The sequence below is a fragment of the Saccopteryx bilineata genome, chromosome 1 (assembly GCF_036850765.1).
Source record: "Saccopteryx bilineata isolate mSacBil1 chromosome 1, mSacBil1_pri_phased_curated, whole genome shotgun sequence".
NCBI lineage: Eukaryota > Metazoa > Chordata > Mammalia > Chiroptera > Emballonuridae > Saccopteryx > Saccopteryx bilineata.
Window position 1 is genome coordinate 203029358 of NC_089490.1, and position 283397 is coordinate 203312754.

General features: G+C 43.1%; 2 protein-coding genes and 1 long non-coding RNA gene across 11 annotated transcripts; 1 reads left to right on the forward strand and 2 right to left on the reverse strand.

Annotated features, from left to right (window-relative positions):
* Positions 1-9191: 9191 nt before the first annotated feature.
* On the reverse strand, positions 9192-38387 carry ADAD1 (adenosine deaminase domain containing 1). Its single transcript, XM_066253478.1, has 12 exons — positions 38346-38387; positions 37419-37611; positions 36475-36663; positions 34534-34701; positions 32878-32946; positions 29991-30116; positions 26649-26772; positions 24745-24915; positions 22833-23062; positions 19928-20165; positions 14410-14542; positions 9192-9312 (listed from the first exon to the last, which is right to left on the reverse strand). The coding sequence occupies exons 2-12, from the start codon at positions 37603-37605 to the stop codon at positions 9199-9201; spliced, it is 1749 nt and encodes a 582-aa protein (XP_066109575.1). The 5' UTR covers positions 37606-37611; positions 38346-38387; the 3' UTR covers positions 9192-9198.
* Positions 38388-41690: 3303 nt separating this feature from the next.
* BLTP1 (bridge-like lipid transfer protein family member 1) lies at positions 41691-185408 on the reverse strand. Of its 9 annotated transcripts, none has more exons than XM_066233732.1 (88): positions 185197-185408; positions 183040-183118; positions 171278-171407; positions 168810-168926; positions 167741-167819; positions 166559-166623; positions 165559-165745; positions 163359-163440; positions 162812-163005; positions 160920-160999; positions 158599-158752; positions 156757-156913; positions 156285-156363; positions 154213-154304; positions 152418-152535; positions 149039-149194; positions 148683-148780; positions 147123-147301; positions 146867-146973; positions 145335-145543; positions 137991-138218; positions 137053-137190; positions 134319-134495; positions 132343-132471; positions 129610-129729; positions 128417-128697; positions 125295-125551; positions 123216-123474; positions 120910-121744; positions 118339-118409; positions 117498-117671; positions 116914-117034; positions 115840-115983; positions 115377-115504; positions 114857-115056; positions 112476-112673; positions 111284-111495; positions 108835-108986; positions 107828-107978; positions 107507-107659; positions 105687-105927; positions 104564-104706; positions 103883-104102; positions 101777-101935; positions 100118-100293; positions 97637-97812; positions 93561-94267; positions 92898-93143; positions 92313-92406; positions 91307-91357; positions 88272-88478; positions 86275-86513; positions 84455-84699; positions 83690-83795; positions 81577-81674; positions 80420-80605; positions 79263-79431; positions 77631-77842; positions 75975-76173; positions 74481-74540; positions 72601-72827; positions 71732-71932; positions 71423-71553; positions 69840-69963; positions 67787-67896; positions 67072-67162; positions 66491-66553; positions 64273-64514; positions 63508-63723; positions 61697-61874; positions 61108-61204; positions 59905-60066; positions 59264-59403; positions 58009-58210; positions 56575-56775; positions 55143-55322; positions 53517-53654; positions 52652-52909; positions 51476-51623; positions 50926-51083; positions 50642-50834; positions 50213-50430; positions 49591-49842; positions 48311-48514; positions 46940-47134; positions 46172-46306; positions 44694-44859; positions 41691-42236 (listed from the first exon to the last, which is right to left on the reverse strand). In XM_066233732.1, exons 3-88 carry the CDS (start codon positions 171372-171374, stop codon positions 42020-42022), a joined length of 15159 nt encoding a protein of 5052 aa, XP_066089829.1. In that variant the 5' UTR covers positions 171375-171407; positions 183040-183118; positions 185197-185408; the 3' UTR covers positions 41691-42019. The 9 variants fall into 9 exon arrangements, with proteins under 9 accessions (XP_066089829.1, XP_066089840.1, XP_066089851.1 ...); XM_066233743.1 differs by having other exon boundaries at positions 125301-125551; positions 134319-134498; XM_066233754.1 differs by having other exon boundaries at positions 112476-112649; positions 134319-134498.
* Positions 185409-185505: 97 nt separating this feature from the next.
* LOC136320286 (uncharacterized) lies at positions 185506-205100 on the forward strand. Its single transcript, XR_010728291.1, has 5 exons — positions 185506-185647; positions 196480-196598; positions 202437-202610; positions 202939-203045; positions 204779-205100. It is a non-coding gene; the product is annotated as an uncharacterized lncRNA (long non-coding RNA).
* Positions 205101-283397: the final 78297 nt, after the last annotated feature.

A 283397-nucleotide genomic window follows, 5' to 3' on the forward strand; every position in this document is an offset into this window, starting at 1 on the left:
ATAAAGTTGATGGATATCAGTAAGCCCAGATGTTATTCTGAGAATAGCACAGACTAATCACTAAAATTTTCCCAAGTACCATGTGACCTCCCAGATGGGGAAGATGCTTACAAAACTTGCTCCTCCCAGCAGAGGTCTGTGGAATAGAAAAACCGGCTTCTCAGAGTGCTTGCTTTCTCCCACCATGAGGTGATCGGTTCCTTAGTTTCAGTCTGAGAAAATCTCACCAAATTATATGATGTTCTTCTCCAGGTCATGCCTTAAACAAGATGCCAAACACAAACATTCCCGCAGCTCTTCATATAGTTTGGTGTCCTTCTCCACCCATTCTCCAACACCTCCCACCTTGCTCTCCACCCTCAGGAGGCTCCCTGTCCTCTGGCTCTCCACAGGGCCCTGCTGTTTCCAGACAAGCTGCTGCACTTCTCCTACCAGCCCCAGCAATGTACTAGCCCCTGCAGCTCCCTGTGCCCTGGCTTTGTATTATACATCATCTCTTTAGGAGGCCCTTGAATTATTCTGAGTAGGCCATCTATTTCCTGACCTGTACTATAAATAGCAAGAAACAGACTCTCAGACTCCTGCGACTGGGTTCTTCATATATTCAAGGAACACAGTACTAGTAGAGGAGGGGAGCTCTACGGACACAGCAGCATCCTCACTAAGTTACCATCACTGCTAACAGAGGATGAAATGCAGATGGAGGGCACGGTGTGAAGCCCAAGACCATGACATGTAATTGCTACAGCAACGATAGTTATAAAAACTGTAATTATCACCAGATTCTCCTGATGGTCCAGACACAGAACAAAGGGGGAGATTAAAGTTATGAATATACAATTTAAAATGTGTGTGGAAGTCCTTATTGGCAGTTTTGAAATAGTCCATTTCTATAGAAGTCACAGGAAAGACATGGCAGAGGGCAGAGCCTGATGTAAGGTCTGCAAAGATGCAGTCAGACCTTCCAGGACTCCCACACTGAGGGCTGGCAGAAGTAGAACGTTGAAACGCGACAGGTGTACACAGAGGCTGACAAGACCGGTGTGTCCTGCTGACAACAGGAACCCCTTTTCTTTAGTTGTGTCCCTTCCAAGAAAACCTCTCTTCTCCTTCAAGACCTCCAATGACTCACAAATTGAAGGCAATTTTCCCCAGAACTCACGGCTACCAGCTTTCACTGCCTCCAGACCCCAAACGGGAGCTGTTAAGATCTCAGCATTGCTGGGCAGTGAGACACAAGGTTTTAGACTGACAGTGGTGGAATGTAAGTCATGTTTGGGCTGATTTAACTGCGATGAGTGCAACTCCCTGGAATTTAGAATTTAAAGAGAACTTACAAATGCCATTAATAGTTGACTGAATCAGTGCTTGGCTCCAAGAGGTCTCTTCTAATGATGTGGAAGCAGCAGAGCTTCCCCATGGAAGAATTCAAAGGACCCAAAAAGGGCACTGCTGGACTCAGTATGTGGTCCTCGCACCTCACCCGGGAAGACACTTAAAAGTGCACCAGGAAGGGGCACACCAGCAGCCACCGGTATTCTGTGGTGCTTTTCTTCCTCAGGACCAAAGATGACAGATGGTGTCCTATGGTACTAGTAAACCATTAAACACAATCTGTTTGACATCTATCATAACACAAGAAGTGACAGGGTAATAAGTTGTGTTTTAAGTTAATTTATAGGATGTATCAGAATCAAAAGATTTCTAAAGAGGAAATTCTCATGCTTCCTGTTTACTTAACAATATTCTTTCTCCTTTCTCACATCAAAGAATAATTATCTTTATCTAGGAACCATCGATTTCAGCTTATTCTCAAAGAAAATAAACTTGCCTTAGTAAGTCACAGTGACCCTTCATTAATTAATGTTATAAAGCTTGACGACATTCATACCCAGTCTCCATCAATGTTCTCCAAGCATTTTTATGTATGTCATGCACACATTTTACTCAAATTATTTTTCCCAAGTTTTATCTGAGGATCTCTTAAAATAATTCTCACTTCATTTCATGGCAAAATGAAATGTAATTATCTGAGAATACCTCCCAACTAAAAACCCTGTTTCTCTAACAGGTAATAAAATGTCTGTTTTACTCCGCACATGATGAACACAAGAGACATTTTAGGCCATGGCACAGATAAGAGCATGGAGTTACTGAAGATGGGGGTTAAAAGCAGGCTGTCGAAGCCCAGATTGCCTGTCCAGGGCTTCAGCTGTCCCTACCCCGCACGGACTCCTCAAAGGCTTAAGGAACTCCACTCTATCTCCTCGCTCACTAGCCATCACTCACGCCAATATTGTAACTATTGGGCTATTTCCCCCAATGACCGAGTTAGACTGAGGGTGAATGGAGCATGACAAAACACAGGCCAGAGTTAAATCTAAGAATTCAAACTTGGAAAGAACCCTGGACACACCCTCCCATTCTCTCACATCTGCCCCTTCCTTCCTCAATGCAACCTCACTGCCTCTGTAACCAGGACTAAATATAGTACATTACTGATTTACTCCTATTAGTTTGACTAGTCATAAAATAGAGCTAAATAAGAATGTACTAACCAAGTTTATAAAAGGATTCCTGTAAAATGTTAAAATCCAATTCATTGCTCTTCTAGCCATGATTAACTATTACTAGCTTAGTAATCAGTTATGTATTCTATAACCCACCAAATGTATTGTAATTAATCCTGCACTCTCTCCCTGACCAGCTCTCCCTACAGTTAGAAGCTGCTCCCCTAGGCTGAGGCACAACAAGGGCTAACATCCCAGCAGGAAGAGTAAGCACAAGAGCCCTCCCGCCCTTCCCCTCATGCTGGTTACCCTGGGGCTGGCAGTTCTGCTACTCAATGGCTCACGGCCAAAAGGACAATGTCACTGTGGGAAGCTGTGGAGACTTGTTACATGGAACAAAACCCCTAATTTATTTATGTTACTTGCTAGCCTGTAACCAATGGGATGAACTTTATGCTAAGTCCCTTCAGCAAAGAACTCTCAAACACCTCCTTGGATTCCTCTGTCCTATTTCTGTCCATTCCCCTCCCTATAGAAGCCCCTGCCTGCCCCAGAGGAAGGACCCAGGTGCCTGAGGACAGGGATCCACCACCTTCTCAGGTGGCCAGCACTTGCATAGACCTTGCCTTCCAATAGCACTTGTGTCCCATCGTTGGTTTTCATGGCAACAGGCAGCTAGACCAGTGGGCCCTTTTTCCAGTTTCACTTCCACTGGGCTCTTCCCTTTCCCCGTACTCCCCCACTCTGACGTAGCCGTTCAGTAACATTCAGTGCCGCGGTCACACTTCCCGAGTTTCCCTCCGCAGAGCGGCCCACGGCAGGGTCGTTCCAGACCTGCTAACACCCTATACGCCCCAACAAGTCGTATATGCCCTGTGGGAAGCGTTGGATAAACACACGCCCATCAACTAAATCTCCTACTTTTATAAATACAGAAAACCAAGCACAACCCTCATTTCTTACCAAGCTGCTAGAAAGAGAGCCCAATCTCTGCCTCCCTGTCCTCGGCTCCCGTCCACGCCGAAGCACAACCAGTTCCTCTTCCGCCACCCCAGCCGCTCATCACCTCGCAGGGCAGTGCTTCCCAACAGGGCGCGGTCCCACCTGCACCGTGTTGTCTGTGATAACTCCTTACACGCAGATGTGGGCCTTTCCCAGACGGGCTCACAGGACTTGGCCTGGGCCTCTCCTGAGCAGGTGGGTTTGGGAGCCACTGTTTTCGTCACCGGAGAACTCCTGGGTGCCAAACCCCAAGATGTTTTTGGGCCCCTTCTCCTTGACCCTCCTGCAGCATCGGAGAATGCTTGTTCTATTCTTCTAGAAATTCCTGTTTCTGCCCTTCATCCACTCGCCCAACAATTCCATGTGTTTGCTCTTATCTCTCCAAAATAAACACGAAGTGTGTCTGATACTCTGGTCTTAGTGTCCTTTCATTCTCCCTGCAATGAGGCAAACCTTTTCCCCCACAATCTAATTACCTCTTTGCAAGTGATTTGTGATTTATCTTTACTCCAAAACTTTCAAAGTCTCTATCACTGTATTTTCAATTAATGAGTATTTCCACCAATAATCTTATCACCTTAAAAATTTACGTCAAAACTTTGTCTTTTCAGCCAAACTGATTTTCTCCAAAAGTCCACTTCTATTCCTCGCACCTCTAGCTGTTTGGCTCACATCCATGGCGCCACCTCTGACCTGTCCAGCCCCGTGGTGTCATCTAGTCTGCCTACTTCCAGATCCTACTTCCCACCATTGCTGGACTTTCTAACAATGCCACAACCCTGACTGAGGTCATTTCTCTTACTCAGGCTCTTGTCATAGCCTCTGGACTTCCCAGTCTTTTCTCTAAACAATATTTAAAAAAAAAAACACAAAAGACCTGCTGCTAGAAAACCATAACAGTAAAAAAAAAAAGGGAAAAATCTCAAATGTCTATGCATATGTAAGTTTGTGTGTGGGGGTGGGGGTTTACATTAAAAATAATTAAAGGATAAGTGAAAAACCTAAATGACATTATATTTCTATATGTGTGTTTGAAGGCAGAGAAAAGGCAAGTGTGGGCACACGTGCCCACAAGGAACAAAGATAAAACACTTCTTTACATATATTATGTATTATACATTTGTCATATTTTTACATAATAATTTAAAATCTCAATTTCTAAATAGCAGGAGTCAAATTAAATGAACAATCTGAATTGTGGGTTGAGTTGGAGGTATAACTCATAGAAAGAAGTTATTTTAAGTTACTTTAAAAGTTACTTTTAAAATTATATTACTTAGTTGTACATATATGGTAGGCTAGAGCCTAAGTACAAAAACAATTTAAAATTGTTTTCAGAAATCACATTATTGATGATAGTGATGATACAGTTATTGAGACTATTATGTGTGTGTTGCAGAAAAAAGTAAAGAAGAAATTATGTTGGTATTAATAAGAATCAGGATTTTGGTGTGAGAGAAAGGTGATAACATGTAAGATTTAACAGGTTGACTAAAAACCCTCTGGACCTGAATTTGAAATTAATATGCATATTCCCAAGCTCTTCTCTCTAAAAAGAAAGACCCAGGAAAAAATAACCAACCCAATGTTAATAGGGTACCTACCCTTAGCATCCAGACTCTGGTTTCTAAACCCTACTTCCTATGAAAAAAGAACGAGGCTTCTTCAGAGAAAGGGCCAATTCCGACTGCAGGGCAACAAATGCACAAGATGAGCAAGGCAGGAACACTGTCATCAGCGAAGAAATTGAGCTAACAAGACTACTGGGATCACGTTCAACAGATCTAGGCAGCAACATGACATGGTTCCTACAGAAGACAAGGACACCACTCACTACTTCTATTCACATTGTACTGGGAAAGCGGTTGCTGATGCAACAAAAAAAATAAAGGAAGGAAGGAAAAGAAATTGTAAGACACAGAAAACTAAGAAGAAAAAAACTCATCATTATTCACATATGACATGACTGTGTATGAAGAAAATCCAAAAAACTCTACAGAGAAACTTCTAGCATTAATTTAGCAAGGTCACTGGATATAAGGGCAACATAAAAAATCATCTGTATATCTACGTCAGCAACAAATACACAGAAAATAAAATATACAAAATGATAGCACTTAAAATAGCATTAGAAACATCAACTAGAAGAAAAATACCGAGATGCTTAGGAAAAGCTCTGATGGGCAAAAGAGAACAATCTGAATCTGACTATGAATTACAGTGACTGAAACACAAATGCTTAAATTTATTATACTAAAAAATTCTCATTGGTCAAATTTAGAAGATGACAGTGAACCAACTATTTCAAAAACAGAATAATGAGAAACAATCCAGCCTTTTCTATTACCAGCCGTACCCAGGTAATCAAAGAATACAGAAGTGGACATTTAATAGAAGCATTGCAGCTAATGAGAGAATCTGATGATCACCTAGAATCCCTAATTAGATAATGGAATTAAGCAATGATTATCAATGACAGCTAACATCACAAAAAGAAAGATAATCCAGTATTGTGTCTTCTGATGAAAGTAGACAAAACAGTCTATGAAATATTCTTGCTAAAAATTTGAACTTAAATTCTAGCTTTAACTATTTGTTTCAGGAAATACAGAGGACAAAAGAACCTGTTAAATGATATCATACAACAAAAATGACCTTGTGAGTCACAGCAAACAAAAGTGCCAGTTTTTTCAAGAACCAAAATTAAAAGAAAAAAATGTGAGAGAAAATATAGATTAATAGATATTTAAGAAACATACAGCCTGAGCAGGTGGCGGTGCAATGGACAGAGCATCAACTTGGGACACTGAGGATCCAGGTTTGAAATCCTGAGGTCACCAGTTTGAGTATGGGATCACAGACATGACCCCACAGTTGCTGGCTTGAGCCCAAAAGTCACTAGCTTGAGCCCAAGGTCACTGGTTTGGCTGGAACCCCCACCTCCCACCCCTGCCATCAAGGCACATATGAGAAAGCAATCAATGAACTACTAAGGTGCTGCAACTACAAGTTGATGCTTCTCATCCTCATCTTTCTCCCTGTCTGTCTCTGTCTCTCGCTAAAACAACAACAAACATAGATTCCAATGTATGTGATTTTTATATTGGTTCTAACAATCTACACATTCATGAGATAATGGGAGCATTACTAGTAATCTTTAAGTGGCTAACTAAATTGTGGTTATACATGAGTGGACTAAGAAATCCTCATACTTTATAGATACACATCAAAGTATCTTCAGATAAAATAACATGTTGGAGATATTTGCTCTAACATAAACCAGTTTGGGGAGGTATATATCAAACAAAATTGCCATTTTAAAATAACATTGAGTTTGGTGACTGGTACATGGGGATTCATTTCCTATTCTATTTTTGTATGTTTGCAAATTTCCGTAATAAGTAAAGAAAATGTGGAATAGTGTCGTTTCTCTACACAAAAACCTTCAAGAGCTCTCTTCTGCCTTTCATATTGAGAAAATATGCCAGACTCAACTCTCAACTTATCAAGAGTTCTATACTCTAGCCTCACATATGGAGAGCAAAGCCCTGTAATCTTTGCTTTATTACATCCAATGAGTATGAATTCTCTCTCCCATTGCAGCCTTCTAAATTTTACACATCCTTCAATGCTTGTTCAGACAGCAGAACCTCAGAGTTAAAAGAGGACTTCAACTTAGATGCAACTAGTTTAGTGGTTTTTAAACAACATTAGAAGTTGAAGTTTAGATGTCTGAATTAAGTAGTTTACTTTTCTTCAAGTAAACCATCTTGTCCAACCCCGACACATAACAGTTAAAATAAGATGAGAAGCATTGTTTTACTTTGATGTAGGACAGCCTGGAGCCCTTTCCATCTGGTTTCCACCCCTGAAAAATAATGACAACCACCAGTATGAATTTCACCCTTACAATAATGAAAAACTGAGCCAAGAGGTTAAATAAGAGTCACAAAGGCCAATGTTGGGTTTTACACCATCTCTTGCCCTTTTTATTAAATGAATGTCTTCTACTTAATGCCTTCTCCTTCATCTTTTACATCCCTTGATATCCCTCTTTAGATATGATCTTTTCTTCCTCTAAACCAAAATAGTATAACTGAGCAGATACAACACATAATCAGTGACTCTATGTTGAATAAATAAGGAGCTACTTACTAGATTGTCTGTAAAACAGGTATATTTATCTTACTCTTTAAACTGACTTTCTTGAGAAAATAAGTTGTCCTTTACTGAGTCCCATGGTAGTGACCAGCACAGGGCCTTTGCTATGTAGGCAAAACTTTCAGAGGCAACTATTGACCACTTGGTGCCCTTTCTCACCATTTAAGTCAGTCCAAAGCAAAACACCCACAAATGTGAAGAGCCAAGAGAAGGTAAAAGATCTTGTATTTTCAAAGGCAAAGTTACTCTCAAAAAATAATTGAAATAAGGGTTGGAAATCAGCTGTGGAAAGAAACAATTCAGAAAATAGACCAAGAAAATGCCAGTTTAGAGAAATAAGCAATAAATGTTATCTAACTGATAAAAATAAAACTTAATAGTATTTATGTTGATCCATATAAAACCACCCATATTTGACCCCTTTAACCTATAAAAATGGCAATTTCACATGGAACCTAATATTAATATCTAGTCTACTGAAAAAAACATGTATGTGTTCCTAGAACAACTTCAATGCTCATCAACTGCCATACTTTTAGAATAGACAGATAAAAACCCTATATCAACCTCATAAGGAATTATAACAGTTCATATGGGGTGGCATGAAGCTTATAAATTTAATAAAGATCCCAGCTAAAAAGATAAAGTCTGAGAACCAATAATGTTTAATTAATTCACCTGTGATGGAAACTAAGGAACAAGGGAAGAGACTAAAGGAATGGAATGGACTCAGTTTCACTGAAGATACACATCCTAACTCAGGAGTAACCAAACTTTCTCTTTTCTTCTCAGCATTGTATAAATATAAATATAAACAATCTTTTATTGATCTTACTACAAATTCCTACTCATCTAAAATATAAAGAATTAAATCACATTTGGATGGATCTTAGAAGAAACCTGAAAATGAGCAATCTCATTTAAAGTATTTATGATAATCTTCTATTAGTCAAATTATTTCCAATATGTTTAACATTTTTCTGCATTCACATGTACAGTTTAACGTGAGGAAATGTTTCAGTTACTGCTTTTTACTATCACATGACATGGTGATTGCAAATATCAGGTACTAGAATGCGGAATTAACCAACAAATGAGTAAAAATTGTTATTTGCATTCTTGGATTCTAATTTTTAATTTAAAAAAATTTAAGTGAGATAGATACTAGAACACAATGTTGAATTATCTTTTGTTCTATAAATAGCTTTAAAACAAAAATTTTAAAGAATGAATTTTCTTTTAAACTACAAAAAGGGCAATAGCTTTATAATGTTTGTAAATATATATATATATATATAATGGCTACATAATCAGGTAATTCTTTTTGAAAAACTAAAACCTCACAACCCTAATGTTTCAATGTAATTTGACATGAATATCTACAAATTTTCAGCAATTTCTAGCCACTCCTGTTGCCAGATTCTGATTTTGAAAGCTGAAAATGACCAATATTTAAAACAAATTTTACTAGTCAAAACACACCAAAAAAAGAAAATACTTTTAATGTGAAAATGGATTGCCTAATTCACATACTAAATTGCTCTATACAGGGAGATTTCACAATCCAGGAGCCATAGCCATGTTGCTGTAAGTAGGATTTCAACAAAGTTTTAGCTTCTTGATAGGATCCAGACATATACTATAGAAAGAAAAAAAAAACAATTATAGAATAGAGGCAGAATTTAGCTAATGAAAAATAAGTAGTCCTAAATCTTGTCTCTTTAATTGACCATTTAAAAATTAAAAAACTTTTTGAATTCCTATTTTTTCTCAATATTATTTTTGAAACTACAAAGTTTCTTTCCCAACACTCCTATAACACAAATTTTCTTCTTAAACATTTTTCATTAAGAGTAATCAGACTCATTGAAGAAAACTTGAAAAATAGCTAAAACATAAAATAAAAATCATCTATAATCCCCAAACTATAAATAACCACTATTAATATTTTGGTATTTCCTTTCATTTTTTATAAATGAATATCTAGTTGAACTTAAAAACTTTACTGAGGCATAATTTACATACCATCACTTCATCCACTCTAAATATACAGTTTGATGTTTTTTTAGTGAATTTATACATGTGCGCAGCCATAGTCCAGTCGTCAGACAATTCCACCACCTGTACTCAGTCTGTATCCCCAGCCCAGCAGTAGGGAACCACGATCTACTGACCCTAGTGCTGTGTCCAGCTTCTTTAGGTTAGCATGTTTTCAGATTCATCCATGTTATTTCCCATAACAGTAGTCTGCTCCCTTTCATTGCTGATAAGTATTCCACAGTATGGATATATCTATCACATCACTTATGCCAGGGGTCGGGAATCTTTTTGGCTGAGAGAGCCATGAACGCCACATATTTTAAAATGTAATTCCATGAGAGCCATACAACCACCCATGTACATTACGCATTATCCAATAAAAATTTGGTGTTATCCTGGAGAACAGCTGTGATTGGTTCTAGCCACCCGCAACCATGAACATGAGCGGTAGGAAATGAATGGATTGTAATACATGAGAATGTTTTATATTTTTAACATTATTATTTTTTTTATTAAAGATTTGTCTGCAAGCCAGATGCAGCCATCAAAAGAGCCACATCTGGCTCGCGAGCCATAGGTTCCCAATCCCTGACTTATGCAATCACTGGTGAGAACATCTGAATTGTTTCCAGTTTTGGACTATTATGAATAACACTTGTAAACATTTATACCAGTCTCATAAGGACGTGTATGTTTCCCCTTGCTCGATACCAGTGGAAGTAATGGTCACATGGTAAGCATATGTTTACCACTGTAGGAAGCGATCATACCGTTCACGTTCCTGCTGGCAGAGCAGGAGCATTCCAGTTGCTCCACAACATCTGTGGAGTCAATCTTCCGGATTTCAGTGGGTGTGCAAAGGTATCTCACTGTGGTTTGATTTTGCATTTCCTAACAACTAATGAGGCTGAGCATCTTTTTATATGTCTATTCGCCCTGTAGATACATTCTGTGCCATTTTTAAAACTGAATTGTTTCCACTCTTAATGCTGAGTTATAAAAATTTATAAATATTCTAGATCCAACACCTCTGTCAGATCCACGATTTCCAAGTATTTTTTCCAGTCTGTATTTTCATTTTCTTAATGATTTTTGAAATAGTTTTAAGTTTTGAAGTCTAAGTTTTGTCATTCATAGATTCTGCCTTTGGTGTCATATCTGATATAATTTTCCCTAATCTAAAAATACAAATATTTTCTCCTGTTTTTCTTGGAAGGTGCATAGTTTTGGATCTTTTAGATCTATGACCAATTTTGAGATTTTTTTTTTTTGCAAGATTGGTAAAAGTATAATTTGCTGAAAAGACTATTCTTTCTCCCATTAAATTACCTTGGCACCTTTGTACAAAATTAAGTGACCATAAATATGTGAGTTTATTTCTGGATTCTTATTCTGTTCCATTAATCTATATGCCTCTATCAGTATACCAATATTGTTTTGATTACTATGCCTATGTGATAGATTTTGAAACCAGGTAGGGTACATCTACCAATTTTATTCTTTTAAAAGAAAATGTCTTAGTTCTTTTGTCCTTTGGATTTACATACTGACTTTAGAATCAGCTTGCCAATTCTACCCAACAGCTTGCTGTATTTACGATGGAGTTTGCATTGAATCCACAGATTGTTGAGTGTTCCAATCTATTAAATGCTACATCCATTTCTTTAAGTCTTCCTCAATTTCAGCAATGTTTCATCATTTCAGTGTACACGTCACACACTTATATTGTTAAATTTATTTCCTAAGTATTTTTTATGCCAATGTGAGTTAAACTGTTTTCCCAATTTTAATTTTGGAGTCATTACATTTTTTGTTCGCACAATTTATTTTGCTATATTGTTCTTATACTGTGTGCTAAATTCACACATATGGATTTTGTTTTGTAAGTTCCATAAGATTTTACATACAAGATTATATCATTTAGAAAGTCAGTTTTTCTTCCTTTTCAGTCTTGGATGCCTTTTCTTTCTTTTTGTCTTGACAGGAACAATGTTGAACAGATGTGGTGAGATTTACATTCTTGCTTTCTCTCCATCTCCCCATCAGTTTTTCATCATGAAGTGTAATGTCAATCGTAGATTTTTAGTTGATGCCCTTTATCAAATTGAGGAAGTTAATTTTTATTTCTTACTCATTCAGTGTTTTTTATTGTAATTTGGTGTTAAATTTTGTACATCTTTTGAAATAATTATGTGGGTTTTGAACTTCAATCTATTCATACAATATATTTTATCAAATAATTGTCTGATGTTAAATCAACCTTGAATTCCTGAAATAAAACTTCTTGGTCAAGGTATAATTCCCTTTATACGTTTCTTAATATCTTGTTTATAATTTCTGCATTTATGTTCCTGAGACATTGGCCTTGTAAAATGAGCTGGGAAGTGCTTTTTCCTCCTCTTTTTTATAAAATAATTTTAATAGGATTTGTATTATTTCTGTGTTATGTTTGCTAACATTCACCAGTGAAGCCATATCCGCTTTACTTTACAGAAAGAATTTTAACTAGTAATTCAGTATCTTTAGTTCAATTCAGATATTCTGTCTAGTCAGATTTTGTAATTGTTTTTTCTAGGAACATATCCATTTATCTAACTTGTCTAATTTGTTGACAAAATGTTGTTCATAAGATGCTCTTATAATTATTTTAGCTCTTTGGGGTCTGTAGTGATGACACTTCTTTCATTCTAAATTTTGATCATTTGTGTTATCTTACTTTATCTCAGTCTAGCTAAAGGATTATCAATTTTGTTTATATTTTCAGTGAGTCAATTTTTTTCTTTTTATTCAGTGAGAGGAGGGGAGGCAGAGACAGACTCCCACATGTACCCCAACTGGGATCCACCTGGCAAGCCCACTAGGGGGCGATGCTCTTCCCATCTGGGCATTCCTCCATTGCTCAAGTGGAGGCCATGGAGCCATTCTCAGCACCTAGGGCCAACTTGCTCCAATCAAGCCATGGCTATGAGAAAGAACAGAGAGGGAGGGAGAGAGGGGGAGGGGGATAGGGGGAGGGAGAGAAGAAGAGGAGGAGAGGGAGAGGGAGCGAGAGAGGGAGAGGAAGGGAGAAGCAAGGGGGCAGGGGAAAGGGTGGAGAAGCAGATGTGCCCTTCTCCTGTGTGCTCTGACTAGGAATCGAACCTGGGACATCCACACGCCAGGCCAATGCTCTACCACTGAACCAACTGGCCAAGATGAGCCAATTTTCATCTCATTAATTTTTAAAATTTTTTCTATTTTCTATTTCACTGATTATCTATCCTATTCTGTATTATTTCCTCCCTCTTGTTTTGTTTTGATCTTTTCTTCTAATGTCTTGAGGTGAAACCTCAAATAACTCATGATTTTCTTCCTTTTAAAGCTATAAATTTCTAAGCACTTCTTGGATTATATTCCATACATTTTTTTTTTTTTGAGAGACAGACATGATGGGAGAAAGGGAGGAGAGAAATGAGAAGCATCAACTTATAATTGTGTCAGTCTGGTTGTTCATTAATTGCTTCTCATTATGTACCTTGATGGGGGAGGTGGGGGGAGGCGGGAGGGTGGGGCTCAAGCCAGCAAGCTTGGACTCAAACCAGTGCCCTTGGGATCATATTGATGATCCTGTGCTCAAGTCAGTGACCTCAGGGTTTTGAATCTGTTACCTCAGCATTCCAGGTGGATCCTCCATCTACTGCGCCACCACTGGTTGGGCCATAAATTTTAATGTTATATTTTCATTTTCTCTCAGTTCAAGATATTTCTTAATTTCCCTTACAATTTCTTCTGACTCGTGAATTATTCATAGGTAAATTTCCAAATGTAAAATGTATCTGTTGTTACACCCATATACATATATAATTGTTATATGTTCTTCATGTAGTAACCTTTTCACCATGTTGCTTTGTCTCTGTAATATTTCTCATCTTAATGTATATTCATCATAATGTGTATTTATTTGCTATTAACAATTTACATATTTAATAACCCAATAACATGGATATTTCATATTATGAGAGCATGGCTCATATCATATTATGTTGAATGAAAAATCTCATCAAAAAAGATACCCAGGATGATCTAGTACTTTAAAGTTATGTGTACCTCACAATTTGTATATATGACAAGAAACAAATAGCATGCTTATGTGACAAGATTATGAATATTATATACAACCAGTAGATGGTTTTACAAGTCATATTTTTCATCTGCACTTAAAAATTGCCAAATCTCTACTTGAACATGCATTATGTAATACTAAAAAGAGAAAAAATATTTTTAAAGAAATAAAAAGGTTATGTGTATCAGCTAGTTAAATCAAGCCCAGATCACATGCTGAAATTAAAGCTGTTTATAGCTCTAATAGAAAGTTAATTTGTTTGAATACCTTAATTATTTTAGAATAATCAACTTCTACAGTTGGCACCATTAGTATTCTAGACAGAAGAATTCTACTACGTTCTGTTTCTCTGGGCACGACAGCAAGTTTTGAGCAATGTTGTCAAACTACATACATACTGAGCTGGCAATACTTATTTACATATCCAGTTTCTTGCATGTTCATTTAAAAATTAAGTTTAAGAAGTTTAAGATTCATGGCAATATCCTATATTCAGGAACTATTCAACCAATTTTTGCTATGTATCATAATTATTATACTGTTTTTGTTCTAAATTATATTCCTATGATCAACTGCACTCCTTTAAGGACTTACCTTCGCTGCATGGTATGTCCTAGCTTCAAGTACACCGTCTTTCTTAGCTTCGCCAGCAAGGAGGTTAAATCGACTTAACATCGCAGCCTTACACAGTCGGCTTGCCATGGACAAACCACTTTTAAATGGGGAACTGAGATAGAAAGGAGTGAAACAGTCAGCAATCATTATTCAACGATTTATACCGGCAATTGAAGGGATTAAAATCAACGGATACTTATCTCAATTATGTGCAATGCATATAGTGAAAATTTTTTACATAAAAATATTTAGAATATTCAATTTGTTCCTGAAGTTAATTTCTTTATTGAAATGATAGTTTGTTATCACTGTGTTGCATTAAAAACTAAAGTAGAAGATGGATACTATTTGTAACTTTTTTTGGCTTAAGTAAAATTAACCTATGGTGATCCAAATTAAATCAGTGGTTCTACTAGAAGAACTGACCAGAAGAGGGCACAGAAATATTTTGGGGATGATAAAAATGTCCTGCATTTTGACTGGGGTGATTGTTACATGGTATGTACATGTAAAAATACATGAAATTGTCCAATGCATTTCACTGTATGTAATTTTAACTCACTACAAAGGTCAAATATACACACCAACGTCCTCCGGACCTTCCTTATATATGTGTCACATATGCACATGTAGATATATAGTTTTCCTATGTTTTTAATAAAAGTGGACCCACATATCAACTTTTTTGCTATTATAACTCCTTCCGTTCATTATATCTCATTACTTGCTCTTTGTGATAGATTATAAAAATTGCCCCAATCCTTCATTTCTCTTCTCCATGCTCTTGACAGTGTCATTTTTCAGATTCACCTGTCAATAGCTGCGTCTGACTTCCCCGCCCCTTGAATGTGGGCTAGCTTTGTGACTTGTTTCAGTGAATAGAGCAGACTACACCCCCATGCTGGCCAAGCCTCTGGAGGCTTTGTGTTCTCGTTCTCCTGGGACTCCTTCCTCTGCCACATGAGCCAGCTGGGACCAGGCTACTAGGGGCTGAGAAAACACAAGAACCAGAGGCCAGTTGTCCATCCCTCTAAGGCAGCGGGCTCTCAACCTGTGGGTCACGACCCCGTTAGGGGTCGAACGACCAAAACACAGGGGTCGCCTAAAGCCATCGGAAAATACATATTTCCGATGGCTTTAGCCGCTGAGAAGCCACGCTACCGTCTGCAGCAGCCCTGTTCAGCTTGAACGCACGCCGTTATGGACGTGTGTTCCAAACTGAATGCCTGCGGTCATGCGCAGATGTGATTGCATCATCCGTCCAGGGCCTAAGGGGTGGGGGAAGCAGGGGGAATGCTCCACAGTCCATAGCAGCGTGGCTGCTTGTCCATAGCAGCGCATTACATGTGTCCGGTGCTTGCTGACGTCATCAGTGGGCAGATGCAGCAAGCGCCGGAGGACAGAAGCCTAGGAGGCAGAGAGGCAAGAGGCGGAGAGCCAAGAGAGCCAAGAGAGCCTGCTGGTGTAAAAAAGGTTAATAATGTAAAAACAGTACACACACCATACACACAATACTGTGTAAGTGTAAGCTGCTTTGTGTGTAATCATTACACAGTACACAAAGGAGCTTACACTTACACAAAGCACCATACATTTACACAGTGTGAACTACATCGGTCTTATACTATAAGAGACCACTATAAGATGTAGTTCACACTGTTCCCCAATGTATAATTATCTCCCATATCTCCCACTATTTTCCCATATTCTGAATGAGGAAACTGCTGAAATCAGCGGTTTCCGGCATTGAATCCGCCTCCTACTGATTTCATTGAGAGTGCGGTGGATTTTGTGGAAGAGAGCTCCCGAGAATCTTGGGTTACCACACAATCCACTGCAGCCTCCTTTTGATTTCAATAAAAGGCGGAGAAATGACCGTTTCCGACACATTTCTTCCTCTCCAAGTCAATGGGAGGCCGCAGCAGATTCCGCTCAAATATAGAGCATGCTGCTTAATTTTTTCCACGCTAGAACTTTTCCTAGAGCAGAAAAATTCCAAAGGTGGAATCCGCCACCCCCAATAGACTTCTATAGGAGGCAGATCTTTTACACTGCAGAATCCGCACAGCAGATTCCTCAGTGTGAGGCCTCTTTCAGTCTATTGGGGGTGGCGGATTCCACCTTTGGAATTTTTCTGCTCTAGGAAAAGTTCTAGTGTGGAAAAAATTAAGCAGCATGCTCTATATTTGAGCGGAATCTGCTGCGGCCTCTCATTGACTTGAATAGGAGAGGAAGAAATGTGTCGGAACTGCATTTCTGCCGTACAGGAGATCTCTCTTCTTCGGAATCCACGGGTCTCCCATTGAAGTAAATGAGATGTGGATTCCACCGCAGAAACCGCTGCTTTATAGTGTGAAAGAGCCCTGAAAGATACCATGCTGTGCAGAAACTGCAGTGTATCCTATGACGTAGTTCACACCGTTCTATATAGAAAACTTGCCACTAATCTGGAAAAAACAGATCCATTAGTTAAGCAGCTATTTATGGAATGGTAGCCCCAATACACTAGGTAAGGAGGTCCGTTAGTAATAAATATTTCTCAATATATAATTAAATATTGTTTTTGTGATTAATCACCATGTTTAAATTATGTTTGATTTGTAGCAATGAGAATACATAATGCATATCAGGTATTTACATTCTGAATCATAACTGTAGCAAAATGACAGTTATGAAGTAGCCACCAAAATTATTTTTTGGTTTGGGGTCACCGCAACATGAGGAACTGTATTGCGGGGTCACGGCATTAGAAAGGTTGAGAACCACTGCTCTAAAGTCTGCCTAGAGCTGATCCCAGATGCATGGGGGAGCCCAACGAAGTCAGCTCAGTTGACCTAAAGACTTGTGAGCAGTAATAAATAGCTGCTGTTTTAAGCCACTAAGTGTCGAGGGAGATTATATGCAGCAATGGTTACCATATGCTCTTGTGTATAAAAGCTATTCATTTCTATATATTAATTTTCGACCACGATTTTCATTCTAGTAGTTTTTTGGGGTTTTTTTTGTTTTTTTGTTTTTTTACAGAGACAGAGAGAGTCAGAGAGAGGGATAGACAGACAGGAACGGAGAGAGATGAAAAGCATCAATCATCAGTTTTTCATTGCGCATTGCGACACCTTAGTTGTTCATATGATTGCTTTCTCATATGTGCCTTGACTGTGGGCCTTCAGCAGACCTAGAAATCCCCTGCTCAAGCCAGAGACCTTGGATTCAAGCTGGCGACCTTGGGGTCTCGAACCTGGGTCTTCTGCATCCCAGTCCAATGCTCCATCCACTGCGCCACCGCCTGGTCAGGCACATTCTAGTAGTTTTTCAGATGATTCTCTTGGGCATTTCAGTTATAAAGTGATACCATATGCAAACAGAGGTAACTTCACTTTCTCCTTTCCAATATTTTATACCTCATTTATTTCTCTTGTCTAAAAGGCATTAAGTAAAATACTGAATAACAACAATAACAGTAAACAATCATGCTTGTCTAAATGTCAGTGAAAATGTTCTAGAGATTCATCAACTTTTGGACTAATAAAGACACACTTTATCCTTAACAAAAACATCTATTCCTGCTTCACTGAGCATCTCTTTTTTTTACAGAGACAGAGAGAGGGATAGACAGGAATGGAGAGATGAGAAGCATCAATCATTAGTTTTTTGTTGCGCATTGCGACACCTTAGTTGTTCATTGATTGGTTTCTCATATGTGCCTTGACTGTGGGCCTTCAGCAGACTTAACTAATCCCTTGATCCAGCCAGTGACCTTGGGTCCAAGCTGGTGAGCTTTTGCTCAAACCAGATGAGCCCGCGCTCAAGCTGGCAACCTCAAGGTCTTGAACCTGGGTCCTCAGCATCCCAGTTCGACGCTCTATCCACTGTGCCACCACCTGGTCAGGCTTCACTGAGCATCTTTACCTAGAATAACTGTAGAACTGTCTTGCATGCCTTCTTTGAATTTATAGATAGGGTATGTTTCCCGAAATCAATTAATCTGACAAATTACTACATCAATAAGAGTTTCTAACCTGGTATTATTTTTATTATGTTACTACCCCACATTCCTAGAAAAAAACCCAATTGGTACTGCTGTATAAAATACATTATTATTTTAACGTACTGCTTGATTCTGTTTCCTAATTAATATTTTATTAGCAATTTTGCCTGGATATAAAAGTAAGCTTGGTCTGTAACTTTTGAGTGGCACTCTTCTACACATTTACGTATCAATGATATACTTGACTAACAAAAGCACTGGGATATTTTCCATCATTTTTAGATAATGCTACAAATTCTTGTTCTTTAAAGGTCTTTAAAATTTCTCTGAACTACCTCAGAATGGTGCTTTTTTTGAGGAAGAGTTAGGGTACCTCCTTTATAGCTTTCTCATGAAAATAACCTGTTTAGATATTTCCCTCCTATTACCAGTTTTAGAAATATTTTTTCCTAAAAATTTATGCATTTCAACTCAGATCTGCAAATACATTTGCTTGACTGAGCAAAGAAGTTTATGATTTTTTAATTTTCTCTATTTCTGAGTAATTACTCCATTATTTTTATGAGATTAGTAATTTTTTCACAAAATCAGTTTATGATACTTCTTTTCCTGTTTTCTACATCTTCACATTTCTAGTTTTACTGATTTCTTCATCCTGCTTATTTCCATTACTTGTTGATACAAGCATTTCAAGTACTGGTTTCCCAGTCAGCTTTACTTTAGCTATAGATCTGCCAAGTTCTAGGTGAGACTTATTAAAGGAAACCTTTCTTTTCTAAATATTCTGCAGTTTCACTTTATACTTCCTCTTTGAGTGTAAAGTTAGCAAACTTTTTTTTTTTAATTCATTTTAGAGAGGAGAGGGAGAGACAGAGGAGAGACAGAAGGGGGGGAGGGGCTGGAAGCATCAACTCCCATATGTGCCTTGACCAGGCAAGCCCAGGGTTTTGAACCGGCGACCTCAGCATTTCCAGGTCAACGCTTTATCCACTGCGCCACCACAGGTCAGGCAACAAACTTTTTATTTTATTGACTGATTGGTTTTAGAGAGACAGAGGAGGGGAGGGTTGTGGAGAGAGAAGCATTCATTTGTTGTTCCACTGTCTTAGGCATTCATTGGTTGCTTCCCATATGTGCTGTGACCGGGATCAAACCCACAATCTTGGCATTTCAGGATAATACTCTAACCGACTGAGCTAACCTTCAGAACCTAGAGAACTTTTTAATGGTCATAAAATGACACTTGGAGAAACACAGGTTCTGGAAACTGATTTTGAATGCTGGCTCCTCCACTTACTATGTAACTTCAGTAAGTTATAGAACTTCTCCAGGCCTGTCTTATCAGAAACAATGTCTACAACATAGTCATATCCAATTAATGATATCTATTATTATACTGCTCAGAATTCAAATAATTATATCCAAAACAAGCTAGAATAAAAACTTGCATTAAAATGTATTCTTTTACCTAAGTAATACCCAGTTTTTAAAGAAATTAGTTATGCTGACCTTTCGGTGATTTTCCCATTTAGGCCATCTACAATCTCCAAAGAAATGTCCCCTTGTGACCAGTTCAGACTTAATGATCTATAATTCACGTCTGTTTGAAGCAGAAAGGCAGAAGGCACTAAACTAATGTGAGGTCGGTTGACCAAGTAAAACATGGGAAGTTCTGAAGTGAGTATATCATCAACACGCTGTTTGATAGCAATTTCCAAGCCTCTAGTGTCACTGCAATTCCCATCCCCTAGGAAGCAAAAGCAGAATAAACAGATCAATGTCAGAGAGCACAGAGTCCAAGGACTGGTGAGTCTCAAGTTCATTCCGCATCCTTCACCTTGCAGCCTTCCCTCTCCCACGGCTCCTCTTGGGCAGCTGCTTCTATATTCTTTACCAGAAGCAGGGCAAGGCAAGGACAGCCAGAAGCTCCATTTAAAGACAAATCTTCTACAGAAAGCAGTGTGCATTGCAGTGAATAAAAGCAGAGCCAGAGATGACCCAGTAGGAAACTGGTATTTTTTACAGGGTTCACCAGAAAGAAGTGGCTCAGTCTGTCTGGATTTCTCAGAATCCAGCAAAAATTGCAGCAAATAAATATGGCTGAGAAAAAGTTTGTGAAAGTATGTTACTTTTCCATATCTGAGGGCCACAAACTACAATTGTTTCAATACCACAATGTTCTAGTTTCACAACACAAAGTATTTTTTGTTTTGTTTTAAGAATGACCTAAAAAAAAAAAAAGAATGACCTAAAGCTCTGGGCAATACCAAAAGCTTCAAGTTCTCATTTAAAATAATTGTTGAAAAGAGCTCAAAAAAGATAAAATGTTATTAGTATAAGGGCTGCCTCAAACTTAATAGAGTAGTTAGGGACCAGTCATTCCTATTTAAAAATTAGTAACTCTACAGATGTCTTTGCATTCAAGGGTTAGAGGTTCTCACTAAAGACTTGTTATGTTCCACTACACACATTTCACAGTTTTGGGTCCACTTCACTGGAGGTGTTGACTTAGCCACTGGACTCACATTCATTATGACTATCTGGGAACTAGAATATGATGTAAAAAAACATGAGTTGCTCTGACACCTTTTTATTAAGCACTCCTTTGAAAGTTCCAAATCAAGAGGCACTGACAAATGAAGGCTAAAGGTGCATGTGGGCACAAAAAAAAAGTTGGGAAAACATAATAAGGTTTGTGGAAGTCATTATACCTATAATGAAAAGAAGACATAAATTCAAAAGAAAATGTTATGTGCTCATTAGACACTGCCCTACAGACTAAGTGTGTCCCTGCACAATTCCCATGCTGAGGCCCGAGCCCCACCATGACAGTATTTGGAGATGGGGCCTTAGCAAGATGATGAGGCCATAGGGTGGAGCCCTCAGGAATGGGTGTCCTTATAAAAGAGAGCCCCTCTTCCTTCCCATTGTATGAGGACACAGTGAGCACACAGGAAGTGGCCACACTAGACACTGAGACACTGGACCTCCCAGCGCTGTGATGCTGGACTTCCCACCCTCCAGAACTGTGGAAATAAATATCTGTCGTTTAATCCACCCAGAGGATGCTTTTTTTTTTTTTGTAGCAGCCCAAACAGACTAAGGGAAACTGTAACAAGAAATGACATTGGCTGTGCCTAAAGGAGCAGGAAACATTTGGGGATTAAAACCCCGTAAGTCACACTCTGTACAAGATTCCATCAACATCAGCTGTCTCACCAGATGTTTTAATGGGGTGCTGCAAAATCTAATTCAATAGAAAAAAATCAGGTATATTAATATCTTATTAGAAAGTTTACTTTTCTCCCTTATGTATGTTTTAATTATTAACTCTATTCTGTATGAGTCTGATTATATCTTGAGTCTAAATTATTTAAAAAAAACATATCTCAAAAATTAAGTCATATAATTGAGAAGTTTTGATTTGATTTCTCCAAAATGATCTGAAATACTAACATGAAACTCAAAGGTTAAAGTCAAAGGTTTAAGGGAAGAAAACAGATCCACTGTTTTGTTGAGCTTTTCATTTCATGGTGATTTGTAATCATGCTTAGTATAAATTGACCTGACTGACAGCTTTTCTTTTTATTTAAATTTATAGGGGTGGCATTAAAACATCACCTATACAAGAAATTCCTGAAGAAATGGGTATAAAATATGCAAAAGTACAAAAAAACAAAACTAGAATAACAGAAATAGCCACCTAAAAACAAAGACAATACCCAGGTGAGGCTCCAAAGCTTCCATGTGAAACTGTTATCAAAATTTAACAGTAAGCAGAAGAGCTAAACAATGGTAGTATTTCAACTGATTCACTGGAGTACCTAAGGCTTTGAAACAACCAGGACTTTATGGGAACTACAGAAATGAGCCCCCAAACTGTCACTGAAATAATAGCTGGAAAACCATTAAATACAGCATTCTGTTATATCCCCCATCAAGGGAGGTATTTTACTAATTCACCTTATTGATTTTGTGTTCTACTTACTTCCTACTCAGAGGATCGAGACCATGAGCAAATGTATGCAAAAAGCATAAGGGTAGGAAAAAACCAAAATGGGCATTTAGTATCTTTCTTATTTCAGGATAACTAAATATAAGCTATTAGATATGAGAAGTTCAAAGAAACAGCTTTCAAAAGAAAGGTGAAAACCGAATATTGTGCAAACTAAAGTATGAGTTCAAGAATAGAATACATCTGATTGGTTAACTAAAAATATTAGATCTTGGCCTCTAATGACAAAAGTCACATTATACTAAGCATGATTACAAATCATCATGAAATGAAAAGCTCAACAAAACAGTGGATCTGTTTTCTTCCCTTAAATAAAGCACACGTGAGGCTACCTGCTTTTATACTGATAAGCACAGGTTATCTCTGTGAAAGCGCCAGGAGGGACCAGGCTGTACTCACCCACGAGGATGCTGCTGATGTAAACCGGCTGTATGAACTGACTCAGCAGTGCCCCCTGCACACCGAGCACCTCCCATTTCATCAGTTTGTCACTGGAGGACATGCTGCTCACTCTATTGGCAACGTCTGCAGGGCAGTAGACAGTCAGATAAATTTTGCCTTCAACAGCTATATGGAGACTTAGTTCTTCATTGGCTTCAAATGCAGATATCGAATGTGGATTAAGACGCCTGGAGAAAGAAAAGTTTCTTCCTTTAAAAAACAAAGCTGGCAGCTAAGCAAAGAAAACAAGCATGTGAGAGCCACTGGCAACAAGCAAGCCTCCGATGACAATGCAGCAAGCACCTTATGGTGTCAGCCTTGAGAACATAAGTGCAAGTCCAGATTTGGAGAAAAGTCACATTTTTTTTCAAAAAGGAGAGTAAATTAAACGAGCAGCCTCTTCAATACCGAGATCAGGCTGTGGATGGCAGAGAGAAAGGGGAGAGGGGGCTGGGTGAAAAAGGTGAAGGGATAAAGAAGTACGAATCAGCTGCTCCTAGTCATGGGGATGTAAAGTACAGCATAAAGCATAGTCAATAATACTTTAATAACTATGTACAGCAGGCCTGACCTGTGGTGGCACAGTGGATAAAGCGTCGACCTGGAAATGCTGTGGTCGCCGGTTCGAAACCCTGGGCTTGCCTGGTCAAGGCACATATGGGAGTTGATGCTTCCAGCTCCTCCCCCCTTCTTTCTCTGTTTCTCTCTCCTCTCTCTCCCTCTCTGTCTCTCTCTCTCCTCTCTAAAAAAAAAAAAAAAAAAGAATAAATAACTATGTACAGCAGCAGATGGGGACTGGAAATACTAGGGTGGGGGTCACTTTGTAAAGTGTTTGATTGTCTAACCACTGTGCTGTATACCAGAGACTGATACAAAATACTGTAATACTGAATGTAAACTGTCATTGAAAAATATATATGTTCATATAGAAAATAATACAATAATTAAGAAATAATAATAAAAGAATAAACTGTTTTATTAAAAAAAAAAAACAAAGCTGACAAAGTGAAAGCTACATGCACCTAAGAACTGTTCTCAAACGTTGAACTGGCCAGTGTACATTTAATTCCAGTAACAGATGTAGATGCAAACCCAAAGGCTGGAATGGAACAACTTGGTTCCAAACAGAAAGGAACCAAGACACAGACAATTTCATATAGCTATTCTTGATGTGTCTTAAAATAAAATGAAAACCTAATCTTTTGTTCTTACCATAGTCTGAGTTATTTTTTCTATATAAATATTTCTTAAAACTTTAAAATGAGGCAATTAAAAATGGAAAACTATCTGTACTCAAGATTTATCTCCAATAGTGTTACAACAATAAAATCTATTCTCCAGGAATATTTGTTGCCCTTGTTTCCAAAGGCGTCACAAGAATTTTTAGCAAAATGTTAAGCGTGGTTATCTCTAGATGGTCAGACTTGAAGTGAGTTTCACTTTTTGCTCTGTGTTTCTTTGTATTGTTTCATTTTCATCCTAAATAAGGCTTCCCATTCATCAAAATAATGAAGTTTTGGCCATTCACTCACCAGAAAAATAAATGCATTCCTTAACTCTTGTATTAGTATGTTAAGAGCACATAAATCTATCCTTTCATAAAGTTTATGAATTCTTCAAACTAGAAAGGAGATTATGAATAGCACAGAAAAGAATGTGTCGAAGCACATCAATACTGAAGTATCAATAGTAGCAACAGGTCACCCTGAGGGGAGGGAGACGGACTCCGTGCCCTTGCTGTCTCCCAGTAGCACGTGAAGGCTGGAGGGGATGTGAAGACACAATTTTACTTGTTCTGCTGCTGAAGGGACTCTGACTACCTGACATGACCATCCCACTGGCTTTTAAAAACTGCTTCTATAGTACTTACAACTGTGACTTAATCTGGGCTGATCCTTTAGGCAACTGGTTCATATAGAGGTAAATGTTGATATTCTGTTTGACAGTGAGTAAATCTGAAGCTGGCTCTGTACAAAATATTGATTTTTCCATCATAGCAGGATTTTTGCTGTAGAAGAGCAGAAGTTGTCTATAAAAGTACCTAAAATAAATGAGTTACAACTTTATCTAGTCACATTATTTAAAAATGATTATCATAAAAAATAATTTTGATGTTGATAACTCCCAAAATCATCTCAGCCTTATTTAATGAGCAACCCTCCCTGGAGCCCAGTCGCCCATGGCCTTCCTTCAGGTGCTGCTCATCCCTGGCCACCACTCCACTCTCACTTCACATAAGTTCTCTGCTATCATTTCCTGCGACATCACACCCACCTCCTCTGACTGTGGACATCACACCCACCTCCTCCTTTCCCAGACTGTGAAGACAAAAAAATGCAAGAGTTGCCGGACCAGGAGGTGGCACAGTGGATAGAGCATCAGCCTGGGACACTGAGGACTCAGGTTTGAAACCCCAAGGTGGCTGGTTTGAGCATGGGCTCATCTGGCTCGAGTGTGGGCTCACCAGCTTGAGTGCAGGATCACAGACATGACCCCAAGGTCGCTGGCTTGAGCAAGGGGTCTCTAGCTCAGCTGGAGCTCCATCCTCAGTCAAGGCATAAATGTGAAAGCTATCAGTGAACAACTGAAGAGAATAACTTGATGCTTCTAATTTTTCTCTCACTTCCTGTCTGTCTCTCTCTCACTTGCTAAAAAAGAATTCTACATATACTGATAATTTGATATTGGTACCAGAATGCTGGAATTCATTATCCTATTTTCACTTATAAGTACGTGGGGATTTCTATTAAAAAGTTTTATGTGAAGTAAATTTAATGGGGCAAGAGAACCAAAAGCTAGTGAACACTACAAAGTAACACTTACTCCCCACTTCTCATGTTTTCACCCCCCTTGTAGGGAGTGGACTGGCTGAGGAGTTTGAAAGAAGAAACTAGGCAACGCTTTCCTCCCCCCTCCCCCCAGCTCTGCCAGCCTAATATTACCTATCCACTCTGTTATACGGTAAATCTGCCCAGACCTCAGGAGTGGGACTCCGTCTGCTTCTACTGGTGCTTCGGTTAAGTATGGCTAATTCAGGGTGAAACAACCAAGTCTATTTGGGTTAGATTTAAAATTATACTCTCCAATTACTTTCATCAGTAAAAAGATGGTATTTTTATCTTTTAAAAAAGGTTGTAGGACTAAAACTGGATTCAAAAAGTCTTGATAAGGCCCTGGCTGGTTGGCTCAGTGGTAGAGTGTCGGCCTGGCGTGCAGAAGTCCCGGGTTTGATTCCCGGCCAGGGCACACAGGAGAGGCGCCCATCTGCTTCTCCACCCCTCCCCCTCTCCTTCCTCTCTCTCTCTCTCTTCCCCTCCCGCAGCCGAGGCTCCATTGGAGCAAAGATGGCCCGGGCGCTGGGGATGGCTCCTTGGTCTCTGCCCCAGGCGCTAGAGTGGCTCTGGTCGCAACAGAGCGACACCCTGGAGGGGCAGAGCATCGCCCCCTGGTGGGCATGCCGGGTGGATCCCGGTCGGGCGCATGCGGGAGTCTGTCTGACTGTCTCTCCCCGTTTCCAGCTTCAGAAAAATACAAAAAAAAAAAAAATAGGTTTTGATAATATAAGCCAATAAAACCCACAAATTAGACATTGCAGCTACTATGACAAGGTTTCCAAAATTGAAATAATCAGATCAGATGGCTTGGATGAGAAAGAGACTGTCACATGCTCGGTTCAAGGTTCAGTAATTCCCTGTCTGTGAATGAAGACACACGTGGCTCCTTGGGGCCAAAAGCACTGATATTGGTTGGCACTAAGGACGTCTGTGACCTTACCTGAGGAGGGACCTTCTCGCCGTCACCACAGCGTGAGTGTCATGCAGCACCCTTCCGTCCGGCTTGATGCACTGACTGTAATTGCACTCGCCTGTGCCAAGGGCCACGACCTCGTGCTGTCCAGCTGCAGGGGGCAGTCACAGCAGCAGGTTACTCTGACTGCCCTCGCCCTCTCCCGATCCTTTTCCATTTAACCTCCATTTAAAGTTAGTAAAATACTGACCAAAAAGATGAAAAAATAATTCTACAATTTCAAATAAGAATTTGTCTTCTAAGAAGCAAAATTTTTTTAAAGTGCTTCAATAGCTCAATTTAAACAGCATGTTAAATTTATGATACTTCACCTAAATTTTTACAAGCACTAGAATAACCAGATATCCTTGGTTTTTAAATATGCATCTAACTTCTTCTACATCTAGATTTATCTGACTTGCTGAGACTTCATTTGCCATTTTACTTCTGTAGTAAGCAAATAATATATAGTGCCTATAATTTTTCTTTATTCAAACTCTCTACAAACCAATTTCTAGTCTTTTTTTTTTTAATTTGCTCTACTGTAACTGCTCACTTTGAAGAAACAAGCACCTTCTGCCCTTCCCAGCAGTTCTGCTCTGTTTACTGTTTGCCGCGTACCAGTGGAGGGTTCCTTGACTCTGCTCAGAAAAGACGCTGTTCTGCTTTCCTCACACATCCTAGCTATGGGGTCATGGGTCTTTCTAGATGCTCGTCAGTAGTCCATTGCTCTTTTTTCTCTAAATTTTCTCCTCTGAATATCTTCCTTATTCGTCTTTTACTTTGGTATTGAAGATTTCAGAAAAATCCCTCCTCTTAGTCTTTCAAATGGAATTCAGTTTCACATTTGTAACAACCTAAAGGACTTCCATTAAGTCAAATGTTGAGGTCCTAACAAGTACCAGGCACTGGAGTAAAACCTTGAGCAACATGCCAGAAGAGACTACACAAATCACAAGTTGTGACAAGGGCCTGGAAGAAAACAAATATGGGACTAATGTAAAGAATAGCAGGGGATGTGTAACCTCTTGCAGACTACTTGCAGAGTCCCTCCCCGAGAAACTGAAATGCAAGTTTCAGGATGAGGAGGAAGCAGGAGGAAAGGGGTACTGCAGTCACAAGAAATAGCTCGTGCAGACCCTGGGCTATGAGGGAACAGTGTGGTTGGCATGGCTTAAAACGCGGTTAGAAAAAGAAGCATCATATCTGTGCTAAGGAGTTTGTGGATTTCGTCCAAGACCTATGGTAAAGATACCAAAGGGAGCGAATAGCATAGTGGTCACATTCTGTGTAGGGAGAATGTGGTATGCAGGATCCAAGAAGCTGAATTAGGGCCCTGTTACAGTAGTCTAGGTAAGAGACAATGACTTCAGTCTCAAACGATGGAGGTTACATGGGGAAGAATGATCAAATCTGAGACGGAGCTTGGGGATATAATCAAAAGGACTACGAGATAAATTGTAGGGTGCTAGGAAAGGGATAAAGAATGGATGACCTAGATCTTCAGTCTGGCTCAGCAACTGGGTGGATGCCACTTACTGAGATGGAGAACGCTAGAGGGTAGGAGCAGGTGGGGAAAGTTCCCTTCCCCCCAGTGTAGCTGCTCCTTCTGGTGAGGGGCGGGTGGGTCAAAGGAAAAGCTCTGGGATGGAGATGTAAGTTCTGGCCTATACAGGTGACAGTGAGGCCAAGAATTGAGCTGCTTTCTCAGCTCTGTAATACGACCTTCAATGAATGTCTCAGGCAGATACTCAAGTTTGATAATGCAGGAAAAAGAGGGGATAACCAAAAGGAATTTACGGAGCGGTGAGAGAGAATGGATTCAGAATTTAAGGGAAGGGATGAGTCTTCAGGAAGACAGATCCTCCCTTCACTGTAAGGTAGAGAATAGAGAAGGTGGACACAAGGACAGGAAAGCACATACATCTGCTGGCTGAGGATGTGAGCACGTTTGGGTCTGGTAGTTTCTTACAGAACCAATTAAAAATTATAAGACAAAGCCATTGGGTGACAGCAAGGATAAGAGAGAGGTTGTGGGGTGTATGAACTGGCTGTCACAGAGAGTGTGTGACCAATCCCCCTGCAGACGGGCTGGCTGGGCAGTGAGGCACACCCATACTGGGTGTCTAATAACACATTCTAAGTAGGCACTGAGGTGGGAGTCAGCCCAGGAATGTGTGCTAAGTTTCCTCAGGCTCTCACGTGTCTAAGGTCAGACTTACTCTCCTCCCCCACACTCTTCTCCACACACTTCACACCCTCTTCCCGCGTGTATGAAAACACCCTTCTCCACGGAAACTTCAAATAATGTTCTTTAAAAACATATTTTTCTCTTCCTGTTCATGTCTACCTCAGTTCTAATGTTGGTACTCCATCACAACCATCTTAGCTGTCATTCCCTAATTCAGATTCAACCCTTGTAGTATTTAAAAAATTGTTTCTCACCCATTATTACTTAAACATCAAATACCTTAATCGTCACAAATGTAAATTCATTAAGCTTTTACTACATGCCAAGTACTGGACTAAAAGTTTTATGTACATTGTCCTATCTAATCCTAACAACTCTGTGACTTTACAATCTCTACTCTGAAGAAACAGGCAGCAAGCTGAGGCAGAGATGTTAGGCTTGCACCTTGGCTAGAGTCATTAAGTAGCAGAGCCGGCTGATGCTAATGTGCCGTCAACTATAGTACACAGTCAGTCCCTGTTCGGAAACCTCTGAGTTCATCTCCAACCTCACTAAATCCAGATCTGACTGGCTTTTGAGTCACTCCTAGTCCGGTCACAGCCTGTCAGTCAAAGGATTTTGTATCACTCCTCACATGCACCCTGTGCACTTGCAGCAGGGCATCCCCCGTCCCACAGTCTCCTCACTGCCACTCTCGTCCCTCTCTGCCTCTAAGAATGTCTTCTTTTCCTCTATTTTATCCAAACCTGATCAACCCTTGAAGATCCAGCTTAAGTCTCATCTGTTCCCAAAGATTTTAACCCTATCAGTTCTTATCTATAAATTTTCATGCATTTTTGGATCACAAAAACAATTTTTAACTGTTATCATCTTAGATTTAAGAGAGAAACCAAATCTTAAACTGTTTTATATTATTTTTAATATCTTACTTAGAGATGATTATAGAATTCAAACTTTAATGATCAACCTAGAATAAAGAGTAAATAAAATATAACATGTAGTTGGAATCATATATAATATCCACAAGAAAAACAATAGGAACAAAGATAATTAAAATACTATCATAGTATAGTTCAGGTCATTAAGATATTTAATAGTTTTTCTATATACCAACATATTACAAATATTTATAGACTTACCTCTTTCAATTACAAAGGCAGCCAATGAGTTGCTACATTTCACATATTCTGAATGACTAGAAATCAGGTGATTAAATGTTTCTTTAACAATCTGAGAAATCTTTGCATACTGCATATGTCTCCCTTCTAGAAAAAAATCAAATGCAATATGAATTTGAACAGCATTGTGCTTTCTCTCAGAGGCTTCTATTATTGCTATGATAATCTCACAACTGAATGAGCTAATAATGTATAAAAATATGTAAGAATGTATTTATATCATTATTGATATTTTAAAGTATTTAATTCTAAAAGAACATTACTGAACTTTTAATATAACTGCTTATAAAAGTATCACATATTACAAAATTACTGATTTACATTTGATGCAATGTTCAAAAGTCATACAGGACACAAGACAGTTCTTTGCTGCAAAGCACCGACCCCACTGCCCAGACAGCCAGCATGTCACTGAATGCAGGCGTCGTCCCCAACCATGTGACCATTACACCCATCCTGTCTGCCCTGCTGAAAAGCACTGCCAAGCACTAAGCACTCAGACTGCTGATGTAGTTCCAAGTCCCCACCAAAGAGCCGCTAACTCTGAAAGGGGACGATAAAGACAGTCTTAGGTAACTAGGATTACTACAAAACAGTTTACAACCAAGAATATACATCAAAAGCCATGTTCTGTTTTAAAAACAGAAGGAGTTTAAAATTCTGTACAGGGCCTGGCTTCTGTTGCCTTATGCGCAAATAAGCTAGTGTGCCTCTTGGCTGCAGAATCACATAATAGACTGTGTGGCGAAGTTTAGTCGTAAACCACTGAGTTTCTGATGTTTCAAGATGGCTTCTAAGTAGTCTTTAAAGGGGTTCAAAGTTCACTTGATATTTTCAGAGCAGAAAAGCAATGACCCTGGTTTGCTCTCATGCATTACATACATGTGAAATGTGTAGTCAATCATAAATTCACAGAAATTCCTTTTACCTGCTTAATCATCATCACAAAAGGCACACAAATAATACAAGTTCGATGCTCACAGTCTCAGCTAATATTCTACCAACTGGATTCCTGTTAGGTCATTTACATGTTTTTATTTATATTGTTGAACTTGAATTTTTCTTTGTTAATATTTTTAATGCTCTTTTCTTGGGAAAAAACAAGTCAAGTCACATTATCAAAAAGAGTGAAAGAACAGTCAGAATGACAAGATGAAGTTCTGGGGGGCAAATGAATTCCTGGCTATGTTCTTATCTAATCACAGAGCATGCCATGAGGAGTTGCATATTATTATTACTATCACATGTTAGCATATATTTCACTCATTTGGTCAAAATCATCAACGTGTGGTGTGTAAATTTGGTTCTGTTCTTTACGTAGTAAATATATAAATAAGAAGGACTCAGCAACCTGGCTCTGCTTACCACTAGGAGATATAGGAGAAGTAATATTCAATTTAATATTTTAAAATGTAACTATTTTTTTAAACTGAACAGCAATACAAGAGACATACACTCAGAAGTCTCCCTCTCCAAATGCAAACACTATGACCAGTTTGTTATGAAAATTTTGAAAAATCAATCTATAAATATAAGTATATGTCAGTTTCAAAAGTAGAAACTGGGGACCCTGGCTGGCTGGCTTAGTGGATAGAGTGTCTGTCTGGCGTATGGACGTCCCAGGTTTGATTCCTGGTCAGGGCACACAGAGAAGTGACCATCTGCTTCTCTTCCCCTCCCTCTCTCCGTTCTCTCCCTCTTCCCCTCTCGCAGCCAGTGGCTCGGTTGGTCTGAGCGTTGGCCTCAGGTGCTAAAAACAGCTTGGTTGATTTAAGCATCTGTGGCCCCGACGGGTTGTCAGATGGATCCCAGTCAGGGTGCATGCGACAGTCTCCCCATCTCCCATCCTCTCACTTAAAAAAGAAAGAAAGAAGAAAAGAAACTGGGGCATACTAAAACCCCCTTTTTGCATTTTCTTGGTCACAGACATTGTTCAAAGGCAGACATTAGTGCTACTTCATTCTTCTTAATGGTTCTGTAGAATGAAAGTACTCTGCAATAATTTAATTACATCCTATACAGCTATTGGTTTGTGTGATGACATAGAATAGAAAAATACACAGCAATTAGTGCTGACAGAACAAGTGTTTTGCAGCATATTAAAAAGGTTCATATCATAAAGAACATTTGTGAGTTAGCGACATCAGATACACATCTTGATCTTCCTCAGTGTTTAAGGACTGCATATTGTGAACATAAGTCAAATCTTAGTAAATGTATCTCATCAGCACATGTGCAAAGGAATCAGGAGCAAAGGCTCCTATTTTCTCTGTAAGTGAATGCTGGATGCTAAGGAAATAAAGTGCTCTGACAAATTACTGGAAATAAACAACAAATAAAATGACACAGAGAATGTCAATGAACAGTTCTTTGCTAAAGATGGAGAAATTAGGTGCTGACAGTAGTAAATGTTCCTAGTTCATACAACTAGGAACTTTGACTGCAGCTGTAGTCTTCTTGGGCTTGAATGGCAAATAACTACCATTGAAAAAAGTGAATTTGACATGAATGTTCCAACCATCAAGCACCAGAAAGCCATTGGTTCTTATTAATAACAAGCCCACCAAGGCAAAGAATTCTCAAAAAAACAGGTACATGAAACTGATGAACTATCTCCTTCTAGGAAAAAAGGCATTTCTTTGATCTTTCTTCTCCATTCCCTATTTTCTCTAATTTTTAGCAGCATATGAAAGGAAATTCTCTTTGTGCAAGTATGACAGGTCTGAATGATAAAATATTAATGTATATTTTCATACCTGTGCATATTTTGACTATATGTTGTTGTAATTTTTAATTGGGTTACTCTTCCAAAACAAAACAAAAGAAACACCACAAAGGACGTTCCTACCATAATGCACTTTTGAAACATATGCTGGCTCAGGTGAAGCAACAGGCTCTGCAGGGATGAGAGGAGGACCTGTAAACACAACAAACACATAAGGAAACAAACCTCATCATTCTAAAGAGTAGGTGCCTTACTATTCTGTAATAAAATAGCAATCCAAGAATGATTATTTTTTTCTGTATACTTCTACCGACTCGACCATCAAATACCCACTAGATTAGTCTCAATGAATGTCCTTCCTATTTGAAAACAATTATATAAACACATTTCTGGGTTTACTAATCTTATGCTGCTATAGACTTGCTTTGTAACAGATGCAATGTTCTAAAGAGGTTAAAATGAAACCATGCTTTAGAGGCTTAGGAACAATTTTCTATTTATAGTAATACTATGTAAGATATTTAAAACCAATATTCTTGGCCCTGGCCGGTTGGCTCAGCAGTAGATCATCAGCCTGGCATGTGGAAGTCCCAGGTTTGATTCCCGGCCATGGCACACAGGAGAAGCAATCATCTGCTTCTCCACCCTTCCCCCTCTCCTCTCTCTCTACCTCTCTCTTCCCCTCCCACAGCCAAGGTTCCATTGGAGCAAAGTTAGCCCAGGCATTGAGGATGGCTCTATGGCCTCCACCTCAGGTGCTAGAATGGCTCCAGTTGCAATGGAGCAATGCCCCAGATGGGCAGAGCATCACCCCCAGGTGGGCATGCCGGGTGGATCCCGGTCAGGCACATGCAGGAGTCTGTCTGACTGCCTCCCTGCTTCTAACTTTGGAAAAATCCAAAAAAAAAAATTAAATTAATACTCTATTAAAATTTAATAAGTACAAATAATAGTTTTAATGCTATTTTACTAGAGTGTTTTCTAGGGAACTAACTATATTCAAAGTTTTCAAAGCTTTTAGTCCCATTCTTTGCAATGGCTTTGCAATTTGGTTTCAAAATTAGGAAATCCAGAAAAAACAAGAAAACATGACACTAAGGTTACCTAACATGAAACGAATACTAACAGAACTGCTAACTATGCTAACATATACAACATACTAACATGTTCCTCACATTGATACTTAGTAAAAACTACCATCACTTGAACGTGTACTATTCACGTGCACTGCTTAAAGGCTTTGCATCACAGCCACAGGAGGTAGGTACTATCATTGTCCCCACTTTCCAAATGATGAAAACTTAGGCTTAGAGGGCAAATGGCTTCTCTGTCCAGGGTCAATATTCCAACCTGAGCAACCTGACTCTGGAGTTTATACTCTCAGCATATCTGCTATGCTATCTTCTGAAGAATTCTAGCTTTACTAAATTTAACACAGCCAACTTCATAAAACCTTAGTTAAAGATCTCTGAGTATTAAATGCATAGCATTAAATGTACAAAAACGAATCCAGTGAATTACAGAGAAAAGCATGTTTTGGGACTCAAACAGTGAGTTTAAGAACATGTTTTTCTCTTTTGGGACTGAAATATACAAGAACAATTTTAACTCCAATTAAATACATCTGCAACCAGACAGCAATGGAAGAAAATTATTCAAATCCTGCCACTTCCACCTTGTAGCTGCCAAGTATCTCTTCCTTAACATAAAATGTTTCCTGTGATTCCTTCTAAAAGTGCTACTACATTTTACAAACACTTCATAATCAAGTGCGTTTACCTGCTGTCTCTAAGTCCCTCGGTTCAGGCTCATCCAGCTGTAGAAGCTCATCCAGAGCTAGTTTTGCTGCGTTGGATCTGGACTCCTTTTTATTTTGTCCCAATCCAGTCTTGTACTGAATACCATCCACCACAGCACAAAAAGCAAAATATGGTCCCAAAACGTTACCTTGAAAAAGAACTAAAAATCAATGCTGCAGGACTTCACAGTGCAATGCTGCAAAATCTATGTTATACAAGGAAACATCCAAGCACAACACCAGGGCAAGCGAGCTGTCTTGGCCTGCCAGTGTTTCTGCAGGGCCAATACCAATCAGAGGCAACCTGGGGTCCCTGAGGCAGTTCTGAGGAGTCCTTCCAGCAGCCCAGCTGGCTCTGCTCCCCCATGCGCACTCGGGCCAGCTTTACAGTACAGGCCACACACGGAGACAGCGCCCTGATGAATGCTCAGCAATGGTGAACACTCAAGTGTTTATCAAATGACCAACGACAAGCAAAACGTGAAACCTCTGGTAACACCTCTCTTCTTCCAAATTTCAATACCAATAAAATTGAATTTCTCCCTCCAAGTATCATGATAGTCTTCAAAGCTCCGCAACAGAAGGGATCCCTCTGAAGAAATCCTGTGCACCTACCAACACGGGAGTCACACTCACAATAAGCAGTGCAACTATCACAGTCGGACAGCAGGTGGATGAGGGGGGATTCACAAGGAAAACCAAAACATAAACAAAACAGAGAAGGAAACTGAATGTCCAGTCATCCAAAATTCCTAGAAGGTTACCTTTACACAATTACTTTTACTAGTTTTCCTATTTGCCTGATAAAAAAAGAAATGGAATCATTTTCTAATTTCTGAGGCCAAAGAGTCAGTTCAAGTTTTCAGGAGGCCTTCAGGGAACTCCGATCTCCACTCTGGTCATGGATGGCTAAGTACGATGTCACTCCATATAAGCCTCATTATTATCTCATGCTCTCATACTTCGCATTAGGTGCTGGTTGTTTTGTTTGTTTTTGAAGAAGCACTTCAAGGTTTCAAGCTGTGCCTGACTGCATCTGGGAGAACTGCTTTCCTCCCCTCCTCTATGACCTATTTCCCAATTTTCTTCCTCCACGGCCACCTGGATTCCAATCTGAATTTATTTCACCTGAGAATATCTGTATATTTAGGAAGTGGCCCAGACGATTACGTGTGAGATCATACTCATCAAACCTGTTAATAAGTGGCCCTGGCCGGTTGGCTCAGTGGCAGAGCATCGGCCTGGTGTGCAGGGGTCCCGGGTTCGATTCCCAGCCAGGGCACACAGGAGAAGCGCCCATCTGCTTCTCCACCCCTCCCCCTCTCCTTCCTCTCTGTCTCTCTCTTCCCCTCCCGCAGCCGAGGCTCCATTGGAGCAAAGATGGCCCGGGCGCTGGGGATGGCTCCTTGGCCTCTGCCCCAGGCGCTAGAGTGGCTCTGGTCGCAACAGAGTGACACCCTGGAGGGGCAGAGCATCGCCCCTGGTGGGCGTGCCGGATGGATCCTGGTCAGGTGCATGCGGGAGTCTGTCTGACTGTCTCTCCCGTTTCCAGCTTCAGAAAAATACAAAAAAACCCACAAAACTGTTATTAAGCGCTGTGTCTGAGTTCTTCATCCTGTTTATACCCGGCTTCTCAAACTCCAATATGAATGGAATAATGCACAAGGCTGATTGAGATTTGTTCAACGAGCCATATGCAAAAAATTAAAATCCCATGATTATAAACAGTAAATGGGTTATTTTCACATTCTCAAAAGGCTAAAAAAAATTTATATATATACAATTTTCTGAAGCACACAAAAATACCAGTAGTTATCCAACCCCAATGCTGCGTGAATATAGAAAATAACCCAATTTAGTACCACTTACATGGCTCTATTTTCCCATCCTGTAGGAATAACCAGATACAACTGTGTACTTGCCTGTTGTTACTGTTTCCTTAAGGTCAAGCTGAACTCGCTGCATTTGGGCAAACTGGTGCAAGGCTGATACAGGGTTGATCTCTCCACGTTTATATTTCATTATAAACTCCTTAGGTATTTTTTTTGGAGGAAGAACAGGATTTGAAATAGATGAAAGCCCTTTGGAAAGCAATGGTTCTGGATAGTTACCTAAAAAGGAAGGAAGGAAGGAAGGAAGGAAGGAAGGAAGGAAGGAAGGAAGGAAGGAAGGAAGGAAGGAAGGAAGGGAAGGAGGGAGGGAGGGAGGAGAGAGAGAGAGAGAGAGAGAGAGAGAAAGAAAGATCACTAATCCCTCCTCTAAAATGGAAGCGTGTCCCTGACGCGCTTAGTCATACCTGCTTTCCATTACCCACACACGTTTGGACTAAACAATTTTAACACAAACAACAGGTGTGACCTGTCACTTCGTACAATGTCTATACCTTTTGGAGAACTGACACTAATTCTGCACAGAAGGGCTACAGCTGTCACGACGTTAAAGTGGTACCCAAGAATCACGGGACTTGAGCGACGGCAAGGTCCTCGGATGTTTCTCTAGTCCATTTTTTACACAAAACGTCATTAAGGCTTAGAACGCAATAAAACCCACCCCTGGGATCAGACCCTCGTTTCCGGTTTACCGAGGGTCACTTTCTATTAGTGGTCACGTTGAATTCAGTCCAATTTGCACAGGGTGTTTGTCCTGCTAGTAGGGGTCCGGCCCTGTCCCTAGAGGGGTGACCGTTTCACTTCGACATGGTACAAGGTAACAGGGCTGCTTAGGGCTTCCTGGGTCGGGTCGGGTCTGGAGTCGGAGCCGGGTTCCAGGTGGGTGGGTGAGCACAACCCCGGGGGCCCCGGCCCGGCCCTCCCGGGACCTCGGAGAGTGCAAGCGCCACTGCAGGCGGGCGGAGAAGGGGCCCTACCCGTCACCGGTGTGACCTTGGAGGCCAGGCTGTCACTTTCCGAGGGCGGCGCTGAGAGCATCATTGGCGGCGGCGTCGCTGTCGCCGTCACCATCTGGGCCGGTGGCCGAACCGGCAGGTTCTTTTTCAGCATCTGAGCAAAGCTGGGGACCCGGGAGCTCTGAAACCAGCCATTGTTGGCCGACATCCTCTCCTGTGGGAGCGAAGCATGAAGAGAGTTGGCGGGAAATGACACACGGACCTCCAGCCACGTCCGTAACCGACGCCCGCCTAGGTTGCTCTGGGCTGGTGACAGGAAGCGGGGACCCCTCGTCTGCTCACCCCGCACGCAGGCCCCGCCACCTGCAGGGGCCCCGGGGAGGAAACCACGCCCAAAACCCGTGGGGACCCGGGGGCGGCCTCCCGCGTCCCGCCCCACTCCCACCCACCAAGATCTTCCTTCCGGCCCTGCCGGCCCGACTCCGCGGGCAGACAGCTGAGGCCCAGCCACAAGCTGTAGGTCTCGCCCGCCGTCGCCGTTGCTCCCTCCTCCACCTCAACCTCTCACTTCAGGCCACCGTGTGCGTGCGTGCGTGCGTGCGTGCGTGCGAGCCACGCAGCCGGTGTCGCGACGTTCAAAAACGGCCTCGCGCACCCCGCCCCACCCCGCCCCGGGCCTCGTCCAATCACCAACCATCTCTGCACTTGCGCCTTGCCCCTGCACATGCACCTGCGTCCGGGAGCATGAGGAGACGCCCAACGTCACGTGCGTTGTGGGCACGGGCACGCCGGCCTTGCACTCTGAACGTAGGGCGCAGGTGCACTGCCACACTCCCGGCAGAGCAGGTGGTGCAGGCAGCCCGGGCACTCCCTCTATTGCCTGATATCCCCACGGGAATTGTAGAGCCCCGGATGGGGGCCTCCTAGTCTACTATCCTCTTCACCTACCGTGGCTTCGAGGATGCCCTTTGTCTTATCCCCCAGCTGTGCGCTGACACGGTGCCTGTGGACCTGCCCGACTTCCATGGGGCCCGGTGTCCCGTGTTCACAGAGAAAACCACGTGGACCTCCATTGGGCAATCATGAAAACAGATGGGGCGTCACGAACTGACGAGTTGCAGTCTGTTTGACCGGCCCAGGGGGAGTGTCTTCAGTTCTCTGCTCTCCTAAACATGGAAGGAGGTGTTAGCTGATAAGACTGTTGAACGTATTTTTCATGGTAAATTACTAAATAAGTTTTGGCACGTAGCCCAGAAGAAATTCAAGGAATTGAGTGACATTGTTATAACAAAGTGAAGGACCCCTCTACTTTACTTTTTATTTTTTTGAGATGGACAAGGTTTTTCCAAAGAGTTAAATCACTTCAACCAAAAAAGGAAAAAAAAAGTAACAATAGAATTAATTGATGGTATCGTACCTCATTAGAGCAGGAAGTAATTCACAAATACCTGGGCTAACTAGGTGAAAAATCAGCCTCAGTTCTTTCACTAAAGCCACACATTTGCAGTAAAAGCATAGATAGCTTCTTTAGAGATCATCAAAATGTGCTGATGTGTCATTTTGATCATGAAACTTAATCCAGAATTCTTTACATTTAGAAACTTTTGCTCACAGGAAATTTTAAAAATTCAAATGTTGCCAAGGAGAATGAGGAGGAGGAGTATGAATAAAACTTTTAGGAACAAACATATATAATTATATCAGCATCATATTTCAGGAGGGACATGGAATAGAAATAGAAGCTCAAGAAATAAAAGGAATGGTCAAAATGACTCAAAGATAAAGCATATATGTTTTCCTTTGAAATAATTTTATATGTACAGAAAAATTATATAGTAAAGAGTTCTTCTATAGCCTGCCATACAGTTTCCCTTAACGTCAACATCTTGCATTACCATAGTGCCTTTATCAAACAGAAGAGATCACCATTGTACAGCGCTAACTATACCGTACATTTTATTTGGATTTCCCCAGCTTTTCAGTAATGTCCATCGTCTGCTCCAAGATTCAGTCCAGGATACCACAATTGCCCTTTGCTGTCCTGACTCCCTCGTCTTCTATGAGCTGTGATAGTTCTTTGGTCTTTTCTTGTATTCCATGACCTTGGTACTTTTGAAGGGTATTGGGTAATTCATAGAATGGCTCTCAGTTTGGACTAGCCTGTTTTCTCATGGTCCACAAAGAATTAAGGATATTGGGGATGACCACTACAGAGGTGACATGTACTTCTCATAGCATGTGAGGGGGTACCTAGTATCAACAACTATTACTGGTGGTGGTAACCTGGACTTGGTTAGATTGTGTCTGTTGGGTTTCTCCACTGTGAAGTCAGTGTTTCCTCTTTTCTACTCTCCTTTGGAAGGAAGTCCAATATGCACACAAGAGGGGGAGAGAGACATCTGGAAAGAGGAGTATCACAGAATTCATGGACCTATGTTTAAACCACTATATAACAAATATTCTGAAAGAGATAATTTGAGGCTATGTAAATGTCTTATTTCACCCTGGAGTTCAGTGATTTTCATTCATCTTTTTATTTTAAATTCAATTTATAGGGGTCAAATTGGTTAATAAAATTACATAGGTTTTGGGTGTACCATTCCAAAGTACATCTCTTGAACAGTGTACCACACGCTCACCACCCCAAGTCAAGTCTCCTTCTATCACCATTTGATCCTGACTAAAGCAACTATTATTATGATGGTCTTTTTAAAAAATGTTTTCTCAGTTAAATTTCCTTATTGACATATAATTGGTATATTAGTTTCAGGTATACAACATAATGATTTGGTAAATGTGTATCTTGTGAATTGATCACCACAGTTACAATTTTTTTCTCATGATAAAAACTTCTGCCTGACCAGGCGGTGGTGCAGTGGACAGAGCATCGGACTGGGATGCAGAAGACCCAGGTTCAAGACTCCGAGGTCGCCAGCTTGAGCGCAGGCTCATCTGGTTTGAGCAAAAAGCTCACCAGCTTGAGCCCAAGGTCACTGGCTCAAGCAAGGGGTTACTCGGTCTGCTGAAGGCCCACGATCAAGGCACATATGAGAAAGCAATCAATGAACAACTAAGATGTGGCAACAAAAAACTGATGATTGATGCTTCTCATCTCTCTCCGTTCCTGTCTGTCTGTCCCTATCTATCCCTCTCTCTGACTGTCCCTGGGGGGGGGGGGGGGGAGAAGAAAAGAAGAACTTCTAAGATCTACTCTTTTACCAACTTATAAATATACAATGCAGGATCATTATGTCATTATGTAATGCTGCACATTATATCTCAGGGCTTAATTTATGTCTGGAAATGTGTACCTTTTGACCCACACACCCACCTCTTGCCCCTGGCAACCATCAATCTGTTCTCTGTATCTTTGAGTTCATTTTTTTAATTCCACTTATAACTGAGATCATTTGGTATTTATATTTGTCTGATTTATTCCCCTAGCATAATACTCACAAGGTCCATCCAATGTTGTCACAAATGGCAAGAATTCCTTTCTCATATGGATGACTAATATTCCACTGCATATATATAATATATAGAATTATATATGTACACACATCTTCTTTATCCATTTACACGATTGGACATTTAGCTTGTTCCATATTTTGGCTGTTGGAAATAATGCTGCAGTGATCATGGGGTTCATATGTCTTCTCAAGGTAGTTTTTGCATTTACTTAGGATAACTTCTCAGAAGTAGAATTGCTAGATCATATGGTAGTTCTATTTTTAATAATTTGAACACCCTCCACCCTGTTTTCCATAATGGTTGAACCAGTTTACATTCCCACCAACAGTGCACAAGTATTTCCTTTTCTCCACGTCCTGGCCAACACATATGCACAAAATAATACCTAAAAACACATACATAAAGAATATACTATAAAACAGCTGTGTGTGTTCACCACTAACTTAAGAAATAGAACAATACCTAATATTTCTGAAATGTCTGCCATGCCTCCCTGATTACATGGTCCTTGAGCTAATTTTTATACAGATTTAATTTTTATAAGTATTCTATGAAAATATTTAATAACTGATACAGGGTGGGCATTGATTAATTTTAAAAATAAGCTATCCAAGGAAAAAATAACATAAAACAACTACAGACTAAAACCAATTGTGACTTTATTACAATAGTTACAAACAATATTTTAGTGGTATTTAATCATATCACAATTACTCAAACTATGTACAAATAGATATTTATACAAGTCTACATTTAAAAAAAAGACAAAGCAATTAATCAAAAAAATCACATTATGAACAAGATTTTTTTCCTAAAAGTATGGCCAATAACAGGAAATTCAGTTATTCTGAAAGTATTTTAAGATGCAGGAAACATATTGCACTGATAGAATTATAAACTCTACTGAGTAGATGTGTATATTTTAATCAAGTTTTTCATAAAATTTACATTATCATGCAATACTTCACTGTATACAGATGGTGGAACCAAAACAAACAGGTTAACTTACAAACCTTCAATATAATGGCCACAAAATCAGAATGATATTAAAGTTATATTTTAAATAATTTTAATATACAAAATAAAACTCCTCCAGTGTAATAAAACTTAATGGACACAATCCTAATTTGTTCACAGATCAAGTTACTTTTTTAATGTTCTTCTTTTTCCTTTCCTTTCTTCTCCTTTTCATCCTGTAGTGCAGTACCGAGTTTTTTAATAAGAACTGACAGAACCTTGTCCAGTGGATCCATGACTCCTCTTTGAAGCCATTTAGGAATAGTAGTTCTGGCATGATGAAAGCCCAATTTTTGAAGAATATAATCAACGCCAACTGGATCAATCTTTCTTCCAGTCCAAGAAATTAATCTAAAATAATTATAAATAATAATTAGGAGTACAGAATCCCAGCATAGTCCTGAAGGTAAGTTCAAGAAGCTCACTCCATAATGTGTTCAAGATAAAATATTTTCAGTAGGGCATTTGAATAATCTAACCTACAATTCCTGTATTCACTGTAACAGCATTTAAAAATGTGTATGAGTATCCTTGCTATGCCTATACCCAGTAATGGAGTTTAGTAAATTTCATTCTGATTTTTTTAAGTCTAAAGCTACACAGTTATCTTAAACATTTAAAGGACATTTAGTTCATTCTGAAAGATGTTAATGAACTTGGTGAGGGAAATCCTTTCACAAGTTATACGTATATCAAGTCAGGATATCATACTGTTAAAATATCTTTCCGTTTTGTCAGTTACACCTCAATAAAGCTGAAAAACATAAGAGGACAAGTATGTGGGGGGAAACGGATAAAATATACAGAGTATCTGCTACGTGCTAAACACGTTCAAAGGAAGAACCATTTTCTCCTTGGTCTTTCTTTCCATATAGAGGAGCAGCCATCAGTGAAACACTCCTTCATCTGCCTCCTTACTGATGGTTTATCTGATTGGAAAATTAGTGGAGAAACATTCATTTCGGTCTGTTCGTTTATGCCATAGGTTTTTCAAGGACAGGCCACTAAACAGTTAAGCCCAAGACTGTTCATGGCTGCCTGTGGCTAGGTCAGTCCAGTGTGCTGACTGCACGACTCCACCCAGGCCCCCTGTGAGTTCTGCAATGCAGAGACCTGTGGGAAAGTCCACCTGGACTCCGTGGAGGAAGCTTCTTGCTAGCCATCCAAAGCACATTGTCTGTTCTCAGCATTACCAGTATTAAAAATGTCATATTTGATTTCCAGCTGCCTCTCTCCCACTATTTCAGTTAGGAAAAAGGCAGTATTAAGCATTGATCTGCTAAAACTCTTAACAGAAGCATTTATGTTAATTAACTTAGTTAACCATTGTTAACCATACAAGGTAGGTAATACCATTTTCTAAATTTTTCTAATGAGGCAACTGAGGCAGAAAGGGGTTATAGGATATCTGGGCAAGATTACTTAGCCTAGTAAGCAGGGCTTAGAGCCACTGCTCTTACCATGCTATCCAACACTACACCATATTTAGTCTCGTGGTAGCTTGCTAAAAAGGAAGGAATATATTTATGGCAAATTTAACTATCTTATGCTCATTTTAAAAGATACAAAAGTCCTTGAACAATATCATTTCTTTATAATGTTATAGGAACTTAACTCTTTTTCATATCAATTAGCCTATGGGAAAATGGTTTCATTATATTGACATTAAGGGATGATTTAAGTAGTCAATTATATTTATTTAAATAAATAAGTACAAAGCAGATTTTCTAAATAGTTTTCTGTATTTAGGACCTTTGCAATATTTTCAGATTGTTCCTGAGTATTGACACTGTTAATATTTCTCATGTGCTCATGTAATACCCAAGTGTTTTGTTGAGTTATTTACAACAAATTTCACTGAAAACAAATTACTAAAACAGTCACTTTCTGCTTCTGCAGGAGTCCGCTGTATAACAGAGCTCTTGTTAGTATGGGATTATTTTGGTATATGTCGGAATAGTAACTTTATATCAATGAAATCTGTATCATTCTGCAGCGTTGAGTGTGAAGGACTTTTTAAGAGTGTTATTCCATGAGTCAGACAGTGATAAATGATTAACAAAGCAGATGAGAGGAAAAGGAAAAGTAATAGGAAGGTTGTGAGTATTAATCACAAATAAGGACATACAAAGGCAGCACTGCTGGCTATAGCAGCAATTATAAAAATAATTACAATTACAAAATACTTTTGAAATTTTGATAGGAATCCAGTTGATGTAACTGGGCTCCCAGCCCTCACAGAACACGACTCAGGGAAGGCGCCTGAGTCTCATCACTTATTGCCATCAACTTGACATTTCAGGGGGGTTGCACATGGCTTCCTCCACAGACAAAGAGACAATGCAGCACAATCCGTTCTGTTACACTGTCATGACGTATGTGGGAAATTGTGATTTTCCTCAAAGATGTTTGACTCCTACTGCATCTTCCCAAACTAAAACAGAAGTTTACTGTAGCTATCTGATGCACCTGTAAGTAACATCTTGCAGAGACAGTGCAAAAATAATAGCCATTATGGAAGTGGAGTTACTCGCCCATTTTAGTGGTTAAATGACAGATGTCACACAATGGACAGCTAACCGGCGCGGAGCTACTCTCAGCGTCTGGGCTTCTGCCTAGCCCAGAACACTTGCAAAGGCAGAAAGAAACTGGAAAAGTAGCGTCAGACATTACCAGTGAGGTTACAACCAGCTAACTGCCAAATATATATATTGGTAAAAAGCATTTAATAACCTAATACATAATCTATAAACTTTTTTACCTACTGATCCCATAGAATATAGGTAGATATATACACCCACCGCTTACCTAAGAGTGGGTTCTAGATGCCATGTGTTGCACATAAAATCTCTCCAGTCCACAGTGGTATAAGTAATGCTATCTTCTCTGTCTTTGTCAGAGGAATTTTCATCATGTATAATAATTGGACTTTTCTGTCCTGGTCGAGTAGATAAAATCCGAGGTGGAAAAATGGCTATAATGAAAATAATAGGTTAATATTGCAAATACGTATCTTACAAGCTTATTTTAAATCATACAAACAGAATAATTGGCTCCATTTTATCATTTTATTTATCAACTGGCCAGACTAATTTAATTACATTTCTTAAAAAGTAATATTTTTAAATAAGCCATAAATAAGTGTCAATAATTGATATTGCTTAAAGAAAGACAATGTCATAGTTTATTGCATTATTCTTACAATTAGAAATAACGTCTGCCTGACCGGTGGTTGTGCAGTGGATAGTGTTGAACTGGGATGCTGAAGTCCCAGGTTTGAAACCCGAAGGTCACTGGTTTGAGTGAAGGCTCATCCAGCTTGAGCGCAGGGTTGCCAGCTTGAGCATGAGATCAGAGACACTATCTCATGGTCACTGGCTTGAAGCCCACAGTCACTGGCTTGGCTGGAGCCCCCGGGTCAAGGCATATATGAGAAGCAATGAACAACTAAAGTGATGCAACTATGAGTTGATGCTTCTCATCTCTCTCCTTTCCTATCTCTTTTCTCACACACACACAAAAAAGGAAATAACGTCCTCATTTATTCTTGAGTAAAAGCATATGTTTTACACATATTTGTGGGCCCAAAACTAAAGGTGAAAAAATGCTGCGATTTATTTGATGGTAGGCATATGGCACTGAAATTGTCAGCTGTAGGTTTCCTGCAGAATAGCTGTGGGTGCTGTCTTATTTTAATACCTTTATTGAGATATAATTTATTCCTTCAATGTGTACAACTCAATGACTTTAGTATGTTACTGGCTATATATACATATGTATATATTTGAACAGTGGCACTAACTTAGAAGCTGTTTATGTAGCAGCCTTTTCACTGTTGAGCACTCCAATGATTTATAAAAGATGAAGTCTTTCTCAGTTGGTGATTATAAATGATAGGTGACATGCTACTTTACCATGTAGTTGTTTCTTAGTCATTTCACTTGACTAGTGATATTTCCTTAGAGGTTTTCTTTTCTTCTTTGTGAGAATCCCCTACAAGGCCTTCCTCACGGTGTCCATACACACATGGAAACATTCTGTGAGGTGTAACATGCCATTCAGTGTGAGGCATGGTTAGTGTCATGTGTGCCAGCAGATACTCAGTCTGTTGCACAGTTTTAGTAATAGATTATTTATAGTTATTTCATTATTTTATTGCTATTTGCAATGCATAGAGGAAGGAGACACAGTCTCCTCATCATTAGTCCATAAAAATACCCTGAATAGTGGACGGCTGCCTCCCCTGAAGCTGGGAAGGAACCCCCCCCCCAAGAACGTGCCCCCACCTTTCTCCTTCTCTTTAAGGTAAGCGGACACCAAGTCGTGGAGGAACATGATAAGCTCTGCGTCCATCGTCACGCAGATGTGGTCAGTGAACTCCGTCACCACACTGCACTCCACCTTGGGCTTCAGGTTGGCATCTGCAGGGGCAAAGCTCTCCCATAGTGAAGAGTTCATGAAACAGTAAGTCCCCTTCTCTTCCTGTCAGGAAGGGATCTACATCCACTTAAATGCAACAGTAGAGAAATGAGTAGCCTCTTTATGTTATTTACAGAGTGACGAGAGTTTACTAAGCACTTTAAAGTATATGCCATTCATTCCTCATCAAAACCCCATGAATAAAGTCCTATGTATTATTATCCTCCATTTTACTGAAGAGAAAAAGGTACAAGTGGACTAAATCAGTGTTTTTCAACTGCTGGTCCGCTGACCAGTCCATCAGATATTTTGTGCTGGTCTGTGAAAGAGTTAACTACCCTGATGTTGTACGAAGATTACAGATCCAACGATCTTAGTCAAATTCAATGCTCAGGGTCCCCAAGCCATAGCGGTCCCCAAAATAATTCCCCTATTTTCACTGGACCCAATCGTAAAAGGGTTGAAAATCACTGGATTAAATAACTTGCTATAGGGTTATATGGCTGGTAAGAAAAATCAATCAATTTGACCCAGGAAATCAATTTCATCAGATTATATTAATAATTACACAAATAACCTGTGGGAAAAGAGTTTTTGTAGTAACTTTAGAAACTGAGGGTTGTTTTTCTACATACCCTGTAGTGAAGGCTCTTGTGGTTCTTGAACATGAATGGATTTAAAGTCAAGCTGCATCCTTGGTAATGCAAAGATAGTCTCTGTTTCATGATTGTAGCTAGAGCCTCCTCGGAATCCACTCAGCAAACTGGAATTCTTCACTGTAGCGCTATTCTCACTGTTATTAGCATCAACGTTACGAAGTAGGTTTAGCTCTACATGCATAGTGATAAAGACAATAAGAATCAAATTAATTCAGTAGGCACTGATGAACCTATAGCTTTTATGACACTATGATACAAGGACTTTTATTTCAAAAGTTGGGAAATAAACTCACATTTGAAAAAATAAAGCCATATAACATTGTGGTCTTGAGAATAGTTATTTCTCTCTCTATATAGCTAGGGGTATAGATATATTTATATAAATATAGGGATATATGTTAATATACCATATATAGTGATTTTTACTTATATATATACACATATATAAATAGTGATTCATACCACTATTCTCAAGACTGAACCTTTATTACATGATTTTGGATAAATCCAATCCATTTTGGTTTTTGTTTGTTGACTTTAAAATGAATGTTATTCTCAACTGAATTCGTGTCTGAATTTAAGAGTTTCATTAATCTCAGAGTTCTGCATACATTGACTATTTCTCTTCTAGTTTGCTTCCTTATCTAACTCCTTTGTTCTCAGAACAGCCTTGAATCCCTTGGGTTGCCTATTCCATAGTACCTGTTTCCCACAGGGCCCAAGCCATATTCTTTTCCATTTTGAAAAGTCACCTTTAAATAAAACATTCAAGTCTTAACATGTCTCAATCCAGTCAGTTTTCCAATGCAAATAAAATGACTGGTAAAAACAGTACTGTCAACTTGAACGCAAAACAACCAAAAAATAAAAGTGTTCATGACCATAACATTATAAGACTGGTGAATCTAATTAAATGAAAACACTCGTCAAATCCATTCTCTTTAAACTTCTGAGACTTCATGGGACTAATATTTAGTTTTACTTTTTTCATCCATCTAGACCTTAAGTTTGTGGCGTTCTATTACCTAGTTGTACAATCATTTCCCCAAACCTCCAATCAGCATTAGTACAAAAATCTTTTTCCAGTTACCATGAACTTAATTTCACTTATTTAAGCCAATTTTATTTTGAATGTTTTCAGTTACATCCATAATAATTTAAGTCTATGAGATGTTGCATTACCAGGATAGTGAAATGATGTACTAATATTGTTATTCATGTCAGTATGAGAATGAAACTTGTTTAACTGAAGAAATGAAAATTCTCCCTCTCCTTAAATTCTAAACAGTCAGCTGAGCTCAAAATAGAAAAAAATATATATATTTCCTAAAACATCAAACTTTTCACCTTCATTTCTTGTGGCTGTAACGTAGTGGAACCATTCTTTCACACTCGCTACTCCATGGGGTGGGTTTTCATGGCGACGCCTCGTGATCTTGGTTATTGTTGCCATAGGACTTTCTAAAGCGCCACACGGTTTGGTAACCATGGTATTATGGCCCAGATGAAAATCCAGTGTTTGTACGATATATGTAGAATGATCACTAGAGCCTAGAGGAAAATAAAAAAGTTTCTTAATACAACAGACTATATGTAGATGCGAAAACAGCTGTGGCCTTGGAGCGGCAGATTTTGCTGCGTCATAGAGAGGGTTGTGAAAATGGGTAAAAAATAAATTACAAGTAATTCTTCTCTCTTAGTTATGACTGGATTTATCTCCAGGACGATGAAGAGCATCAGCCATTTTTTGCCATCGAGAAATTGCTGAGGAGGAAGTGAGAGCCGGAAAGAGCTGGGTTCACTGCTGTGAATACAGCAGAGGCAGAGTCAGACTACCTCCAAGTCTGATGGTGTAGTCTGAACTGGCAGGTCGCCTCCTGCCCCTGGCACCGCGTCTCTCCCGGGCACATTTCTATAAGAATATGGGCAACAACTGATGTCACACAGATGACGGCCAGGAATGGCGGCCGATACTTTAATTGCCTGAACAAGAAAGAGTAGGTGGCACATTCAGAAGGAAGTCCCTGACCATGTCCACAGATGTCGGCTCATTGACAGTGAACTCTGACATGCCAGGCACATCATGCCAAGTAGAGATGGACTTCAGAAGGATTTTAAGAAAAAACTGACAAGAGACACGAACAAGAAAAATCGCTGGGCCCTGGCCGGTTGGCTCAGCAGTAGAGCGTCGGCCTGGCGTGCAGAGGTCCCGGGTTCGATTCCCGGCCAGGGCATACAGGAGAAGCGCCCATCTGCTTCTCCACCCCTCCCTATCTCCTTTCTCTCTGTCTCTCTCTTCCCCTCCCGCAGCCGAGGCTCCATTGGAGCAAAGATGGCCCGGGCGCTGGGGATGGCTCCTTGGCCTCTGCCCCAGGCGCTAGAGTGGCTCTGGTCGCAAAAGAGCGATGCCCCTGAGGGGCAGAGCATCGCCCCCTGGTGGGCAGAGCATCACCCCCTGTTGGGCGTGCCGAGTGGATCCTGGTCGGGCGCATGTGGGAGTCTGTCTGACTGTCTCTCCCTGTTTCCAGCTTCAGAAAAACATAAAAAAAAGAAAGAAAAATCACTGCCATGGGCATGGAACCGCATCAGGACAGAAAAGAAGAAAAGCTTGAATTGAGGCCACTTACCGTCTTCCCAGATTTTCTGAGCTTCGGTCCAAAAAGCAATGTTGGGTTCTTCCAAGTGAAAAAGGGCCCAGGATTTTGAACGGAAATTTGGACCATGAAAACAAGCTAGTGTCATGTGATTTCCATGCAAGCTCATTGATCCTCCAAACTGCATCCCATCCTCTGGTAACGGGACCTGGAACAGCGATATATGGCACCCGGAAACCACCTTCAGCACTCCGGGCCAGTGGCGATGGTGCGCGGCATCCAGCACTGCAAGGACAGCAGACAGCTGGGTAAATACCTGCTGACCGAGGTACTGAGTGACAGCAATCACCTGCCTAGTGTGACACAACTGATAAATTCCTGCTCAGATGTCACTGGTTATGACAACGCCCTAAAGCGTGGCATTGTCATAACCAGTGCTCAGGACTGCAGTGTGTGTGTGTGTGGGGGGGGGCGGGAAAGGGACCCCGGCTGCGGTGGGCAGAAACCTGCCGGCGGCAGCACTCAGGCAGGCTGCTGAGCACCCCAAGAGAGCCTGCAGTTGCTGGGTCAGTGGGGGCCACGCACTGTTACTTTAAATGAAGGCTGTGATGCATTTCTTGCAAGAGAAGACACGCAGGCCCCCTCTCATTCTTACGCTGCTCTTGGGAACTCTTCTCGAGGTTGTTGGCCGTCGTCTTAGGTGGCAAGTAAGGGACTGGCCCCCAGGTGGACAGCGCCCGCTTGCTGGTGTCGAACTGCTGTGTGAAGAACTCCTGCAGCTTCATCCCTATTTTGATCAGGTCTGGCGTGGTCGACCTTGATATCATCACTTGGAAAATGTCCCACTTCAAATCTCCGTGGACAAAAATTTCACTAGAACATAAAACAGAGTCCTTAACATAGATCTCATAGGAGACAGTTGAAAAGTACAAGGAAATTCTCCTCCCCACCTCACTTCTTCATTCACACTAACTGCGTAATACGGAGTCACGTTCCAAGAAGATGACCTGTCTGTGCCTTCTCCCTGGGTGACAAAATATGCTAAAAGCAGCCACGTGAGGGTCAAGGGCGTGGCCACCGGTACCTCTTGTCAGTTGTGCTCGAGTCTGGGGCGCTGTACAGGTTCACCTTCCACTCATCCTGCAGCCTGAGGTCGGCGTTACTGAAGATGCCCATGAGGATGCTGGAGCCCATGTAGTCAACGCGGGCTTCTGTCGAGCCCATTGTGATCTGGATTTTGTGGCTGGGTTGCTGATTTGGATGCTCAGAAATATGAGCTAAAACAGAAATGGTAATTATTGTTCACAGAAATGCCTAATGGTGAAAAGAACTCCTTTTTAATATATCAACTGTAACATTTCAACATACCGACCATCTCCAGAGCGTTGACGTCTATGGTCCCTCCAACGACTCCGCCCTTAGAATCTAACTGGGACCTTCCCAGCCCCACGGACATGCTGATTTCTCTGTCACGGTTACTTCCTACTGACAGGCGGCCCTGGCTCTTCAAACCACTCGTTGTCCAACTGAAACAAAGAAAAAGGTTATTAATTAGACATGGCTTCCAGTGTCATGAATTAAGAGATGATTTAAAAGGTTTTTAAAAAAATCTTTATTATGAAAATCAGTAAATGTTTAAATATTAACATTTATGACGAGGCTTTTTGCTCAGCTAGAAAATTATGCCATTTTACTTATAATTTTTTCTCTTTTGAGAACATATATTTCATGTTGTTTTATAGTATCTTTAGGATTAGATTAAGCCATTTACAGGATATAGCAATTTTACATCTTCTATTTATTTTTACTGCCTCAAACACTTCAGCATTAAAAAAAGTTTTGAACTGCTTTACTACAATAAATAGGAAGAATTAAAACTAATGATTAACTATATTTTCTTTGTATCTGAGTCGCTTACGTTGTATTCCCCATTACATTACTCATATTCATTTGCACGTTTAGTTGCTTCAAGTTGATGGCAAACACCACAAGTGTTTCCCACGGGGTCCCTTGTTGACTTGCTTTGTTGGATTTGTTAAAGGGAGTTGATGTTTTTGAAAGTGAATCTGAAAATAGAAAAATCCAGTGCACATTTATTCACATAGATGCTCCATGATTACAAAGCAAAACCACTCATCACTATACCCTTAACTGAAAATATGATATGATATCCTTGCTCTGAAGCCTAACACTAAGCAGCTGTCACACGGCTTCTACAAAGTTCCCACTGACTGGCCGGGGAGTAGGTGCTGGCAGCCGCACCGCTGAGAGCCTCTGAAGTTCTGTAGGAGCTCTGTTTCACACGCAGAAAATTCTGTGTGCATGGGATATGCAGGAAGGACCGCTCTTTGCCCTGGGCTTTTCTCAACAAAGGAGGAGACCCCAGCCTCCTACAGGCAAGCAGGGCCGGAAGGCAGGGCCCGGGCTGCGGCAGAGGCTGCTGTGTATCTGTCTCGTCTCCCGGAGGCACCCACATTGTGACTCCTCCATCTGCTTCCTACACTTTAACCTTACCTTGTGACATGAACTACGTCCCTCACTGTTATATGTTCAGACACAAGTAGTGCTGAGTACATGAGTTCAAAAACCACAAGGTGAATAAAAGAATGAACGAATACAAAGCTTAACTTTTTGGTAGCAAACAACCTGAACAACATTGTAGGTTTGTTCTATTTCTAAAGATAACTGTACCACTGAGAAGCACAGAATGGTAGCTACGGATGTCAAGTACAGCATGGGGACTATGGTCAGTCACACTGTAAGAACTACGTAAGGGGCTGGGTGGCGACTGGAAATATTGGGGACCACTTTGTAAAGTACAGGACTTTCTAACCACTATGCTGCATACTTGAGAGCAATACAAAATAAGCCGCTATATCCCCTGTAATTCAAAACTAGAACTAAAAATTGTCCCCTGTGGAACAACGCTAACAATATGCCTGCTCTTGTGCCGGTCCTGCTGCCTCTCCTGCCGGCAGAGCCCCTGGAGGGTCTGCTGTTGGCTTTGGGGTCCCCCCAACCCTCTTCCAGGCATAACTGAGAGTTTTGTCTTGGAGCACTGCAGGGCTCCTGGTGAGGGAGAAAGCAGAGTTACCTCTGCGGGGCACTGAAGAGTCGGACACACTCCTGGACCTTACGGAGGCCGGTGACTTGAGGCTCTGCGCTGCCGCCCCAGGGGACATGGTGCTGTTGGTCATGTGCTCGCTGAACACATTGGGTGACTGTGGCATGTGGGTGAAGGAGGCCGACTGACTGGGCTGCTCCCAGGTCCGGCAGTAAGCCTTCCGCGATGATTCCGGGGACAGATGCTGGCTGGCCCCTTCGATGGAGTCAGGCGTGCCGGGGCCGGACGCTAGAAGAAAATAACCGCAGTCAACAGAATCAGAACCACTCAATGATAAAATCAGCATGTTAGAAAGTAACAGTCTGCCACTCTTTCACGGCTAGTCACAGGACTAGTTCTAGTTCTCTATGGGACAAGCGTGCAGAAGCTGCAGTTGGCACAGGGCATCCCTGCTGGCTAGTGTATTTCCCACAGAAGCCCTGAGGAGGGCCGGGTCCCGTCCATCCTGTACTGCATCACACCAACAGGCCTCCCCTACATGCCATAATCCTGCAGCAGTCCCCACACCCCCCAACAGCCTCCACTTCCCATGCCTTCCTCACTAGGATTACCCTAACTGCTTAAATGTGTTTCTGCATTTCCAGATTGTACAAGATTACAGAGGAAAAGTCAGCTGAATGGGACTTCTGAGCAGGCTTGCCTATGAGCCCACGCCTGTGCCCACCGCCCAGGGTCAGTGGAGGGCTTGGGAGACACTTGCTGAACAAGGGAGTGAACTGCACAGTACTGCTTACCCAGTAAGACACGGCTTGTGTTACCAATCGTGAGGCTGTTACAAATGCAGCCAAAATTTAAAGAATCTAATTAAGCACAGTCTATCACATAACATGCTTACTTGGCAAATTGATAGTTTGGTCTCCAAGGAAGAGGCGTCTTGCAATACTTCTCCTATACCAGGCTCTTGGAAACGCCAGAATTTCACTAAGTCGACGCATATCATATTTAAAGGAAGCGGATCCTATATCACACACAGCTGATACATAAAGAATGAAAATCTGTTAGAACAGAACCAAAACCTTTAATATTTTCACATGGTATAATACAATATGGTACTACACAATTGAATTATAACTGTTACAATTCATGAAATATCAAAATCAGTTGCACAGTGTGATTAGTAAGTGATACTGCATTCCTTCCACAAATGAGGAAAAGGGAGCATCCTAATGGTCAGTCCATTGCTCGCTGATGTGAGGGACACTGGAACGATCTACTTGTCATGAACATCTTGGAGAGGTTCTAATGGTCTGTCTCACGGACAGCCTCTGACTTTGACACAGCTTTTCTCAAACACGGCAAACGAGTGGGGCAGCTGGAATACACATGTCCTCAGAGCGGCGGCAGGCCAAGTGGCCTGTGGAGGACCTGCTCTCCCCCAGGCAGAGCAGCGGCTGGGCCCTGCATAGGCAGACCTGCTTCTGCCCTGCTCCTCCCCTCCAGAGCACCGGGGCTCTGCCTGCATGCCTGCCTCTCCACACCTGCTCTCTGTTCCTGCCGCAGCCCCTTGGCTGGCCCAGAAGCAGCTGTACACCCCACCCTTCCCCCAGGTGCCCTGTGGGCACTTCCTTCTTTACTTGCTACCTAGGTCAGTGACCTCTGTCCCTCTGTCCCCTGGGCTGAAAGTCTGAGGCCCCCTGTCCTTTCTGCTGCTGCTCAGGCCATCTGTCTCCAAGCCAGTTGATTCTCTTCCCCTTGATTCCTGTCCCAGCCCCGGCCTCCAGCCTTGCTGCTTGGTCCAGCTCAACAGCCCCTCACACATCTCTAATGCTGCCACAAATTCTCTCTAAAATACCCATTTGTTTTATATCACTATCTGGATGTCTATGTATATACAATGAAGTGTATACACACAGATGGTTACTTTATCCTGTATATATAATCTGATCATTCTTTTATGGTTGGAGCATCTCAGATCAGATCGATCCTCTCAACAGACAGTGTACAATGTAGTACACGTGTTATCTCTGGGGACGATGCTATCATCCTGTCTCTTAGAGACCTTTCCCGGCCTCGCTGCCCCAGAATCAGGCTCTCTGGCCCGGCATACGAGTCGTTATGTGTGTACTGTTAGCTTTATAACCAGCTTTGTAACTACTGGCAGACCGATTTTGAATATTTAAAATTAAATGTGTGTAGAACATTTTTAACTCATTCCTCTATCAAATAAAAAATTTGGAAGTTTACCAATTCATGGTAGAGGGGTGAATAAAAGCAGTTTTCAGTGATTTAAATAGGCGTATTTTAGCCCTTGGGTGATATTTCCATGTATTATCTAGATATCATATTTCTGACATTGATTACTTGGACTGAGAGTGTACACTAGCCTGAAATGTTATTCCTCTCCTTTATTACTAAGAGCCTAACATTATTCAATAAATTTAATATCCAAAAACTTACAAAGGAGGTCCTTATTTAATTCTGGAAAACAATATTTAGATAAAAAAACTATAAAATTGAGTACCAGATATATTTATTAGCGTGGTATCCATTTTGCTTGCAGACTTGTTTATAGACTGACTTTCAAAAAACGAGGCCCCTCCTGAACGCCTGATCCGAGACAAACTCACTTTCACAAACTCAAGGTTTATACTCAGCGAGTCTTTTCGCCCAGTGACTGAAGTGGGTTCTTCATCCACGTTCCCTTTAAAAAAACACACGCACATACATGTGTACATAAACACATACCCTCAATTCATGAAATTGTCCAGAACACTGGAATTAAACACATCAATTAGAATCACTTAAGTGAGTCTCTGACCAGGCAGTGGCGCAGTGGATAGAGCGTCGGACTGGGATGCCGAGGACCCAGGTACGAGACCCTGAGGTCACCAGCTTGAGCACGGGCTTATCTGGTTTGAGCAAAAGCTCACCAGCTTGGACCCAAGGTTGCTGGCTCGAGCAAGGGGTTACTTGGTCTGCTGAAGGCCCACAGTCAAGACACATATGAGAAAGCAATCAATGAACAATGAAGGTGTTGGAATGCACAACGAAAAACTAATGATTGATGCTTCTCATCTCTCTGTTCCTGTCTGTCTGTCCCTGTCTATCCCTCTCTCTGACTCTGTCTCTGTAAAAAATAAAAATAAAAAAGAACTTAAGTGAGGCAAAAATTTCAGCAGGATGAACAAATAAGCATTTTTGTGATAAATCTACACTTTAAAATGCCAGTGAAACTTAAGTTCTCTGACTTAACAGTAATAATAATAATGTCTCATTTTAAATTAACATGATCCGCACAATTTTAAAATTTACTACATGTAGAATAGAATTTCTTATACAAATAAACCTATATCCAAAGAAATCACTATGCTGTGTATATCACTTATAAAATATTCTGAGTTTTCAAATTCTTGTATAATTCATTTACCTGATTTAATTACTTCATATTTCTACTTATTTGTAGAGATAGGATAGATATTACCAAGAGGAAAAATTTTAAAGTCTCTGATCTTGCTTTCTATCCATTATTAAAGGTGTCACAACTTCTGAAAAGACCAAAGCTTGCAAAGTGCTACACAGTTGGCTCTGGCCAGTTGGCTCAGTGGTAGAGTGTTGACCCGGTGTGTGGAAGTCCTGGGTTAGATTCCTAGTCAGGGCACAAAAAAGAAGCAACCACCTGGTTCTCCTCCTCTCCCCCTCCCTCTCTCTCTCTCTTCTCCTTCTGCAGCCATAGCTTGACTGATCCGAGCACATCGCCCTGGGGCGCTGAGGATGACTCCATTGAGCCTCCACCTCAGGTGCTAAAAATAGCTCAGTTGCAAGCTTGGGCCTCAGATAGGGGATGCTGGGTGGATCCTGGTTGGGGCACCTGTGGGAGTCTGTCTTTATCTCGCCTCCTCTCACTTAAAAAGAAAGTGTTATAGAGTTGATAAAGGCAAATGTGCAGAGTGTACCTAAGCCTGTAGAGCCCGACGTGAGGCCGGAGACGGTGGCTTTCTGCTTGCCAGCGCCATAGGGGTGGAACACGTAGAGGGAGAAGTCGGACATGCAGGCGGTGAAGCTTAGGCCGGATGAGCTGCTGCTGGACGTGGTCAGGTCGGACTGGCTGCTGCTGTGCCGGCTCCTGCCGAGAGGGCTGCCCAGTCCTGACGAGCCTGCAGCCAACAGACCCCCAGGCCTTATAAGCCACAGAAAGTCAGAAAGCCCAGCACTAACACAGTCTGGGAGCCAAACACGACTTGAACAGAGAATAGAAGAACTCAAACATGAACTCAATAGATTCCAGTTAATCTACTTGGTAAACCAGGTTTGATCACTGAAACAATCATTTATACATGAGACTGGTGGACTCCACAGCTTCCTGTTTCTTCTCTCCTTTGCGGAAGAGGCACAGATAGTTGGGGTTTCAGCAAAGTAGGCAACAAACTGGACAAACTGTAAACAAATCTAAACCAAACAGCTGGATCCACATTCTAGTAGAAATAGTGGAAGCAGCAAGGTGCACAAATGCAGTTCCACTTCCTGTGATAGCTTGGGCGCACTGGAGGACACTATGCTCAGTGAAGCAAGTCCCTCAGAGAGAGACAAGGACCATGTGATTTCTCTATGTGGACTCTAAAGAACAGGATAAATGAACAGGACAGAAACAGACGCATAGTTACAAAGGTCAGACTGATGACTGCCAGAGGGGAGTGGGTCTTGGGCCGGTGACGAGCTGGAGGAATGGAGAAGTACAGACTGACAGTTACAGAATGGTCACAGAGATGTAAAGTCCAGCCCAGGGAACACAGTCAGTAATACTATAATAACTATGCATGGTGCCGCGTAGGGATTAGAAATACTGGGGGGATCGCTGCGTCAAGTATATGATTGTCTAACTACTATGCTGTATGTACATTGGAACTATACTGCTCACAAAAATGAGGGGACCAGGGAACGTGCAGACACCCCAGTACTCTCAACTTTTGTCTAGTGCATTTTCACCAATGAAATAAAAGTTGGTTTTGCATTTCATTTGCATAATCAAACAACTTTCTTTGACTTGTTTGCTTTTCTGATGTTCTTGTTTAATAAAAAAAAATCAAATGCTTCTTTTTTTATCGCTTCATATTCATTCTGAAATATCCCCTAATTTTTGTGAGCAGTATAATACATAATACTGAATGTAGACTGTAATTTAAAAAAAACAACCCTACAGAAATGTAAAAAAAAAAAAGCAAAACATTAAAAATCTCTCTTAAAGAACAAGTGTCCTCAGTGGCAAAAATTACTGTGGGTGAACAGGCTAACTCCCAGCATGCTTTAAGCAGAAACCCTAGGCGACTATCTGAACAGGGCGCTAGATAGTACCTGGCGCTATATGGGTGGGTAAAAGGAGGTTTCTTTACCTGGCGTTCCTGTCTTGCTTGCAGAGGCCTTGGCTCCACTCTGAGTGGCATTACCTCCAGGGGACAAAGTCTCAGCAGGATACGTGGTCCCTAAAGTCTCCAGTTCTCCCCGGTTTGAAGAGAACACCAAGTCCAGGGATGGCAGCTTCAGCATGCATTCTACTCTTGAGACTGGTAAACAGCTGAACTTGATCTGTGAGGGCTAATGTGCAGAAAGCCAAAGAAAATGTTCTGGGCTAAACCATTTCACACTGGATGCCAAAACTCCCATTTCCATTTCAGTCTGCATATACCAAATTGACTGACACATAAAAGGATTTTGTGTTCACTGTATTAGCTTTTGCAGACATACACAGGAGATAGTAAGCAATGTATTAACATCATGGTATCATTTTTAAAAACGAAAGTATTTGAAGAGCTCTGAGTGATAAATATTTAGGTATTTAGATAATTCAGATGTTATGTTCACATCATACTTGTTCATAATTAAGTCTTTTAAAGGAAATAATTTCCTTTATACTAAAATTTAGAAAGACTTGTATTAATAAAAGTTTTATAAACTTCCGAGACACCCCCTCCCCCTTGCACGTTTAATCAGATCTTGAGAAAAGCAGAACACCAGAAGGAAGCCCCTCTGGCCAAACTGCTCCTGGAGGAAACGGTTTGGTCAGTGATCACGAGGGTTTCTTTTATTTTGAGACTGATTATAAGATTTTAATTGAAGGTAAACTAAACCTTCAGGTTTAGATATGTGTAGTTTTTAAATCCTCTTGCTTAGTTGAACTCAATCAGAAGCTACCAATATACTCCCGAAGACCTACTGACAGGCCTGTATTTTAAAATAAAATAGAAAATAAAAATGACATGACTCTTAGCGGAAATCTAACAAAGGCACTATTCTGACTTTATATCTCAATTACACTTTATATCTGCCCCAAAAGGACCACAATGGCAAAAAATACACACACACACACACACACACACACAATGCTAAAAAAGAGGGAGGGTTAATTTATGTATTTTTCTTTTTTCCACAAAAGTATGAGATCTAAACTTTGAAAACCCTCCTTGGCAGAAAAGTGAACACACATAAAACTGCACAGGTCCCTGGGAGTTCCGCAACCTCTCAGGCACGGTATATACGAGGTCCGGGCCATGGAAGAACCATGGAAAGGGACTAATTTCGGAAAGGTTCAAATCAACGCAAGCCACACATTCTCTTCTCTGGAATAGAAGAGGTAAAAGAAGTGTCCACCTGCACTCGGACATAAACCACGACGTCCACGGGGAAGGAGGAGTAGGCAGAGGTGGACGAGGACACCAGCGACGTCGTGGACTCCTCCAGAGGGTCTGGAATGTCAAAGTGCCCCATGTCTTCATCCTGGGAGCTGACAGCTGTTAGAACAGTGAGTTTCAAGTTCCATCATTAGGACAAGTGCCAGTCCTGCGCTCAGGGCTACGCACGCATGCACAGCAGCGCTGGTTCTGTGGCCCATCACGCAGCCCTCCCTTCCCCAGGGCAATCTCCTGCTCATCGCAACAGCCCCGACCCCACACTGCGACACTGGTCATCCCAGGGAAACACCTTCGCCCTCGGGGGCTGTCCAGCCTGAGAGATGCCCCAGGAGCTAAGGATGGGATTTTGTCATGATTAGCTGTGGCTAGGGGAAAGTCCTATAACCTCATCAGGACTTGGTTTCTTTACTTGTAAAAGAGGACAAGCTGATCTCTCAAGTTCTTTTCCAGTTCTATAAGTCTTTTATATTATCACTGAATCTATTATAAATAACATATAACTATTATAAATAACATATAATGCCACTACAAGACCCTTCTAAATACTAGTACCCCAAAATATATGTGATGGGGAAATGAGTCCATGAGGAGGATACTCACTTGTATAATTCCTTTCAATCGGTGTAATTGGGATGGTTTCCAGAGCCTTTTCCAGAAAGTCTAACAGGCAGGGACTGATGACCATCTCCTCTGGCAGGGACTGCAGTGCCACCCAGGCGTACAACTTGGCTGTTTTGACTCCCCCACTTCCTTTTCCTTTGGCTAGAACATTGACAAATGTGAGGTGAGTTTAATAAAATATACAACAATTTTGTGAGACATCAGAATGTTATGACACTTGACGCAGGTGAAGCACTGTGTACTGTGAAACCACACAAGAATGGAATGGAGACAGCAGGCTGACAGAGATGATGTATTGACGGTAGAATACAAAGCTGACTGATGACGTACACGACACAAGTGATTCCTACTTGCTCTAGTTCACAAATTTTGGTTTGGCTCCTCAAGCTTATACTTTGCCAAGTCTCTCACAGGCCATAAAAAATAAGGCCGCTTCAGCCATGTTGTGTCTAGGGTCAATCCTTTTCAGGGACGTCAGCTGCCCTGACATGAGAGCACTCCCACAGCCAGGTGGAGACACCCCCGCAGGAGAACTGAGGCACGGAAGACGGCACGGGACACGGCCGGCGCCCCAGGCCCAAGCAGGCATGTGGACGGCACAGCCCGCGCCGGAGTCTCACCAGTTGCTTTATAAAGGACTGTGAGTTCAGATTCACCCAACCAAATTGTTCCTGGATTCGTGATCCACAGAAACTAGGCTGGAAGTTATAAGATACCAAGTTTTGGGTAATTTGTTATGTGGTCAGGCCCACTGCACTCACTCTGTCTCAGGTAGTCTGATGTTTCTACCTAGATCACCAGCTCCCAAACTGCAGCTACATATCACTGTTTCTAACCATGCATGGATCTATAGATACTAAGTATTCAGTGCACCGAGTTTCACAACCGATGCTAAGGCAACGTCAATCTGAAAAGGAGTCCGAAGCAGTGGCCGCACGCGTCCCTCTGTGCACCGTGCACAGCCATTGGGCCTGCCTCCTCTTTTTCTGAACTGTGAATGTGACAGTCTCAGCAGAGCAAGCAGGTGATGACGGAGCATGAGGCTGTGGAGGGACAGGGAGAGCCGGCCGTGGCTGTGAGTACCTGCGGGCAGAGGTGGGGGCTGGGGAGGATGTAAGGTGTGAGTCCTGCTCTGGGCCGTGCAGGGTAAAGGAGGGAGGGAGGCAGCACTGTCTCGCATACCAGACAGCTTGGACTCTTTGGAGAGCGTTCTTGGCAAGGAAGATCCCCGGGAGGCGTTAGGCGACTCTGTCTTCAGTGTCTTGGAATTGTAATGCAACTGTATCGAAAATAATAAACTTTTAAAGTTAAAATCACCCAGATGAGAGAAACCAAGAAATGTAGGGAAATGGAGTCACAAGAGCCAGGTCTCACGCTTACAAGTTAGCACTGTGATCCCAGCACATTTCTTAGCTTTCTTTCATTTTTAAAATTTACAAGGTCACCTAGATAATACTGAAAGTTATTTCTAGCTTAACATTCCAGGCTTCTCTAATTCTGGAATCAAAAAATTGTTGTTTAATACAGTTGCACTGGGCAAGGCTTAGCAGACATACTTTAATATCAATGTATGAAAAGTTAATTTCTTTCTGCCCAAATTCTGTGGGAAAAGCTGTCTAAAAGGAGCGACAACCTGCAATTTAGACATCTACCTGTTAGAGAAAGTGCTGGAAAGCCTGTTTCATACAGCTGGTGAGGGAAGGGTACGCCTGACAGAAAACCACCGCAGACACCGGTCACCCGGCCCCACGCCCGGACACAGGCTCCATACCTTCACGTCCACTCCAGGGATATAAAACACTGTCGTTTCCAAGTCACTTGGCTTTGTCTGCAGTGACGAAGGCACTTTCTTGCCAGTCATTAAATGGGTGGTAGAGGCATAGTTAGTTTGGAACTTCTTTTTTGAAGGAGAATCTTGATCTAAACTCCTGGAACTTCTATCATAACTCCTGTAAAGAGAAAAATGTTTTATCTTTTTTTAAAAAATGGTATTTCTCTCCTTTCCTTCCATTTAAAATCAAACCATTATTTACACATGAAAGGGAGGGAATCCCTCAACGCAGGCGAGTGGGTAAAGCTGCTCGGGGTCCCCAGCCCCCGCGGAGGCTGTGCACGGGCACTGTCTCTCCCTGGTCCACAGGGCATAGCCAGTCACCGTTTTCTCCACCGAGGGCATGCCTGATTCACATGAACACGGGAAGTTGAACCAAATGAACTTGCCATTCACAGAGGGAAACACTGGAGCAACAGCTAGTGCCTGTGGTTTGTTACTGTTCAACCCAAAATAAACAGCTTTTGATCATCACTACCACCTTTGTAAGAATTTAATTTCATCCTGTGACTTTATAAAAGCCTCCTCAGACACACAGACTGCTAAAGACCTTCTATGGTGGGATGTTTCACACTGAGGAAGAGGGGAGAGACGGTGAGGTGGGCCCGTAGTCAGTCTCCCGCTTCTGAGACGGTCAGCCCCTGCCCCCTGGGCTCCATCCACATTCCCACCCACCTGCCGATCCTCATCATCTTCTCATAATTCTCTTACCGATTAGGAAAAAAAGGCAAAACAAAAATTCAAAGAAAAAATACTGGAACATCAAGCCTGTTTGCAGTGCTGATTACTTATTGAGAGGAGCAAATGGTAGGGCTGCCATCGTCCCTGGAGTACACGAGGGCCCTGGGTGCGACTGACCTAGGCTTTCTCAGTTCTCTGTGAATACATCAACACTCTCCACAACCAGACACCCCTGAGCACTGCACTGCTCCTACAACAGAAGTGTGCACAGCGCAGAGACCAATGCAGAATTCCAGAGGTGTAACCACCTGCATTCATTTTCTAGAATCTAAAGCAGACATCCATTTCTGGTTGCCAAAATATATTACACACTTGTCTAAAGAAATAGTATACTAGCCTGGCCTGTGGTGGTGCAGTAGATAGAGCGTGGACATGGGACACTGAGGTCACCAGTTTGAAACCCTGGGCTTGCCTGGTCAGGCATGCACGACAAGTAAGCAATAAACAAGAGTGAAGCAACTATGAGTCAATACTTCTCATCTGCCCCCTCTGTAAAATCAATAAATAAAATCTTAAAAAAAAAAAGAAATAGTATACTATACAAATACCAAACATTATAACTATGATTAAATGTACTCTTAAGTCTGGGGGAGGGATTATACTATACAAGATAGTAGTTTTTTTGTCGTTTTTTTACAGAGACAGAGAGTGAGTCAGAGAGAGGGATAGATAGGGACAGACAGGAACGGAGAGAGATGAGAAGCATCACTCATCAGTTTCTCGTTGCGACACCTTAGTTGTTCATTGATTGCTTTCTCATATGTGCCTTGACCACGGGCCTTCAGCAGACCGAGTGACCCCTTGCTTGAGCCAGCAACCTTGGGTCCAAGCTGGTGAGCTTTTTGCTCAAGCCAGATGAGCCCGCGTTCAAGCTGGTGACCTTGGGGTCTTGAACCTCGGTCCTCCGCATCCTAGTCCGACACTCTATCCACTGTACCACCACCTGGTCAGGCCAGACAGTATTTCTAACAAGTGAAATCACGTGTACCCTCTACTGACCAGTTTCTCACCTTCTCAAGCTTATATCATCGTGTTCTTGGAGGAGAGTGGTTGGGTGAAGCACACACTTCCCACTGTCAATTTCAACCCGTATGTCAAGTTCAAAGTCGATATTTCTCTCTGTGGCTGTGCTGCTGAGGCTCCGGTTGACAGGCGCTGTTGGCCAGCGCTCTGTGAACAGCTGATGGACAGCGGCAAAGCCTGTGGCTTTTTTACGGGACATATGTCTGCAGAAGGAACAAGTGGTCACCTCATTGTAATCAAGTGGGCAGACTTCCTAATAAACTATTCCCCAGCACGCTATGTGAGCAACAGTCTGTAAATATATCATGCTATTTTATAAATTCACACAGAACACTCAACCAGTTCATAGTAGCTGAATTCTTCCTCATTTGAGGGGTCACACTTTCCTCAACAGCTATGCTCTGAGATGTGTGACTGTGCCCAGCGAATGCCAGTGACGGGGACATGGGCACAGCCACTGTGCCGAGGAAACCGAATACGAGTGTGGACACCATTCTCGACATCTGGGAGAGACGAAATTTGCAAATTTTGAAAATCTTCCTAGATTTTATTAAAAGACAGAAGCACAAGAAAAGAAAAATAATGCCATATGAAGCTTAATGACATTTGTAAACTGTGGACACGTCTCTTAGTGTCATTCGCTGGGCTCCTTCAGATTTGTTTTTATGAAATTTAACAACAGTACATAATGCTTTAAGCTCAGTCCCAGATTCAGAAATGCTATCCAAGGATCTCAAAACAAGGCTACTCACGAGGGTTTCCTGTAAACGTAAAACCTCTCCCTGTCATGGTCTTCGTCCTTGTCAGAGTCTTCACTTGTGGAAGACAGACTGTCATCGCGCCGGCTGTCTTCAGGGTGGAAGGTGACGCCTGGTGGCAGGCTTGGGGTTCTGGGAGAACTGAACACAGAATGCGACCCTTCACTGCTGGCTGAGTAATGGGAGTGGACGTCCACGGTTACCGACAGAAGGTCCAGTTCTGTCTCCTCTGGAAACTAACCATCCAAAAAGGAGACATGAATCAGGTTCACATCATGAATCTCTTCTCGATTAAAAAAGGAAAAGTTCATGTTTAAGCATTTAAAAATGGTTTCAGAGTGGAATTCCCTCACTCTGAACGGAGAGAAAGGTCAGATTTATGAACTTATGAAATGGCGCAGCAAGGAAGGAAACGGAAGGTCAAACCACAGAAAGTCACACCGCCAACATACGAAACACTAGAGTGAAACTCGGCTTGGTAAGCACCAATCATCATACTAATTAGCATGAAGCATAAGTTAGACATGCTGTGGAGGCGAAGGAGCAGTGATCAGCTGTCATGAGAGGGCACGAGTGCGTGAGTGGGGGGGCGCCCACGTGCAGGGGCAGCGCTGCAGGTGCAGGGGGGGGGGGGCGGAGTATCCTGTACATACAAGGCCCCAACGACTGAAGAGAGCAAATAGCTTCATGATAAACACATTACTCAAACTCAAGAATGCTAGCCCATGGGGTAAACAGTGTGCATCAACACCATGTCACTGACTAAGGACTGCATCTCGTGGCCATTGCAGTTAAGTAGCTCAAAAATTGTTAAAGAAACAATTTTCGATTCCCAGTTTTGAGAGCTGCCTGACTATCCTCTGAGGTGATAAGCCTCTGTCAAGTGTAATGTGCAAGGTAAGTAATTTACTGCTGCTACTATTATTAGATACCTAGTGAAATTCTACTTTCCTAATTCAAAATTTCAGCCATTTGCTTTTCTTCACTGTTTATAATATACATGATACTAGGTAAACAAGTACATCAGATTTTAGTTATCAGCACATCTTCAACTTTTAAAACTAAGGTAGATAAACATTCCTTTGTTTTATATCTATTTTCTGTTTAATGATGCTAACGATCTACTTTGTAGTTTATCATTTCATATGCTGTATTTTATAAATAGTATTCACTGCTATTTAAAAATAGGACTTGAATCAATATAATATTAATGCATTTAAGAATCATTTAATCATTTCCTAATATAGTCACAAACTAATGTAATGTTATATGTCAATTATATCCATTTAAAAATGTTGGACAGGAAAATAAATCAACTTAGTAGGATCTACTTAATTCACTATAAATGAATTATTTATTTCCAAGTTTATTTTTTGAAAAGGAAATGTTTCTCAAGCTCACTATACAATCTAGTAGTTCTAAAACAAAATTCAGCGGAACTACGGGATACGTATTGAGACTGTAGCATAAAAGAGTCGGGGAAGAGAAACAAAATATATTGGGAAAAAGTGCCAGTTTTTTTAAAAGTAACTTAACAGATAAAGATTTATATATAATTGGTATATAGGTACATTTTTAAAATTCAATTTTATTTTTATGACATATTTAGGGAAAACATCTGGCTCATAAAAATGCTGATTTGACTGATAATCTCTGTATAGCACAGTCTACATACTGTTTTGAACATGAGAATAATATTCTGCATGAATTGCTTCTATACATTTTTTTATATCAGTGACTCAAAAGAAATAACATTCTATGATTAATTTGTTGTTCTGAGATACATTGAATTTTAATTTGAACTAGTTCAGTTTTTTTTTAAAGAAAATATTCATTTTGTGATTGAATGTGGAGAAAAATTCATTTAGGGATTAGAAAATAACTAATAAAATTGTATTTTCGGTTTACAGTTTGGTTGAGTTGATTTTGTAAGCTGATTTAGCCTTTTAATTTGGAAGGTTAAATCATTAAACTATAAAGATGTGTAAAACTAATATATACTGTGTGTGTGTGTATATATATATATATATATATATATATACACACACTTATATATAAGCTGTGACAGCTTATATAACTTAATCTTAAACCTCTATGTAAAATATTTTTGAGGGTTGCACTTAGTATGAAACGAGAGGAAGACATTCTGAAAGCAGATTTTCAGGGGGTTAATTAGTTGTAAAGCAGAATTTAGGTTGTTCTTAAGAAGTACCTGGAAATACCCTTCCCCAGGACAGCTGGACTGTGGTGTGCTTCCCCATACTCTTTTTTTCAACTTAAAATAATAAGAAAATTGATAAAAACTCACAGAAAGTAAAAAAACAATGGTTTAAAAGTAAACAAATATACAAAAACACCCCCCAAAACAAAGATTTTTAATATGTGATAAAATTAGAATACAACTTTCGATGCTAACTTTTTTACTGCTGGTGTCTGCTGCTATCTCCATATATTCTACACTGAAATACATAAATAATAAGATACATAAATATATAAAGTATAAACATCCCACATTTACATTTGTGTATAAGACCTAGTTTAATGTGGATTCATCATTGAAAGAAAAATTACTCAACAAGATGTCTCTACCTGAGAGTAAGCGGCCGGGGTCTTTATTCTACATGCAGAATGTGAACACGCGGGCAGTGCAGGCAACTTGCTCATGCACGGACACTTCAGCCACCACAGCCCACACTGCACTGGCAGGTCGAAGTTAGCATTCTGAAACCGCACAGCTATTCTAGTTCCATACTCATTCAGCCCTGCATATCCGACAAAGAACGTCGCACCTACCGTGTCTTGGATGTTGAAGGTGACTCGGGGCCCTGGGGACGCCGCGTCCACCCGGATCTCCGGGAGCTCCTCAGGCTCACCCACTCGAGAACTGCACGAAAAACAGGGGGTTCAAGAACAGGAACATTTTTTTTTTTTTTAAATCCCTGGACTTTCTTGAACTCTGATGAATGATATCACATTCTATTTCTAAATATTACCTTCCCCAAGGACTGAGCTTTTGGTATGCACTTCTGAACATCCATAGAAAATATCCAATGTTCTATGGACACAAGATACTTTTAAAACTAAACCATACACAAACCAATTTAGAATTTTTATTTTACAATATTTAATTACTAGCAAAAGAGTATTTCCTTCGATATGTAAAATTTGTCATTTTTCACATGTGAAATGTGTCTGAAATCACACCTTTTCTATAACGACCACCCTAGAGCAGCGGCTGCCTACAGGCACATTTTCGCTTCTTTGGAGAGCCTGGGAGTTCCACGTAAACTTGTGTAAAGTGCGATGTGCCTCTTTCTCGAGAAGCACACTATGCCTATGGCAGCAATGTGATAGAGGAATCCCTCAGACAGACTTCCAAGTTTGACAGCAGCAGCACTACTGAGGTCCAACTGATCACCTCCAGGGTGGAGCACAGGGATCAGCAGGGGTGTGGTTGCCATGGTGAGGAGCCCGGTCCCCGAGGCGTGCTGCTGGGAATAAACCTCACCTGGCCCTCTCCATCCGCTTCAGTGGGGGTCTCCCAGAAGCAGAAATCATCTTCGATCGGTTGTAACTCGGTTTGTAGCCCAAACCCCACTTATCTTTCAGGGACGCAGCCTAATGGAATGGAGAGGAAAAGGGTGATTACAAACCACTATAAACTAGGCCACTGACAAGTGACCTTCAATGTCACTTAGGGTAGAGGACCCAAGGAGAGCATGAGTCAGCTACTCTAGTCCTTGTCTACTGGGAGAGCAGAATGGTGAAAATACTGCCACCAGCAGCCAGAGGGGAGAGAGAAGAAGATGGAGGAAGAGGGGTAGAAAAATAAGGTGAGAAGAAACGAAATGATTAAAAAAGAAGGAAAAAAGGAAATGAGAATTACAAAAGAGAAAAACAACATCATCATCTCAAGCACCACCCAAGGGTCCCTGCGACAGGACTGCCCGCCACGAGAGGATGTGGGGACTGGAACTCTTCTGGCCTCCAGTGAGGAGCCCAACCCCGCAGAGACGTGTGTGCATAGCCAGAGGGCACACTAGGACATGGGGGGAACTCTGAGTGAGACCACCATGGGAACACATGTGTTGTTTCACCAGTGTCCTCAGCCCTTGCTCAATTTCCGAGTGTAGGCTACCTTCTGAATACTATACAAGCGCTATTTTAACTGTCTTATTTCTTAGGTACATAACAGCAAAAGTTGTAATACAGAATTATGCATTATAGATGATCACTACTCATGTATTAGTGTCAAGTCAGATCAGGTTTTATCTTTGATTTCAGTGAGACTCCAGGGGTGACCAAAGGAAGAGAATTCAAGCCAATAAACGCTGGGTCTCTGGACCTCCCCTTTCCTTCAACCCAACAGCTCCAATTCAGTCTGTCTGTGTGCACAGGGGGGCCACTCAAAACCTCATTCTGCCTAAGAAGAAACAACAGATGGTTCTTCTGTTTATTAAAATTGACTAAGCCTGACCAGGTGGTGGCGCAGTGGATAGAGCATCGGACTGGGATGCAGAGGACCCAGGTTTGAGACACCGAGGTCGCCAGCTTGAGTGCGGGCTCATCTGGTTTGAAGAAAAGCCCACCAGCTTGAATCCAAGGTCACTGGCTCCAGCAAGGGTTTACTCAGTCTGCTGAAGGCCCGCGGTCAAGGCACATATGGGAGGGCAATCAATGAACAACTAAGGTGTTGCAAAGCGCAATGAAAAACTAATGATTGATGCTTCTCATCTCTCTCCATTCCTGTCTGTCTGTCCCTGTCTATCCCTCTCTCTGACTCACTCTCTGTCTCTGTAAAAAAATATAAATTAATTTATTAATTAAAAAATAAAATAAAATAAAATTGACTAAGAACCCATTGATCTTTTTTAAAAAAGTGTCTTTTCCACTAACAAGACCACCTTGACCCAAAGCAATCTACCTCCATTTGCATGAGTTTTAGAATTGTTCTCAACTACATGAATATAACATATCTGTATATTTATTTCAATTATTGAGCAATTGGACTAAATCCCCAAAAATGTGGCAGATAGTGGGGTCAAAGACAAATAACTTGTTCTTTAAGAGACTCCAACTCTAGTAAGGGCAACTAAGCAAGCCAATGGTCAGTGAGAATGAAGCGCTGAGGTGCAGGCCGCTGTGGGGAGGGGCATGGGGCAGAGCGGACACCTCTGAAGACTTCACATCAGAGGAGAGCGAGTATGACCTCGAGAAAGGCAGACAAAACCCGGTAACTACTGGCATAGACTGCACAGTCCCGCTGTCTGGGTGTGATTCTTGGCTCCACAGTGACTGCCGGTGTAAAACTTTGGCCAAAGTACGTGACCACTCTCGGATCCCTTATCTTTAAAATGACATAGCTGCCCAGAGGGCTGTTAGGAGGAGTAATGGGCTGTTGCACACAGAGTGCTGTACACAGCAGACGTGAGGTGCAGAGACTGGGTCCTATTACCACAGCAAGGCAGGAAGAAAGAGGATGGCACTTATGTTTATGTATTTTCATAAAGTGGAAAAGGGCAAGTCTGCTTTAAAGAAATGCTTGGTAAACGTCTACTCACTCGCATACTGGACCGCCGCAATTTTTTCCGGACATCTCTTCGAATATCATTCACAGCGACAGACTCTAACTGCTGGTAGCGCTGAATCTCTTGGTTTATGGTTCCTTCACTCGCTCCTAATTTTCTGGATGCCAAACAAATATGGTAATTAATGTCAAGAGGTCACAAAGTAAGGCTGGTTTTTACTTGCCCCTTTTTCATTCTTTCACCTTTCAGAATATCAAAGGTTATGTATGAACAAGCCAAAAGCCTCCGCACGCATGCCGGCAAACTATAAACAAGCTCACTCTACTGTTTTAGGACATGGTTCCTACTCATTTCTGCATCGAGTCTCTCTGACCTTCTTATGAAAGGTATGTACCCGCTCTGCAGAACAATGTGTGCATATAAAATTCTACCTGTAATTTAAGCCTCAAGCAAGATTTTAGGGGAGGAAGTATATATTTGCTTCAAGTTATTTTTCCCTCCAAGAACAAAACAAACTGTAATGTAAGTTAACAGGAAAATGTGAATCACTGTATCATAATTAATTTATAGACAAGTTTTTTAGGTAATACCTTTCACCGTACAAAATGCATATATTTGGGTAAAGCCCTGGAATGCAAAAATCCACAAGTAAAGGTATATGAAGATTAAAAAGGATAAGGCATGACTATCACTCTGGGGAAACAAAAATTTCAAAGTTCGCCAAGAAGCACAGCCTCCTAGAGGAAGTGTTACTTAGTACTTAGTACTGTCCAGCCGGCAACAGAACAGGAAGTAAATTGCCACCACATCCTCCCTGCTCCTCACACCAAGCCCTTCCCAGGTTGACAGGCAAGCAGAACAGGCACATACTTGGAAGTCAGACCACACAAGTCCAAAGTCTAACTCTCCATCTTCTCCCTCCCAGTTTTCTCAACTATGTAGTTTGGATAATGCCATCTTACCTCATAGCAATGCTGTGAAGACTAAACTGAGACAGCATGTCAAATGCACAGCAGGTAGTTGATAAACGTTCAATTTGTTTCCCCTTTCAAAACTGTAAATTCCTGGCTCTGGTGGGGAGGCTCAATGGAGAAAGTGCTGACCTGGCACGCTAGAGGTCATGGGTTTAATCCCCGCTCAGGCACACACATGAAGCAATCAATGAATGCACAAGTAAGTGGAACAACTAATTGGAATGAGTTGATGCTTCTCTCCCTCTCTCCCTTCCTGTCTCTCTCTCTCTCAAATCAATGGAAAAAATTTTTAAATAGATGTGAATTCCTGAAATACTAATATTAGCAAAAGATGCGCATCTCCTTACCTATGCATGTGAAGATACGTGCTAGGGCACATGTAGTGTGGACGTGCATATATGCTGTAAGGTCAGTCACACGCTGCTCAGAAATGAGGCGTGACAGGCATGGGAGCCAGACCTCAGGCCTGACTTATAGCCAATGCATGCACAATCTCGGGCAGGACACGCACTGCTCTGGCCCTGCCCATCTCAGCTAGAAGCTAACGGCAGTCCTGGCCCACACCCAGGGCCCCCACATTTAACACCCCTCTGCCTCTGTTACTAGGGAGAACTGCATCCAGTCAAAAATCAGGACACATACTTAAGATCGTCAATGACTTTGGCCTGTTCGTTTAGCTCTCTGATGTCCACTACGCGCTTCAGAGTTTTTCTTCCCCTCAGTTCTCCGGGCTGGCTACCAGATGCTCCTTGTCTTCGGTATTCTACAGCTTCCTGGGAAATCAGAGCAAGCCCATCAGCACCGCCTGTGGTCACAGAGCAAACCTACACTACCCCCAAGGAGGCACCAATCAGAGCAGCATGCAAGAATCACAGGCATCTAGTCGAGTACAGTGATTGGGTTCTCCAGTGATTGCAGCCCTCGTGTCACGGGAACCTGGGGACCACCTACGTTTCCCCACGAGTGAGCTCTGCACACTTTCAAATGGGCCTGGCTAGGCTGAGGGGGGTCGCCCCACTCGGGGTCACACAGGTACTCTGCAGGCACAGAATAGCGCTGGTGGGGGGGCGTCAGGCCTAGCAGGTGGTTTACAAGTCGCTGCCCCAAGGTGAGCCTGTGGCCATCTCCACTTACTGAGCTTCCGTCGGAGCTCTAGACGACAAACAGCAACATTCAGGGGAAAGGTGATTTTAAAAGGTTGTAAAATTAAAATCAGAATAGACTCAGTGTCTTTCTAGCTATCAAGTACTTTCCTACTATAAAATGTACAGTGTAGACGGAAACATGTATTTTTCAAATGTACACCTTTTGTATGCATGTACTTTGCTTTTGAGGGTTACCTTCCGAGATCTCTATTAGATATGATTGACATGCCACTATATCCGGCCCTCTGCGTCGTACACCCAGTGAGCTGAGTGCACGCATGCAGTCATGCAGCCTCCGCCCCTCTCCCGGACACTTTCACTCCCCCACTTTCACCCCCCAGCAGGGCCTGCACTGTCTCTCTCCCCCCGCCCCCCCGCCCAACCCCCACTGCTCCAGCCCGAGGAAACCACTAGTCTACTCTCCGTCTCTATGGACTGCCTGCATCTTAGTGTCACTGTGACCTGCAGGTTAAGACACAAGTTGGTTGACAGACATTATTATGAAACAAGGAACTCAGTGAAAAGACAGTATAATGAAATTAAAAACAATATTATGAAATAGACACAGGAACTACCACTGCCTTCCTTCCGGCACAATAGCAACTACCACCTAACAACTAACACCAAGTTACCAGCACCCCGCCCAGGGGAGGGGCTGGTCAGGAGCTCACGCACCGTATGGACGGTGGGAGACATGGTGTCCACTTCGTCCTCGTCTGACAGGTCACCTATGGTCACAGAGTTCAGGTCGGCAATGTCGTCCAGGTCCTCCTCCCCCGTCAGCGTGGTCAGGGTGTTGCCCAGGGCGTTCAGCCTCTTGCCGATGTTGGGGTCCATGTGCACATCGATTCCACACATTTTCCACAGGACGTTGAGGGTCCAGGTTCCTGCACTACTGCTCTCTGAATGAAGAAGTGACATTTCTGGTCAGTCCTGAGTGTGGACATTTAAGTAATTCCCTATTTCAGGGACACCACGTCTGTGAGGGCATGGGCCATAGCACCGTGTGCTGACAAACAGCCTGCACTGTCTCCCTCGGGGGGCACCCTGCTCCCGGGAACCTTGGGCCCCCTCCCACGGCCAAGTGTGGACCGCCACGGTGCCCCTCACCAGTCCGTGAGGGTGAGAGTCGGTGCTGGGAGACCAGCAAGCCTCCCTGGAGGGAGGGACTGGTCCTCCTCCAGTGACGAGAGACTGGGCCCCGAGCTGCGGCAGCCTCGTCTCTGGCCACGTGCCAGGTCCTCGGTGACGAAACCAAGCCCCAAGGGAGGACGGCAGCTGGATGGTCCTGTGACGAGGGTCTTGTCCCAGCAGTTCCCGGGGCCCTGAACCGACCCGGCTCCTTCTCTAGAGTGAGACAGCCGTTCCCAAGTTCAACTGTGTTCTGCAAATGCCCTGCTAACGTTCCCACTGTCGGTTAGATTGGTTTGAGTGGCTCTCGTCACGTGTAACTAACAGTCCTGACAAAGCCTTTGCTGTGGACTTTGTCTCAACACGTATGTTCACCTCGGTCATCCCCCTCCTCTAACCTCGCTCGGGAAAGCGCCCGCGCTCCCCGCCCTCTGTCTGTGGGGCCGTCGCCTTGCTGTGCTGCACTGCGCTCCACTCAGGGACCATCACTCGGGCATAACTGGGGCTGGCTTGGGGGGGGCACAATGAGGGGGGAGAGAGACCTACAGCTTCCTTCAGGAGCTCCCAAGCCTCCTGACACTTAAAAGCCTTTTCATAACTGTCTGCTTCAGCTGAGCCTCATGTTACACCAAGCGAAACAGTATAGAGAGAACTTATTTCTTCTACAATTATCCCCTCACTGGTTTCCTAGGGTCTCCTCCTCTCTCGTTCCGAAAGTGTCTCTGGTACTGCCACCATCTGCTTTCTTGCTCAAAAACATTCAGCGGCTTTCCCACTGTCCACCAAATTAGGTTTGAAGTCCTTGCTCTGGGATTTAAGATGTTCCTCATCTTATTTTTCACCTAACTTTGTTCCAGCCAACTTGGACAACTAACTAGACTCTGTTTTGCCATCACAAACATTGCAGAGCTGTGACATTCTCCACCTGAATTTCCTGACTTGTACCTCCCTGTTTTTGCTTAAGAAACAACAACTTGATCCATCTTTCAAGTTCCTCCTTGAGTACTTGTTCTTCCATGAATCTTTCTCTGATCCTAGCATCCTTCCAAATTGGGAAGTGTTCTCTCCATCCTATAATTTTCTGTAGCAATTGGAATTTTCTATTTTATTGGACTCATTCGCATTAGTTTAATTATGCCACAGAGCCTTAACTATATCATTAAAACTTATATTTATATAGAAAGTATATCTTATTCATCTCTGTCTTCCCTAAAACACTGCATCGATCTTGTGTAGCCCAGGTATATTATTCATAATTGTTAAATTAAAATATGCTAATGATTATTACAAATGTTTTTAAAATTTTAAGAATACCAGAATAACTTTCGTTAAAAGATACCTTCACCATTAATGTAAAGGTAGAAAATATATAATGGCAAGCTTCCCCCTGACATGTAGCAAAGTAATGCCAAACGTGCACCCACCAGCTGCGGCTTGTCCTGTAGTCCGGGAACACACCTCATAGGTGCCGTCGGGAACCACACCTGCACAGAAAGCATCCCCAAATGATTTTCAATGAAGTTACGCTTGTGATCAAATATTGTGCTGCAATTGTTCACCTAGAGCAGCGGTTCTCAACCTGTGAGTCGTGACCCCGGCGGGGGTCGAACAACCAAAACACAGGGGTCACGACCCACAGGTTGAGAACCACTGACCTAGAGAGTATTATTACCAAAACATAAACAGGCTTCTCCAGGTTTCAGTTTCTAACCTGCAGAATGAAAGGGCTGCCTGAGAGGACCCAGGGAACCTACTTAATATCTCAAAGTATTTTATTTTAGAATTTTAAGATTTGGCCCTGACCCATTGGCTCAGTGGTAGAGCGCTGGCCCAGTGTGTGGTTGTCCCAGTTCGATTCCTGGTCAGGGCACAAAGGAGAAGTGACCATCTGCTTCTCCACCCCTCTCCCTTCTCTCTCTCTCTCTCCTCTCTGGAGCCATGGCTCGATTGGTTCAAGCACGTCAGCCCCAGGTGCTGAGGATAGCTCCAAGGAGCCTCTACCTCAGGGCTAAAAATAGCTCGGTTGCAAGTATGGCCCCAGATGGGGGTGGCCGGGTGAATCCTGGTTGGAGTGCATCTGGGAGTCTGTCTCTCTATCTCCCCTACTCTCACTGGGAAAAAAAATAAAAAATAAAAAAAACTACAAAGTCATGAACTAAGAAAACCCAGAATTGGAAAGATTTTCTTTCACTGAAAAGGAGGAAAAACTGTGTAAACAATGGCAATTAATGAGCAAGTGATCAAATACTAATTCTGGCTCACAAAACTGACAGGAATTTTAGGTTACAGCCTTTTATTTTTCAAATATAATTTTTCTTCATTATTAAGGTTAATGATGACTTAGTAACTCTGCCATAACATTTGAAATACTAAAATAGAAAAAATAAACCCCTACATCTTCAAAATAGCTGCAAACACAGCTTTAGTTCTCTCCGACCTTGGGAATTACAGAGTCGAAGGAGTTCACACAATTTACACTCTGCATCATACAAACATGGATTTATCCACGTCAGCATTAATGAAGGCTAGCTTCCTGCTCCTGGTTACCTACAAGGGTTCTATTTTACAGGACAAACTGGATTTTACACTTTCTCTCAAGGTCCCCACAGACACAGATACTTCATCTGGTCACTTGGGAATCAATTGCAGGAAAGGTCAGGGAGAACACAAGCCTCCCAATGCAGCCCTGCCCACAAGAGCAGCAGCTTGGTCCACGTACCAGCACCGCTGAACACTGCCGCTCTTCACAGATACGCTCTGTCTGATCTTTTAAAATAGAGATAGTCCTCATTTCACAAAGGCCAATAATATTCCTATATCTGAACACCCTTTACTCTTACCAATGAAGACATTAGTTGTTGTTTTCCTTTAAAATTTTTTAAAACTTGAAACCTCGCCAGCAAGTAAAAGAAACTCACAGGCATTCATCACGAGATCCCCGCGGATTTCCGGTTTCCAGTCGTCCCACGATGTCTCAAAGCCGTCCGCGAAACGGATGCAAAAGTTTTTGAAGTGCCCCTTGCTAACCAGAGACTCCGAGGAGCAGGCGGTGATGAGGGTGCTTTCGATGGTCAGCACCAAGGCAGAGCCGGTGTCGAGGTCTCCGGTGTGGTTAGACTGCAAAACATATTGCAGAGGACAAAAGGTGACAGCTCTTTAAATTTAGAAGTTCATGTAGAATTCACAGGCATAAAGATCTATAAAGGGGGCCCTGGCCGGTTGGCTCAGTGGTAGAGTGTCAGCCTGGTGTGCAGAAGTCCCGGGTTCGATTCCCAGCCAGGGCACACAGGAGAAGCGCCCATTTGCTTCTCCACCTCCCCCCCTTCCTCTCTGTCTCTCTCTTCCCCTCCCGCAGCCAAGGCTCCATTGGAGCAAAGATGGCCCGGGCACTGGGGTTGGCTCCTTGGCCTCTGCCCCAGGCGCTGGAGTGGCTCTGGTCACAACAGAGCATCCGCCCTGGAAGGGCAGAGCATTGCCCCCTGGTGGGCAGAGCATCGCCCCCTGGTGGGTGTGCCAGGTGGATCCCGGTCGGGCGCATGCGGGAGTCTGTCTGACTGTTTCTCCCCGTTTCCAGCTTCAGAAAAATACAAAAAAAAAAAAAAAAAAAAAAAAAAAAAGATCTATAAAGGGTCAAACCAGAAAGCATCATTAAAGAGCAGTGTAGAAAGATACCTACTTTTAAAAATTAGATTGCTCAAGTGAAATGACTTTTTTTTTTTAAACTAAGTTTCAAAAGGCTAATTATCTGCTTTTCTATCAGAAGCTCCTGTTTTCACTGTGGAGAGCGCTGGTCTCATTCTGACCACCACCCTGGTGTGCAGAGTCTTCCTGCATCACGTATGTCATTGAACCCTTACCATTCAACTCCTCAGAGACAAACATATGACACATTGCTAATCCTCAACCCCGAGCTTGTTCTAACATCATCTTCCAAACAAAATACTAAAAGGTAAATCCATTCAGCAACTGCTTATAGGCCCCTGTACTTGTTATAACTTCTTGGTCTGACATGGTTTCTTGTCTTTTCTCTCTCACACACATGTGCGTGCAAACATGTGATTCTGAGAATTGGTGCCAAATTATGAAGAAAAAATTCTTGTTTTATCCAGGTGAACACATGCCATGGAAGTTTCATTACCATTAAACATCAGCTTAAAGGCACTCTGCACTTCCCTACCCTATGTTAGATGAGGTTATTAAACATTATTGAATAGTAGTCTTAAATGTTCTGTTTCTATTTTTTAACAAGTATATGCCAAAGGCCTGTTTGCTAAAACAACATGAACAGTAAGAAGACTCTGAAAACTGAGCTGCTTATTGGCCAAGATCAAAATTCAGAGTTATCAGAGGAGTGTCAGTCTCCCCACTATTCTGAGGCACATGAGTGCCTCAGTCTTATGCGATTCGCATTGAATACATTGTAGACGAATGAAGGGGTTCAATCTTACTTGCTATCTACCAAAGTCAAGTTATAAGCTGTTGTCATGGAAAATTTATTGAGATACTCTATCTCCCTAGGACTGGAAGCAGAAAAGCCTGGCTCTGAGTGGCCAATGGCAATCTGAGCTTCGCACCTGGGCAGCATTTGTGATAGGCAGGCAAATTCCAAGGTCATTCACAGTGAGCTGCAGGAAGAGTGTTCCGAAGGCCTGGGCGGAGGTCTGCTGGATGCCAGGCAGCATGTCCACCACCTCCTTGGTGGCCGTGTGGATGTCCTTGTGCAAAGCCATCCGTTGCTCATTCCAGTTGTCATATGCAGCCTTGTAGTTCAGCCAGAACAGCACAGCTTTTGATGAGTAAGGCAGGGCAAAAAGAAATTATAAGTCAAAACTGTGAAGATACAGGGCAGGTTAATCTCACGAGCTGCAAAGTCCCATGGATCGATAAAAATTTCTCCCAGAAAACTGTAGTCTTAGAACTGGAAAGGATCTAAGAAGATATCATCAACCTGAACAAGGAGAAAAAGCAGAAAGCAGACAATTGCAAAACAGCAGGAAGAAGATAATCTAGGTCTACAGTCAGAGAGGCGGGGCTTAGAGAGAGGTCAGAGGAGCACAGTCAGAGAGGCGGGGCTTAGAGAGAGGTCAGAGGAGCACAGTCAGAGAGGCGGGGCTTAGAGAGGTCAGAGGAGCACAGTCAGAGAGGCGGGGCTTAGAGAGAGGTCAAAGACATCGGAGTGTGTCACCAGAATGCATTCTGAAGGAGAGCCTTTGTTTAATGCTGGCGGTGTGTACAAGGAGCCTAAAGAGGAGGTGAAGAAAAAGGGGCCTGAGGACAGGGAAAAGCAAGGGTGCCTCAGTGACAGGAGGAATAGAAAGTACTTCAGCTGCTAAGAGAGGCTGGTGGGCTGAGACATGGAAAAGCAGGCACTGGATCGGATGTAGTGGAATGAAATGTTATCTGTACCATTGCCAAAAGGGCAGCTTTCACACTGATCTTACCACCAGCCGATGCCCACCACCAACTCAAACCTTAAGCAGCTTCCCAATGGTTCTTCGTTACTTCTAAAGCACACTGCCAGCCTCTTTTCCCAGCATGCGCGAATAGACCTTCTCCACCTACTCAGCCTATCTCCTGTTACTTTCTTCTATGAAAGGCGCTGCTGTACTTAGACCTCTGTGCTCAGATACATCCGTTTACGCTCTCTCTCATTTGGCAAATATTTAGTTCTTGCTGTACATGTTCTAGGCCGTTGGAGACAGAGGCAAATAAGACAAGCCTTTGTTTCCTTGTCTCCCTGGCGAACTCCCGACTCCAAGTCAAATCTGAAGAACTGGCATCTCCTCTCAGCAGTACAGGTGAAACTGGAGACTCCCCGAGACCCCAGAACACAGATCCCTACCTCTGCTCTGTGTGTACCTGGCTCCTCCCACCAGACCGTGGTTCCTTCCGGAGGGCAGGGTACCGGTTCCCTATCCAGCGGCCACTTCCACACAGCACACAATACCCGCTTAGAGAGTAAGTGAATAAGGACAACACCACACAGACGGTGCATTGGTTACCTCCAACCAGAAATTTCAGCATTACAATCCATGTAGATAGAAAGCAAGTACTTTGAAAAAGTAAAATGAGAATAAGCGAGAAAGTCTTGGGGTGTGCCCGTTTCGGACGGAGGATACGGTTTCACGGGGGAACCGCCGGTGGCTGTCACCTGGAGTCACCAGAGCCGCTCTGCTCCCACAGGCCAGCCTGCCTGGCTCGCTCACCTCGGTCGAAGGCCACAGGCTGTGCGTACACGATCGGTCTGTTCAAGGTGATGAGCACTGCCTCCCTGTCTGAAGAGCCACTGATTTCTTCTCGGAGGGCATTCCTTAGCCCAATTCTGGTCTTAAAGTAGGCAACCTGATGGAAATCGGAACCAGCTTCCTCATAAACCTAAATGAAAAGTTCAATGAAATCAAATAATGGAAAATGTTTTAATTAAAGAAACAGTTTTAACACCATTAATGATATTGTGCACCACAACAACTATAGTACATTTTTCTCAATTTCATTCACCAATGATATGTACCTTATACTCTCCATCAACACCTGAAATTAATATACAATATGAGTGGGTATTTAAGAAGTATAAAGTCAAACAATCAAGTTCACATAAAATCTAGAATAAAGTCTATGTTGTGAATGGCAACGTATTAAATGTTTCAAGATCATTAGATCCTCATTCCCCTCTAAATGTTTTTATTTAAACAAATTACTGTTTCCTAGAGATGACAAGAAATTTTTGTTCACTTATTCCCCTATGCATTCTTTAATATAGGCATTTGATTTTGAGAACGTGACTAGTATTTTTTAATTGGTTCTTCAAATCGTAGAAGGGGAAAGCTTAAAATCTACATAATTTTAGCAAAATAAAAACAAAATACCCCTATAGGTTGTGAATAATTTTTATGAAATGCAGTATGATGAACTGCTGTGTGTATATATATATATATATATATATATATTTTTTTTAAACTTACATGTTTAACATTATGGTATGCAAACCTTGCCAATATCATGGAGTAGCTAAGAAACTTAGTAACGTTTTAAGAACTAACCAATGTCAGCAAAGAGCATTGAAATAAAAACAATGTTTAACAAAATAAAGAGAAATTATAAGCAAATATTTATGAAGACACGGGATTAAGATTCATGTGATTGCATCTGCACTAAACTGTAACAATATACCACTAAAATACTCAATTAAATACCAAGGTAAAATTGTAAAGGCCTTCATAAATAAATATCTATTAGAATTTACAATCAGAAATTTAGCAACTTAAACTAAATATTTTCATAAATATAGTGATACTTAAAGTATTTAAAATTGATGTGTAAAATTTAAAAGCCACAGTCTAATGTCAACACATTCCACACTTACCTGATGTTTGACAATTTGTCCTAATGCCAGATTTAAATCCACTTGGCATTTACCAAACAGTTTCAGGTAGCTGCTACTTCCTGGTGAGGCTTTGGTTTGCAGTCGGTTTGAAAGTTCCAGTTCAATCAACCCAGTTTCAAATCTCACCGCTCTCATTGATGGAGTTGTAGCTGTTACCTGAATACCCTAACAGATTAAGTGTTAGAAGGAAAAGAAAACTATTAAGTCAACAATGTCCACCTGCTCAAATGAAAACTTTCAATATATGATAAAATGGGATGTTTTAAAACATGTATAGGATGTCTAATAAACTGATAAAACGGCCAACCTTCTTTAATTTCTTGTTAGTAGGGACTTGTTTAGCTATTAAGTTTCATTTCAGTATTTGGTATTTAAAATCTAGACTCTCCATGGGTTAAATACATTACAATTAAATAACTACTTGGTAAAAAAATTTTATTTTTAAGAACACTAATGTCTTAAATATTAGAAATATTAAGGTTTCTAGTAGGTATCACTATTTGTGTGTGTGTGTGTGTGTGTGTGTGTGTGTGTGTGTGTGTGTGTGTGTGTGACAGAGACAGAGAGAGACAGAGAGAGGGACAGATAGGGATAGACAGACAGGGAGAGAGATGAGAAGCATCAATTCTTTGTTGCCACACCTTGGTTGTTCATTGATTGCTTTCTCATGTGTGTCTTGACTGGAGGTTACAGACCAAGTGACCCCTTGCTCAAGCCAGCGACCTTAGGTCCAAGTTGGTGAGCTTTGCTCAAACCAGATGAGCCCGTGCTCAAGCAGGCGACCTCGGGGTTTCAAACCTGGGTCCTCCGCATCCCAGTCCCACACCCCTATCCACTGTGCCACCGCCTGGTCAGGCAAGTATTACTATTAATTGGACAAGTGTACAAAATATTTCTTGCAGGCTGATCTAAATATTCTGCACAGAAGGGCATCCAAGGTTTTTGAAAATGCAGACTACATACAAACAGAAAAAGGTCCTAAAGGATATTCAAACAATTGTTAAAGCTTTTTCTTTGGATATATTTCATTTTTATTTTCTTTCTGGCATATTTATGTATGACGTGAACTCTCTATAACAAACATGCACTGGTTAATTAGAAAAATCCTAAGCATGGCATTGTTATCGATATGTCACCTTAAACTGCAAGTTGAGGGAATAGAGTAGAATCTTAGGCTTATCTCCATCTGCGGTTCCCTCGTGTTCGTTCCAGAGAGGGATTGGCTGCTCCCCACCTGAAACAGGTAAACAATTGTGGGTTCCGGGTCATTTCTTTGAAAGGAAAATTACTATTTTGTGCATTAAAAAAACTACCATAAAAAAGTTATTTTCTTTGCACTGATAATAAACCCAATCTTTTGAACAGGTTACATTCCCTGATGCAGATGCATGTAAGACAGGGATAACGCTGTGTACACAGTTTTAAGAACATTGTATAAGGACTAAATTAAAGCATTATCTATTTAATTAAACCAAATGTGATTCTACACCTCAGAGAATATATTTGAGACAAAAAAGTAATGGTCACTGCAGCATTTACAATAGCCAAAATATGTGAACAACCCATGTCCATCGATGGATGAATGGATAAACAAGATGTGAGACAGACAGACACACACACACACAATGGAACAGTACGCAGCTATAAGGAAGAACTCTTGCACTTATAACAACATGGATTGGCCTTGAGGGTATTATGCTAAGTGAAATAAGTCAGAGTAAGATAAATACCCTATGACTTCACTTAGATGTGGAATCTAAAACAACAAACCTCACAGATACACAAAACAGATATGTGGAAGGAAGCTAGAGGGGACAGGAGTTGGAGATGGGCAAAATGGGTGAAAGGGGAGGGGGGCAAAGGTACAAATTTTCAGATATAAAATAACTAAGTTGTGGGGACATAACAGACAACATAGTGACTGCAGATCATAAAACTGGACTGCATATTTGTTTTTGTTTTTGTTTTTTTTATAATTTTATTTATTTATTTATTTAATTTATTTATTCATTTTAGAAAGGAGAGAGAGAGAGGGAGAGAAGAGAGAGACAGAGAGAGAGAAGGGGGAGGAGCAGGAAGCATCAACTCCCATATGTGCCTTGACCAGGCAAGCCCAGGGTTTCGAACCGGCGACCTCAGCATTTCCAGGTCGACGCTTTATCCACTGCACCACCACAGGTCAGGCAGGACTGCATATTTGAAAGTTGCCAAGAGAGTAAATCTTAAGAGTTATCACCACAAGAAAAAAAAATTAAAACTTTGTATGGTGATGGATGGTAACTAGATTTAGTATGGTGATCACAGTGAATACAAATACCAAATTATTATGTTGTATTCTAGACACTAATATAATAATATATATTAATTTTACCTAAAAAAACCCACCCAATTTGTAAAACTTCTATTGGTTTTGTGTTACTCTATCACTACCTTCACTTTTACCTAGTGTCAGAAAAAATTTCTTAAAATTTTAAAGGAAACACTCTACCTCTTATAAAATGTACTGCATAATTATCATTTTGGTTTATAGAAATATCAGACACTATTATATTAGTCACATTAATTCCACAGTTTTTTTTAACTTATTATGAATTAAATTTATAAATGTGGCTTAACTATTATTTTGACATGATCATACTGATACTGGATAGAGCCTCAAGAATTGTTACACAGTGCCATCTTGTTTTCTACCGTAATTCCTCTTAATACCTCACCTTGTGAATTAAAAGTCAACCAAATCTATATTCCCTGTTAAAATGTAAAAAGGTGATTAAAAAGCTCAAATGTAATCTACACTTGAGGGACAGCAATATATAAGGGCTGCTATAAACAATCCACCATGGAGCCAGCATATGGTCACCGTTGGATACAGGTTAAGGTGACAATCTTTATAATGACCTAAATTTTGCTCCCAACTAAGTCAGAGTAGGTTGGTTAGTAGGCATACACTCAGTTCTTTCTCTCTCTCTCTTTCTTTTTTGGAAGGTAAGCATAAAGGAGCTCTGTGAGGTTTACAAGTCACGGACATATATACTACACATGACAAAAGCAGTAAGTAAAAGACTCTGTAGGCAGGAGAGGCAGGAAAGCCAGGAGAGGCGGGCATGCCTTGTTTTCAGGGAGTCCCTCAACAATTCTATCCCAGTGACAAGACCAGCACTCACACCACTGACCCACAGACCACCACGTCCAGGAAGAACAGAACCCCGCTGCACTACGCTCTGTGCTAAGCATTGCAGGTCAGCTCACCAGAGACTTTTTGTATCACTTCATTCACTTCCTTCATGAACACTTTCTGTACAAACACCAAGTGGTTTAGAAGATCAGTTGTGAGATTATGTTCAAATGAACCAACCTGCCAAACCAAATCAGAATGTTAGTTTAACACGACTGACTGAATTAGTTTTACATGCATCTTTTGCTCACATAAGCAATCCCAAACTCTGTACACAATTATCTACATACTATTTCACAGTACTCTGAAAAAGGGTTAACAATATACAGATTTCCCAATATTTTATTGGCCTATTATGGGCCACTCTCCTGATTAAAAAAAATAACAGTAGCCAAAAAGGTATAAAAAATCATTTGAAAATAAATAAAAATTATACTTAAATTGTGTAACCTGCTAATTTCAAAATTGAAATTTTATCTAGAGTTATATTTATTTTTACTGACCACTGCTATACTGTTTGAACCACAAATAAATACCTTTATAATAAAATGAACCATAAAAAGATTGCAGGGGGGATGTGAAACCCAGTGTGAGAAATATTAAATTCAAGCATGACTAATAAACACATTTCAATAACCCAACAGGGCGAGAGACAGACACACCCACACACATGCGCGCGCGCACACACACACATGCACACACACACGCGGTATGGAGTTCTATAGGATGAATGATTTAATCATTTGCCTTAAAAGTTTGGGTCACTATATCATTCTGGCATACCTAAAGTCAGAAGATGTCTAATTACGGAGAGGAGGAAAACGAAGGCATGAACTTACTTCTGCCACACAGCGCAGGTAATTTCCCTGCAAGTAGTACCCTTGTTTTGAAGGCAGCTCGTCGATGCTCCACGCCTGATCAGAGTAACTATCATGCTCTTCCATTACGTACTTCCCGGACATGGTGACAGGAGGCAGGTTGAGGCTGGCAGAAGGAGGAATGGTGGACATATCTGTGGCAGAAACCTTCGAAGTGAAGCGCAGCCTGTGATTCGGCAGCTCAAACGTGAACCTGGTCTGAGCACCTGCAGGAAGGAAGAAACTGCTGCTCACTCGTTCTGTTCCAGGGCTCCTGGGCATGCTCATGCTTTAATCTACTCAATAATGGTGCCTAAGGAAAATGTACACGTGTCTCAAAACCCAGTACACTGAAAGACGTGGGGAAATGTTCTAAATTTGCTTGTATTTCCTACTTTAAATACATGGTTACTATAGTCAATAAGTATTATGAGGCCAGCAAGAATTACGTATTAAGCCTCCTAGGTGCCCAAGATTGTGTTAGGTGCTAGAGAAACATATCAATAGAAGGTAGAAAGGAAAAAAATTTCCCTATTACAAAGAGTTCTGACAAATAACTCAAGTGCAAGAAGACTGCATCAGGACGTAGCACTCGCCTTAGTAAAACCAACATCTATCACAAAGTGTCACATGGCCGTGTACTGTATACACATGCCCCACTCCAGCCAACCAAGTCTACGATCCTGTTCTCTACAATGTACATTACCAACTCTCCCCACTCAAACACCATTACAGAGACTACCTCGCCTACATACATGAATATAAACATCCACATGTTATCTACTCATAATGTTCTCAATTGTGCCAAAAATAATTTTTCTTCAAAATATCATACTAATAGTCACCTCCTTTATGACACAGTCTCCTTCTTCACTCACCACACAGTGATGTGTATACCAGGGATGACTTAGCCACAAACAGAAAACTGTCTCACCAACTGGTGCTACTGTGGATGGCCACCGAGGTCCCGCCTGCTCTGATGCCCCAACTCAGTCCTGCGCCTCCCCGATGTCCGCTGGCAGGCTGCCCGGATGGGGACCGGCCACCGCAGCAGCTGCCGCTACCGTGACCACCACCAGCAACACCAGGTAGAGACCACGTCTGACCTAGCCCTGAGCCTCAGGTCATCCCTATAACTAGTGCAGCCATGCTTTTACTATTTTTGTCCTTTTCTTCACTTCAAGAAGAATGACGGGTCCTGACCTGTCTGGATATTTGACAGTACATCTACTTTGCTCCTAAGTGTTCTCATCTTGCTAGTTCTCAACTGCCGAATAGGCTTTGTAGCTGCTGCTCCTGTTGACTCTCGTATTTCCTGGGTGCCCTGAATGACGGACCAAGATGAGCCTACATTACTGCCGACCCAGTATCTGAAGGCCTCACACCGGGACCACCAAGTCCCGAAAACGCGCTTTCAGGTGCCTCTGTGTCCCATAACAAAGAGACGTCGATGTCCAGAAAAACCCCTCAGTAAAGACAATCTGAAATGCTGGGGGTGGGAGTAAACACACACACACACACACACACACACACACACACAATACAGACACACGCATGGATTCATGAGTGCACATATGAATGTTTTTAAAATTATTAATGTAATTTATCATGTTAACAGAATAAAGGAGGCATGCTGACAGTTTGTACCTGACTGAGGAACATCATTAATGAAACATGAAAGTGTTACGACTAGAATTATTTAAATTTTCACAAAACACCTATAAAACCAAATCTCCCTCTTTGCCAACCTACTGCTAATTGCTTGCACTGCCATGTGCAAGGCTGACCAGGACACGGGCTACCTGTCACACCGTGGCTGCGCATGCGCCCCATCTTGTACTCAGCCCGCAGTGAGGGCAGCAGCGCAGCCCCGATGGCGATGCCGTCCAGCATGGTGCTGAACTTCAGGACCAGCGGCTTCTTCTCCAGGCCCTCGGGCAGCTGAGGAAACTCATTTGTTTCGATAGGAGTCTGATTCACACTCGTGGGAGTTTTCTCAGAAAGCAGGGGCGTTGCAACATCTTCCTTTACAGGCTGTGGGCTACAGAGCAAAAAATAATACCATTTCAAAATGATACATAATGATTACCACTTTATTACATAAAATTACTGGAGTTCTCAGTGAAAAGTAGCAAAAATATACTGTAAACAGCTGTTTTCTTTCTAGAATCAGATCATACGAAGACTTTGTAGAAACAGCCACTGAAAAATGATGACCCAGAGAATTAAACAAAAACAAGGAATAGCAACAGAAACTGGAATGCCATAATGCCCCGGCCGCTCACACCATCAATGTGAGACTGGACTCGGACCCAGGCTTGTCCGATTCTGGATTCCAAGACTTCAGCATCCGCCCTCTGTGCTGACTGAAGACTGTCGCTCCCACTGCCACGACTGTCACAACCACCGCTAATGGGGAACACCCACCCCCACGGTACCCGAGTGCTCCCCAAGCCAGGCCCTGTTCGGATTGCTGTGTGTTTCACACCACTCCTCTCATGAGCTCTTTGAGCACACACTCTTAGCTGCATTTTGTAAATGAGGAAGAGCAGCCAGAAAGCGGTAACACTAGAAACCAGGATTTGAATTCAAGTCAGTCTGACTCCCGAGCCTGACTTTTTTTTTTTTTTAACTTTTTTTTTTCCTTTTTTGTATTTTTCTGAAGCTGGAAAAGGGGAGAGACAGTCAGACAGACTCCCGCATGTGCCTGACCGGGATCCACCTGACACGCCCACCAGGGGGCGATGCTCTGCCCACCAGGGGGCGATGCTCTGCCCCTCCGGGCCATAGCTCTGTTGCGACCAGAGCCACTCCAGCGCCTGGGGCAGAGGCCAAGGAGCCATCCCCAGCGCCCGGGCCATCTTTGCTCCAATGGAGCCTTGGCTGCAGGAGGGGGAGAGAGAGAGAGGAAGGAGAGGGGGAGGGGTGGAGAAGCAAATGGGCGCTTCTCCTGTGTGCCCTGGCCAGGAATTGAACCCGGGACTTCTGCACGCCAGGCCGATGCTCTACCACTGAGCCAACCGGCCTGGGCCCGAGCCTGACTTTTTAACTGTAACAATTTGTGGGCAATACAAGACAAGGAAAAATTCCTTCAGGTATAAACTAAGACCCATGTACACATTCTGTATTTCATACTCCAATGTCAGGAGAAACATACAAATTATTAACACTTAGGCAACTTCAGAAATGAATTAATATTATATCAGAATTAAAGAGCTATATAGAACTGGAAAAATCTTTGCTTTAGGACACCACTAACAGACACACTAATTTTTTTATCTTGTAGGATAAGAAAAAAAAAACTTTTTCATTCTTTTACTTATATGTTTATCAGTTATTCATTAGTTATAGCTTTGCAGACTGGTAAGGAAGCAACACAGACCCATGTACAAGGGCTACAGACACAGGGAATAAAGGTAACACGCAAGGTCCGGATTGCTGCCCTTTAAAACATTTATGTGGCATGATCATACTCTGCCTTGAACCACGTACAATCATGTCACGTGTGGGACATGAGTGGCAGTCAGTTCACTTTCTACTAGCACTTCCTGTGATGCCCACAAATCTCTAGGCCGGGAAGCACGACGGACGCAGCGCAGAACCCTGATAATGGCGCCTGTGACAGCGTGCGATGCCCAGTGTCATCCACGAGCACGTGTGGCTTCTTTCTGCCTGCCCCACTGTCCAGCGTGGTCAACACTGAGATGAAACCCTCTGTCTTCCCCCACACAGCTGTTTCCACAGAGAAGAATGACCTGAAGTGGTCCAGAGAATGGCAGAACATGACATAGTAACTCACACTGTGGTCGGCTGTCGGATGAGGTCAGAGATCTGCTTGGACAGCTGGTGAGAGCTCCGAACCATCATGCTGTGCAAGGTGGCGGGGTGCTGGGGGATGTTGATGCTGATAGCCCCGACCTTGACCACGGCGGCATTGTTCGTCCTCAGCCCCCGCTGGGCACTGTACAGGGCCTGGGACTTGGCAATGCTGCACTTCACCACGGTCCTGGGACAGAGGAGGGAACCACTAAAATACAGCCAAATAAAGAGAAACTGCGAGAAGTAGTTCTGAGAGCAAGACAGAAGCTTTTAAACTATGCATTAAACTGAACGACTTAAGATTTCTCATGTGTTTGTCATATATTAAAGAAATAAGTATTCTAAAGATATTGAAATATATTTATTCTACAATGTTGCTGGATACACCAACTATTCTATTGTAATAAATACTATATGGAATAATATGTCAGTGATCACATGTAAATGAAAGCATGCACAGTGACACATGACATACATACAACACACAAAATTCCATTTTCATTTTTTATCTCCACTCAGAACTCCACTTTTCTCCCCCGACTTATTTTAGAGATCTGTACAACCACTGAGAAAGCACAGACACTGACTGTGAAAAGATAAAAATACTCAATATACCTCTTAAGATCTAATCAGAAAAACTAATCTACTGTATTAAAGTGTACTAAGAGAAATTAACAGGAAGGAAGAAATTAGCTTGGATTTTCTATTTTTAGTGAGTGACGAAAAAACGATAGAAGTCCAATTCACAACGAGTCACTACTGCTTAGTGAAAACTGCAGAGTTTTACTGGTGCAGACACAGAGCAGAGACGCCACTTCCTGACTTCTCGTTCCCGTTGCAGCAACTGGAGCAGCACCCAGATGCTGCGAAACGAACAAGCAGAAAGGCATGCAGCAGGAGAACAACTCAGCTCGGCGACTGCGGCGCTGCACAGACAGCATGTGACAGGTCACACACATAGAAGCCCTGACAAAGCAGTCTCTGACATTCAAGAAAGGTCCCTGGCAATGGACTGCACCAGCAAAGGCCCAGGGAGTAAAAGGATAGCTTCTGAAGCAAATAATATCTTTCAAAGAGCAAAGGATTCTCAAAAATAGATTTAGCAAAACACGCAAAATGCAATTTCATATTAACACGTCAGCTCACAAAATCTTATCTCTACTTAGGCTGGAGAGAAGATTCATGAAGAATTTATTTACAGTCTCAAGGACCTAAAGAATCAGCCCATCACATTTATTCTTCTGCTAGAATAAACCTTGAGAAGCCTCACAGTAGCTCTCTATCAGAGGTCTTATTACTTATGAACAGTGAAATCTAGGTATTACATAAAATTCACAAGTAGCTATTAGAGAATTAAATTGCTTTCTTCTATAAAGACAACTGCTTCCCAGAGCTAATCACTGACTAGAAAAAGAAAAAAGGATTCAATGCAATGGGTCTAGCCAGCGTAAGGGCCTGGCCAGTTCCGGGATGCTGACTAGGTCCACCATGAGCCTCAGTTACAATGGGCACAGTGCCTTATTGGGCAACAACTTTTCCCAGCCTCTTTCACTTGTGTCCAGGCAACAGGGCCTTAAAGGTAGGCCAGCCGTCCTTGTCCATAAAACAGGGTGAGCGAATGACTTGAGGGTCTCACTGTCTTTATCTCCACCCCCACCCATTCCCTCGAGCATGCAGGTCAGGCTCCAGCATCCCAGCGAGGAAGCAGACTGATTTGTGCTGCCTGCCTCAGTTCAGCTGTGCCTGACAATCTCTGCACTGGGCCCGGGGAATATGGCGATCTCCTGTGATTAAGTCAACTACTAAAAGTCATTAGAACCCCCCTTCCCATTTGGCAGCTGTGCCTTATATGTTAACTCTACCAGCAGGAAGCCAAGGAGGAGAGGCCTGTGAGTGATGTCACTGCAGGGACCACCTCCCATTTGCTGACTGTCACGTCTCTGAAGACACGGTGCCCAGAACATACCATGTAACTAACAACTGTTGAGTGGATGAAAATGTCATCTTAAGCCATTTAAAAGCATCCCCTCTAAAGTCATATAGTATGATTTTTGTAATACATCCAAATAACTTAGTGATAAAAGGGAAATGAAGTCTTCTTTAGCTACTATGACTACTAAAGTAGAATTAGACTTTTTTCAATACCTCTTAAGATGATGACACTAATATGGAGAAGTGATTTCTAGAAAAGTCATTTCTCTAATTTAATATTAGTGCTTCTTTTTTAGTATTCTAATTGGCTGATAAAGTGACATAGATCACATAAATCCCAACAAAGGGCTGGTAGCTGATGTTTTGTCTATGGCCTATTATCAATACGCAATGAAATAAATCTCACCAAGAATAATAATCTTAGCAGCATGGAACATAATATACAGGTTCATACACTTATTCAGCACGTTCAAACCTGTGCTAAGTAACATACTAATCTGTCATGGTGTTAAGACTCATGTGATAAATATTTTAAATACAGCAGTTAGTATAGCTCACTACCACAAAATATCAGATACATATGAGTCAAATCAAGGCACTCAAAATATAAAGCACATATAGTAAAAGCCATACACAAAATCTGTCAATCAGAGCAGTAAATGTTCATCTTACAAACAGAATTATAAGTGTAGATATTTCCAATGTTAGTGTTTTAATGATTATTTTTACAACTAGCGAAAAACCTTTTGCAAAGAGAAACACTTTAGCTCCTGCTATCACGTCAGACATTAAGAAGATGTGTGATGATAGAAATGTTAAACAGTAACTTGTCTAAAAAAAGTACAAGCAACATACAAGCACAGTGTTACTTAAAATCTTCCAACAACAAAACAAGCTGTCAATTACCAAAAAGGTAGTCCTTATCTGTGTTCTTTTTGATATCAGTAAGCTTTAACTTATAAGAGTCTATGGCAAAACAATAAAATAACTGCATACATTCCCAGCCATGCAGATAATACTATCTTTGAAAGTGTTCAATACTATGCTAGCCACAAAGCCATGAAGAAGAAGAGTAAGACATACAGAAACTCTTGTTTGGCTGTGCTTGTAGGAGACGTAGGAAAGTCCTCCAGCCTGCAGATGCAGATTCAAGGGAAAGCAGGAAGACAAAAAGAAAGCAGCACGTGAACATTCATGCATCTATCAGTGACACTGCGACCAATCGTCTGAAAGCTCTTCTCATTTCCCACTTTTAACCTATGGTTTTATTTTGTTCTCTCTTAATTGAAATTGGAAATAAAAAACCAAACACTTAACACTATTGAAATCTGGCCTAATAACTTTCGTTTTTCAAATATAAAAGTTAAGATCTTTCTTGGGCTTTTTCCGAAAGGCAAAAAGAAATCAATTATATAATACTCTTAAAAAATTGTTATATAGGTCCTGGCCGGTTTGCTCAGTGGTAGAGTGTCAGCCTGGCATGTTAAGTCCTGGGTTTGATTGCCGATCAGGGCACACAGGAGAAGCGCCCATCTGCTTCTCCACCCCTCTCCCTCCCCCTTCCCCTTCTCTCTCTCTCTCTCTCTCTCTTTTTTTTTTTTTATTTAAATTTATTCATTTTAGAGAGGAGAGGGAGAGACAGACAGAGAGAGAGAGAGAGGAAGGCAGAGAGAGAGAGAAGGGGGGGAGGAGCTGGAAGCATCAACTCCCATATGTGCCTTGACCAGGCAAGCTGAGGGTTTCGAACCGGCGACCTCAGCATTTCCAGGTCGACGCTTTACCCACTGTGCCACCACAGGTCAGGCTCTCTCTCTCTTGACAATGAGTTGATGCTTCTCATTCATATCCCTTCTTGTCTGGCAGTCCCTATCTGTCCTCTCTTTCCCTCTCTCTCTCTCTCTAAAAAAAAAAGAAAAGTCAGTTTTCTGAAAACATTTCATTGAGTGATAATACTTAATGACAGAATAACAGTATCTGGAACATTAAGCATATAAATTCTCAAAACTCAGCAGGTGTAGGATCTTTCCAATTTTTAATTTCCTCAACAACTAAAACAAATTTAAGAAGATACTAAAATCCACACACTCACTGTATGTTTGGTGTGATCCCTTCTAGCAGCACGATATTAACCCCACCAATGTGCGCAGTGGCACAGGTCTCAGTCATCTTCTGATGTAAAACATCTAAAATGGGATGAAAAACAATTATATGAATTCTGGAAATAAGATAATTGCACTTCATATTAAAATTCCATTTTATTCATAACACGTTCAGTGATGTAAGATAATTTTAAAGCTACAATAAAATGTAAAGCATATTTTGAAACTACTTTTAAAATTTTCCTTGACGTTTATTTCTATGTATTCATACATACCGACATAGTACATGTCAAAATTGAAATAATGCTGACTATTCGGTTTAACATGACAATCATGCACTACAGATAAAGGCATGAAATAGCCTAACGGCATTATAAATTTGCAAAGTAATACCTAGTGTGGAACACCTGAAAAAATTTTAAAAACAAAACGATTAGGAAAAAGAAACTACATAAACTAGCTCTCCTGAGCCACAGGGAAGGCCCCAATTGCAGAGCGGGGCATGGGGAGGAGCCCTGGAGGATCGGCTCAGAGGGGCAGCCCTGTGGGGCCGGGGGCGAGGCGGGAGGCCACACCTTTCATCTTCTCCTTAAGCGTGAAGCTGCCATGGATGCGCTTCAGCTCAGACTCCATGGTCAACCCGCCGATGTCCGCCTCCAGGTGAGTGCGGTTCACCATGCCGATCCCGAACACGATCAGGGTGACGTGCTGCGGCTCCACGGTCACCAAGCTGCGCTTCCGCTGCGTCTTGGTCACGCTGTTGCTGTCCTGTTCATTCTCAAACACCACCTTACAGGTGGGCTCCATGGGGCTCCGGACGCCTGCGGGAGTGGACAGAGACGCGGGGTTAGACATGAACCGAACGTGAGGGAAAGGGAGCTCCTGACTCACCTAGGCCTCTCTGTCCTTCCCCTCCCCAACCAGCCCCTCCCTCCTCTTCCCCACCAACGTGATTGTTAACATGCTTCCTCGTGTGCACTCACTGGGCACACTGAAAGCAAAGCAAACAGAGGAGCCATTAGGTGATTGTGGCAGGTGTGCGGGCCCCATCAGCGCCCTGAACGCGGCGCAGGGAGGGCATGGGCAGTCTGCGTCCGTCCTGCAGTCACTGCCGATTTCTTTGCCTCTCTGACCCACGTATGGTGGAGGGAAGACACAGTGAGCACTGCTGCCTCACTGCTAGGACTGCTAGGACTGCAGTTTGAAACAGAAACTTTGCAACCACCAAGCATCCTTACCCACTGGTCCAAAAGTGTCTGTGGTCTTCTCCAGGATGCCTGTGGGATCGGAGATGAGCGAGTAGAAGTTGAGCAGCTTGTACATGTTCTGCCAGCACTCAGCGGACGGCTCACTCTGCTCGGACACCGTGATGGAGTCCGAGTCGTCCAGCGGAATCGCCATGTGATCCACCGCGTCCTTGGAGCCCTTCCGGGATACCTTGGACGTCCTCCTCTCAGACCTGCCCAGCGAGTTTTTGTTTCGAGGCTCCTTTTTGTTATTCTCACTGTTGGCCCGCTTGTTCTTCACATTGTTGACACGGGTGCCCCCGTTGAGGCTGCCCCGGGAGCTGCGGCTGAAGTCAGAGGAGCGGAAGTCCCGGTGCTTTCTGGTTTTGAAGGTTGGTGTGGGCGAGGCAGACCCTGCAGTGTACCTGCTCAGCTTGATGTCGGTCTGGGTCGCTTTGATGTCGTCTACCATCGTACTGAACTGGTGGATGAGACGAACCAGCGCCATGTCCACATGCTGGCTTATGGACTGACAGGAAATGGTGAAGTTGCAGTGGAAGGTGTTATAGTAGCGCTTGTTGAGGTCGTGGAAGGAGAATGCACTGGCAGAGCTCTGGGGGGTGCACACGGACTTCTCCATCACCACCGCGCTGATGCTGAATGTCTCCAGCATCAAGGCCGGCTTGAACTCCAGGGGTGGGAGGTTCACGTGGCCTTGCCTGACCGTGGGAAAAGAACGGAAGGAACGTGACAAAGCTTTTACTTCCTCTTTGCTAGAATCATACAACCTTTATTATAGTAATTTAGGAGCAAAATAATCTCCAAGGGTGATATATGTTACAAGCCATTTAAATAATTTTAGGCATGAAATCAAGTATATAGAATTTACATTTTTCACTAAGCCAGGCTTCTAGAAAGAGGAAACTGGGCCTTAAGTCTCCTTCTTGATCTTATTATATCACCGACTGGTCACAATCAGGTTTATGGTAATGGTTTCAGGGAAGGGACACAGCAATTTTTCTTGCCATCTGATGCTACACACACCAGTGTTGGAATAGAAAGCCAATTATAGGCCAATTAGGATACCTCCCCCTTAATCCTTCTCTCCACTGATGTTAAATACGTGGTTTATATAATCTCATCACGTTTTTTATAATTTCATTTGCTATTTGAAATAAAACCCTGTTGACATACTTTGCAAAGTTGAAGGTAGTGAGAAAAACAACTAAACCAAAAAAGAGACTGCATACTAAAAACTAAACCTTTACAAATATTATTTTGGCAAATTCTCTTATCTAAAATTTTTCATGCAGGGACATTACAGTCAATTTCAACAGTAAAGAGCCAAAAATGTCTCCGATTTCCATAAACCAACTACCAATAACAACAGATCTCAGGCACTGAAGTTGTAAAAAGCCATTTTCTCCCTCTTTTTCCATGCACACTATGACTATGCAGCCATATAGGTAAAATTTTACAGGATTTATTTTCTATTAGAACACAGAAGCTGCTTTTGTGGCCTCAACTGAACTTAAAGAATCTGTAATTAGAGAAGAATAATTCCTACATGATTAGCATTTCTTATTGATAAGAAAAATATACTTTGTTGTATAATTCATGAAAATGTACAAGCTCACAGTAAGCCTACAAGCAATGCTAAGCCTGTGGTCAGAGGAGGGAAAACTGAACTGTGAGAATTAAGACAGGAGAAGAGACTCAAAAAGAGATTTAAAAAACCCACAACTAAAAGAACAAGCATTGAAAACATGTAGGGAGGCCCGAGAGCCGTGACAAGAGGAGTTCCACATAGAAGGGGAGCTCCACACGTGCAGAATCAGGCAGCCATCACGACAGAAGCAGCCCAGCAGGTACAAGCTGGCACCGCAACTACAGAGTCAAAGGGGAAATTAAAATCTAAAAATATTTACTCGCTAACATGTTCAACTATCTTGGTTCTAGACCCCTAAGTCATAAGGAAATCAGTATTTATGAAGACTTACTAGGTGCCAGAACTGAATGATTAAACACCTGCCCTGGCTTCACAGTCCTGGAGGGTTACACGCGCGCTTATATAAGAAACTAGAACCTAGTACTAAGGAGCAATAATTAGCTAATGAACAATGTGCTACAAAAAAAAGCCCAGACAAGACTGAAACTAGTGACCAGGAAAAGTGTACTGTCACAATGGTCTCCAAGTAAAGTTGACTTTAAGGTGAAATTACAGGAAATCTGAGAAATAAAAGCTAGTAAGAATATAGAGCATTCGGAGCTGATGTGATGGTAAAAAAATTAAAGGAACATTAAGTTTGGGAGACCAAAGGCAGGAAGTTCAATGCCACTCAGAGTCTCTGTGAAAACAGAGGCAAAGGAAGGTGTGTGGTCAGAGGAACCTCTAGTCCGCGGCAGTATTACATGCCACGTAGTAGGCCAATAAGTAGGTTTAACTATAGTCATACATATGCACACACACAATCATACATATACATATATGTATAAATATATACAGAAAATATAACTATGTATAACTTAATTATACATGGCAATATATACACTATATGGGTGCAAATATATACTTTTCTATATTTTTATATATATTTTATATAGTCATATGAAAGTCAGCTGTTGCATTTGGAAATACAAGCTTAATTCAGAGCTTTTACCTCTAATGGGGGGGGGTGTAAGTAAGCATTCACATCTGGTGTCTAGATTTGATGATTCCAACGTGATGGGGTTTCGTTATCATGGCTTAAATAGCACCAGTCCCCCAACCACATGCTTCAAATTTGTAACTGAAGTTTACTGTGAATAAATGCACAAAGCAGACTTGCTGCTAGCTCCTGAATCCACAAGTCACTACATAAGTAACAGTGGGCATAAGGACCAGTAACCAATTACATTAAGTGTATCAGTGACGGGTCAATGAACATTTGTCACGCATTTCACACCCAGACAGGGGTATGTAGTGTGCTGCCTCCTTGTAACATTGAAGAAAAATACAGCCCTGCCTGGTTGGCTCAGTGGTACAGCAATCATTGCGCTCTATCCACTGCGCCACCCCCTGGTCAGGCTAGAAATAGCTTAACAGTTTTATTGTTTTTTTTGTCAGGTATTATTTAATATTTTAAAACTCCTTCTTGTAACATAATCTAGTTTTGTGTACCTCTTTTATTGTTCTTATTTAAGTATTAAATGCATGAAATAATTACCTTTCGGTATATCTTTTTTTATACTTAAAAAGGTCGTTAGGGCAGAGAACCAGCTGTTAAATTATTTGAATCCCTCCACTGTCCATACCCTATTATTCTTACACACTGCAGCAAGACTCACCCACAGTAAAATGCAAGTTCACAGAAGATTAGCCCAATCTGATTAGCAGGCATATTATTTCCTATGCAAACAGTGAAGAAACTGAAGAACCGCCCATGACAATAAAGAACGACAGTAAGAGATGGTTCTTAATTTGCACCACGCTACATTTAGCATTCCTGTGTCTCTGTGTCTGCTGGCTAGGCTCTATGTGACCTCTACTGTGTTCCTAACGGAAAATACCACCACCACAAGTCAACTCAGAAAGGAGGTTAGGAATAAATTCTAAGTAAAATGTGTAAAATTCGAATCTATAACATCACAGAAATTTAACTAGTGCCAGTCATTAGTGCTAAGTGTACTGCACCATGTGCTTGTGGCTGACTCCATGCATGTGCTAACATGGTACAAAAAGAGGCCTAAAAGCGGGCCTCGTGTCCTCTCAGTGTGGCTACTGTTGTTGTTTTTTCTTAAGATTTTATTTATTGGTTTTAGAGAAAGGAGAGAGAGAAGGGGGGAGGAGCAGGAAGCATCAACTCCCATATGTGCCTTGACCAGGTAAGCCCAGGGTTTTGAACCGGTGACCTCAGCATTCCAGGTCGATGCTCTACCCACTGCACCACCACAGGTCAGGCCTGGCTACTACATTTGTTAAATGAAAATTATCTTCTCATTAAGATATTAAAATTATTTCTCAGTAGCAGGAGGAGAAAGCAGAACTAAACACACACAGGTGTTACAACTCTGTACAAACGTTCCAGGAAGACAACAACGTGAACCACCTTCTTGCTCTCTTGCCCTTCCTCTCCTTGGCCGTGTCCGAGTCCACGATGTCTGCTCTGAGGCAGTCCAGTGTCCCAGAGAAGGAAAGGTGCTCCCCAAAGTACATTCGGTAGCACAGCGGCATGGCGTCCTGGGACTGGATCCCTGTGTGACTCAGGAGAGGCTTGAAAACAACCTAAGGACACAACGTGTTCACATTAGTGCCCTTGATAATCCATCACTTACTGTGGCTTTTTCTCACCCTACCCCAATTCATATCATGTAGTGTGCAACACAGGAAAGGTCTTCTATATTCAATATAACTTGAACATAATTTAATAATTGCCAGATAATTTAATAATAATATAATTTTACTTAAAACCAAACTATAATTTGGAGCACGATTATGTGCCCCTCATCTTCCAATTAATGTTCTCTCCCTGTGACCTGGTTGGCATGCTCTTTCCTGGTTTGCTATTTCATACAAATGGAAAAACGCTTCCGTCTTCCAGGTTCAAGCCATCTTTCACTTATGGGCCTGGTTAACCCTCCACACCGACCAGGGAACCTGCTTCCCGACTCACCTCCTTGCATTCTCTTGTGACCCGCTCTACCGCCCTGAACGACCTCTCTGGCTCTGCAGAGAACCAGCACTTCAGCCCCCGAGCTTGTGGCTGCCTCTTCCCCTGGACCCCTGGCTCAAACCCTGCTTCAGCCACTTGCTGCAGTGCCTATTACCTGCACATCTTCACCAGACTTTTCTTGCTACGCCCATTTTGGTTCAATGCTCCCCTGCTCCTACAGCTGGGCTGCTAAGGACAATGACAGGAAATGATGTTATCGCACTCACTGGTGCTCCAACACCACCTAAGCTCTTAACTGAACCTCTGCACTGCCCGGCCGCCCCCTGGGGTCTGTGATGAGAGCTCCCTTTCACACTCACTTCAGTGCAGATGCCTACGCCAGCTTTCACAAGTTTCCACTGTATTACTTAATATTCACGTTCCAGGTAGATATTTGAGTTTTCTATGTAAAATAGTATAGTTTCTTTAAGAATGTGCATTGAATGCTAATAAATACAATGAATCTATTATAAAGGACAGAACAAAAAATATGATTTCTTTTCTCATTCTCCCTTTTAAAGAAAAGTAAAGTAGACCTCCAAAACAACTCTAATGTAATAGACAAGTCTCAGAAAACTTAAATGCCCAATACATTTTTTTTTGTTGTTGTATTTTTCTGAAGCTGGAAACGGGGAGAGAGAGTCAGACAGACTCCTGCATGTGCCCAACCGGGATCCACCCGGCACGCCCACCAGGGGGCAATGCTCTGCCCCTCCGGGGCATCACTCTGCCCCAACCAGAGCCACTCTAGCACCTGGGGCAGTGGCCAAGGAGCCATCCCCAGTGCCCGGGCCATCTTTGCTCCAATGGAGCCTTGGCTGCGGGAGGGGAAGAGAGAGACAGAGAGGAAGGAGAGGGGGAGGGGTGGAGAAGCAAATGGGCGCTTCTCCTGTGTGCCCTGGCCGGGAATCGAACCCGGGACCTCTGCACGCCAGGCCGACGCTCTACCACTGAGCCAACCGGCCAGGGCCTACATTTTTTAACATAAATGACTTCCTCCTGTAAGAGAAACCTGAAGCTAACAGCTCACAAACCCTGCTGTGTACTTGTGAGCTGTCGCTGTCCCAAGACTCTCAGAGAAAATATACCGTAGTCCACAGCGTCTCTCTCTGCACCAATGACTAAACCCCAGCAGTCCCCATCCTTCTCTGAGCCTGGCTCTATCAGCTTACCCTTCTTCCCTCTTTTCTGGGGCAGGACCATCTCAATTCCTCCTAAGCATGGTAATATGCTCACGTCTCTTTTCTCCTCACCAAACACACCTCTCAAAGCCTGGGACCCGTTCTGACTCAGCTTCTGCTCACTTGAACTAAAAAGGTATCAAAAATTTCTCTTTGCACCTTCCATACGTAATCCATTCAATGAGACCTTGACACCATTTCTCCTTTACCTCCTTATCAAAGCCACAGCCATCCACGCTAACAGCCTCGTTACCACTTGTGTGAATATTTCAGTGATGCACATTCTCACCTCTCCTTTATCTCCTTCAATCCACGCAGCACATTGCTACCCATGTCCAGCATAGTCACATCCTTCCTCCACTCTAAACTCTTCAATGCTTCCCCACTGCTCACTCAGAAATCTCAACACAGCAGTGAAGCCTAAAGAATACCACTGAATTTATCTTTCTAGCGATTCTGTATCTCCAAACAAGAACGTCACTGTATTAGATAGACAACTGGGCCAGCCTTCTGCTTAATGAATATAGATGGTACTTAATGGACCCCAGTACTTTCTGAAGGTTCCCGTTCTGTGCATGAAGGCTTCAGGCAGAAAGCACAGAGAAGTTCTCACTGAAGGCCCCGATGCACAAGAAAGCGGGCTACAGCGGCCGAGCGCCGCCCCAGGAGGCCTCCGCAGCCCAGGGCGCAGGCTCACCTGTGCGTCGGCCAGCTGAACCGCAGGGAAGCCCTGGTTGGCTTCCTCTACACCCGCCACGTCGTCCTGGCTCGTGCTGTGCTGGGAGTGCGTCCCATCCAGAGTGTTCTGGTCGCTGGACAGGACGGTGTTGAAGTCTGAGGCCGAGGGTATTGTGGGAAGGTTGGGTGCAATACCTGACAGGAAAAATGTGCAAGAATGAAATCTAAATGATAGGAAAATAAGAGACGTGAAGGGGCACACAGTCAACTTACAAAGCCCATATGGAGCAGTATCACTGGGCCACTTAGCTAAAGAGAAAAAAATAGTGTGCATTTTTAGGTTATTTTCCAGATGTGATTAATAAAAGGTGAAATTAAGCTAAATTTTCAGTAAACATCAGTGGTCCTCACACAAGAAGTCTGCAGGAGAGCAGTCAGTCCTCACGCAGATGGCCATGGCCAGATGAGCTGTGCCCCACCCCTGTACAGAGGTGTGGACAGTGTGGACAGCGGGGTCACAGCCCCGTGCAGATGGCCATGGCTGGACGAGCTGTGCCCCCCGCCCCCCGTACAGAGCTGTGGACAGCGGAGTCACAGCCCCGTGCAGACAGCCATGGCCGGATGAGCTGTGCCCCTCCCTCTACAGAGGTGTGGACAGATGGCTGCAGGTGCAGAAGTGGCTACACACCCACAAGGAAAGGACAGAGCACTCACATATTTTGTCTGAATGGAATTTACTAGTGATCCTAATAGCTTACAGATTAAGCTTAGCTGCCTTCCATAACTAGAATCAAAAGCTACCTTACATACTCTTTCTAAAGAAAAAAATTACCCCCAAAAGAATAAAACCCACAAAACCATATATCTAGTAAACTTGGAAAAAAAGGGTGACTCTGCTTACATTTCCGCAGACAGCCACCCCCTTCTTTATGAATTCCCTGATGCTCTTCCTGCTGCTTCTACGTATTCTTTTTTTTTTTTAAGATTTTAAAAATTTGTTCATTTTTAGAGAGAGAAGAGAGAGAGAGAAGGGGAGGAACAGGAAGCATCAACTCTCATATGTGCCTTGACCAGGCAAGCCCAGGGTTTCAAAACATGACCTCAGCATTCCAGGTCAAAGCTTTATCCACCGTGCCACCACAGGTCAGGCCTCATAGTCTTTTAAAAATTAATAAATTGCCCTCATTTGTTTCCTTCTTTGAGGACAAGAATCTCACTTTATTCCTCTTAGTACACCCTCAGATGTACTTAAATATTTAAGTAACTATAAAGAATATAAGAACGCTATTAATAGTTACTGTATCCCAGAGAAAGCTAGATAAACTGAAAACACTTTCTGTAAGGTAGGTATAAAACATTGTAATCATATACTGCACATTTTATTTACCTCCCTTTGGTGTTGTAGGACTTAAATAAACCACATTAAATGGAAGTTTTAAACTCTTTAAATCATAGGTGATCTACTCTCACATCTGACTTTCCCAGGAACACTGAGTGACTGCCTATGACGCCCTCCCTCAACTGCAAATTACCAAAGGCATTCCATAAATGGTCAATTTCAACTAAAGAGCATTTAAAAGTTGAAGAGTTTTTAATCCTCCTCTGAAAAACAGGATTTTGCAATACATGTCCAGGCATCCCATGGACAGTTAAGCAAAGCAGCATGACAAGTGCGTACCTGTGGGGAGACTGCTGTGTCCTGACCTGGGGACCGGCGACTCCTGGACCACGCTTCCTCGGTTGCCCACAGCGTTGGACATCCAGTTGTAGAAACTCACAGAGGATGGCTCAGACAGCAAGGGGTGTTCAGACAGCATGTCCGTGGCCATGGTGTTTCCTGAAAATTCAGTTTTATTAAGTCTAGTATTATTTATGTACTAAGGAACAGAAAATATGACTTACGTAATTTTTTTTTTGAAAAGTCATGTTTAAACATCTATTTTTGCAGATGTTTTCTCTTTTTTTAATTTTATTAATTGATTTTAGACAGATATAGGAAGGGGGAGAGGAGAAGGAGAGAAGGGACAGAGGGAAAGAGGAGGGAGGGAAAAAGAGAGAGAGAGACAGAGATAGAGAGAGAGAAGCATTCATTGGTTGCTTCCCACATGTGCCCTGATTGGGACCAAACCCACAAACTTGGGGTTTGGGGTTGACACTCTAACTCAGTGGTTCCCAACCCCCAGGCCGCAGACCAGTACCGGTCCAGGGGCCATTTGGTACCGGTCCACAGAGAAAGAATAAATAACTTACATTATTTCCGTTTTATTTATATTTAAGTCTGAACGATGTTTTATTTTTTAAAAAATGACCAGATTCCCTCTGTTACATCTGTCTAAGACTCACTTGACGCTTGTCTCAGTCATGTGATACATTTATCCGTCCCACCCTAAAGGCTGGTCCGTGAAAATATTTTCTGACATTAAACCGGTCCGTGGCCCAAAAAAGGTTGGGGACCACTGCTCTAACCCAGTGTTTTTCAACCAGTGTGCCGCAGCACACTAGTGTGCCGTGAGACATGGTCAGGTATGCCGTGGGTAAATTAAACATGGGTCCCCAAACTACGGCCCACGTGCCGGATACGGCCGGCTGCCAGCCGCCTCCATCCGAACATAAACATTCCCCTCACAATCCCTCCAGCTAACAGTGACAGGAAGAATGGAGGCACAAGGAACGCTCACTGACCAATCACCTTCTAGGATTCATCCCGACCACTAGCAATGAACCAATAGTAGGACGCCTCTCATCCACACTCAGGAAGGTCCCTGCTCCAGCTGCCACGCACTTGTCATTGTGTGGCCTCGGCGAGTAGTTGAAGCTGCTACTCCTCCCCATGGTCCCGATTTCTAATCCTGGTCAGGACTGGAGGTAAATGTTGCCACCACTAGATGAAGCCTCAGCCACAGCTGGTTATGTCTACCCTGATGATGTATATAGATATTTGACCTTTTTCTTTTTAAAAGAGGCCCCGCAGAGGGTGATAAACAATGCATCACAATGATATCTAACTTTAAAGCTAAAGTTTGCTGATCTTCCTTTGGACAGTTTTTGGTTATCTGTTGCCAAGGAGTTCCCCATTCTGGCCAACAAAGCTATTTTGACATTGCTCCCGTTTTCAACTACATATCTATGTGAGCTGAGCTTCTCAAGTTTGACTGCGATAAAAACTAAAAGCAGAGAGAGACTGAGAACTGTTGAGGAAGAGCTTCGTGTCTGTCTTTCTACCATTCCTGCCAGGATATCCCTTTTGTGTTCATCGAAACAGGCCCAGGTTTCACACTAAGTATAAATACATTTAGAAACTATATTATTAACTATATGTATAATATGTACTGTGTTAGAGTGTCATTTTGTGTCATTTTGGTAGGTGGTGTGCCCCAGGATTTTGTAAATGTAAAAAATGTGCCACAGCTCAAAAAAGGTTGAAAATCACTGCTTAACCAACTGAGCTAACCAGCCAGGGCGAGCCAATGTCTTCAAATTCACTGTATGATATTGGTATTTGGCTATTCAGGTATTAATAAATAAGTTATTTATTATACCCGGGAAATGCATGGACAGCTGATCTAGACAGCAACCCACACCACACCTTGGTTGACAGCAATGTCAAATACTGCGATTTAAAAATGCAAACTAAGGGCAAGAAGACACTAATGGGTTACAAATAGAAGTCTCCCGAAATCCTCAGAGACCAGGTGTAATATGAGAGTGTAGTTATGCATCCAGAGTATGCATCTAGAGAAGTTTAACCCTGTGCTTGCTGTCTCAGCTCTCCGCCAAGCCTCACCTGTCCTGGTCAGGGAGCTGCTCTTCCCGGCCACGCCGCTCCTCTGTGGGGTCCCCTCCAGGAGGTTGTGCAGGCTCGGGAAGCTCCCGGTCAGGTAGCTGAGCAGGCTCTCCTTCCGTGGGCTCTCCTTAACCGGCATCCCTGCACGGCCCATGTGCACTGGGGAGTCCGTGGCCGTGTCTCCACTGGTGTAGCTCAGAGAGTGGTAGGGGTGGATGCCCTGCAGAAGAAGCCCGCGGGTCCTCCTTACACACGTGACCATGATAGCCAAGAGCCACGCCTGCCGTGACCCTTGACGCCCGCTGTGGCTCACACAGTACCACCCAGAACAGTGCCACGAGAACACACGAGACACTCGCTCAAACTGCACACTGATCACACACAATCACACGATCGACATTCTCAGTACTGCGTGTTATTGAATCCAATGTTCAATAAACAAAGTAGAGCTCTAAGGCTTGGTGTTAAGGTAGTCCTTATTCAATACTAACTACTACTGATGATATAATTTCCAAGATATATTTACACTAAGCATTACTAATTGTGTTCTTTCAACAAAAAATACTCTTTCTACTAAATTTAATAATTGAGGGTGAATACATAGAACTTAAATTTGAGAGAGCCCAAGTTTAGGTAGTCTCTGCAAATTTAAACAGCCAAGCAGAAGCAGCAAAAAGGTACCTTTATCTTTAGTGCTGAGTCGCTGTGGGTGTGCGTCTTGGACAGTTTCCTCATTATCTCCGCTCCACTCACAGGCCCGGAGCCGCCGGGTGGTGGCCGGCTGGCAGACCCCTCCAGCAGCATCGTGTGCTCGCTGACCGTGGCTGCAACGGTGCCAAAGGACAGGGGCTGCAGGCCACCAGACACGCGCCGCAGCACCAGCTCCGGGCTCCTGGGGCTGCAGCTACACACAGCTCTCCGCATCCCCTGGCAAGTTAACTGTGGGATCTCCCATAATGCCACCCAAAGGGTGGGAGACCAAAAACCAACTCAATGGAGCTCAAGAAAGCACAGAACTCTTACAGGTAAACGCAGGCATTGCTGATAATTAATTAGGAGGAATATTTGCTATAGTGTTCTTTCAATTTCGGTGTCAACTTTAAATTATCAAAATAAATAATAAAATCCAGACTATCGCTCATAACACATTTACATTTATTTACTAAATATAATTTTAAAGTTTTTGAAAAACAAACGGACTGAAAGCTCTAATTTTAGTGCTACTGTCTATTCCAATGGTACCTTTAATGTTTTTTCAAACTCTCCTAAGAACCGTACATCTCATGATAACAATAAAAATTAAACTGTTAAGAAGCACTAAGCATGCACGTGGACTTGTGAATGCACACACGCACGCTGGTGCCCGGGCACAGCCGCCATGCTGAAGGAATCCTGCACCGCGCTCAGGCCTGAAAACGTCATACAAATGCAGGTCCACCAGGCCCTGCATAAAATTCAAACGCCCCTTTAAACGACTGTGGCATAGAGCAAGGAGACAAAGAGACACATATAATTTTTAAATGGAGATGAATGTGTTTCACTCAAACTATTCTAGTTCTACAAAAATGTCTATTGTTTGTAGTGAATAGATTAGAAACCTACTACATTTCACAAAATTAAATTTAAGAATCCAGTCACTATAAGATTGCAACATTGTTATCATTTGTTTGGACTAATACAAATTATACTTAAAGAATTAAGCATGACACATCAAAATTTCAAATCTGGGACACAAATTATTAAAATTATCGCATGTACTAGGTTACCAGGCACATAATAACTAGATAAATATTTATAAAACTACCTGCGTCAAATTCAAATTCTGCTCCATCAGCACTGGTATCGCTCTGAAGGCCACCTCCATTGTCCAGCCCAAGGCCATCCTCATGGTCCTGGTCCACAGCTGCCGGGGGCTTCAGGGGCTGTGCGGGCCGATGCAAGCTGACCCCCTTGAAGGCTGGTGTCACCACAATGAACTTCATCCACTGCCTGGCCAGGGCCACTAGCCCTTTCTTTAAGGTCACCAATGCAGGGAGTCCATCACTCTATAACAGCAAGGGCACCTTACTCCAAAAACAGCTACCATGTAAGTGCTTTGCATACTTTATTCACTTAAATATCATAGCCGCCACTTAGAAATGAGGAAACTAGAATTCATATGTTAAGTAGTTTGTGCAAGGTTACACAGAGACTCAGTGTTTCAAGCTGACTATAGAACTCAATCTCTCAACATGAGGTCTCATCTTGTTATAAACCACTCAGCAGTTCCAGGAGAATGAGACTAAGTGTGGGTGCAGAACTGGGGTTCTTCTAAAGAAGCAGTCAACGTGCTTTACCTTTTTTACCCAGTTGAAGAATCAAACATATTTTGAATCTGGAATATTCATTATCCAAAGATGGAATGAAATTACTCCCCTTCAAAGAGTATATTTAACATTAAAAATAATAAATTACTATAGGTAAATGCTAGACATAGATGGATTTGTAAATGCTTTGAAAGTTAAATGTATTAACAATTACAGAATTTAGAATATATTTCATTCCATATGGTGGTGATCGTAAGAAAGGAAACTTGGCTATTTTTCCTATTGGAGACAGCCTAGGGAGAAAATATCCAACTCCTCTCCATCCCCCTTCCTCCAATTCCCTGTGTTAGGAGAAACGGTTCTGATTGGAAGAAGTATCTCCCAGACAGTGGGGATCACCTCATTTACATTGTGAGCCTGCCCTTTCAACCCAGACTCAAGGCAGGAGGGCATCCTGGGATCCTGCCCCCTCCGTGGAAAGCACCCCTGGGCAGAGCCCCCACCACGGGACATTCAGTCATCCTCTGTTCTGGTCTCTGGCCCTGGCTACACCGGCAGGTTAGCCTCGCACTGTGGGCCTCCCCGCCCCTGCATCCCAGGTGGGAGTAGAAAGAGGAGCTACACCAGCCTCAGGCCAAGTACCTTTTCCAAATTCATTATGTATTGGCGATTCTGTCACTGGAGGTGAACAGGAACCTGAGTGGTCATTACCAACACAGATCCACTGACCCCTAATTCCTGTGTATCCTCCACTGACCAGAAGCTGGGCAGGAGAAGGGCACGCCTTCAGGACTACATCCCTGATCACATGCTACCTTCCGAAATGCTGCTCAGGGGCAGAGATTATTGTGTTTAGTACAATCACATTTTCTCCCCTCAATCATTAGTTAGTCGTCACTTCATTAAACACTGCTGTTCACTATGACTCTGGTGACTACTCTCTTGCTTGAAACCCTCTAGACCTCTGGTTTCCAAGACCTCTTTCCTGGTTCTCCTTTCCCTCCTCGGCACTCTGTGTACCTCTGTCCACCCTTCCCACCTCCTCTAACATTGGTATTCTTCAGGGACAGGGACCCATCCTTGCCTTGACAGTTTCCTAGCCAACACTGCATTCCTAGAAGTCTTAGCCACGTCCATGGCTTCTAAATCCCTCATGCTATCAACCCCCAAATCAATAATCTGAGCCCGCTGTGGTCTGTGGGCCCATATTTCTAACTGCACTTCTCTGGACTGCCCACATGCATCTCAAACACTGTGGGGCAATGGTCCTCAACAGAACGGAGGCTCCTTCAGAGCGAGCACGTGGTCAGGCACTCACCATTGTGGCATCATCAATGACAGAGTAGTTTGCCTGGTGCAGGTAGTGGTGGAGGATGTTGCAGAGTAAACATGAAGGGTTTTCTTGGAGAAAACGGGCGACTTTTGTAAGTCTGTTGTATTTACTTCTCAGGGGAAAATGCATACTTTTATTCTGAAGCAAGCAAAAACAACAGGCTTAGAATGATGTATCAAAGATAGCACAAATAAAAGATACTCAGTAACTAAGAACATGCAGGTCTGATGGTGTCCAACACTGATGAATGAGCAGACCATTTTCAGTACTAACGTGTGCATCGACCTTGTACTGCGGAAGGCCTACCTCCAGTGCCTCCGTCATGATGCATCCCATCACAGCACAGAGTCTCAGCGTCCCCTCCGTTTCCAGCTTGTTCAAGGATGACTTGAGTTGATCAATGGGAACAAGCCACGCACCGACAGCGGGGGTTGCAGTGCTTAAAAGGTTCAGCTGCCTTCAAATTTGTTTTAAGAAATAATAAAGAACAAGTGTCAAGATTTGTATTCCAAACAATCGTCCACATCTGCTATGCTCATTGGCTATTTTTTTTTTTTTTTTTTTTTTCTAAAGCTGGAAACGAGGAGAGACAGTCAGACAGACTCCCGCATGCGCCCGACCGGGATCCACCCGGCATGCCCACCGGGGGCGACGCTCTGCCCACCAGGGGGCGATGCTCTGCCCCTCCGGGGCGTCACTCTGCCATGACCAGAGCCACTCTAGCGCCTGGGGCAGAGGCCAAGGAGCACTCCCCAGCGCCCGGGCCATCTTTGCTCCAATGGAGCCTTGGCTGCGGGAGGGGAAGAGAGAGACAGAGAGGAAGGAGGGGGGGAGGTGGAGAAGCAAATGGGCGCTTCTCCTATGTGCCCTGGCTGGGAATCGAACCCGGGTCCCCCGCACGCCAGGCTGACGCTCTACTGCTGAGCCAACCGGCCAGGGGCCTCATTGGCTATTTTATATAGGTGACATTACTCTTCCTTTTGACCACCAGAAAAATTAATATGGTCTAATGTTATGATGTAAAGAACAGATAAGAGAAAAGAAAAAAATATTAAAAAGCCGATTAGAGGTGAAAAAAATAAAAAGTTCAGGGCAGGGTAACTTGTAAGAGTAAACTAAGCCCTAAAAAAAGAAAAAGGGTCAACCAAGCTGAGAATAAGGTGGACAGAGCCTACAAGGTATGAAAGACGAGGGAAAGTGGTAGCCCTCACAGTAAGTATAGCCAAGACACAATTCAAAACATATATGGAACAAACTACACGTCACTCAAAATAAACAGTGAGTGACAGCAGTACACCCTTCAAGTGTTTTACCTAGAAAAGGTATGCGCAGGGGACCTCACATTGGTGGGAGCAGCGAAACTGAACCAGATTTCCTGAATGGTCAACTTCATGCTGCAGGAATCGGGGGGCGGTGGCATGAGAGGCACGTCTTTCTTCAGATCATCTGACTCAACACCTTCATCCTGTGTGGAACATAACGCCCAGAACGTTTTGTTTACAGATGCTAAGTGTTATCTTTTCCAGATGGAGAAAGAGAGAGAACGAGGTCTTGGACCTAGCCAGAAGTCACACACGACTACACAAAATGAGTGACGGAATGATGGTCTTCTGCTTCCCACTGCAATCTTTTTCATAAAACAGAATACTTCACACTTCCAAATCAAGAAATATAATACTTACTTGTAACTATTTATTCAAATAAATAAAACTTGACAAAACATTTTTAGTCATCCTATATGCGAGCAATATAAAGCTGCCTTAGGAAACGGAGTGATATTTTTACATGTGTAATCACTGCCCTCCGGAACGCAGGAAGGTAAAAAGCATAATATTAAGAACAAACAGAAAGGTCTCCTGCCTCTGACATCTGTTCAAGGTCTCTACATCACTTTTAGATATCATTGCTCAGGGTAAAGAAAAGGTTGGCATTTTCTTGTGGTGTGATTAGGGAACGAAGAATACTCACAAAACAGATTTGCATCCTAAGTGTTACAGAATAGACGTTCACACTCCCTAACCTACAATTCTAAAGCCCACGATGTTCTGAAATTCTAAATTTTTTCTGTAAATGTGGCATCAAAGCCTGATGTGATCTGATGAGAAGCTATTTATCCCACCTGGTATCATCAAAATTGTGCTACAGAAATCTTTATTTCAAGATGAAGTTGCTTCAGATTCCACTGGGAGCTTATGTAACATATAGTACACACACATTACCGCTCTTTGAAAACATGAATTCTCCGATACATCTGGCCATGGGTTCTGACAAGGGCTGTCAGCCAAGCACTGGGCGTACATAGACATGTAAGACAGTCTTGAGGAACTTGAAATTTCAAAACGGGAGAGGGCTAATAGACAATAGCAACTAATTGTAACAGCTGGTGAAGCGAAGAGTAATAAGCTCCACTTTAGACCGGGTGGGTTTTGGCGCTATGGCACACATAAACGGAGCATCCGAAAGGCCACTGGACAGGCCTCGAGCACAGGACGGGTTGGTGCTAGAGGCAAGCCAATGGGAAAGAGCGGCGTCATCAGTGGTGGAGCTGGTCAGGCGGACAGAGGAGAACCAGACACGGGAGACACCAGTGAGAACAAACAAGGGCAGAAGAAAGTGGACCAAAGAAACCAGAGAACCCCAAACAGCGCTAAAAAACATGGATGCTTCAGCAGGGAGAGCAGGACCAGAATTGAGGTGGCCGCCCATGCGTCCGGCAGGTGCCTTGTCAGGGGAGGGGAGGAAGGGGACGGGACCTCAGCCAGGCTCCACCCTGCACCTCTGTCCAGGAGCGGCCATTGCACCTTTACTATCCTTACCAAAGTGCTAATCCACACCTGCCCCCAAAAACTTCCAAAGACCCCATCAGATTGAACTCTTGAACCAGGCATCAAATCAAAATAAATGTTTCAAAAGAAATTCCTAAAAACCTAGGGTTCACAGGTGATTATGCAAATGAATACTGGTGACCCATGATACATTTCTTAATTAAAAGGTGGTTTCTTTCCTCCTCATTTGGTCTAATTTTCAAGGGATCAGCAGTGTGCGCGCATGTACATGTCTGAGCACACTGACCGAGCTCCGATCCTGTGGCACTGTGGCAGACACTGAGCTAAACCTGCATAGGCACCGCCTCCTGCCATCTTCCCAACTGCACAGGAGCGCGGTCCTCACAGTGTACCTGTGGTCCAGGAGGAAACGGGGGCGGGGAAGTATTGTCCCCAGTCACCAAGCGGTAGCAATAAAAAGCTTCTGTCATCTAGAATTTTAAGTATTTCCATTCCTGCTGATCCTGGACTAACCACCATGAAATTCTACCACGCTGAAAATAACAAATGAGTGGCACCTCAGGTATTCTTCAAGTCTCTAACTGAAATGGGCAGTAGCGACAAAGATATTTAGAACTTACACAAAATACTAGCAGTAACAAGACTAAATATTTAAAAAACAAACCTTGCTAAAATCCTTCAAAAGACATAAAAACAAAGCCTGCTTGTTTGAAGTTCTATTAATTCAGCTAATATTATTAAGTGGCTAATGTAAACCCGGTATTATGTGGGGTACTATGCTATAAATAAACACATCTTTGTATGATGCCTACAGAAATTATACTCTAGTAGAAGAGTAATCACCGAAATGCCTGACTCCCAATCAAACAAAATCCAAATTATAGGAAGACAAGCAAATATACTCGAGAAATTAATTCTGAGTTGGTACGTTTTTCTACATTGTTTTCCAAAGCATTATTATTAGAAACTCACCAACCTGCTCATCGGAAACAGAATGTCCATTTAAGTCTGAAGAAGGGCTGGCTCGACCACAAGGAAGCCCGTCATCGGAGATGTCGGTGTGATAGCCGCTGCCGGTCGGGGAGTCAGAAGAATTATTGGACGTCAGCACTCCACCCCCTTCCGAGACACTCGCTTTGCCCATCGTTCCCAAAGTGTTATACAAAACAGCACCAGACTGTCTTCCTCCTATACAAATACAGAAACGTAGTTGTTAAAACACTCAGTGTCTCGGTGATGTGCTCTACCAAATCCATAAAGATAAAATAAAAGCTCGTAAAGATCTTTTTTATTCTCACCAAATCGTGCCCTTAATTGTAAAAGTGATAGAGGATTACATTATCAATTAAGCAATTTAAGCATATACAACTACTGGTAAATATGACTAAACCTAAAAGTGTTAGACACAAATCAGCCTTCCTATTTTGATATATTACTCACTAATGTAAAAGAAAACAAATATAGGCCCTGGCCGGTTGGCTAACTGGTAGAGCATTGGCCAGGCATATGGATGTCCTGGATTCGATTCCCAGTCAGACACACAGGAGAAGCAACCATCTGATTCTCCATCCTTCTCCTTCTCCTTCTCTCTCTCTCTTCTCCTCCCATAGCCATGGCTCAACTGGTTCGAGCTCATCGGCCCCAGGCACTGAGGATGGCTCCATGGAGCCTCCACCTCAGGTGCTAAAAATAGCTCGGTTGAGAGCATGGCCCCAGATGGGCAGAGCATTGGCCCCAGACGGGGGTTGCCAGATGGGTCCCAGTCAAGGTGCATGCAGGAGTCTGTCTCTCTATCTCCCCTCCTCTCATTTGGAAAAGAAGAAGAAGAAAAAAAGAAAAATAGAATTTTAAGTCAGTCTCTGTCTCACTGAATAAAAGATGCGCAACATTTTCATCCCATGTGGCAAAGTTCTGCTAATCAAAGATCCAGTTTCCAAAGATACAAGCATTCGAAAGCCAGGTGGTGTTGGTCTGAGCCCCAGACTGCTCTGCTGATTCTGTACCCCACAACGGCAGGAAGCGGGACGGGCATCCACCCTGGGAAATAAGCCCAGTGCCACCGTTCTGCTTGAATACGCCGATTCAGGTTATTGAAAGTAAGGAGTGTTCAAAACTGTGTGGGGCCAATTTGTTTCCTGTAAGCAGAATTAAAAAAAAAAATACCCTACCTTTTATGGTTAAATTTTCAAGTCCACATTCAAACATTATCCAGCCCCATTTTTCCTGGGTGGGACCTATTCGAGTCACGTCTGGAAGGGCTTGTTGATCAGTCTCATCCACAAAAGTGAACTCGTCCAATTCCTCCAGAGTAAACAAGACTTTGGACTTCTCAAAGGGAATGGCTGTGATGGCACAGGTACCAATATCTATTATCCAAAGAGAACAAATCCACCCCTTGTAAAGACAGAGGTTTGATTTTTTTTTAAAAAAAGAACGAATAGTGTAATCATTTGGCACAGTGGTTGTGTTCAAAAGATATCTTAGTCCAAAAAAATAAACAAATCAACAAAGTGACTTTGAAAATAATGCTGCCTACGGTCATACCACTTACCAATTACCAGAATCATGTTGAAGGGGGATAAAAGATTCCATAATTAACAAATAATTGTCCAAAGACAGGATAGATTCATTGCTGAAGTATTACAGGATACTCTAAAAATCTGAAGTTAAAAAGCTCCTGAATAATTCAGCTTCATGGTAAACTATTTTAAAATAATTTCTCATCACTTTATAAAAGAAAAAACTATTCTAATTACCTTGCCTTAGGGAAAACATTATTTTCCAAAAAACAAATAAGAGCTCTTACTAAAAGATTGCTTTATGCTAACACATTCTATTTAACTATAATTCATCATGGATATTGCCATATTCCATCGCTTACAATATGCAATATGGAAATTAACATCCCAAGTTCCTGGCATTTTTTTCTTACTTTTTACCTCATGTCTTAAAATTTCTCTGATTACAGCTAATGAATATAGAAAAGCAGGGGGGAAAAAAGAAGATAAAAAAATCCAGAGACAACCGGTTTACATTTGAAGTTTCCTTTTAGCCCTTTAGAGATTTTACAAACTCAGCTTTTAAGGTTCCCAATTTTCATGCAACAGTAACCATGACAATTTCCTCAGGTTATTGAAAATTTTCCCAAGGTATTATTTTAATAGCTATATAATATTCCATCCTAAAACTACTATACTTTGCATTTATAATTAGAAATGAGAGTTAATATTCACCTATATTTTTTCTGTAGTTTTCTCATTATTTAATTATTTTACATTTATCTAATTCCATGAACTTATTCTGAAATATGGTATAAGGTGAAGATTTAAGTTCAATTTTATTTAAATCTTTAGATTAGGTAATATAGTCATGTAAAGTCCCAAAGAATACAAAAGGGTATATAATGAAAGCCCCTAGCCATACACTTCCCTCCCTATAGGTGACAAATGTCATTAGATTACTGAGTAACCTTTCACAGCAATCTTATATACATATAAGCAAAGACATATAATTTTTTCTCTACAGTTCTATACAACGATCTCCTTAAAATTTCTTTGAGAGTTTTGTCTTTGATGAGTTTTATCTAGATAATGTGCCTTTCAAAATTATATTTAGTTACTGCTGATGCTCTGTACCACACCCACATGCACACTGGTTCCCAGTGCAAACTACAGAGCTGAGGGAAGTATTTTACACTCTAGGTGCGGTCTACTGCAACAGGGCTAAGACTGCAGAGCTCAGGGAGTCGTGAATAAGCTCTTCATCTGAAATCCTCAGGTCAAATGCTTTGGCCTCAAACACAAGGATGGCGGAGCAGCCTTGAGAAAGCCTCACACAGACCCAGAACGCAGATGGCACTTGTACAACCTGCAGAGGCCCAACATGACAGTGAGCAAGTGCAAGGAAATGACTTGTTCATTCAGCACTGGTCACCTGTCCCACACAAAGATTTCAGCCTGGCAATCATCTCAGGTGAGACTAGAAACTCTTGTTTTCTGGACTGAATGTCTGACAATCTGAGATCACTTAAGGCTCTAAATGAGCAGAGGCATGGAGTTGAGTCAAAAATACTTCCTGGTAGGTGACATGTCTGGTTCTATCTCTTCCCGCACCAGGGACTCGAAGAGGTACAGCCGTGGCTACCACTCCTGCTGCTGCTGTGTTTTACACACCTGACTCTCTACTTTGGGCATTATAATTGATCATTTTTAACAAAGTTGTGCAAACAGAACGATTTACAAAAGTGAGAAAGGCTATAAAGACCATGTTCTCTCTGTTGTATAATGAGCAGCAGATACCATGAAACAGGCAGGTCTCTCATTAGGGGCCACACCACTTACTTCCCCTACCAGTCTACCTTCCATTCTGCAACCAATGTGAGTAAGGAACAGTGAAATACATACCATGTGTTCAATATATGCAGAAATACTTTTCTCTTTCTTATAAAAGACTCAAATTGTAGCAATATTCAAAGGAAATGTTTCATTTTGCCAAAGTCTTCTTGTATGTATACATGTCAAAGAAAAAACTATTTGTTGTAGAATCCTACCTGTTGTATCGAGACCCCTAAGTTGCCCGTGAACCCGATGAATGTTTAATTTGGCGGCAATCTCTTTGCCTTTCTCTGCTCCGGCGTTCGATCGGAGAGACCCGGATGACTGCGGCTGCATTTTCGTGGCGTGCACATACCTATCAAACTGGGATGTTCGGCCAGGCTCAGTGCTGTTTGATGTCTCTTCAACCACGCCTCTTCATGGAAAAGAAAGCAAGCATGGTGGTTAACATTCAAATGAAAAAAACACAGAAAACATAGTTCAGGAAAAACATTTAACAAGTGGTTTAAAAAATTCCACTTCTTTAATTAACCAATACTAATAATAAATTTGTCAGTATTTACTAAAAAATAGACCATATAAAAACTTTCAAATACCTCCAGTGAGATTTGAAATTCCAATACCAGTTTTGAGTTTTAACATTAGGACTTTCAGAACTGTAGTAAGAAAATGACTAAGGCTTGCTTTTCCGTATGACAAGATAATCATGACTCAAATGAATGAACTCTTTCTTACCTGTTCATACGAACTTGTGTGGCAATTCTGTCGAAGCACAGTGCGACCAGGGACACGTGAGTCACACTTCTGCTGGGAGCTGTGCTTGGAGACTCTTCCACTGATGCTTGCAACAAACACAAGTTCACCTAACATGGAAAATGGCATAAAAGTAGAGCTGAAAAGTGAAAATAATCAAACAGAAGATATACAAAAAATGAAAAAACTGTCAGGAATAGCATATATATGTATCGGAGGTTATGAAGTTTTATACATAAAGACTCTCACAAAATAACTGTAACTGAATTTTTACTGGATAAATGTGAATTATTTCAGTATATCTTACCCAATATTCTGCTTAAAGTAAATTTATTTACATTACATTGATTCTTACACTAGATCGCTGAGGAAAATGAATACAAAGGACAAAATCACCGCAATGTTCTCCTCCTTCAGGATGATTTTTAAACTATTAAGCTGTCACCTTCGGTATGCTGACATTCGCCTGGAGACCTTTAATCATCACATTGTCCTGCTTCACCAGATTCGTCTGTGCCAGTCCCTGGTTGGTCGTTCCTAGAGTAGGGGGCTCAGTTTTTGCTGCTCTAACATCTTGTTTGGAAGATAACTAGAAGAGAGTGGAAGCAGCATTATTACACAGACAACCCATCACTTCACACAGTCCACCACAGCGCCCTGCGGTCCCTCTGCTCCTCCATGCCCGGGTGCCCCTGCTGTCCACGACCACCCTTGTCTTAGAGCCCAAACCTAATGAAACAGACAGGCAGCTTTGGGGTGGAGAGAAATGATACACAGTGAAGTGAAACCAGCCTACAGAGAAACAGAAAAATGGTGATCATAACAATAACAGGTATTCTTTAAGGATCACCAACTTCTACTTGCTGGAGGGCAGATTTGGTGCTCCTCTACCCTAACTACCAATATACCAGGAACAACTGGGTCACTAAGAACAATCAGCCTCATTCTCACTTCACCTCTGGTCCCCCCCTACCAGGACCCAGATCAGCTGGAAAGTGCAGAGGCGCCATGGCAGCGCCCGGATGAGACGGCTGCGACAGGGCTGTGCGGCTCGGACTGCGGCACAGGGGGAGAGTCACACACCACAGGGCAGTGACTTGACACAGTGAAGTGACAAAAACAATCTAAAAAATACTGAGACACATTGTCTGATCATGGAGGAAAGCCGACACAGCATGCAGTTTTGCATTCTCCAGAGACAAGTGTGCCGTGCTACAGAACGCTTCCTCACTTAGGACCAGAGCTCTCCCGGGAAGGACGGGAATTAAGCTACTTCTGAACCAGAGGAAAAAGGACAGCTACATGTTAATAAATATTGGATTACCATTCAATCCATAGCATGGTTCTGTAGGCCCTCTCTTATGGAGCCAAGGAGGCCCTAAAGGATATTTAGAATGCCTATGTGTTCCAATTTAAATGACCAGTACAATTTTAGTGTGCTCCATTGTTTCAAGTTTGAAAATCATGTACACATGGAGCTACTCAGGGTGGCACACTCTCCGGTATGATGAGTCCTCACGTTTTCTGAGAAGGTGGTCTTGCTGTTCTGGACAGCTTCCCTGAGGACCTTGGCATGGAGGTCATCCACGATGGCGGCTGGGTGCCTGGTGCTTGTGTAGTGCGCCATCGCCTCGATGTACCTGTGGCAGAGACACGGCAAGTGAACACTTCAGCAGAACTGTTCTGTTACATTCCCGTCCAGACTCGATTCATGTCAGTTTGTCCCCCTAGATAAGCTACAGGCTTCCTGAAGGACAGAGACCTATTATTCTCCTCATCCCTCCAGGAACTGGATGGTAGTAAGAGTATCAGACACAGTAATTAGTTACTGGGTGTTGGATCATTTTATGCTCATCAGCCCAAAAGCAAAAGCAATGAAAACTATAATATAATTCTAATAACATTGCAATATAATTATTTGGGCTGAAAAAATAACAAATGATAAACTAAGTGAAACACAGACCTTTCAAAATGTATCTTCCTTTTTCTTCAATCAGCCATCATCCACATTCTTACTTATGATCCTGTATCACACACGCTGTCATATAACATACAGTTATCATTTTATAAAATAATAGCTAGAGTTTTAGACAGAATCAATACCTGTCTAACGCTTCAGCCACCAGGGGAGTCAGAACAACGTCGATGGCCCCTCTGACCTCCACAATGGCTGTTGTCCTGGTCTGGGAGACCGGCTGGTCCAGGGTCCACTCCTCCGTGACTGTTTCGTCATCTGTGGTTTCAGCGGCTCTCTTTTCCAGAGGAGTATATGGTGTTCTGTACAATGAAGCAAGCCAAGTATATGTACAAAGACCATGAAAAAGAACAGAAGTCGGAGTTTCCTTATAATGCGTGAGCACTTAAACCTACATTTATTTCAACTGAAAGTTTGGATTGACATTTAATGTCCCAAATACTTTTCAAAGACAGGACAATGGAGGTACTAAAGTACAAACTGACCAGAGATGCTTAATGTATCAAATGAAAAAAAAATTGTGATATTTACTTGACAGAACTTCTTCGAAATATGAAAACTACTATTTCTGAATTCTTGTTAGCTCCCAGTCTTAATATGCCAAGTTCAGCTTGCATAGTAGGCTAAAAGAAATGTCACTAACTGCTTACAAATGTTGGCAAAACCATGACAGACAGTTGAATTATTTGGGGTAATTTATATATAAAGTAAATTCAACAGTCAAATGGTTAGTTCATTCTTTATAGTCAAATACAGAGTCACAATCAGGGGGAGGTAGTGGAGGGTAGAGGAGGGATGGATCGTGATGAAGGAAGACTTAGTTTGAAGGGTGGTAAACACACAATACAGACTACAGAGATGTGTTGTAGAATGGTGCTCCAAAAACCTGTATAATTTGTTAACCTGTGTCACCCCAATAAATTCAATGTAAAAAAAGACACACTTTAAAAGTATGTAATGTTTACTTACTTCAAGGTTGATCCTGAAAGCTGCAGTCCTCTGTCGAGTAAAGAATTAGCTGTGAGCCCCTGCTTGATAACCTAGAATAGTAAAAGATATTGATAGTCTAGAATATTAACATTAATTATTCTCTAATATTATGCAGAATAATAATTATTCTCTATTATTTGTGACTATCTGGATTATCTTGTTCATTAATTTTGACAGACATGAATATTTGGCAAATTGAGAAAAATCACAAAAAGTATTTGGCAGTCTCATTTTCAGTATATTCAGACAAAAGCCAGGGCAGGGCTGCAAGCACTCGGCAGTAAGTAAAAGCTCAAAGCAAGACTTTCAAAAGTCCTTTTTCTCGAGTTGCTTTTAAATGCAGCTTTGAAGCTAATTTTAGTCTTTTCCTAGCATAGTCAACTTTCAAGTGGAAAGAACCTAAGGAAACATTACATTACAAAAAAAACAAAACCATATTTTATATCCGTAAAAGATAAATAATACAAGTAACGCACTTGAACTACCAAACTTAATGCTTTTAGATGTTAGCCAGTACTTAGAGTTAATGGAAAAAAATAACTTTCTTACTTCCTATGTTCTATTTTTAAAGTGATCTAAAGATATGAATTCTGTGACTTAGTTTCTCCAGACATTTGACTGCCAATCAAACCGGTTAACAAAATTATACAGGTTTTTGGAGCACTGAATTAATCCTGAATTAATTCTAACTTGTCAGGTAGTATTCGGCACAAGTACCATTGAATTTTATATTGGAAATTTCATATACCACACTATTTTCACATGGAATACAGAGAACATTTTGGAATCTTAGCATGAGCAATTTATCTCAGGCAAGAAGAGAAACAGGCATAAGCTTAAAACCAAAACTTTTTAAACTATTAGCCCTAATGTTTGCATTTCCTTCCATCTATATTGTTCACATATACATAAACCTACACATCTGTAAGAATATTCAACTCCATTTATCCAGTTTCCATCATTACGGAAGCCCATGCCCCTGTCATCTCTTGCAGACTGCTGCCACAGCCTCCTAAGCGGTCATCCCATTTCCTTTCTTGCTAAAGGACAACCCCACTTAGTAGCCAAAGTACGCGGGATGACATGACTTCCTTAAAGCTCTGGAGAGCCCTGGCCGGTTGGCTCAGCGGGCCCTGGCCGGTTGGCTCAGCGGTAGAGCGTCGGCCTAGCGTGCGGAGGACCCGGGTTCGATTCCCGGCCAGGGCACACAGGAGAAGCGCCCATTTGCTTCTCCACCCCTCCGCCGCGCTTTCCTCTCTGTCTCTCTCTTCCCCTCCCGCAGCCAAGGCTCCATTGGAGCAGAGATGGCCCGGGCGCTGGGGATGGCTCTGTGGCCTCTGCCTCAGGCGCTAGAGTGGCTCTGGTCGCAATATGGCGACGCCCAGGATGGGCAGAGCATCGCCCCCAGGATGGGCAGAGCATCGCCCCCTGGTGGGCAGAGCATCGCCCCTGGTGGGCGTGCCGGGTGGATCCCGGTCGGGCGCATGCGGGAGTCTGTCTGACTGTCTCTCCCTGTTTCCAGCTTCAGAAAAATGGAAAAAAAAAAAAAAAAAAAAAGCTCTGGAGAGTTTCCCAGCGACATTACAATAAGTCCCTCTCTACGGCTAGCTGCGCTCCCCCCTGGTTCACATCTCTAGCTCAGCAGGAGCAGGTCTCTGCCAACTCACCACATCTCCTGCTCACTGAGCAGTTCAGCAAGGCAATGCCTGTGCCCTGAACACCGCAGTCCTAGGCCTTCCCTTCCTCAACTCCTCCTCATCCTTTAAGTTTCAGTTTAAATACTACCTTGTCGATAACATCTGTTATTCTTCATCCCTGTCTCCTTTGATTATCTTCATAAGACTTAATTTGTAATCACAGAATCCTCTATTTATCTATGAATTGTCTGTCCCCACCCCTTAAACCATGTGCTCATGGCCACTCCCCTCACAAAGGCACATAAATGTGGGGCACAAAGTGGTACACAACATAGAAATTCGGAAGAAACACATTCATACATTTAAGTAAGTGTGTATGTCTATGTCACCAGTTCTATAATTTTGGGCTTTAAAATAACTATTTCTCTTATAAATGTACAATTTTATAAAAATACTTTTTATACTGGCTACATTTATTTTGGCTTATTTTTAGCTTTCCTTTAAGAAGCCATCAAGAATAGATTACAGAGGAGGCCAAGTTATAAGACCTCAGACATCCAGTGAGGGGACTGGATGAGCACATAAGCAGTCAGGAATTAAAATCAGTTTCAAAATTTATTTTTAAGACATAGAAAATATGGTTCCATAGAGATTTGATCCTCATCTTAAGAATAGCATGTAGAGCCCATTACATTAATTAACATGATGACTACAACTACCCCTCAATTTGATACACTAACCTTTGTAATCCTCATCAATAACCCTGAGATCTCCTTCCTGTTGCACAGGAAGCCCTAACTTCAGAAAGCCTGTCTTCCAGAAAGTAGCTAAAATGAGAATAATTTTGAAAACATCTTCTAAATCTATTTTTCTAAATAAATACGTGAGTGGAAACTCCTGATTTGGTTTATACCTTAAAAGTCGGAATACATAGCTGTTCGCACGACGATGAAAACTCTTCACTGTTTGGTGTGTCCAGATCGAGGGGACGGTGCAGTGAGGACTTGGAGGTCCTTTTGTTGGCTGGGTGCTTCACCGACCAGTTGATCACCTGGAACTGAGTGAGGTAAGTCTGGTAAGAGCCCATCGCTGGTTGCTGAGAAGTCATCTGCTCACGCTCTACCATTCTCTCGCCTTCCACAACATACAAGTGCTCTGTGACGTCCTCTTCTCCACCCAGTGCAGACACAAACGAGGCCTGGGAAGCGTGAGTCCTGAAGGGCAGCGTCCGTGGGTCCTGCGTGCTTTCCCCATGGCCAGTCAGTGGCCCCTCCACGCTGTGATATATGGAGCCCCTGCTGTAATCAATCTGCTGGGCTTGCTTTTTCTTCTTCTTTCTGCCGGGATAAGTGCCAGGGCCTTCATCACTACTGATGGGCTCAAATTCCTCAGCGGCAGAGAAGTAGGCTTCGCTGTCAGCCATGGACATGCTGGAGTCCATCGACCGATACTGATGGAATGAGTTCGAGTCTGCCGACGGCGTGTAGGGAAAAGAGCCGAAACTTCTCTGCTTGGGCGAGTCCAGCACGTTCTCATCGCTTCGTGAGACATCGCTGCTGAACTGCACACCAACGGCAACGGTCTGCTTGTCCCCATAAAAGGCAGCCGTGAGGCTCTTGGTGCTGCCCAGGCGGGTGGAGCACACAGAGGCTTGTCGTTTCAGGGGCGACCGCAGTGGTGACTGCCCTGCCGACATCTCCTGAGTATTGGGAGACATGGGGCTGCTTCCTGAGATTTCTGGAGGAACACTGAAATGGAGAGCAGAGCCCTTAACCTTTATGGGACACCGTATAATTTACTCAGAAAATATGCATAAACAGGAGTACTTATAAATCCCTTCAGTGATTCTAATCATTCATTTTACAAATAAATGAACATCTAAAATTTTACAAAAAAAACCCTACAAAGTAACAAAACCACACAATGTGTTCATATCCCATATAGTTCCAAAGCCAAAGTGAGGAAGCTTAAAACTTAAAGAAACCCTGAATATAATCTATCCATAACCCATGAACACGAATGCATCCATCAAGGTTCTTTTTATGTCCTTTACAAGTTTTTCCAAGAAAATGTAACAGGCCCCTTTGATTACCTGAGGGCCCTGAAGTTGAGAAAAAAGAACAGGTAACCCCAATACTGCTGGCTTTGGCAAGTGATGCAGAAGAGCCATTTGCAGAGGCAGAACAAGCTGCCTGTGACAGGCACAAGGTCACACGTCAAGTTCAAGGTCTCCGGGAAACATCCAAATAGACCAAGAAGGTTACCAGGCTTACAGGGACAAAGGTTTTAGCTGGAGTTTAAAGATATTAGCTACAAATCATAATTGAAGTCAAACAGTGACTGAGACTGTCAGAGAAGCAGTGCAGAGAGTGGGAAACGACACAGCGCGGGGAACAGGACACAACATGGAGAACAGGGCACAGCACGGAGAACGGGGCACAGTGTGGAGAACGGAGAACGGGGCACAGCGCGAAGAATAGAGAACAGGGTACAGCACAGAGAATGGGGCACAACGCGGAGAACAAAGAACAGGGCACAGCATGGAGAACAGGACACAGCGCGGAGAACAGAGAACAGGGCACAGCACAAGGAAAAGGACACAGTGCAGAGAATAGAGAACAGGGCACAGCGAGGAGAACAGGATACAGCAAGGAGAATGGGGCACAGCGCGGAGAACAGGGCACAGCACCGAGAATGGGGCACAGCACGGAGAATGGGACACAGCACGGAGCCTGGGGGACAGCGCCCGATTGTGGACACACAGCCGCTGGGAAGGGAAGGAAAGGGGAGAGGGTTGACAACGGGAGGCCATGGAAACAGCCCCAGAAGGCACAGCCAGGGAGCAGGGGTGGGGTCTGAAATGTGCCATCTGGTCAAGAGCAAGGCATGTTTTAAGAAACGGGAACTATATATTATAGGAAGAAGAGGACAAAAAATATTCACCAGTCTTGGATAATGCCTAACAATGGTTCACTCTGAGGGGTCAGATGACAGGAAATCTTTCCTGTCATTACACTCTTCTGTGTTTTTCTAACATCTGGAATGAATATATAATTTCTATAATAAAAAAAAAACAACAGCAAGTGGACAGTTAAAAGCATGTTCAGGAGAAGAAAAGCTTCCCTCTGGTGGGTGAGTTGAGGAAAGAAGTTCTTCTGGCCACAATTTCAAGCAATTACAACCCCATGGGGCGGGTTCCCACACCACCTGAATACTGACCTCCCTTGGCCGTCCTCCCTCTTTGTCCCGTGAAGGAACTCCTTTGGAAGCACAGGGTCCTCAGCCACAGAGGAGGGGCTCTCCTTGTCCCCGGCCAGGAGGGGCTGGGCCGCACTGGAGCTGCTGTTATCATCCGAGGACGAGGATGAGCTGTGGCAGCGCAGCGGGACCTGCAGGCTCAGGTGCTGGGCCTTCCTGTCGGCCTCTGTCCCCACGGCCTTGCCTTCCCAGTCCCTCCTCTTTGTGCCGCTCACACCACCTACACCAGCGAACAACACTCGGTCACGTGGTGCAGTCGTTCCATGAGCAACTTAGGAAAAACATGGCAACTCAATTCAACTCCATTTTTAAGTACAATCATGTTTTAAAAGAGCAGGTATGTAATTTCACAAAGTGGAGTATCCACCTAAGTGTGAACCCAGAGTCCACAGACAGTAAATTGTTTTGACCTTTTACTTGAAAATTTTCAAACTTACAGAAAACTTTCATAACTAGCACAAAGCCACCATGTGTCTTCACTTGAATTACCTATTTTAAACATTTTGCCCCATTTACTCTCTGTATATATAATATACATAATACTTTTCAAACCATCTGAGAGTAATTTGCAATAATTCCTAAGAACAATATATAACCACTGTGTAGGCATGGACGTGATCAATTTAATATTTGTACAGCACTGCCAGCTAATCCACCACATGCTCTCCAACTTTCTCAACTGACCCCATTACGTCCTTTAGGCACTCTTGCCCTCCTAGTATAGGATCCAATCTAGGGTCATATATTGTGGCATTTTTGGTTGTCATGTCTTCTTTAACCTGGAGCATGGTCTCAGGCCTGTGATAAGAGCCCTGTGCGTTACCAAATGGGGGGAGGGGCAGGAGGGATGATTCTAGTTTCTGCTCAGCTGTACACTTGGCTGAATGACTTCATGCACCTTCGTCTGGTGAGGAGTCTCCATTTATTCACTATAAACAGGGATGATATAAAACTCACATGGTAGCATGGGGATTCAATGGGAAAATGCCTGTGAAAACCTTTGAAAACAAAATTACTCAAATATAAGAAAGTAATATTAAAAGGAGACTCTGAAGTTAAAACTGTACTTAGTCACTTTCTTCCCTATATACATCAAGAAGTTTTGGTGTTGGTTTTATGAGATAATCTGCTCTTACAAGCAAAACTACTGAAACCAAACCTTAAAAATAATTCATATACATCTGTCTTAATATTCAGTGAAAACCCACCTGACCAGGGACCTGATGTACAAGCCAGCTCGTTCCACTGAAAGCTCCTTGCACATGGGAAATAACCCCACAAGCTCTCAGAGTGACTCTTCTCACCTGTCTGCTCACAAAAGGCAGTGCTAAACTAATGTTTTTGAATGGACAAAGGAAAAGGCTAAATATTGGTGAAATATCAAGACTTTTCTACATTTCACTTGCTGACAGCATGGCAACTTAAGCAGTAAACATCGCATTTAATTGTAGGAATATACAACTAAGAGGCCCAAAGGAAAATCCATTTCTGAAGTCTTCAGACAAAAGAGACAAGATAAATCTAAACCTAACAGATAATGAATACACCATTCACTGCTCATACCAAATGCGTGCGTTTGCAGTTATCTTACAGGCTATCCTACAGACCCCATTTCACTTCTTGACATGTTCAATTTTAGTGATAAGGAGACTATTTTGTAAAAGGGGGCAATAGTAAAAATATTACTATTGATGGTTTCCCTATTAAAGAAAACTGGTAAAACAACTGTTGCTTTGAAGCATAACTATTCTACAGTGTACTTCTAGAAGTTGGCTTCTACAAAAAATAATGACATGGAAGGAAATCTTAGAATAAGCTTGGATGAATAGTGGATGTACTTTTTGCCTTGCGTAAATCTGAAAAACTCACTTCTTATCTGGCTTTAGTTAAATCACCTCCCAAACAAAGGCAGATTATCAAATCCTACCTTAAGACAGCTCAAAAACCTGAGCTGGACAAAGTAACGCAGAACTTCCCCTGAAACAGCACCGGGAGGAAGTAACTGGAGGATGGGGACGAAGAACGGATGGACACACACACCATTACCCTCGGCAGCCTTGGGGACCTCCTTGGTGACGATCCACTCTCCTGGCTGCAGCAGAGACTGCCCGTAGTACATGTCGGACTCTGTGCTCGTGCTGGAGAACGCAGAGCTGCTGGATGGGGTCAGCTCCTCCAGTTTGAAGAAGTCCAAGCCCGTCACTGTGCCACCAAAGAACCTGCAGCCACCCAGACAGCCACACCTGTGCCTGCACCTCTTACTCCTCAGGGTGTCATCGGGCCACAGAAACCACAGCCTGAACAGAACCCCCAACACAGCAAATGAGAAACAGCAACGTAACACGAACTTGTTAAGAAAAAAAAACTTTTTGACATACAGTCACATATAAATTCACTGTTAATATTCGTAAAAGATAACACAAAGGTTGATTTTTACGGTGGTATGTCTTTTGAATAATAAGAGAGGATACAGCATACATTGAAAAAGAAAAACCAAAGAGCTAAGAAGAAGCAAATTTAAAAATAATTTAAATCCAGTTCAAGAGCAACAGTAAATATTCTCAAAAGGACTAAAAATTTTAAGCATTAATTTAAAAAATGGACAAAACTATTAGTATGGATGTTTAATAGATAATCCCATTACTTTTAGCAATAAAAGTGCCTATTTCACATGGCCAATTTAATACACCCAAATGTTATAAATATGAGGTAAGTAAAAATTATTTTTCAATAAAACCAAAATAAAGCACTATGCTACATTTTAGAGAAAAAAATTATAATAATTTTGTAATAAGTATTCTAAATGAAGTATTGAGAATTGAGACAATAGAGAAAATGTATTCAGAATTCTCAGGCTCCGGAGAAAACCCCACACACATCTGGCAGTATTAACTCCCCACCCTTCCTAAAAACTGTTCTGTAACACAGATCTGAGTTACAGCTGTGGCCCCTTTTCACATGCATCATCTCACTGCATCTGGGCCCTCACAGGACGACAAAATCGGCACCACCATTTCCATTCCATACTCATTCACCTGGATTCTTTTTTTTTTTTTTTTAATTTTATTTTTTTATTTATTCATTTTTAGAGAGGAGAGAGAGGGAGAGAGAGAGACAGAGAGGGAGAGAGAGAGACAGAGAGGGAGAGAGAGAGAGGAGGGGGGAGGAGCTGGAAGCATCAACTCCCATATGTGCCTTGACCAGGCAAGCCCAGGGTTTCGAACCGGCGACCTCAGCATTTCCAGGTCGACGCTTTATCCACTGTGCCACCACAGGTCAGGCCTTTTTTTTTTTTTTTTACAGGGACAGAGAGAGAGAGTCAGAGAGAGGGATAGATAGGGAAAGACAGACTGGAAGGGAGAGAGATGAGAAGCATCAATCATCAGTTTCTCGTTGTGACACCTTAGTTGTTAATTAATTGCTTTCTCATATGTGCCTTGACCGTGGGCCTTCAGCAGACCGAGTAACCCCTTGCTCGAGCCAGCGACCTTGGGTCCAAGCTGATGAGCTTTGCTCAAACCAGATGAGCCCGCGCTCAAGCTGGCGACCTCGGGGTCTGAAACCTGGGTCCTCTGCATCCCAGTCCGATGCTCTATCCACTGCGCCAACGCCTGGTCAAGCTCACCTAGATTCTTGACGATCTTCTATGTGCCTAGCACTGTGCCTAGGCACAAAGTCTCACTCGTGTGAAGTTTTGAGCACAGAGGCAGACAAAGGCCACAGACTAGAATATCTAAGCGTAAGTTACAGCAAGTGCTGTGAGGTACAGAACAGGGTGTTAGGACAAAGAAAATGGGAATCTTTCAACAAGAAGTATCTGAGATATTAAAGATGAGCTAGAACGAACGTACCAAGTTAGAAGTGGAACAGTAGTGCAGGGGAGACCGAGGAAAACTAGGTGAGAAGGCCTTAGGATGAGGGAGAGTTTGGGGAATTGCTTTAATTAGCTGCTATCAATTTCAAATCACTTCTCTACTTTAAAGTGTTAAGATTTAGTCATTCAGCAAAAATACTGTAAAGCACTATCAAAATAAAAGGCCTTATCTATTCCACAATTTATACTTCATTTGTACAGCAAAAGCTTCATAGAATACAAGCTCTGCAGTCCCCCAGACATGGGTTCCAATTCCAACTGGGCTTCTAGCTGTGCCACTTAGTAACGCCAGGACTTTGGACAGCCAGTTAAGATTTTGGGTTTTTTGTTTGTTTGTTTGTTTTAATTCAGTGAGAGAAGGGGAGGCAGATGAACTCCCACATATGCCCCAATCGGGATCTATCAGGCCAGCCCACTAGGGTTCGATGCTCTGCCCATCTGGGGCATTGCTCCATTGCTCAGCAACTAAGCTCTTCTTAGCACCTGATGCAGAGGCCATGGAGCCATCCTCAGTGCTCAGGGCCAACTTGCTCCGGTTGAGCCATGGCTGCAGGAGGAGAAGAGAGGGAGAGAGAGAAGAGAGAGAGGGAAGGGTGGAGAAGCAGATGGGTGCTTCTCCTGTGTGCCCTGGCCAGGAATTGAACCCGGGACATCCACATGCTAGGCCGATGCTCTACCACTGAGCCAAGAGGCCAGGGCCTAGTGAGATTTCTGAGCCTAAGTTTCCTCACCTGTAGAATCATGGTCTGATACACCTAACAAGATTGTTGTGAAGATGAAATGGTATCACACGTGAAAAGCGCCTGAGACAAACATGTCCACGGGGGCTGCATGGCAGAGGTCAGCTCTCTGCCTCAGCCCCACATAACCCAAGACTGGTCTCACCCTTGAACTTGACGAGATCACCTGGGCAGCTCATTAAACAAACTATAGACAGCCAGGGCCCACCCCTGATTCTGATGGAGGTCTGGGAGGCCTGATCACGTGTCTCACAAGTTCTAAGGAGATGTTGGTGTTTGTGATTTGGAAACTATACTTTCCAGAAACACTATTCTAATACACTAATAGCCTACGTGGTTAGTAACTTTTCTGGTTTTATCCAGAAATGAATACACCTGCTCCCAAAACTCCTCGTAAACAGATATCCACAAAGGCACCCAAAGCTGAAGGTCCCTGAGTCACCACGCAGGGACACAGTCATAGCAGGTCTTATTTAGAATGCTCTTACTCTGCTCCCAATAGAACTGCCTCCAGTAACCTAGCGATTTTCCCCTTAAATTCCACTTACCTCTTCGTCCTGGCATCATGAGTTTCTAAGAACAGTCTCTGTGCCTCATGTTTGGCATGGTGGTCGGCCGCCAGGGCCACATCCACAGTGACCAGCCCCAGGCTGGCTGAGCCCGCCTCCAGCCAGCAGGCCCTCCGCAGGACCGCGGGCTGCAGCCCCGTTCTGGGACTGTTCAACTGCTCCATGTACTGTCGCACTTGCAAGTCCTGAATGGCCGCGCTGACCCCTTCCCCCACCGACTGGTTGTGGAGGTTACAGTTTGCAACTCGGATTGCACCCATCTGAAGGGGAATAAAGACAATGAGACCAAACTCTGGTATCTGCAGTTTTTCAGCAACTTAGAGGAAATGACAGAATACCATATTTCCCCATGTATAAGATGCACCTTAATTTTGGGGCCCGAAATTTGAAAAAAAAAAAGTATTACATTAAAGTAATTGAACTCAAGTCTTATTCATCATAAAATCCATATAAATCCTCCTCTGCCTGAAAAACTGAGAAATACAAATAAAAAAACTACAACCACTGTATAAGACACCTAGTATGTAGACCCCCAATTTTTTGAAAAGGGGTGTGTCTTATACATGGGGAAATATATCAAGTTGAAAAAAAGAAAGGGAAAGGAAAAAAGGGGAAAGAGAAATAGAAAAAACAAATGCAACAGAATAAAAACATTTCATTTTTAAAAAAAGACAAAAGAAAAGAAATTAAGCCCAAAGGAAAACAAGAGGAAAAAGTCAGAGGGTGATAAGGAAAGGAGTCTCAGATCATAATAAAGCTGGACTCTAACCAGTCACTCCTGAAGCAGAGGTGGCAAACAAATGTTTTCAGGGGCCAGGCAGGAGCCACAAATGTATAAAATGTAAAGGCATTCAAAATCCTATTTTGAGAAACATCAGGGATCCACTCTCTGTTGCAAAGCAAGCTCTCGCCTGTGCCTCTGCTGTGCAATACTGCTAGGCTAGTTAGAGTGGAAGGTCAGGGAAGGTGTGCCTTAACAAATAAGACTAGAAAAAATAAATAAATAAGACTGGAAGGGAACATGAACGAGTAAAAAGTAGAAAGCTAGCTTTTAGCATTCTGTTGTACTTGGTGAGATGCAAATAAAAAATGTGTTGCAGTTCGCGAAGTAGAGGTCTGGTTTGGCAAAATGGAAAAAAACGACACTGGCCAGTAACCAGATGAACACATACCTTTACGTGCGTGGCGCAGCCATGTTCTACAATGTAAACATCAACTCCATCCACGGCCAAACGAATCATAGTGTATTTCAAGTCATCTGACGCTGGGCACAGCCCAGGAATACAACTCAACTAAAATGAAAAAAGATGGGATAGTTCTGGTCGTGTGTGTATTTTTCAAAATTGGTAGGTTAAATTTCACTTTTTAATAATGGTAAACAAAATCATCAGCAATTAAAGGCCTACCAATTAGAAAACAATCATAAGTAACATGTACCATTTTCATTCAAAAGGGGCAAGTAGTAAGCTTAAAAAGAACTCATAGGCCCTGGCTGGTTGGCTCAGTGGTAGAGCGTCGGCCTGGCGTGCAGAAGTCCTGGGTTCGATTCCCGGCCAGGGCACACAGGAGAAGCGCCCATCTGCTTCTCCACCCCTCCCCCTCTCCTTCCTCTCTGTCTCTCTCTTCCCCTCCCGCAGCTGAGGCTCCACTGGAGCAAAGATGGCCCGGGCGCTGGGGATGGCTCCTCAGCCTCTGCCCCAGGCGCTAGAGTGGCTCTGGTCGCAACAGAGTGATGCCCTGGAGGGGCAGAGCATCGCCCCCTGGTGGGCAGAGCGTCACCCCCTGGTGGGAGTGCCGGGTGGATCCCGGTCGGGCACATGCGGGACTGTCTCTCCCCGTTTCCGGCTTCAGAAAAATACAGGAAAAAAGAAAAGAAAAAAAGGAACTCATATGTAACTTCTTACAGAAATTCAAGGAAGAGTCAAACAATGCTATACATTTATAAGAACTGTAATTTAAAGTTGCAATATTCTTCATGAGTATTCTATACACACACACACGCAAACACATGCACATACACACTTGTTTTTACACACACCCACAAGTATATCAACTATAAGTTTTATGATAACATCTAGGACAGCCACATAGATTTAATTTTGCTTTACTCTGAACACACAGACTTGGTCATGTTTAGCATGGACAAAACATACACACCCCACTTCAAGGAGCTTCTTGGGGAAACAGCCCCTGAGCAAGTACTGGCCCCAGCATGTCACTGCTTATCAGTGGCCCATGCTCAGTAAGAATATATTTCCTCTACATAAAGTGGACCTAAAAAAACTTATCTAAAACGACAAAGCACATCGGTTGCACAGCAGCTGACAGCAAAGGGACAGGAAGGAACTGTCTAAGGGGACAGAAATGTTCCAGGTCCTCGCTGGAGCTAATGGTGACCCAGTATACATCACATTTGTCAAAACTCAAACTGTACAATGTAAAAAGGGTGAATTTATTGTACGTACATCATGCCTCAATAGAATTGAGTTTTAAAATTTTTCAATGGAATATAAAAGCTTTGAGTCTAAAAAGAAAAAAGAAAGGAGCAGGCACCTCTAAGCCTGTGTGAATTTTCTGGGAGAGATTGACTGGCTGATAAGTGATGAAGGAACTGATTTCCTGAGGCTGGTGATGTGTGCATAACAAGAAAACTAATTTTTATCATCAATTGTAGCTGTTTCCTTTATTGTTGGTAAATAAGCATGAATCATAGATTTTTGGGGGGCGGACATAAAATTAAAAGCAGGATGAATTACGCTCACCTTATGGTACACATTAGCAAACAGGCATAGTTTGTATAGTGAAAGAAAGAAGAAAGGAAGAGAGAAGAGACCCTGAGGAAAGAAAATGGAAAAACTAAGTTGTTAACAATGGTGATCTTTGTGCTGGAGAACTGGGGGAAGTTACTTTTCTCCTTTGAAACTGCCATGTTTTCAGGGTTTTCTGAAATGAGCATACTTCTTCCCTGCCCCCCAAATGCTCCCCACCACCAAATTCATAAGGAACAGTGCTGACTACAAAATAACAGTCTGCATTTCACAGCACTGCACCTGGTTTTTTTGTTTTGTTTTTAGCGAGAAGACAAAGACCGACAGAAAGGAAGGGAGAGAGATAAGAAGCATCAATTCATAGTTGTATGAATTGTGCACAATATTGTTTATAAATGTGCACCTTAGTTGTTTATTGACTGCTTTCTCATAGGTGCCTTGACCAGGAGGCTCCAGTGACTCCTTGCTCAAGCCAGCGACTTTGGGCTCAAGCCAGTGACCCTGCACTCAAGTTGGATGAGCCCGCGCTCAAGCCAACAATCTCAGGGTTTCGAAACTGGGTCCTCTATGTCGCAGGCCAAAGTTCTATCCACTACGCCACTGCCTGGTCAGGCCCACTGTGCCTGGTTTTGAAGGTGCTGTAATGACCCTGAGTTGAGGTCATACAATGGTGGGGAGAGAACATAGGAAGTAAAGTCAGGAGGCCTGGCAAATGGCCACCGTCACTAGTCACACCACAGGAGAGGAGAGGGGTCTTCCAACAATGTCGTGCAAGGAATCTAACTTCCTGCTGCTTTAATTTCTAAGTCTCTATATAAATACACAGCCAGATCCCAAGGCTAGGTGCAATAATGCAATAAGATTTGAGTGTCGACAGTAGAAGTGTCAGAGAGAAGATATAATTTTTGTACCTCTATTTGTGAATGCATGTTTTAATAATTACCTTGTATTTTAGGTATTTGCCACTATATAACAACTGGCTATGAATTTGCAAAAATAGTTTTATTAAGTGAAAAAAAACCAAACTATAGTGTTTACTTCGTGGCTATGTGCGTTTGTTTTAAAGCTGATATCTCAATTCGTCATTTTAAAAAATCCATACATGTTATAACACTGCTGATCTATTTGTTGACGTACCTTGGATTCGCAGAAGCGCCGGTTGATCCCGTGCTGACACAGTATTACTGACTTGGGCCTCTCCAGCTCGTACTCCCGACAGACCACGTGAAAAACAAACGTCTGCCCCCACTCCAACAGACAGGCCAACTGCAAACGAACAGGACAGGTTGGCAGTAGTGTCAGCACACTGGACAGGTGCTCAGAGCTCAAACACTCACCAACAACATGAAGAGCTCAAAAGAGCGCAAACGCCTCCGTCTTACACCTGCTGCTGCATAGTCACTTGTGAGCCAGAGTCAGGGTCTTTCCACCTGGACATCACTGATAAGCTTGTGACCCTTTTCATTTGTGATTGGCAAAATACAATGCCAAGTGAAAACTCATTTCAACTGAAAAGTTCAACTTCTAAAGCAAGTCCTTTTCCTGAAGGTCATCTCTTTCTTTCCATACGACTAATCGGAATCCTCAGCATATAATCAACCAAGCTCTAGTGTGAAATCTGAGTACTTAATTAAACTACAATTTGGGAAAATTGGGTATTTTGAAGATTAAAGTACTTTTGTTTATGTAAATATATATCAATTCTTCATCAAATCTTTAGTTAAAAACCCCTAGTTCTACAACTGATTAGAGTTGTTGATAAACACTGAACCCATGGGTATACTCAGTATTATCCCCACCTAAAAAGCACATAATTTAAACTCCTGGAAAACATGAATTTCACTTTTAAAACATACAAAGAATGACATAAATATTAAAAGCACTAGTTGAATCATGAACCTCCCAGGAAACACTGAGGTCAAGATTCTGCTGCAGAAGAAAATGTTTCCTCTTTTAAGTGCAATTTATAAACACATGAGCCTCTAGCAATCCTCAGGTTAAAGGCCTGTGTCCTGCAGGGTTAGCATGGCTTGTAAGAAAACAAGCTGTTTTTATTATGTGCTTCAGTTTTTACTTGTAAATGTAGAGACAGAAAATGGTGGATAATAGGGAGAGCACTGAATACTTCTTCTCATCCACTTTAATACATTCCATTATATATTTATTTTCATCCATTTTTATGTAAATTATTCCTCTGCAGTTCATTCATTTTCCTACTATTTCTACAATTTTACCTTTCACTGTTTGCCAATAATTTTTTTCAAATATAGAAGGTACTTACAGTCTTTATTCACTTTGATGCTACTACCTGCCTCTGTAACTTTTTATTAAAATTGAATATGGTCATTTCTGCCATGTTCCAGTCTTTTGAAATGCTGAGATAAGTATGTATATTATCATAAAAATGTGGCTCAGCAGGTGAAATGTTCGGTAAAATGGCTACTCAGCTGAATTTGAGTGCTCCATTCTAGAACTAGATAATCCCTAAGGCCTCTGAGTCTTCCAAGCACACAGAGGGGCGGATGGTGGAGGGAGGGGAACTGACCCTAAGGCTCACAATCTGCACTCCAAACCAGGCTCACTCACAAAGAAACCCATGTTCATTTTTTTAAACCAGTGCCAATCACTAACGGCAGGTGCAGTGGTGTCACCTTGCTTTGGGACATGACAAGTAAAGCACCGTGCTACCTAACCCTTAATCTCATAAATGCTACTTTCAAATCCTACTTAAGAAATACACAAAAAAGCAAAAGTTGTAGAAAATTATTCTCTGCTCTGGGAAAAGAAGATTGTTCCCACAGTGGAGAACCAACTAACATAGGTTTAATATTTATACGTTTGTGTATGTAATACATCTCAGACTGTTTTTCCCAAAGAAAATCTGAAATTCTTTAAAGTATTATGCTTTAAAGACCCATGAAATGACACTTGTCAGGTGACAGGGCTCAGAGAAGTGAGACCTGACTCACCCATTGCTGGGAGAGCTGTGAGGCCAGGAACAGAGAGCCATCAGTAGAAGGCAGTGGACACGCCCAGGGCAAACACACGCTGCTGGGCAGGCGGGTGGGGGGGGGGGGAACAGGCAGGAGACAGTGCACGGGGACTGGACGTACCTGTGGTGCTGTGACCTTAGCTGTGAGGCTGCCAGCCTGCACATCAATCAGCCAGGCGTACTCCAGGGAGTCGCTCCCCAGAGGGAGGCCTTCTGCTGAGAACATGGCATGTGCTCTCAGCTGCAGACCTGACAAGCTGATGTGACCTTCCCTGAGCACTTCATCCACAGGGGGTCGCTGCTGAAAACAAGAACAGACAGCAAGAAGTACATGAAAATCACATATCATTTCCTGTTGTTTCTGCTGAGGGACAGACAGTAAAAACATGCTACCGTATCTGGAAAATAGGGCTTCAGGCTCCACAAGCTCCTAACACACGGTCACTGAGAGAGCAGTCTAAGCTAAGCATGTGCAGTGACACTACCCACGAGAGCCCAACTACAAAGCAAGAGGGCAAAGGGATGCAGATCTCCGAGTGGAGGAACTCCTGCTCTGACGGGCAGGAACGCCACGCTCTTGTGCGAAGACAGAAATCATGAGATTAAAATATTAAAAAGAAGAAAAGAACAGGGAACAATAAAGACCATGAAGACCATAAAAATGGGAAGCCTGCTACCACAGAGGACATGAGGAGTAAGGAGACAAAGGAAGAAGAGGGCTGAGGAACGGATAAGCCCGCACCACAAACGCAGGTGAGTTCAGGAAGAGCAAGCGAAGGAGCAGACAGGCCCGGTCGTCAGGGGCACAGCACAGGGCAGCGGCTGGCAGCCACGCCGCCCATCACTCTGTGCCCTGAGTGCTCCACTCCACCTGCTCCTCTCTAGCCCCAGGTAAACCACGCCTGGCACCCGATCCCTATAGGGACCTGTCAATAACTCAGTCATTACGCTCAATGTGAGCTCTCACTGGGAGCTCGATGGCATGTTTTTCTATCTGGGCAAGCCTTTTGAGAACAGTGATTGAGGCAAATGCTGAAGGGCCATCAGGTCCTCATAAGCAAGCAGGCACTCAGCTGAGACCCTAGCACTCAGCCACAGGGACACTGCCTTTTCACCTTCATTAATTTCCTCAACAGACTGAAAACAAGGATGTGGGCTTCCTCTCCACACGCTCGCCTCCCAGAGAAAAGACCAACCCAGGCTCATGACCCGCTAATTAGAAAGAGAAGGACAGAGTCACTGTTAAGGTTTCTCTGGTCAGCTACAACAGGAGTGCTATGTGAGTGAGGCCTTCGTGGTGACAGAGCAGCCCTGCAGCCTGACCGCTGTGGCAGCCACAGGAGTCCACATGTGGTGAGCAAACACACCGCGACACACACGTGCTGCACCCATGTCGACTTCCTGGCTTTGACACTGCACTATAATTATGTAAAAGGTCAACTGAAGGAAACTAGGGGAATATGACACGGGGACTCTCTGTACTAACTTTGCAACTTCCTGTGAGTCTATTATTATTTTGAAATGAAAGATTCATAATAAAGGAAGCACATTCTGTGGCAAAACAAGCAGACAGTGTTAGGTTTCAGCTACTGTGACCTCAGCTATGTGAAATATATATGTGAAAAAAGAAAATTAAATTCTATGTAGAAAAAAAATAATTTATAGCAAAAAAAGTAAAAAGGAGGTATGCTACTGAAATAAGATGATCAGCTACTACACAGAACCCACAGTAAGTTACCATCCCCTGATGATCTGGGGAATCAGATTCACGTTCCCACTTACATGTTCACTTGGCCTTGTACAAATCCATTCGTACTTCCAAAGCACACAACCTGCCTAAAAGGAGGGAAGGGCCCTAAAGTAGTGGTAGCAAAAAAAAGCTACTTGGCATTAAAAAATGATTATAAAGTGATGATCTACCCAAGGTTGTAAATGACTACCATTTGATAAACATCACTGGTTCTCTTCCAAAAGAGCTCCAGGGACACTGTGAAAGAATGAACAAAGTAGGGATGTTGGGTGAAAAGGATCAGTCATTGGCCATGCACATACGCTGTTCTGAAGATTTGTGGCACTGGGTATGAGCAATACTTAGGTTGTGATTTTCAGCAGAATCCATCAACATTTTCTACATTTTTCCCTTCCACAAATAAATGAGAAAATTCAACAGTATTTCTTTCTTTTTTTTTTTTTTTTTTTTTTTTTTTCATTTTTCTGAAGCTGGAAACAGGGAGAGACAGTCAGACAGACTCCCGCATGCGCCCGACCGGGATCCACCCGGCACGCCCACCAGGGGCGGTGCTCTGCCCCCCAGGGGGTGATGCTCTGCCCATCCTGGGCGTCACCATATTGCGACCAGAGCCACTCTAGCGCCTGAGGCAGAGGCCACAGAGCCATGCCCAGCGCCCGGGCCATCTTTGCTCCAATGGAGCCTTGGCTGCGGGAGGGGAAGAGAGAGACAGAGAGGAAAGCGCGGCGGAGGGGTGGAGAAGCAAATGAGCGCTTCTCCTATGTGCCCTGGCCGGGAATCGAACCCGGGTCCTCCGCACGCTAGGCCAACGCTCTACCGCTGAGCCAACCGGCCAGGGCTCTTCAACGGTATTTCTTAACATTTCAAAAAACAATAGATATAAAATATAACTGGGAATCACATAAACAGGAAATGGCAGAAAGAAAAGGAAAATGAAAACGATTCTTGAAAAGCTCTCACACACAAAACTTCTCACTGCGGTTCAGTGCAACATCTCTGGTTCACAGGGCCCAGTGCTCCGGGCACTGCAGCTAACACGTTGTGTTAACCCCCTAACAAGTAACAGGAAACCTCTACATCTCTACCACACTCACTCTCACCTTACCTGGTAGTTGTCACTGACAAACACATTCAGGGGCGACAGGACAAGCTGAAGCATGGTCTCCCGAAACCCCTTTTTCATTTCAAAGCACAGTCTTTCCAAGAACACTGCAGGGCACTCAGGACCATCGGCGGCTCCGTGCTGAAGTCAGACAAAAGACCATCATCAGGGTACAGAGAACGGGGGGGACCAAGCAAGTTTAGGAAAATAAAAATTATATTTACATAATTAAGAAATTTTGACTTTTAAAAAGAGAAACAGTGCTTACGGACTAACATGAGTTATATGTACCCCAGTAGGGACATCAGGTCCACTAGCACCAGAGGTGACTTCCCTGCTGAGCAGCCCTGGGTTCACAAGGAGGCAGTATACCACACAGGGCTCAGGGCCATCTGACTCCGGGCCTGGCAGGGACCTGGTTCTGTGGGAAATACAGTCCTGTTCTAAGTTTCCTGACAGGCTCATATGCGTCCTTAGAGTGATTCAGGATTCAATCCTGGATCCAAACCTCTGGGGACACAATTCAACCTCCAGGGTCAAGCCTGAATCTTGGTTTTGTAACAGATGCACCCTAAAGCCCCAAAATGGCCTGGAGTCGGAGATAAAGACTAAGAAAATGGAAAGCCCTAGAACACCCATCAGGCGGATTATCCACAAAGCCCCTCAATTCTGAGTCAAAGTGCTCTGCAGTCACACAGAGCAGCGAGGCAGAAACTCAAGTGAAAGGAGAAAACACAGTACAATTATCAATGATCAGGTCACCACATTCTAAAAAAAATAGCAAGTGAGCTCTATGGAGACAAAAGGAGAAATTCAGAAGTTTCCAAATGTGAATTTCTTTTTTTTTTATAATGGTGTATGTGTGTGCACACACATACAGGGTCCTATGCTGGGTGAAGCACACAGGGTACTCCAGACCGTGTTGATATGTAAATACTTACAACAGGAAGACGCCCGTGAACTCTGTACAAATTCACAAGGACAGTAATGTCCCAAGGACGCAAGGACAGCGGATGGATTGACTTGGCTGAACTTTCTTTTTCCTTCCTGTCACTTTCCATTCCGACAGCAGTCCACCCAGAGCTGGACGACGTTGACAGTGACAGAACAGGACTCGAAACAACCTCTTCAAAGTCCATATACATGTCATCTTCCCCAAAGTAGTTTTCCTATAAACATTAAGAACAAAACTATTATCAAAAGAGGTCTGTAACAATAAATTCTCACTTTAAAGACAAAAATTTGTAAACTAAGTATCTTCTCAACTTACTACTTTTTGTATGTGTGTGACAGAGAGAGAGAGACAGATAGACAGGAAGGGAAAGAGATGAGAAGCAACAATTCTTCGTTGCGGCACCTTAGTTGTTCACTGATTGCTCTCTCATATGTGCCTTGATGGGGGGGTGGTTATAGCAGATCGAGTGACCCCTTGCTCAAGCCAGCGACCTTGGGCTCAAGCTGGTGAGCTATGCTCAAACCAGATGAGCCCTTACTCAAGCCGGCTACCTCGGCATTTCAAACCTGGGTCCTCCATGTCCCAGTCTGACGCTCTATCCACTGTGCCACCACTTGGTCAAACTAATTCTGAATTTAAATTTTGTCTATTTGATCTGTCAGTGATATTCACAATCAAAATCATCCTGTTAACACGGTTAACTATATGTGTTCAATATTAGAAACAATTCTGCATTTTAGTTATTGACATTTATTTTCTGGCCAGGGCACTGGACATCACGTCAATTAACATCTCTTTATTGGGCAGGATGTTGGAGGGCCTCAGGTCATTCAGTTAATTAGTGGCAGGACTACTAAATCCCCAAATCCACAGGTCACAGAGAACAGGTGCTTTCCCTCTCCACTACTTCCTGCCCCTAAACAACAAGGGTCCGACTCGGGACCTGCTTCATATTTTGGTAACTGTCCTTATTGTTCGGGTTAAATCAGCTCCTGTAAAACTCAAATTCCCATCACCCAACTTCTTTCCTGGGCTAAAAACAGAACATTTTAATCTCCCACTGTAAGGCTGTAGTTAATTTGCTTGCTATTCTCTCTCCTAAAAGCTGCCTGGCCTTCACTATGAAATATAGCAAAAAGTTTACCTTTGCAGGAATGTCAGGGAAAACTTGCACTAGGGAGGGACCTGACCATCAGGGGAGTTTAAATCACAATAGTTGTTTGTGAAAGCCTAGTGACAGACTCAGGCCCCCAGCTGTTCCTGGGAGACTGACCTCTTGGTGTCTGCAGAATTTATCAAGGACACCAAGTCTGTGCTACATCAAAGAAGTTGCGTCTCTGCAGCAGAATTCCCCTTGTTAGATCAGTAACCAAGGCCACAGAAACCCCCGATATGCTAATCTGAGCTGACCTAGGTGCACGCACCCCTGCCAGCAAACCCTGCAACAACCCCTGTAGCTACCACTCCCACCTGCAGCTCAGCTTGGGGCTGACACTTTGCTGGTCTCGGCCTGCCTGCATGCTTGGATTCAGGCATTTTTAAAATAAACTTTCCTTTTGGAACACACCAGCCTGTGTTTTTGGTTCATCCCGCGGTTTCTGCCTTGCATTTATTAGACAGCTCTGAAGCACGAACACATACAAGCGCAAATATATAAGGTAAATAAACATTGGTTTTTATCCTATATCCCAGTATTAAATCTCTAAAACCAAAAATAAGTCTAATTGATTTCAATCAACATAAAAACCTAGAGGTAGTTAGAGTGGTGGTTCTCCTTTAGATCATGTGTTCAGAATCCACTGGGTCCTGGGTTCGGGAGGTCTGCGATGCACACAGAGTCCAGAGACAGGAGCAAAGTGGGACAGCTGCTGTGGTGATTTTATCTACAAAAGGCCTTGAGGCCTGCTCATCTCCACCCCACATCCCTGCCACACACCTGGATCTGAGTGTAACAAGGTACGCTGCTTGCGTTTATCAGCTTTCAACAGACCAAGAATTAAGCATGGATCATTTGAAATACAGTATACATCAGTGGCTCCCAACCTTTTTTGGGCTACGGACCAGTTTAAGGTTAGAAAATATTTTCACGAACCGGCCTTTAGGGTGGGATGGATAAACGCACAAAATAAAATTATGCGACTGGCGTAAAAATTGTGGTATTATTTTAAATATAATTGTCAAACTTATGAGACAAGCGTCAAGAGTGAGTCTTAGACGGATGTAACAGAGGGAATTTGGTCATTTTTAAAAAATAAAACATCGTTCAGACATAAATATAAATAAAACAGAAATAATTAAGTTATTTATTCTTTCTCTGGGGACCAGTACCAGTCCGCGGCCCGGGGGTTGGGGACCACTGGTATACATATTTCAACTATTTTTTTTTTAATCTTAGTTTACAAATCTCTTATTTTAGAAAGATCTCGCCCTGGCTTGTTGGCTCAGCGGTAGAGCATCGGCCTGGCGTGTGGGGGACCCGGGTTCGATTACCGGCCAGGGCACATAGGAGAAGCGCCCATTTGCTTCTCCACGCCCCCCCCTTCCTCTCTGTCTCTCTCTCTTCCCCTCCCGCAGCCAAGGCTCCATTCGAGCAAAGATGGCCCGCGTGCTGGGGATGGCTCCTTGGCCTCTGCCCCAGGCACTAAAGTGGCTCTGGTTGCGGCAGAGCGATGCCCCGGAGGGGCAGAGCATCGCCCCCTGGTGGGCAGAGCATCGCCCCTGGTGGGCGTGCCGGCTGGATCCTGGTCGGGCACATGCGGGAGTCTGTCTGACTTGTCTCTCCCCATTTCCAGCTTCAGAAAAATACAAAAAAAAAAAGATCCCCTTGTAGTCTCCTAGTCACTCAAAAGTTTTTAATATTTAAAAAAAAAATGAGATTCCTATAGATTATTACAATTTAAAAAATCCTCTTGGGCCTAATGTTTAATTTGCTACTAAACTAATTTGCACTTAATTATCTGAAACAAAAGCAATTTATATGAAATTCTATGGGGAACACTGAATCCTCAAAGTAGTAGCGGACATCTGCTAATTTTTATTAAATGTGTCATTGGCTATTTTTAAAGAGTTATAAAATGTTAGTATTTTATGAGTTAACACATTTGTACCTTCTAAATATCAACAAAATGAAATTTTAAAATATTCAGTACTAATTTCTTTAAAAAGCTAGCCTAATGTTAAATGTTGGATGCCTGATTTAAGTATTTTTTATTTGTTAGTTTGTTTTTAGCAAGAGAGAGAGAAACAGAAAGGGAGATGAGAAGCATCAATTCATAGTTGTGTCACTTTAGTTGTTCAGTGATTGCTTCTCTACGTGCCTTGACCAGGGGGCTCAAACCAAGCCAGTGACCCCTTTTTCAAGCCAGCAACCTTTGGGCTCAAACCAGGTACCATGGGGTCATGTCTATGATCCCACGCTCAAGCTGATGACCCTGTGTTCAAGCTAGTGAGCCTGAACTCAAGGCAGATGAGCCCGTGCTCAAGCCAGCAACCTCGGGGTTTTGAACCTGGGACCTTAAGAGTCCCAGGTCAATGCTCTATCCATAGTGCCACCACCAGTCAGACTTAAGTTTTTTTATACATAAACTCCATCTGTAAGAATCAATTTCTTAAAGATTCACTAAAAAATAAAATTACCAAAGGGTTGAACAAAGTATAAAGCAAGCAAAATGTGTTATGGCAAACTTTTATGGTGGTTTAAGATTAATGTACAAATACAGATAAAATTCCATTTCCATTTTATGGTGTAACGTGTCAAATTAAACTATCTTTTTTTTTTTTTTTTTTAAAGAAAGGCAGACTGCCACATGCAGCGCCTCACTTGGATGTGTCTGGAGTCTTGGAAGCTTGACTACCCTACGTTCTCCTACAAATGGAGCTTGAGACTTGTTTGGAGGTTCTAGCAGGGGAGCGCAGCTACTCATATACCCTTGACCGAAGAACGGTCCTCTCCTCTAGCGGGGAAGGTCGTCCTCTTCGACCGAGCGCGCAGCTTCGAGAGGGACGCACGTGGAGCGGTGAGGGAGGAAGGGGACACCCGCCTAGCCAGCCAGATCAGCCGAATCAACCCTGGCGATCAATGGGGTGACAGATGTCGCAGCCAGATCGCCCTCACATCCAAATTAAACTATCTTTAAATTAACTCTGCCCAAAAATAAAATTAAATTAAAAAAAATAAATTCCAAACATTGCTGTGAGGTAAAGGTGGAGGAGGAGGAAAAGGAGGAAAAAAGAAAACAAAGAAACTTAAGGAGTTCCAGATATTCCTAATCAAAAAAGCATACAGCTATGTGCTAGAACAGCAGTGAACAAACAGCAGCTCTTTGGGTCCTTGAGTGTGGCTCTTCCACAAAATACCACGTGCGGGGGCTACCTCAATAAGGAATGTACCTACCTATATAGTTTAAGTTTAAAACATCTGGCTCTCAAAAGAAACTTCAATCATTGTACTATTGATATTTGGTTCTGCTGACTAATGAGTTTGCCAACCACTGTGCTAGAACATTTTTTTTTTTGCCTATAATGCTTTATTTAGATAGATATTTGAAACATTTCAAAACTTAAAAATTTAAAATTTGTCTTAGTAGATACTTCATACAAGTTCTGAACTAATTGAAGAATGCAAATACTAATACAATCTTTAGTGCAACATATATTTTTTTAAAGATTTTATTTATTCATTTTAGAGAGAGGAGAGAGAGAGAGACAGAGAGAGAAGGGAAGGAGGAGCAGAAAGCATCAACTCCCATATGTGCCTTGACAAGGGAAGCCCAGGATCTCGAACCAGCGACCTCAGTGTTCCAGGTCGACGCTTTTACCTGCTGCGCCACCGCAGGTCAGGCATTGCAACATATTTTTGACAAACTAAAACATATAAAATCTTTAATGCACAGGAAAGTCTGCCTCAAAACATAGACTATCGGCAAAGATTACACTGATGGAGTAGTATTTATAACAAAGTCTTAAATAAAGGCAAATGATTCTTTCTCTATATTCTTGTTATAGTTCTCATATTTTTAATGAATATATATTGCTATGAAATCTTTAAAAACTTGAGGTCTGATGTATATACTATAATGCAAAATGCAGAATTAATCCAGAATACTATCTCTCTAGCAGTATTTGATACCATTATAACAACCCTAACCTGCTAACTGAATCATATGTACATTTATATTAAAATATACAGCTGCCCTTGAACAACACAAGGGGGGGTAGGGGTACCAATCCACACAGTTAAAAACCTGTGTAGAAGCCTGACCTGTGGTGGCGCAGTGGATAGAGCGTCGACCTGGAAATGCTGAGGTCGCCGGTTCGAAACCCTGGGCTTGCCTGGTCAAGGCACGTATGGGAGTTGATGCTTCCAGCTCCTCCCCCTTCTCTCTCTCTCTGTTTCTCTCTACCTCTCTCTCTCCTCTCTAAAAATGAATAAATAAAATTAAAAAAAAAAAAAAACCTGTGTAGAATTTTTCATTCCCTAAAAATGTAACTATAGCCATTCTTCAGTATCCACAGAAGACTGGCTCCAGAAGATCCCCAAAACCCCAAAAGGACCATAATCGCTAGATGCTCGGTCCCTTATGTGTATAAAAGGACAGAGACCAATGCATGCCATGAGCCCTCCACAACCACGAATTTCCAACTGCAAATCAAAAACAGTTTGATCTGTAGCTGACTGAATCCACAGATGCCAGAACCAGGGATATGCAGAGCCAACTGTATATTTATTTAGAAAGATCCGTGTGTAAGTGGACCCACACAATTCAAACCCATGTTGTTCAAGGGTGAACTATAATTCAGCCTCTTCCGGGAAACTGTAACTTGAAAATTACATATAGTTATTCACATGCAATCTGTAGAAAATAAGATACTAAAGGAAATACTTGAAAAATATTTTAGATCAAAGAAAAAAAGGTGTATGTGTGTTTCTTCCATTTGAATCTGAAAATTACTCCTTTAGGAATCTCTTCTAAACTCAAGCAGAAACTATATGTTTCCACAAATACTAAACTCATTTTCCTTGCATCTTTTATCTAAAATTATATCGTCTAATGCTTTATGTAGTAGGTTTTAGTAAATAGAATACCATAACTCAAATACTGAGATTTTAGGTTCCTTCAAAACCTGTTCAGCAAGCACTTCCTCCAGTTGCGGCTAGACTGTGCTTCCCTGACCAGCCCAATCACACTGGGCCCTTCCCAGAACTAACCACTCGGATTCCATCAGCTCAGCATTCACCGTCAGGCCGCTGCGGCCGTGACACCACAGGAGGAAGCGGGTGAGGAAGCAGATAAAACCAGACTTGCACACAGAACCCTGCTGCTCACGACCCCCGAGGAGGGGACAGTCAGTCTCTGATTGCGAGATACACTCAACAACCAACAGTACAGTGAAAATCTAAAGCAAAGTGCATTTGCAAAATCCTGGAAAAATGCAAAATTTCATGAAGTTGCTGAAAGTTTCATTGGTTAACAGCTCAAGTCACAGGGAGAGCTCCCTGAAGTAAGTGAGGACCCGGAAGGCTTAGATCAGTTACCCACAAGGAAGAGTAACTCAGTAAGAATTACTGATGACTTGCGGGGGACTTTATAAAATTATGAATTGAATAACAAAAGAATAAGAGTGACATCTAGACATCTGGAAGTCCTCAAACATTGTTCTTAAAACAGCCTTTCTTCACAATCATGCTACAGACATTGATCTTGTACTGTGTAATCAAACTGCTTCAGTAAAAAAATTACACCCAAATGAATCAAAACTTGATTTAGTCCTTGCCCAACAAAAAGTGCTTATTTCCCCAGAACCTAAATTTGTGATACTCTGAAATGAATTTATTTTCATATATTTGCTTCAATTTTTAAGATGGAGCTCCAAACAAATCTCTGCTTATTCTTTACCATTGAAATGAAGTTGTCTGCTTCTAATGGAGTTGCTTGAAGTAGACTTTTCCTGGTACCACTTACCCACAAACCAAAGGTTCTCTTGTATTTGCTGCATTGATCACAATATGCTAATATACACACACGTCTGTCCTGCTTAACCTGCTGGCTTTTCTCCTTGAGAGCACATGCTAAATCATCTCTGTCTCTAGCGTCTAGCACAACTCCTAGAACATGCTAAGTGCTCAAAACATGATATACTGAGTACACAATTTTAATAAACAATTTTGTGATTGAGTCTAGTACTATATACTCCATATATAATACTTAATATAACATATTCTCAACACTTTATATGATCCAGCTGGCTATTGCAAATGGTCTCAATTTCAATTAGATATTAACTGCTTTCCGTATGTTTAAAAATATGCAAGCTCTTTCACAGATCATACCTTTATACACAAAAAGGCATTTAACAGAGGCCCATAGAGGGTAATCTGAGAATCAGGAGAAAGTTCCATCTCTACATGCAGCTTATCCGGGGGAAGTTCTGAGGGATCAACAGGTGGGCGGGAAGAAGTGGTGGGGGAAGAAACGACTCTGTCTGTCGTCTTCTGGGATGGCCTCAACACAGACAGCATGGTTTCTTCCATTTCTGACACTGGAATAGAATAGAAACAAAGATTCTACTGAAAGAAGGAAAGGGCTCTTAGAAGTTCTTCAAGGAACTAATCACAAAGAAATTTTATTTGGCAAATATGAAAGCAACTAACCAGCTCTGGCCAGTTGGCTCAGTGATAGAGCGTCGGCCCAGCGTGTGGAAGTCCCGGGTTTGATTCCCGGCCAGGGCACACAGGAGAAGCGCCCATCTGCTTCTTCACCCCTTTCCCTCCCCTTCTCTCTCTCTCCCTCTTTCTTTATCTCTCTCTTCTCCTCTTGCAGCCATGCCTTCAATGGTTCAAGTAAGTTGTCCCCAGGTACTGAGGATGGCTCCATGGCCTCGCTTCTGGTACTAAAATAGCTCAGTTGCTGAGCAATGTAGCAATGGCTCCCAGATGGGCAGGGCATCACCTGGTAGATCTCAGTCAGGGCACATGTAGGAGTCTGTTTCTCTGCCTCCCCGCCTCTCAATAAAAAAATAAAAAAAATAAAAAAAAGAAAGAAAGCAACTAACTCTGAAATAATACCTATTGTATGTAATGAAAATATACCCGAAAGACTAATAATTAAGAATATACAACAGAATAAATTTCATAGAAACGTGTAGAAATACATAAATTAGACTGCACAGAATCAATGAAAAATTTGCAATATAAATCTGGGTCACAATTAGGCTTTAACTATACTTGGGCATCAATGTACAGCTGTTTTCTATAAACTACTATTCAAATGCAGGATGGTTTTATCAAGCTCCATACATAACAACAGTTTTGAAACTATTGTTTAAAACTTAAATCACTGGAAAAATACAAAGATACAAAGAAAATATCATGACTCTAATTCAATTTTAGACCCCAGTTATAGGCATATAAACTTCAGGGTAACACTGATAGTTATCAAATGCATTAAAGAAACTAACATTTCACAGAATGAAGTACTGTAAATATATAGATGGACATACATCTTGTTTGATGTTCCAGCTCTGCTGCTTCTAGACTGGCAGACCTGGAGAAAACTATGTAATTACTTCCTCTGAGCATATTAACTCAACTCATACAACAATAATAGGAATGACAGTCTCTATTTCACAGATATCGTAAGGATTAAATGAGATAACATAAGCCAGAAAACAGCTTGGCCTAGTATTTGATATTAAGTAAATGCTCAATAAAAGTTAGCTATTATCATACTAAAATCTTTAAAAGATTTTAAATGTATACAAGTACATCAAAAGAATAGATGCATTTTCTTCTTTCTTGTATTTTGATGATTGTCAATCATAGCACCAGATGTTTCAAAGTACAAATTGTATAAAAGCACTCACATGACTGTTTCAGCTGTTCGTCTGCTCTCTGTGGGTAGATGGGGTGCCATGTGTAATTGATCGTAAGCACAACACTTGGGACAGTCCAGCACTCAACCCAACCAGCTCTGTAAGAGTACAAATAAAGTTTCTAGTCATTGTACACAAACAACAGGTACAAATAATCAAATTTATTCTTCTTCTTTGAAAGACACTGAAGAATAGTTTCTCCACATATAGACACAAGATACTCAAATCACTCCTGTTGTGTACTCACTTCTCCTGAGTAAGGTTCCGCCATTTTGGTTTAACCGTTTTCTGACTGCTCTGACACTCAGCAGGAAGACCAGAGTCATGAGTCATCTTATTTGGGTGGCAATTCTTTACTAGCATAAATAATGAATATTTACTAGGGTGGCAATCTGGTAGAAACAGATGAAGATCAACATCTTCTCCCTAAAAAATAATTTATAATAACCCACAGTATCAAAATAGGTACATAAAACATGTTAGGCTACTACTTACAGCCAAACCTCTCTATAATAATCTTGAGAATAAATTCAAAAGAAAGGAACCATAAATTTTGAAAGGCAGATTTAACATTGAGCAGTCACATAAATAACTGGAATAAGATTTTAAAACATTGACTAAAACTAAATTCTGATTAGAATGTCAAGAAAAAAGGTCAGGGAAATAAATAGCACTGTTTCCACAAAACAATGAAAAGATGACACTCTGTGGGTATAAGTGAATATTGCATGTGACTCAGTAAAAATAAAAGTAAAAAACTGTCTCACTGATACAAGCTCAAAGGGAACATGTTCTGTAGTTTTATTAATTTTTAAAACATGATTGTTTCTTTTGATTTTAATAAGTCTCAGATTCCTCAACTGGCTTTTAGGAATTCTGAATTGGTGTGTATGAAAGCACCCTCGTTCAGCTTTGCTCTTGTCCGCTGTCCCGTCTTTTTCATCCTGATGCCTGGCTCCCGACAGGCAGCGCAGTAGAGAGCGTGCACAAGAGAGCAGAGCCCTAAGCTCTGCCGCCTGGGTTCAAACTCCACCTGGCCACTCGATAGCTACACTGGCCACTGGATAGCTACAGGACAAGTGACTCCACTCAGTCCTCCGTTTCCTACTCCATAAAGGTGGACAATACCAATGCCTGCCTCTAGGGGGCTGCTCTGAGAATTTCATGAGTGACTACACAGAAGCATGGAAAAGTGTCCGGCATATAAAAAATGATCAACAGCTGTGAGCTGTTCTTATTGTCGTTGCTCTTTTTTACCACTGTAACCTTCATCAATACAACAACTACTACTGATTGCCCATACCACCGTAACCTTCATCAATACAACAACTACTACTGATTGCCATGCCCACCCATTCAGGTGTTCCACAAAAGTCTGAATGCATAAGAGCTGGCTTTCAGAGAAAAGGGAGGAAGGGATCTGTAGTGATTGCCTGAATTCATGGTTTCAATGAGGAATGACATAATGGGCAGTACACAGTCTAGTCCACAGACACAGTAAACATTAGAGCAAGCAGGGGTGCTTAGAAGGACATAGATCAATCACAGAGGGTAGAAAGGAACTCAGGGAGCTATTTCTTTATTGCTTAACTTCCCAGGAGCAGGGGAACAGCTGAACACTGCAGTTAACTGCAACAAAGAAACCAGGGCAAGTCTGTGGCATGGAAGTTAGTGGGCAGTGGAGCAAAGCTACCCTGCTTCAGGGCGGCCAGAGGGCTGTATTTGGAGGTGGGGGTAAAGACAGGTTTGGGGAAACCCAACGTACTAACAGGCCTCGTGAACAGACAATGCATCCAACGGCACGTACCCTCAGGGAGAACCTAGTGCTACATGTGACTGGAACGAAGTCCGTGAACGGCAAGGAGAAGTCGATATTCAGCGTTTCCCCACAGGCTGCCAGATACACTACAGAAAAAGGAAAAAATGGTAATTTACTCTCTACTCCAACAGAGTTTTACATAAAATTGCCTTAAATACACATGTAAACAAAATTATAGACCATATGATTAGTCCACCACAAACTCCATAATACTTCTGAGAATCTTACAAAATTAGGGAAAAAAGAGCAATTCCAGCACCTATTACAACTATAAAATCAATGCCAATTTGTTGGTATTTGTCTTACGAACAGAACACTTACCCTGATTTTTAACAAGTTCTTACCATTTTCCTGCTGTTTTGTGGAGCAGTCGATCCAGTTGTGCTGATTAGCAGCCCAGATCATTTCAAACTGATGAAACATGATTTTAAAATTCCATGTATACGGAACGAATGAAAAAATGTCTGGAGCACTATCACTAGACCAGTCTTGAATTAAATCTAAAATCATCGGATAGGAGACAAATGAAAATTAACTGAAATTCAGAAAACAAAATGGAAAGATTCTAACATCAGTCAAAAAGAATTTTTCATTTATAACTTACCTTTTATACTAAAATATTAAAAGGTGATTAAGATATAGTTAAATGATTTAATAGCAGCCAGATGTTCACTGACTAATCACAGTTCCAAATAAGAAAAAATGTATGTACTTCATAAATTATTTTTTAAAGAAACCTTAGAAAATTAAAGAGAAAACAGCACCTGATATTTCGTCCAAAACACACATCTCTGAGGATACATTTCTTTTTAGTTTTTTTCTGTGTAGATTTTTACACCATCCTCTATATTCCTACCAGAAATTATGCTTGACTATATATTTCATTGGACCCTCTCCTGTATATTTCTTTCTACCTCTCTCTCTCTCCTATCTTTTTTGAGGGTTGGAGGAGGGTACAGCTTAATTACTGGCAATAAGACAATGGCATCTCATTTAATTTTCTTAATTACAATAGGGTTGACCATTTATTCATGTTGTTTTATTCATTAAACAAATACCCAAATACCCAGAGTGCCTATTGTGTGTCAAACTCTGTTCTAGATGTGAGTGAACAAAACACAGATGTGGCCTTCTAAGAATTTACAATCATATTTGCCGACTGCTGATTTGTATGGTTCCATTGTAACTCTCTCCCCCACCCCCGAAACTGAGAAGCAGGGAGACAGAGAGACAGAGAGACAGACTCCCGCATGCGCCTGACTAAGGTCCACCCAGCATGCCCACCAGGGGGCAGTGCTCGGCCCCTCTGGGTGTTGCTCCGCTGCAACCAGAGCCATTCTAGCACTTGAGGCAGAGGCCATGGAGCCGTCCTCAGTGCCTGGGGCAACTTTGCTCCAATGGAGCCTTGGCTGCAGCAGGGAAAGAGAGAGACAGAGAGGAAGGAGAGAGGGAAGATGGGCACTTCTCCTGTGCGCCCTGACCGAAAATTGAACCTGGGACTTCCACATGCCGAGCCGACACTCTACCACTGAGCCAGCTGGCCAGGGCCCCATTGAAGCTTTTTAAAACTATGTTCCTATACTTGTGTGCTATCCTTTGGTTATCTTAATTTTTTTTCTACCTCATCATGTAAAAGGTCTTTTCAGAGAACATCAGCCCTGGGCCATCACAATGGTGTCCTTGCCTTGTCCTTCTGGTATTCCCACCATTTACACCCACTGCCCAATCCCGGCAGTGAGGTCTCTCCATGGCCAGGCCCCTGTGTGAGGCACTCAGCAAGGTCATCTCTACACTCACAGGCCCTGGCACAGTGCTGTATGTACAGAATCAGAAGTGTGCATTGAGAGAGAGGAACTGGTGGAAGTAGGACGGTCAGAGCATGGGCGTTGGCACCAGACAGTCCTGGTATACACTCCGGCTTTCTCACTTTATTAGCTATCGAATCTTGAACAAATGTCTTAAATGCTATCGGTTTTTTCTTTTACAAAATGGGGCCAACTTCACAGACTTAGTGTGACTGGGATGGCACGTGTGATGCTTTAGCACAGTGACCTCCACAGGGAAGGCACTCCACAATGGGTTTCTTGTTATGAAAAATATTCTAATGAAAATAATAGTTAAAAATAAATATTTAAAGTCATTTTCTTTAAATGTCAATGGAAATTTATACTGAAAAATATTAAATTCAATAATGAAATCAGAAGTCAAATTCATCTTATATAATATCATATGAACCCATTTAAAATTTAGCTTCAATGTATAGAAGCTTGTGCAAGATATTTTACTAAGGGGAATTTCTAATAATACTTTAATATCAAGTTATAATTACTTAAATTAAAATTAATAAGATGCAGAGTTTTATTACGTCAACAATATGAGGCAGATGGCTATTAACCTGATCCATGAATGAGAAAGAAGTCCACTCATTAATTTTACTTTAAATATATTTTTACTCATTTAACAAGCAATCACAGTGGTTCATCAGGCCTTAGAATATCTATACATAATTCTCCACGCCATCTAACCTAACTGACCGTACTCCAGCCCTACTTTCTAACTGTATTCTTTAGCACAATGGCTAGCACTTGAGAAATGCCCAAAAGCCATCTCTGGAACTACCCAGCTCCACGATACAAATTCATCATTCACCAAGCCAATCTTCTCACTTTTCTCTCTCATAAAGATTTCTGAATGGGCACTTTTACTCAAACTATTCATCCTATCTAAAATAAATACCCTTTTTGGTATCCTCTCTGCTGAAGGAAAACTCTTAACCATCTTTAACAACATCATCATCATACTTTAGAGAGAGCAGAGGGTCTATAGTCAAATAATTGTTCTTAAATATCTTTTCCAATGACGAGAGATGGAGGGAGGGATGGAAGGAGGGAGGGACAAGAGGACAGGGGGAGAATAGGGCAATGGGGGGATAGGGTGATGAGGGATAGGGCGATGGGGGGTCAGGCGGATAGGACTGGGGGGAGGAGGAGGGGGGATTGGAGGGATGGGGGGATGGAGAGATGGGGGGATGGAGAGATGGGGGGATGGAGAGACGGGAGATGGAGGGATAACTGCAGCAATCAGTCAAGCAACATTAGGTGCTCTGGGAGAGTCACTGACCCTACCAACTCAGACCAACTCTAAACTTGTCACAGGACTTCTCAATAAATGCTACTTGTTTTTATACAGTAATATTTATGTTACTAGAAACAAAGACCACATGTTCCCATACTCATAAAATATGTGTAGCTATCATAATATGCTGCAAGAAATGAAGGAATGTTTCTGACTAATGACAACATCAACTAAACTATCCAGGCCAGTGGAAAGAAGGTAAGAGCTCCCAACATAAACATATCTGACTATCTGAATAGACTGTTTGTGGATTATAATAATTAAAACAAAATTATAAAGAGAAAAACACAGATTCTCCTTCTCCACCACACTCCCCTCTAGACCAAATCAAAGCACCAGCTTAAGCTGGGTTCTTTTCTTTCCTCACAGCTCAATTTTCTATTCATAATTTCTATTTTTGGGTAAGAAGAAAGCACAAAATATCCATATTTAAATTTTTCCTTTAATATTCTTAGCCCAAAAGTTGTGAAAATAAGAAAGTCTGAATTGTGTCATCAAATCCCCATGTTGAATCTAAAACCAAACTTGCTAAACGGAAAGCAGTTCAGTGTGACGAATCCACTGCACTTGTGTTTATTAGAACATCACCTGTGAAGAAGTTCTTCTGTGCAAAGATGAAGTGGTAGGTGGCTTTATACACCTCCAGCTCACACTGCCACGCCTGGGGCATGTTCCACACTCGAGGGTAGCTGGCATTGATGTGGAACTGGAAACCAATGTCAAGTCAACATGTTAGAGCTTAAAACGTGTGAACAGCAGTAGAAATAAACTCCCACACACCGGTGAGTAATTGATACTTATTTTCCCACTGAGTGGGACAGAAGGTCCCTTCGAGATTTTAATATTGCTGTGGCTCAAAGCCAGTACCCACGGTTAAGTCCGGTTCCTTGAAACACTAAGCCATGACATGGTCGGAAAACTTGAGGAACGATCAGGTTAACATTTTCAATACTGCATTTGAGCTAAACTCACAGAGTAACAGCCAACACCCTTCACTCTCTGCATGCACGCCCAGTCAGCGAGGGTTTCGGGCTCAGAGGGTGCAGAACGGCGCGAACTTATGCACAGGTCTGGTCCAGGGCCTGATGGGACCCTTCTGACAGCACGGTCGTCACAGGTCTGTATTTCACCTGCAAAGCTGGACACATCTGCAAACGCAGGAGCTGCCTGACCAGGACTAGCATTCTGCACAGCTGTATTTATCAACAATAGTTCACGAATCACTAAAATGCTGACTAGGCCAGATGAATAAATATTTATGGTATTCAATGTGGTCGATTTAGGGTACCTATTTTGGTCAACTGCAAAATGTTCCTCTTAATCTACATATATATTATGTGTAAACAACTTGTTTAAGAAAGCAATTAAAGCCCTGGCCGGTTGGCTCAGCGGTAGAGCATCGGCCTGGTGTGCGGGGGACCCGGGTTCGATTCCTGGCCAGGGCACATAGGAGAAGCGCCCATCTGCTTCTCCACCCCCTCCCCCTCCTTCCTCTCTGTCTCTCTCTTCCCCTCCCGCAGCCAAGGCTCCATTGGAGCGAGGATGGCCCGGGCGCTGGGGATGGCTCCTTGGCCTCTGCCCCAGGCGCTAGAGTGGCTCTGGTCGCGGCAAAGCGACGCCCCAGAGGGGCAGAGCATTGCCCCCTGGTGGGCAGAGCCTCGCCCCTGGTGGGTGTGCCGGGTGGATCCCGGTCGGGCGCATGCGGGAGTCTGTCTGACTGTCTCTCCCCGTTTCCAGCTTCAGAAAAATACAAAAAATACAAAAAAAAAATTAAAAAAAATAAAAAAAGAAAAAAAGAAAAAAAAAGAAAGCAATTAAAGACCCACTGGTATCATATTATAAGAAAGAATCCTCTCTAAATACCAGCCACTCCACAAAGAGGCTTTTATTGTTGTTGTTACTGTTGATGATAACAAAAAATAATCATATCTTCCTGATTACTGAGTTCCAATTTGAAATTTTGGTCATGAGCATTTGTTTGTAATAAGAGCAATCCAGGGTATCAAGATTGTGTTCCTTTTACCTTATGCATCAAGTAAAAAACCTGGAGAAAGAATCCAATGGGGCCAGAAAACATATAGTAAAAAAAAAAAGGTCTTAGTTACCACATTGAAGAGAGTTAGCCCAGCCATATGAAGTTTTAAAACTACTGTTCACATTTGAAAGGCCAAAGCCGCACATCTGACTGCTGCTGTTCAGCCCGCACACTCGGAGCAACGCGGCAGCGACGCCCGCGAGTCCCTGGGACAGGAAACCTACTCATCCACCCGCCAGAGGGCCGAGAGCCCCTGGTGGTGCCTGAACAAGGGACAGACCATCCAGTGGCTTCCTGGTCATCTGTATTTTATGCACCTATGCATATCATCACATACTCCCAACTTACTGCCAACATTTCTGCTTCTAAAAGGGTCCGGTACTGCATGCTGGTGGTGGCATCAACATGTAAGAGTTGTCCTTTAATTGCCGGGGTGTAACCTAATAAGTTGAGAACATGAAAATTAAGAACATATATCTATACTTAATTTATATGAAATTTTAAAATTTAGACTGAAAATAACTCCCACCACCACCCAAAAAAAGAACTCCCTGAAGAATGATGATCAGTCACCATTTCAATACAGTCCAAAGATGGGGAGGGGCCCACTCCCCAACATGCGACCTTTCTCTCTGCACACCTCTGAAGGAGGAAAGCTCTGTCGTGACCCCATGGTCTGGTGCAAAGCGACAAGTCTGTTCTCTAATGACAGTCTGAACTACTGAGAACAGCTCTCGTGTCCTCTCTTCTCACACTGACTCAAGCGGACACATTTTCATCATTTCCAACCAGTCCTCGTGCACTGCCAGTTTCTGCACAGCAGCTCTTCCTTACACAGTGACTGTGATACCAAACCACGCAGTCCCTTCTGAACAAGAGCACCCAAGTTCAGAGGACTCCACTTCCTTCCTGGTGGTCTGTCCGTCTAGGAGCACTAACGCTATAGTCAGATTACTACTTTACCAGGCGTTCGGCTCTGGGCAGTATTTTTCAAACACCTGAATCTCTGAAAAAGCGTTTTACATGTATTTGAGTTCTCTTTAGTTCCTGTCTCAGACCTAAGCCCACTGCCCCTCACACAGTCACCTTACAAGCCCCTCACCTGCACCAGCACCTGGCTGGGCTCTCTGTGGGCCCTTCGCTCACCCAGAGGCACAGCCAGCATGCTTGGCACTGCCTACCACTCCTAACCGGAGGGCTCAAGACCCCAGCCCTCAGGTGACCCGCCCCATGCACCAGGAGCTGTGTGACTTTGCTGTACGGATCCGATACTGCCCCAGCTGCGGGCCCTGCCCTGCCTTTCCCCAGGACGGACTGTAACTGAAGCTGTCCCCACGGGGCTTCTTCCAGCTCACTGCCCTGATCAGCCATCCTAGAGAATTGGCTGCAACTCTTTTCAGGATCACGTCTTTAAAACCAGCTAAAACAAGGTTTCATTCTTCAGTCGAGTGCCCCAGGGCTCCAGGGAAAGACCCCCCTCTGCCAACGCGGTCCCTGCATCAGGTGAGTCTCTGAGCAGGCCAAGCGGCCACTTCTGTTTCATGCAAGCGAAGGAAGCAGTCCTCTCTGTCTGCTCTCTTCCCATATCGTCAGCACAGTAAGTGATAGGAACAAGAACAGAGGGCCAGGAATGCTATAAAAATGACTCTCTCCTGAGCAACAGCAACACTGCTGCTTAGTGACCTAAAAATACGAGTAAGTTGCTGTTTTCTGCATGCTCAAGGAAGTGAATAAATAAAGTAGAATTTCATTTTAATTGCTCTCAATTACAAATGTAATATAGAACAAGGAGAAGGAAAATGAAGACGGCTATGTAATATTTTGGTCAATTTTCAACCCAAAGTATTTAAACATGCTGTTGATTAACTTGCTGAAGAATCCAAATTTCAAATGCATAAGGAATTAGATTATTTTAGCTGAGATGAAACTATAGCTATTATATTTGAAATCTGGAACTTCTCCTTTCTTACAGTTATGCTGGTCACCGTATCAGTTTACCCCTTGACTACAATCTTCTACTCTAACCTCAGACAAAGCCTATCGGTCACTCAGTCAATGACTGCCATGTACCACCAGCCAGGTACTGGGCCCCACATCCAGAATACACAGCAAGAAAAAGACGTGGCACCTGCTCTCACGGAGAAACAGGAAAAACACGCTAAAGCAAGTTATGCTCACTCTGACAAGAGAGATACAGGGTTTAATGAGAACACGGAATGATAAAAGCCGACCTGATTTTAAAAAATGTTCCCCTCCTTAGGGGCACAAACAATTTAATTATGTAATATTTACTCTCGATAATAAAAAGCTGAAAAAGCCCCATGAATTCATTTTAGTTCACAGGGATTAACAAACTATCGCTCATCTGTCATTTCCCTGCTGAGCGCTGGGAGCAGACAGGGTCGTCGGGGCTTGCTTACCGCTCTCCTCCACCGTCATGGGGATGTTAATCTCCAGATAGGAGCCAGCGCCCACATTGACGTGCACAGCGTTGGTCTCCTACCAAAAGGAGAAAGGGATTCACATAAAATGCTCCTTGTCGTTACTCCCCCATCTTTACCTTTCAGTTATGACCACAAACAAAATGTAACCATCAGTGATGTTAAATAGGTATGGAAAGTTCCTAAAATCAAAAGTTCAAATTTATTCCTAAAACACATGAGAACAATTTGGGCTGATATAAAGGAGAACATGAACCAGACTATGGTATAGATGTTTTTATTATTATCAGTTAACTCCCTTCTACTGCCTGGCACCTAACGAAAGTAACAAAATTGTATTTACAACTACTGGGGTGGCAGGAAGCTCACAGGTCTAGTCACCAGAAAAATGCCCTGAAAAATAATATTCAAATTCTAACCATCACTTTCTCTATGTTATTTCCATAATTACCCTATTTTTGGTAAACAGCAAGTCAATTGTGGCATCTGCAATGATGTTCATTCGCAGTTCAAAGGCAAGGATCTGTCTGGGTCTCCCTGGTTGTGCAATTTCAGAAACTTTCAGAACTTGGTAATCAGGTGGGAAGAAGAACTTCCATAAACAATCTCTATATTAGAAGGCAGAAAAATAATAACGTGTTATTCCAACAGCATGACCTCTGATAAGGGACCAAAATCAGTATTTTAACTTTATATTATCACTGCTATCTTATTTAACAAACAGACAAAATAGAAAAAAAATTAAGTCACAAACACCTACTATAATTTCCTCTCGGTAAGACCAAAGACAGTTTTCTACCATGAGAAATGACTTTCTACAGGTATGCCAATAACCCCAGTGGTGGAGCTGAGCTAACTTGAAGCCACATCTATTTACGTAAAAATTTAGATGTGTCCTCATCTGTACTGGTAAAAGTCCTCTCTTTGTTTAAAGTTCTTCCTCCCCTGGTTGACTCTTACTAATGGTTCAAAACTCAACTCACATGTTCCCTCTACCAAAAAGCCTCCCCCAATTCTTTTCTCCTTTAATCTCTAATATGATTTCTGAACCTTTTGCGGGCTTAATTGTACCCCCTAAATATTCTTATGCTGAAGTGCTAACCTCAAAATTTGGCCATATTTAAAGACTGAGTCTTTACAGAGGTAATTCAGTTAGAATGAGGGGGTTTGGGCAGGCCCTAATCTAATATGACCAGTGTTCTTCTAAGAAGAGGAAGTTTGGACAGAGACCCACAAGATACACCAACGGGAAAACAGACCATGGGAAGGCGCAGGGAAAAGACAACGATCTTCAAGCCAAGGTGAGAGGCCTCAGACACACCCTTCTCTCTGGCCTTGGAAGGAACCAGCCTGGCCAACACCTTAATCTAAGAATTCTAACCTCCAGACTGTGAGAAATTTCTGTTGTTTAAGCCATACAGTCTGTGGTATTTTGTTGTGAAAGCCTTAGCAAACCAATTCAGTACCTTTCTAAGTTTTTCAAGAGTTCTTACTTACCTCTATTATAGGATGCAATAAAATTCTTTTTTTCTTCCTCTACTAAAACAAAACTATGTCTTTTCTCTTTGAATCAGCATAGACCCAATAATCGCTGGTATATTTGTTGATTAAACACCAAAGGAAAAACAAACCAATAAATGTGCTGCTCATTCACTATTTTTCTAATCAATTAATTCCTCCTTGGCAGTGAACTTGCGGAAGTCAATTTCTCTACAAACAAGTTATTATTTGGATTAATATGTCTAGGAATATCTTAACCTTCTGTAATAAAAGAGCTTAGAAAAATATTAAGCTAGTTGTTTGTTTTTTTTTTTTGTATTTTTCTGAAGCTGGAAACAGGGAGAAACAGTCAGACAGACTCCCGCATACGCCCGACCGAGATCCACCCGGCACGCCCACCAGGGGCCGATGCTCTGCCCACCAGGGGCCGATGCTCTGCCCACCAGGGGGCGATGCTCTGCCCCTCCAGGGCGTCACTCTGTTGCGACCAGAGCCACTCTAGCGCCTGGGGCAGAGGCCAAGGAGCCATCCCCAGCGCCCGGGCCATCTTTGCTCCAATGGAGCCTCGGCTGCGGGAGGGGAAGAGAGAGACAGAGAGGAAGGAGAGGGGGAGGGGTGGAGAAGCAAATGGGCGCTTCTCCTGTGTGCCCTGGCCCGGAATCGAACCTAGGACTTCTGCACGCCAGGCCAACGCTCTACCACTGAGCCAGGGCTTAAGCTAGTTTTAATAAAAATTATAGTGTTAGCTCAATATATCTGAAAGATTTATCAGAAATGTAATTTACTCACATACCTCTGCCTGTCGGCCCATGGCCCATAATTAAAATCAGTTCCTTTGCCACAAACTATGTCCAGCCCCCAACACGGAGGTAGATCTTGTAGCTTGCAATCCTCACTGCTCATTTCCCCTTCAGTATTTTCTTCTTCTGTTTCTTCTGGAACAAGCCCTACATCACAGAATATAGGAAGTTACTTAAAGTAACCATTAAAATGATTCCTTATATTTTTTAATTTCTTTTTAAATTATTTTTTTAATTGAATTGGTTGGGGTGACACTGGATAACACAAGTTTCAGGGGCCCTGATTGTACAACACTTCTCTATACACTGTATTGTGTGTTCTTTAGATCAGCAGTTCTAAACATTTTTTGATCTCAGGAATACCTTACACTCTTAAAAATTATTAGGAACCCAAAGTGGGTACTTTTGTATTATCTCTATCAATATTTATTGTATTCAAAATTTAAATTGGGCAATTTCAAACATCTTTATTTTAAAATAACAAACACATTATACGTTGACATAATAAAATGTTTAATTATGTAATTACTGTAAGTTCTCACAGCCGCTCTGCATTATGTCTGCTGCGCACAGATTTGAAGAAAACCGGCCTCATACAAACAGGTGGATAGAAAAGAAAGGAGTATTTTAATAGCTTGTTCTGCTAAATCTGGATAGTCTTCATTAGACCAAAATTCAACAAGCAGTAGTTTCTTAAAGTTTAGTTACTAGGTGGAATCTGAAACTGTATCACTTAACTTTCCATACCCTGCCACATTAAAATTTGCTATCTCTCTTGCACTCTAAATAAATCTTTTACTCATAGCATGACTTGGTAACATCATGCATGGGTCATTTGGAAAACGTGTTAACTAAGACATGTGTATTTTTTCAAATATTAATATATTTCATTATTAAACATTTTAAAAATTATATTTGTTAATATCACTGGTGGCCTCATCAGAAAAATCAGCAAACTCACAGTTGCAGACCCCAATTTTCCAAAATGCTAATTTTCACAGGGACTCAAAGCCACAGTTCGGCCCTGGGCACTCTTTCAAGTAAAACTCGTGTCCCACGAGAAAAGCCCACAGTACAGCGAGGCACTGAATCACGCATATGCTCCCCTAACACACATGCACCCTGGGACACAGCACAAGTGCCTGGGGATCTGCCCTTTTACCACACTGAATATTAAAAAGTTTACTAAGGGCCAGGATTAGATCAAAATAATTTTTTCTGCTTAAACAAAGTGATGCTGGCATCTGTTTCACTGTGACGTGTGGCAGTGACAGCCAGGGATTCCCCCTATAGTTTATAACTACTGCCTGCATTTGTGCTAAAGCACCAGCGATTCACCCACTGCTGGTTTGACACCATCAGTACATAATCAACATGGGGGAAAAGGGCAAACAGCATCCTAGTTTCATTTTTAAAATACTATGATTTCATAACCCCCCTGAAAGGTATAAAAATATCAGAAATTTAAAAAAGGGAGGGGCTAGGAATCTAATGGTTAATTACTTTTATAAAATTGGAACCATCCAAGAAGCACTGTAGCTGGATCTTAACCCTGAAACTGTATGCCTCAAGTTTAACACGCTGATTCTTTTCCTAAGCTAACATGAATTACCTTCAACCATCACCATGTTCTCAAAGGTTTTTCACTCATGGTCATTTGCATTCACAATTTTTGAGGTATAGTTGATAGAATGGAATTTCTTTTTTTTATATTAAGTGAGAGATGGAGAGGCAGAGGGATAGACTCCCGACTGCGCTCCAACCGGGATCCACCCAGCAAGCCCCCTAACGGGGCGATGCTCTGCCCGTCTGGGGCCGCTGCTCTGTTGCTTATCAACTGAACTATTTCAGTGCCTGAGGTGAGGCCATGGAGCCATCCTCAACACCCAGTGTCAACTTGTTCGAACCATTTGAGCCATGGCTGTGGGAGAGGAAGAGAGAAAGAAGGAGAGAAAAGAGAGAGGGAAGGGTGGAGAAGCAAATGATCACTTCTCCTATGTGCCCTGACTGGGAATCAAATGCGGGACTTCCACACGCCAGGACGATGCTCTACCACTGAGCCAACCGGCCAGGACCGTAAAATAGAATTTCAAGTAAAGATTACAGTATTGCTTCATTTTGGTCTGACATACTAAAGTCATATTCAACTTGTGACAATGACACAGGTAATTTTTAGGTCAGGACTTCCACCCACATTTATCATTTACTGATGCTTAACATATCCTAAATAAGGAGAAAGAAAATATTATTAGCTACCTCATTTCACAGTAGCAGCAGGTTTGCAGCTATGAGCCCCAGTTTCACAAAGTCCTACCTGGCTCGTCCATGTAGTAGTAGATGTCAACATCATTTGACTGCATCACCACGAAGCCGTCTCCCATCAGTCTTGGGGGTCTGCGAGGAGGCAAAACAAACTGAGTACATCTCCAGAGTACTGAGTGATGGTCAAGGTTCTAAATGATGGTGGTGAGAGGTGAAAGCAGAAAGGAAGAGAACCCTAAACGGTAACCAAGTGTAGCATCTTGAAAAGGGAAGACATTTTTCGCAGATAGTAACTTGTACCATAGCTGTATTCTGTATTAGACTAAGTAATAAAATGTACTGACATTTTTCCACTCAGTAAATCATTTCAATAAGGAAAAATACCAAAAAAATTATTTCACATTTTTCATTTTAAGTTGTGAAAAATAGAAATCAATTTAATGCAAAGTTTAATTAAATCTATAAAAAAACAATGTTCATCAGAATAGAAGAAGTATATTCTGTATTTACAACACTAAATTTAAAATGAAACTTGAAATTGAACCATTTTATATGAATAACAACTTTATATTACCTATTTCCAAAATTGTTTAGTTGATCAACTTGAAACAAATTTAAAGCAAGCATACTGAACCCAAATTCTGGACTGTTTCTCTACAATCACTTTCCCACAGACTATTCACTTTTCATTGCTTTAACAACTTTTCTCTTTGTCAAACACAGGGTCCTCCTTCCACATCAAAATTAACTTCTCAATCTTCATATAATCACACAGACTCAGCAATCTTGTTCTTAAAATGTATTAAATCTTAAAGGTTAATGTTTAATCTCATCATTTAGTCTTTACTTTTGAAGACTGAAAAATACAATTTTAAATCTTTTTATACAAATTAATAGCAGAGCACTTTTTCATCTCTATAGTAATTTCCACAAAGTCCAGACTTATTAATTCATGCAGTATTAAACTTTCAGCTGCAAGTGTAGCATTACATGCTCAGCAAAGCCCATGATGCTGAAGAGCGAGACCAGGCCAACCCCCAAGCTCCCGGGCACTCCAAAGGGAAACTCTCTGTCCCTCCGGCCTGCCCCCGCAAAAGCCAATAGCAACAAAGAGGAACTAAAAAGGAATAATCATGCCTCTCACGACCTCATAGACTTTATGTTGCTTATACACAAAGATAAACACTGGGACACAGTGGAATCATCTGAATAGTAAGGCACACGACTTCAACAATAGAGGGTCCTCACAAAAAGAACAGACACTATAAGAGATTAGGAGAGCCCTGGCCCCACCATGAGCACGTGGCCGGGAGCCAGAGGGGAGCTATGTGTCTGCGGCTCCCTCAGCACCCCAGTTCTTTGCATGGAAGCACCCACTACCACCACCAGGGTGAGTCTGCAGCGCATCACTGACACTGTCTCCGGAAAGCAAACAGTGACTGCAGGGACAGAAAACAATCTGCACAGCTGGGTGGAAACTGACCAGGACCTGCATGTCCAGCAAGCCCCATCCTAACTCCCACAGTCGTCCAAGAGTAATTGATACAATTTGCAACTTTTCATTAACTCAAAATGGTGCTCTACTCTAATGAATTTGAATTTACTATTTATCCATCCCTCTGTAAATAAAAACTTCCCTGTAATATGTCTTTTCTAACATCAGATATCAGGGCTTAATCGACCATAATGAGTTTCCCAAATACAGTAAGAAGAAGAAAAGGGTAAAAAATTATAGTTATAATCTTATAGAAAGGTCTTTAAAATCAAAGTTTACCAGTGCATAACTTTTCCACTTATGTTACAAAGCAGAACTACACTGCTAATTGAATTAATAGGGAAGGATACCTATTATTGCCCAATTTGTAACAAAGAAGTTAAAAAGATGCTAAAGGTCTAATTAATATCTGTAATAGACATAGAGGTATTGTTATATGGCTTTCTTACTCGTCATTTTGAAGACCAACATATCTTGGACTAGGAACCAGCATCACTCGAACGTTTTCAAGCTTTCCTTTCACAATATGCATGAACTGGTCGAGATGACTGGAAGGCGGTTTTGTAGTGTAGGTTAAGAAAGCATCATCAAAGTTGATACACAGGGTCTGAGGTTGGTAATGATTTCCAAAGGCCAGGCGTCCCTAAAAAAAGATGAGATATTATGCCACACCATTCAGGCTATTTTTTTTCCTTTGCTGACCTAATAACAAACACTTACAAGCAACAACTAAATCTGTCTGCTTTTCCCTATATGTACTTTTATTACTGCACTGATCCACTTAAACCTGTGTTTTAAGCACTTATGAATAAAGTCTTTCAGGTTTAATAAATTTGTGCTAAAATGGTATTGGTGTTAAAATAATCATTTCACATTTTATGAAAATTGAAACCAAAAATACCTACAAAATTACATTCTTAAGTGAAAATTATGCTTGCAGAAACAAAAGGTTCTGTTATTACCCCACCAAATATTAATGGTAGTAAAATTACTTACTGTGCTCACATTGACCTTTATGACTGGAATAAGTGATCTCCATGAAGATGTGGGGTCCTGAGATTCAGTTTTAACTTTAACTCTAAGAAGAAAATCAGAAAATGACATATATAAGAAAAACTGAACCACCTAAGGATACAGCTGACTTCCTCAAAACAGACATACTACCAGCTGCACCTTTCCAAATACATCTATCTACAGCCGCAGCAAATGAAACTGGCCATCAACGGAAGGCGACATCCCTAAAGTGTCTCATGCAGTGAACTCCATCATGTGTTAATTTTTAGGTTGGCAAGCTACAACAAAACTACGTTTTCAGAGTGACAAGCTTCAATATCAGAAGTGTAAATTGTGAAAGACTGTTGTTACATCTACCGTTGTGCCCATTACACTACAATGACATTTTATTTATTTATTTTTTAATTAATTTATTTATTTATTCATTTTAGAGAAGAGAGACAGAGAGAGAAGGGGGGAGGAGCAGGAAGCATCAACTCCCATATGTGCCTTGACTGGGCAAGCCCAGGGTTTTGAACCAGCGACCTCAGTATTCCAGGTCGATACTTGATCCACTGCGCCACCACAGGTCAGGCAGTGTGACACTTTAAAAGGCAGTCAAAATTATTAAAACAAATGACCAAGGTACAAGTTACTTTGATGTTTTCTGCTGTTCTGAGCATTTCTGACAACTAAGCTGATCCTTTTCCTTCCCTGTTCCCACCACTTTGTGCCAAAATCATGTCCTCACAATATAATAAAAATGACAGGCCAAGAGTTAAAAAAAAGAAGTTGGCCATATACAAAGTACACAGAATTGAAAAAATGAAAATGTCACAGCAACTCACTAAGAATTTCTAATGAAAACCTGAAGCATATCTCTGCAATAACCCATTATCTCCCAAATCACACTTCTGAAGCCATCCCCACAAAAGTGACCCTCGGACCCTCAGTGCTTAAAACTAAGTTCAAAGCAGACCTCACTGCCACCCTCACGTCCTCTTCCCTGGAGGTTCCCAGATGAGGCATGACTGGGGCTTAGGTTAGAAATCTGAGTTCACTGTTGATCATTCTTCTTCCCCACCCTCCCATCCCACCCACCACTGTCTCAGGCTTCCCCTGCCTCCGTCTGGCTTGCTCTGTGCACTCCTCCGCCTTCCTTTTGCTATCAACCCAGTGATAAATTGTTACCACACCCTTCCACCTGGTCTTCCCTCCCTCCAATCACACCAGTGTTATTGACCTAGGGCTAATCCCCCTGATGCTGCTAACCGTTTTAGTCTAATTTATCCCCATCTCAACTGATCCACTGCAGTTTCAGTGAGTAACTTCCCCATGGCATGCAATATGCCACGTCCACGGAAGACTCTTCACCACCACTTCCCCTGACTCACTCACCCCTCAGGTCTAGCCCTCCTGACCCTTCCAGGTGCGTCCCCAAGAATCTATTCTTGTCCCTGAGCCAGCATTTCTTGCACTAACATTGCCTATTAATGGCTCCATCTCCCAAACTTGGGTATAAATTCCCTCAGAACAGAAGAGTTATCATATTCCCAGTATCACCAGTACCTCAGGTCAATAAAACAGTTAAATGAGAATAAATGTCTTCATCATCTACTTAAAAAGAAAAAAACTACTAGCTATGCAAGGTCGCCTTGTTTAACATTCAAAAATCAATTAACATTTACAGGCTAAAACCAAAAAATCCAATGATCCTATCACAAGATGCAGAAAAAGCATATGCCAAAATCTAACACCCATTCATGATTAATATCTCTCAATAAACGAGGAATAGAGGAAATCTTCCTCATCTTCATCAACAATTCCTACAGTTAACATCACAATAAAGGTGAGAAACTAGACAATTTCCCATTAAGATTAGGGACTAAGCAAGGCTGTCCTATCTCAGCACTCTTTTCCACTTTGGAAGTTCTGGCTATTGCACTAGCCTAAGGAGTAAAAGAGGCAGAGATAGGGAACAGGCTAATAAGACTTTCTTTGTTTGCAGATAACGCAATTGTCTATGTAGAAAGTCTGAAAGAATTGATCAAAAAAACCTCTTAGAACTAGTAAGTGATTACAGCAAGATTACAGGATATGAGGTTAATAACATACAAAAGTTGATCACTTTCCTATGTACCAGAAATCAAGAAGTGAATGTTTGCATGTTGGAGATTAATAAAATTCAAGTGTGATAACGAACCTTTCGATTTTGGACTGGGTTCTCGTTCTTCCATTTTCCCGTGTTTTATCATCCTCTTTCTTGGGTGGGATTATTGTTGGCTCCAAACCAAACAGTTCTTGAAGATGTCCATAAAGATCCGAGCGATTGTAGACATGAAATTCAAAGTCATTGATTGTGATGTACAATCTGGTTTCTGCCTTTGGATCTACAGATACCAATAACATACACATAAACACACAAAAGTTCTTAGTCCAAGTTTTTGTCGAGTCCTTTTTCACAGCTAAAGTAACTTAAATGAATAGCAGCTTAGTAGAATGATTGATTACACAGGGTGCCAGGAAGATCATTTGTCCCCACTGTGGGCCAGGCCAGTTGATGTAAAACCAGGTAAGGTAGAAATATGGCTCAGGGTCATACTGAGGATGCCCTGGAATAAATAATCAGCTAAAGCAAACCAAACTAGCCAGGCAAGAGTAAAGCTGTTAAAGGATTTTCCGCTAACTGGTGATAAAAATCAGAGTTTTGTAAAGTCAAAGCTTTTAAAGATATTTTTACCTATTAAGAAATGTGAAGGTCCTGGCCAGTTGGCTCAGTGGTAGAGCGTTGGCCTGGCGTGCAGGAGTCCCGGGTTCGATTCCCGGCCAGGGCACACAGAAGCGCCATCTGCTTCTCCACCCCTCCCCCTCTCCTTCCTCTCTGCCTTTCTCTTCCCCTCCCGCAGCCAAGGCTCCATTGGAGGAAAGTTGGCCCGGGCACTGGGGATGGATCCATGGCCTCTGCCTCAGGCGCTAGAATGGCTCTGGACGCAACAGAGCGACGCCCTGGATGGGCAGAGCATCGGCCCCTGGTGGGCGTGCCGGGTGGATCCCGGTCGGGCGCATGCGGGAGTCTGTCTGACTGCCTCCCTGTTTCCAACTTCAGAAAAATACAAAAAAAAAAAAAAAAAAAAAGAGAGAGAGAAATGTGAAATATTTCAATGCCCATAAATGAAAACAGATTACATGACTGATCAACTCACCATGCTGCTTCTGCTTTGGGTTATACATCTTCCACCACCGGAAAATGATAAATCCATCTTGAATTCTAAGCAAGATAAATTACAAAAATGAAAACTTAAGTATCAGTTTACTTAACTTGGTTCTTAATTAGTTATTATAAAAGAATGGCAATTGATAATGAATAAGGAAATACTAAAAATTCTCAACAGAACACTGGCATTCCTAACTGTTTCAGACTTCCAGTTAGAAAAGGAACAGTCTTTGCACAGGCCTAAGTTAGACTCCTCTCTCCAGGTAAGACATAACTCCAGATTACGCACCACAGGAAAACGAAGTGCAAGCAGAAGAACTTGTTCTTTTATCAACACTTTTAATGGGATAAAAACGACATACAAATAAGCCCAATCTTGAAAGGGGGACATCAGCACACCAAGGGAAACTTAAAAGATACTCCTTCCTTTCTGTAGTGATTTATCACCTCATGCTCCAAAAGGATGAACTTATAAGCATCTTCTGCTTTTTGCTTTTAAATTAGAAGTAATTTTAGACTCTCAAAAAAGGTGCCTCTACTGTTTTAAGGGAAGTATAAGCGTTGCCAAATCCTGACATCTCTCAAATAATTCAAAATTTTTCAAATGCTCTATAAGTAACAAATTTTAAGAAAATTACAAAAATAGAGTTATTGTTTCAAGGCTTAGAGAAGAAAGAACATATTATACGTATTCTCATTTCTTATTACAATCAGATTTATGTTTCTTCTTAAAGTAAAATTAGAGTTGTTGACAGATGCAAAACAATTCTAAAAACTTATTAGCTAATAAGGACCTAACTAGTGTGGGTTACTAGCATCTCTGATTCTTATTTTATGTAACAACACCCATGAATTTTACAACAGAAATGATCATGCAGTTTAATGGCTCAGTTTTTTATCTGGGAATAAAGTGAGATTATTGTTTTTTATAAGCTGCTATTGGTAAACTTTTTGCTAGTCTAAACCTTAGTTAAATTAATCCACTAATAGAAACACTGTAAAACATTAATTCATCAGGCCTGATTTCCTGGGGGGAAAAAATGATATTTGATACATGGTTTCATTTGAAGAGGTAAGTAATACTAAATAAAGTATCATAATCAGAAATTTTTTTCAATATTTTGTTAAGGTAGGTTCTGTTATCTTCTTTGTTTTTGTTTTTGCTTTTTACCTAATAGACATGTCTTCTGTAATGTAATAGATTTCACGAACCATGACTTTTCCAGAAAGAACAGAGAAAGAGAAGGACCCTGTTACAGAAAAAAAAAAAAAAAAAAAAATTAATGTAATTGTTTTGATAGATGGTAGAGCCCTTAACGCTTAAAATAATTTTAGCATTCCATTTATTCAATAATTAAATGTTCTCTTCTGACTCCCTGATATCCTTATAGCATTACTAATTTCTATCATTCTTTGCTGACAAAGTACCATAAGTCTCATCACTATGGATGAGCGACTAAATAACCGTATGCGGATATTAGTTTTAATAGCTGCTTCATATGACTAATTCCCTTAATTATACACAGGTGTTAAATAAACCCTAAGCAGTGACTAATTCACCATTTTCCTCCATTAATTCAGGGGGCTCCAGGAAACAGTCACTGCCCCAAATTAATGGAACACCTATTTATGTGTGAGAGAAGCTTAATCATGCCCACTGAGAGAGAGCTACTCAGCTCCAGTCAAGGTTAGAATGGTTCTCCTCGATGTCCACCCTCCCCCTGATCCTACTGGTTTGGGACCTTCCAGAGCATGTAGCTTCCTAACACACCCTTCTCTCTACCTGCAAACCTCCCACTTACAAGTAGTCAGAAACATAATTAATAGCAGGCCACAAAAGAAAACACACAAGAAGATTCCAAATTACAGATTTTTAGAGTACGTGTTACTTAAAAAAAAAGAGTCAGTAAATACTTCATTGAGCATTAGGAATTTTCTCTGGATGGTAGAATCGTGAGAAATTTCTATTTGCCTATATTTTTAAAATTACTTTCATGTGCATATTTTATAAGCACAGAAAAGTCAGAAAGTAACTTTGGAAACACTTTAAGAAATAAGAATGAGGTAAAGGACATAACCTGTCACAGAGTGCCGCATGAGAGAAATTCCAGTTAGATGAGTTTAATCTCCATGAAACAGAGGTTAATTTTTAAAGCTACTACTTACTTATAAAATATAAATGTACACTATACACCTCAAGATTATACAGAAGAAAAACATGCAGGATTACTCAAACTCACCAATATGGATATAGCCATGTTTGTATAATCTGTTAAGAACCAATGTTAAAATAAGACCAACGTTCCGAGAATTATAATATGTGAGATAAATAATCCATCCACAGGACAAAATGGTAGCTGTTGGGAGAAAAAAAAATGCAGAAAGGTATCACTTTCAATCACCTTAATATCTTAGTAAAACTTAGTAAAAAATCACTTACCACATTCAGAAATGATAATATCGTAGTATGCCCTCCTACGATTTAATACTTATGGTTTTAAAATCAGAGGTTGGTTCTACTAAATCCAACTTTCCTCATTCTTTCCTTTAGTCACTTGCCAGAAAAGAAGATTCTGATAGGACCAATCAAAGCCCTCTGCTTTCCTTTACTCACTTCCTTTTTCTCTGATGTGCACTGTTTTAGTTATTAAGCACATGTAAAGATGTTCTGGGATGAAAAATCCCATAATTCTGAATAGTATGAAAAACATCTACCTTTATTAGGCTAAAAGCACATTCCTGAGTTATTCTATAAAGGCTAAAATCAAATAAAAAGAAAGAAAATTGATTTTTCTAAGTCTGAGAAAAGTCATTGATCATTTATATTAATAAACTCTCTCTGCTTTTTAAAAAAGTAATGGAAACAAGTAGGAATTTGGCCCACTTGAAGGCATATCTATATTAAATAGAACATCTTATACTATTTTTCTATAATTGATAAGACAATAACCTTTTAAGAATGCCTACTTTTACTGAATACACTAGAATGATATTCTAAATTTGACCATTAGTCATGAAGTTTATAGTCACATATAAAATTTATAATATTCCCCCCAAAAATAAGTGCATGAATATACAAAAGGTAAAACACACAAAAGCATTTTCTGATAATTTTTTTACTTATCCACTTAAAAAGAATAACTATTTTCTAAATTAGAACAAAGTAACATAAAGCAACTTAACATGTGTAACTTTTTAGCAACATCAAAATAAGTTAACTTTTTAAAAAAATATTTAATGTAGATAAAACAAGGCAGTCACTGATACAACATTTCACAGGGTAGCTGAGGTTGATGGTAATAGTTTTGATGTAGCAAGTGCGATGATCTGTACATAAAAATTGTTTCTAGAACAATTCTTTTGAAAAAGTATTTTGATAATAAGTCACTTTGTATTAACTTTTACAGTAAATCACAGTGTCAACAGCAGCTTGTTGTGGGCCATTCAGAAAAAGAAGAGTTATCTGCTGAGAGAGAGTGCTTCTCCTGTTAACCCAGGAGGCGTGGCCTTCCCACAGCACCATGTCCTGCCCCCTTCACTACCGGAAGGCCACTAGTAGGACAGCAGCATTAAACAATCACTGGTTCTTGCTGCTGTCTTTTCCTAGAGAAAGGAGCTGTATAAAACAGAAGAAAGAAATTCTGCAGAGGGGACCGACAGAAATTAAGGAAGAATTCTTCCCTTAATTAAACTAAAAGGTCATTGTCAATGCTACTTTTATGTAGTCCTATTTCATACTAATGTCTTGCATTTCATTTTACTTTTATGTTGGCTCTCATTAATGATAATTTACAATTATTCACGCTTACTCATTAGAAAAACAGATAAAGTCTAAATGGTCATTCATCAATGACAAGTCCTCCTCCAAAGATCCCACCACACACCCCGCCCCGTGGTGTCAAGAGAGGCACGGGCACACACTCAGGAGAAGCTGCCTGGAACTCAGCCGCCTGATCCCTGTGAGCCTCAATGCCCAACACAATCAAAGGAAAAGAACACCTGCTTTCCTCTCTCACCCCATCTGACCCTTCCTGTTCTTCTCTCTACCTCTTCATTCCTATTCCATAATTCAAATCAAATACTATCCTTCCACAAAAACTCCCTGGGTAATAATGGCCTACGGGAATCTCTCCTTCCTGGATATTGTTTCAGGATTTCTCTCTTTCATTTGGTCACACACATTCATTCACTCACATTCTGTCCCTGTCTCTGTGTATAATTAAATTATACGCTCTTTTGTATTATTTGTATGCACCTTTGAAAACTTTTGGAGTATTAGACAAAAAAGTTAGACTGCCGAGTGAGGAAAGAAATGAGGTTAATCAGGCATATACACTCTATTTCACCATGAGGATTTACCACTTTTACAGCAAAGCAAACAAAAGTGCATGAGTGTGTGGGGGGGGGGGGGGAGGGGTGAATGGGGTAGTGGTGGGGGGACCTGGACATGGAAGGGAAAAGCTAAGTGCTGCCCTCTTCTCCTCCACCTCTCTCCTCTAAATCAGTCCGGAGGCAGCCTAAGAACAGGAGTTGTCCAGAGCAGTTCCCAGAGCAAATATTCATGGAAGCAGAGATTAAATCTTCTTTCCAAAAAATAAACAAATGGTATTTTAAGCATTCCAACTTCAGTCAACCACTGCTTAAAATCTGGCAGTTGTTAATCCATCCATAAGAAATAGTGATGTGTAAGAAAATATAGTCTAGTTACCAACAAGGAGCCAAACAACATTGGAGTTGTGTTCTGTGAGAAAATCTTCCAGCTGGGTGATACTAGGGACGATACTCTCATTCTTCCTTTGATCCATTACTGAAGTTTTCCCAGAGCAGCATCTAAGGGTCTAAAAGAGTTCAAAGGTTAAACTTAGAACCAGATATTTATCAATCTGCAAGGAAAATTGTATAAAGGGAAGAAGGTGAATCTAATAAATATGAAAAGTTTATTAAGTCACATTCTTGTCACCAATGATAAGAATGCAAAAAGACAACAAAATGTTCTCATTTCTATATAAAATGTAAGACAGATGATATTTTTAATGGCCTTATTTCACCACTGTAAGTATGAGTAGGACTCAGATTCAGTTGCTGTACTCTAGATACAAATGAAAGAGACATAATTATTCTAAAAAAAAATCAAAGATATTTATCTCAACAATAAGGAGAGAGTAAGTATAGTGAAAATTAAAAAAGGGAAACCCCATTTAACATGGAGTGAAGAGGCCAGAAGGGAGAGCCCTCACACACTCCCACTCAGCCTCAACTACACACCAGAACAAAAAGACATCAATTATAACAAAACTCCAACAGGAACAGATGCACCTTGCAAGTCAGAGTACTTGACTAATCCAGCATAAGGAAGGAAGATAATACTCGAATGAAATAAATGCATCATTATAAAAGTACATAATTATGAATTACGTCCAAAGAGAAGCAAGTCTTTCCAAAGACCTTTTTCACCCTCAAGAAAATACAATGTTACATGTCAATTATATCTCAATAAAAATGGGGAAAAAATATTCTCACATTTTTCAAAGTTTTGAAAAAATCCATCAACCAGCAACTTAAAACATCAGAGCTAACTTTACACGAGCTTTCCTTTTCTTCCTTTTTTAATTTTTTTAAACTAAAAAATAAAATAAAAATTTTAAAAATGAGAAAACACTTTGAAAAGACCTCTAATCTTCTTTTTTAAGGATTTTATTGATTTAACAGAGAGGAGGAGGAAGGGAATAACAAGGAGTAACAACTCATGGTTGCTTCACTTTGGTTGCTGTTCACTGATTGTCGTATGTGCCTTGACTGGGCAAGCACAGGGTTTCAAACTGGCGACCACAGCATTTCAAGTGGACACTCTATCCACTGTGCCACCACAGATCAGGCCCTCTAATCTAAAACCAAAAAGCCACATATGATGGTTTGGATATTACAAAATAACACCTATACTTATTCCACACGTTATTTTTACCATTTACAGATGTAATGCTAGCATAACACGGGATGAAAGATCACCTACAGCCTCCTGGGACATTCCACGGGGGATGTGCCTTGGCATTCAGCTCTCCATGTGAAAAGGGAATCTGTTTTGAATCAAACCCAAGGGGAAGTGATCTATAAACTGAGAAGACCTAGAGTCCCCTCCCTAATCTCCACCGCCCATCACCTTAACAGCTGGCAGCCAAGAGAATGCAGAAAGCGGTGTTCAGGGTGCAAAGGCACAACACCGCAGTGTCGCAGCTTTCATGCCCAACTCTAGTTAATGTGAAATCCCGAAGAGAAGCCAACAGATGAGGGCTCAATAGTTGAGAGAACATACCGTAAGCAAGTAGAGAAGTAAAGGGTGAGACAATAGAGGCCCTAAGGTGAGAAGTGGACACTCCAGGGTAAAGGACGTCCAAGCACCACAGACACAATCTGAGGGCACGGGGCCACCCTCGGGCTGAGCCCAATGCTAAGGGAACACCACCAAGTCCTCAGTGGAGAGGAGACTGAGAGGAGAACCTACTGCTTCACCTTCACAGAGCAAATGACACCTCAGGACCAGACTGTTTCCTCTTCCCCTCCCCTCCTGCAGATTCAGTCTACAAGCCCCAACGTGTGCAGAGCGAGGCCAGTGTCTGTGTGTGCAGAAGGGAGGGCAGGAGTCTCACAGTGGAGTGGGTGTCAGAGGCGGACAGGGCAGAGTGGGAATCCACTTGTGTGACACAGAAGCTGGTGGCACAGTGGCAGCACCTCAGGTTATCACAGCCACCACGGAACGAGGAGGCCACTCGTGCACAGTCAGACATGGCGTGCTGGAACCTGAGCGGAGGGGAGAGGGCATCCACGATGGGGGACAGGGGCAAGAGAAGAAGTCCAGCTCCAGGTACCTGAGCACAGCAACAGGCATCTGCATGGGGAGGTGGGCTGGTGCAGGGGTCAGACCAGAGGGAGCGGCCTCAGACTCCAGAGAGACGAGAGGTCCACGGAGGCAGGCAGTCTGCACAGTGTGGGGATGCGGGAGAAGGAGGGCCAAGGTCTGAGAGAGCCAGGCAGGGTGTGGGGTAGGGGTCCAGCAAGGAGGCAACTATACCGGAGACAGTGGGAGCCATGCTTTCCCCTGCTGGAGGGAACATAAAGGGAGAAAGTTCATATTAAAGCTGCATAAGAACTGGAGGTATGGTCGCAATATAAAAGGATATAGAAATAATATAGCTGTAAATGGATATGTGGATATGTATGTGTATGGATATGTTGGTCCTGAGAACAGCCACACCCCCGTAAAAATGAACAGAGAACTTTGCTTCTAAAAACCATTTTCCACTAAGAAGAAACAGGCACCTTGAAGAAATGGCTGATTCCACAACAAGCATAAGGAAAGTCACGACGAGTCCTGTTCTCCAGAAAGGAAAGCACTTGAGAATGATGGGCATATGTCAAAAGGGTGCAAACCAGCTGGAAGAGGCCCCCACTGGCAAAATCGGGGACAATATAAGCATCAAAATAAAACACAGTAATGGGCTACAACCCACTTAACAAAAAGGAACAGATGAGTCTATAGCAATAGAAATAATCAATTAAATTTTGATGGGTAATAAGTATTCATATCATTTCAAACAACTCCCCCAAAATCATTATTAATGGCAAAGGGGGGGGAAAGAAACTTTGAGAAAGCTGGCAGTTAATTAAGTGATCAAAGTAAACACCAGCAGGGTCAGGATACACCAAGATTGTGTACTTATTACAAGAGCACAGCCTCACTTCCTTGATTTCCTGCCAAAGATGAAAAACCCGAATCTAGCCTGTGCTGCCTCTCTCTCCTGCTGGACAGCAACCAGCAGCAGCTGTGTCCCTCACCTTGTTATCCACAGCACAGGAGAGAGAGGGACTACAGCACAACCACTGTTCTCAAATATCATGTTAGATGGCATTTTCATCTGTTACCGGAGAAAACAATACTGATCTAGATGTTTTAAGATATGCTCTCTCAATATTTTCATGATTCATGTATATTTTCTTCATTCTTCCTAAAATCCATGGTATTAATTTCACAACTGCTGTCCACATTAGGAAAAATGAATTTGGCTATTATTATTCTAGTGTCATACAAAGAAAAGCATGGAAATGTGAACTAGTTTAATCAAACACAGACAAAACCAGAGAGTCCTCTAACTTCTGAAATTAACATTCCTACTACCTCCATCTTAAGAACTATTTCTTAAAAAGAAGACTTTTCAAAAATGGGGCCATGCTATAAACTGATACAAAAATTACAAATAATCAGATAGGAAAATGAAATACAGAAGCAGGAAATGCACAAAGATAGTATCACCAGCAACTGGGAACAGCCACCACTCATCACCCACTAGGCAGCTAAGTGACAATTAGAAAGACCGCAAACAACCACACTGACAACAGGAGGGTGCACAGGCACTCAGTGTGCTGCTGGGACCGCACTGTCTTCAAGAAGAACAATTTTTCAGACCCCATACAGCTGTACCCACCTTGATTTGGACATTTTAGGTCTAGGACTTGATTTCTCAGAAATACCAAGGCACAAATGTTTTCATAAGGACCATCACGCCAGTATTATGTTACATACAGAGAAAGTGGAAAAATATAAAGTATAGGAAAAAGTTACATAAATTATGATATACTCTTTCTGTGAAAGAATATGCAGCCTTTCCAAAAGAACGAGAGCTCTGGACGGGGTGACAGAGAAACGTCCAGGATATGGGCAGTGTGAGCGGCGGAAGAGTGGGCTGAGAAACAGGTATATAGTGTTCCACTCACGTTCAAGTGAAAAGACTATGCACTATGTATATCACTTATATGCACCATACATATACACATACACATGTGTGTGTATATGTATACATTACTTCATCAGCAGAGCCACGCGTGGCCCCCCCAAGGAAGAGCAGAGGGAGGAAAGACTCGGTGGAGCAGGACATTCACCTTTACCATGGGTGATACTCGGGCGTTACTAAGATGCTTTGCAATGGGCACATAAAATCTCCACAGTTCACAAAGAGCGGTGGCTGGAAGGCAGGACACAACAACATTTTTATCCAAAATGAAGTTTTAAGAATGTTTCATTCCTTTGAACTATTTCTGCAATGGCTCGGATAGTCCAAGCACTCACCAACCTACAGGCAGATGTCCTAAAGCCAATGAGTGTGGTATGCTCCTTCTGAGTCTATGATGCTATGCAAATAAAGCACACAAAATAGAGAAGTACCTACCGCAACTGAACATCTCACAGGAAAAGAATATGTAAACTTGCACATCTAAGATAGCACTGGACCGTCCGTATACAATGGCTGGTGTTCCCCGCTGAGAACACAGTGATTTGAAAATCTTGCCTAAGAAATTTTACCCATCAGGATACAGGACCTAAAATTCCACCATCCATTCCTTTAAACAAAGTCCTAACCACTATTCTCTCTTAAAATACAACAACTTTAGAGTGTGCCAATAATAGCTACCATTGATTATTATCATGCGTTATTAGAGTAAATTAATTCATTAGACAGCTTTTTTCATTAAAAAACAAGACCCAAGAACATCATACATGTCCCACGATTCCTGAAGATGGGGTAAACCTTAAAAAGGAGAGGGTGGGCGGCCCTGGCAGGTTGGCTCAGTATTAGAGCATCGGCCTGGCGTGCAGGAGTCCCAGGTTCGATTCCCGGCCAGGGCACACAGGAAAAGCGCCCCTCTGCTTTTCCACCCCTCCCCCTCTCCTTCCTCTCTGTCTCTCTCTTCTCCTCCCACAGCCAGGGCTCCACTGGAGCAAAGTTGGCCCCAGCACTGAGCATGGCTCTGTGGCCTCTGCCTCAGGTGCTAGAATGGCTCTGGTCACAACAGAGCAATGCCCCCTGGTGGGCATGCCGGGTGGATCCCGGTCGGGTGCATGCAGGAATCTGTCTGACTGCCTCCCCATTTCCAACTTCAGAAGAATACAAAAAAAAAAAAAAAAGGAGAGGGTGGGGCAACAAAAGCAAACTTAAGTTTCCTTAACAATTCTGCCAGGGTCAGCAGTTATGTGCAGGAAGCAAAATTATCTAATGTCCCATTCTGTCATTTAAACAAACAAAATATACAATTATTCTCTCTGGTCAAACAGATTAAATATAATCCTACCTACAAGTCATTCCAGGTCCCTTCAAGTCCGAGGGTTCTATAGATGACAAACATAATTTCACTATTCACTAACTCTAAAGCCCAATAAAATTAAGTGGTAAAATAACATTCGATCAGAAATAACAGAAATCATCTGGTAAGTTGGAATCAGAGCAGGCTTTCATGCCAAAGCCCTTTTTTGAAATGGAAAACTCCCTTGTTTGATTGATTTTAAAAAAGGAAAGCTCACTTTTATCCCATCCTTTCCTTCACTGAGACAGCTAGCTGGAGCAAGTCACTCATCTCTCAGAACCTGTTTCCAAAGTGTAACGCCATCTCCTCCTTTCCGAGATGCGAAAGGCCTCAGAAACGCAAAGCAAGTATGACACTCACAGCATGGTGCTTGATAAGAAACTCGTTATAACAGTGGTAGCTAAGCTACTATTAACATTCTTTAAAAAAAATCAGTTAAACAGAAAAGGTTTAAGCTAAAAGAATAAAATGCATAGCTGTAGATAATGACTAAATGTGCCTCGTTATTACAGTATAAAGAGAAAAACATTTAGTTAACTAAGCAACAGAATTTTATTCAAAAAGTATTAGGTAGCAGAAATCACAAAATGAACATAAATAACATCCTTGTGCAAATACCAATGAGCATGATTCATAGAAACAGATCAGATAACAAAGTACACTAGTTAGTCACCAGGAATTACTGTTGAAGGAGTATTCAGTACAGTGACTGATGATTCAAACACTGTAAATCGACAAACTAAACAAATGTACTTTTTAATATCATAATCTAGGCCACAAAAATGGCTCTTCATGTTATACATGGAAGAATTTATAACACCTAAGAAATCGTACTACCCAACAAAAATGTTACTCTATATAGCAAACCTCACTTTTATAACCAGAAATTTAGGCTGGTTCACCTAAACACACATTGAAACAGAAAAATCTCTTAAAAGGCTGTAGAAAACGTACCTACTAACAGGATAAAAGAACTGACTTCAACTTCTGCAAACCTAGAAGAAACCATGATATGTAAATAGCGCCCACCCTTAAGAGTCCACCAGAACTGGTTACTACTGTCAGCACAGTCCTCAACATAGTCAGCCATCAGCAGAAATCACGCAACTGAAAAGATTTAATCTTCCCACCCCTACCTCCCATACATTGATTAATTGTGGGGTTTTGTTTTGCTTTTTGTACTGGCTGGTAAACACACTCTACAAGTTTCTTTTAATCAAGAATTCAACATACCACTTACACTTTGATAAGAAATATACCAGAAAGCGTAACACTAAAAAACATTAGCCAAGTAAAATTCTAAAGGTTTCTTGTAAAAAAAACTATTTCCATGTTTGTATCTGGCCCTTAAGCTACTTTCTTCTACCATAAGTCACTTCAGTCAGAAAACCATCCCTAATACATCTTCAAAAACCCCACCCAACAAAATAGGGTCTTTGGATATGGGGAGAGAGGGAGCAGGAAACTGGCCAGGTGTGTTCACCAAACACTCTCATCACATTAAGTTCAAAGAGAACATATTTTATTAGCAAATGGCTATGCAGAGAGATGAACACATTCATTTAATAGCCAATTCCTATGAACTGAGAATACTGCTGCAATTGAAACTGAACTTTTATGTAAAAAAACAAACCTGAAAGACTGCTTCAGGGAGTTTTATGGGGATATGACCTATACAATACTAATGATGACATCTGACAATACTTTAAATGGATATGAAGCTACACAGAAACATACTTTAATATGCATAAAAAGTGACAAAGTACAATAAGGTCAGTAGTTTCAAGTCTAGACTCGGCACATTTTGGTGGATGTTAACTTACTCTTTGAAATGCTAATTCCCTGGAAGTAGCTCTGCATTCAGATAAGACTGCCACCCCAATGGCCAGCATTCTTGCCATGTAGGGCACTGTTCTAAACACTTCACGTGTTCTTCCTCATCTAACCCTCACAAGTGTAACTGCGCACTTACGAGTCTCCCCCCCACCCCACCCCCGCCCCCAGGTGAGAAAACTGTGGCAGGAGCGCAGCACACCCAGCTGAGAGCCGACCTAGGGCCATGAGCTAGACTGCCTGGCTTTAGAGTCTGTGTCTGGCTGTCTCCCATCATTTCTGTTCACAGAAATCAGTAACCATCTCTTGGTTTTCCATTTCTTTTCTAGGAAAAATGAGTTCCCTCCTCCTAGCTCTAGATCAGTGGTAGTCAACACGGTCCCTACCGCCCACTAGTGGACATTCCAGCTTCCATGATGGGCAGTAGCGGCACAATCAAAAGTATAAATAAAAAGATAGATTTAACTATAGTAAGTTGTTTTATAAAGATTTATTCTGCCAAACTTAGCGAAAATCTGACATAAAGTACTTGGTAATTATTATTATATACTTTAACTTACTGTAACTCTGCTTTATAAATTTTATAAAGTAAAGTTACTTCCCTACTTTATAAATCACCATTACTGTGGAACCGGTGGGCGGTTAGAAAATTTTACTACTAACAGAGATACAAAAGTGGGCGGGAGGTATAAAAAGGTTGACTACCCCTGCTCTAGATTCTCTTTAGGAGCTAATACGAATATATCCAAAATTTATGTTTTGGCATAAGAATAAATTCCTATTTTGCCCACTATGGCAATTCTCTTCCTAAAAGGATCCTCCATTAAAACAAAGATCAGTAATTTTTTCAAGTAACCACAGCAGTAACACAGTTATGGAGCCTGATTAGCAGCAATATAGGCCACAGTGTGTAGTGAGCCAAGCTGACCGAACTGTCACCCCCTTTCCTGCTTCTCCTTCTCACCTGGCCATAAAGGCTGCGTCTACATATTGTGAAAGAGCTCTGCCCCCTAAAGAAATCGACACCTGACAGGGGTTATGTGGTAGTTTTAAAATATGTCTGAAAGTCTTTGACCTTCCTCCCTTCAAGAAGGAGAGTTTAACTAATTCCCCTCCCAAACGTGGGCTGGATTTATTCTGGACACAATTCTGAAAGAACACAGTGGAAGCCATGGCGTGTGACGAGATCACAGATGGCATCACAGCTTCCTTTCTGCCCTCTCTCCCAGATCATCTGTTCTGGGGGAAGCCAGATGCCTTGTTAGAACAAAGAAGCCCTAGAAAGGTCCATGTCTGGAGTGAGGCCTCCAGCCCCCAACCAGATATCTGAGTGAACCATCATGAAGGCAAATCCCCCAGCCCAACTGAGTCCCCAGATGACAGAGGGTCCAGCCAGAATCTTCGCTGCAGCCTCTGGAGAGACCCGAAGCCAGAAGCAATCAGCTTGGTGACTCTCAAGTTCTGAGCCCACAGAAACTTTGAGATAACGTTTTAAGCCAGTGGTTTTCAACCTTTTTACATTTGGGGACCACTAAGGCAGCTATCACCCAGAGCATAAGCAAATTCGATTAAGATCATTGGCTCTGCAATCTTCATACAACATCAGGGTGGTAAACTTTTGCAGAATAACACAAAATTTCTGATGGACCCCTCTGCAGACTGGCAGTTGAAACACAGTGTTTTAAGCCATTGAGTTTTGGGATAATTTGTTACTCAGCAATAGATAACTAACACTAAGTACAAGAAAGGTAATTTTGCAAGGTATCTACAAAGCATCTCTACCTGGATGGTTCATACTTGTCAGCTTAAGCTAAACTACCCACATTCTTCTCTCCCCTTCCTTACCAAAAGATCAGAAGTCAGCAAGCCCACACCAAAAAGGCTACCAATCCCATGAACAAACCATTTCCTCTTTCTACCATATGTGGGTGTCTCCTGCATGGACTCTATGAAGTGACCTCTACTCTGCCTCCTGCCAATTTACCTGTATCTGTAATCATCATCACCTTATCTCCTCTTGTCTCAGTAGAAGTCTATCTAAAGTACTTTTGACCTTCCTCCCTTTTAGCTTGGTCAGTGACCATGCTTTCCCAATTATTCTTCCTCATCCTATTATCCTCATATTTTCTTTCTCATGGACTTTTATCCTCAGCAAATAAAGATTAAATGTATTCATTCCTATTACGCACACCTTTAAAAAACAAAAGCTGGCCCTGGCTGGTTGGATCAACAGTAGAGTGCCAGCCTGGTGTGCGGAAGTCACAGGTTCAATTCCTGGTCAGAACACACAGAAGAAGTGACCATCTGCTTTGACACCACTCCCCCTCCACCCTATTTTTCTTTCTCTCTCTCTCTTCCCCTCCAGTAGCCATGGCTCGAATGGTTTGAGCAAGCTGGCCCTGGGCACTGAGGATAGCTGCTCCATGGCCTAACCTCAGGTGGTAAAATAGCTCAGTTGCCAAGCAACGGAGAAGCACCTCCAGTTGGGCAGAGTGTTGTGCCATAGAGGGCTTGCCAGGTGGATCCTGGTTGGGGCACATGCAGGAGCCTATCTCTCTGCTTCCCTGCTTCTCACTTAATAAAAAAATAATAATAATAAATAAATAATAACAAAAGCCCTCTCTCTTAAACACCTATCTCTAGCTACCTACCCTCTCTCTATTCCACTTAAAACCAACCTTTCTGAAAGAGTAAATGACATTAGGTATTTCAATGCCTTCAACTCGTCCCCAGTGTGAACTGGCTCTACCTAAATAACTGCTCTTGCTCAGCTCAACGACTTCCTACTGACATGTCCAGTGCATACCTGTGTGGTCCTCATTTCTCTCGGTGTCTCACAGATGTCTATTACTCTTTCCTCTTCACCAGACTCAGTTTCTCCACTGACTTCCATGGTGCTCCTGACTTTCTCCTGCTCCCTGCCCACCCCGCCTCCTGCTTCTCTTCCACCTGCCCCTGCAGTGCTCATGTGCCCATCCTCACCTCTCTTCTGGCACTCTGCACGTCCTCCCCGAGTGATCTCATCCATTCACACTGCTTTTAACTACTGCCTATAATCCGAGAGTCAATGATTTATATCTCAGGATGGATCTTCTTAACTCAGACAATTCTTGGTGGAAAACACACAGGCCTCAAATATAATAGCTGCCAAATGGACTTACTCCTCCCAACGTGTCCCAAATCCATTGCTTTTCCATTCCCATTCAGAAATGGCCCCTGCATCCACTCAGTTTCCCAAGCCAGATACCATTTCATCAACCCTCCAAGTCTTTATTAGACATCATGTGCTGGAACGTGACAGTGACGAGGAAGTGCCGTGACTCCACTGTCCCTCAAGCCCACTAAATCCTACCCGCTCTGTCTCCTTTCCATCTCTCTAGTCCAGCTCCGTCCCTTAATCCCCACTGGCACTGTTTTCCTTTTGGTTCTCTTTGCCACCTGGGTTATTACAATCGCTTCTACCTGACCAACCTACCAAGTTCATCTACCTCCCTTCATCATCCAGACTGCCTATCTGACCACATCACTTCCCTTTGTCACAGGGAGAGTCCCTGAAATTTTCTCATATTGAAGAGTTAACTTTCTCAACTTCCCATGACATTTTGAAACTCTCGCTAGTTTTATCAAGAAAAACAGTCTGCTCAAATGAAGTCTGTAAGAACCCTGTCTACGGCCATACCACCCTGAACGCGCCCAATCTCGTCTGATCTCGGAAGCTAAGCAGGGTCGGGCCTGGTTAGTACTTGGATGGGAGAACCCTACTTTCCCACTGTACCTTCAAGTAGTACTAAGAGTCCTTCCTTTATTAATTAAAATAACATGAAAGGTTTGTTACAAATACAAGCATCTACCATATGGTTGCAGAGGGCCTCTTTCCTAGTCTTTTACATAAACCAAAAATATTCTTGCATAGAAGATCAAGAAAATGGATGGGTTCACAAAAACCTTACCTTCCAGAAAAACATTCACTCCTCTAGCACTCTTTAGAGCTGTGATGACCACTACTCTCTGACTAGGAGCCCAAAATAATGCCTGATATCTGGTACTTATCCAATATTTATCAGAGAAATTAAATGTTTCCCAATCATGTTTAACCAAAAACAGACTTGAGTTCAACCACACACAGTGTTCTAAGAACAAACTCAAAGTCAATTTTCTTCATTTCTTTTTAAAAGCCTTTATAACATGGGCAGATCAATGTGCATACAAAAAAGAGAGGAGACCAGTGACACTCAATAGAGAAGCAAGCCCAAGTTTTCCGAGGCCTTATTCTTCCCAATACACAAGCTCAGCACATGAGTCAACCATCAGCCAGGTATCAGTAGTTCCAAAGTCAATTAAAATGATGGGCTGGTCAAGTTACACACTACCACCACCACCCCACCCCATTTCTTGACCCAGTAAGCAGATTAAAACACAACTGAAGCAGAAAGTCAGAATATTTCCTCTATCTGCGTTTTAATTGGGAATTTGATTTTTTCCCTCTAACTTAGCCAAAACACTTACCTGGTTTTTTTCCTCCCAGATTCTTCAATGTTGTTTTTCCTTCTCCTTATCTTCAGAAGGCCCATCTGCAGTGTTACATCTTAACAAAAACAAACAAACAAAAAAAACAATTAGACAAGATTTTCTGGCTTTCCAGTAGTTTCACCATTTTCAAATTCAATGACTCTTTTTTTTTTTTTTTTCGTATTTTTCCAAAGCCAGAAACGGGGAGGCAGTCAGACTCCCACATGCGCCCAACAAGGACCCACCCGGCACACCCACCAGGGGGCGATGCTCTGCCCATCCGGGGCATCGCTCTGTTGTGACCAGAGCCATTCTAGCGCCTGAGGCAGAAGCCATGGAGCCATCCTCAGCGCCCAGGCCATCTTTGCTCCAATGGAGCCTTGGCTGTGGGAAGGGAAGAGAGAGACAGAGAGGAAGGAGGGGGGGGTGGAGAACAGATGGGCGCTTCTCCTGTGTGCCCTGGCCGGGAATCGAACCCAGGACTCCTGCACACCAGGCTGATGCTCTACCACTGAGCCAACCGGCCAGGGCCTCAAATTCAATGATTTGATTACACCTGCATGAAAGTCTTTAATGTTAGTTCTATACTGCATTTCCTTCCTTAAAGTTTCCAAACAAGAAATACGTCTAAATCTAGAATAACACCACAATTTCCAAACTACGGCCTTCCAAACATTTCAAAGCTACAGTACTTATGGAAAGAGCATTATTTTGTTAGTCAGAGGGTTCTAGAGGTCAAATCCTACCTTTAAAACATTCTGAGTGTGGCCTTGAAAAAGTTCTCACAAACTGCTGGGTCTCCACTGGCAAGAATCGCTGCTCAGAGTCCTTCCTATTCCCAGCATCTATTGATAGCATGTTTTTTTATCAAAAGAATGGCACCCTGCAATATCTTCAGGTGCTTAGGCGATGGTAAAGTACTCTCATTAAGGGGCTGTAACCCAAACCAGATCAACTGGTTTAAAATCACAGCTCTGACTTTGGATGAGTTGTTTTTTTTAATGTACAAAATGATAACAATGATAGACCTTCCATGATAGCATCGTTATGATGATTCAATGAGTTCATATAGGCACATATGCACCACTCAATAGTTTTATAAAATAAAATATTCTGGTAGATTCATCTGTTTTTCATACTTTGCCCAGTCAACTTAGACTACATCAGCTTCATTGCCCTAAATAGGGCGAAAGCAGCCACGTGAAATCGTTTGAAACTTAGATGCCTGGACAGTTCCAATACCACGATTTCCTTACAGAGGAAATTTACAAGAACTCTTTCAACAAGCGTCCCTAACTTTCCACTGTCAAACCAAGACCAAAGCGGTGGGACAGGGCAGTGGTTGGGGTGGGTAGGGGCAGTAGGCTGGCGGGGATTGGAGCAGTGGTGGGTGGGATGGGGGCAGTGAGTGGGAGGGGGTGGGGGGCAGTGATGGGTGGGGTGGGGGGCAATGATAGGTGGGGTAGGGACAGTGGGTGGGCGGGGACTGGAACAGTGGTGGGTGGGGTGGGGTAGCGGTCGGAGGGGAGGGGCGGGTGGGGTAGCGGTCGGAGGGGTGGACGGGTGGGGGGCAGTGGTCGGAGGGGCAGGGCGGGAGCCAGCTAAGGCTCTGAAGAGGAAAATCAACTTCTTCCCACCTCTCTCGGCCCAAGATAACGTTTCCGCTGCAATGTGCACTCTCCCTTAGTGCAGACTCAGCATGCAACAATTTAGAACACAAAACACGCCGTGCCCGGGGAGGGGAGAGGGCATTCTGAGGCCCCCACGCCGGAGTCGGGCGACTCTCCGCCAGGCAGCACGCAACCTCCCGCAAGCAGGCGCGGGCCCGGCGGCAGCCACAGCTGCAGGTGCGCGGTCCTTCCCGCCCGGGCCACACACCGGGAGCGCCGCCGCCCACCCCGCCTGCCCCCCACCCGGGCCCCACCGGACCCGGGTCCCGGCCCGGCCGGCTGCACGATGCCCTCCGAGCCCCGGACGGCAGGTCCCGTGCCGCAGGTAAGGAGGGCACGAGCCTAGGAGAGGAGAGGACGCCACGGCAGGCGGCCCGGACGAAGCCAACCTCCCTAGCTCCCAGCCGGCCGAGGTCCAGGGACTCTGGACACACACACGGCTGCCCACCGGAACCCAGCCCAACCCGGTCCCGTCCCCCCTCACCTGGGCGACCGCTGGGACGGCCCTGAACCATTCGGCCTCTCATCGGAGGACGCCCAGGGCCCTGGGCAGCGGCAGCAGCGCGGATCCAACAGCTTCTACCCCGCTACCCGGGCCGCCGCCGGAGGCCCGGCCCCGCCGCCTCAGGTCCGGCCCCGGCCCAAACCACAGACTGACACAGAGGGAGGCGGTGGAGGATGGGGGCGGGGGCTCCGATGTGCGGCCCGGCGGCACTGCGGCTGCGTCAACGGGTCCCGTCCTACGTCACGGCGCCGGCGCCCGGAGTCACGCCAGAGGAGCCCCGCCCAGGAATCGGCAGCGACCCGCCCCTCCGCACCCTCTCCCGGGGCGGGGGGCGGAGGCTGCACCGCGAGGCGCAGGGAAAGTGGGGTAGAAGAGTCTTGACTGTGCAGAAGCTTTCCGATTGCTTGGGGGTTAGATGTGCAGTATACAAGTAAGTAAGGTGACCAACTTTTTTACAGTGAAAAGGACAAAAATAAGTTAAAGAAAATATCGTGGCCCTGGCCGGTTTGCTCAGTGGTAGAGCGTCGGCCTGGCGTGCAGGAGTCCCGGGTTCGATTCCCGGCCAGGGCACACGGGAGAAGCGCCCATCTGCTTCTCCACCCCTCCCCCTCTCCTTCCTCTCTGTCTCTCTCGTCCCCTCCTGTAGCGAGGCTCCATTGGAGCAAAGTTTACCCGGGCGCTGAGGATGGCTCTGTGGCCTCTGCTTCAGGCACTAGAATGGCTCTGATTGTGGCAGAGCGACGCCCCAAGATGAGCAGAGCATCGTCCCCTGGTGGGCGTGCTGGGTGGATCCCGGTTGGGCGCGTGTGGGAGTCTGTCTGACTGCCTCCCCGTTTCTGGCTTGGGGGGGGGGGGATCGTAAATAAAAGAAACATTTTATTCATTGCAACAGTAATACACTATAATATGATAAAGGCATAATAAAAACATTTATAATATATTGTAATTATGATTACATGCCTATTAATTTTAATAATTGTAAGAAAAAAGTACTCAGTTACAAATATGTCACATCACATGCAATGGATCGACTCCGCGTCCATTGAATATGGACATTTACAGATGAGTCTAACAATATCAAAAAGGAGGACGTGTAGGAGGACACTTTTCCACGGAGGACAGAACTTACAAAAGAAGGACTGTCCTCTCTAAAGGAGGATGATTGGTCACCTTAACATAAGACAACCAGATACGCAATTGCGAACAGTGTTAAGTAGGGGCCAGGCACTGTTCTAAGCACTTAATCCTCCCCACACTCTGGGAAATAAACATTCTTATCCACGCTGATTTTCGTTTCACAAATGAAAAAGTCAGGTATGGCCCTGGCCGGTTGGCTGAGCGGTAGTGCGTCGGCCTGGCGTGCGGGGGACCCGGGTTAGATTCCCGGCCAGGGCACACAGGAGAAGCGCCCATTTGCTTCTCCACCCCACCCCACCCCACCCCACCCCCACCCCCACTCCTTCCTCTCTGTCTCTCTCTTCCCCTCCTGCAGCCAAGGCTCCATTGGAGCAAAGATGGCCCGGGCGCTGGGGATGGCTCCTTGGCCTCTGCCCCAGGCGCTAGAGTGGCTCTGGTCGAGGCAGAGCGACACCCCGGAGGGGCAGAGCATCGCCCCCTGATGGGCAGAGCCTCGCCCGCCCGTGGTGGGCGTGTTGGGTGGATCCAGGTCGGGCGCATGCGGGAGTCTGTCTGACTGTCTCTCCCCGTTTCCAGCTTCAGGAAAATACAAAAAAAAAAAAAAAAAAGTCAGGTATAGCGAGGTTAAAATAAGTTACCACCTGGAGAGCTAGGGTTTGAACCCAAGCTATGTGGCTCCAAAGCTCAGGCTCTCAAATATTCTTGTAAACTACCTCGTGAGTTCTGTGTCAAAATCTCTATTTGGACGTCCTTCCTGAGCTGAAGCCTCCTCTAATGTTTTTTCCACACGAGAGTGCCACTTGTACCCCATGAAAGCAAGTGGAAAAGTCAGGAAAGGTTTAAACCCACGAGGTACCATATTAGCCTTCATTGCATGTAAGGAAAGGGAGGCCCAGGCAGAAGTGGTTTACGGACGGGCTGCGTGGAAACCGAGAGGAGGAGAGCGTACACCTGCCTGCGTGCCTTAGTTTCTTCCACTTGCCACCAGGACACTCCTACCACCCGTATCTGAACGAACTCAGTTCTACAAAGAGATTAATTCCAACAGTCTCTTTAAAGCTTGGAAGGATCCCATCATTCTTCTTCTTGGTTCCCCAGTAAGGCTCCCGGACCCCCACAGGGATTTGAATTTGCTACCTTCCATCTACAACTCCGGAAGAGTTTCCCATCTTCAAGAGGGAAACTGTCCCAGGATAAGTTCTCTGCACTAGAAATTATGTGGATGTGGTTCTGTTTCCTCAAACCAAAACCCAAACTTCCTCTGGCTGGATAGCTCGATTGGTGCAGGTGTCCCCAAACTACAGCCTGTGGACTGCATGCAGCCCCATGAGGCCATTTATCCAGCCTCCACCGCACTTCCGGAAGGGGCACCTCTTTCATTGGTGGTCAGTGAGAGGAGCACTGTATGTGGCGGCCCTCCAATGGTCTGAGGGACAGTGAACTGGCCCCCTGTGTAAAAAGTTTGGGGACCACTGGTTAGAGCATCATATGGAAGCACGGAGGTTGCAGGTTTGATCCCCCGTCAGAGCACATACAGGAACAGATTGATATTCTGTCTCTCCCTCTCCCCCTCCTTTCCTTCCCCCTAAAATCAATAAAATAAACACTAAAAATGAAGAAAACAAAACTAAATTAAAACTAAAACTTAAGCTAAATTGCCCTAGAGCTAGGGGAAAGGATTCAGAGGGGAGAGGGGCTGAAATTCATTGCAGATCTCATCTAACACCTGAGGAGACTCTTGGAATCAGTTTCTGGCTCTACTTCCTTTCTGTCCCTGTAACCGAGAGCTACTTTGCACCTACAGAGATGCACCAGACAGCGTCATCAAAATGAACTGTTTGTTTTAAAAGCCCTTCTATTCTAAAGGTGTCTGATACTGTGGAGATCGTGAAACTCTCTGACCTTCCACTGGACTCACTAATTAACACGGCCAGACTGAGTCCCTCTTGTCTCCCACCGCTTTCACTTTTCACCAGCTCGTCAGGAAAAGAGACCACAGAAGCCGCTGTCTCCATCCAGAGGACTCAATAAGAATTGCTCTAATGATGGAAGTCCTCTAATGATCTTTTTATGGGTTCTTTTTACTTTTTACTTGGATATAATTATAGATTCACAGGAAATGGCAAAAAAAAAAAAAAGAGAGATTGCAGAGTGGTTTTGTGTACCTTTCACCCAATTTTCCACAACGCTTGTATCTTTTATAATTATAGTACATGAACACCAGGAAGCTGACATGGGTATGATCTATGTATAAAACCTTTTTTTTAAAATTAAATATAAGTTAGGGAAACCATCACTGTAAACAAGAGGCAGAACTATTATTCTATCACCACAGAGTTAGAAAGGGTTTGGAAAAAAGATACTCTTTTACCTTGCTGGTAGGCATGTGAATTATGAAATTAGCCTCAATGGAGAGCAATACAGCAATACCTTTTTAAAACTTGAAGTGCACATTTCTTTTAACAAAGCACTTCTAGAATAAGTCATACACAGATACCAATATACAAACTATCCATGCTACATTGTTTATAAAACTCAAAGATTGTTAACCTAAAAATGTTCAATTCTAAAAAACTAGTTAAAAACTTACGGAACATCTTGTAGAAAAGTGAAAAAAAATGTGATAGCTATCAATGCCCAGATATGAAATCATCTATAATGTACATTATAAAAGTAAAGTTGAAAGGCAAAAATACATGTGTGTGTGAGAGAGAGAAATAATAAGAAACCAAAACCAATAAACTGACTTGAAAAACATACTGGTCAAAGACTAAATTGGACAAAAGGTAAAGCTTCTAGTCAATGGCACATAGCATAAAATAACAGGTACACACACACGCTGTGGTATTTACTGTGAAAATTGGTTTAGTCAAGAAGATTTTAAATGAAACTTTAAGTAGAAAATGTTATTGATACATTCAAGTTTACCATGAAATCCAAAGTGCAGACGTTGGCTCAAAATTTATTAAAATAAAGATGGAAACAAAAACATCCATCAATAACTATCGTTGTAGAGACACTGGAATCGACCAGTAGCGATAAAACTCAAAGCGGGGAAGAAACACTATTTTCAATGCACACCATAGTTACGTTTCTTTTAATGCTTCTTCTTCCCTATCTGCCTATTTCCTTTTTGTCTGAATAAAGCAGCTTCTTGATACAGTTTCAAAAAGTAGCCACCTGTGTCCAATTTAAAAGAAGCAGAGCTGAAAAATATCTGCCAGAAAATATTCTCTTACAGAAGTATGGTACATACCATCCTCATTCTGAAGACTTTTCACACATGTTTAATCAAACAGATCAACAAAGGATAATGCCATCAACTTGAGAAATTTTTAAAGTACAATTTACTGTATTTCCTGAATATCTTCTTGTAGACAAGGTAACTGAAGTTATATGTTTCCCACCTACCATTCAACATATAACAACAATAAAATGTGGTCATCAGAGATATTGAATTATACAATTAATTTGGAGGGGGTATCTTCATTTGACGCTGTGTAAGTTCAAGATGTGCAACGTGTTGACTTGATATGTTTATGTTCTGCAACATGACATGGTAGCTTTAGCTAACACCTCTATCACGGCACATAATCATTTTTTTTGAGGGGAACATTTAAATCTAGTCTCAGAAACTTTGAAGTATATAATGCAATATTGTTGACTATAAACACTATGCTGCTCTGGAACTCATTTATCTATCTACTAGTCACCTGCAATTAATTGTTGTAACATATTCCTCAACTACTCTTGGACCTCTGCCTACATCCATCCATTTATTGAATCGATATTTATTAAGCAAATACATGCTTTTAATGAACAATTGTAGACTTTTTGTAGGTGCTGGCTACGCCATGGTGAACAAATTCCTCATCCTAGGAGTAGAAACATGCAACCCCCAAGCAAACAAATGAATTAGTTTCAGATAGTGAGTATGAAGATATGGACACACAGAGGAAGGAAGACAAGGGAATAGAGTAGAGAATGACCAGATTTAATTTTTCATAGAGCAATCAGGAAGAAGAAATAAGCCAACAAAACTTCTAGGGCGCTATAACAATGTACTTGTGAGTATGTGAGATGCTGTCGGGGGGATAGCTGGGTAAGAGGCACACAACGCACTCTGTACTGTTCCTACAACTTCCTGTGAGTCCAGTCATTTCCATATTAAAAATTGAACATTAATAAGTAATTTACACAGAGTACTAAAGCCTATGATAGAAGTGGTGATAGAGTGGGAGGCTTTGGGGCGGGAGATCAGGAAAGGTCGCTCTGAGGAGAAGGTGACATCTGAAGAGAGATCAGAAAGAGGAGAATAAGTCAATTGTGTGAAGGACAGGAGTAGCTTTCTGGGCACAATTCTGACAGTACGTTTTCCTAAGGCAAGGAAAGCTACCATGCAAAAGAATTGGTAAGACAATCCACTCGACTGGGGGCATAGCAAATTCTGATGAAAAGCATGTGGGTGTTTTTGAGGCATTGTACCAGCGGGATTTCACTCTTGGATTTAATTTTTTTATTCAGTGAGAGGAGGGAAGGCAGATACAGACTCTCGCACATACCTCAACTGGGACCAACCCAGAAAGCCCACTAGGGGGTTATGCTGATGGGGCTGTTGCTTTGTTGCAACCAGAGCCATTAGTTAGACCACAGAGCCATCCTCAACGCCCCAGGGCCAACTAGCTTCAATCAAGCTATGGCTACAGGAGAAGAGAAGAGAGAGAGAGAGAGAGAGAGAGAAGTGAGAGGGAGAGGGGTAGAGAAACAGATGCTTCTCCTGTGTGCTCTGACCGGGAATTGAACCCAAGACATCCACACACCAAGCCAATACTCTACCACTTGAGCCAACCCACCAGGGCTCACTCTTGGATTTGAAGCCTTGCATCTAACATATAGTGACTTTTTTCTAAGCTAAAATAAATACCTTGACCACCACCACATAGTTTAAATGACCTTTTTATGATCATGTATACCAATGCCCCTTGTGCTTTAATATATACATAGATGACTCACCTGGGAATCGTTTTAAAATACGGTTTTGGATTAAAGGTCTGGGACAGAATCTGAGGTTCTGCATTTTCAACAACCCCCAGGTGATAATGTCGCTGTTCCTCGCCCTCGGACTTGAGTATCAAGGTTGTAGTCTGTGATAAGGCATTTAGAATTTATGCTAAATTAAACAGGAAGCCACTTAAGGAGTTTAAAGACAGGTGTAATGCAATTTGTTTTGTACTGTCCTTCAATCTCCACAACGCTCACTGTGTCCTCGGTTAAGGCTGTTCTCTGTCTCCTCCAGCAGTTATGGATTAAGAGGGCTGTTCCACGTTCTAGTTCTCCTCGTATGTATTGGGGTGGCCCGTGCATTGTCTTTGGGGCTCAACTCCAGGTGACAAAGTAGTTTATGTCCACTGCAAACAATGTCATCAGAAGTGAAAAGATGACCCACAGAATGGGAGGACATTTTTATAATCACGTCTTTGACAAGGAATTTGTATCCAGAATATATAAAAAACTATATATTATGACTCAATGATAAAAATACAAGGGGAAATAGTCATATAATTTCTTGGCAATAAAGTGCAAGTTATTGGAAAGATAGACATTTTCGAGACAGAGAACTTAGGAGAGAGCTTATCTAGACAGCAAACCTATATAGCATTGACTATATTTTTGTGAGTTAATAAACATGCAAACTAAAATGATAAATCCCAGTAAATCTGATTAAAGGTTTCTAGCATTTCTCCCAAACAGAATCAACATTGTGAGCAACAGCAAAAGTGTCCAGCCTTATTTACGTAAATGGCACAGGAGAAATATATTTCAGGCAGCACACATATACCCAATTTTATTATTCTGGAATTAATTTTTTTCCTCTGTTCCAAGCAAGTTTAAATGTTGGACATCCAAACCATTCAATTATTATTCTAAAGTTACTAAAACTTCTCAGCAATAGATACAATTCTCAATAGCAATTTTTATGGTACTACCAAGTAAAGTCAAACTTACAAATCAAAGTGTCAGCATTTCCATTAGGAAAAAATAGTGTAGTTTGTTTACTTCGTACCATGGATCAAGGATGTAATTCTCTAATGTATCCTTTTATTAAACTCTAATGATATTTTCTGTCTCCTAAACTCCCACTTCAATAACATCTAATTGAATTACTGCCCCATTCACACTATCATAAGCCATTTTTTCTCTACTTTAATGTAATTCCTACAAAAAACAACAAATTATAATTCATCTCAGTTTATATAAACTAATTGTCTCCCTAGCAGCTGACACTGATGTGAGTAGATATTGAAATCAGGAAGTGTGCTTTGGGGCCGAAAAAATACCTTGAAATTCCCTCTCTTTTGAGTTAAGCAGTAAGTCAACTTGAGAAGATACAAAAGAAACGAAAGCTTTCAAAGTATATAACTATAAAGGTTATATGAGAATTCATGTCATTTTAGTTTCTGTAAAAGGACATCATTTAATACTGGGGAGAGAAAGCTGGGATGGTGACCCTGAATACAGTAGAAATGAACAGCAGAACTGGGTGTGGGATTTCCAGTGGCAGGACACACACACACACACACACACACACACAGTGTTTTCAGTGGTTTTAGTGCCTTCATTTTACAAACAGGAACCTATTACAAAAATTAGTTTCCTTTCCAATGCAGTGATATTGGATTTTTATAGTGTATAAATACTGTATAATACCTTTATTAACCAATTCAAACTAGAAAAGAGGACACAATTAACAAAACCAGCAAGAACGAGGGAATAACCAAAGGTTGTATAAATCTTTACAAACAAAATTTTAGAGGATATAAAAGATTTGAGGAAGTGATGAGATAACTGAGCTCACAATGTTTCGGTTTAGCACAGTATGAATTATATATTTAATGTATAAAGTCAATGCAACTCCTTCCCCCAATAAATGCAGCTGAGAGTATGAGGAACTCAAAAAACTCACTACAACTTATATATTGACTAAAAAAGTCCACAAATACCTAATGGCATTGTAATAAACCCGAGGAAAGAACAGAGGGTATGTCTTAGTAGACATTCAGACTAAATCAAAGCATTTAGTGAAAACAATATGATACTGAAGCAGGAACAAATAAGCCAGTGAAACTGTGTGTGTGTGTGTGTGTGTGTGTGTGTTAAGTGATATGTGAAATTTATACTACACAACAATGGAGACATGAAAGTGCCTTTTGTCAGGGGTGTTGGGATAACTAATTCATTATATAAAGAAGTATACACCTGTATTCCTATCTCATCCATAGATTTAGGTAGACTATAGGTAAACAACAGAGCTAGTAGAAGAAAAGATAGAAAAATGTATTTGTGACATATAGTTGGGGATAGGCCTCCTAAACAACATCCTAACAACAAACAATATGATGAAAAAAGGATACCAACTACATCAAAAAAAATTTTTTAAATTACAATTTTGGTTCAAGGAACTTTAGTTGACAGGTGACTAACTAAGAAAAGATATTTGCACTATTTGAAACCAATGAATCATCAATGTCAAAAACAAAACAAAGGAATGTGAACACAAATTGAAGGGAAAATGAAAGTGGGGACAAAGTTGAAAAACAGGCATAGGACATGAATCCAGAGAGAAAGCCCAGCATCCAGCAAGCAGGCTGAAGGACTCCCAAATTCACCAGGAACCAGAGAAATGGAAAATTTCCATGGAGTGCCATGTGAACCTATACTGTTATCTAAACTATAAAGATGAATGATCCCAGGGTTTGGTGAGTAATGTGCATCGCTGGTGAGAGTTTTATTCTGGAAACGATGAGAGTGTGCTCAAAGCTGGTGTACCCTCTGTGACCCAAAGGTCTATCTTGGTGTACCCCAGAGAAATCCTTTTAAAAGGCCCTGATACGCTGTGTCCAAAGATATTCATGGTGGCCTTGCTTGTGATCGTGGGGAGCAGGAGGCTAGAAGAATGGGTATGTAAAGTGTAACTGATGCATACCGGTGGAGGGCAAGACTGTCCTTGGAGCAGGTGAACTGGGAAGGTTATGTGGTTGATTCCACCTTGACTTTGACTTGCTAAGGAAGAAATGTTGGTAATAAGGAGAGGGGAATGTAACAGGAAGAAAGTAAAGTAGGTGCAAAGGTATCATAATTTCTGTCCTATCTGGAGAAACTGCTACTTATTTCTAAAACTTAAGCCATAGTTATAACAACTTAGGAAATGCTGGCTTTTCAGTAACTCATCTCCAATACCCAGTTTGCGCCCGGCTCACATCTCAGAGCCGAACCTCTTCTGGGTTCATGAAAGAGGGACCCTGCTACAACGTTAAGGGAAAAAAAAATGATGATTTTTTTCCTACTTATCATTTCTATTGCATCTATTAGCTTGTATTCTTCTGTAGATAAGGGCTTCCCCTTTCTTCTCTCCCTCACCCTATTTTCTAAAGAAGAACATTGACTAGCATCATGATCCAATTTGATGTTTAAATTATCCTAAGTTTGGCCAGTAAGAACTCATTCAAGCTGGCTTCTGTGACCTTTTGGGCATTTTGTTGCCTTTTTTTTGGTATGAGAATGCATTCTGGGCTCAGGTTGTATGTGGTTTTTTGTTGTTGTTGTTGTTTTTCTTTTTTCTAATGCAAGAAGTTTATTTAGAAAGTCACAAAGGTAGGAGAAATGAGCCCTCTGGACAGTGTGGATGCAGGAAATAACTTATAGAGGCAGAAGAAGAGCCCCTGGAGCTCAGGAGAAGGCAAAGGTGCACACCTGAGAAAGAAGGTGTGGGCGTGCTCAAGACAGAGAGAGAGAGAGAGAGAGAGAGAGAGAGAGAGAGAGAGCATGCCTCACCTTGAACTTTTTCTGTCCCAAATCTAGAATCAACTATTTCTCCCAGGAGGCCCTGCTTCCTTTTAATGGAGATGAGTATTTTAAAAGCCAAGCTGTGTGAACTAGATGTACTCACTGCTACAGGAGTGTCACTCTTGCTAGGTCATTTCAGGAGTTAGCCTTCGGAAACAGACCAGCTGACATCGACCTGCCAAATCGTTTCGTCTACTTGGTTGTCTCCTGCAATGGCTGCTCTCTGGTGGGCATTAGGATGTGATATAAAAATCCTTACTCCTGTGCACACTTCCATATGTCCATCCACACACCTTAATTCCAGACTCCCTCACCACTGATCCTCTCGGCCAAGCCATCGCCCATGAGACCCTGCCCATTGAAATGATGTCCCCTCATCACTGCTGAGGGTCATGTCTGAGTGCAGTGGGAGAGCAGCTGTCCTCTGTCTTGGCGTGCACCCACAGATGGAGCTGGCCCATCCATAGACCAGAATCAGATGTTCCTTCTCCTCCATCCGAGAGGGCCCCTGGTCCAACAGCGGTGGGTGTCATAGGAGTCCGGGTGATTAGCACCTGCTTTATGTCCCTGGCCCTGATCATGCTCAATCCTAGGTGCATCTCTTCCAGTTTATGAGAGGTGGGGCTGGCTTGCTCCATCTTATGGGTTTGTGAGTTCCCGCGAGAGGTAATTCCAGATGCCGGTCACTTGGTCCCCCACGGTCAGGTGTTCCATCTCTGCAGGGTCCTGGCAGCACGCCAGGTACTAAGTTTCTGCTACAGATGGCATGGCTAGCGTTAGAACCCCAGGGGCCCCTCTTCGTGGGTTTCTGGCTGGAGCTTGTGACAAAAGCCACAAAACAGCCTTTCCTACCACTGATGCCCTCACGTCACAGACTCTGCAGACCCCGTGGGCCCAGTGGCGGACCTGCCTGCACAGCCACCTGGACCTGCTGCAGAGCCCTTTCTGGCTCTGGGCTCCGTCCACAGCTGGCAGCCATGCATCCCCGTTTGTGGGCCAGAGAAGTCTGGCCTCTGAACCCAAAGCCAACCAGCGAATGCACTTCCTTTAGCATGGAAGGAGGCACAGGAGACGGTCATTGGTGATGTCCGCCCAGGGGACATTCCAAACACAACCCGGACCGCTGAAACTAAACATTCCCAGGTGTAGTTCATGAAGGCCTTCCACATGCCAGCCACTTCTTGTGTCTGGATCTTTATCAACATAACCTCATCAAAATAATGATTTAAGGTGGTGTCCTTGGGATGTCTAGATCGAAGGTTCCCATAACTCCCTCCTCAGGTCTGATTAATCTGCTCGAGCGGCTCACGGAGCTCAGGAAGGCAGCGTACTTCTGTTTACTGGTTTATAATAAGAGGACGTGATAAAGGAGAAGGTGAACACCAGGAGGAAAGAGACTGGTAAGACAAGGGTGTGTGGGCAGGGGCAGAGCTCCCGTGCCCTCTCTGGGTTCCACTCCCCCAGCCCCCCACGTGTTCACCCACCCAGAAGCTCCCCAAGCCTGTACCCTTGGGATTTCATGGAGGCTTCACCACACAGGCAGAACCCATTATTAACTCCATCTCCAGCCCCTCCCTCTTCTCTGGAGATGGGGGTGGAGCTCAAGTTGCAAGCCTCGATCACAGCTCGGTCTTTCCTGTGACCAGTCCTCGCCTGGGAGCCATCCAGGAGCCCACACACTGTCATTAGAACAACAACAAAAAAAAAACACTCCTGTCACCCAGGAAAGTGCAAGGGTTTCAGGACCCCTGTGTCAGGAACACAGATCAAAGACCAATATTTAGAACAAGAAATGCTCCTAGTGTTCTTATCACTTAAAAAGTTACAAGAGTTTAAGGAGCCCTATGCCAGGAACTGGGGGCAGAGACAAATATATATATTTTCTATTATCTCAGAGAAACCATTTCCTTAGTTCCTGCCTTTTTCTTTTTGCCTGCATTTTTTTTTTTGCAAAAATAAGCAAACACATACACACCCTCTATGTTTCTTTTCTTCTTATTTGAAAATTGGCATTCTATCGGTATTCATTTGCCCCTTGCTTTCACTTAGCACAATAGCTTAGAAATCATTTCATATTTGTACACAGAAATCCTTCTTTCTTTAATAGTTCTGTGGAACACTGCTGTGTGCATGCACTAGAGTTTATTAGCCAATCTCCTACACATAAGCATTTGGGTTACTTCCAATATTTTGCTATTTCAAAAAATGATGCAAAGAATAATAAGCTTTTGTGTTCTTCATATGCATGAAGGTACATCTTCAGGGTCAATGCCTTGAGTTGGTAATGCTGAACCCGGTGATAAATACCCATAAAGTATTTGTGAGATATCATCCAGTTCCTCTCCGTGGGGGGCTGAGCCCTTTCTCTCCAGGCACAGGGATTCAGAGTCAGGTTTGTACACAGCCACACCAGAAAAGCGGGTTGTCACCCTTTGGGATATCTGACTATCTGATAGGCAAGAAACCAAATTTAATTTTTAAATCAGTTAGTGTTTGATTTCTTTCCTCGCTTAACTCATTGTTTATCATCTCTTTCGTGGATTCTTGTTCTGCGGAATCGGAATCGGCAAGGTTACCTGGCCACTCCCCGCCTCTCTGCCCTCATCACAAATCACCCCTCCTCCCCCCACCAATCCCTCCCCGCCCCCTGCAGTCTCACTGAGCTCAGCCAGTCGTTCTCTGGAGACACAGAAACAATGCAGTATCTGTCTCAGCAGCACCTGGGACAGGCTGGGTTCCTTGGAAGAGAGACTGAAATGGAGTGTGTGTGTGTATGCGCGCTCTCTCTCTCTCTCTCTTCATCATATCTATTTTAAGTAACAGGTTCATGCAATCGTGGAGCTGACAAGTCTGACATCCTTAGGACAGGCTGGAAACTTAAGTTGCAGATAACACTGCAGCTTTGAGGCCGGATTTGTTATATTCGGAGAAACCTGTTTCTGCTCTCAGGGCCTTATGACTGATTGGATGATGCCCAGCCACTCCACCCAGGGTAAAAATGCCTTTCCTCCAGGGCCACTGATCTTAGAGGCTAATCCCAGCTACCAAACACCTTCCCAGCAACACCTGGACCAGCGTTTGATTAAAAAACTGAGTACAATGACCTAGCCCAGCTGACACATAAAACTAACCATTACACCTTCCAAATCTGTATCACATAGACAGCTGGTACTTCTGTGGCTTGTTGCCTATATTAATAATTGAAGAAATTAATAAATTTCAGTTAGAGACAGTAAAAAAAAACCCAATAGATTTTCTTCTAAGTGTATGAACCCCAGATTAAGAATCCCAGTCTGTGGTCATGATTATTATGACTCTATGCTTCAGATGTCAGGGTCCCTCACCACCATTATTTGTAGAAATCTACAAAGTGCATAATTACACCTAGGGCTTTGCATGACTCTTTAATGTGACAGTGACATACACCCACTGCCTGCATTTCTGCAACTTAGAACCTGAGACAGTTGAATGTGGACATAGAGCAGAAAAAAAGCAGTAAAGCAAAGAATGACTCAGTGTGCTGTCAATCCAAGGTCAAGTGCACTTGAAGAGGCTGGAGTGAGAGAAGCGCATTTCGGGTTGTGGGGAGCAGCTCTCATTCAGACAGGGCTGAGGGGAGGAAGAAGTCAGGGTCATCTAAAAGCACAGCAGGGTCGTCTCTCTGTCAGAATGAGCTGACTGCTTCTGGCTGGCAGGACTGAGGACAGTGCACTGACATTAACCACCCATGCCCTCTTCTTAGCACACCTGGCATCTCAGGTTCCCCTTGGCGCGCCCAGTCCTGCCGCTGAAAGAGAAAACAGGCCCCCTGCGGCAGTCCTCTAGCTCAGTGGTCCCCAACCTTTTTTGGGCCATGGATCGGTTTAATGCCAGAAAATATTTTCACGGACTGGCCTTTAGGGTGGGACCGATAAATGTATCACGTGACCGAGACAAGCGTCAAGAATCCGACTTAGACGGATGTAACAGAGGGAATCTGGTCATTTTTTAAAAATAAAACATCGTTCAGACTTAAATATAAATAAAACAGAAATAATTTAAGTTATTTATTTGTTCTCTGCGGACCGGTACCAAATGGCCCATGGACCAGTACCGGTCCGCGGCCCAGGGGCTGGGGACCACTACACTAGATGCCTGGGAAGAGACAGTCTCTCTACCCATTGGACTTGGACATCTCTGCACAGGATGTCAGGTACTGATTGCCATCCTACAACCGTGAGGAAAGAGCTAGCTGCCGAGCAGAAGCTGATCTCAGAAGAGTACGATGACAGAAAAAGCTTGGGCTTTGATGATGGGATAGAGCCACTTGGTAATTTCCCAACTCTGGACTGCTTGTTATGTAAGATAATACAGAACTCGAACACCTGCGGCAGGTTGAGGTAAGCTTTCGGTTAAGTCCAGCTGAAAGCATCCCAAGTGATTCCAAAATGTCTTACTTATTTTGTACTGTACCAGATGGGGAGGCCATTAAATCTCTGGACAAAATGTGCAGCCATCATCCACCAGGGCTTTATAGTCTAGAGATCAACATTATAAAACAGACCGAGGATAATAAACTTCCCACCAGTTGCCCAATTAGGAAAAATTATTCCTTCAACACCAATTAGGGAGCTCTGGGTCACTATCAGATAGATTTACTCGTTAAATATTATTTATTTAAAAGAAAATTCTTTTTATCCCCCCCATAGATGAATGTGATCCTTACATAAAATAACTCTTTTTTGGTACAATTAATATTAAATGATGATCATAGGCTTATACCATCATTTTCATTCTTGATTCAGTTCAGAGTAATCTTGCCTTGAGTTGCCGGGTAGATTTCCATTCACAAAGTAGCATGGTGATGATGTCATCTGCCCTATTCATCACCCTTGGGACATAACAAGTCACAAGGTTGAGCTTCGCTGAAACATTCGTCTAGAAATAAACGCCTTAGTTTAATATCGAGGTCTGAATCAGGATTATCTATCCTCCTCATCCACCTTTATGGGATTGATTTTGGAATGGACATGGTAACCTCGGCCATGAGGTTCTTTTTAAACATTTTTTAAAAATTATTTATTAATTGCCTTTGGAAAGACAGAGAAAGGAAGGGGGGTGGGAGCATTTATTTGTTTTTCCACTTAGTTGTGCCCTGAACAGGGAGTGAACCCTCAACCATAGCGTTTCTGGCCGACACTCTCACTGACCAAGCTAACCAGCTAGTGTGTGGCCATGAAGTTTTGGGGTTTTGGGGGTTTGAGAGGAGCAGGAGGAGGGACATATTGTGAGATGAGCACAACTTCCTTTGGGACTCAAACTTTACGCCACAGAGTTGCTCTCTTGACCCCAACTTTTCCATGATCAGTACACTCTCTGCCTGTGAGGCATTTGAGCTCTTTGTGGGGTATTTGAAGTTACTTTTCATAGACACACTTTTCCCTCCAGTGTTTTTGAGGCCCGCCCCCATGCTGTGTCCATTGTGTACATCACAACTGAAGCAGCTGCTTCCATCTCTCCCAGTCAGAAGTATTTGATGTTGTTAGCTCCCTGCCGTGCTGGGCTGCAAATTCTCACGAGGAGGATCGAGTATCTTCTGCAGGCCCGTCTCTTGGAGCTCTCCCTGTAACCCATCAGAGACTGAATGAGACACGGGGTGGGGGGTGGGGGGCTCAGAGCTGTGCTCGGCACCCAAGAATAGCCCTGCCAGCCACTCAGCCTGCTCTCCCCACAGACAGACTCACAGCATCGCGCCAGAGCCGGTCCCACAGGCCCAGTCCAAATCTGTGTGGGCCACCGATGAAGTGGGACCCAATGAAGTCACAAGAAAAGATCAAAATTGTATCACTATGACAACCCAGTGTGCAGCACATGCTACATGCTGGACCCTGATACTGTGGCAGGTCAAGACTTCATTCTTCTCTTGTGTCCCTATTCCCCGCCACTCACTCTGACTCAGGGGAGTGTTGAGAGTAGGGTGGAATAAAGAGATAGAGGCTGGATTAGCAAAACCATGCACCCAGGTTATGCTATGAGAGCAGGTATTAGGAAGAGGAAGGACTTGTTTGTCTTGAAGGATTTGAAGAATCTAAACTCCGCATGAGGCAAAGTTGAAATTTCCTTGGCCTCATTGTGATGGGTCCGAAGTGACCCCATGATGAAGCCAGGTCCCCAGGGGGAGGGTGCCAGTGATACGATACGTGAGACTATGTACTATGGAGATCATCTGCCTCTTAGATGGTGGGTCACATGTCAGGTCTGGCACAGGATGGATCCTGAGAGGGTACAGGGCAATTAGGGGGTGCATGAGGGTGTCAACCAGCTGTTCATATACTTCTTTTCAGCATGTGCAAGTTCAGTGTGTGTGCACCCACATGCGCAGCTTTATAGAATGGATTATCTCACTCTAACTAGTCTGCACAAAATGCACAGGTAGTCTCTTCCTGCAAAGAAATCTGGGATCAAAGGCAGAAACAAGAGAGCAAGAGCAGGTAAATGAAGAGAAAATAGCAGAAATCAACCTTCCCCTGTAGCACAACCTTCACTGGGCCCCTTTTAGAAGTTGAAATAATTATATTTAATCTTACCTGACTGCATTTAGTGGCAAAAAATTGTTTTTAGCCATTTATGCTATCAAAGAAAAGGTATGTTTGCAAAAAAAAAAAAGAGAAAATAACTCCTTTTTGAAAAAGAACATTTTAAAAACAGATAGGAAGAAATGTTGCCATAGTTCTATTATCTTTATAAACAACAAAGCTGTAATTGTCTCTTGTTTAAAAATATCATATTTAAAAAAACTTGAAAACAGAATCTTCTAAACAAAAATTAAATCTTTCTCAACTGAAGGGCTTCCAAAGAGCTTTGTACCCACTTGTTAAAAACATAAAAATCCAAACTCCTGGGAGGTGATGGGGGGGGGGGGCTGTTAGGCCTGCATGTCTTTGAACATGGCCCATGCAGAGCAGGGGCCAGGCCAGAGTGTAGTGCCTGTGTGCTCGCTGCGCAGCCATTGTGCGCACAAAAATCACACGAGCAACGATTGCGTTCAGAGCCGTCGATCGAAAAAGTCCAATGCTGAGTGAGTTATAGCAGTTGAATTTGTTCTAAAATGACATAACCAGGAGCTGAAAATGAAAGTCTCTTGGCTTTGCCCTTGGCTTCAACCTTGAAGGACAGTAACGTGTCACCGGAGCTGAGCCTGCTCTCCTGACCCAGGACAGGGATGGACTGACCGACTCTGCATCTTTTATGTCCATTAGGGTCGCTGAGTATTAAATTGGGAAGCGCTCTCTCTTTTTTTACTGCCTTGCCTTTGTGGATGGTCTCACTTGGGTGACCTTGTCGTTCTGGAAGCTTGGGAGTGAGCCAGGGTTTTTCTTCCATGAGCGTGAGCCACCAAGAGGAAGTTGTCTTCGTGGGAGCATCAGAAGGAGGTACCCTTTTATTTAAATAGCTGATTCACAGAACTGACACTTATTTTATGTTCTTAGATTTTTTTATCTCCCAAATTATAAGAGAAAGTGTATTTAGGAAGTCACGGAGGTAGTAGAAGGGCCCTTGGAATTTAGGAGAAGGCAGGCAGGGGTGCCATGCCTGGGGGGGAGGGAATGACGGGGTGGGGGGGAGGCTTGGAGAGATTTTGGGAGGGAGAGCAATCTTGTTCTTAGACTCTTCAACTGACAACACCCCAGTATCACCTTGAACAGGCCATAGGGAGCCCAGATGTGTGGTTCACACATTGTTTCTGGGTGTGTCTGTGAGGGTGTTTCCAGGTCACATGAACAGACGATCTGTACGCTGAGTAAAGCAACAGCCTCCCCAGGGAAGACGGGCCTCGTTCAGTCCCATCGAAGATCTGCACAGAATGGGTAAGAATCCTTTCTCTCCACCTGTCTTTGAGCTGCCACCTTGGCTTTCTCACTGAACCCCTATTCCTCTCGTTCTCACAAACTAGCATTCCTGTTCCTACTCTATAAGCACACTGGTGCAGCGCCTCTGCAGGGAGGGCTCCCTTCCCACCTGCTTCTTCCACTTCGCTTCGGTGCCTGGAGGACCCCGGAGCTGGAGCTGGAGCCGTCCTGAGGTGACTTACCTGGATGTCGTCTCAGCTCTAGTTCTCTCGCTTTGACAAGCTGTTCAAACAGGGCCCATGCACGAGCCTCGGCTTCCTGCCCTATGTCACAAAGACGAGAGGCCACAAGTCCCCACAGGCCAAAGTGGGCAGCCTGGCCTGTCTTTGAAGTTCTGCTGGGAACCATAATCAGGTGACCGCCTTGCTCCCAGGGAATTGATATTGGAAAATAAACAGTGTGTCACAGGCCCCCTTGGCAGCCTGAGACGGTGCCACTCAGACGCCCTGCCGCACAGCACACAGAGTTGCCTGCGCTCTGGACGGACCCCAGGCCCACCCCGTGCTTTCTGCGGCCACTCCAGCATGACTATCCGTGGCTGGCGTACTAAATTCAGCTCATTCTGCAAGATGGGGCCCTCCCTTCGCAGGGAACTTTGACTCCGGGGTTTCCCATTGGCCTGGCTGAACCTCTAAGAACCGCGCTGAGATCTGAAGGTCTTCCTGGCCAGTGCTCTTTCCTCCCCCTCTTCCCCTTCCCAGAGGTCAAACCCAGACAGTCTGAGGCTCTCCCACCTTCTGTGTCCCCCCTCCACCCTTCACAGGCATTTCCTCCTGGTCAGCCTCTTGCACAGTCAATCCGGCCTCGACATCTGCTCTCTGAAGGAGCTCAGCATACTCACAACACTCCCGTCCCCTTGTTTCTCTTCTCTGATCCAGAAAGGGTTTGGGGCACCCATGTGCTCAGCCATCATTAACCTGGTGTGTCCTCAATCAGAGTCTCATCTCTACAGGGATGTCCCTGCAGTGTCCGTAGGCTGTTTAATTCCCATGACCTGAGAGTCATTTCCCACTCCTCAGCACTCTCCAGATCCAACCTCCTTCCTTCACCCCAACCACACTGGGAAACCTGGTATTCCATGTGGCCACCAGCCTCCCCCCACAGTCACCCTTCCCACTGCAGAGACCTCTCTGGAACTCCACCCACGTCCTCTCCCACCTTCCCGGGAGGCTGAGACTTTCTACTTTGCAAAGGCCAAGGCCTGGAAGGCCCAGGATGGATTCCAGGGTCCCCAGGAGGGTGGGGAGAGCCACCGGCATCCTCACTCCCGCCCCCTTCCATGCCTTTTAGAGAAAGCCACGGTTACGGCCTCCAGGCAAAGAAAACTTCTCTTGCCTGTGCTTCCCTTCACTGCTGAACCCTAACATTATGGATGGCAGGCACTGTCATCTCTTCCTCACGTCACCTTACCCACCTGTAAGTTAAACTGAGACAGGTCTCCCAGCAGGACACCGACTTCCTCGTGGTCACGTTTGGGCCTCATCTCATCCATCATTCTGTGCAAGCCCAGAACTTGGCTCCACCTACTACTCCCTCCTTTTTGAAAAAAAAAAATATTTTTTTTAATCTCAGTTTTGATGACTTCTCACAAAGTTCTCTGCTCTTCTCACTCTCAGTAGGGTCTTTCTCTTACTCTCTCACAGACATTTTTATTGCAGCCATTCCCTACAATTGGCCCTCTTCTCTCCTAGGTCGGCTTTCTGGACCTGCCGAGTGAGTGAGTGCACCGACTTCCCAGGCCTCCGTCTGGGACGATTCCCAGGGCGGGCCACTCCTCGACCATCACTGCCCCTCTGCGCCCTGGGTCTCGATTCTCAAGTGCCTGGCAGTTCCCACGTGACGTGTCCTTGGAGGTTTGCGCTCAACCTGTCTAAAGCTCAGCTTGTCTAAAAAAAAAAAGCCTGACCTGTAGTGGCACAGTGGATAAAGCACTGACCTGGAACGCTGAGGTCGCCGGTTCAAAACCCCGGGCTTGCCTGGTCAAGGCACATATGGGAGTTGATGCTTCCTGCTCCTCCCCCTTTCTCTCTCTCTGTCTTTCTCTCTGTCTCCTGACTCTAAGATGAATAAATAAAATCTTTAAAAAAAAAAAAAGCCCAGTTTGTCTTTGTTTGCAACCTCTCCCTGCTTCCATAGCTGCTGCTCTGCCTGGGGACCCCGCCCTCCCAGTCACTAGACTCGGCCTTCCCAGAGTCGCTGAAATCCATGCTAGCTCTCCACACCCGAAGCTCCCGTTGCTCATTCCCTCTGAGCCTCCCATCTCCCGCTTCCCAAGCACCCTTTCCAGCGCTGCCAAAATGACAAATGTAGGGCAGGTGACATGTCTGCTCACCTCAAACAGAAGCGCACCTCAGGACAATGTCTGCAGCAAAATAAACAACAATGGCAGTGGCTTGTGACTCACTGAACAGAAGAAGAGTTCATGTTTCTTCTAATACAAATAGGCAAATAAGTGTGCAAGGAAGAAAAAGCTCTTCCATACAGTAATAAGTGTAGAAGAAATGACAAAATTAGAAAATCACCATTTGGTGATCTCTGTGGTAATTAATCACTGTTTCAGGCAAGAAATGACAGGTTAGATATTGAATGAGAAAGAGGATATTATTATATAGTCTCAGTGTAACTCCACACAAGACAAAGGGAAAAATATAGAAAACTTACAGTGGAGACTACCTGACTAAGTGTTCAAGGTTAGTATTATCTGTAACTGGACAAATGCACACCATGTTTTTCCTGAAATAATCTCCTGAAGACTCCTGCCCAAAACACGTTGTGTGAACCTAATCACCAGCAAATAGCAGACTCTGCAAGTTGATGTTTTTCAAAATAAATGGCCTGGACTCTCCACAAGTGTCAAGGTCATCAGACTGGAGATTCCAGATTAAAGGCGACTAAAGAGAAAAGAAAACCAAACAACAATTTGTGCTCCTAGACTGACCCTTAAGCCAGATTCCTCCCCCTCCCTTTCCCTTCATAGGACATATGTGAAAGGATTGGTAAAATTTACATGATCTCTGTGAATCAGACTTACTCCTCCAATTTACCTGTATCAGAGTTAATTTCCTAATTTTATTAACGGTATTGTGGTTCTACAGAGAATGCCCGAGGTTTTAGGACAGACAGGGCTCAGCATTTAGTTATGAAGGAACATCATGTCTATAACCTACTGCCAAGGGTACAAAACACATAATTATACCCTCCTATCTCTATCTGTACAAAAAAATGATAAAACAAATGCAAGATGTTAACCTTTGAAGAATATGGGTGAAGTATACATGGAAAATTATTTTTGTCTTGGCAGTATTTTTGCAACTTTTCTGTAAAATCTTAAATCATTTTGAAATAACAACTTAGAAAACAAAACCAGCAACGGTAGGATAAATCACAAAATGCTTTGTATCTATTCTCAGGGCTCCATGACCTGGTGCAAGTTTTAACCCGGGCAGACGAGCAATCCTGCTCTCCTCTTCCTTTCTATGTTTGATGAATTACTACCCTGGCAGAGCCTTCCCTGAGGGACAGCTCAGCAGAAGATCAAGCCCAATGTATTTCTGATAGGCTTTTATTAGTGATGATGATGATGATGATGATGATGATGAAATAAGCTGCCTGATAGCTATAGCCTTTACAAACGTTCTTTTTGTAGTGTTTGTGAATTTTGCCTGTATTCTGAACAGACTCACTAGTAATCATAATACACCTCAGAAATCATACCACATGAACCCCTAAAGAGTTTTCTTACTCCGTGTGATCTTAGGGGGAAAAGGGGACATGTCGCGTCTTCTAATGCTAAAGTAGAAATTCTTCTAATGCTAAAGTAGAAATTCCTACCGACAGTAACACAAGGAGGGGGAAATAAGGGCCTTATTTCAAGTTTTAGGATGCTCGAAAAATGAACTGGGTTTTGCAATATGCTTATATAGTTCTATTTGGATATGGATGTGATTAATTTTCTGAGAATCCATGCAGAAAAAGCAAATAACATATACCATGGGCTCACACAGTAATATTTGGGGAAATGCCCAAATTGACCATCTTGCTCCTGTTTAAAGACTCCGGGCCACTTGCTTCCTGATGAGAGCAGCTGGCTTGCTTCCAGGTTGCATGCTGACCATGAACAAGGAGAGGTTCGTAGTTGAGCTTGCAGGGGTCCCCAAACTTTTTACACAGGGAGCCAGTTCACTGTCCCTCAGACCGTTGGAGGGCCGCCACATACAGTGCTCTTCTCACTGACCACCAATGAAAGAGATGCCCCTTCCAGAAGTGCGGCAGGGGGCCGGATAAATGGCCTCAGGGGGTTGCATGCGGCCTGCGGGCCGTAGTTTGGGGACACCTGTGAGCATTCTGTCTATATACGCTAAGCGGAGCAGATACCGTCAGTTACCATTAAACATTTTATTTTTTAGGAGAAGCCACTATTAAGGTGTGATTTGTGGGGGGGGGGTGCTACTTCTGTGCACCATCTGTTATTTTTATTTCCCTTAGTCACAAGAGCACCGAAGGGTGTAATACTCTTGCTAAGTACTCAGGCTGAGGTCAGGCTAAGAAAAGTCTCATCATGCTGCTCTGGAAGAGACGAGTGTCCGAGTGTCCTGCAGGTGACACACTTCAGCTCTGAGGATGGCTTGGGACAGAGGAGGGAAGCTGTCTGATTAGCAGTGAGGAGGAGGTGTCTGCCTGTGCTAGCTGCTCTCGAGAGCCTGGTCTGTGAATTTTCTATACTTACTGTACTTCCATAATGCAAGCTTTTTACAAGCAAAATGGAAGCGAAGAAGCCTGGCGGTCCCCAAATGCTTAAAAGCACAAAGGTGTTCCTTCTATTTTGTCTACAAAGCGATGAGACATCTAGCCAGCAAGCCTGTTCTTTGGGATTATCAAAAGATCTGCATTCAAGTTTTAGAACACTCTCCTACATTGTGTCATTATGGGACAAGTCCTTTCACCACTCAGAGCAGGGGTCAGTTAACTTTTTCCGTAAAGAACTGGTTTGTAGTATTTTTAGCTTTTCAGGGCACAGAGCTTCTGTTGCCACCACTCAACAATGCTGATGGAGTGTGAAAGCAGCCATTGGACAATATTTATAGATGACCATAGGTGTGTCTTCCAATAAAACTTGGCTGATGATCTGAATGCTCCTTGTAGACTCGGTTCATTAGGCCCCAGACTACATAACTTCCTATTATCTTATGCCCGGTCCTATTAGAAGCTTGGCCCCAGCAAGCAAGAGAGAGAGGAAGTATAATAAACATTTGAATTTCATATAATTTTCACATCACAAAATAGTATTCTTCTTTGATTTCCCCCACCCCAGACATTTCAGAGATGTGCAAACCTTCCTTAGCTCCCAGGCTGTACACAGTTGGGGAGGGGGGGGGGTGTCTAAATTTGCTTACCACTGTCCTTCTTAGAACTTCAATGTTCTCACCTATAATATAAAAAGAAATCACAATATCTTTTTCTCTTGCTTCATGCAATGATCAAATGAAAAAAGTATTTGCAAGAGTCCGTTTAAAGCACGACATAAGATGTTAAAAAGAGGCTGTATTTTTATCAAGGGTGTTTTTCTTTTTCTTTTTCTTTTCTTTTTTTTTTTTTAGATTCCACATATAAGTAAAATCATATGGTATCTGTCCTTCTCTGTCTCACTTATTTCTTCTTTTTATGGCTCAATAGTAATTTATTGTGTGTGTGTCACATTTTAGTTAGCCATTCTTCATCCATCTTTATCCACCCATCCGGCAATGGGCACTTGGGTTGTTTCCATGTATTGGCTATTATAAATAATGCTGCCATGAATAGGGGGGTGCCTATATCTTTTCAAGTTAGTATAAATATATTTGTTTTCTTCAGATAGATACCCGTTAATGTGGGTAAACAATCTGAACAAGATTAATTACAGAATAATGGGTTTGAAAACACCAAAAGACAACCCATTATGAGGAAGTGGTGAGGGTACAGGAGTTTGATTTTAATCACAAAAAGCTTGAAATGTCAGCGGCTGTCCATCCATTCTTTGACATTCAATGATTTCCAGAGAAAAATGGAGTGTGAGGCTATAGATTGAGTATTTATTCAGTTGCTATGGGCAGAGGCCATAAACTTGCAGTCTGCCCAGCAGCCCTAATCCAGAGGCTGATGGTTTTGTTTGGCAAAAATGATGTAAAATTTGGAACCTTAAAACTTTCTGTAGACCTGGCGCTGGTTAAGTCCCAGACCATGTAACTAACTTCTTAGTGTCTTCCGCCTGGTGAGATTGAATAACACTGGCTCTGGAAAGCAAGAGAGTATGTGTAATAAAGGGCCCTGGTGAAGAGGTAAGCTCTGGCCCCCAGACTGCTTGCACTGGGGTCCTTCCCCAGCTCCTGGGAACAGTGAGACCTCCAGCATCTTACTTAACCTCTAATGGAGGATGCTAGGAACACCACCTGGCTCGAGGTCAGTGCTCCATTAGATGTTAGCTACTCCCATTAAGAAAGAGAAAGAACCCAGGACTAAAATAGTAGTGATTTCTTCAATAGAGGCTGACAAGCAGACAGGGAGGCCGGCCAGAAATGGCAAGGAGGGCGGTGAGGACCAGCGCGGAACGGAGCAGTGAACCAGAAAACACCCAGGACAGAGCTCTCCGAGTACATGTGGGGGCAGGGTATCGAAAGACTCAGATTGGACGGCCCACGTGGGGGAAGGTTGAGCTTTCCGCCTCTAATGATTCGTGTTCAGTATTTGGGAGCCCACGACAGACACCCACAAAGGACAGATGAGGGAAAGAAAAGACAAAAGGCAATCACTGTCTAAGTAGGAGAATTCACAGGAAAATGTGTTTCAAGGAAATGGTTAGAATGTGGGGCTGGACAGAGGACAGAGAGGGGAGAAGAGAAAATAAGCAACAGTTAGGACAGATAAGTGGGCCCGCAGGACCACAGACAGGAGCTAGTAGTGGCAGTCTGAGTGCGTGTGTGGTGGGGCTTCTCTCCCATGGGAAGAGTCCGTCCTCCCCGGCCGGGAAACTCTCAGGGAAGGGATTTAAGACAATGGAGTTCTTTTCGGGAGTTCTGTCTTTAAGCAGATAAGAGAGTTCAGGAAAAAAAACCCAAAAACCTCTTCTTAAAGGCTTCCTGCACAAAATAATTTTTATGCCAGTTGCATATTCAGGACCCCTACACCTGCACTTCACTAAGATTACAAAAACTGAAAGAAGAACTCAGGATGATACAGAGGGAGATGAGATGCAGGGCTCCACATTTTCAACAGCCCGCGTGGAGAATTAGCTGTTCCTCCTCCCCGACCTGGCATTCCAGAACTATTGCTCCATCACAAACGGCTCAGTGAGCGTCACCTGCCAGGGTCCTGCCTTTATCCTGGGAAATGTCTCACAGAGGACAAAGCCAGTAGTCGGTAGAGGACACCAGGTCACAGAGACAGAGATATGAGGTAAAATGTCCACAAGAAAGGGACAGGAACCCCAGAGAGCTACAGCGCTCTCAGCCACCCGCTGGAAACTGCTTAATTAAGCAAACTCAGAAAGTAGTGTGTCCCCAGGAGCAAGGAGCCTGTGAGGACGGAGCTGGCACAGCTTTCTCGAGAGAAGGAGAAAGACGCCAGTCTTCTTTTCAAGACGTGTGTTCCTTAGAGCCCTTCTCGACTGACTGCCGCAGGCATTTTATTTTTATTTTTATTTTTTTAATATTTTTATTTATTCATTTTATAGAAGAAAGACAGAGAGAGAGAGAGAGAGAGAGAGAGAGAGAGAAGGGGGGAGGAGCAGGAAGCATCAACTCCCATATGTGCCTTGACCAGGCAAGCCTAGGGTTTTGAACCGGCGACCTCAGCGTTCCAGGTCGACGCATAATCCACTGCGCCACCACAGGTCAGGCTGCCGCAGGCATTTTAGTTCAAGGTTTCCAGCATCCATGCTGGAAAAAGAATGCAGAGACTCATCTGAATTGTCCTGTCATTGTGTTTGCTAGGTTCTGCCTGCTCAGCCAGTTTCCTGACCTTTAGGTCACAGGAGCTATTTGTATAACATAATCAAGCTGGATCCTTTGCCTCCTCCCCGTGGCTGGCAAGGGCGGTCCGTCTCGTGTTGGTCATTGGTGTCCTTTCCCAGCCCCATGCTCTCCTGTTCTCTTTCCTTTCTCCTCCTCCAGTGTTTTCCTGCTCTACCTGCTACCCAGCTGAGCAGCTCACTCCACTCTTTTGCTGAGTCAATTCCCTGTTCTGCTGCTGTCCAAAAGGTCCATTAGGGAATGTCCCTCCATGTATACACTGTCTCTTCTTCTTTTCCTAGTGAGAGGAGGGTACATAGAGAGATAGACTTCCGCATGAGCCCCGATCAGGACCCACCTGGCAAACCCCATCAGGGGCCGAAGCTCTGCCTGCCTTGGGCCATGCTTGCAACTAAGCTATTTTAAGCACCTAAGGTGGAGGCTCCATAGAGCCATCCTCAGCGCCCGGGGCCAGCCTCCTCAAACCAATTGAGCCCTGGCTGCAGGAGGAGGAGGAGAAGAGAAGCGAGCTAGGTGCGTCTGGGGCCCAAGGCAGCCGCTGTCTTTTCCCACTTCCCCGTTGGGTCGTGCAGAGCGGGGTTAAGGAAAACAAGCGGCAAGAAGGCAGATTACTCATTCACTCATTCATTCATGCATTCTCAGTCAGTACAGCGGCTGGGACAGAAAGAGAGAGAGAGAGAGAGAAAAGGGAGGATGAGGGGTGGAGAAGCAGATGGTCAATTCTCTGTTTGTTCTAACTAGGAATCAACCCCAGGACATCCACAGGCCAGGCTGACACTCTAACACTGATCCAACCAGTCAGGGCTCTATGTATATATACATTTGACTTCAGGCAACCTGAACAAGGAGTTAACTCAACAAGAACAGAGGCCACAGCCATAAGCAAAGGCATCTTGGGGAGGATGAGGGAGAAATTAAATGGAAATCTTTGCCTAGGATGGAAGGCACCCAATAAATCTACTTAAAATATCAAACGCAAACCCCGTAAAGGAGCTGACAGAGGCTGAGGGTTGAACGCACGGTTTGTGCCACAGTCAACATCCCTGGACTTGGTGGAGGTGGATGGTGCTTAGTCCTTTCCCCCAGCTCTGTTGACCTTGGACGGAGGCTGCTTCTCCACGGGCTGCAGGCCTCCCACCCCAGCGATGAGAAGTGGACTCTTGAGAAAAGTAACCAAACACGCTCGCCACGTCAGTGATCTGAGCATGAGCCTTGTCCCCGGGGGCAGCTTTCTAAGCAGTTCACATTTTTCTCATGGTTTTAGGAAACAAACAGACTTGGCGTGTTTATTTCCTGGGTAATATTCCAGCATCTTGGGAAATGGAAAGTAGGAAATGTATGTATGGTTTTGCTGTACTCGGCTGTGACCTTCAGAGCAGGAGAAAAAGAATGAGTCCTTGCTCAGGCAATGCTCTACTTTGGTAGGGTAGGTGACCTCACACTGACCTAAGAGGTATGCATGTGCTAGGCACAGTCTGTGAGTAATTCACCTTCTATTTAAGACATGCTTTAGATGAAAATTTAAAATTTCTCAGGACCTTTGGAACAAAAAAAATACTCTCCTACTTAGTATCTGAAAAACCAGTTCTCTGCTTTCTCCCCCCATTATTCTTTCAATTATCCATCTAAGTCAACCTCTGATGTATGGTTATTTTCACATGAGGGGAAGATAAAATCAAAGAACTTTATGAACCCAATTTATGGCATGTCAGACAGACAATCACGATTCATTCAAACAGAAGACCGTCATGGAAACCCCAGGACACAGGAGTCCACATCCAGACATGGGGAGCGGCGCACAGGAGAGTCAGAGGGAAGTGAGTTAGTGAGAGAGAAGAGAGAGCGTGAGGGCCAGGCACGGAGCACAGCCTACATCTCATGCCGCGATCACTCAGTCTAGGGCAGAAATCCACCCCCCCCCCCCGCTGTTGTTTTTCAAGCCTTATTATTCTTTAGAACTGTTCATGTATTTCAGAGGTAAGACTTTGAAGGAATATATACAATACTTTCACCTTCATTGGTGTAAAAATTCTACTTGTCACAGCAATGTTTAAGTTTTCCCAGAAAGGACAACTTTCATCTTCTCCCTCCCATAGAAGAAGCATGGTGGGGGAGGGGAGGAAGGCGAGCCAGGTGCGTCTGGGCCCGAGACAGCTGCTGTCTTTCCCCACTTCCCCGTTGGGTTGGGACGTGCAGAGCGGGGTTAAGGAAAACAAGCGGCAAGAAGGCAGCTTACTCATTCACTCATTCATTCATGCATTCTCAGTCAGTACAGCGGCTGGGACACAGGGAGCCTTTGGAGATGCAGAGAGAACCCCTGAACTGGGGTGGGGTGAGGGGATAAGCAGCTAGAGACCAGTGCTCCACCTGCGTGCAGACGTCCGACTACCACCGTGATTACCAGTCACATATCCCAAGCTGCTGAGCGGCACTCTGTTTGCAGCTGAACCCCATGTGGGAGGAAACACAAACCAAGCCCAGAAAGTTATCTAATATAGAAAGCGCAGGCCTTTCCAACACGGTAAAACGGAGCAGCATGTCCCACCTCCTCACTCTCTAGAAGCAAGTATAACACAGAGATGTGAGTTCTGAGGCTCTTTAAGACCTGAAGGGATGAGTGGAGAACCCTGCGTGTGCGTGTGTGTGTGTGTGTGTGTGTGCGCGCGTGCGCGCGCACACGCACGCACACACTCCAATGCTATCTCCCCGTCGACTGAACTGGATGGAGCCTTTCAGAGATGGAGTTGGTTTCCCTTGAGGTGGTCTGACTTGTCTCCTCATTTGTAAATTAAGAAACCAGAGTTCAGATTCCAACCACCACCTCAACCCAGCTCTCCTCTACAAGACGCATTATGATAGAGACGGAGAGAACCCGGCCAGCCTGCCCTCTGCCCTCAGCAGTGGACAAGGTGAGTGAGTTTCCTAAGTCCTTGTAGGATCAAGGGAATTCTGGCTTCCTGTGGGATCTGGATGTGGACACCTTTTCAGGGGCCAAATTATTCCGACCCCCAAACGGAGTAACATGAAGTGTGTGCTCAGAATAATTTCTCTGACTACAAAATTGGAGTTCTCAGTCTGGAAAGTTTTCACTTCCTCTGGATCCTCTGACTTCCTATGACATGCTGCCTGGGATTTTTTTTTTTTTTTTTGACTGCCGCATAAAAAAAGAAGATACGAGGAGGGGACCAGTCCTTGACAACAATTCCAACTCAGTGTAACCATCTCAGCGATGTGAGTCCTCCCCTCGAGGAAATGGGATGTTATGCCTACGGTTTTGTAAATGACAGAACTGTGACACAAACCGTGCCAGGTGTGCTAAATTAATCCCTGCGCGAGAATGAAACACTTAATTCAACCAGTTTCAATGAAGTTTGGCGTGGGCATGTGTGCATGTCTGTGTGTGTGCGTGTCTGTGTGTAAGTAGTTTTCTAGGATGTGCCATTCGTATTTAGCTCAAAAGTAATGTTGTAGAAGTTAGAATTCTTTTTCCCCTTCTCAGCATCCACTGCCTGCAGCCAACCATCAGGGGTTCTCAGCCAAGGTGAGGTCACCAGGCCAGGAGTGAGGAGTGCGGCTGTCTAAAGCAGCGCACCCTTCGGACCGGCCATTAGCAGGGACGCCTGGACCCTGGGCTGCAGGTCGGAGCCATGTAAACTCCAGGAGCTTTAAGGATTCCCGGGTAGGGGGGGAGGAAGGGGGGCCGGAGGGAGCATGAGGGGGCCGAGGGGGGAGCACACAGCAGAGGGATGATGTGAGAGAAACGCAAAGGACAGGAAAAACATCTGGGTCAAGTCAGGACAAAGCTGAAGTCTCAGAGGCCTCGTGAACATTTCATTCGTGGTCATGACGATTGCTGGAAAACTGATTCTGTGCCTTTTAAATGTTATGTTTTATGCAGTTGAAATGAGGTACTTATAAAAAAATTTTTTTTAAATCAACTGTTCTTTTTTGCTCAGATCTGGAACACAGGCAAGGGAGACAGGGGAGTTAGCTACAGGGAGAAGTATTATCTGAAGGCAGCCACCTGCCTTGCTGTTAGCCTGCTGGGCCCTCAATTGCAGAGCTCATTGGCCTCCACCAGCAGCAGGCTTGCCCTTGGCCTGCCCTGGGTAGGGAGGGAGGGGAGGAGCAGGGAGGGGTGGGATAGGAGGAAGGGGTGCAGAGGGGAGGGGAGGAGAGGAGGGAGGGGAGGGAAAAGGAGGGGAAGGGAGGTGTGGGGAGGGGAGGAGAGAGGGGAGGGGAGGGGAAAGGAGGGAAAGGGAGGGATGGGATGGGGGGAGGGGGGAGGGGAAAGGGGACAGATGGGGAGTGGAAGGGAGGGGAGGGGAAGAAGGGGTGAGGGGAGGGAGGGGAGGGGTGGGAGGGGAAGGTTGGAGAGAAGGGGAGTTCTGCAGCCCAGCACCCAGGCCCCTGTCAGTCCTGCTACAGTAAGCAGTGCCATGCCCAGGTGGCAGCCCTGCCAGGTCCTTGGTCTTCCTCCGTGTCCTTTGCTCACAAGGGCCTTGCCTTAGCATCCTGCGCCCGAGACTTGGCTTTAGCTCAGCCGCCCAGCGCCACTCCTTTCAGATGACAGTCTCGCCTTTCTCTCTTGTTCTAAACCAGCCCTTGCCGCCCCCAGCCCCACTCTGTGGGACATCCGGGTCCGATTCCTGAAATGGCTTTGGGACCACACAAACCTGACTTCTCCCCACAGCTGCCCTCTGCCAGCACTTCTGTGGGACATCCCCCATCACCACTGTGACTCTGTCACACACGTGGACAAGAATGGAGGCTGCTCTGTTCCAGCAGTCCTCAAATGGCAGTATGCACCAGCGTTGCCTGCAGGGCTTGGTAAAGCAGATTGCTGGGTTCCATCTGGAGTTCCCAATTCAGCAGGTTTGGGGAACAGCCTGAGAATGTGCATTTCTAATGACTTTCCAAGTCCTGTCGATGCTGCTGGTCCTGGGACCACATTTTGAGGATCATTGGTACATTATATACATGTGCATCTACCACCTGGAATAAACAAATACTCACAGTTTGCCGTCCTTGCACAAGACCTTGATTCTCTGGTGAGAAATAAAAAATAGTCTCGATGCAGTTTAAGGCCTCCCGCTCTGTCCAGTCCCTCCCTGTCTCTTCATTCTCCTGAGGGCAGCCAGCGTCCGCTGAGACCACGCTCTCAGACACCGGGCACTGGCCCTTGGCTGAATTTGAACTTGGACCTGCTCCCCTTCTGCAGCTTGACGACTTCATTCCCAGCTTTGCAGCAGCTCTCATTAAATCCTGCCCACTCCTCTGAATTTTTCTGTCCCTGCTGAGCCCCAGGATGGGACAGAGCAGTATCCATTACAACTTGCATTAGGAGAAACTGAATCAGGTTGTTCCCGTGAGGAAGATTGCTCTTACCAGGCAGAGGGTGTTCACTCCGTTGATTCATTTTAGACGGAGAGAACCCTGATGGGTAGAAGGGCACATGTAGGAACCTTCTTAAGTGGGCTCAGTAGACAGAGCCTGAGCCTAGCAGTTCAGGAGACAGAAAGTCTTGAACTGACTGGCAGACTCCCCCCAATTCTGGGTGCTCGTTTCCAAGCTAGGACCAGTGGGTCAAAGTGAAACGTTGCACGGAGAAAACCAAACACCAAACTTGCAGTTGAAGGGCTCTCTACTGGGCTAAGCCTGCACTGTAAACATCAGGCTATGAATGGGTTAAACACAGGTGTTTTCTACTTTGGTTCTCCCAAGGCCACATGTTTGTTTGTCAAAGTGGCAGTTTAAAACTATATAAAATTAAAAGGATCTAAATGGCCCAAGGCGTTCCTAACAGCCCAGGGATTTTTCTTTCATTCTTGAACCACTTTCACCTTCTTCGCAGAGAAGCAACATGAGGAATACGCATCTACCCCAACTCACGCTGCTGGACCACTTCATGCAGGCCCCTTCACCCTGAGCAGAGAGAGCACCTCCTCTGGGTTCTCTTCACCTTGTCCATCCTCCCCCTGTTCTCTCAACACCACTGCTGAGCTTTCCTGTAAGCACTGCCTCCCACCGCTGGTCTCCTTCCCCTTGATATGGGCCATCTGGCTGGGCCCTCGGAGCGGGCACAGTCACAGTCAGCTTCTGTGACTGGGGGAGGAGTTCTAGCCACCATTCTTCCTTCTCCTTTTCTTTTCTAGGAAAACACATCTTAACCTAGCTCTCCTCAAACCTCAGCCCAGCTTAGCTCCGCCGAGGAGAGGGTGATAGCCCCATGGGCTTCTTTACCAGGGAGGTTCCCATGTCCCGAGCCTCTCCAAGCTCCGGGGGAAGGAGGCAGTCTGTCATAGATGCTAGATCGACACCCCAATGCCACAGGAATGTAATTGAGGGAAAAGTTCATTGTGGTCTGACATTAGTTTATTTTAATTAGTGTAAAATCTAACACAAGCACTGTATGTATTCATTCACGTGCCTTGCATGTGAATGGTTTTGTGAAATTAGCATAATGTTTGTAGTCAGTATTTCTGTCATAGGCATCAACCAGTTCTATCGTTAATTACTGCACCAGATAACAAAAGAGAGGCATCCAGGCTGCAGATTACACAACAGCATCAAAATTAAACAACAAACTCAAAATTAATCTACACACACACACACACACACGCACACACACACGCACACACACACACACACACGATCTCTCTTTTTTTTGGGGGGGGGATCTTTTTTTTTTTTTTTTTTTTGTATTTTTCTGAAGCTGGAAACAGGGAGAGATAGTCAGACAGACTCCCGCATGCGCCCGACCGGGATCCACCCGGCACGCCCACCAGGGGCGAAGCTCTGCCCCTCCGGGGCGTCGCCCTGCCGCGACCAGAGCCACTCCAGCGCCTGGGGCAGAGGCCAAGGAGCCATCCCCAGTGCCCGGGCCATCTTTGCTCCAATGGAGCCTTGGCTGCGGGAGGGGAAGAGAGAGACAGAGAGGAAGGGGGGGCGTGGAGAAGCAAATGGGCACCTCTCCTATGTGCCCTGGCCGGGAATCGAACCCGGGTCCCCCGCACGCCAGGCCAACGCCCTACCGCTGAGCCAGCCGGCCAGGGCCACGATCTCTCTTAAGGATAAAAAAATCCTCATAAAAATAACAGCCATAAGGAAGATAGACTTGGTTATTTGAAATTGAGCATTTTTGGTTCTTTCCTTATCCTATTATTGTCATTTTTCCATGATAAAACATTGCAGTTGGCCAATTCCTTAATTTAAGAGGTTGAACTTCTGGGAAGAAAAAGAATAAAGAATGGAACCTTTTGCCTAAGGAGGGATTTAGAGCTTCTTAACAAATGATTAGGTTATTTTAGATGCGTTTCAAGAGAGAAATGCTAGAAAGTCACAGTTTTTAAAAAAGAACCATCAGATATGTTTTCCCTCATTTAAAAATCTAGGATCTGAGCCAAATAGAGACTTAGGAACTCAAAACTGGGGGAGAAGTGTATGATAGCATTGTTCTCCTTTGTAGCAAATCAGCTAATTAACATCAGTCTCTTTTCCATTGAGATGATTTTTACCAAGTGACCAGCTGTCCTGAGTGAACAATCCCTAAGTAAAACATAAAAGTAAAATGACCACAGTAAACAGACACCTTAAAACAGCCAGCGCTGTGTAAAGCAACAGGCTCACATGGCTAGACTAGAACTCTTTCCACACAGGGCTCTCAAGTCATAGGCCACTGGAATTGAATTCACACACTTTAGTGTCACGCAGAGTTGGGCATCTTTTGCTACAATCAATAAACCGATCACTTTGGCTCCGGGACAGATTTGAAATTCTGTGTCTTCATGTTTTGGTGCTATTCATTAATGAGACATGGTTTTGGTGCCACCACTATTCAAGACCGTCTTGCTCTTTCTTTTTTACTCCCCAAAGTGAACCAGGAACACTTTCTCAAACTGGAATCAAAGGTTTCCTGAAATCTGAATAATATTTGCACGTTTTAAACCCTGGTTTCTACAATAGGAGATCTCCAATTCTGTTCATCATCAGGCCCTAGGTCAGCTCACTTTCCCATTCCAGGAAGCTTCCTGTGCCCCCCCTCCCCCTCTTACCTCCTCAATTCCCAATTTCACCTGATTTATGAATATATAGACTCATCACTTGACGGGTATATTGTAAATGGAATATTTGATGACTAGAGTGAATAAACAGATAACCTGAAATAATGCATAGTTGTACTTCTGATTTTTGTTTTTTCCCACTTCTCTGGCTTTCTGCACTCCAAAGAAAAGTATTCCATCCAGATCAGCATCCGGAGCTCCCTTGCCCCCACTGCACAGTGAAACCAGTTCTGGGATCCCCGACGAGAACAGCAAACATGAGGAGCAGGAGTGAACAGGAACGTGGTGAACCTTTTCCCTGCCTCTTCACCAGGACATTACAGTATTCCAAACCAATGTGAAAACATTCTGTCTTGTTTTCTAGACATACCAAAAGAATACTCATCCACTTGTTCGCAGCGACTGTGCTGTTTTAAGACACTGTGAGGGGTGGGTGGATCAGAGGTGATCAGTGAAAGCACAGGGAATGAAGCCACAAGGTCAGGACACAAGTGCTATATGTTAAATTGTATAGATGTGTATAAATGGAGCAGGGGTGGTGACATGCAGGAGAGGTACTACCCATAGGTCTTTGCAGAGGCTCCAAGAGGGGTGGGCATCGAGTCTGCTCAAACACTTTGGGACCAGGCCACAGAGGTCCGAGCAGGTGAGACTTGAATTGGTAGCAATAAGAAACCGTGGGAATTTGGCATAGACCAGTGACACGAAGCGGCGCTTTAAGAAGACTAATCCGGTGGCAGATTGTGGTCGGGACCTCATTCTGAGATTTAATAACGGGCATGGAATTCTGTTAGCGTTAGCCTATCCTTTTTTTCTCACGCCTGGCCCTTACTGGAGGTGAGGAACAGTCGGTTCATATCTCCTGAGCAATAATCCCTTCTCAAGCTGACAGAAGAAGCTCATTGAAAATGCCTGGATGTGAACTGAGGCATAGAGGTGACTTTGACACAATTTAGCCAACCCCTCTGGAGAGAAAGTGGACCCTTGCCGGTGGAGTCAGTGGTCCCCCAGAACTCTGAGGCCTAACCATTGCTTCCCTTTCTTAGTGACTCAGGGGTTCGCCCTGCCTCCTCCCAGAGCCTCTCACAGGTCCCTGGTCTCTCCTACCTCCCCCCCCCCCCTGTGAATTAATGGGACCTGGCTTTAGGCTCCTGGAATTCTCTAAGCCAGAGAGTCACTCCATCTCTAAGACTTCTTATGCCTTTCTTTCTCCCGGGTTACACCATACCTATTCCAGTGCCTGTCTTCAGTTAGCTCCATTGAATCTGCCTATCTCTTCACGTGCGTCATCTCGGTTCTTGGTAATGAAAACATATCTATTTTTTTGGATTGTTGAGGGAATGATCAGTTCTATCCAAAGGGGGGGGGGTAATTGTGAAAATATAAGCTTGTTTCTCTAACTGCTAATAGTTTGTCACCTAATTTTCTTTCGAAATTCTTTCTAAAGGTAAGTTTTCTGTAAGGATATATTGCCTGTTTGTTCTGCCTTTTATAACCAGGTCTATTAATATAAATTAACATTTTCCTTGATGCCAAAACACAGTCATTAGACGGCATCAATCTTCCTGCCCAAACTGCTCCTCTCACAGACTTCCTCAGTGCATTTATTAACAATAGAATACATACAATTGCCCAGAAAAAAAGTTGGGGTCCTTCACTCCTCTGTATCCCTCTCTTCCCACATCTCTTCTAACAGGAGATCCTGTTGGCACTGCCTCCAGCATGTATCTAGGATCTGACCAGGTTCTACTTTTTCATTCCTAGCTACCTCTTGCCTGGATGGTAGCCATCGTCTCCTAACTAGTCCTCCTGCTTCTGCCTGTGCCCCCTCCCACCCAGAGATGACCTCCACACCACCAGACGAGTGATCCTGTCAAGGGGAGGGAGTTGCCGGGACTGCTCTCCACTGGAAGGCTGCAATACCTTCTTTCTCGGGGATCCTTCCAGTAAGTATTCTGAATGGTGATGAACTAAGATGGTTCGTTCCGGTAACAAGCATCCATTTTCCAACTTGCATGTTCATTTGTTCAGGAGCTGCTTTGCACATTCAGGATTGAGGGCCCGTGTTCCAGGGTGGAGATCATCAGATAAGTGATGGCTCCAGAAAGCAGTACTGGCTACTAAGTTGCGCTTGATGCATTGCTGTGTGGGAGTGCTTGTCACTTCGTTTTCTGCTCTCTGCCTCTGGCGCTGGACTATTATTCCTGCAGTAACCCTTTGCCTCCCTCTCCCTGCTCCCCACACAGGGAGTGTGGCCGTACAGCCTTGGCTCGAGAGCCCTCACGCTTCGGAAAAGTAAAAATGAACAACAGAATCCATGACTCGGTGGCCGATGAGATGCCCGTGATCATCAGTTTTACCCATTTGAAAAGCTGTCGCCCCTTCAGTTTTTTAAAAGTGACAAGAAATCCCCCAAACCCAAACCGGAGAACCATTTCCCCTTCCTTGTTGCCATGGCTTCCCTCCCGATGCCCGGGAGCAGCAGCTTGATCAGTACGTGGTCGCGCTGTACAAACACGCATGTGGCTGACGATTTCTCAAAACTTCAACACTACAAGGCAATCCCCAGCCTGAACTCGAGGGTATCCGTGTGTGTCTGTGTGTGTGTGTGTGTGTGTGTGTGTGTGTGTGTGTGTGTGTGTGTGAGAGAGAGAGAGAGAGAGAGAGAGAGAGAGAGAGAGAGAGAGAGAGAGAGAATGTTATGCTACAATGGAAAAAGCATGATATCAGAGTTAGGAATTCTGGTTTTAAATCTTGACTTCGGTATTAATTTGCTGAATATTCCAATCTCTGTGCCCTCTCAGCTCCTCAACCATAAAAATCAATAAATTGACCCAAATTAGTGATGAGAAACATGTGTGTACTCCTCCTCGTACTCATGCCTATAGATGGTGTAACTTATCAGTCTAGTATTCTTTCCTGCTAAACAAAGATTAATCATCTTAATCATTTTTCACATAACACCTCGGAAGTCACTACCAAGTAGTTAAGGATGGAATGCGAGATAAACACTATTAAAGGCTAAAATGATCTTTAAGGCCTCTGAGTCTATTACCCTTTGCTGTTCATAGGAAAGATCATTTCCTTCGTTAGCTACCAAAACTCATTTACTGAAATAAATGTTACCTTAAAATTTATTGCCTACTAAATACATCAAATACATAATAAATACCACTTACTGAGTATCTAATATGTGCCAGGTCATAGATTTTAAACGCATGCACACATCTGTTGCACATACTTGGTTATCAGGACAATCCTTTAAGATGGGCCTTTTTCTCTTAACTAGGAAACTGAAGCTCAGAGAGGTACAGCAACTTGCTCATACCCAAAATTCCAATCTTGAAATCATTTTTAAATCTATCATTTCTTACTTACAAGTTTGGCAACTTTGTAACATACTCCATTGACCAGACACTGGGGGAAAATAAGCTTTCCTCCACTGTTGGTGGAAACACACAATGTAATAACTTCTGGAAGGAAACTTGACAATAGCTAACAAAACTGGGTAGGTATTTACTTTAAGACCCAGGAATTCCACTCCCGAGCATTTGCTGTTTATATACACTTCCACAACACATGCACAACCTTAGTATTCATTGTGGTATTATTTGTGAAAGTAGACTATGGTAACAACCTAAATGCCCATTCATAAATGACTGGTTAAATAAACAATGGAGTGATAGTAGCTATGAAAAGAATGAAAGAATGAAAGATAATCTCTATGTATTGATGTGGAATCATTGCCAGGATATAACCTCAAGTGAGAAAAAGAAAGAGACAAAAGGAAAAAGAAAAATATAGTATGCTACCTTTTGTGCAAGAAAAAAAGGTGAAGTAAGGATGTGTGAGAATATCTATTATCATCTGCCTATTTATCATCTGTCTTATCCATCCATCCATGATGGTAGAAGGGATTTGAAGAGAGACTGCTGAGCATACTGTTTTATATAGTTTTGATTTGTGGAGACATGCCAAGGTTATATATTTTTAAAAAATAAAACTAAATTAAAAAACGAAGATATCAAGCACTAAAATAAACTACAAATAGAAACAAATTATTTTAGAAGTACATGGAATTAATAACATTACCATATAGAAAAAAATTAATTCAAGTAAATGTTAATCCCACTCTCTAGATGGTATGCTATTGTAAGTTCTATAAGGACACTGCAAATAATTGTACAATTCCACCTGCTAGGTTTGTTATTGGTGGTAGCACTAATGGTAATGTTTGTTGGATAGAGGGAGTGAATGAATATTTTACTGTTGAAAACCTCAGTTGAGTTTCACTGAAGGAAAAGAGATACAAAGAAGGAGATAAAGAAAAAGAATCCTGTAGTGTTGGATTTCGATTGTACATGTTAATATACACTCATAATTTTATGATGTTAGATAAGTGTATATTTTTTTTAGTGAAAGAGCCTAAGAAAAATAGCATTTATCTTCTCATTGTACCCAGAATTCCAATCTTGGCTTCAAAACTTATCTCTCATTAGAAGGAATCAGGACTCCTTGGGACACTGGAAGATTCCTGGCCTGAGGCAAGTGCAGTGCAAGGAAGGACAAGGGAAGCTGGAGCACCTGGTGCCAGAAAGCAAAGAAGCAACTGTACTCAAAGATTAATGGGAACACTCAAAGGACCCAGGGGCCAGTGTGCAGGGCCACCCACTGACCAGATTTAGGGTGATTTCAGCATCAAAAAGAAAAATGGATTATAATGCACTGAATTAAAAAGAGATCACAGAGTTATGGTGAGAAGTGACGGGGGTGGGGGGGGAGAAAGGAATGCTTCTTCTTTACAGTAGAATAAATGTGGAAGGATGATCAGCACATCACTATTGGGTTGTAGAAGATGAAAGCAGAAAAGTCACCATTTATAACACAATATAGTAGCTGGTTCAGCTGTGAATTATTACTGAATAGTCGAGCCACGGTGTGCAGATTTACTGAGGCACAGAATGTTGACGTGATCGCAAATGATCACCCCACTAATTACTTACTAATTACCAGACGACGTGGCACCACCTGACCTCATGGCACTCGGTGCCCGCTAGTGCGATGTGGTAGGGGATACACGTTGTTGCCTCACTGTGTTCATGCCGGAAAGTTTTCATAAAGAAATCGGAAGGCTCCAGAATGAGGTACGGTTAGCCTGGACTCCTCAAAGAACCCAATGTTGTGGGGGGAAAAAACCCAAAACAAAACAAAGGAAGTGGAGGATTGTTGTGGATTGAGGGAACAAGAAGGCACAAAGAGCCAGCTTTAACACATGAAATTTGATGGTACTGGGTGGAGTGGGTTCAGGGCTATGATGGACATTTCTTAGGGAAGCTGGAGTGTGGGCTGTGTGTTGAATGATGTCACTGAATTAATGTTGATTTTCTTAGGTGTGATGATGGTGTTGTGGTGGTTACTACTAGAATGTCCTTGTTCTTGGGAGATGTGTACTAAGACATACCTTAGAGATGAAATGTTGTCTCACAATGTCTGTGGTCTACAACAAAATGATTTGGCAGACGAGAAGTGTGTGTGTGTGTGTTTGTGTGTGTGTGTGCACGCAGGTAGGGGGAAGCTATCAACTTAGCGAATCTAGATGAGGAGTATAAATTTTTTGTTTCATTCTTTCAACTTCTCTATGGGTTTGAAACATTTCGAAATAAAAAATACACATGAAAAAATCATACTGCTAGTAAGTACAGGACCAGGATTGAATTCAGATTTTACTGCTGTGAAAACCTATTCTCCTTCCCTGAAATCTCATGGTGTCAACCTACAGAACTAGTTTATGTACAAATAAGACACCTTTTCTCAAGTGAGCAATTATTGGAATTTCTACATACGAGCTCTGGGAAAACTGAGCCTGTAAAATGTGATGGTTAGCACACAAACACTTCATGCCACCTAAGGATACATTTCCACACTGTATCTTCAATAGATACTTCAAAAAGGAGCATTTCCTGTTCCTTGGAGCCCTGTTACCAGTGTGTATACTAAAAACAATTCTATCTGCTGCAATTCTACTTTTCCAATCAATGCCTTCCTCCAGCTAAGCACTTAATGGACTTGCCTACTTATTGGTCGATGGAAAGGAATATAATAAAATCTAATTAAATCCATATCCACATTTAAAATTTCATATGCATATGAAACAGTGCTGAAAAACCTCATAGCTCAGAGTCCTGTGTAAATGGAATTTATAAATAAAATTTGCATAAGATAGAAAAGCTTGGTCCTAAAAAGTCTCCAATCTTGTGGCCAACCACACCTTAAGAAAGACATAATCCAACATTAAAACCTTGACTCAACCGTATAGGTCTACCAGATAAAATACAGGCTGTCCAGTTAAATCCTCAATAAATGTATAGCTTGCCATTTTATTGAAGAATATTTAGGCTTTGGCCAGGTAGCTCAGTAGGTTCAAGTATTGTCCTGATACACCAGGATTGTGGGTTCAATCCCTGGTCAGGGCACCTACAAGAATCAAACAATGAATTCCTAAATAAGTGGAACAACAAATTGACATTTTTCTCTCTTCTTCTTCTTCTTTCTCTAAAATCAATCAATAAAAAATTTTTCAAGAATCATTATGAATGATGCCAGTTGTAGTGGGGAGTCAGCGAGCCCTGCCCACTCCTCTTGCCTCACTATGTGTTCTCTGACTTACTAAGAATGTTCTCTTATTTTTCACTCACCGTGTTTTTCTTTCGTTTGTTCATTTGAAATGCTGACTTGTAGGCACTTGATGTGAGTATGATGGTACAATTTTTCCTCCTTTATTCTATAGAATTACTATATTTCCTAATGCTTGTCATCCACATGGTTTGCCTGAGTTCGTAGTCCAGCTTTTCTGCTAACTTCCCCGCTGTTAAGTTGCAATGTGGAGAGCTTTGGACAAAACACTTAACTGCTCTGTGTGTTTCTTTTTTAAATGTAAAGTGATAATATTGGGGTTGTTGTGAAGAATAAATGAGTTAATATTTGTAAATACATGTTAATATACATGTAAATAAGTGAATATCTGTAAACTGCTTGGAGTAGCCTGGCACATGAATGTGTATTTTAGCTGTCATGAGACTGAGTTCTCATAGTGAGTGTGTGAGGATGTGGACACTTGTCATCTCTGGTAGCATCATCAGATGCACTGAAAAGCTTGCCATTAGTGCCAAGGCTCTCACACATTAGAAATAACACAGGAATCACTTCTGAAGCCATCTGAGTCTGAGACCCTTACAAGCCTTAAGTCCTTGACTAACTTTTCAACTGCCTCCAAAGGTTTTCTTTCTACTTCTTCTTTAATTAATTTCAGTAGTTTGTGTTTTTCTGAGAGATCTACCTTCTCCTATGTGTTGATGTAAGGCCAAAAACATTGATCTTACACAATGTTGATCATACACGATAAAGTACAAAGGCATGTATACATTTAAATAAAACAAATGGCATCCTCCCCCCGCCAAAAAAAAAAACAGTAAAAAAAAATGAACTGCTACTCTTCCCCAAAACATAATGGTAAAAAAAAAAAGTCAGAGAAAACATACACCCATTCTTATAAAGTCCCTCAAACAGCAAACTTAAAGTATGCATTGTTTGGAGGTCTGTACACCTGTGTACACCTGTGAGGGTTGCCATGTTTACTCTAGTAGTTTCCGCGTGTTCCTGTGCAGAATGAGCAGCTGGCTACGTGTTGCTGCCGCCAGCAGATTGATGGTGACGGGGTGAGCCATGAGGGGCACCCTGGCTGTGACTGAGAGCACAAAGTTTGGGATAAGATGCATCAGACACTGAATTCACAGACAGCACCCAAGACCCCAGAGAGTGGCCCAAGCCTTGGCATGGTCCCCTCACCCTGCGGCGCCAGGACCATGGGGACCCCAAGTCCATTCCCGCAGGAAGGCTGGAGAGCCTCTTACAAATTCCATTCTAACGTTTTTTTTTCTGGGGTTGAAACCATTTTTAGAAAGATTTTGCTTGAGTTTTGAATATATTTAGAACCACCCGAAGACCTTGCAGAGACCCTTTGGTTGTATTAAAAGAGAGAGAGAGAGAGAGAGAGAGAGAATCACTGCATTTCCTTCTATTCATCTAGGAAGGACAACTTGGTTGCTTCCAAGTTTTGGCAACTATAAACAAAGTTACCATAAACAAAAAAGAAGGAGGAGGAGGAGGGAGAGGAAGAAGAAGAAGGAGGAGGAGGAGGAGGAGGAGAGGAGGAGGAGGAGAGGAGGAGGAGGAGGAGGAGGAGGAGGAGGAGGAGGAGGAGGAAAAAGAAGAAAAAGGGAGGAGGAGGAGGAAGAGGAGGAGACAGCGGCACTCTGAAACATTTGTCTTGTGGGTTTTTTCATTCTTTTGTCTTCTTTTTTTAACATTTACACTTTTTCCACTTTCCTTTTTTTAAATATAAGAGTCATTTGTGGGGAGGAGGGGATTTTTCATTTTGTTTCAGCGTCTTGCTGCTTTTGGAAGCGTGCTTTCTGGCAGTTAGGAACCTGATGAGTATGACAAGTGACGTGGAGGAGGGCCGGTGAAGGGGAGGCTGGAGACATGTCCTCGTGGCCCGTCTGCTGCAGCTTAAGCAGCCCACCGTTCAAAGTCATGCATGTAGAAACATCTTGCTTTGCCAACATCCTATCACAGGCTCTGCGCAGGTCTGGACAATATGGGTGAGACAATAGCGTTCTGATACTAGCTGAATTGTTGCCCCTCCGCTGTATTCCCTCCTTCTGAAGGGGGTCATATTTTCATGGCTAAGGGTGTGAATTTGCTATGTCTGGGGAAAGAGGGAAGGAGGGAGAGAGGAGCCACAGAATAGAAGGCAGGCCAAAATAAAAATCTTTTTGCTTCTGGGACAGAGTCCCAGGAGGGCGGCAGAAAGAAGAGAATCCCTAATACACCCTGCTCATATTTTTAATCACTTAGAGTAGCTGTAGAAACTAGTCTTGCAGAAGCTGAAAGACTTACCCAAGGCAACACCACTAGTTGGCGATAAAGCCTGGACCCAGACCTAAGCCATCTTACTCTAGCCAGACATTTAACCACCTAACGTTAGTCTGTTATAGTGGTTCTACGTTCAAAGGTGACCCCATATATTAGGAAAGTTCTCATTTTGAACTTAAAATCATATGAGACAGAAAATCTTTTACCTTCTCAAAGTCTTATGATTAACAACAGCATGGAGGGCTGTGAGTGTCTGTGTGTGTGTGTCTGCAAGTGTGTATGTGTCTGCGTGTGTGTGTGTGTGTATGTTTGGGGGAAGGGTGGCCAAGCATGTGACAGAAGATGATACTAGAAGCAGCCTGTGACCTCCTCCCTCCTAGGAAAGCCTCTGAACTGTCAGGGTGATGGATGCGGGGGGCGGGGAGAGAAAACACACTGATGTCAAGCTCAGTGCTTTGGGACTCCCACAGTAGAGCGCATAACTAGAGAAGTTACGGGATTTCCTTCCATGGAGCCCCTGAAACTTAGATCTCCATGCACTCAGGGTCATGCCTTTGCCCTCGCTCTGTGTCCCACCGTCGAGCCCAGGCCATTACAGAGAGCCACCGAGACCACTGCCTGATCTTATCTGAGTCTTTGTGCCGGGCATCGTTCAAGGAACTTGACCTCCATTCACGTCTAACAAGAGGTACTCAATAAATATCCTAGGATATCAAATAAACACGCAACAATTGTTTACCTACAACGCTGAGGTGACACCTGACACAAGTTAGAAAAACCAGCTCAATGAATTTGTGAAGTCTGTTCAGCTCTATCACTTTGACAAACAACAAATGACAGACCACACTCTTACTTCATCTCATCAGCACACTTTTTTTAATTGCTGATATGTTTTGGCTCTCATTCCTACTCCCTCTTCTCTCTCTGGGGGTCCCAACTTTCTTGGGCAGGCCATGTGATCTAAGCAGCTGTTTCCATTGCTTTAAACCCAAATAAAGTGACAGTGGTCCCTAGAAAACTGAGCTCCACTCTCTGTGATAAATTCAGTCTAGTCAGGGATGCCCATGGTTAGAAGAGAGGAGATGGCTGTATCCTCTCTTGTCTACACTGGCTGCCACCACCCAGTGAGGACAGTGCAGGCACGTGCTTTCCCCACGTTCTCCTGACTGCCTGTCTGCAGTTCAGCTGGTGTGTCCACAACTCAGATCCCTTTTCTACTGACTTCATACTTGACCTCCTCTAACCTGCTCCCAGACCCTCCCAAAACCTTTCTCCAAAGCAGACTGTGTAAGCTCCATCTCGAATGACTCTTTAGTAATTTGTGTGCATTTTCCCCGCTCATTGCAATGCCATGGCTGTGGGGGAGCTGGTCCTGTTGGTGGGGTGCCCAGGAATGGTGCATGCCCCCAGTTCACCCTCTTGTCCTTTGGCCAAACTTCAGCTAAGCACCTGGACCACTTCACTTCTGGGGGCATGAGAATGTAAACTTTCTGCGGTCTCTCCCTTGCCGTCTGCCTTTTTCACATCGTCTTGGTGACCTGCCGACATTCCTTTGAATTCATAATTTGACACATACTTTTTCTACAAACTAACTAACTGTGATCCATTTCCTTCTCAAATACAGTATAATAAAGCCTCCCTTTGAATTTCTCCTCTGAGAAATACTGTCCCCTACAATGGCAATCCTAGGAACTCTTTCTTCAAAATAGTTCACTGTGCTCATCATTAAAGAACATAATAACTTACCCTGCTAGTTAACTCTTGATTAAACAGGAAAATTTCTGTGTGCTTTCCAAAGGATATTTAGACTGCCAGCTTCTGACTGTGGTGGGAGTAAATGAAATGGATGGTGACCAGCTGTTTCTTATGGAGAGGATGAGACTTAAGCCATTAAAAAAAAATTAAAGTTTGGCCTGACCTGTGGTGGCACAGTGGATAAAGCCTCGACCTGGAATGCTGAGGTCATTGGTTCAAAATCCTGGGCTTGCCTGATCAAGGCACATATGGGAGTTGATGCTTCCTGCTCCTCTCCCTGTTCTCTCTCTCTCTCTCTCTCTAATAAAAATAAATTAATAAAATCTAAAAAAGTAAAAAAAAAAATTAAAGTGAAGCTTGGAGTGGTTTAGGTTCAATGTGAGGAATAACTTCCTGTGAATAAAAGATGCAAAAGATGGGAATGGCTTTCTAGGGAAGATAACAACGCTTTCTGGATGTTTCCAAAAATGGAATACATTTGCCCTTGTATAGTTAAAATGATGTCCTTTTATTGTAATATAACAACTCAAGACTGTTTCCACTACTGAGATTCTTTAACCCATTTTTGGAGAAAAGAAAGTAATGAGAAGAATAGACATTGTTACAAGAAGGACAAAAGATCACATTAAAATAATAATTACAAGATTATTTCAAATTAACTTAAGTTAATCATTTAATAATGGCTCAATGCAATTTAAAAGTTTTGGGGGTCGTTTACTAACAAGATGAGGATAATCATTCTCAATCTGTTCCCTATCTACTGACTCCCTACGGCAGTTTGTGAAACGTACTTTTATCAGAGCTTTGAAGAGCGCTGTGGTAGAGGCAATGGATTCTGACTGCAGTGAGGTTGGGGAAGTCTTCGTGGAGAAACCGACTTTTGCATTAGTCCCTGAAGGATGGATAAGACTTCGGTTGGTAGAGTTAGAACGGAGGAACACTCTTAAGATTCCTTTTATGAAACCAGAATTAATAAGGTCTGGAATTAATAAATGCTTAAGCCAGGTGGAGGATAGAAAAATGTGGCTACAAAAGGTGCTGATAGTAAAAAAAAAAAAAAATCCAAACGAGCATGACATTCCAGTTCTTTGTCATGGAGGTATTAACATCTAGGAAGTAATTGATCAACTCAGACCGGGATAAGGGTGGAGCCACGGGGTTTGCAGTGGGTTTATTTGGAAGGCTGTAGTTGTAGTCAGAGCTAATTGATCTTGGAAAACCCACCTAAGATGAAATATAGAAGTGTCCCCGGAAAACAGTCTCCCTGGAAAGCCACCTTCTCCCCACGTGACCTCTGCACCCTCTCTACCTCCCTCATTCAGCAAACATCTAGGGTAGTGTTCTCCAAACTTCAGCTGTGCCTGGCTTGTCTTCATAATTTGTACCATATCCATGTCTCAGCTGCACCAATATTTACTAAGCATTTATCTTCAACTTAAATCTTTTTTTTACTTAAAATCTAAAAACTTTGGCATTACCATAAATAAAAAAACAGCATCACTTGCCATTGAGAGACTACACCCATATAAGTGAACTCGACTAAAGTAAAACGGTATTATTGCTACCAAGTTAAATATCACTGCCTACGACTTTGAGCTGAAGGCCAGCTCTTTCTTTATGAAAAATTTTAGGCTGGAATCCATTAGATGCTGAAGACATTCCAGTATCAAACTGAGAATTTCTTCTAGACCAAATAGAAAGATTAAAAGAAATTAAATAGGGATATGAGCCAATGCTACCTAGTGTGGTTAACAAAGACCAGTCTTTTTTTTTTAATTTTAAAATTTTTATTTATTCTTATTTATTTATTTTTAGAGAGGCAAAGGAGAGAGAGAAGGACAAAGGACAGGGGGAAGAGTAGAAAGCATCAGCTCCCATGTTTTGTTGTTGTTGTTTTTTAATTTTTCCAAAGTGAGAAGCAGGGAGACAGACTCCCACATGCGCCCCATCGGGATCCACCTGGCATGCCCACCAGGGGGCAATGCTCTGCCTATCTGAGGTGTTGCTCCACTGCAACCAGAGCCATTCTAGCACCAGAGGTGGAGGCCATGGAGCCGTCCTCAGTGCCCGGGGCCAACTTTGCTCCCATGGAGCCTTGGCTGCAGGAGGGGTAGAGAGAGACAGAGAAAGGAGAAGGGGAAGGGTGGAGAAGCAGATGGGTGCTTCTCCTGTGTGCTCTAGCTGGGAATGAACCTGGGACTTCCACAGGCCGGGCCGATACCCTACCACTGAGCCAACCAGCCAGGGCTCCCAAATGTGTCTTGACCAGGGAATCCCAGGGATTTGAACCAATAAACTCAGCATTCCAGGTCGACACTTTATCCATTGCACCATCACAGGTCAGGCTCCAACTCTTTTTTTATATATATCTTCGTTGGAATGCACCTGTTACGGGTTGGTTTGTCCCCATTACTCCATATTGTAAAATTACCCTCATTCTAACACTTGCTCTGTGCTCCTTTTGTGCAAGCATGAACTTAAGCAACAAAACACGGATCATCAGTTAAACGTTTCTGGCTATATGTGAAAGAAAAAAACCTCTGTTTAAAGAATGAAGAAACTGCCTGACCAGGTGGTGGCACAGTGGATAGAGTGTCAGACTGGGATGCTGAGAACCCAGGTTCAAGACCCCAAGGTCGCCAGCTTGAGTGTGGACTTATCTGGTTTGAGCAAAGCTCACCAGCTTGGACCCAAGGTCACTGGCTCAAGCAAGGGCTTACTCAGTCTGCTGACAGCCCACGGTCAAGGCACATATGAGAAAGCAATTAATGAACAACTAAGGTGTTGCAAGGAAAAACTAATGATTGATGCTTCTCATCTCTCTCCATTCCTGTCTGTCTGTCCATATCTATCCCTCTCTCTGACTCTCTGTCTCTGTAAAAAAAAAAAAAAAGAAAGAAAAAAAAAGAATGAAGAAACTTTATCTTACATAATACAAGTAAAACAACAACAATAAAGAATATATGCTTTATAACATTGTGTTTTCCTTTCAGGGAATATGATGGTGGCAATTCTACAAATCCTGAATTATAGCTTAATAAACAGACGTTAATCCTGAAAGAAATGTCTACTTTATAGTCCGTCAGCTTTCTATCCAAAAGCCTCTCCTTCCAGTGCTGGTTCAAACCTACTTATTCATCTTCCATCCACAGACACACGTCTGGCAATCAGAATAATTTTGATATTGCTGCACTCTGAATCCCAACAAGCACCAAGACTCATATTTTAGTTTACTTGAGTTGATGAGCTTTCAATGTGTGCACTTTGATTAGGCAGATGATTTGGAGAGCAGACCCCGGGGTGGGCCCCGCCCTCCAGACAGGACAACGCAGTGTGATTGCAGTCAGCTAACAGCATTTCCAGCCAGGGAGGCTTTCCTGGGCGCGTGATCTGATTTTCTTTGATGTTTGTGCTACAGTAATAACGTTAACAGCATCCCGAACGACATGTAATGAAATTTTAGACTTGCTATGCGTGAGGACTCCTTTCTCACCAAACCTGGCTGTTTTCCTTACAGTTTCTCTCAGGTATACTAGCTCAGCACATGGGAAAGCCAGGCCAGAAATGAGTAAAAGTAAGCAATCCCCGATAACTGCCAGCTTCCACTATCAAACCCAATATTCCTGCTTTTAAAAAATAATTCTATGTGCTACCCTTGTCTGAGTTTGTACAGATATCAAGGCGAGAAAGCACCTAAGATAGTCAAACTCATAGAAATAAAGACTAGAATGTGGTTGCCAAGCACGAGTCGTGGGGTCGTGGGGTGGGAATAGAGAGTTGGTATAAATGGGTATGCAGTTTCAGTTAGACAAGATCAATAACTTCTACAGATCAGCAGTGCATACAACATTATACCTGCAGAGAACAATGCTGGATTGTACGGTTAAGAGTTTGTTAAGAGACTAACTCAAGTTGTGTGCTTACCACAATAAAAAGAAAAAGTGGACAGACCAACCGTAATTTGGCACAATAATGATGGGGAGAGTGCTCTAATGGCTGGTAGGGATGGTAGCTTAACATACAAGGAATAGCTCACTTTAACATTCCCCCCCCCAAAAAAAATGGTTTATATCCCTTTAAATGTAATTTAGAAATGAAACAAATGCTAAGTGCCATCATAAGAAATCAGGACTCCTTACTTGTAATTTTATTAGGAGTGAGTCAGTAAAGAAATATTGAACTGCATCTTTAAAAAGCTTTTCAATGAATAATTAGCACTCAGAGAGAGAGAGAGAGAGAGAGAGAGAGAGAGTCGTCATTCTGACTTCACGGTCATATAAACTGGGAGTCTGAAAATTCCTCTCTCCCTGGAAATGTCTGAAAACTGGGAGAACAGGTTGCTTTCCACAACTCACGCCTGACTGCTGATCCACTGGAGGGAACTGCATGTAAGTACCAAGGTTAAAATCCATGTTTAGGATCTTCCAGATCTGAAGGAAATAGCATTATTCTGTGTGTATATTTGGAAGAAAGGGCTTAGTTCTTAGATCAGAACTGCAAAAAGGGTAGGGTGGGGTGGTCTGGAGGGGAGTGGGAATCTATGGCTGCATGCATATATATTAATATATATATTAATGAGTCCATACACTAAAGTTACACTGAAACTGAGCAAGTAATTATAAGGTAAGCAATTTGTAAAAGTAGTGAATTACTGACAACTGCCAGTAAAAAAATATAAGCAAAGGACTGGCCAGGTCTGAGTCCCACCAGTGGACTGAGAATTCACTTTAATATGGACCCAGGTAGCAGAATTTCAAGAGATACCAGGTTATATGAACCCTGTGTATGATGGTATTTGTGCCCATCTACAATTTTTATTAAAAGTATATCAAACAGTTCACAGAATAACCAGGGAAGGGCCGTTGCTCTAACGTGGCTGCTTGATTCGGAAATTCAGCAGCAGGATGATGTAGTCTTGGTTTCAAAATGCCTCACATAGTCCCATTTGCTACTACAGGTGCTTTTGAAACCCTAATTCCAAATTCAATCATAGCACAGCATTAATTGGAAAGTTCTGAAGATCATTTTTGTTTCCTTCTGTTATGTAGTATGGATGGTGGCTTGCTTTGGCTCCAACCAGAAGATGGGGAAATGATTAAATCACCTGAATTTTCTTATATAATTTCAATTTGTTTGGGGACCAACATTCATCGAACCTTACTGCAATCAAGGGATATGGCTGGTTGGCCTGTGGTATGCAGATACACAGCTCTCAGGTGACCTTAAGTAATCAGCTCATTGATGTTTGCATATATTCAAAATTACACGAATTATGCCATAAATGCTGACAGGCACCTGTAAGAAGAAGAAAAGTTGGAACTTGAATTTGACTCTTGTTTTCTGGCAGCTAAAGTGAGACATGGAAACATAGATGATGTCTTGTTGTTGTTTTTGTTGTTGTTGTTGTTGTTGTTGTTTTCTGAGACAGAGGAGGCATGTAGGTCCCTCTGCAGTGGCAATAGTTTTCCTTGAGGTAAATCCCACTAATCGTGAGTCACTTACTGACCAACATTTATTCTACAAAGACAGGTTCTACTTCTGCCAACATAGGATAAATTTATTGTTGCCTTATCAACTATTTTGACAAAAGATTATGATCAGCCACACTGACACATAGCAGAGGTGGTAATTTTTTACTCTATTTTATATATGGAGCAGGGTCACTCATATATCAAAAATAATTTGAGATAACATCCCTTCCTATCGGTTTAAAATACCTTAGTTTCTATTATTCTGAGAGCGAGCAAATCCAAACAGAAAAGGGTTCCATTCTTCTGAAAACAGCTATCAGTAAAACATCCAGAAAAATGTGCAAAGAAATATAACTATAGACTCTAATGTTCTCAAAAGGTTGTCCAAGTTTGGTGTCATTAACAGTTTTCACTAGGTGATTTCCCAACAGGACATATGGGTTTATAATGACTTTGATATTTTCTCTATAGTCAAAAGCTCTCTGTGTTTTTAAGAACACATTTCAGTTGTTATCAAGTAAACTTAAAATATATTGACAAAGGCAAACACCAGTATATTATGCTGTAGAAACAGGTGTTTTATTTAACAATCCAAGGTCCAAAAATGACCAACAATATAGCATGATTTTTTAAAATTCTATTCTGTGGCTGGTTTTTATAAATTTTTCATTTTCTGAGGACCTATCGAATAATTGGATGGACAGATGACTTGCTTGGCTTTGGTGAAAAAATATTTGCCTAAGTAGAGTAGCGTTGGAAATTGAAATTCTTTGCTAGTTAATTTGAATTTAAGTAATAAGACTATTTAAGACCTATTGATTAAGATACTATTCTACTGACATGCAGGAGTGATGGTTAGTAGGAACTAAGTATCCATTCATTTAGTAAAGGTGTATTGAGTCCCACTCTAAGCTCAGTGCTGTATGAAGCATGAGGGATATAATAGTAAAACAGTCTTAACCTCATGATACTTAATGGGAAGGCCGACATTAGTCAAACTCTCTCATAGATATATAGTGACAAACTGCAGTGAGAGCTATCTATTTCTATAGGCACTTGGGTTGCTTGGGAGATACAATGAGCGTGTGTTGTAAGCAGACCTGACGCACTCGCTGGGATCCATAAATGGTGGCAGGAAAGCATCAGAACCAACTAAGAATGGCGGAATAGAATAAGAAGAAAACAGTACTCTCTTTTAAAATTTATATTATTTAATGTTCGGTAGGAGGAAAACCATCTGACCTGGAAATTCCATGATAACTGGTAGGAGTTTTATTCCTGGAAGTATTCTAAAAATTCCACAAAGGTGAACTGAGAGAGTCTGACAAAGGGTCCATGAGGGTGCGTGAAGATACTGATGACAATGAGAGAGAACTGTGACAGGGTTCAGCCTGAACTTAGCTGCCCATGAGAAAAGAACCAGAGAATGAACGGTACAGAGTGTTCCAAATGGCGGTTTGTGTCCGTGGGTAGATTTTTTTTTTTTACCTCCTTTTAGAAAACTGTTTCTCATGATTGATTGGGGACCCCATTTGCTCAACAGATAGCCCCTCACTGCAGCCTCTACCTCAACCCAGATTGCAACGCCGCCAACCTGAACAAGCTTTGGATAGCCAGGGCCCGAGAGAATACAGTAAGCCCCGCCCTCGAGCCCAGCAATCCCGTGTCCCAGCCGGCAAGCGCTTGTTGTTTTCCGTTTTCCGGAATACTGTAATTGGACAGCGTGCCTGCGGGGGGGGGGGGGGGGGGGGGGGGGGGGCTGAACGCATTATGCAGAGTGAATTGAAGACCACAGCGAATGTTTTCCGAGAGCTTTTGTGCTCTGCAGTCCTTTCTAAGGTGTTATTCAATACCGCAAGATGCTAACGCTAATAAGGTGCCGGAAACATACAAAGCAGGTTGAAGAATGCCTTTCTCCACAGTTTCTCCGGTGCCTTGAATGCCAGCTCGCTGTGACCATTATGTTTAGTTCTCTTTCGTTTTATCAACAGCAGACTTCCTACCGAGTGCATATTTATGTTCGATTTATTCTTCATGTTAGGTGATGAATAGAAGACTGAACTCTCATTCAGGGGACCCTATGCCCTTCTATATACATTTTGTCCCACTGGACACAATTTTAGGCTGTTTCCGAGTATGTGTTTGTTCAGGACAGGGAAAGGGGGTCGGACAGCTTGGACGGTATTCCATACGGAGGCAGCTGTATTAATAAACACCACCTGATACCACTAATTCGTTTCACAGTCACACGTGTGCTCACTGAAGCTGTCCATTTCCCCAGGAAATAAGAGGAACGATTTCCCTCCCCATCTAATTCTAATTTTTATGAATGTTCCTACTTTCCCCCAACAGACACAGAAATCCAAGAGTCAACAAGTGAATTAATTACTAATCTAAGGAGACAGAATGGACCGAGTTCTTTAGCAGCACTTAAGGAGTGTGACAGGAGCAGTTAAGTGGGGTGGGTCCCATTCATTGGCATCCTTACACCCAACCTTCCTTGGTTTTTGCTGTTCCCTGCCACTGGGCTCGGATCAAACTGTCCATTCCACTATGTTGTGTTCATTCCAACACCTGGGTCTTTGTTCACACGATTCCCTTTTCCTCTCAGCTTTGAAAAATAGTTTTATTCTGACTTATTTCCAATATAGAGAAGGAAGGTGAAGAAAAAAAGAGAACAGTATGTAGGTGTCTGCCAACAGCTTGGAGAGATGTTAAGAGTTGGTCAGCGCTGCTTTGGTCTCTCCAGCTTTGTTTTCATTTTTTAAGAGAAAAAAAATGTCACTAAGTCTACCATTTGTTTTTGTCATTCAACAAGCACTTCCTTACTGATCTCACCCACACCCAGAGGCAGTGCCAGGGTGCAGAGAGGTGGGGAGAACGGAGCAGCAGCCTGACCCTTAAAGAGTTCACTGTGGGCAGATCTTCCCCTGTTTCAATCCCACCTTCTGCCTTTAAGGCATTTTAATAGGAGTCTGGCTGGCTGACCTCCCTTCTCCAGACATCTGGGATACCTACAATCTAAATCAGGGGTACCCAAACTTTTTACACAGGGGACCAGTTCACTGTCCCTCAGACCGTTTTATAGTCCGTTGGAGGGCCGGACTATAAAAAAAAACTATGAACAAATCCCTATGCACACTGCACATATCTTATTTTAAAGTAAAAACACAAAACGGGAACAAATACAATATTTAAAATAAAGAACAAGTAAATTTAAATCAACAAACTGACCAGTATTTCAATGGGAACTATGCTCCTCTCACTGACCACCAATGAAAGAGGTGCCCCTTCCGGAAGTGGGGCGGGGGCCGGATAAATGGCCTCAGGGGGCCGCATGCGGCCCGCGGGCTGTAGTTTGGGGACCCCTGATATAAATGATACCACTAGCGGCCCTGGCTGGTTGGCTCAGCGGTAGAGCGTTGGCCTGGCGTGTGGGGGACCCGGGTTTGATTCCCGGCCAGGGCACATAGGAGAAGCGCCCATTTGCTTCTCCACCTCCCCCCTCCTTCCTCTCTGTCTCTCTCTTCCCCTCCCTCAGCCAAGGCTCCATTGGAGCAAAGATGGCCCGGGTGCTGGGGATGGCTCCTTGGCCTCTGCTCCAGGCGCTAGAGTGGCTCTGGTCGCACCGAGTGAGTGACGCCCCGGAGGGGCAGCGCATCACCCCCTGGTGGGCAGAGCGTCGCCCCCTGGTGGGCGTGCCGGGTGAATCCCGGTCAGGCGCATGCGGGAGTCTGTCTGACTGTCTCTCTCCGTTTCCAGCTTCAGAAAAAATACAAAAATAAAAAATAAAAAAAAAAATGATACCACTAGCGTGTTGTACATGAGGACACCTGACCAGTGTGCATCTGGAGCTGACTACTGCCAGCTTCAGAGAGCACAGTGTACCCGTCCCTTCCCAGCTCTGCATGCGGTGATGGCCATGGTGGGTGAAGTTACCTCGCACAAAGTGGCAGGCACTGTGAGTCAGAGCGGTCTTTTAGGGAAGCTGATTTGCGGGCACACTGCTGCATATAACGCACTCACTTCTAAACATACCTCTTGTATACGTAAGATGCTTCTGCAAATAAGTCTTATATTAAAGTCATATATCGTCTCCCTGAGGAATGGAATCGGGTTGTATATGACTTCCTGGATGCCCAGGGTGGGGCCAGCAGCAGGCATTTCATGAATACTTTCCGGTTACTTTAAAGGAGCACGCTCATTTCTCCTGGCATGGTGGTTCACTCAGGATATCCACTCCGCCCTGCTTTTCTGACTCTGAATTTTAAGACTCTGCCATCTGAAATTACTCTGATGGTTAATTGCTTTATTCTCCCTGTGAGGTAATTTCATACACATGAAAATAGCAAGTACTTGCAGCCCAGAAAGACACCTTTCGGGAAATGATAATCTCTGGTCTTGTGCATCCCTGGCAATGCCAAGCGCACTATGACACGAGGCACCAGCTTGTGCGAAGTCTCGGTCACACTCTCTATATTCAGCAACACCCAGCAGGTGTTTTTTGGAGGCCCAGCTGGTTGCTGGTCACTCATGAAGAATCTTCAGAAAAAGTGGGTGGGTGTGAGGGATGTGCTTGCTTCTGGAGAAGCGAAGGGTCCTCAGCAGGGATGCTGGGGTCCATCAGAGTGACATGGAGTCAGATGGCAGCAGTAACAGTCACGTACAGGTGTCCCAGAGTCCTGGCCTTGCAACACCTTCATTTCTCATTCCCCTAATTAGACAGCACAGCTCAATTCTCACATTTCAGACTGTGGGCAGTGCTCCCTAGCATTCTCGTGCAGGGGCATTCTAGGAGGCGGCCTGGGATGGTGTTTATAGACATTATACTGTGTCTCCCTTCAGGAGCATCGTTGAACGCTGATGGGCTTTTTGAGTGCGTACTCGTCCACAACAACTCACAGAAACTTTCATTTCACTGTCTAGACAGGCCACGGGGGCCCTACTTGCGAAGAGCGATAATCATTATCATTGTTTGGAGAATAATATATTGCTTACAAAAGTTTTTGCACACCATTATTTTTATTAACAAGGCAATGAGCCAGTTACACTGCAGTGAATGCTTTTTTTCCTGAGGGAGAATTTTGTACAGTACTGAAGAAAATGACTGCAATTCTTTAGCTAAAATTTCGACCGATGGCCCCTTCACGTGTAGAAGTGTGTTATTCCGAAAGCCAAGCTCTTTTCCCCAAAGCGGGTTCGGCACCGATCACAACTTTACCACCGCTATGCCTCAGAGCGAAGGCAGCCTTTCCTTGGACAGAAGATGACAAATTCAAGAAGAACTTATCTAACTGAATCTACTACTGGGATGGAAATGACCAGAATGGCTTCTTGGTCAAGGCAGGAATCAAATTTGAGATCACCAGGGAAACCTGGAACATCTTTGATTCATGGGGAAGACAAGAAACACAGCAAGCAACAACATTCGGCTACAGAACCAAGCAACCGCTAATGTGCATATGTAAGCCTGTTCTGCCTGCGTTCAGGAAGTGACGCCACTGGGCCTGAGATGCCACCTTCCAGCCCGCCCCCACCAGGCTCTGTTCTCATCCACCCCTGGAAACGGCGTCCGGAATCACTGACCAAGCTTGAACCATATTCATATCGGCAATTGGCAGGGATTAATCTCCTTTCTGAATGACAGTAACTTCCTCCAAATAAAACCATGCACAGAAACCCCACCCTGATTACAATATATTACGATGACATAAAACAAAGATGCAAACTCCCTAGACGCTGGGAACCAAAATAGTCTCTTAACTGCTTTTCCTAAAGTAGGTTATAATAATCCTCTTTTAACAAAGAGATCATTGGCTGCCATAAATAGCAAAATTAAAGTAATCTCTTGTTTCTATTGTAAAAATTGTAACGTATTCATGACAAAACAGAAAACCCTGGGTTCTAACCTTCGATTTTTATGGCTGTGGTCCTACTGCAAAGCTATGTGCTATTTTATATAGTCGTTCAGCTAGCCAAGACTTCGCTACCAAATGACTGTCTGCTTAGGCACAGTTAAACGACTTAATTTCCAACTTACTTCTTAGCATGTATCAACCGGCAAAGCAGAGAGACATTTGGCAGGACAGATCCCACAGGCCCAGGCCGCTCTGGCTGGGAGTCCTGGGGCTCCGATTTAACATACTCTCTGCCGCACAAGTTACCTCGCTCCCACGACACGAGATGCTCTGGTTAAAATGCAAAGAGCACCAGGTGAGTGTTTGGGTTCTGGCTGTCCTCTGTGGACTCGCCACATACTCAGTCTGATTTCAGTGTCTTCCATTCTAACCTGGGAATGACCAGTCCTGCCCCAGAGGGTTGTTCTGGGGAGCAGTGATGGAAGGTGTGTGATGTCGCATTTTGTAAATAAAAAGTGCTGTCCGGATCACTAACACTCTGGCAGTCACTCTGGATGATGGATGGATCTGGTGGCATTTTAGGGCTAAATCAGAGACTATAGACAGAAAGGGCCAAGCGTCTGAAGGGGAACAAAATGTGCCCAAAATTAAGACCCCAAAACAAGTAACTCTAAAAGACTTCTATTTCACACTTCTAGCGCTGAATGGCGTACACTTTTGGAAAAAAAAAAAAGTTAAGAAACAAACAAGCAAAAAGCAAGAAAGACTTAACCAAGTCACATCCATAACGTCCAGGTTCCTGGGAGGCTGGCTCCGGCTTAGGAAGCTGAGGAACTCTCATGTGAAGTCTTTTGTATTAGTCACCTATTTCACAGAGCCCGCGGACTAACTCAGGCTTTTCAGGCCAAGTTGTCTGTCTTCCTGCCTCAGCTGGGGAAGTTCTACATGAAAATAGCCAGACTTCGACTTTCCAATGTCTTTGTGGCTCTCGAAATTACCAAGAGACTCCCAAACCTCTGGTTTGGGGATCAGACTCTCCATGGGACTATTTAGCAACAGTGTGGCCCTTCGGGTTAATGGTGATCACAGCTGTGAGGGGCCATGAATCCCAGAACTGGAGGCTGCTGGTCTGGGCTCCGGCTCCAGAGCACGTGAAGTCAGAGGGTGACCTCTGTGAAAGACCCAAAATAACCAAGGCCACGGGCTGGGATGGGATCGGGAACACGCAGCCTGAATTAGCATCCGTGATATACCGCATGAAAAACAGGGATTACGTGTCTCCACGGTCTATGTTTAGCAGAACGTGCTCCTTTGAAAGCTGGAATGTGGGGGCTGTTATTTATAGAAAGTACCATCAGCGCGTCCAGGACCTTGCCGCGGATGGGGCTGAGGTAACGCCATCACTGGGGCTGTTTTCTCACTGGTCACGTGCACCAGGACGATGCAGGGAGTGGCGAGGATGCAGGCGGAGGAGGGACACATTGCTCAGAAACAAAAAGAATTTTTTTTTTTAAGGTAAAGTAAGTTTCCTACCCTTCTGGTGTTCCTGCCTGAGAAGGGATACCATAAGGCAGTCAGTCACCCATCCTAATGCTGTTGGGTCTAGCGGAAAACAAACCCTCAGGAGGAAACAGCCACGAGAAGCAACAGAGCATGTCGTCAAAGGCATCAGCTGTCTCTGTCCTGGTGGCATGTTACCTGTCTTACTCTGTGAGGCGTTCATGTGGTTGAACAGGCACCGACTGGGCACGTGTGAGCTTGCCTCGTGGAGGAAAAATGTTACGCCTGTCAGCAGTTTGGGGTCCCAGGCAGGTGTGTTTTGCTCTCGGTAGGGGCACCACTGGTCCAGATGGTGCCCCTGAAGGAATGAGGGCAGCCGCATGGGCACATGGCTTAAGCTGGACAGTCAGGCCCCACTTGTGCCCCAAGCCAGGTGTCATGAACAGTGCCCAAACCTGGCAGCCTTGCTTCATGTAATAAATATGGGGGTTTTTTTGGTATTGTTTTTAATTTTTTAATTGATTGATTTTAGAGAGAAGAAGGGGAAGAGGGAGGAAGGAAGGAGATAAGGGTAGAGAGAAAGAAAGAAACACTGACTTATTGTTCCACTAATGCGTGCACTCATTGGTTGATTCTTGTATGTGCCCTGACCAGGGATCAAACCTGCAGCCTTGGCATATTGAGACGATCTTCTATCCAACTGAGCTATCAACCATGGAAATAAGTATGTTTTTGAATAAGTTGTTTGTGAAATAAATATGTGTGGACTCACTAAGACCTTTGGTTTCCCGTAACGGGAGATTTTGTACATTGTCAGGGCAGTATCTTAGACCCTGAATTCAAATATTTGCAGCAATCCATGATGCACTTTTTTCATAAGGGGAAGAGTCACCTACTAACTTACTTATTCTACAAATCAACTAATATAGTAATTAGCTATTATAGAATAATTTAAAGATGAGTTAAATCAGGCACAGCTTACTTTCTCGTGTTCAGGGTGGCAAAGAACCTCTGTCTATGTGTCCCAGAGTTCTTCAGAATAAAAACTTCATTATCAGCTATCCTGGAGAAATATGGGGTTCCTTAACAAATCTGTGTCTTGCTACCTAGTGGTCAGGAAAGTTTCCTTACAACATAAAAGTCTTGACCGTCAGCAAGGGAGGCAAGAAAACAGGAGTGTTGGTGAGTTACTGCAAACATGTGTTGACCTGCTCTGTTGAGGAATACATCACTAAGAGGCATGTGCAGCATGCAGAGGGAGAGAGCATCCCTTCCTTCCTCTCTGTCAGACCCGGACCACATGTGTCAGCGGGAGCCACACGCTGGCAGAGGGCACGTGCCACAACAGGCAAGCTGGGCCTCCAGGAGAACGTGGAGCCAGCTCTCAGACTCCGCCATTCTTTCTTTCCCTCCATCTCTCCTCATGGGTTCTGCCACCCACAGGGTCTGCTTTTCCTTCTCAGACCCACCCCTTCAGGGGTATGTGACCATCAGCTGCTCCTATGCCAGATGTCCCTGGCTTGTCCACTGGAGGAGACCAAGACTTGGCTCTGGTCCCAGCTAAAACATCAGTGGGGAGGTCCCTCTGGTGGGCCCCGCTTGTGTTCACCCCGTTCGGCCCTGCTCCTACCTGTGCCGACCAGCCCTAAGCCCAGGGGCCACCTGGGCTGATCAGCGGAGGCATGAGAGTGGGATTTGTAAGGGAAGGGTGCATGTGGTCAGAGCTGAGGGGGGAGAGCTACCCAGAAGGAAGTGGAGGGTGGCGGGCAATGGCCACCGTGCCTGTCCTTATCCCAGCCGGGGAGAGCTGAGCTAGCAGGCTCCTTGTCCGTGTTTGGTCAACATGGGTTTGCGGAAGTCCTCCTTATGCCAGGCCGGAGGCTTGGGGTTGGAAGATGTACTTGTGAGTGTTCTAGAGCTCGGTGCAATTTAATGACATTTACGGGCAGGACATTTAATGATTCAGAATCAGGGCCCTGAGTTGAGGGCCAGCCTTGTCCTTGACTCAGTGAGTGACCTTAGGCAAATTATCTACCCTCTGTCAGTTGCCATCCTCCTTACCCTCAGAGCGCTTGACCAAAGAGCCTGGCACAGACTAATCAGTAATAACCATTCAATAAACAACAGCTATTGTTACTCAACAACATACTGAGAGGGACTTAATGTCCACATTGTATTAAAAAAAAATAGGTAGGCCCTGGCCAGTTCACTCAGCAGTAGAGCGTTGGCCCAGCGTGTGGAAGTCCCAGGTTCGATTCCCGGTCAGGGCACAGAGAAGAAGCACCCATCTGCTTCTCCTCCCTTCCCCTCTCCTTTCTCTCTATCTCTCTCTTCCCCTTCTACAGCCAGGGCTGCATCGGAGCAAAGTTGGCCCGGGCACTGAGGATGGCTCCATGGCCTCCACCTCAGGTGCTAGAATGGCTCCAACCACAACTGAGCAATGCTCCAGATGGGCAGAGCATTCCCCCCTAGTGGGTGTGCCGGGCAGATCCTGGTTGGGCGCATGCGGGAGTCTGTCTGCCTTCCCACTTCTCACTTCAGAAAAATACAAAAAAAAAAAAAAAAAAAAAAAAAAGGAAAGGTAAACCGTCTTCAGGATGATCACACAGGATTTGGATAAAAATCCGTATTGTTTTATTTGGGGTGTGGGGCACTCTCCCCTGCTGGAGCGGTCCCCGTTCCTATGTAAACTAGACCTCACCTCAGAACAACGCTGTCATTAAGGTGGTGACTCCTTGTCCTAAGCCCCTGTGTGCCTGGGTTGTGAGCCTTTTCCTGCCCCCTCTCTAGCGCTCGCGCTGCCTCTCCGCCTGTGCAGTCCCTGTATCCTTGCTCGTTTCTGACCCCGCTTCCGCCTTCCTGACAGACGTCCCCTATGCCACCAACCTCGGAGGCGCGCGAGCTTTCACGCCATCACTGGGGGAATGGATGGGGCACGGAGAATCAGAGACATGTCGGGATGGCAGCAAGAGCACACTGAAGACGGGAAGATGAGTGCCCGTGCTGGAGTGACGTGGGCCGCGAAGCCCTCCTAGGAAGAGGAAACGTGTCACAGGGGCAGCGAGCTGCTACACCTTAGTGGGGAGTTGCCGCCGGCCGCCTACAGCCTGGGCCAGGAGGGACCCCGAAAGAGCAAAGCAAGTGCAAAATCCTTCTACAGGTGGAAGGTTATTGGGGCCTCATGAACGTGCCCGAAGCCTGAACGATCACATTGGAAATGGGCAGGCAGGCACCAAGGCATCTTGGAGGAACCCTGGCAAGGTCTCCCCACTAGTCAGGGCACCACGGACAAAATGTGCAAGGCCCCAAAATGGGCCGTGGTTGTAGCAAGGCAGTGATAAAGAACCAACATGATCCACGAGCCCTGTCCTGTCCTCTCCTCTCTTGGTGATGGGACCAGTCAGGGTGCTGTCCCAGACAAAGCATCTGTTTCAGGAGCACGGCCCTCACTGTTCTGGGACTCTTAGAGGAAGGGCTAGATCACTTCAGCTCCTTGTAGGGGAAAGCCCCGGAGTCACCTCCCACCGGCTCCATGTTCTGGGAGAGAGAGGCGAACCCCCACACATCATAGCTCCGGAACCACAAAGATCAGCAGCTGCTTCTTCCATCACAGAAAAGGAAAAAAGAGATGGAGGTCTCTGTGTAACACTTAGGATTGGAAAGAGGAGGTTTGGGAATGTAAAGAAGTGTTAATTGTCGTTGTTGAAAAAGGAGACTCTTAAAATCCAGATTAGGCAGCACACCTGCTGGCTTTCGCATCACACAAGAGGCCCTGCTACGGGGCAAGGAAACATCGAGAGTGCAGGAAATTCCAAACACATCGCATGTTGGAACCCTTCCTCTTGCAAGTTGGGATACTGTCCAACGTGCATTTCGGGGAGAGGCAGAGGAAATGCTAACATTAATTAGCCCCTGAAGGAGAATAAAAAAAGAAGTTATATGTATTTCTGAACAGCTCATTTATATATAGGAATAAACGCTATCCTCAGAGAGTTCATTGTTGTACCTGTGAGCCAGAATCGCTGGGGTAGAAGTCTTATAATTAGCTCATGCTAGAATCATACAATGATATTTATAGGACACTTGTAAGCCTTAGGTGACTTATGACTTTTCATTCCTGGTATATCACCTACACAGATTGGTGATAATTGATTTGAAAGCCAAATGATGATGATGATAATGATGGTGGTGCTAGTTAATAGTCTGTTCCAACTGGGAATTTTTAATCTCATTGGCCAAGTAAACACATGGACACGGAAAGCCTAGTAACAAAGCAAAGCAAGAACCCCAGCCTTCTCAAGAAGGCTTTCCTCAGGCACTTTCATAGATAAATGCCACTTAAGGAAGCCTCTCAGGAAGTTAGAAAAAGAGAAATAAACTACCAATGTTTCCCTTTTTTACAAAAAAAAAGCACTGATTATGAAAGCCAAACCAATCTGGAGGTCATGCCCCGCCGTGTTACCACTTCACTAGCTAATGACTTGTAATCGCTTCTCCTGTAGAATGCCCTGATGTCCCCATTGCACAGAAAAGGCAGCCAAAACCGGTTTGCCCTGCCCTGACCTCCCCCTATGCCCCCACCCCGCTCTCATAATGCAATGCCTTCAGCTGGCACCGAAGCCAAACAATCATTTTTCCCAGATAATGATCCGTCCCTGGCCTGGATTTCTTCCTTCTCCTACTGAAACATCCATTTTCCAGGCTTGGCTCATTGGCCCCTGCTGGCTTTCCCAGTTCTGCATCTTTGACACTGTGGTTATGCTAACAGCAGCAGCCAGGAACATCACAGTTAGAAGAGTCATGTCTTTCCTGCAGGCTCCAAAGGAAGGGGGTTTCCAAGGACAGCACAGAATGTCTTGGTGGGGTCGCTACACTCCCTTGCATTGTTCTGAGCACAAGCTGGTGACACCCCTCTTGAATGCCTGAAGCTTCAGTTATTCTTATTGGAAAGGTTTCTGCACTTCCTAATCCAGGGCGAATGCCCTCATCTCTGCACTGCACTGAGGGGGGTTTTTAAGTCAGTGTCAATGCATGGATTCTTTTGAGTGTATCAAGGAGGACGTGCCTGCCCTCAGGGCTTTCACAGTCTGGCGTGGGGAGGCAGAGGACAGATAGTGATGCTGTCTGAGGTAAAGGCTGTACCAGGAGCATGCATAACATGTTCATGGGTCAAAGGAAACCCTAACTCTCCCTCTGCATGTGGGGCACCAGGACAGGGATGGGAGCAGACCAGGGACCAGGGACCAGGGAGATGGTGTGGACAGGTGGGTGACAAATCACCAGGACAAGGAGAGGAAGGCCATGTACAAAGGGTGGCTGTGGTAGTGGCTTCTTTGATGAGCTGCAAGGCACAGAGCCCAGCTGGACAGCCGACTGGGACAGGTTCTGCTGGGCGCGAACCCCCCATCTCCTTCAGTACTGGGAAGGTGGTCTATCGGGGTGTGGGCTGGAGAGCCGCACTGCGTGTTAGAAAGATAACCTTAGTGGTGGTATGGGAAGTGACTGAGGGGCTGGTGCCCAGCCCGGGCTCAAGGCAGAGAGCTCCCGTGGATGGCAGGGGGGTGTGCAGCACAGAAGAGGGAGAGCTGGAGGAGTACCCAGGTGGCACCCTGACTGGTCCCATCACCAAGAAAGGCGAGGACAGGGCTCGTGGATCGTGTTGGTTCTTTATCACTGCCTTGCTACAACCACTGCCCGCTCTCCTGCCAACAACTATGCCCAGGGGAGCGGGTAAGGGACAGCCTAAAACTGGTCTTCTGTTTGAACGAACTGGCATTTGACCTTTGATGTAGAAGGTGGCAGTTTTTAAGTCTCTGGAGATAGTCACGTTTGCCCTCGAGTTCTAGAATAAGGACTGGAATTTGTATAATGCTTGGCGGTTTACCATTTTCCATTTGTCATCTCACTTAGGACCCACGTCACGTCACGGCCCTGGTGGAGAAAGCACGTGCTCTGACCGTCCCCCTGGTACCAATGGGCAGCTGTAACCGAGAGAGGATAGGGGACCTGCCCAAACCCGCTCAGCTTCTGAGGAGCTGACCTTGCAATTCCATAATCTCTCCCTCATTCCATCACTTTCCAGTATCCTACATTGGCTGAGCCTTTCGGTTTTAGTTTGGAATGTCAGATATTGCTTTTTGCTTCTGTTTTAATATTTACCCTACTTATCCAACTCGCTGATATTTCTTGAAAGGCTAGGAATTAGGGATGACACCTTTTTCTTTCTTTCACACATCCTAATTAGATAATCAATAACAGCTGGTTATGAGTAACAGCAATTTCTTTCCAAACTGAAAAGACCTAGGAATTTGTGGCAGCCCCTTGTGATTTCTGCTAAAGGGAAGGAGCGCGCGGCCCAGCGTGTGGGCGTGGCACTGATGAGACCCCGGAAAGGGGCTCTAAGCTGCAGGGGGAGAACGTGGGCTTAGCACCTGCAGGTGTTGACTCTCTGCTGAGCTTCAGCTGCCAGGACCCAGGGCACATTAGCAAACACTTCCAGGCCTCAGTCTCAGTCTCTTCATCACAACCAGAGTCAGTCACCAGAACCACGTAGAAATGTCGTGAGGTATGAACGCGAGAGCTCGTGTCCATGCTTACCCTAAGGCAGTGGTTCTCAAAGTGTGTGCCAAGGGGCACTGGTGTGCCCTAGAAGATTTCCAGGTGCGCCCTATGGTATTCCAGAGAAATATGTGCCTGTTGGGGACCAAAAAATCAACAGGGTTTTTGGAGTTTAGATTTTTGGGGACAGAGGTGTGGGGAATTAACTGTAAGCTGACAGTCTGCCCAACCTCCCACCTCACTTGCCTGATTAGGTTGCAAAAGGCTGTTAAGCTGTGGTGCTGGATTGTTTACACGACCCCCCATGTTCCCCAGAAAGACTGGAGGCAAGTTTCTTCTATCCTTTGTTTGGTGTAAAGTTAAGATGATATGTATGGTGGGGGTTTTCTGCACTCAACACAATTAAGAGTAAAAAGAGAGGAATTTTTCAATGTATTGATGAGGAAATGAGAGTTTACCTTTCAAATACATGCCCAAACATTGAGGAAATCGCTAGGACACATCAGGCTCATGTTTCTCATAAACACAAGAATGAAAAAACTTAACACATTTGCACTGAGACCTGCCAAATTTACTAAATCTTACTAAGAATGTATCTATATATATAAAAAGATAATTTTTTTATCTTTTTATTGTTTTTTTATTTTTTAATCCTTTTTTACAAATTCTAAAAAGCATAACAAAAAATGTTTTATAATGTCAGAATAGATTTAATTTTGTCGTATTTACTTTGTTTAATTACCATAAAAGCACGCTTGGACTTTATTTTTATTTCTCTAATATTTGACTTAATTATTATAACATATTTCTCAGAAATTTGTATACAGTATGCCTACAATTATGTGTAGAATTTTAAATGTGCCCCAACTTCAAAAAGTTTGAGAACCACTGGTCTAAGGCCTAGTACGCAGGCCATCTTTCTATCGGTCACCGTAACGACGACGAACGTGTTAGCTGCCTAGATGTCACCTCGAATTCCCCTCACATGGCTGCCCCAGAATTTCTGTGCCCACCTGGGATGACCACAGTGGCTCAGCTCACGCTCTACAGAGCTCTCAGCCCCGCCATGGTGTCGCCCTCACCTCCCCCATTGGACCACCTGAGGTGGAGAACTCGGGGAGGGGGCTGTTCTTCCTTGAATTCCAACCACACTCTCCCCCTCAAAAAAAAAATCGTCATCATACATTTCAAAGTATAACAATTTATTTTACTACTGATCCCAAGGTGGTTACGTCACCAATTTCCAGGACGGACAACTTCACATATGACGCTAGGCTTTCTTCTCTGAAGACCCTTGGTGGGTTCAGTGACTCTGGCTTCCCCCCAGCAGATGGGGTGGGGAGCGTTCTGCATCTCTGTCTGGCCTCAATGTCCTGGCACAGGGTCAGGGTCCCCTTGAGTGGCCGCAGAGTCTAGGAACCCTGGGCCCCTGCTTTGGGTCTCAGTCCTCTCTCCCCTCCTCCGCAGTCTCTGTCAGGAGAAGGGAGCTGCGCGGAGATTTATAGAGATTGATTGCTCCCCTGAAATGAATCGTCTTCCTCTTCCTTATAAGGAAAAACCAGCTTCAGTCAGCTTTCATTTCGGATACATCTTCCCCTCCTTGGTAATATATTATTATCGGACAATGTGGTGATAGATGCTTCCTGCTTAATAAGATATAACAAGATGATACTGAACAAACTGGGCTTTTTTAGATCTCTCTTTGTTCGGTCAAGACCTCCACCCCCGACCCCAGTCCTCACCACTGTGACACTGCACAACTCCTCAGGTCATCACTGAAAAAGGAGTTGGGTTTGTGTGAGGTGCCGGAAAACTCCTTGCAAAGCAAGGCCATAATTTTGACTCAGATGAACCACGTCTTAAACAGCGAACTTTTCTTCAGCCCTGGGAAGAATAACATGTTGTCTCACAATGACATGTATCTATAAATTACAGCCACGTTTTCAAGTTACCTCTGTGGGAAATAAAGGATGTCGTCTTATCCTGGGACCAGAAACTAAGGTCTCTGTCTTCATGCCAACGGACGGGAGGCAATCTCAACTTCATGCAGGTCTGGGGATCTAGTTCCTTAGAAAGGTGAATCCCTGAACTCGCTATAAATCAAAAGTTCAGTGAAGAATTTGAAGTACGCCTTCTGTTGCATAGGAAGTCCACGCATTCAATATCTCGTGACTAGAACAGGATACACAGTACAAGCTGTTTAAGAGAATGAGAGGAAACATTCTAATGCGTGAAGCCAGCTCCCTAACCAAACTGTCTTTCCTGACAAGCTGTCAGAGATGTCTGTGTGAATCCAATCAAGTCATGGGACTTTACATCCGGGGCCTTCTCATTGTCCCTTTGATGGAGAACAGATAGTTTCACTCAGGAGTCTGGCTTCGTTACCTCTTGTCTGTCATCCTTCTCACTCGGTAATGCACGTAATGTCTCTGGTTTCAGTATCTCTCCTTTGACCATTGTGGGTGAATTCACAACTCCCTTTGATTTAGGAGCAGAATTAGCTTTTGGAATGATTAGACAGAAAACTAGAATCTTAACCCAATCCTTAGAACTTAATTGGTATATTAAGAAAAAAAAAAGCCTTAAAAAAATTAAGTGAGAAGCAGGGAGGCAGAGACAGACTCCCACATGCGCCCAGACCAGGACCCACCTGGCAAGCCCGCTAGGGAATGATCCTCTGCCAATCTAGGGCCATTGCTCCGTTGCTCAGGCAAGGCCATGGAGCCATCCTCAGCACCTGGGGCCAACTTGCTCAAACTGAGTCATGGCTGTGGGAAAGGAAGAGAGAGAGTGAGAGAGAGAGAAAGGAGAGGGGAAAATGTGGAGAAGTAGATGGTTGCTTTTCCTGTGTGCCCTGACCGGGAATTGAGCCTGGGACTTCCACATGCGAGGCTGTCGCTCTACTGCTGAGTCAACCAGCCAAGGCAAAACAAGTCTTTAACCAAAATAAATTAGTGTTGGATTCAGAAATCTCTGTTTGACTTGTGAATAACATTTGTCTTTCCCTGCCATACTTGCTATGAATAAACTAAAACTTCAACACGAATTTGTTGCACAACAGTAATACAGGTACTTGTTTTTTTGGCAGCCTGGAACCCTTTCCCCTATCTTCTTAGACAGAACACTCTGGAAACCATCCCTCCTGCACAGTCAGTCTAGGGGCTGGAGTAGGATCACCACCACCACCCCCCCCACCCCCCGGAGCAGGCTGGGGAGATGGAGAAAGAGCGAGCTGTCATTACTTGAGCCTGGATCCGACTGGGCCAGAATCCAGTCACCCTTGGAGTCTCCGATTATGTAAGCTTCTCAAGTCAGCCTGAGTTAGCATTCCTATTCCTTACAACAGACAGAGTCCTAACGATAACAAACAGCTTCAGAATATATTTATTTTAGCAGCATGTTAAGAAAGAGTTCCCTTTAGTTTATCTCTAAGTCACTTACGGCAGTCGTTTCCAAGGTGACCCCCAAAAAGCACATGCAAGGGTTTACTGCTTCTGCTTTGAGATTGGTAACATTTACTCACATGTTACCCTTTGGATATCTTATTTGTAAGTCAAAGTTTCTATGATCGAAACTTTCTAAAATCTGGGTTTTTGTTTAGTGTAATATTTTCTTTTTTTCTCACTTTGTTTTCTGTTGCCAAACGTTCTGTGTACGTGCTTAGCATCTCACTGCCTGTGTTTTTCTGGTCTTGTTTTTATGTACGAATTTACTTTCATGTGAGAATTTCTTTGATTACTAAGGGAGTTCACTTGAACTGGTGGCTGAGGCAGAAACTACCTGTGTCACACTAAGAATAAATAAAAGAGATATATTTGGAGTCTTGAGGGGGTAGAAAACTTGTGGGAATCAAAGAGTGAGTCATCTAGTAAAGAATGAAGAAGTTGAGAAAAAGACTTAAAACCTAGCCAGAATTTAGCAATCTATGATATTAATATTCTTTAGGACAAAATCTGTTAGACCAGAAAATTTTCTCTGACAGCGAATTATAACGCTAACACCAAATCTAGCACACACACAAAAAAAAAAAAAAGAAAAAAAAGAAAACTACAGTCTATTCATTAAAAAAATCCAGTCTTAATAGTGGCAATGAGATTAACCAGTGTCATAAAAGAACAAAAACCACAATTGAGTGCAGTGCTTTCCAGTCGTGCAAGGAAGGTTCAATGTTAGAAAATCCATGAAGATGACCCATCAGATGGTTCAAAGGAAGAAAACTCCAATCCATGATTATCTTTACACCTATAGGGGGAGGGGGCAATGAATAAATTGAACATTCACTCCTGAATAAAAATTCTCCGTCAAGCCCTGGCCGGTTGGCTCAGCGGTAGAGCGTCGGCCTAGCGTGCGGAGGACCCGGGTTCGATTCCCGGCCAGGGCACACAGGAGAAGCGCCCATTTGCTTCTCCACCCCCCCGCCGCGTTTTCCTCTCTGTCTCTCTCTTCCCCTCCCGCAGCCAAGGCTCCATTGGAGCAAAGATGGCCCGGGCGCTGGGGATGGCTCTGTGGCCTCTGCCCCAGGCGCTAGAGTGGCTCTGGTCGCAACATGGCGACGCCCAGGATGGGCAGAGCATCGCCCCCTGGTGGGCAGAGCGTCGCCCCTGGTGGGCGTGCCGGGTGGATCCCGGTCGGGCGCATGCGGGAGTCTGTCTGACTGTCTCTCCCTGTTTCCAGCTTCAGAAAAATGAAAAAAAAAAAAAAATTCTCCGTCAAGTTGGAAGAAAAAGAGTATTTACTTAATAAATGATGTAAAGTATTAGGACCGTAGCTAATACGGCAGAATGAAAGACCGCCCGGCATTCACACCTTTGCATCTCTTCCTGTAAAGAGGTAGAGACTATTTCCCTTGTCATGACTCCGAGCCAGCCTTGTGACTTGTGTAGTCTGACAAAATGCGGCGGTGCCGGTTTTCAGCCTGGGTCTCAAGAACCCTTGCAGGCTTCTACTTTCTGTGCCGGCCCTCTACTTCCACCTGCAGCACAAACTCTGGCTAGCCTGCTGGAGAATGAAAAAACACGTGGAGGAGAGCCAAGAGGCACCAGCTGGGCCCTGGAAGCATCAAGCTCCTTCACAGTCACATGGCTGCATGGAGATGTGTGACGGAGCCCAGGTGGGTGACCAGCCTGAATGGCCAACTTGACTGGCAGTATCACAAACTATGCAAATGGTTGTTGGAAGTCATGACAATTGGAGACCATCTGTTGCGTGACGATAGCTAACTGCTACAGCTAGCAAGTCTGTGAAGATCCTCAGTGGATTTCTCTGGCTTTGGAAATGATAACCTCTGGCTATGTCATCCACCCCGTTCAAGGAGAAAAGGAGAAAAGGAGTTAGGGAGGAAGGGATGGAGGAAGAAGAAGGGAGTTCAGGTTACAACCAAGTCACTATGAAATTGCTGAATGGTGACAAAAGGAAACATGTAATGCAGTAATTATTCTACATGGATAAAAGCTTTCATCACCGATTCTTAGATCAGACGCAGAGTAGTGACCCTATGCTAATCTCCTCGTGATGACGTCACTTCTAAGAATGCCTGGATGCACTGAAGGGACAACTGGCCTGAATGAGGAGGTCAGCCAGTTTGTGCCTTTTTCCCCTTACTCCCGTCATGCTGTAGAGATTCACGCTGATGACTCTGGCTTTCCACTCATGTTTTGCTTTTGCCGAGACACTCGCTGTAAGCGACACCCCTTTAAAACACAGGGGGGAACTTAGAATTTCCAGGAGGATGTAATATCACCTTCATCTTCTGGTTCAAAATCCATCCACCCCAACTTGTCCTCACAGCAGTTGAACAACACTTTCTCTCCTCGTTGGGTGCAATTAAAATAGAATCCCTCGATCTCTGTTTCCTTTTGGGAAATTTCCCGCAAATGATGGAAGGGTGATTGGGGACATAACTATCTCATTACTACTCAATGCCTTTCGTTTTTATTACATGTCTGTAATTGCTCTGCATTCCATGGAGCTTTCCGTTTTCCGGCGCTGTGCAGGATCTGCTCCAGAGTAAACTATAGCTCGAGTATCCAAGGCTACCCCTTTGAGGATCAGCTTGTCGTTCTAACGACGACGTGCCATAAAAATTAAATTACGAAAAGCCAATGTAAATCTGAGAGTAAGTAGTCTGTTAAACACCCAACGTCATCACTAATCAGTCACCGTGAGCCCTCGTCTGCTCTCGAGGAAGAACGAATGGGCTTTGAGGGTCCTTCCTAAATCCCGTTGATATCCTTGAATTCAACATCAGTGAAGGGTGGATTCAATTAAAGTCTGTTCAGGATCTCCAGGACTGAGATTTCCCTCTAAAGTTATTCCCAACTCTTGACTCAAATCTTACAGGAGTGGATCAAGTTGCCCTCAGGTGCACGCCTCTGCTTCTTACTTCTTTCCTCTGAAGATCTATGGATTTTCCAATTATCTGAGTGTAAAGATGGCTCTCCCGGCGTAGGAGCTTTAACATTATATTGCTGCATAGAGTTTTTCCTATCTTACTATTTGCTACAGGCTTTCCCTGACATTTATCTTATGGCTATTTATGAAGAAACTCATATAATCCTGACACTGGGCCCTATAATAAAGAGTTTACAACCTTCCCTCTGGAGGAGAAGATGTGGCAGTGATTCTTTTAAAAAACACTACTTTAAAAGGCAGCGTTACCTCTGTGATCACCAAGAATGCTTTTTGGCATCTGTTTCTTAAGAAGCATCGTCACCATCCCTCCTCTTTATTAATAAAGAGAATTGGGCTCTGGAGCCAAGTTCCAAGTGAGTTTTCCAGTTTAGAAAGTGAATTCACTCTAGCTAATAACCAAATTCTGAAAAAATGTAAAAAACAAACAAAGAAACCCACACATCCTCAATTGCTTGGCTCTGACTCACTGCTGGCAGGTTCTGGTGGTGTGCGGGGAGGACAGTGAGGGTGCAAGGCCTTCCAAACTCACCCCCTTTCCATTACCATCCTTGGAGAACACCATTCCACTTGGACAAAAGCAGGAGCACTGTGTCAGGCAAATTCTTTTTACATGGACAACTTGATCGCTTGTTTTTTTATTATTATTATTCATTTTAGAGAGGCAGGGGGGAGAGAGAAAGAGGGAGGGGTGGGGGGAGGAGCAGGAAGCATCAATTCCCATATGTGTCTAGACCAGGCAAATCCAGGGTTTCAAACTAGCAACCTCAGAGTTCCAGGTCGATGCTCTATCCACTGCGCCACCACAGGCCAGCTTGATCGCTTGGTTTTTTTGTCTGTTTCCTCTTGCTACAAATACCTCCCAAAATAGCCCACAAGTTGGGAATCATTTCACCAGCAAGATGGTTGTGCAGAAAGTGTAACATGGTGTGAAAAGATGATCAACCTGTGGGACCAGATCTGGTGACAGTGGTCCAGTTCCTCTTCATCGGTCGGAGCTCCCGCCCATAAAGCTCTCGGCCTGCAATCATGACCCTAGTTCACTTCCTAGTTCCTTCCGTCTGTTGTATTGCCTTCAGCCCCCAGTGGGTCTCCCCACCCACATCTTTCAATATCTAGTCCATTCTGATTTCCATTACCTTGAGGAAAGCTTTAATCTCAGCACTGATATGTTTAAAGTTCTCTCATCGTTCTCTGTGACCCACAGATTTGAACTTCTCCGGGGGTGTTCACAACAACCTTGGCCTTGACATCACAGCTTGTCCATCCAACCTCACTGGGCCCTCCTCACCTTCCCACATCCTAGGGTGGAGTCAGGGTGATCCCTGCCCTCTGTCCTCCTCCACTTGCCCCTGCCCTGCCCTTCTGCCTCTGTGCCTTCCGATCCCTGCACCTTAGATTCCTTCCCCTCACGTCAGGATCCGCTCTGCCTTTCTTCACAGGTCACACCGGGTGTCGCTTCAGTCACCCGTCTCTCTGATTTCCCCTTGCAAACGGAACTGTCTGTCCCACGTCCCCAGCTTGGACCCCAGAGAGAACTACTTTCCCTTCGGTTTTCAGCTGACAACACTCTAAGGCTCTATGCACAGAACATCTTTCCCATCTGAGAGTCCTCTGCCCACTGTAAGGGCAGCCCCCCAGGGAGCTCTTATCTGGGGGGTGGTGACAGGAGTAGGGGGGAGGCAGAACACCTGCTTAGCAGTCTTGACACTCTCCTCACTCTCGCGACCACACCCCAGCACCGGGAAAACACCAAGAGTCATGTTAACCTGGTGTCACACTTCATGTCCGTTTTTTTGGAGAAGCTGTGTCATCCTGGTCATGAGAATTACGCCACCAAAATCCAGCAGCCTGCCAGCCCATGCAATGCCTGCTGTCTAAAGATTCCCTGGGCCATTGACGATTCCATCAGGGCGGTAGCTCTGCCCGCTATGTCCTCCATGGGAGTGGCAGGAAGAGAAGCCTCTCTACTCGCAGGCACACGCAGCTGCCTCTGTCCCCACACTGCGCGCCCGCAGAGCCTTTGCCCAGGGTGCTGTGGGTGGTGCCAGGTCCGTTCCTTCTTGCAATTTCCCATTTCAGGCCCAGGCACCAGCCGGAGACATCCACCCCACCACCCCAACATTGCATTCCCGAGACCAAAGCTTCACCTCACCCTCCGTCCACCGTTCCATGTGCCATCCAAGTCTTCATCCAGGCCCTTAGGAGATGTACTGGTTTAAATGCCTTTAGTGTTAAGTATTTTTAAAAAATGAATAGACAAGAAGACCTCCAAACGGGATGAAACGATGATAAGATTTGCCGAATGACATACTGGAAAACTGAGAGGGACGATGGGCTCAGAATGACTCAGTCTGGTAGCGGGCCTGTCTGCTCTGACTCTCAGCCATCCTCCTTGAATCGATTTCATCCTCGGGGTGGCGAGGAGGTAGCCTCGGAGGTCTGAGCCTCACACACACGCATGACCACAACCAAAAGAACAGTGAGGGGGTCACTTCTGCTAGCATCCTTTGCGTAGTGGGCAAAGTATTTCTCAGGGGCCCCAGCAAACCTCTCTTCGGATCTCACTGGTCAAAATGGGGGCTCCCATTTCTCAGCTAATCCCAGGCCAGGGCGAGCAGATTACCAACCTTGAATTGCCTGGGTTCGATGGGAAAGGCGGGGGCAGGGGTGTAGCCAGGACACCTGACAAAAGTGGGTTCCTTTAGGAATGACAGGGCTGAATGCTAAACAGGCATCCCTAGAGAGGAATTTCATGCATGCCTTACAATAGCTGTCTTCCTTCTGAGACAGAAAACATCTCGTACACATTGATTAAAATCTTAGATACTACAATATTTGCCTTCTTTTTTTTAAGAAAAAAGCTTTTAGAATCTTGCCAACATAATATTGAGCAAAAGAAAATGTGTACTGTATGATTTCTTTTATATAAAGTTCAAAAACAGGCAACACTTGATTGTGTTGGAAGAGGGGTAAAGACAGGAAAGGGGCTAGGAAGCGGACCCTGGGGTAATGCCCGTGATGTCTGTGTCTTGATTTATGCCGGTTGCACAAGTTTCATTTGGGAAAATTTATCCAGCTGAACATATCTGATTTATGCACCTTTTTGAGATGGGTTGTTCTACTTCAACTAAATAGTTAAAGGTAGTTTGAAGTGCTGTGTAAGACATTAACAGATACCAAAGCCCAACGAAGTCTCTTCAAGATTCAAGGACTTAAATGCTGAGTGGAGGAGTCACATAGTCAATAATCCATTACTACACAGTATCAGGACATTTTCTAGAATATGAGTCTCCGATCCAAGGTCAGGGAAGGCTTCCCAGAAAGGATGACAAGCAAGTTGAAACAAATGAAATGGATGGGTCCGAACGTGCCCGGTGAGGGGAGACCGAGTGCTGTGAGTGCACTGTGATGGCCGGCCAGCTGAGAAGAGGTCAGTGTGACTGGGTCCGGGTGTTTATGGACATGGGCACTGATAGAGACAGAAGAGGGCAACAGAGGCCTTTCAGGTTATGCTGAGGAGATGATGGACTTTATCCCAAGGGCAAAGGAAAGATCTGTCAGTGGCCGAGAACACACTCAGCGCCCGTAATAAAGCAACTATGACTCGTGTGTCTAAGAGCCTGGAAACCCCACCCATGAGGAGGCTGACAGGAATCAGGGCTTGGCTAAAAGGAATTAGTGGGAAGCTGACTGGCCTGCACATCTTACCCCCTTTTTACAGAGAGGGAGCTATGCCTCCGTGGGACTGAGTCTCACACCCAGCACTTCGGAGCCCCGGTGAAGCTCTGCTAGCAGGATGCCATCGACGGCCAACAGGTCCCACCCTTGAGGCCTTTATTTCCCACGTCTGCAAGGTGAAGGATTTGCCCTGGGTTACACCAAGACCTGTCCTCATTCTTTCCAGGATTCTAGGCTACAATTAGGATGAAAACCCTTTACCCAGAGACTACATGAAAAAGTACATTGTTTTTAGTATGCTTCATTTGTAAATTCTTGGTCATAGTTTTATTTTTTGTATCAATAAAAGGAGGATGAGCTTTCAGAGATTTCTTTATTGGAAAGCCTAAATTTTACAAGAAATTAAAATATTACAGTCAGCCTTCCATCTCCACAGGTTCCACATTTGCGGATTCAACCAACATTCCAAGAAAAAAAATGATGTTGCTAATGACGTGTAGTATGTAGTCAGGCCTATAACGATTGCATCTGTACTGAACAAGTGTAGCCTTTTCCCCTACTTAGTATTCCCTAAACAATACAATGTACATAGCATTTACACTATATTAGGCATTATAAGTAATCTAGAGGTGATTTAAAGTATATGAAAGATGTGCATAGGTTATTATGCAAATACCATGCCATTTATATGTGGAACTTGAGCATCTGTGGATTTTGGTATCTGCAGGGGTCCGTGCATACCAAGGGTCATTTGTACTTTAATAGTAATTAGAGATCCAGAGGCTTTTAAAAGCTAGGCCTTTATGTGTTAAAAAGGAATAGTATAACTAATTTTCACTAAATAGCAGTAGAACAAAAATCACCTTCACTTGATAGAAAATGACTTTTTATGAACATTTAAGCATGACATAGTGCTAATTTTTATGTTATTGAGACACAATTAATCTAATCATTCCTGATCCCTATGAACGTCACAAATGCATTCCACCATCATCTGTCCTAATGCAAAACAAAATTGCCGTTGCTAGTGTTAGCTAGTATATTAGCATCCAATGTGCTTGGCATTGGGCCACTCATTTAAATGATTTATGTGAAGATTTTTTTGCTACTGTTGACATCAAAGGAATGAACACTCAATGGCAAAAGGACCAAGAGGCATCACATGATCTCATCTTTTTCTTTCTAGTAAAGGAACTAACGTTGTGACCCAATGGCTCTATTTACATCAACGTCTACATCCATGTTTGAATGATACACACTAAATACCATGAGGAGGAAATGCGATTCTGGGAAAAGAAGTATAAAACTGCATACCTTGATACGATTAGAATAATTTTTACTTTAACAGTTTAAATGTTTTTTTTTATATTGCATGTGTAATTTTTTAAAATAAAAAAGACCACCTACCTAGCTTTAAAAATTCTTTAAAAAATTAAGTCATTCTGAAAAAAATGTGTAGCCAGCCCAGTCATAACCCAATCTAATGAACTCTTACAATTAAATAAAAATAACTACACGTTTTATGGCCATTCTATACAATAATGGTGTTCTACACTGAGAATGCTATTGTTTTAAAAAGAGTTTAAATACTATTGCAGAAAACAGCGTGACAAAAATACAACTCTGTTCTCATCTTCTCTGTAAGTACAAAGGGCCATGATAACAAAGCTCCATGCCTACAGCCAAGGAGATCTCTGAGGAAGAACAGCAAAACCGCAGAACAACGGACGCCTGAGAGAGTGGAGCTGGAGTTGGGCAACCAATACTGTAATCACCGCCCCCACAATCAGATGTATTCTCAAATGTATTCTCAGATGTTTTCTCAAAAGAATTATTGAATGGCTATGTCATGCTAATTAGGGATGCACAAATGAATAATATTATGGTCCTTTAATACCAAAGTGGCAGGCTGACCTCTACCCAAGTAATTCCAGAGCTCTATTCTGCCAGCGGGTCATGCTGTCAGTGTACAAAGGAGGGGATAGTTAGTTCTGCGCTGGGAGAGGTGAGGAATGGTGCTGTCAGGGAGGTTTCTGGAGCAGGTGACCACACAGGGCTTACAGGACAGAAAGCATTTCTCCAGGCAGGAAAGAAAGTAGATACGTTCATTTCTTGGAAGTAGAGGACGATGACTGTGAAGTCCATAGCGCAAAGGCACCAAGGCTCTGGAGGTGGTCTTGTAGGTAACACACCCAGAAGTGGAAACGGGAGTGTGGTGAGGATTGCTCAGTGGGATGAGGACTGCAAAGGTGATTTAGGGCCGGTGGTGGTCACGCCTGGCAGTGTGTACGGTAGACCAGATGTTCTGAATGGCAGTTCATCATCACACTGCCAACTTCTCAATCAATACAAAATACTGTGCTGTTTTCAAGAATTGCTCAAATGAATGCTTGCCATCTCCTTCTCCTCTCTTTCCCTTCCTTTCTCTCTGTCTCTCTAAAAATCAATACAAATTAAGCCCTGGCCAGATAGTTCTGTTGGTTGGGGTGTCGTCAGGGAGCACAGAGGTTGCCGGTTCAATTTCCTGGTCAACTCGATGCTCCTGTCTTTATCTCTCTCCCTGCCTCTCTAAAAAAAAATTAAAATAAAAATCCTAAATGCACCTCAGATAAAGTGAATAATGTTGACACACCATTCTGGACAGTATTACACAGAGATTAAGAATGGAGAACTGGGAGACCTCAAGATGGCAGCGGAGTAGGCAGATGCACAGACTCCCAGCTCACACCACTGAACTGGATTATAAACTAATTTATGAACAATCAGCATGAAAAACCAAATCTGGACTACAAGAACAGTTCTCAAAAAACAAGGAGCAAAGAAGAAGCCACAACAAACCTGGTAGTGAACGCCTGAATCTCCCCTGCTTACAGGAATGGGGGGGGGGGTGAGGCTGAGAACCCAGAAGGAATCTCTGTAAAGCCAGTAACCAGGGCCACCATCACAGCAGCCTGGCCCATGCAGGTTCGCATTGGATTCAGATAGTCGGTAAAGAAACAACGGAGCCAAAAACTGATGGGCATCATTTTTTTTTAGGGGGGGCATCATTTTTAATCCTAGTTTGCACCTGACGGTCAAGTAAAAACACACACTGGGCTCCAAAACCCACTCACATTCAGTGCTCATGAAGCTACTGACTTATCCGAGTTTCCTAGAATCAAAGGTTTCTAGCTCACCAGACTTATTCACCTCTGTTCCCCATCTCCTTCCTTCTCCCTACACAAACTCTGCACAAACTGGCTTCTCACCCAACACTCCACCATCTTGGCTGCTTCTCCTGGCCTCCTCGACATGGCCTCTTTCTACTCCCCTCTCTGCTCTCTCCTCTGATATAATCTCAGGAACCAAGAGAGCAAGCTCCCGTTCTGCCCCCATTTTATTGTGTAGATTCAAAACCTTTAATCCAATATACAAAATAGGGAAGTCTCTAATACAAAGTCACTTATCTGAGGCATGATGGGATTGTACCACCCCACATCAAAAAGGGTGGGAAAGGCTTAGTCCTAAAACCAAGCCCCAGGCTACAAGAATCCTGCCTGCCCACAGCCCACCCCCAACACACATTAATATCACCTGGGTGACAGCCTCCACGTGGGCAGTGCCATCTTTAACAAAATGAGCATAATATATTTTATCTGCCCAACAATCTCACTCCAAGGAAAGAGCAGTAATACTGCTCACAGCCACTTGCCTGGTGACCAGGGAACAAGGGGTGTTGAAAGGGCAAGCTTCTTTTCCAAAAAGAAAGGAGAGAGAGAGACAGACAGTGAGGGGGAGAGGAATGAAGGTGCCAACCTGAAAAACTGACTCATTCACTGCTGGAGGCAGCCATAGCCGGGGGAGGGGCTGATCCCTCCACAAAAGAGAATACAAAGTACTTCCAGGTCACAGATCTCCAGACATCTCTCCAGCTCCAATCACCACAACAAGACACAGCTGAAAACAAGAAGTGGGGAGGAGGGGCAGTAACTCAGGTCTCCATGGAGATCTGAGATACACCTCCCCCTACTGAAGCTGAGAAAGCAACCCACCCCAGAGAGATTAACTGGCAGAGCTCAGGTTACATCCACCACATTCCTGGATACAGTTTCAAATGAGCCCCCTGCTGAGATCAGCAAACAAGACAATCACCTGTTAAGAAAACAAAAAAATAAAGACTTCAATGCAGCCCAAATCCAAAAGTGGATTACAAATAATAGCTGATGCCAACCCAAGAAGACCTAGAAATAACACAATTGAAAACTGGAGGCAGACAACAACAAGCCTAGACTCAACCAGCTTTACAAACAAAACACCCAAATACATAGATATGAGAAGACAGAGAAGTGCAATCTGAATGAAAACACAAGAGAAACCATCCAGGAAATGAACTGAGTGATATGGAAATAACCAAACTTCCGGATGCGGAGTTCAAAATAATGATTGTAAGGATGCTTAGGGATCTTAGAAAAACAATGGATGGTCATTACGAACACCTAAATAAAGAAATAGCAAGTATAAAAAAGGATATTGAAATATTAAAAAAGAATCAGTCAGAGATGACAAATACAATATCAGAAATGAAGACCACAATGGAAGGAATTAAAAACAAGATGGATAGAGCTGAGGATCGAATCAGCGAGTTAGAGGACAACTGGAATGAAGGCATAAAAGCAGAGAAGAAAAAAGAAAAGAGACTCAAAAAGTCTGAGGAAACTCTTAGAGAGCTCTGTGATAACATAAAGAAAAATAACATCTGCATTATAGGGGTTCCTGAAGAAGAAGAGAAAGAACAAGGGATAGAGACTTTGTTCAATCATATCATAGCTGAAAACTTCCCTAAAGTAATGCAGGAGAAACTCTTACAAGTTCAAGAGGCACAGAGAACTCCATTAAAGAGAAACCTAAAACAAGGGAATGCCCCCCCCCCTTTTGTGGTTTTTTTTTTTTTAGTATTTTTTCTTTTATTTATTTATTTTTTGTATATTTCTGAGGATGGGGATGGGGAGGCAGTCAGATAGACTCCTGCATGCGCCTGACTGGGATACACCTGGCATGCCTACCAGGGGGAATGCTCTGCCCATCTGGGATGTTGCTCTGTTACAACCGGAGTCATTCTGGCGACTGGGGCGGGGGCCATGGGGCCATCCTTAGTGCCCAGGGTGGATTTGCTCCGGTGGAGCCTTGGCTGCGGGAGGGAGGAGGGGGGCCGGGAGGAAGGAGAGGGGGAGGGGTGGAGAGTTAGATGGGCGCTTCTCCTGTGTGCTCTGGCCGGGAATTGAACCCAGGAATCCTGCACACCAGACCAATGACTCCAATGGGTCTACCATATCATGCTTTTTACTTAAAAAAAAAAATTTACATTTCTTTTGAATGCTGATGAACAGGAGACACCAAATCTTCTTCGCCTGCAAACTACTACCTTCTTTATTAGATCTAGCTAATAACACTGTTCTGTCTTTTTTCCAAATAGCTCCAGATATATGGAAAAGATTTATATAGGCGGATGGGGATCCTCAAACCCCTCAGCGAGATCTTCTGAGAATGGCTCTTAAGATACCTAGAGGCAGAAAAAGCCCAATAGAGATCAGGGGGAACTACCAGCTTTTAGGATACACCCTTAAAGGCTCCAACACCCCAAAGGGGTCTCATAGGATGCCATCTGGGTCCTGCTTCAATAGTGGAAAGGAAGGTCATTGAGCTAAAGCCTGCCAGGCTTACACGCCTCTGCTGTGAGGAAACAGGGACACTGGAAGGTGGGCTTCCCCCTCGCTCCTCTAAGGGAGCGTTCAGTGTCTTCCAGCCCTGCTCCAGCCACCTATGACCTAACCTTGCCCAGAAAGCTGGGGTTTGCCACTGAAGGCTGAAGGTGCCCAGGGCTGTTGGCCCCATCTACGACACTGTGGATGAGCCTAGGGTATTTCTTCCAAGAAGCAGGTAAACTGATCTCATTTGCACAAGGGCCACTTAACTATGTCTTGCCTGAATAGTCAGGTTTTTTATTCTTCCCTCAAAGATCTCTGTTGTGGGTGTTGATAGTCCTATTTTCTGCTGCTTTGCTTAATATATAGTGTTTCGTTTATCCCTCCTACCTCAATGCCCCACTCATATTTCAGGCTGGGACCTACTCTTAATTTAGAGCTCTCTTTCCTCCTTTTGCCAACTTGTATTATGAATTTACCTTTGCCACCCAGCTTAGTGTATCCCAAGGTTCTCTTTACCAGGCCACAGTCTCAGAGCTCCAGGGAAAAGCAACCTGGTCTCAACTCTCCAGGCAGAGGAGAACAGGAGCTCCATATCCACGCATGCTGCAAATGGCTTTTTCCAGTCTACCTGAATCATTACCAGCTAGAAGCAGCGGTCATTGGGACTTGGACATGAGCTGCAAAGTATAGAATGGTGACAACAATTCCAGTGCCATGCGGACTTTTCCTGTGGGGAACTTTCCTGGACTCCTGCTCCCTGTGACAGCTCCTAACAGACTGAACTGTGGTTGGGTTGCATTTTTCAGGGATTTGGCATGGTGATGGGGTCAACTTGGACTTGGGGAACATGTTAAGGACACTACTCATTTATGGATTCTTGCTGTATTCGCCAAGAGTTTGCTTAAAGGCTCTTAATCACTGTAAAAAAAAAATAGAGGACTGGATGAAGAAGATGGGGCACATATACACCATGGTATATTATTCAGCTAGGACAAATGGTGACATCGGATCACTTATAGTGGAATGGTGGAGTCTTGGTAGCATTGTGCGGGGTGAAATAAGCGAATCAGAAAAAAACAGGAACTGCAGGATTCCATACATTGGTGGGACATAAAAGCGAGACTAAGAAGCATGAACAGGAGTGTGGTGGCTATGGGGGGTGGGGGGAGGGAAGGAGGGAGAGGGGGAGGGGGAGGGGTACAGAGAGAACTGGATGGAGGGTGGCGGAGGACGATCTCTCTTCGGGTGATGGGTATGCAACATAACTAAATGACAAGATAACCTGGAAATGTTTTCTTTGAATGTATGTACCCTGATTTATTGATGTCACCCCATTAAAATAAAAATTTATTTATAAAAAAAAAAAGAGAAACCTAAAGAAACCTACACCAAGACACATCATAATTAAAATACCAAAGCTAAGTGTTAAAGAGAAAATATTGAAAGCTGCGAGAGAAAAAAAGGCTATCACCTACAAAGGAATCCCCATAAGGATGACATCTGACCTCTCAACAGACACACTTGAGGCCAGAAGGAAATGGCAAGAAATATTCAAAGTAATGCAGAACAAGAATCTACAACCAAGACTACTTTATCCAGCAAGGCTATCATTTAAAAATTGAAGGAGAAATAAAAAGCTTCCCAGACAAAAAACAACAAGGAGTTCATTACAACCAAACCAATGCTGCAGGAAATGATAAAGGGCATGGTGTAAACAGATCAAAGTGGGAAAAGAATATAGGAAAAGAGGAATACAGCTTTAAGGAATAAAATGGCAATAAACAACTACATATCAATAATAACCTGTTGGGCAGATAAAATGTATTATGCTCACTTTGTTAAAAATGTCCTGCCCATGTGAGGCCGTCGCCCAGGTGATATTAATGTGTGTTGAGAATCCTTGTAGCCTGGGGCTCGGTTTTGGGATTAAGCCTTTCCCACCTGTTTTGATGTGGGGTGGTACAATCCAATCATGCCTCAGAGAAGTGACTGTATTAGAGACTTCCTTATTTTGTATATTGGATTAGAGATTGTGAAGCTACAATATAAAATGGGGACGGAATGAGAGTTTGGGTGCTTGGTTCCTGAGATTAGCATGAGAGAGCAGAGGAGAGCAGAGAAAGGCCACGTAGAGGAGGCCAGGAAAAGCATCCAAGATGGCGGAGTGCTGAGTGAGATTCCAGTTTGTGTAGAGTTTGTATCTGGGATAAGGAAGGAGATGGGGAACTGAGGAGAATAAGGCTGGTGAGCTAGAAACCTTTGATTCTAGGAAACTCGGATAAGTCAGTGACTTTGTGAGCACTGAATGTGAGTGGGTTCTGGAGCCCAGTGTATGTTTTTACTTGCCCGCCGGGTACAAGCTAGACTTAAAGACTATGGCCCATCAGTTCTTGGCTCCGCTGTTTCTTTACCGACTGTCCTAATCCAATGCGAACCTGCATGGGCCAGGCTGCTGTGATAGTGGCCCTGACCCTGGCTTCTGGCTTTACATAACCTTAAATGTAAATGGATTAAATGATCCAATCAAAAGATATAGGGTAGCTGCATAGATAAGAAAACAGGACCTGTACATATGCTGTCTACAAGAGACACACCTTAAAACAAAAGATGCACATAGATTGAAGGTAAAAGGATGGAAAAAAACATTTCATGCAAATGAAAATGAAGAAAAAGCTGGGGTAGCAATACTTAATATCAGACAAAATGGACTTTAAAACAAAGAATATAGTAAGAGATAAAGAAAGCCACTACATAATGATAAAGGGAGCAATCCAACAGGAAGATATAACTATTATAAATATCTACACACCTAATATAGGAGCACCTAAATATATAAAGCAGACTTGGATGGATTTAAAGGGTGAGATCAAAAGCAATACTATAATAGTAGGGGATTTTAATACCCCACTAACATCACTAGATAGATCCTCAAGAAAGAAAATTAACAAAAAAACAGCAGACTTAAAGGACACACTAGACATCTTCAGAACCATTCACCCTAAAGCAGCAGAATATACATTCTTTTCAAGTGCTCATGGTACATTCTCTAGGATAGACCACATGTTAGGGCACAAAAGTGGTCTAAACAAATTTAAGAAGATTGAAATCATATCAAGCACTTTCTCAGATCACAATGGCATGAAACTAGAAATGAACCACAACAGAAAAGCTAAAAAATTCTCAAACACATGGAAACTAAATAGCAGGTTGTTAAATAACAAATGGATTAAGAATGAGATCAAAGAAGAAATAAAAACATTCGTAGAAATGAATGATAATGAGTATACAACAACTCAAAATTTATGAGACACAGCAAAAGCAGTACTGAGAGGAAAGTTCATAGCACTACAAGCACACTTTAAAAAACTAGAAAAAGCTCAAATAAACAACTTAACCCTGCATCTAAAAGAACTAGAAAAGAAACAGCAAGTAAAGCCCAAATGTAGTAGAAAGAAGGAAATAATAAAGATCAGAGCAGAAATAAATGACATAGAGGCTAAAGAAACAATACAGAGGATCAATGAAACTAGGATATGGTTCTGTGAAAAGGTAAACAAGATCGATGAACCTTTAACTAGACTCACCAAGAAAAAAAGCAAGAGGACTCAAATAAATAAAATTAGAAATGAGAGTGGAGAAATAACAACTGACACAACAGAAATACAAAATATTGTAAGAAAATACTATGAAGAACTGTATGCCAAAAAACTAGACAACCCAGATGAAATGGACAAATTCCTTGAAACATACAATCTTCCAAAAATCAATCTGGAAGTATCAGAAAACCTAAACAGACTGATTACACCAAATGAGATCAAAACAGTTATCAAAAAACTCCCAACAAAGAAAAGTCCTGGGCCAGATGGCTTCACAAGTGAATTCTACCAAATATTTAAAGAAGAACTAACTCCTATCCTTCTCAAGCTATTTCAAAAAATTCAAGAGGAAGGAAGACTTCCAAGTTCCTTTTATGAGGCGAACATAATTCTGTTTCCAAAACCAGGCAAAGACAACACAAAGAAAGAAAACTATAGGCCAATATCCCTGATGAATATATATGCTAAAATTCTCAACAAAATATTAGCAAACCAGATCCAACAATATATGGAAAAAATCGTACACCATGATCAAGTGGGATTTATTTTGGGGAGGCAAGGCTGGTACAATATTCGCAATTCAATCAATGTGATTCATCACATAAAAGGAAGGAGAAAAACCACATGATAATTTCAGTAGATGCAGAAAAAGCATTTGATAAAATTCAGCACCCATTCATGATCAAAACTCACAACAAAGTGGGAATACAGGGAACATATCTCAACATGATAAAAGCCATCTATGACAAACCCATAGCCAACATCATATTCAATGGGCAAAAATTAAAAGCAATCCCCTTAACATCAGGAACAAGGCAGGGGTGCCCCCTTTCACCACTCTTATTCAACATAGTTCTGGAAGTCCTAGCCACAGCAATCAGACAAGAAGAAGAAATAAAAGGCATTCAAGTTGGAAAATAAGAAGTAAAGCTATCATTATTTGCAGATGATATGATATTGTATATATAAAACCCTAAAGTCTCAGTCAAAAAACTACTGGACCTGATAAATGAATTCAGCAAAGTGGCAGGATATAAAATTAATATGCAGAAATCAGAGGCATTTTTATACACTAACAATGAACAGTCAGAAAGAGAAATTAAGGAAACAATCCCCTTCACTATTACAACCAAAAAAATAAAGTACCCAGGAGTACATTTAACCAAGGAGACTAAAGACTTGTATTAGGAAAATTATAAAACATTGATAAAAGAAATCTAAGAAGCAACAAACAAGTGGAAGCATATACCGTGCTCATGGTTAGGAAGAATAAACATCATTAAAAGGTCTATATCACCCAAAGCAATTTATAAATTCAATGCAATACCAATTAAAATACCAATGACATACTTTAAAGATATAGATTACATATTCCAAAAATTTATATGGAACCAAAAGAGAACACGAATAGCCTCAGCAATCTTAAAAAAGAAGAAGAAAGGGGGAGGTATCACACTTCCTGATAGCAAGCTATATACTACAAGGCCACTGTACTCAAAACAGCCTGGTACTGGCATAAGAACAGGCATATAGATCAATGGAACAGAACGGAGAACCCAGAAATAAACCCACAGCTCTATGGACAACTGATATTTGACAAAGGAGGTAAGGAAATGCAATGGAGTAAAGACAGCCTCTTTAATAAATGGTGTTGGGAAAATTGGACAGCTACCTGCAAAAAAATGAAACTAGAACACCACCTTACACCATTCACAAAAATAAACTCAAAATGGATAAAAGACTTAAATGTAAGCCGTGAAACCATAAGCATCTTAGAAGAAAAAAACACAGGCAGTAAGCTCTCCGACATCTTTCGCAGCAATATATTTGCTGATGTATCTCCACGGGCAAGTGAAATAAAAGACAGGATAAACTAATGGGACTATATCAAACTAAAAAGCTTTTGCATAGCCAAAGGCAATAATAACAGAATAAAAAGACAAACTACACAATGGGAGAACATATTTGACAGTACGTCTGGTAAGGTGTTAATAACCAAAATTTATAAAGAACGTGTAAATCTCAACACCAGGAAGACAAACAATCCAATCAAAAAATGGGAAAAAGAAATGAATAGACACTTCTCCAGAGAGGAAATACAGATGGCCAATAGGCATATGAAAATATGCTCAACATCACTAATCATTAGAGAAATGCAAATTAAAACCACAATGAGATATCACCTCACACCAGTCAGAATGGCGCTCATCAACAAAACAACACAGAGTAAGTGCTGGCGAGGATGTGGAGAAAAGGGAACCCTCCTGCATGGCTGGTGGGAATGTAGACTGGTGCAGCCTCTGTGGAAAACATATGGAGATTCCTCAAAAAATTGAAAATCGAACTGCCTTTTGACCCAGCTATCCTACTTTTAGGAATATACCCCAAGAACACCATAGAACTGTTCCAGAAGGAGAAATGCACCCCCATGTTTATGGCAGCATTGTTCACAATAGTGAAGATCTGGAAATAGCCCAAGTGTCCGTCAGAAGACGAGTGGATTAAAAAGCTTTGGTACATATTTACTATGGAATACTACTCAGCCATAAGAAATGATGACATTGGATCATTTACAATAACATGGATGGACCTTGATAACATTATACAGAGTGAAATAAGTAAACCAGAAAAAACTAAGAACTATATGAACCCATACATAGATGGGACATAAAAATGAGACTCAGAGACATGGACAAGAATGTGATGGTAACGGGGGTGGGGGGGTGGGGGGTGGGAAGGGGGTTAGGAAGGAGAAAGAGGTAGTGGGGGAGGGGAGGGGCAGGGGGGCACAAAGAAAACCAGATAGAAGGTGACAGAAGACAATTTGATTTTGGGTGAGGGATACGCAGCATAATCAAATGTCAAAATAACCTGGAGATGTTTTCTTGGAACATATGTACCCTGATTTATCAATGTCAATGCATTAAAATTAATAAAAATAAGATTTTAAAAAAAGTGAATGTTAACAGTGACTACCAGGAAAAAAAAAAAAAAAACGAAAAAAAGCACAGAGAAGAATTTTTATCTTTATTCCAGCAATAATTTTATTAGCAGAATGCCTAGCTTCAGGTATAGAAAATTGCTCAATAAATATTACTTTATGAAAATGATAGTCTATTCATTAAGTGAACAATATGTGTCTTTCAACATGCAATTATGTAAGCGTAAGTGCAGTGTTAGGAAGTCATCCTTTAATAAAGATTTCCATTTCAGGGAAACAACTTTTGAGCATTATAGAAAAACAGTGATTCACGATTTCTTTGCAGCAACTACATTACTTGAATAGAGCCTCCTTTTGCCTATGCTTACTTAATTTCAAAGAGATTATGTTTAGCTTTGAAAGGAGCTGCTGAAAAGTTGTCTCAATAAGCAGGCTCCTGTCATTTTCCTTTGACCACCATACTTGCTCTGTCCCCAGAGAACAGGAGTTATAAACTTGTATTTGTTAAATCAGTGAGAAAAGACACGCTCACTCTTCAACATAAACTATGAAAATCCAACTTCGAACACATGCACGTAATTTGTTGAAGGAAAACAAGGATGTAGGAGGGAGAGGGAAGGAGGGAAGGAGAAATCGGTAATAAGGGAGAAAAGATTAAAATTTTCATTAGATAAATATAATTCCCAAGTGCCATGGGGAAACACTTATCCCTATATCTTTCTCACTTATCGGGCATGAACAAATATCCTGAAGACCGTGTTACTACTTTTAAATGTACCACTTATTAAATGGATCCTATCTGTAACTGCCCTCTACGGGGGGGTGGAGGGGGGAGTACACATTCTTATATGGAGTTTTGAAAATCACTCTGGAAGAAAATCTGTGAAAATCTACACAGTGCAACAGAAGCACATGATTCCATAATGACTTGTCTTACCCAATAGATAACACTCAGGGAAATGGAAACCATCCATTTCCATCATTTTAGGTAAGCACACAAATCTTCTCTGGGCACTAAGTAATATATTACCTTACAGAGGAATTAGCTCCGCCGAATGACAATAATTCATTCCCCGTCTTTTCCATGGGAAGAACAGACAGACATGGTTCAATATTGAGGGGGAACAGCCATCAAGGTCAGGGTCCTTATTTGAAGTACATTTAGGCGCCCTCAGCCCTGGCGTCCCTCACTGCACACAACACGGTGCTGGTTTTAGCTCATGCTGTATGTCTCCCAAGACAGACAGAGCCACAGGCTGGTTAACTAACTCACTGCACTATCCCTTCTGTCCCTGAGGAAAAGTGTCAAGAGATCCAGAGTGAAAAGATAGGACTTTTTCTTTCTCTTCCACATTGGGAAAGAGGGAAGGAAGTTTAACATGGTATATCTCAGTGGTCCCCAACTTTTTTTGGGCCACGGACCAGTTTAATGTCAGAAAATATTTTTACAGACCGGCCTTTAGGGTGGGATGGATAAATGTATCACATGACCGAGACAAGCGTCAAGAGTGAGTCTTAGATGGATGTAACAGAGAGAATCTGGCCATTTAAAAAAAATAAAACATCGTTCAGACTTAAATATAAATAAAACGGAAATAATGTAAGTTAATTATTCTTTCTCTGCGGACTGGTACCAAATGGCCCACGGACTGGTACCAGTCCGCAGCCCCTGGGGGTTGGGGACCACTGGTATATCTAAATTGAAATCTCAGACAAAGGGTAGGGTTGACATGACAACTGTGGACTACAAAGTTCTTGTGTGTTACAAAAGTGGCACACAGTCAAGGATCGAGGAAGTTTCAGAACTGCACTTTGCTAAATGCCACCGAAACTGAACTCAAGAACAGGATTCTTTACGAAAGATGAAGTCAGTAGTGAAAGCCTAACAAATAAGAAAGGAATGGCATAGGTTGGTTAGATTCATAGTGTAACCAGATTAAACACAGGCCTGTCAAACAGAAAAGTGATTCTCTTCACAGTAGTATCTGTTGATATAATTAATATGGGCTTATCCCCCTTTCTATTCCTGACTTGACTTGTTATTTAAACCTTCTTGATTTTTTAGAACATTTTATATTTTTACATCCAATTCTTCTACAATGGGGCGGAAAGCTTGCTGATTGCAGGGAAAAAATTATCTTTTAAAAATACTTTCTACAAATATCTTGCACTAGGTTGTGTTAAAAAAATATTGGTTGACTTAGAAAATAAAATTAAACAAAAACTTATTTTTATGTGAGCAATTCACTTTTAATAAATGGGTTTTTTTTCCTACTTATACAGGCAACACATGGTCAGTGCATAAAGGAAAATTTAAACGTCATCATAAATACTAAATACCTCTCCCACCTTATAACCCCAGGAATAGGTGAACATTCTTAGTATTTTGGGTCTTTTTGTTTGTGGGGGAAAAATGGTATAGAGCCACACATAAAATTCAATATCCCACAGTTTTTACCTCATGCATATCACAAATGTTTTCCTCTACAACATGGCTTTTGTGCCAGTATAGTATTCTAATTGCATGGGAACACCATGATTCTCTACCAAAATCCTCCTTTTTATTATAAATTATTCCACTGTGAATATTTATGTCCACATCATATAAAATACCCATAGCTATTAATAATTAGTCAAATGATTGATCTCTGATGAGAAAGGCTATTTGATTAAAAAGAGACAGCGCATAGAATTAAATGGGTTTGTTCAATCATATATTGCATATTTTACATTTTCACAGAGAAAAATTATTCATTTCTTAAGCTCTGGAGTGTGACTAAGAAATAAGAGACTAAGATTTTACAGAAAAAAAGACTCTATGCCTTGACAAAGTGACTAATATATTTTTTAGAGAATAAAATGATTAAATAATAAAGCCTTAAATTATTCAACAAAAGAACAAACAAAAAAGGCTTAGTTAGCACTTAGTTTTTGCATGACTATCATATCTCAGTGAATCACTAAAAAATAAATGGGGAAGACTTTTTGCTAATTCAGAATAATTTGAGGACAAGTGCATTCTAGATAAATTACATAAACGCTGAGTACACTGATATATGATCCTCAACCAATTTCAATCTTGACTTGTGCCATACGCAAAAATTCTATCTGGCTTTTTTCTTTTTTAAATAAAACCTTTCAAACAGCTTTTTTGAATGAATATACTGGCAGAGGGAACACACATACAAAGTCTGAAAGGGCAGGTAGACATTGATAAAGCCGGAAAGACAGACAAAGGCCAGGTCACCAAAGGTCTTACATGTTAAGTAAAGGACATTACCTGGAGGCAATGAGGAAACTGCAAGGTTTTAAGTCTTATGCCAATGGGTTTAATCTGGGGTTCCGGTGCATCATGCTACACATGCCCACTCCACACTAAACAGAAAGGAATGGTACAGAAGAAAAGTTGAGGAGGAAGAGGAGTGGGAGGAGGAGGAGGAGGAGGAGGAGCAGGAATAGGAGGAGGAGGAGGAGCAGGAATAGGAGGAGGAGCAGGAGGAGGATTTGAGATTCTGGAAATCAAGTATGTGGATGGACTCTGATCATGACTATCTCCCATGATACACCTACACCAGGCTTATTGTGTCACTCAGGGCCACATTCTATTTTGCATTTATATAAAAGTAGCTTCCAAAACAGATCTAAACTCATGAACAAGATTTTATATGTTCTCACAAAAAAGTCATCCTAGCCTGACCTGGCGGTGGCGCAGTGGATAGAGCATCAGACTGGGATGCAGAAGACCCAGGTTCGAGACCCCAAAGTCGCCAGCTTGAGTGCAGGCTCATCTGATTTGAGCAAAGCTCAGCAGCTTCAGCCCAAGGTCGCTGGCTCGAGCAAGGGGTTACTCAGTCTGCTGAAGATCCACGGTCAAGGCACGTATGAGAAAGCAATCAATGAACAATTTAAGGTGTTGCAACATGCAATGAAAAACTAATGATTGATGCTTCTCATCTCTCCATTCCTGTCTGTCTGTCCCTGTCAATCCCTCTCTCTGACTCTCTCTGTCTCTATGGGGGGAAAAAAAAGTCATCCTAATAAACTATTCCATGTCTTTCCCCCCCTTAACAGTACTAACACATAATGCATGCTTATGCTCATGATGAGCTTTTATTATTATTCCTCCTGAAATCAACTCATCTGTGGATATTGGGCTTCTGCCAAGTTATTTCCAAAGGTGTCTGTTGATGTTTTGTTTGTTTGTTTGTTTTTGTTTGTTTGTTTTTGTTTTTTGTATCTTTCTGAAGCTGGAAACGGGAGGCAGTCAGACAGACTCTCGCATGCGCCCGACTGGGATCCACCCAGCACGCCCACCAGGGGGCGATGCTCTGCCCCTCTGGGGCATCGCTCTGTTACGACCAGAACCACTCTAGCGCCTGAGGCAAAGGGCATGGAGCCATCCCCAGCGCCCGGGCCATCTTTGCTCCAATGGAGCCTTGGCTGCGGGAGGGGAAGAGAGAGACAGAGAGGAAGGAGAGAGGGAGGGGTGGAGAAGCAAATGGGTGCTTCTCCTGTGTGCCCTGGCCGAGAATCGAACCCAGGACTTCCGCACGCCAGGCCGATACTCTACCACTGAGCCAACCGGCCAAGGCTTCTGTTGATGTTTTTAATGCATTTGGCTACAGTACGCATACTCTTTCTAGCCAAGTGGTGAGCTGACTATTTTTAAATAAGGTATTATTGACGGCATTGGCCCCGCAATGAATTTTTGGTAAAAATCCACCTGATAATCACGAAGCTGACTTTCTATGAAAACTGAAGCCATTTATGGTTTGGGAGCCTTCTATCTCCTTTCTGATGTGTGGGAAGCCTCCCTCTCCCTGTGGGATTCCAGAATTGTAACCTACACAGTTGAGTAAGGAGGAAAAAACGACTCCTTTAGATGTTCAGTAGCCGAGACGAATGTCTAACTTGAACGAGAGATTCTTTTGCGCGGGGACTGCTTGTCTGATACGGATACGAAGCCACGGCTTAGGTGGCTATCCCTGAGTCCTGCTGCGGCGAGTAGCACTTTCACAAGGTGCCGGCCGAGTCCCTAGTCCACTGCCCCCTTTCCAGGAGAAACCAAATTTATGGCAAGATTCAAAGCATCCGCTTGGCTGTTTTGCACCCAAGCCTAAATCTGTTGTATGTAAACATCTGTTGTCTTTGGGTTATGACAACAATTTTCAATTGGTGTGCCATGAGAATTTTTAAAACGGGTAATACCTGACTATTTAGTCAGGGGCCCTGACCTCTCTTCCCCGAGAGTGTCAGATAACGGTAGCCGTCCATTGTGAGTGAATTAAAATCAGAACCATTTACAATATTTTTGTCAGATGGGCAAAAAGAAAGTGTATTTTTCAGTGTACCACAGAATTTTAGTAGTGTACGTGTGCCAAGAGATGAAAAAGGTTGAAAACCATTCCTTTATGATGACGTAGATTCGTGGTTCTCAACCTGTGGGGACCCACAGGTTGAGAACCGCTGGCGTAGATTCTTACTAATTGCTCTCCATTCCCATCCCCAGCTCATAGTTATAAAGAAGTTACAGCATTTGATTTGTGCACATGCAGGTGGACCTTTCCAGTCCTTGTAGATAAAGGTGGCATTGGACATCAGTCCTCCCCAGGAGCCCTCGTACTTACCACCTGCAATCCTCCTTTAAACACTCACTATTCCACCACTAAGAGCTTCAACCTTCCTCCTAAGGGCAGTTACTCATCAATCTGATTCCTTGATTAAGATATTAGCCACACCATTCATTTTCCCCCTCCGCTGGCATCTCAACCTCTTCTAAAAAAGGATGTACTGCCTTAAAAAAGCATATGTAGGCCCTGGCCAGTTGGCTCAGTGGTAGAGCATCGACCTGGCGTGCAGGAGTCCCGGGTTCGATTTCCGGCCAGGGCACACAGGGGAAGCGCCCATCTGCTTCTCCACCCCTCCCCCTCTTCTTCCTCTCTGTCTCTCTCTTCCCCTCCCGCAGCCAAGGCTCCATTGGAGCAAAAGTTTGCCCAGGCGCTGAGGATGGCCCTGTGGTCTCTGCCTCAGGTGCTAGAATGGCTCTGATTGTGGCAGAGCGACGCCCCAGAGGGGCAGAGCATCGCCCCTGGTGGGCGTGCCAGGTGGATCCCGGTCGGGAGCATGTGGGAGTCTGTCTGACTGCCTCTTCGTTTCGAACTTCAGAAAAATACCAAAAAAAAAAAAGAATATGTAGAGGCAAACAGATCACGTTTCTAAAAACCAGCTTACATGATAAAGACATTAATGTATATGTGTGAACATTTAGTGAGGATAGTGCAGAAGGATTCAAGCACTATAAGATGATCAGACTAGAAGTCCTTTAAGAGATGGTTTGAATCCACACAGTTCAGGATTTTCTAGATGGTATAATCTCCTCCCTTTCTCTGATCCCCCAAATCCTTAAAGACATTATGATTATTAAAAATGTTAAAATTGGCCTGACCAGGCAATGGTGCAGTGGATAGAGTGTCGGACTGGGACTTGGAGGGCCCAGGTTTGAAACCCCAAGGTTGCCAGCTTGAGCGCGGGCTCATCTGGTTTGAGCAAGGCTCACCAGCTTGAGCCCAAGGTCACTGGCTTGAGCAAGGGGTCACTCAGTCTACTGTAGCCCCCGCCCCCAGTCAAGGCACATATGAGAAAGCAATCAATGAACAACTAAGAAGCCACACAAAGAATTGAAGTTTCTCGTCTCTCTCTCTCTTCCTATTTGTCTGTCCCTATCTGTTCCTCTCTCTGTCTCTCTCTCTGTCTCTGTCACACACAAAAATTGTTAAAATTAGAGTTATATATTTTATGTTGCTGCATGAGTATCTTGTAATTTTCATTTTTTAAATGAAAACGTGTTTTTAAATAAGACCATGGAGCATCCCACAGATCAGGAGATGTCGACATTTTTTTTTTTAAATTTTTCTGAAGCTGGAAACGGGGAGAGACAGACAGACTCCCGCATGCGCCCGACCGGGATCCACCTGGCACGCCCACCAGGGGCGATGCTCTGCCCACCAGGGGGCGATGCTCTACCCCTCCAGGGCGTCGCTCTGTCGCGACCAGAGCCACTCTAGCGCCTGGGGCAGAGGCCAAGGAGCCATCCCCAGTGCCCAGGCCACCTTTGCTCCAATGGAGCCTTGGCTGCGGGAGGGGAAGAGAGAGACAGAGAGGAAGGAGGGGGGGTGGAGAAGCAAATAGGCGCTTCTCCTATGTGCCGGGAATTGAACCCGGGTCCCCCGCACGCCAGGCCGACGCTCTACCGCTGAGCCAACGGCCAGGGCGGATGTCAACATTTTTAAGGTGATTTATTCCAGGTGAATATAGGGAGACACAGAGAACTTTGTGAATCTTCTCTCCCATTTCTCTTTCTTTTTTCTCTCTCTTAACACTTCTGCCTAAAGTGAAGCATTACAAAATACAGGAGTTTTATCTGAAGATTAAGATAGTTAATGGGGCCCTGGCCAGTTTGCTCAGTGGATAGAGCATTGGCCCAGCATATGGACATTCTGGGTTCGATTCCCAATCAGGTCACACATGAGAAGTGATCATTCCCTCTCCCCCTTCTCTCCCTCTTTTCCTCCCACAGCCAGTGGCTCAATTAGTTCAAGCATCAGCCTCGGGCACTGAGGATAGCTCAGTTGGTCAGAGCATATCAGTCTCAGGTGCTAAAAGTAGCTTGATTGATTTGAGCATCGGCCCCAGACAGGAGTTGCCAGGTAGATCCCAGTTGAGATGTATGTGGGATCTGTCTTTCTATCTCCCCTCCACTCACTTTAAAAAAAAAAAAAAAAAGATAGCTATTGGATTAGGTAGGAAAGTCATGGCTTAAAGCAGGCATCCCCAAACTACGGCACGAAGGCCGCATGTGGCCCCCTGAGGCCATTTATCCGGCCCCCTGCTGCACTTCCAGAAGGGGCACCTCTTTCATTGGTGGTCAGTGAGAGGAGCACTGTATGTGGTGGCCCTCCAATGGTCTGAGGGACAGTGAACTGGCCCCCTGTGTAAAAAGTTTGGGGACCCCTGGCTTAAAGCAATGGGGACATGCTGTCCTTTATATGTCTAGAGTGTTTAAGTGAGGCCCACATCCCCCTCCCTAAATCCATACCTGGTTATACTGGGGTTATCTCTTCATCTGTTAATGGTGGGAGCATGCTTGTGCTTTTAAATAAGACATTGCAAGATGAACTGGTCACGTGGAGACTAACAACTGTACCCTAACTCTGCTTCAGAACTGAGATGGGGTTGCGCTGGCAAGTTGTGAGGCACATGCATGTGGCAGAGAATGAACATGACCCTGAAGGGCAGAGAAATGAGTAGGAAAAGGAAAGAGAATGACACTTTAGTTCCTATCACCCTGTCTAGTATCCTAAGTATTCACAACGCAGAGGGATACTATGAGGAAGACATTATTTTAGCTCATTTCACTAAAATGGAAACTACTGGAAGGATGAAATGCCTCCATTTTCTCAAACTCCCTTTCTGACAGGTGACTTCTACGACATGTTTCTGCCAGTTTCCCACTGGTAAATGATCGGTACTTTTTTTCCCCTCCCTCGAGGAAGGACAAATATAACTTTGAGGAACATGTCTTTAAATAGATTTTTGAAGGGAGCGGGCAGGAATGGGGATCAGCAGAGAGGAGAGTTGTTCTTACCCTTGCCAAAAATAGAGGCTGGACAGATCTGATTTCTGTGCGTGCATGCAGAGGAAGTGAGAGCCAGCCGCTTGCCCCCTTGTACTGCAAGTGTCCAAACACAGCGCTGGCCGGAGGGACAGGGAGGGACAGCGCCCACCCACTCCTCACACCCAATACAAAACTGAGCACTCATCAAGCCTGGGTCTAATTAAAAGTCAAAGCATTGATGTCCTTTGGTAATAAATTAAAATTGTTAATAAAATAAAATAAAAATTGTTAGCAAGGATGTAAAAGAGTACTTGGACATAGAAAAATTAATTAACAATGCATTTCATCCCAAGGGAAAGTTGCAATGACCCCTCTAAGAATCTAATTTATTCCTGACGATATCTGCTCTGGGGAGAGCTGAGTTTTTTCATCTGTAAATTGTAATAATTGTCAAGAACTATGAAGGGTCTGAGGTCTTACACTACTTGCAAGCTCACAAGTTAGTTACAGTTTCATGGATGCTGGCAGAAGGCACAAAATGTCCCGAACCAGAGACAAAAGACAGGTTATTACTCATTGCAATAGCAGGAGCCAGAGTGTCACAAGTTGTCCCAGTTCCTTGAGCCCTCGTTCCCACAGAGTGACAAGAAGAGCCCCAGATGACTCCTGCATGAGCAATAGGTTGTGTTACGAGAGAGGAATCTCAAACTTAGGTGAAGAATCTTTTATAATGATTAGTAAACCTGCCTAGGCATTGCCCCAGAGGGGAAGCATTCTCTTTATTACACCAGGAAGAAACCAATATGCTCTTTGCTCTCCAGAGAAACACTGTCTCTGCCTTCCAAGGCTGTTGGCTATCCAAACACCCTTGAAAAGCTTATCCCCAAACAAAGGCAGCCATTGCCTTTCTTTGCAAGATGTACAGAAACGTGAGACGGTTGTGGAGAAGGGTCACCCAACAATGACATATTTCTGTCCCTATTTTCTTAAGACGGAGACTACCAGAAAGCTGCTAGCCCTGCCTCTTGGCCCATTTTCCACTCTACCTAAGCTAGCAGCCTTTCCTGACAACAGGATGGGCAGATGTTGATGGGGGCAGGCAGGCAAGCTTAAAACGTTTGCAATTGCAACTTCAATAGCAGGGGGGATGCAAGCAACCCCAAGGCTGGCTGGCTAATTAGTCGCTCCTCACCCACCCTTGGCCCCCCAAAAGCATCTTCCTTGCACTTCACTTTTATATATAGCCAGCCATTCCACTAAATGGACCCTCGTTGCCGTTTTCAAACAATGTAAACCATTTGGAGCACAGAGGACACTTAGGTATTCACACACACTAAGTCTGTGGGAGACATGCTCCCCCTAACTAACTGCTGGCTGCCAGGTGGCCCTGGGGGAAGAGCTATGTTGACCAGCGGGGACGAGAAGGGTGACTGAGAAGCAGAGAGCACTTCTGGGGGAGAGCGAACCAGAGAGGTAACATCAGGGGAGAATTCATAAAACAATATGAGGTCACTGAGGGCACAGGTGCCGGGGAAGCTGAACCATAGAACTGTATTGAAAAAGATGTGAGAGAAAGAGTGGGAACACACCAAAAAAAAAAAAAAAAGTGCCAACCTCAGATTTAACCTGAAGTTGGCACATGTCCAAAGCAGAGGAAAGCAAATCCTCTTCCTCCTCCTCTTCCTCCTGCTCCTCCTCTCCCCCCTCCTCCTCCTCCTCCTCTTCCTTCTCCTCCTCCTTCTCCTCTCCCCCTCCTCCTCCTCCCTTCTCCTCCTCCTCCTCTTCCTCTCCCCCTCCTCCTTCTCCCTTCTCCTCTTCCTCCTCCTCCTCTTCCTCCTCTTCCTCTCCCCCTCCTCCTCCTTCTCCTTCTCCTCCTTTCCCCCTTCTCCTCCTCTTCCTCCTCTTCTTCTCCTCCTCCTCCTCTTCCTCCTCCTCCTCCTCTCCCCCCCTCCTCCTCCTCTTCCTTCTCCTCCTCCTCCTCCTCTTCCTCCTCCTCCTCTCCCCCTCCTCCTCCTCCCCTTCCTCTCCCCCTCCTCCTCCTCCTCTTCCTTCTCCTCCTCCTCCTCCTCTTCCTCCTCCTCCTCCTCTTCCTCCTCTCCCTCCCCCTCCTCCTCTCCCTCTTCCTCCTCTTTCCTTCCTCCTCCTCCTTTTCCTCTCCCCCCTCCTCCTCTTCCTTCTTCTCCTCCTCCTCTCCCCCTCCTCCTCCTCCTCCTCCTCTTCCTTCTCCTCCTCCTCCTCCTCCTCTTCACTCCCAGGTCCTCGTTCAGTAAATGTTTATCGAAGGTCTGCTGTCCCAACTGCTACTGTTACTGGTTACCATTTACTGAACACTTACTTTCTTTGCTTCCAGTTTGATGCTTAGACTGGTGTGACCAGATCAGATGAGACATTATCCCCTGCCCCAACAGAGCTGGCAATCCAGTGGGGAAGACAAACAAGTCAACATGTGAACAACATAGGACAGGCTATTATAGAGGGCCACCCAGGTCAAACAGGGCAGGTCCTCGCTTTAGGGCTCAGACTGCAGGTTCTGATCTTAGTGCTATAGTTCACAATGGTCAACTAATGGTAGCTAATTCTTACACAGTACAATAGCCCCCACTTATCCACAGGGGGTATGCTCCAAGACCCGAGTGGATGTCTGAGACCACAGAGAGTACCAAACGCCCTTTGTACTACGTTTTTTCCCTCCACATACACACCCAGGATGAAGTGTAATTTATAAATCAGGTCTAGCAAGAGATTCACAACAATAATAATGAAATGGGACACTTCTAATAATACACTGTAGGAAAACTCAGGTGAACATAGTCTTTCTCTCCCAAAATATCTCAGAATTTTATCCTACTCCCCTTTGATGTCCAGGAAGATCTCCGAGGCCTCTCTTTGGCGTCCCTGAGTTGCCAGCATCACCATCTTGGCACTTAGGTAAAATGAGGGTGACTTGAACAGGAGCACTGCCTGGGTGCCAGGTCCATCTGAGAACCAAGATGGCTGCTGGAGGATGAGGGCGGGGAAAACGAGGGCAGGAATGTCCAGGTAGAGGCCCTGGTGACACGGGGCGGGGTTCGCAAGGTTTCACCATGCTCCTCAGAAGAGCGCCCGGCTGAGACTGGCCCAGAGCATATGTCCTTAGCACCTGTAGGGAAGACAGCTGTGTTAGGCTTGCTCGCTTGTGCTTTACCTGATTAGTGTGTGAGCACATGGCAGCGTCACATATGTATGGTCCATGTAAGGCTGCAGA

Coding starts and splice junctions, on each gene's coding strand:
- BLTP1 (XM_066233724.1), bottom strand. CDS start 171,374: ATGGATCAAAGGAAGAATGAGAGTATCGTCCCTAGTATCACCCAGCTG. Junction 115,984..116,913: donor AGACCACCTTCTCAGAAAAC/GTGAGGACTCAT, acceptor ACTCTCTTCTAG/TTATCTTCCAAACAAGATGT. Junction 107,660..107,827: donor TCATGACGGAGGCACTGGAG/GTAGGCCTTCCG, acceptor TGCTTGCTTCAG/AATAAAAGTATGCATTTTCC.
- ADAD1 (XM_066253478.1), bottom strand. CDS start 37,605: ATGTCGGCCAACAATGGCTGGTTTCAGAGCTCCCGGGTCCCCAGCTTT. Junction 32,947..34,533: donor GAGGGACTTAGAGACAGCAG/GTAAACGCACTT, acceptor TTGTGTTTACAG/GTCCTCCTCTCATCCCTGCA. Junction 24,916..26,648: donor GCGAGAAGGTCCCTCCTCAG/GTAAGGTCACAG, acceptor CATTTATTTTAG/GTACTTTTATAGACAACTTC.